General features: G+C 41.4%; 6 protein-coding genes and 4 non-coding genes across 16 annotated transcripts; 5 read left to right on the top strand and 5 right to left on the bottom strand.

Annotated features, from left to right (window-relative positions):
- Positions 1-31,442: 31,442 nt before the first annotated feature.
- On the bottom strand, positions 31,443-56,476 carry ARMC1 (armadillo repeat containing 1). 4 transcript variants are annotated; one of them, XM_063130789.1, is made up of 7 exons: positions 56,270-56,476; positions 53,143-53,339; positions 46,528-46,619; positions 38,529-38,718; positions 34,020-34,136; positions 33,850-33,924; positions 31,443-32,552 (listed from the first exon to the last, which is right to left on the bottom strand). In XM_063130789.1, the coding sequence occupies exons 2-7, from the start codon at positions 53,314-53,316 to the stop codon at positions 32,361-32,363; spliced, it is 840 nt and encodes a 279-aa protein (XP_062986859.1). In that variant the 5' UTR covers positions 53,317-53,339; positions 56,270-56,476; the 3' UTR covers positions 31,443-32,360. The 4 variants fall into 4 exon arrangements, with proteins under 4 accessions (XP_062986859.1, XP_062986857.1, XP_062986858.1 ...); XM_063130787.1 differs by having other exon boundaries at positions 53,143-53,342; XM_063130788.1 differs by having other exon boundaries at positions 56,260-56,476.
- Positions 56,477-59,554: 3,078 nt separating this feature from the next.
- Positions 59,555-79,655, top strand: MTFR1 (mitochondrial fission regulator 1). 2 transcript variants are annotated; one of them, XM_063130790.1, is made up of 8 exons: positions 59,555-59,710; positions 63,687-63,830; positions 64,698-64,796; positions 72,279-72,403; positions 73,815-74,053; positions 76,464-76,698; positions 77,125-77,275; positions 78,241-79,655. In XM_063130790.1, the coding sequence occupies exons 2-8, from the start codon at positions 63,765-63,767 to the stop codon at positions 78,298-78,300; spliced, it is 975 nt and encodes a 324-aa protein (XP_062986860.1). In that variant the 5' UTR covers positions 59,555-59,710; positions 63,687-63,764; the 3' UTR covers positions 78,301-79,655. The 2 variants fall into 2 exon arrangements, with proteins under 2 accessions (XP_062986860.1, XP_062986861.1); XM_063130791.1 differs by having other exon boundaries at positions 72,291-72,403.
- A 3,594-nt stretch (positions 79,656-83,249) lies between these two features.
- Positions 83,250-138,702, bottom strand: PDE7A (phosphodiesterase 7A). Of its 2 annotated transcripts, XM_063130792.1 has the most exons (13): positions 138,151-138,702; positions 124,727-124,787; positions 110,179-110,262; positions 102,410-102,561; positions 100,364-100,427; positions 96,829-96,924; positions 94,791-94,891; positions 94,121-94,252; positions 93,092-93,183; positions 89,797-89,941; positions 87,829-87,925; positions 85,736-85,816; positions 83,250-85,012 (listed from the first exon to the last, which is right to left on the bottom strand). In XM_063130792.1, exons 1-13 carry the CDS (start codon positions 138,286-138,288, stop codon positions 84,801-84,803), a joined length of 1,455 nt encoding a protein of 484 aa, XP_062986862.1. In that variant the 5' UTR covers positions 138,289-138,702; the 3' UTR covers positions 83,250-84,800. The 2 variants fall into 2 exon arrangements, with proteins under 2 accessions (XP_062986862.1, XP_062986863.1); XM_063130793.1 differs by lacking the exon at positions 110,179-110,262.
- A 19,414-nt stretch (positions 138,703-158,116) lies between these two features.
- On the top strand, positions 158,117-183,588 carry DNAJC5B (DnaJ heat shock protein family (Hsp40) member C5 beta). Its single transcript, XM_063129853.1, has 5 exons — positions 158,117-158,128; positions 165,759-165,865; positions 171,736-171,949; positions 174,297-174,468; positions 183,494-183,588. The coding sequence occupies exons 1-5, from the start codon at positions 158,117-158,119 to the stop codon at positions 183,586-183,588; spliced, it is 600 nt and encodes a 199-aa protein (XP_062985923.1).
- Positions 183,589-186,786: 3,198 nt separating this feature from the next.
- On the bottom strand, positions 186,787-186,876 carry TRNAY-GUA (transfer RNA tyrosine (anticodon GUA)). The gene is given in 2 exon segments: positions 186,787-186,822; positions 186,840-186,876. It is a non-coding gene; the product is annotated as a tRNA-Tyr (tRNA).
- Positions 186,877-187,316: 440 nt separating this feature from the next.
- On the top strand, positions 187,317-187,389 carry TRNAR-ACG (transfer RNA arginine (anticodon ACG)). Its single transcript has one exon. It is a non-coding gene; the product is annotated as a tRNA-Arg (tRNA).
- A 1,402-nt stretch (positions 187,390-188,791) lies between these two features.
- TRNAR-ACG (transfer RNA arginine (anticodon ACG)) lies at positions 188,792-188,864 on the bottom strand. Its single transcript has one exon. It is a non-coding gene; the product is annotated as a tRNA-Arg (tRNA).
- Positions 188,865-189,487: 623 nt separating this feature from the next.
- TRNAY-GUA (transfer RNA tyrosine (anticodon GUA)) lies at positions 189,488-189,578 on the top strand. Its single transcript is given in 2 exon segments — positions 189,488-189,524; positions 189,543-189,578. It is a non-coding gene; the product is annotated as a tRNA-Tyr (tRNA).
- Positions 189,579-195,716: 6,138 nt separating this feature from the next.
- TRIM55 (tripartite motif containing 55) lies at positions 195,717-247,976 on the top strand. Of its 2 annotated transcripts, XM_063130796.1 has the most exons (11): positions 195,717-196,028; positions 196,638-196,810; positions 204,830-204,995; positions 207,155-207,250; positions 212,727-212,960; positions 215,740-215,762; positions 215,853-215,977; positions 218,834-219,063; positions 221,673-221,963; positions 228,047-228,137; positions 247,216-247,297. In XM_063130796.1, exons 1-11 carry the CDS (start codon positions 195,861-195,863, stop codon positions 247,224-247,226), a joined length of 1,608 nt encoding a protein of 535 aa, XP_062986866.1. In that variant the 5' UTR covers positions 195,717-195,860; the 3' UTR covers positions 247,227-247,297. The 2 variants fall into 2 exon arrangements, with proteins under 2 accessions (XP_062986866.1, XP_062986865.1); XM_063130795.1 differs by lacking the exon at positions 228,047-228,137 and having other exon boundaries at positions 247,216-247,976.
- Positions 247,977-255,919: 7,943 nt separating this feature from the next.
- Positions 255,920-256,489, bottom strand: CRH (corticotropin releasing hormone). The gene has a single exon (XM_063129854.1). It carries the CDS (start codon positions 256,487-256,489, stop codon positions 255,920-255,922), a length of 570 nt encoding a protein of 189 aa, XP_062985924.1.
- Between the last annotated feature and the right edge of the window lie 31,869 nt (positions 256,490-288,358).

Below are 288,358 nucleotides of genomic sequence, written 5' to 3' on the forward strand. Positions count from 1 at the left end.
GGAACATGGGCAGGAGAGTGTTGCTGCTTGTGGGTTTCCTGTGGGCAGTTACATGAACAGAATCCTGGACTAGGTGGACCTTCGTCTGATCCAGTACAGCTCTTCTTATGTTCTTATATTCTTAATCGGTGAAGATTCTCCCTTCCCTAGCCACTTCCTCTAGCTGGCAGTCTGCACTGGATGCCAGTGGCTGTGTTCAGAAGACATGTTAAACCATGGCTTTAACCATGGTTAATAAGGCTTTTTGCTTTATTCACTGTGGTTAAAGCTGTGATTTAAGGTGTCTTCTGAACACAGCTAGTGCCTTCTCTGAACAGAAGGAACCCTTCAATTCAGGGAATGGCCAATCTGGATCATAGGAACATAAGAAGATCCCTTACACTGAGTCAAACCATTGGTCTATCTAGCCCAGTATTTCTACATAAACCTATCCCAACCTGGTGCCCAGCATTCCTATTGGTCATGCTGGCTGGGGCTAATGGGGGTTGAAGTCCAAAACATATGGAAGACATCAGGTTGGGGAAGGCTCACCTACACTGACTAGCTGTCATTCTCAAGGGTTTCAGGTAGTCCTACATGGAGATGCCAGGGACTCAACCTGGGTCCTTCTACATGCAAAACATGTGCTCTATACCACTGAGATCCAATTCACAGTCTGATGCTGCACTAGCCTACTGCTTTTTCTTGATATGTGCCTGCCTTTCTGATTGTCCCTTTCTGCCTTGATCATTCCCAACTCTTCTCCTTTAACATAACTTCTCCTTTGACATAACTTCTCCTTTGACATAACTCAGTACCCTCAGCCCTCAGTTTGCATCCTACAGCCTTTCACAATAACCTGTAAAAGAAAACCGAACCCTTCCAGAGACCAGCAAGTAACTTGCAATTTATACTGCAGCACAAGATTAATAAATCTATTACCAATGTCGTTTTATGCTTTATCAGAATGTCACAACCGGTGGTAGTGGGGGTGGGTGAATATCCAGATCACAACATTTTGTCTCTGATAGATGTGGAGAGGAGTGAGCATGATATGATACAAATCTTTTCCAAGTCAAGATTTATATGGGGGAAAATTACCTTGTTAGCCAACTATGACTTGTTTTATTAGCATCATTTACTTCTAAGTAGACTGAGAAATGGGGAAAAAAGAATGGTTTTTCAGTTTCAACATTTCCTTCCTCGGTTAGTATCCATCATGAATGGGAATGATCCGTCACACCCCCACAACAACACACTCTACTTCAAAACCCAGGGTGGGTTTTTTGAAATATGTCTCTCTTTTTTGGTGAAGGTTGTGATCTAAACATGCTTGGCATTGTTTCTTAATATAACATTGGCATATGGCAGTTCTGCGCTTAGTCGTGCTATTTTGTTGGTGTGTTTTTCTAGCTCATCTTCAGACTTTTCTGCAGGCAATTACTGTCAAGTGCATTTAATTTCTTCTGTTATGTATTATCTGGTTGCTAACATGCTTGTCTTTACAATACTTGGAGCCTTTGTTCTGAAGCAGGGGAAGTACATTACCAAGTTGTGTACTGCAGAGCACAGACAGACATGTGCCTGTGCTTGAATTTGGTCAACCATTACAGAAGAATCCAAAGACAGAGTTGCTGCTATTTTTCCCAAATCGATGTAGTTACCTTTGTCCAACTTCTTGAATGTTTGCCTGTGGTTCATTCTACAGCATTAGAGTAGTAGATCCATGAAACATCTCCTTAAGCCTCATCCTCAACAGTAACTAGATCTAAGTACATTTAACTGCAATTGCTCGCAATCATCCTTCACTACCCTTGTCTCTCTCCGACTTCCCTCTTCTTCCTGTGTTGTCTTCCCCACTCTCTGCATTTGCATTTGAAGCTCCTTGGGGGCAGGGACCTGTCTTGATTGCTTATGAAAGCCTGTACACGGTGGTTTTACATTGGTGATACTCTATAAATAAAGCATAGCAATCCACCATAAGCACAAACCACCAGTATGAAGTGAAAATGATCACCCTAAGTATTGAACAACAACCCGAGAGTTGCAGAACACAGAATGTCTAATCCTCCATCTAAGAGGTTATGCCAAAATTAAGTAACTGGACATTTTGCATCCAGTTCTTAAACATCTGTGCCCAGTGGTGAAGTGGTAAATCTTGTAGTGCGGGCACTCATCATGACAGTACCCATAGCTACACCCCCAAAGAAAGTCCAAAAATGCAGGTATCTGTGTTAATCCATCTCTCTCTCTCTCTCTCTCTCTATATATATATATATATATGTGTGTGTGTGTGTGTGTGTGTGTGTGTGTGTGTGTGTGTGTGTGTCTGTGTGTGTGTCTGTGTGTCTGTGTGTCTGTGTCTTGTGTATGTCTTTTGTAAATCTAATGGGTCTTAAATGGGTCTTACTCATTCAAGACCTTGCATTACAACAGGAATAGCTCATAACAATATATTTCATTTTCCCCCAGCTACTGTAAGCATTGCAGCTAAACTCAGAGGGACCAGTACAGGGAAGCCTGGTGTAATGAACCCTGCTGATTCCTGGGGGGATTCCACACGTCACACTGAGGGTGCTTCCATGCGCCCCCGGTGTGCACCCAAAGTGATCGTGTAACTTGCCTGTTCGAAGAGACGAGGAAGAGGTGTCCTTGCCGCCGCTGCCACCCACCTACCTCCTCGCCGGCCAGGTCGGAGAGCTCGGCCTAAGAAGGCAGGGTGGAGAGCTTCTTCCGCTCTCCACCCCGCCTTCTTCCGCCGAGCTCTCCGACCTGGCCGGCGAGGAGGTAGGTGGGTGGCAGCGGCGGCAAGGACACCTCTTCCTCGTCTCTTCCAGGCAAGCTACACGATCGCTTGGGGGGCGCACTGGGGGCGCATGGAAGCGCCCTCAGTGCGACGTGTGGAATCCCCCCCTGGTGTTTGACCCTGGGAGCCCTAGTTCCACTACAATACTGTTGGCACCAAAAAAAATGTGACTGCAGTGCTAAGCATTACCTTTGTAGATTATTTCTAGAGGATGGCCATCTTAGTCTATTGCAGCAAAAGCAACAAGCAATCTTGCAGCACTTTAAAGACTAATAAATTTATTCCACCACAAGCTTTTGTATCTGGTCAAGAAGGCAGAGCTCCTGCAGCTTTAACTGTAGGGATGAAGATGGAATTCCACCAGGTGCTGTATGCATGCAAATGACATCCGTTGAAATTCCCCTTTCTAGACAACTGTTAAAGATACAGGAGCCCTGCCCTCCTTTCCATATGGTCACCCTATTCAAACCTTCAAAAGGAGCTTAAGGGGAAGTAAATCACCTGCCCAGATTTGAATATTCCAGTTCCACAAAAAACACTGCACCTGAAATTGTGCGGGTCCATCCCTTTGCTGTATGTCGTTTTCATAACAATCACAAACAAAAAACATAGGGGGATAAGCACATTCTGTTTTGGAAAACCCCAAAAGGTAGCAGATGTTTTGGAAAAGATACAGGAGCCCTGTCCTCCTTTTCATATGGTCACACTAGGAAAAGGGGAAATTCACTTTCACCCAGGGACTGGCCTCTGTCAATGAATTACAACCAGGCCTTTTCTTTTTCTTCTTGGTAATCCAATCTGAAACTATCATTCCATTTCCAAAGTAATAGATGAAGAAGTTTACATAGGATACAAGGCCTCTAGAGTTGAATCACATCATCGGTTTCGTTCTGATGAGACATCAGATGGATTTCCTATTATATATCCAAAGGGTGAACATCTGTCTTACCAGAAAGCTTGCTCAGCCTCAGCCAAAAGCTCTCATAGGCAGGGACACATGTCATAATTTGAGGCTACTGAACTGAAGCTATGCAGGAGAAGAGACATGCCACTAGGGAATTCTTCAACGCAGCAGAGATTTGTTTTACATAGAAAGGACACAGACGGGGGGAAAGCCCCCTTTTTAGCTTCGTTTCTAGCTTTCCCCTTCATTATCTGCCTCTGCTTTCCAAGGACATTGGTTTGCTATGGGAGCCTGGCTGGGCAGGATGTGCCAGTGTGTCTCAGTGTGTCTCAATGTCTCAGACCAGAGCTAGGAGGAAGACCTTTGTTCACTTTTCCCCACCTGGTGCCAGTTGTGTTTGACTAAAATTCCCATTATCCACGACCAGCATAGCCAATCTGGAAGGGGCTATGTTCTGGAAGTCTGCCTTAGTTCAAAGACCCAGTCTCTCTCAGCCCAGCACACCTACAGGAGAATAAATTGGGAAGAGGAGAAGCATGTATGACACTTGAACAACTTGGAGATAGGATAAAATGTAACTAATAATTGGCAACACTGTAGAACACTGTGAACACTATATCCTAGGTCAGTGGCACACAGAAGTAGTCTAGGAGCTTTTCCTGGAGGCGAAGGCTATCAATGGCTACTAGCCCTGATGGATGTGTGCTATCTCCAGTATTCGAGTCAGTAAGCCTGTGTGCACCAGTTGCTGGGGAACATGGGTGGGAGGTTGCTGTTGCACTATGTCCTGCTTGTTCATCCCTGGCTGACAGCTGCAGCCATTTCTTCCCTTCTCAGAAAGATCCCATTGGCCTGGTTCAGACAACACTCTAAACCATGCTGCTTAACCACAAAATGGTTAATGGAATGTATTGTGTTTTAATGAGACAGCACCATCTAGAGGCAGAGAGTTCCATGATATCCAGATAATACCACATTATCTGCGCTTTTTTAAAATGTGTGATTTTCAGAGAATAGCACCAGACACATCCTGGCTGTTGATGACATCATGTATTGGACCCGCAAACTTCTGTGAGTGTCCAATCATGAGTGTGCTATAAATCCCTTGTTAGACAAGTTCACATCTTAGAAGTGAAATTTCCTTTCACTCTTACCCAGAAGGGAGTCTCTGTTCTAAAATAGTGCCCATTTGTCTTTTCTCTTCACACACACACACACACACACACACACACACACACACACACACACAATTCATTGGTAGGCTTAGTCATGTGCAAATCTGTTAAAACTCATTTAAAAATGAGTGAGCAGCCTCTGGTGACCTCTTACAAGTCTGGGGATTGGCTTTGAGGGGAATTCTGGCAGAACTGGATTGCCTTTACTTAATTTGTATAATATATGCAGGTTACAGAATTCAGCTTTTCTTGCCACGGAATTTGGTATGATTTTGTTTAAGCACCACATATGCATAGCTTGTCCTACAATGCTTTTAGGCCTGTCCCTTGTACCTATATAACATCCCCTAAAAGGGCTAACCTTCCCCATTTTGCATCTCCCATTTTCCTCTTAATGCAAGAACCAGAGAGACAAAGACCATTTTTGTCAAATTTACAGGGAATAATTACAGCCTACTTGCCAAGATTGTTGCATTCATGAGATATGGATTCAAACGCCCTTTACATATGCACGCCCAGCATCTCAGACATGGAGTATCTATGGGGAAAGATTTACATTGGCAAAGACATAATATCTCCGAGAAGCCCTTTAAGCAAATTACATCACATGGAAATTCACTTAATACACTGGGCCACTGATTCGTGATTGTCAAAAGATGAAACGGGTTAACTACTTGCCCATGTAAGTTGCGTGCCAAGAGTTCATCTTTGCTGAATAGATTTATCAATAGAGTTAGCACTCTGAATTATGTAATGTGTTTTGCTTAATAAGGTTGCTCTTGCTGTAATTGCTGTTCTAGGATTATGTGGTTAATCTTTTAAGTGAAGGCACTGAACTCACCTTCTGAGAGATGATCTAGAGTCCTCCAATAAATCATTCATGGTTTTGTGCCTCCCATCCTGCCCTTAAATCTATGTCAACTAAAGCAAAGAATTCAGCCCCATGTTCCACTTGTGATCAATTAGGCCCCATGGTTAGAGATCAGAGACTTCCGCTCAGCAGGGGAAAAGCACCATCTTTTTTAGATTTAGTGGGAGGTAGAATGGCAGACGGAATTTGCCTCTTTCATTCAAAGACGTTGTTAAAAAGACTTGTTTGGTTCAAGCATCGTTTCCTCTGAACAATTTTTTCCCGTCATGGAATGGAGGCATCATCATTGTGCTGCATTGCCCTAGGAAACAGTACACAGTAGAAAGTTCCAGTTTTCCTAGCATGTCCCGGACCTCAAAAAAATTACCTCAGGAGTATTCTTACCTATTCCAAAATCAATAGAGTTCTCTGGCACTGATAGCACTATGATGAAATATGTTAGAGGGCCATGCCACCACAGTGAACTAACAAGACAATGAGGGCTGGTCTTTGTTGCCTTGGTAGTATACTTCTGTAGGGCATTTCTGACAACATTTTTCTGTCACAGAGAAATGCCCATGGAGGAATAACCCTGAAAGAGGTTGTGTTGGTGTGAAAAATCTGTATGGACTTTGCAAGAAGGCAGGAGTAGGTTGGATTTGTTCACATTGTAGAAGCAGAAGTGGGGAGTGTCGTAGGGTGACCATATGAAAAGGAGGACAGGGCTCCTATTCCCTGCCTCAAATCCATCCAGACTGGCAGTTGAGTCTTACTTCAATGTCAGCATACCTCCACTACTCCTAAGAGTGGCCAGCTAGCTTAGGGCAGATTCCCACTACACCTTGCCACCACCCTCAGGAGCCTCCACTGGAGGCAATCACCTTACTTTTCCCAATGGTAGAGCCAGCTCAGAGACATGATCATTATGATGAATGGGACTTTAGCTTTTTTCTACTCTTTTTGAGACAGGTTGTAATATTTTGCTCTCTCTTTTAAAGACAAGTGTGTGTGTCTACACGCACTTATTTTGGTTACTTTTCACATTATTTCAAATTGCTTAGCATAGGGGTGGGGAACTTAATTAAGTAGGAGGCTCATTGATCCACCCATCTAGCCCTCCACAGGCCACACCCCTTGATTGACATTTGGTTCTCAGCCAGTATACCAGGATGCTAATCCAACCAGTCCATCGGCTGAGACCTGGCTTCAGTGCACATGGTGGTTTCCCCATTGTTAAAGCTCAACGGCTTCCATGTGGCCCTCCTAAAATTATGTTCCCAAATCCTAAGCCTTTTATATGCACCAAAGTAAGTCACCCAATGTATTTTATGTATACATAAATGTAGATCTGTCACATATGATGTAAGAAAGACACAAGGGGTTCCTTTGCTTGCTGGTTGTCATGAAATGAAAACATAATTATGCTTTTTGCAAGTAAGACCTCATGAAAGTCTATGCCGGTGTCAGCAATTTTCTATTCAAGCTCTGACATATATCAAATTCCTCCCTTTGCAGTGATAAAAAATAAATAAATAACTCTTGTGTTAAATTGTTAAAGACCACTCGGCTCTTATTACAATGGCTCAATCTGAAGCAATATCAATATAATAGCCTGCCTGTGTCAATTTCTGCTTTATAATAAAGAGGAAAATGTCCAATTCCCCAGCTGTTCGCAGGACCTAAGGACTCTGCTTAGGACTGCAGTGTTTAGTCAATTAATGAATTAGATTAATTAGTTGAGAAAGTGAGCTCAACAGGTTATTAATTGGACAAGTTCTTTTTTTAAAAAAAGGGAATTATTTTTTAATACAAGCACTAACAAAGATGCCATCTAAGAAGAGACATACACATACCCTTCTCTTCACAGGTGTTGTGCAAGAGGCGATATGAACATTCAGCCTCTCATATTACCTGTGATGGTTCCTTCACAGAAGCATTTCAAACCCTTTCTTTCTCAGCTTATGTGAGGTTCACATGAGCTGATGGGCTGTGACTTTGCTCCATTATTTTAGCATTATCCTCAGTTTTTCTTTATTCAGTGTTAATTCAGTGTGTGTGTGTGTGTGTGTGTGTGTGAAACTGTGATTAAGCACATAAAAATGTAAGAAGAGCCATGCTGGATCAGACCAAAGGCCTAGTCCAGCATTCTGTAACCAAAGTGGCCAACCAGATGCCTGTGGACAGTCACATGACATGAGCAGAAGCTTGTGTGTTCCGCAGCAAATGGTATACAGAGACACAATGGCCCCTTGAGTGTTTGACAGCACAATCCTATGCATGTTCACTTGTAGAAGCAGCAATCCTATGCACAATGAATTCAGTGGTGCTTATTCCCGAGTAAACAGGTATAGAATCACACTGTTTCATCTGTAAGCCGCTTTTAGAAAAGTGGCATTAAAATAGGTTAAATGGCGCCTTGGATCCTGAAAACCTCAAGTAGGCTTCTACTCATGCAATGGGATTTTCCAGCTTCCGCCTTCCCATTGCAACCCCATCAGCTGCTCATAAGAGTCAAGAATGGTACAGGATGTAGCACAGGGAGCTCCTGAAAGAAGGAATCACCAGATATTGGGGACCCACCTTTACAGGGGGTTCCAGAGAAGTCCACCTGCTTTCATGCCTTTTCAGGGCCATGCAAAAACTATATGGGGGTATAATTTATTTAATGCTGCCGAGCTGTGTCACTCTACTCTCTATTTTTTAAAGCAGGCTTTATAACTGCACAGTTATGGTTTATTTGCTACATTTTATAGTATTTGAATTGTCATTGTGATTATTTTACTTTGTTCTTGTTCTTATCTCATAAGCCAGCCAGTGAACTTTGGCCTATAAAGAAATAAAGTGGATCCAAGCCATGAACATAAAAGTAACTTCTGAAACTTCCTTGGAACATCAGATCCCCACCCTACCCCCACCTTCGATGTCAAATCACACTTTTTGAAAAATCTGTTTGTTTCAAAAGCAATTTCCCATATGACTGCTGTCTTACAAACATACAGCCCAGTTAAGCGTATGGAACTAGTTGTGCAGCCAAAGAGATGAATAAAGGGAAATTAAATACTCTGCATAGAAATATATTTCTTTTTCATGCAAGGATCATCAAGACAAATATTGTTAAATATTTATTCACCACCCACTAGCATATTAGTAATTTTCTCACCCAGTACAGCTCATAGTATAGACGGAGCGTAGGAAGGAATGTATTTGGGCTGTAGTTTACTAGCAACATTCTGTGAGTAAAGCTCCTGGGTGGACAAAAATGTCACTCATCTTTATTCAGAACAGCTGAATATCCCCAAATCAAATGACTTCCTGAAGGAGCTGCTATTCTGTTGCTTTATATATATAGCCTTCTAATCAAAATTGCTTCTCACCCCGATGGAGATCCCAGGATTAAAAATGTTTATAACTCATCAGTATTGGTTTATAGTTCACAAAATAAAGCTTGTAATTGACAAAAAGTTGCTTGAGCATATTCTAATACCACAGGTTTCTCCAACCTGGTGCCCTCCAGATGTTTTAATCTACAGCTTCCAGCATTCCTGACCATTGGCCATATTGGCTAGGGCTGAAAGGAGCTGAATCACAAGACATCTGGAGGGCATCAGGTTAGAGAAAGTTGTGATACCGCAACAGTTGTGAATCAGAAAGTTTCCTAATGGATGAGAAACCATGTATGAATGAATCCTGAATATGGCTATGGACTTCCTAAGAGATCACCTGCCATTTGGTGAATATGCCTTTTGTACAAAATACATTGTGAGATCATTTTATATTCTATTTCTGATCTCTAGGAGAGAGTGCTGCTGATTATATATCAACATGACAACAGCCATACACAAGAGAAGGAGATTTGCCGAGTTCAACATGTGGTATAAAATTAAAATCGGTTTTTGTTCTGGATTATTACTGTGTACATCAGGGTTTTTTTTGGTAATGAACAATGAACACATGTTTCTGGTATGACAGGTGATGCATCATTATGGAGAGAAAATAACATAGATTAGAAAATCTGGTTCATAGTCAAGATATTTTAGTGCATAAAGGGGGGTTGGAATTATAAGACGTCCAATGGTCCAGTATTTTCAAGCATGACATACTGTAACACCTTTATGCAGAAAATATAATAGATTTTTTGGGGGGTGGGTGGGTAATTTTGAATGGTTGTCTTGCAAAAACAACCTCAATGTTTTATAAGCCAACCAGAAATGTTTTGCTTAGCATGTTGCCTGAACCTGAGATCCTGTCTTCTTGCTCCTGAACAAGCCAGTATTGTAAACCAAGCTTACAAAACCTGGCTTGTTTAGGATCCTGAGTTCAGACAACATGCTAAACAAGTAATTTCTTGTTTGTTTAGCCAATCACACTAATGGGAGAAACCAAGCAAGAGGGAATGGGCTCCATGAACCAACATGCACCTCTTTCCCAGTATACAAGAATTTACCAGAATCCTGGCTTACCATTCTGCAGAATGTGCCCAGTGTATGATACTAGGGGGGCATCTAGCAAATATGAGAATGTCTAACTGCAAACACAGTAAAGCTTCTTCTTTTTTTTCCCCTTTGCTGGAAATGGTTGTAACTCAATCTAGGCAAGGAGAGCAAATCTGCTAGTGAGTTATGTCTGTTCATCCCAAAGGAATGGAAATAAGAAGTATATTACATTGCCGACTATTACACATTATATTTAATGATACCATGATCCAAGAGGGATTTCTGTATTACAAACGGAGACCTAATGTTTTTGCTAATGCTGATGTAGAAACAATATAATTTATTGCTTTTTTTGAAAACTGTTCATTGGTGAAATTATGTATATAAGAGAGAAATTAATGTGTGTGTGTCTGAAAGACAGACAAGGCAAAAATGTGTAGAAGTAATTGCAGAGAGGGCTGATGCCACCAGTTTATTTTGTATCTAAGGCATCTTCCTAGTCAATGATCCTCTGTGAAAGATTAATGTAGTTTGAACTTTTATTGAGGAATATCATTTGTGCACTGTCACATTTAGCACAAATGGTGCTTCAGTCACAGTTCAGTAATATTCCAGCATATTATTTCCAAGGCATTTGAGAGTTTAGAGAATTATTGAAGGGCATGCTGTACTCATTTGGTAATAAGGCAGAGTGCAGTTGCAGTCTCCATATGATTTCAACAAATGGAATCTCTGTTAATTTCACTGCACGCAGAGGGTGGTTGCAATAATCACCCAGGTGAAATAAACCCTGCTGGAGAATATAGTGTTCTACAAGGTCTTTACAAAGGCTTTAAAAAAATAAAACTGAAAGAAGCATCACAGACAGCAGGAACTAAGCCTGCAGAAGGGAGGGAGGGAGGTCTCCTCCTTAGGGCCAAGAATAGCTTGGGGGTGGGGTGCGGTTGTCACTCTAAGGGCTTCTCTAAATGAGCAATTTATAGCATGCTCATGACTCAAGGAAGTTTGCAGGTCTTTTAAACAATGTTGTGAATAACCAGGATGTCTCCACGGCAAACGTTGCAAATTCCGCTATGGAAAGAACCACTTTTAAAAGTGGTAACATCCTCAAAGTGGGATCTTCCACCACTAGATGGTGCTTTCTCAATTGAAGCAAACAGAGGGGAAGTATTCCATTCAAGCCATGCGGTCACCCCACTCCGTCTGTGTAATTAAACCCATAACAATCATGCCAAATCCAGGAAGCACAAACACCCCGAGTAAGAAACGTGATTTCCCCTTAATGTAAAGATGCCCTCAAGTGGTCAGATCATCTTCATCAGCAAGTGAAGACATTTCTGTTTCAGCAAGCCTTTGTCCGTGCTGCTGCTTCATTTATTGACGTTTGAATGTGTGTTTAACTTATTAACACATTTTCATTATTAGTCATTGTTTTTATGTTTTTAATATTGTGTAAGCCACTTTGAGCATCTCTTTTTTGGGAAAGGAAAAGCGGAGTAAAAATGTCTTAAATAAAATAAAATTAAAACTTCAGTCGCTTCCAAACAAATACCTGTGCAGGGCTGGTGTTCTGTTCTAATTCAAACAGTTTCCTAAATTCCAAATGGGTTTTCTGCTTTCTCCTGAAAAAACAATAAAATTTGCCTGACAGTTCAAGATATTCAAGCATCGTCTGTCTCGATAACATTCTGGACTCATTTTGATTAAAACAATTAACCTCCAGTCTTAACTCTTATTATTTTATTTTTAACATTTTTGAATTGCTTTTCTGCCATTGGCACTGAGATTGATTGATTTACAACAAATGGATTTCTCTCTCACACACACATACGAGAGAGAGAGAGATAAACTCACAAAGTTAACAACCCCAACACAGAAACCAATAAAACAATATTCAGTCACAAAATTCTGTCCAATTTGAACCAAGTCCAACTTCTCTGTATATTTTAGGGTCAAACTACAAATGACCCTAAATTAGGAACTACATCAGATATGTGCATTTTGTTTTTTAAAAAGGAATGGACAGCAGGGGCATTTTTTAGCATGCAGGGAGGGGAGGCGTAACTCCTCCCTCCCCAGCCACAATCCCAATGAAAATGGCACAGCTATGAGGCTTTAAAAAAAGAAAAGAAAAACAAGGTTCCATTGACATCAATTGGAGTTTTGCTCCCCAAGCTTCACAGCTGCTCAGGGGTGTGGTTTCTGTTGGGATCGTGCCTGGGAAGGGAAGGATTAAATTTCCCCTGTGCAAACACTGCAATCCCAGTGAAAATTGGGAGCAGGCAGAGGCTGTGCCTGTTAAATAAACCTTTATCATGTGACTAACTTCCTAATTAGTTATTTTAGCATCACATGTAGCATCACCTTGTTACAGCTTTCCCACAACCCTCCCACAGGTTTGAAACCTCTGGGCTACTCTGAATGCAATGAACAGGGAATGACTTCACAGCAGCTTCTGCAAACACAGTTCACACATGGATGGTACACATTGAGCAGTGTACCTTGATAAACAGATAGGGCTTCACCACACCAGGCTGAAATCCCACATCCTTACTGTCTGCTTCCAGTTTCTTTGTGGGACTACGATGGGCTCTTTTACATTGCAGACATGTGATTTGAATTGAAAACTTCATTTCTCGGCAGCGTTCTATATTTTCGCTTTTTTCCCCTAAACTCCCCACTCAGCCATGAAGCTTACTGGATGCCCTTGGGCCAATCAAGCCTAAGCTACCTCACAGGGTTGTTGTGAAGATAAAATGCAGAGAGGGAGAACTTTGTATGCCACTTTTAGCTCCTAGGAAAAATTCAACGATGACCGTACAAGAAAAGCAACCACAAAGAGTACCACTAAAGAAGCAGGCCATTTTGTGAACATTGAAAATGCAGTGTTTTGTTTATTTTTAGAAATTTACACAATTCTTGAAGGGTGGAAAGCTCCCTCGCTCTGAGAGACTCATGTAACTCCTTAAAAAGAAACAAAAAAGATGACTACCTGGAAAAAATACTCCCTTAATAATAACCCATTAGTTCCTGACCTCTATTCCCCATGTGCCCCTTTTTTTTTGAAAAAATAGCTTTGACTTAAACCTGTGCACACCTCTCCCCTTTTTAAATTATGCCATGCTACAAAGCAGCGAATCAGGCGGCGTCTTCTTCTTCTTCCTCTTCCTCTTCCATTAATAAGGAACTTAAATCTCTGATTTTTGAAGTGGAGGCAAGGAGTTGTTTGAGTTGTTTTTTAATCATCTGGAAAGTCTCTAATATGTCCATTTAGCAGGTGTGTGTATATGTCTTTAATTTCCTCTCTAAGTAAATGGTACAGGCCATCTGAAACAGTTTTTCAGCTTCGTTCAAGACCCAGATGGAGAACTGTGAAAGTTTAATTTTGAGGGCATTCAGGCTGACAGCTCCTCAAGCAGGAGGCTTAATCCAGCTTGTGCAAAGAGAGCATTTGTGCAGGGCCTTTTTACTAACAATCCCAAACTGCTTGAAATCATCATAGGCAACTCACTTCAACCTCTAAAAATAAAGAACACAACAGCCATTTAACAAGAGAGAGAAGCCAGGAAACTACAAGGAATGCTTTAAGGCAGGCAAGGGTGCATCCGCCCGAGCCAGCGTGTTACGCAGGACATGAGCACAAGCGCTCGCTTCTGTCACAAAAAGGACAACGGGCATTTGACCTTGAGTCTGCTCAGCTTTCTCCGCCCCTTTGGTGATGGGAGATAAAAGGACATCAGGGGGAGAAGGCCTGGGAGGGCAAAAAGGGGATAGCAAGGTGAGCACAAGGGGTGGAGGAAACACCTAGCAGGCCCCCTACCTGCAGAAAGACTCCAATTCCAATTCAAATAGCCAAAGATAAAAGCGGGTTCCCCTGCCTGAAAGACTAAATGCAGATAGGATGACCATGTGTCCTACTTTACAAAGGATAGTTCTCTACTTGAAGGGCTGTCAGAGGACAGTCCTCTGTTTGAAAGTCCCCTCTTCAAAGGGCTGTCCTGTTTAAAGGTGAAGAACCTAAAAGGGGGAGAGCAGCAAGGGCCTTGAAGAGTCCCATCAACAGATAGCTCCTGGACAGCACACTGAGCAGGCACCCAGGTCACCTGATCTTGGTGACACGTATTGCATTTCTTTTAAAATTATAGTAAGAATCTCGCTAATTTTTCATCTCTCTATATAAATCAACATATGCAAATTATGCAAACCATGTCCCCTTTGGCCCTCTTTTTTGGCAATGTGGAAGTGGCCACCCTAGCTGGTGGGGTGGGGGGCAACTGATGGTGATCTTCTGTCTTCAGAGCCCTCCAAAAAAACACATAAGAATGAGCCATCTTGCAGAAGTGTGACCCGCCCTAAGAAATTACCGATTACCACGTTTATTTATTTATTCATTTAGCCATGTAGATGGTTAATCCCACCAAAGGAGTTTTCTTCTGACCATTTAAATGCATAATGGAAAACAAATTCTTTCCTAATCAGCACAGGTTAAAAGTTGATTTTTCTTTTATTGTTCTTACATTTGGTTTTTATTCACCAAGTTGCCAATTTATTTATTTATTTATTACTTTAAAAATGTATGTACCTCTGTTCCACCATTTGGATCCTCCAGGCAGTCCTATAACTGCAATTTAAAACAACATAAGACAGCATCAATAGAACACATATCCAATATGAAAGCCGAAAACCACAATTTGAACACCAGCAAAAGAACATGTAAATATCGACATGTGTCTTACAGTCAGAGACGTACGTGTGTGTGTGTGTGTGCAGTTATGATGATCAACTATTCCACTATTTATCTTGCAAAATCGGAGCAAATCGCATCCTGGGGCATCCACCAGGCTGTTGGTGTTTTTCAGGCTCACAAGGGAGAAAGTAATTGAAAACAAGACACCTTAGGCACAGTCTGCAGAGAGGAACTTCAAGAAATCATCATAAATTGGTCCATGATTAAGGCTGAATATAAACAATTAAAAATAAGAGATGGTTATTTTGCTGGGCCAAACAAACAGGCAGAGAGTGCTGCTGAAAGGGGGGGAAAGTCCCAGTTACCCTTGCACACCAGTCTTTGCCTTCTGCAACATGCTTGTATTATCACCTTTCCTTCACTCAAGTAACCTGCAGACATGAGCTATTCACTGGCCCCGTTCAGACAACACGCTAAACCATGCTGCTTAACCACAAAATGGTTAACGGAATGTGCATTCCATTAACCACTTTGTGGTTAAGCAGCATGGTTTAGCGTGTTGTCTGAATGGGGCCACTAAAACAGCTTTCCCCAAACTGGCACCTTCCAGATGCTTTGAACCTCAACTCCCATCAGCCCCAGCCAGCATGGCAATAGTCAGTAATTCTGGGAGTTGTGATCCAAAACATTTGAAGGGCACTAGGTTGGGGAGGGATTACTTTAACAATTAAGGTGACGGGAGGGGAACTGCCATACACAAAAATCTTAGAACCAAAACTGATGTCAGATTCTAAAAAGATGCAACTCTGCTGAATGGCCAACGTCCCATGGGCTGCAGGACTTCACTGTCTATGTATTCGGTTTTAATAAAACTTGTTCAAATCCTCAATTTGCAATACTATAAACAAATACTGGAAAAATATTGCAGCAGGAATGGAAGACAGAGAAAAGAAAGGAGACTCTCCCATGCTATATTGTGTCATCTCCCTCAATACTTCCCAAGGAGCAGGTCAGCCAGAAGTATCAGCTTTGACCCTTCCCTCTGCCTTTTCTCTTGCACTCCCCACAGATGAAGCTGAGGGAGGAAAGGAAATTATGCTTCTCTCCGTCTGCCCCATCTCTTTGGGTGAATGGGTAGCATGATGGGAAGCCTCCATCCCGATCTTACGTTCAATTGACCCACCTGCATATCAGCACTTGGCAAAAAAATCACTTGGCCCACCAAATACTAATTAGTCTTCCCTGGGTCCTTCTTATTGGCAGCACAATTTTAGAAAGCACTGGAGCAATGGGGGAAACGGGGAGCTACCCCCACCTCTCTCTCTCTCTCTCTCTCTCTCTCTCTCACACACACACACACACACACACACACACACACACACACACACACACACTCTTCCTTCCAAAGCAGTCCTCCAACATTGGTCTTACCCAACCAACCCTCCAACTTCCATCCTTGGTCATCTGAACTCAGAAATAGGCTATGAAATCTAGACCCCTTGCTTGAAACACCTCGAAGTGCAAATACCTTTTGGCGTGGGAACCCGTCCTGGAACACAGTGGTCATTTGCAAACTAAATGCATGGTCTATGTAGCTAGGTAGGTAGAGTCTGGATCAAGACATGGATTTAATATGTGGAAGTAGATTCAGGATGACGTGAAAACGGGTTTCAACCTGCCCAGACTCAGGGCCGATATGTTGAATAAGGAAAAGATTAAGAGTCAAGGGACAATGAAGCCGATACAGTAGAAGAGCATCAATCAAACCTAATGGTTATATCTTCTGGAAGAGATCCAAAGGTGACCAAAGAAAAAAGGGCTACTCACAGCAGTACCGAAAATCTTCATACATACATTTTAGAAAGAACCATTCAGATGACATCATGGGGAACAGGAAAAAGAAACAGGAGCTCTTTTGGAATATTTTTGTTTTAATCGCCCACCTCTACACCTCCACATGCAAGACATAAAGCATCACCCTCTACATAAAATGCCATGTTGTGCCTGGGTTCTCTGATTCATACTCTGCTATACGTCAGCATCTTCTGTTATACATCTGTTGCAGTGCAAGAGATTTTCCGCACTTTTACGATCTGACTCAGTATTTGTACTTCTGTCTCATAACTGTGCTGAAAACATCCCTAGCTCCACCACTCAGTAATTGGTATCAAAATATTTGGTAGCAGAAGCAACAACACCCACAACTTTCCTCTGTGCCTTCTGGCGGTATAGAACATTAGTGTCTCCTTGCACTTTTTTGGGTGTCGTTGGCTTACTTTCTTCTGGAGAACTCTCAGCATTGCACAGTCGCCGTGCAGTTTCAGGACGCTTACAGACTAGCAGCTTTCATACCTCATTCCACACAAACACACACCCAGAAAGGAACAAGTTTTATAACAGGGATGGGAAAGGTGTGGCCCTCCAGATATTGTTGGACTGCAGCTCCTATCAGTTAGCATAGCTAATGGAGAGGGGGTGGATGGGAGCTGCAATCTGGAGGGGCACAAGTTCTCCATCCTTGTTTTATAGGAAGGCAATGGATCACAGGGAAAGGTAACTGCAGCAGACTATGGGAAGGGCCATAGTTCAGTGTGATAGAGGCCCTGCTTTCCATACAGAAGGTCCCGGGTGCGATCCCCAGCATTTCCAGGTAGGGCTAGGAAAGAATTCTGCCTGAAACCCTGAAGAGCTGTTGCTGCCAGCCAGTGTCTACAATACCGGTCAAAATGGACCAAGGGTCTAATTCAGTATAAGCCAGTTCATATGCCAAGCACTGAACTTATCAGTGAGAAATAGGGGGGGGGGGGAACATCATGAGGTCAAGGGAGAACCATTTTAGGGGTGAAACATGTTTGTCTTCACAATGGTTTGACCAAACAAAACATCAGGTGGGCAAGTGGCACAATGAGTTTGCAGAGTTCTTTACTGGTAGACCTTTCCCAACCATTAGTAGTATGGCTTCACACACCACTGTAAGATTCCATCTTTATTAGTGGTCTTAAAGATCTTCAGGTCATTTTAGACCATGATATCGTAGCAGCTGCTCCATTCTCTCCAAGCGGTCCAGCATCTCCACTACTGCTCATATGAAGTGGAGAAACACCCATTTACAGAAGGAAGAATCCTAATATCCCTAAAACTACTTTACCTGGACAGAAGAGCCATACCTGGAAATACAGTGTCAGGCCCTCACACTTGAATGGGCTGCTGGGCTTTTAAATACTCACAGGCCCTGAGGAAAAGCTACATCCGCTGGACTTCTAAGATGCCTGCTATAGAATCCTTCCACAATCTTGTGTCCTCTAGATGTCTTGGGACTATAACTTTCACCACTGCAAACAGCATGGCCAATTCTTACTTCTTTGCAGAAATAGCGGATGAGATTATCGTAGTTCTATGATTCGAAGGGCAAGTTCACACAGATGCAGTGGAGGCTGGTGGCTCCAATGTCATGGGGAGATGAATCTGCTCCAGGTTTCAGTCACCTTGAATAGCTACTTTAGAGTTCTGACTGAAACCCAGACCACATTCACCATCCCACTTACATTGGAGTCTCCAGCTTCCAGTGCACAAATAGCTTGGTGAAACTCTTCCTGGTCTGAACCGCTTATTTTAGGGGAGAAGCAATCACATGCTTCTCCATATTAAAATTATATATCCCTGCACATAGAAACATTGATTTCAAGAACAACTCTAGCTTAGCCCTGTGCCTGAAATGCTTGTTTTGTCTATGGAAGGATTCCCGTACTTGCATTCTGAAGTAGTACAATATTACCATCTCATCTGCGCTGTGTATGTACATGTATATAAAAATGGGTTTCTAACCATGATGTGTTCTTACATTTCTTTTATGAACATTCAGCTTACAGGAGGCTAGCTGGTAACTCTAAAAAGTCTTTACAAGCCTGCCTATGCAACCTGCTTGGCCTACCAATCTAGTGCTTCTTATTTGTCATAGAATTTATACCATTTATTGTTAATTCTGCTTTTTGGTGAACTGCCAGTGCTCATTAAAACATTTTACTGAGTACCAATGCACAGAGTCCGGGGTACGAAACGAGGTTTTTTGCTACCTCTCAGATCAGGAGCTCACTGTTCCAGAATGCCAGAGAAAAGCTATTCTCTCTATTTCAGTTAATGATTGTCAACTATCCACCTGTAAAATTGTTTGCAATATCCTAAGTACATCATTTGGAAGCCTTGAGAAATAAAGTAAAGTGGGGAAGAAAACCTAAGTTCATTAGATGGTTGCTAATTGTATAACTGGTGTCATATTTCAGATGCATACACCCCTTGGTGAACCTACCAATTCTCTATGCAGAATTTTCCATAAAATAGTGGGATTCTACACTGCTGCTCTCCAAGCCTGTAAAATAACAAGCACATTGCGCCCAAAACAATAACATGCACAGACTATATTTTGATATATCAGCAAATAATTCTAACTACCTGCATAAACTGATGAGCTATAAAGAGGCAACAAAAGATCTTTTTGGCCAATACTGACTGATTCTCCTGGAAAGATGGTTAATGACAAGGATTTGCTACAGCAATGAAGGCATACATAATGCTGAAATTGTTAGACCATAAAATGCCAAGGAGCATTCACCCCTGGAATCCTTAGAGATTCAAAACAGATAAAAGGAAATACTTCTTAATCTTAAGCCACCAATTTGGATGGCTTTAAATGGGGGCTGGATCTATTCCTGGAAGAGAAGGCTATCAATGGCTGCTAGTCCTGATGGCTATACACCAGTTGCTGGAGAACATGGGTGGGAGGGTGCCGTAGAAATGTGTCCTGCTTGTGGGTCCCTGGTCAACAGCTGGCTGGCCACTGTTTGAACAGAGTGCTGGACTAGATGGTCCCTTGGTCTGATCCAGCATGGCTCTTATGTTCTTAGGATAATCCTATCACAAGAGTGTAATGAGGTCCTGCTCTGGGTTATAGCCTTTAAGAAGGTAAAATTGTCATCTACTAGAACAGGGCCTTTCTTGTGGCAGCCTCAGAGTTATAGAATGCACATACCTGAGAAATCCATGTGTGTTCTTTGCTGGGTTTTCGGACACAGATGGAGACATCTTTTGTTCTGTCAACCATTTGTTAACCATGACCAACCCACCAGTCACAACCCAACAATAAACCATGAGTTCTTTTCATGGATTGTTTGTAGTTAACAACCCATGGTTTGTTAGTACATCTGGGTTCACACAACGCAATAAGCCATGGTACAACAGCAACCCGCACCTAACCTATCCTCAGTCTTGAGTATGCATTGTCGTGTTGTGTGAAGCCAGTCCATATAAGGAAATTCTGAAATCCATGCTCTTAAGTGAGGTTCTTGTTGCTCTGACTGAGGTGCAGAAGGCATTTTAAAAGGGAAAAGAGCTAAGGCGTTCCATGAGATGGATCAACTCTCCTCTTGAAGGAATTAGATAGAACTGGGGTTTTAAACACAAGGGAATTGATGGCTCATTATATAGATCTATACCATCAAAAGGAAAAGAGTATGCAGAAAAGATAAGAAATTCCTGTGACATCAATCAAAGCTGACAGGAAACAGATCCTAAGATAAATGAACACTAGAGGTCAAACTACACGTTACGTTAATTGAGTAGCTTGTAGCTAACCCTGATCATTTTCTTTATTTTAGTGTAACTGCGTGTGGACCCAAGTTGGATCCTCCCCAATTTTCTTTCCAAAATTCCACACCAAAAGTCTCCAATGGCATCTCCAATGGACTTTTTTTCCTTTTGTTAATCGCCGTACAAGAGGTGGTTGGCAGGGAGGATTTCAGGGGGGGAAAGGGGAGAGAATTCCTCCCTTCCTGGTGCACTGCTGGTCCTGATCCACACACAGTTATACAAAATGAGATGAAAAGTAAAGAAAAATCAGGCTCAACTATACACTACTCAATTAATGCAACATGTCGTTTGACCCTCGTTTTTCAAACAATGTACAAATTAAGTTGCAGAATTTATTGCATCTCCTTTTTTAAGGATTCAGAAAATCATTGCTATTACTGCTGAAATCCTAACATGCAACCTTCTTATTCTTATTCTATTAATCAGATTTCTATAGCACCCCCTAGCTAAAGCTCTCTGGTAGTTTACAAAGACTAAAAACATTAAAATCATGTACATAAAACACACGAACAATATACATGAAGAAACATATATCTAAAACAACTTTGAACACTCAACCATAACCATGGGACAGATCCACAGCCGCTTAAGAACTCATAATAAGCTGCCAAATTCCTGAAAAAAGAGATAGGTCTTAACCTGGTACTGAAAACAACAATGTTGGCACTAGGCAGGTGTTGGGTAGATCATTCCAAAGTTGCTGGGAGAGGCACCTCTGAGAAGACCTTCTCACTCATTGCTGACTTCTGAGCCAGACGAAGGACTTCAGATGCTGAGGGTAGAGTACAAGTAGGTTCATATTAGGAGAGGTGCTTTGTCAGATACAATTGACTTCTGACATGTTCTGTGGCACTTGCCTGGCTGCCAAAAGAAGGCAGGATGGATGGAGACAGTTGGGCCAACAGTCTGGTCTACCCCAGAGGACATACTACTGTCCTGATCCAGGATTTCATAACCAGAACGAAACACGAAACATTTCCAGAAGTCACAAGAGGTGATCTTAAAACATTTGGTGCAAGACATTACAGTGGTGGCCACAATTGTGGACACTTTTTGAAATGTTCATGTTTTGCAACATTGCATGCTTATAGAAAATATTCTGTTTCACGAAATTCAAATGTTTATCAATTGAAAGACCTGATTCATGTAATACAACAATTCTGCTTCTTTTCCTGGGTGTCCAATCAACTCTTTTCTTTGGTGCCATTGTTCTATTTATGATGTACGTATGTACATTTTTAATTTGAGAAATACTTCAAATGTACACTTTTAATTTGAGAAATACTTCAAATATTCACACAATCTCCAATTGCGCTTCAGTTACAGAACAAACAGCAAAAGTGACTTTCCCCAACTTGAAACATGATGTATCGCAGCTACTGCCATGTGATTGATCCCCAGAACAAGGACTGTGATTGGCCAGTAGGGTTTGCAATTCCAATCTGCTTCTTCACTCAATCATACCTGTGTTTGTTTTTAGACTAAAGTAAGCATAACTTTTTTTGTACTGCATATATTTGCATTCTGTTTTTTGTATTGAATTCAGCATTTCAATTTATATATAAGCATTTGAATTTCATGAAACAGAACATTTTCTATAAGCATGCAAAGTTGCAAAACATGAAAATTTCAAAAAGTGTCGACAATTTTGGCCACCACTGTATTTGGCCCAAAAAACAATTTATACAAATAAAGCATTATGCTTCTAAACCTGATGTTTCACAAATCACAAGATTAACAATACTGATGCATAAAAGAATACAACAAATCTGGCCTTAGTACCTCTTCGGATTGAGTTAATATCAGATAAGATACTCTGGAATGAGATCAGGGGTGGTAGGATATTTTGAAAACAAGCAGATGGAACTGGAGCTCAGAACAATATGTAATTCAGTCTAGCTTGTCTCTACTATGTGGAAGACAGTTGTATGGACATTTCTGTACAGGTCTTTTTTTGAAATGCATTCTGAACTTTTGCAATGTAGCGATCTGAAATTATGAAACTGTCCAGTTTCCAGAGGACACACCCATTTTCTGCATCCAATAACCACCGTGTGCCATTAAAAACCGAGCTCCACCAAGAGCACGGCCATGTTGTTTTCAACTCATCACATGGAGACCTCATCCTTCTTTCAAGGAGTTCCACAGTGCCATTTCTAATGGCCAACTGACGAGGAAATAAAAGCCTGGCCTGCTTCTGCCTCTGATCTGTAGAAATTAGCCAGTAAATACAATAATCACACCTAAATAATCTTAAAACATATAAATAATCTTAAAACCTATCTCTCCTTCCCAATTTAGCCCTGAAATATGCAAGATTGTATCCCTTTGTACTTCATTTAATTTTTCCTGCATCAAATCCTTGTCCCTAAATCTCTACAATGTTGTGGTTGCCAACTTTTTCTGTGCCCTTTAGAGCAGCTCCATATAGTAGCAGGCAAAGATGTGGGAGGACTTCATTTGGTTCGCATTTTAAGTCACAAACTGATATGGAAACAGGATGAAATGAACATAAGATGGGAGAAATGAGAAGCAGAGAGAAACTGAAAATTGCTCCGTCTCTAATAGGTTATCATCTAATCTTCATGTGGTGAAAATGTTTTACATAAGGATTTATATCCCATCTTTCTAGTGTTTATGCTAGTGTTTAAACTGTCATTATACCTCAAATTTAGATACAAATAGCAGCCAAGAGTTGACAAATTTAGATACAAATAGCAGCCAAGAGTTAACAAACACACTCAATCTCTCCCCCACCCCACCCCATCCCGCTCAGCTCCAACATTTTAAACAAAGAGGTTAGTGTGGCTTTGTCACTTATACCGAGCACATAGGCCATTTAATTCTTTATAGGAATAGTTGTTAGTCTTTAAGGTGCCACAAGAGACTCTTTGTTGGTTTAGCTGCAGAAAAAACTAACAGAGCTATCCCTCTCAAATTCTAAAAAGATGAGGATCTACTAGCTTACATTAAAAAAGAAGTGGTCTATCAGTTCATAGACCCATGCTGCCACTAATCTACCACTCTAAAATGCCAGGGTAAATGATCATTCTTCCAATAGTAAAATCTAGGTGAGATTCAAAAACTTGTAATCTACATCTGGAGTATTGAATTTCCACAATAGTATCTCTATGCTGCCATCTAGTGCAGAGTTTGGAGAACAGGTATGAGATTTCAACAAGGCTTAAAGGGAGAAGTGAAACTCCAAATGGTGACCTTTAAATATATATGAAGTGTTTTGCAGAATGCCCACCCCATCTATATAGAAAGCACTTCCACAACAGTTGTGAAAGCTCGGTCTAGGTTGTAGCAGGTCACGATCTGATGCAAACGATTTATGCTTGAACCTTCACTAGATGTATGCATTTTATTTTTAAAAGACTTTCAAATAAATAATACTGTGGCATGAAGCCACAGCCAGAGAAAGACCTACATGTCAAAATCATTTCACACATTTCGATTTACATAAAGGTTTCAAGTTGATTCCTACAGGGAAGTCTAAGAATGCATAGGAATCGTGCAACATGAAAGGGAAACTTCCTATATAAGTTTACTTAAAAATGAATGACACTACCTTTAACGGGACGTACTCCCATACAAGCACCTCTACTATAGGATTACAGCCTTAGAGTGGTCTCAGACATGCAGCGGTACACACATTAGGCTGATTCGGTTGCAACACTGTTTAATTTTTGTGAACCGCCCAGAGAGCTTCGGCTATTGAGCGGTATAAAAATGTAATAAATAAATAAATAAAATAAATTACAAGAATGAGCTGCAGTGAACCTCATTTCTCCTGCTCTCCTCTGACAAGACCACCAGGAGTTTGGAAGCTTTCACTTCCATTTTAGATTAGCCACCACTTGTCATGATCTGAACCAGACAAACTGTGGATTCTTTAACTATAATTAGTAGAAACAAGCTAACTTCAAAACAAAACCATAGTTTATGAAACTGCCTTGATTCAACTAACCATAGTTATACATGGGTTCCCCTTATCTATACCTGCCAAATATTTTCAGAAAATCAATGCTTTGTTTTGTAAATTTTGGGCTGGGGGTTCCTCTCCACCAAGATTATCTCTGAGAAGGATGGAACTTCCAATTAAAAAGAGATGGATTTGGTTTTTCAGGCTTACCTGTAGATTTGTAATGAATTTTTAACTTTCCCGTCTGCATCGGAACTTCTGTCTTGGAATCTTGTCAGATTTCTCTCTAAAAAGATGGCATTAGGTTCTAGACATACAAGAATGTATAGGGTTCTTCTCACAGTTTCTACAGCTAGAGCTGTATGGCATATAACGTCATGTCAAATTACACTTTGATCCATTTTCTCATGCTAAATTGACTTAATGGGGCAACCCAGATCTAAAAGTTGATAATAAAATGTTTTTGTGGCAGACATGGACAGATTACTTTGAACCAACTGGTGGGTGCTGATTATGAGTTTTTGCCATTTTCAATCCTATGTGCCAAATATGACTTGCTAACTCTGACTGAATGGCAAAACTGTCAATGGCAGCATTTATTATAGTTAGCATTTGCCGCGTCGGTCTCCATTGTCATTGGAAGCACTTATTGAGGCTGGTCAGGCAAAGTGATCCAGATCTAAAAATTCTTGTTATTAATGAATAAATATGATATACAGGGTTTTAAGCAGGAATAGGATAGGGAATTCGATCGTCCAATTCTGCTTAATTAGTGGATTGACACTTTGGTGTCTACACATGTCACATCTAAGGATCATAGGCTGCATCTTATTCAGCAAAAACTTTGGTTTCGTGTCTATTGGACCCCGCAATAGCTCTTTAATAATGGGCTGTCTAATTCAGCTCATTGCTGGCAATGCAATGCAGTTAATGTTTCTTTTAAACTTATGTTTTGGCAATGTAGCACAATCAACATTTGAACAAGTGGCATATAGATGCCACCTCCAAATGGATATTTATTTGGCTATCTGGTCCACTTTTGTTGAAGCCTATGGATAATTGCTAGTAAGTTGTATTTTCATATATATGCATTTCATATGTATTCATTGCTATGAATATATATAAATGTATGTCTGTATATTAAAAAAAACCTCAATTAAAAAAAAACTAATTGCAGTTACTTCTAAAAACATTTTTTGGTTTGAATGATACAAGAAACTGTGGTTAATTTAAATGGAGAGACTTCTGTTCTTCTCTTTGCAGCTGCACTGGGTCAGGTTGAGCCTGTTAATCCCAACCTTCCTGAAACCCATCTGCCTAACATTAAATCATGGTTTAGTGTTACATCCAAATGTAGCCACTGTAGTGTCCAGTACCATCTTATGCATTCAGCTGCTTTTGGATGAGCATTACTAAATGTGTTATATATTCTGTGACACCCTCAATGGACCCCCCTCCCTCAGTGAATGTACCTTTTCCCAGCTATGGTCACCAGCAGCTATTGTTCATGCTCCTTGTTTCATCATTGTTCCCCATTGCTTAACACGCAGAGTCAGTAGCAAGCCGGAACCCCCTGCTCATGGCCACGGCTGTCTGGGCCAGAGCAAGAGGCAGGTGAACAATCAGGTTGCAAGGGTGAAGAGGAGCAGTACGTCCAGGGAACTCTTGGCAGTGGGTCTCTGCTAAGGTATGAGCCATCAGCAGGGGCCCAACTACGCTACTCCTGTTCCAGACATGGCCATTCCATGAATGCAGGTGCATATTGGAATACAGTATATACTCTTATAGATTGGTCCAAGCCAAAGGAATAAACCACATCCCCAAGCCAAGTTTTCCTGACCAGTCTGTATTCATAGCTAGAATACAGGCATCAATGTCCTCAAAACTTCATTGATGGTTATTAGTCATGTTATATAATAAATGGTTGTTGTATGTGGCCACAATAATAATAATAATAATAATAATTATTTGTTACCTGCCTCTCCCTCTGGAACGAGGCGGGGTACAACACAAATGCAAACACCATAAAATACATATAACTAATTAAAACATTTAAAACTAATACATTATTAAAAGGAGCACATTATTAAAATTCAACTGGTTAGGCCTGCCGGAAGAGATCAGTCTTTATGGCTTTCTTAAATTCCGGATGAATGTTAAGTTGACGAATCTCTCCCGGCAAGCCATTCCACAAACTGGGAGTGGCAGAAGAAAAGGTCCTCTGGGTAACAGTTGTTAGCCTTGTTTTTGTTGGCTGGAGTAAATTCTTCCCAGAGGACCTGAGCGTGCAGGGCGGATTGTATGGGAGAAGGCGATCCCGCAGGTAGCCTGGACCAAACCATGTAGGGCTTTAAAGGCGATAACCAACACTTTATACTTCACCCAGAAACTAATTGGCAGCCAGTGAAGAGATTTTAAAACTGGTGTAATGTGGTCAATCCTAGCTGTACCGGTGACCAGCCTGGCTGCCATATTTTGAACTAGTTGGAAGTTTCTGGACTAGGCACAAAGGTAGCCCTATGTAGAGCACATTGCAAAAGTCGAGCCTCAAAGTTACCAGCTCATGCACTACCATCTTTAGAACTTCCGACTCTAGGAAGGGGCGCAGATGGCGTATCAGCCAAAGCTGATAGTAGGCACTCCTGGCTGTCGCATTACTTCTTTGTGCTGTGTAAAAGCCATAGAAAGTGATTAAACTTCCCCCATACTTTAATTCTCCTGGGCTTTGTACCAATTAGCTATAGGACTACCAGGAGAGATTGTAGCCATTATAAGCTTTAAAAGAAAGAAAGTCAGTATATAAATGATAATACATAAAATAAGCTTTTTTAAAAATAAAAAAGGGGGGGTAACTTACTAAAAACAGAAGTCAAGGAACAAACTTGAGTAGGGAGAGAGAGACAGTTTTCTCCCTCTCTCATAAATCTAGAACCAAGGGACATCCCATAACAGATAAAAGGAAGAACTCCTTCAGAGCGCATAAACAATGGAATTCACTATCATAAGTTGTCGTGACATCCACCAATTTGGATGGCTATATGCTACCGCCAGTATCAGAGGCAGTATTGCAAGGTGCTGGGGAACATGGACAAGAGGGTGCTATTGCACTTAAGTCCTGCTTGCGTTTTGCCCATGGGCGGCTGGTTGGCCACTGTGTGAACAGAATGCTGGACTAGATGGACCCTTTGACATGACCCAGCATGGCTGTTCTTATGCTCTAATTTAAATATAAAGGTAATATGATTTTTAATGTTATGGTAGGTGGGGGCAGGGGGAGTTAGGGATCGTTCTTCAAGAGGGACTTTTTATCTTTGACAGATGCATTCAATTTATCAACTTAAGCACTTCTATGCTGCCCCATCAATTCAAAATTTCTTCAGCAGTTTATATTAATACACACACAATAAAAATAGAAAGCAGCGTTAAAAACAATCACACTAGAAGGAAATTAAATCAGAAGTTTAAAACATAGAAAACATTTCTTTTAAAAGCTTTGCCTAGCATCTAAGTTGGTTTCTTTGGCAGCCAAGAAAATGGCAAAATTCTTATTGAATGAAAACAAGTGTTAGACTTATAATGAAAGGCAGCTATTTCTTATTCTTTCTGATCTTGCTTTATGGGGGTGAGGGGGAAACCTACAATAGACTCTGGCTTTTCCTGGGCTGTAATTAAATTAATCATGCTGATCCACCTTATTGCTCCTTGTATTTCTATGTTCTAAGGTAGTACAGTTCACCACCTCATTCTGCTGCATATGAAGATATTATCATTTTCTTATCTAAGATCGAGCTCATCTTGGAGTAAGTTTGGTACAAAATGTGCCCCAAACATGATAACCTGGGACAAAGCCTTTTGTAATAGGGAGAGGGAAGAAACAGGAGGCAAATACCTCCAAAATGGCTCTGTGCATATTTCCCAGAGTGGCTGCCTTTGGGCAATGTCACCTTTTCCTTCTGGCTGCAAACTAGTTATTTCACTTAACCCCATGGAAGCTTTGGTTTGTTTACTAAGTGACAGGGGGGAAAACGCCGAATATGGGCAGAAGTACCATTATGACTTCAGTATGATGGCTGAGACTTGGAAAATGTGAACCTACACTCCAGCACAGAGCCTTCTTTTAAACTAATCCTCAAATAAGAAGCCCTAATCGCAACTTGGGGGGGGGGGGGGAAACAGACTGCATAAACGTTTTATCTGTCCTTCCTCTATCATAATGTGGTGTTTTTGTTTGGAGCTTTTTTAGAAACACGACTAATCACTCTGAAACTAGTTTGTGAAAACCATGTCAGTTTTTCCATTACTAAATAATTTAAGATCCAGCTAAACTTCTGTTTTAAAGGAAGGAAGGAAGGAAGGGTGCCCAATGTTCTGTTCCAAACATTAGTGCAATATGATGGGCGTTTATCTATTCAAGCAAATAAATAAAGCTGGGTCATGGCTTGTTTCTGCAACTTAGCTGACGAGGCAAATACTCCACTATAGGAACTGTTAGACATTTCTATAATATGGACAGCAGTGTGTGCGATACAACCCTTCCTTTGAGAGGCTTAGGAACACTATTTATCCAGTGTCATCAATGGACAATGCAAAGTACAGGAGAAAAGGTCCCTGCCGTGACAAGCTTGCAATCAGAGAGCCGGAACTAGACATGCTATTAAATGCATCTTTTCATTTAATGTGGTTTCTAAAAGTGCAAAATAGCAACTGCCAGAGGAGGTGGGGCTGACAATACAATAGGATCACATTAAGGAAGGAGGGGAAGTTTAACCCTTCCTTCGCCTGCTGCAGTCCAGATGAAAATAACTCCTCCAAAGCTGCTTGCATTGAGAAGAAAGCTTCCGTCCATTGGATGAGGTACAACAACAGAAGGTGAGGTGAGGTAGGAGTCTGTTGCAGGAGTCAACATGGGGAAAGATGACCAGACTGAGCTTTTGCTGAAGTGGTGGAGAGGAAAAGCCATATTTATGCAACACTGTAAAAGAAAAAGCACCCTGAGTTGGTGATAAGACTAAGCACAAGAACTAAAGGAAAAAGATGAGACAGAGATAAGACCAAGGCTTCATGCCTGTCCAAGTGATAGATGGTAAAGTTGTCAATGGATAAAAAGGAAAGGGAGGCTTAGGAGGAACAATTCTGTCTTGGGCACCTAGAGATCTAGAATTACTAAAATACTATACAAAGATATGTTTAAGCAAGTAACTGGAGCAGACTGGTTCTTGGAAAAACAAGAAAGCGGACAATATTTACGCCACATATGATACATCATTACAGCGGACAGTCAACGGCCTAGAGCTATGGGATAATAGTAAAAGAGCTGAAAAAAGTATCATCTGCAATACACTGGAATCCATACCCTTCGTTTCTGCTAACAAGCAGCACATTTTGAAATCTGTGTCCATGGCCATGACAAGCTGAATTTTGCTTCCATGGAAAACAACAGTTCCTCCTATCTATACAAGTGACCAGATTTCAGTATACAGGCTACCCATGAGGTCCATGGTGCAATGTCAGTCATGAAAACTTCTACACTTCCAATTATGATCAAGACACACCATTGTTCTCTGTGAATTCCAAAAACAAAAAGGCACATACTTCAAAGACAAATACCCTGGAAAACCCCTTATAAAACCAGAAGTATACTAGTTCATTATATTACACTTTTATTTTACAGCATTTCAAAAGCTCTTTTACAGATACTTTAAGTGGGAGAGCTGCAAATACTGACCAAAAAGAAGAGCATACCTACAAACTAAATACACAAATTTTAATATCTACTTGTACTGAACCATTAATATCCAAAGGGGTGTGTCATGTAGTACAGTGGGTGTGTGGCAATGCAAAATGCAGAGACAGAGAGAGAGAGAGAAAGGTTAAAAGGAAAAGTAAACATTACATCCATGGCTATACAACGGAGGGCTTCGCAAACACATTTGGTATTGTAACATTCTAGGCAGCAATATGCTTAGTAATACATATTTAATACAATACATGCCTTAGAAAGCTTGTATTCTGTGCGTGTAAACTTCAACCAAACCAACTAGATACGTTTAAAAAGTAGAAACAAAAATAATCTAATCTGAAAGTAAGCTCTTTATCTCAGAAGGACACTGAATTTAAGTGAACTTTGACTTATGGTTGGAATTTTACATTTCCTCCTCCCCTGCACATTATTTTCATTACAATGACAGTCTCTTGATGCTACTTAATTGCTGCTGCTGTACAAGACACAGAGTTAAGATCTTTCAAAGGACGAAGCTTTGCTTCAATACATTCAAGTCACTGATGGAGTCAATATTTGTATGGCTTAGAACACAAAAAAAGCACAGCAGAATCAGATTTAAGGTGCAACCCTATGCATGTTTAGACAGAAAAAAAAGTTCTACATTTTGCAGTATCCCTCCAGCCAGTTGTGCTGGCTGGGGCATGCTGGGAATTGTAGGAGTTTGGGGTTGTTGTTTTTTTCTAAATATGCATAGGATTGCACCCGTAGAGTAGCACTGCAGTTTCTCAGCTATATTTCTGTGGAGCAAAGCAGCAGTATTGGAGTTGTCCTAACACACCAAAAGAGGGAGGGGGGGAGAATTCAGCCAAGATTTCAATAACCTAATTGCTATACTTCCTATTTTGGCTACCAAAACTTCACAACTGTGTTACCCTTCCTGTAAGCTAAGCACAGGCAAGATGTGATGAACCAGGCATCATTGAGCTTTTAAACTGTCTGCACTACAAGGCAAAGCCAACTGTCCAACTATAGATTGGTTTGTTGGTCGTCTAAGTTAGCGCACTTTTGGGGACCTGTTCTGATGCCCACCCCTCCCCAGACATCAGGCACGTGCTGGCTTTTGCTGGCTCCACAACCAGCTTCTACATTGCTTCAGATCTCGTGCCTGCTGCTACAGGACATGAAGGTGGAATAGAAAACCACCCTCTCCAAGGCAACAGGGATAATATATGATTTCCACAAAGCAACAAAAATTTTAATGTGGAGGGCAGTGGCACTCTGGCATATTAGGCATTCTATTCCCCACCCACCCACCCACTCTCTCTGCTATGCTCAGCTCTTATTATCAAATGAAAATGATTTTTTAATAAGGCCATCGCCACACTTTGTACCGCAGTCACAACCTGCAACAAGGTATCACCGGAGCAGATTGAAACTTTTTATCCCAGAGCTTCTTAACCAACCTAAATTACAATCAGTGGTTTCGGAATCATATCCAGAAAACCGCAGCCATCATTACAAGCATTTTCTTACAGCTATTTACTGTATAAATACACACACATACATTTTTGTCTCAACTTATTACTAAAGTCCAGATTGAGAGTGGTTAAGGGCTGACAGTTTAAAATATGCAACACGTCAAGGGCAATAAAGTTCAAGTTTGAAGCATTCCCCTTTGCAATGTAACAAGAAGAATATGGACATGATGGCTCTGAACAAAGTTGGGGGGGGGGACATAAAATAAATGGCAAATAAATCAGGTTTTACCCTCTGAAGCCACATTACAGAGGGATATATACATAATCTGAAGTAAGGCCAAACAAAAACAAAAGGCATTTTGATCTATGCAAAATTTAGGCTAATTATTTCCTTGCACAGATGTCCTGAGATTTGTGCTGAATGGGCTCTGTGTCTTTATCGTGATTTTTAAAGTAACGCTTTATACACACAAAAACATTTGGTTGACCATGGACCCATATTAAAAAGAGAGGCAATAAAATATATGAGAACAGGGGGTGGAGGGCAAGGGAATGAACAAACCTTCATTTGAGGCCTCCATCCTTCTGACTGGCCTAAAAGGCCAGATGTCCAATAAAATGTAAAACACAGCATGTTTTGTGTAGTCTAAAAATCTTTTGCGATAACTTATTGCAAAATGCACTTGGCAGTTCACCATACCAATGGAAAACTGTCCCCCTTTTGGTTCACACAGTCCTTTAGCCTCGACTCACAGTCACCAATAGAAAGATCTGGAGAGAAAGTTTGCGGCCGTGCTCAGCCAACTGGCTGCACCTTCTGGATGCGACCCAACCCGGGACACTGCTTTGTCTTGCTCCTTTGAAGGGCTTTCGTCTTCTGGCAAATAATCAGGGAGGTCGGTATTCTGTTCCACTTCTACAGGGGTATCTTGGAATGGAACCAGCATCTGTTTAAAATGGGACAACCAGGCATCATGGGGTTCAGAAATCTAACCTTGCTGCCAAGCTGAGCATCACTCATTAAGACAACTGCTGTTTTAGACATTTGTAGAAATGCTCAAGCCCAGGAGCCAAATCCCACACACCCTTTCCCCTGATCATCAATCATCTGGTAGTTTCCTGGCTTTTGCTGTTCTCCCACACACACACCCCGCCCCCGCCCCCCAAGACTGAGCTAGATGGACCAAAGGTCTGACTCACGCACAAGGCAGTTTCTTACATAGTTTGATCAAATGGTGGTTTCAGATCCTGGCTTGTTTGGAAGCTATAGTTTAACCATGTTTGGGGAACTTAGGTATGGTTAAAAGTAGGAACTTGAACCTTCTCTTACCTGAAAAAGAGGGTGGAGGAGCATGCTAATCCAAGGCTGATTAGCGTAATGGGAAATTTTAAGGTTGAAATGCCTCTCCGAAGGCTTAGTCACCAGCAGCAGGAGCTTTAAGCTGGTATTTTGGTCCAGCCCCTTTTTCCTTTGGCCATACCTTTTGGCCTTCCGTACCAACCATCAGTGGCATGTGGCCTCCAAGAGCTTTTCCGAAATGGAATTTGGCCCTTCAGCCAAAAGACATTCCACAGCCCTGTTCTAAACATATTCAGAGGTTTCGCAAGACTAAAAGTTCTGAATATTTTTCGCAACACTCAAGATGAAAAAAATCTTTATCCATTTTAAAAACACAAACCAAACACTTCACCAATTTCAATTTCTCCATTCATCCCCCAAGGAGCACTTCCTTCAAGATATACCATTTTGGCTATGCTGTAGTGTAGGGGATTTTGGATCACAGAGACTTGTGTAATTAATTAGGCAGTTTTCCCAAAACATCCGCTTAATTTAACTCAGAAGACTGCATACTCTCTTACCAACAGAATGTCAGGTAATGCCTTTATTGCATTGGTCTATTGTAAGCAAAATTCTACAGTGTTAAACCAATGACACACCTTTAATTCTACCAGGCTTTCCATACACAGTTGGCATGAAAAGCTCCACATGTGTAGAAGCTTTCCATTGTCTCCTTCAATGAAGGGAGATCGCTACCACCACATGCACACAAACACAGAGGTGTCATTATGCAGATATTCCATGCCCTGATTCAAAGCAGAAACCAGAAGATCCCCTGCCTGCATGGAATTTCATGCATGCATTCATTGGATTATTGATGCACCCTGTGCATGGGCTACTTTTAGTTTATTTTAATTGCTGATATATGCAACTGCTTGCTTTTAAATTCTATATCATTTTCTCACCTCTTCTCCACTTTCACTTTTCACAACTTGCTGAGCTTTCATAACTTTGGTTGATGCTATTGCTGTTGCCAATGCCTGCGCGAAAAAGGGAAAAGTAGAAAATAAAAACAATTTCATGGGTCTCTATCCAATACTGAAGGGTATGAAAGCAAACCACTGCAGACGCTTACCTCTGCTTTCAAATCTGATCTGATTCGGACTACACATCTTTGAACTGCCATTTGAAATGTAAAGCTGATGACCCCTTTAATTTTCAGCAAGGCCTCTTCACACAGGTTTCTCCGAGACTAGAAATTAAAAAGACATGGGCTATGTGCAAATACTAACCAAACAATTGTGGACATTAACATAGGCACCACTACACATTCTAAGAAAATACACGAAATGAACCAGAATGGCCATCTTTTTTGTTGTTGCTGCTGTTTTTCTTTTAGAAAGTGAGAGAAAGAAAAAGACACACAGAAAGAGAGAGAGAGAGAGAGAGAGAATTGCTTTGAATTTAGCCAGGGAGAAAATTTAAAAATAACATTTCTGCTTACATTTTGAAGACAAAACAGGATGGAATCAACTGTGAATAATGAGAAGAATGTGCTGAAAAGCAAAGAAAGCTTTCCTCCGTATGATCAGCTAAACAGTCCCCTGTGGTTAGGTTCTGACTGACTGAAATGCTCATTGATGAGCAGTTAGTGTTTAAGTTGCTATTTATCAGACACCTTGCATCCATACTGACTAAATGCATCAAAGCAGCTGTTGTATCCTTCAGCTACCTCATCTGTGGCAGCTCATGGACATCACTACACTGCACAAACTCCACTGTGATTTCAAAAGAAAAGGGTCTGCTCGCAAATATACAAGCGCAATGCTACGTTTAAAGCAAGTGACAGGGCCCACTGCGCAACAACACTCCACGCACCTGTGCCAGTGGCACCTGCTCTGCATTACCCCAGCACGATTTGTCATGCACTGATCGTCTCTCTGAAGACAGCCCCATAGTAATAAGGTGCCTTTTAGGGCAAGAACAAGTACACTGCTCATACACCCTTAACTATGGTGAGGCTTTTGAGAATTTTACACAGCATCAACACCATTGCTGCTGCTGCTGTTGTTGTTGTTGTTAATAATATTATTATTATTCATTACTACCCTGTAAAGTAGGTTGGGCTTAGAGTCAGAGGCTGCCCTAAAGTCACCCAGTGAATTCCATTGCCAAGTAGGGACCAGAACCAACATCTCCCAAGTCCCACTCCAACACTCTAATCACTACACTATACTGGCCACACAACTTAGAAGTGCCTCAATATAGCCAGCCTTGTTTAGACCTTGTTGCTTTATACAAGCAATAAACCAGAATGGGTTTGGAACACAGCTGATTGCTTGGGGTCTTAGGCTATACTAACTATACTATACTAACACACACACCCCTTCATATCTCACACCTACCAAAACACTGGGCTGACTCAGATGTAATAGGAACCATGGATTTTGGCCACATGAATGAGCCTGCAGGCACCTCAGGTACACACACTCTCTCCTCTCCTTGTGCATGGCCGTTAGATTAGAAGCTTTTGCTTCCACAATGTAAAATTTCCTATCCAATTCAAACTCTGGGAACCAGAAATTCATAGCTCAGTGGTAGCTCAGGTAAGGCCAAAAGCCTAGTGGTAAAGCTCCTATTTTGCATGCAGAACATCCCAGGTTCAATCTCCGGCTTCTCCAGATGGGGTGAGGAAAGAATCCCATCTGAAACCCTGGAGAGTTGCTGCCAGTCAGTGTTGACAATATTGAGCTAGATGGACCAAAGGTCTGACTCACATACAAGGCAGTTTTTTACATTGTTTGTTTGACCAAGAGAGAATCAAATGGTGGTTTCAGATACCAGCTTGTTTGAAAGCTACAGTTTAACCAGGTTAAGATGTCATGGGGAACTGTGGTTTGGTTAAAAGTAGAAGCTAAAGCTTCTGATCACCTTCTCTTGTCTGAAAAAGAGGGCAGAAGAGCATGCTAATCCAAGACTGATTAATGTAGTGAGAAATCATGGTTTCCTATTACACCTGAAATTGGCCCAATGGCTCAGTTCACACACAAGTATTTTAACAATCTATAAATTAAATTTTAATTTGGCTGTTTTAAATTTATATTTTAAATTTTAAGATTTTCTAAATATTCAGAAAAACTGGAAAGAAAATTATCTAGATTTCAACGCATTCAAGACTGGTTTAAATCAGGCTGCCCAAATTATCAGGCTTTCTGCCTTCGAAGCAACAGATGAACATAGGCAGCTGCCTTATACTACGATCAAGACCACTGGTCTGTCTAGCACAGTACTGACGACACTGACTGGCAGCAGCTCTCGAGGGTTTCAGGCAGGAGTTTTTCACAGCCCAATTTAAGGATGCCTGGGATTGAATCTGGGACCTCCTGCATGCAAAGCAGGTGCTCTGCCACTGAGCTGGGGCTCCTCCCCAAATACACACTGGAAGTTGGCGTTTATGCAAGAGAAGTGTTCACCTTTCCAGAACTGGAGAATGGTTTGTAAAGGATAGAGCAAACAGGACCAGTGACAAAACGTTTTCTGTGACTGCTGAATTGTTGGGTATACAGTGAATTATTTAGTTTTCAAATGAAATGGCATTGAGTATCATTTCTGTGAAATACAAAATAGAGCTTCTAAATTATTCTTGTATTTTGGACTGGGGTTGATCTGGACCTTTATCAGCTTGTTTTGGTTTTTTTGTTACTAGACATCTAAAGGAACAAAAAGTTTGGGCAAAAGAAAACATTACTATCCTAATAACTGATGTGGTCCCCCCTCCCCCCCAAAAAATACTCTCAAAGCTTTGGGGTTGTAAAATTTCATGGATGAATGTAGGTGTCCATGTTAGAAACATCTCTTTGAAACTCAGAATTGCTGCAAGTGCTGACTATAGTTTAAGACAGCACCGACACTTGGAAGTCAAAGTGATTAACAAACAGCGTTTTTCATGCACCTTTGTAGACTAAGGAGACATGCCGTCAAAGCCTGTGCGCAAACTAAAAATCCATCGTTCCTAGGAAGAGAGATCGTTTTGAGGGGGAAAACATTTGTTCTGAAAAAGTACACTGGTGTGCCATCAGCAGCTAAGGAAGCCCTTTGAATTAAGCGTGTCTCCTCTACACCGACTACTAGAAATGAGCATCTTTACCTCAGCATGAAGGAGTGAAATTGCAAGGATCTGCATTAGCTCTGTCTAGAAGAGGATACCGGCAGCCCTACAATGTGCTGACCACAGACCATTTACAGCGGTAATGTGTATTTAAATTGGCAGGCAAAAGAGAAATGGGCAGCATTTTCCTGGCTTTTAAAAGAGCTTTAGAGACAGTGATGGGCAAGCAAATGAACTACCAAGTCAGTAAACATAACAGAGATGAAACTATTGGAACTGATTAGACCTGGCTTAAGGTGTGGGGGGTGGGAGGAGGAGAGAGACAAAGAAAGCACAGAGGAGGGAGGTAACTGGAGGAGGAGGGGTGGCATATGCTCATTATTCATCAGATTAACAATCACTGACTTAATTAAGAGAAGATGGGGTTATCTACAAACCCGGTTCTCCAACAGGCTTACTTGGCAAAAATGTAAGCCAGTGCAGCAAAAGATCAGGTCTGATAATTTAAAATGGCTACAAAACTGAAACACAGAGACCTAAGGGCACTTGTGGATAACATCCTCAAACCGCCTTACATGCCACTTGGCAGCCATAAAGAGGCAAACATGGCCCTGGGGTGTTATCTACAGGGGAATGGAGGATAAATTTAAAGAAGTTATTCTGACATTGCATAAAGACTCCACCGAGACCTCATTATCACAACGGTTATCAGATAGCCAAAGAAATTTCAGACAATGAGAAAAGATGTCAGGAGAAGCCAGCTAAGAAAATCCAACATTTCTTTAGGTCTGAGCTATAAGATGATAAATTATTCCAAATGCCTCGTGGTTTTAAAAGGAACAATACAGTGGAAAGATTGTGCTTGGCGGGAGCTAGAAAGATTTATCAATCCCCCTGTAGAGCATCTCTTGCTGCCAAGCCCAGAGGTGAATCAAATCGGCAACAAAAGTTGTCAAATACAGTTGTTGGCAATTTAGTGCAGTCAAAAAAAATTTTTGTAAGCACATCTTAATTTTGTCCTGGAAGAATGTAAAATTATGCATTAATATTGACTAAAACCAACTCCTACAACAGCAGTGCAGAACGTCTGCCAGCCCGAGGGCCAAATTTCATTTTGGCGAAGCTCTCTGGGCAAGCGTTCCAGTGGTTAGTGGGGTGGGAGGCTAAATGGGTGGTGTCCCAAACATCAGAGAAGCATTTCACCTTTTTAGAATGGGGGGGGGACTGCACAAAAGGCAAGAAACCACCCAATGGAATGTGGTTGGTAGATAGAGGGTGTGGCTAGGGGAGGGGAGCATGGCCTTCTGGGAAATCCTTGAAGCCCAGATTTGGCCCCTGGGCTTTAGGCTCTACACGTTACAGACACCCACAAAAGCTGTAAATCAGTCTTAATGCAGGTTTTACATTTATGCTAGTTAGTACATGACATTCCAAGTTGCAAAGTTAAGACGTACTTACATAAAAAATAGTCGCCCCTCCTATATCTTCATTCCCCAGTGTGGGTTGTAGACCAAAAAATACTTATGAATTCCTTACCGAATCATCAAGGCCATCTATGTGTAAAACCACCGTTTTGGCACGTTTATTTGTACTTCCGAGGAAAAACTGAGCTTTCCGACGTCGAGAATTCATCTCGTTTACATTGTCCATGTCAGACATACTGGAAGACTGAAGAATATCGTAGATTTCAGAAGCTAACAGTTTCGTCTCCCCTGGTGTCGTGGTCCTAAGGCAAAGCAAACTGGGATTTTTATGGGCTTCTCATTACAGTTCTTTTTTTCCAAATACAGGCTACTCATGCAAGACTAACTGCCATATGAAGTCCCTCTTAGATAGTTCTCTAAAATACTGCTACTCTTAGGTGACATTAGGAACAACCAAAACTAGGCAAACACCCATAGCCTCCAAACCTTGCCTACATACCCTTCTAATGACCCAGCATAAACAGAACTATTACCAGCAGACAATGAAATTCTGTATGCTTTGAGTCATCCCCCCCCCCCACATGGCAGATTCCTGGTCACATTGGACTTTGTGTGTCTACCAAAGCCAGATGAGCCTGGAGTGAACCAGGAGTCATCTACTGAATTGGGCTTTGCATTATTTACTAATGCAGTTTCACATGGAATAGCCCTTCATTTGATACAGCAAAGCCTTCAAGCAAGCTTACACAGTTGTCAGAGTTGTACATATTGTGTTCCCACCCTGTCTGAATAAAACTATGTCCACTGATACCCCTAGGCACAAACCCTGTCATGGTTCACCCGAAAGGAAGGGGTCTGTCCACTTCATTTCCTTGAGGGTGGATTGTCACAGATCAAGGGGTAGGTGTATCACTCTGTCCCTTGACCAACTTAATCTCCCCTGGTGTCAAACTAAACAAATTGTTTACTGGTTAGGAAAGTCTGCCCTTAACAGCTGAAAATGTTACTTGAACAATGTAGAAACATTTAATGTGTTTTAAAACCAAAATAACCCTGAGGTGCACATTCCTAGGGACCCCTTAGTAAGTTCAGATGTCTAAGTTTCATGGTCTTTGCACTATGGCACTAACCGACAGACACATCCTCTTTTATTATTATAAATGAGAGTCATAAGGCTTGTGAAACGTCATAGGAGACTGGGGGTTATGAAGTGGATGATAGACCTTACAGCGTAACAAATTACACTGAGGAAGGACCTAAGGGTCCAAAATGCATTGGAATTCTTTTATCGCATTACTTATTATTATTATTATTATTATTATTATTATTATTATTATTATTTTATATTCCACCTTTTTTTTCCTCCAAGGAACCCAAGGTGGAGTACATAATCCTCCTCCTCTCCACTTTATCCTCACATCAACCCAGTGAGGTGGGTTGGGCTGAGAGTCTGTAACTGGCCCAAAGTCACCCAGTGGGTTTCCATGGCTGAGTGGGGAGTAGAACCCACATCTCCCGACTCCCAGTCCAACACTTTAGCCACTACACCAAACATCCTTTTTTCTACCCCTTTGCCTTTTTTTTTGGCATCTCAAGAGGTAAATGAATGCCTCCAAATCCTTGTGAACCGCCCAGAGAGCTTCGGCTATTGGGCGGTATAAAAATGCAATAAATAAATAAATAAATTGCCCCTTTCATCCATCCTTCTTCACTCCAGTGATTCTTTCTGGATCTCTCTCTTTTGCCTCCAATATTCTCCTCGTTCTCTATCTTCTGACAATGACATCCTCTTAGCACTCTCTTTCTCGCCTCTCAATCCCAGACTCCTTTTATCCACTCCCCACCATGGGCGTGGGGAGGTGCCATAGCTCAGTAGGTAGAGTGTCTGCTTTGCATGCAGAAGTTCCCAGGTTCAATCCCAGGCAACTCTGGTTAGGGCTGGAAAAAACCCTGCCTGAAAACCTGGAGAGCTGCTACCAGCGCTGGGCTAGATGGACCAGTGATCTAACTCAGTCTAAGGCAGCTTCTTCTGTTTCTATGTTCTCCATAGGAATCAATAGCAGCCATTTACTTTTGAAGGGAGGCATTCAAGAACACCCTCAGAGTGGGGACCAAGCCTGTGCCCAACTGCTAAGAAACAAACCAGAACTTATTTGCAGAGCCTGGTCTTGGGATTCTGATCCCCGATGACAGAAGTGGATGGAAAGCTGAGAGTTGGTTCTTTATTTGATGAATAACCAATGCATTTTTCATTGTATTAGAATTTATAACAATCTGGGGAAGGACTGAGTAACATTATTCTCCTTAGCGTATCTTCAAAAACACCAATTGACACAAAGGATTAGGGAAAAGATGGAAGGTCCGTTGCAAATCCTCCTATTCCCCCCTCCCCCCCGCCCAGGTTCCGAACTCAGCTTGCAATACTGTCAGTCTGGCATATTTCACATAAAGTAACTTTCAATTAAAATATGCTGTCCCTTTTTAAAACAGCATCTTGAGCAATCTTTGCTTCTTATTCCAGCAAGCTGATGGGAGGGAACTAAATATCTCAAGACAGCCTGCTTCAGCATTTTTCCTTCATAGCTGTTCAATTTGCATGGACGGCCACTGCATTCCTAACATTTCAGAATTTAGACAGTGTCCAACTGCCAAGGCTTGAAGATACTGCTTATTCAACCGTCACCACCTATCTCCCATTCCATGTAAGTTTAATTTTTATTCCCACATTTCCTACGGTAAAAATACCAACCCATGCACAGCTTCTCTTCAACCCCACAACTACCACTGCTCTCTGAAATACCATCAAAAACAATCGACTTGGTTCAACATATTAGTAAGATGTCTTTTAAAGGACAATTATTAAAACGGTTAGCAAGGAGGAAGTCCAAAATCAATGTAAAACCGAGGCCTTTTGCCACCTCATGGCTTCTATACCTTCCACGGGACATAGTAATAGCCACCAACTTCCATGGGTTTAGCAGACTGTCTTCCCCTATATACATCAAATAAACCTCTGGGATCTTCTGAGGAGGCCTTATTGGTCATTCCACAACCAGCAGCAAATCATCAGGCAATGGCATGCAAGCGGGCCATCTCAGTAGTAGCACCTACCCTCTGGAATACCCCCTTTCATGTATGGTCTGAGAGGCAGAGAGCTCTTGAAGACATTTCTATTTACTCAGCCATTCTCTGACTTGTAATTGCACTGCTCAGTTTTACTATGTGTACTTTTGGTTGTGGTTATTATTATATATTGTCCTTACATTAGTTTTTCGATTGTATTTGATGTGTTTTTAATGTAGGGCATGTAAAGATCATCAAGCAGTATACAACTAGTTTAAATCAAGAAATGGGGCTTGGGTACATTCAATGGCGACCAATGCCTACTCATCATAATGGCTATATAGTACTTCCAGTTCCAGAGGCAATATGCCTCTCAATACTGGTTGCTGGAGAACTCGAGCGAGATGGTGCTGTTGAATTTATGTCCTGCTTGTGGGCTTCCCAAAGGCAACTGGTTGGCCACATTGTGGACAAAATTCTGGACTATACAGGCTTTCAGTCTGATCCAGCATGGCTCTTACAGATGCTCAAATTTATTGTTTGGCTGGTTCTTGGGGAAGGGATGAGAAATAACGAATTTGCTGTAATCTGGACAGAGTGGGGGAGTGCAGTGAAAATTGTTGGAAGGGCATTGGCATTGGTGGATGTTGTTATTGTTTTTTAAACCCCATTTTGCCACTGCTTGTGCCAGCAGCATCAATGAGGCTCCTCTTTCAGCAGCTTTGCCATCCTTTTCTTAACTCCAAAATTACCCAGATGCAGCATCATTCAGAGGTACTCTGTGTGAGTAGGGGAAAGACAAAAACATTAGAATGCCTCTAGCACTTAAGGTAACGGGTGAATTTCAGAACACATGCCCAAGAAATGGGAAAATGGCACCCAAATTTGCAGTTTACAAACTGGAATGCTATAATCAGGTGCCGTTTTAGTACTGTCTAGGTAGTGCCTCTAGCAGGTTAAGATTTTAATATTTTTAGTTAAAAGATTTTAACTATTGTCCATGATTCTGGAATGGCACCTTTGTAAAGGACAGGATAGCTGCTTTTGCTTGTGTGTTTTTGTGTTTCTCTGAGCCTTCTATGAAATGGTGTCTTTGCTGTTATTTGGGGGGGGGGGATATGTCACTGGCATTTGGAGCTCAGCCCCCACCTCTGCTTGTACTCAGTTTCTTGGTATAGTTATTTGCCTTTGAGCCATGCCAATTTGCCTTTTGTGAAATGGGTGTTGATGCACAAAACTGTGGGTTCAAAAGGATAAAGTTGCATTCTGGAGCTCAGAGCCCACCTCGGCCTTGTACTTAGGTTCTTGGCTAAGTCACTTTTCTTTTAGCCCTTCAAACTAATAACTTTATCTATAACTTCCTTCTAGCAATAAGATATTTTGTTACTAAGCAAATTATTAACTGTATCCTTAGATTATTTTTCCCAATCCATAAAACTTGATTATATGGCAAAACCCAAGCTACATCCTCAGATAAAATTATTTTGTTCTGTTCTAATTAGACACACTAGATGGCATTGTTGCTTTTTCTTAAAATATTCTGCAATTAATCTAAAGTTGCATTCCCAAGCTCCACATAATACTGTTTAGTACACATGAGTGATTTCTTTCTCTCATAATACTGAATGTATGAAATGTATACAAACAATTTAAAGGCATCCCATAAAGTCATGATCCTCATATCAGAGAGGCATTTTACAGAGGAGGAGGATCACATATGCCACCTTGGCCTTCTGGGAGGAAATATAACAAAAAACAAAGTCTGTTCCTTTAAATATCCATTTATCAGAGGACAGGGGTCGTACTGGGCAGGGCCCCAATTTTATAAAGCTAATTACAAGACCGTGGTCTAACCATGTTTTTGAATCCACTGCAGACCCACACCAGCATCTTGTAAGTCATCAGAAACAGAAACAATCTCTCCTGGAGAAAGTTTGTGTGGGTTTGAAAAATAACTGCAAGAGAATGTACTTGCCTCCATGTATCAAACTGGTTTTCGTTGTAAAGGTAGTCACTAAACTAAAAGAAGTGAAGCAACTGCCTAGTCTCCCAATGGAGCCAATCCAAATGGAGACTACTATAGAGAACAAAAATGTGTGTGCATGCGTTCTGCAGGCATCCCCTGGTTGCTCGCTGTGCAGCCTACTAAACTCCACCCACTTTTCAGCTGGGGAGCGGAAAAGATCACTAGGTCCCATGCTGCCAATAGCAGCAGTGGGACTATGATTTTGGCTGTATTGGGAGCACTAGTGGGGAGGGGAAGAAGGGAGGCTTCAAGCAGTACTCCTGGTACAACCAAGATTCCCACAGAGATCTGATGAGTAAACCTGTCTATTAAAATGAGTGTGAGAGGCTGGGAGGGTGGGAAGAACCACCCTTAACCGTATACGCCCACCATCATCCTCAACCACGCCCACCATCACATGCAGCTCCCAACCGACTGCAATCTTGGGGGGAAAGGGGTTGCCCACCCCCCTAATGTAGAACCTTAGCAGCCAAAAGCACTACTAATACCATAGACCAAACAATGATACTTCTAATGAAATGCAATCAAATGCCAGATTGGAAGACATTATTCCACAATTCAAGAAATGTAGTCAGAGTGAGGAGCGGTGTCTCCTACATTTCTTTCCTTGCCTTTATAAAATTTGTCTGCAGGGCTTCACTGCGTGGAGGTAAAATGCTGCCCTAGTTTTTGCCCCTGCACTGTGCTTTGTTAGAACTCTGATGTGGTTCCCCCATTGGAAACCAGTAATCTAATGCCTTCCTTATTAAGCATTTCAGTCATAGATTGAATAGATTTCTTCCTCCTAAAAGTTTCAGTAGATACATTCTGGAATATCAAGATACATTGTCCATTATATTTTAAGCCTTTAATACAACTGGATTTTGCTTTATTTCTTTTGCACAACGTACGCCCTTCGTGTTGAAAATGCAAAAATATGTCTAGGCTTCTTCTTCAAAATCCATTATGAAATGACAGCTCTGTGAGGCCTTTTAATCCATCATCAAGTATTATTTCAAAAGTCATAGTTAAGTTATAAAATTTGCTATAATATTTTCTTTAACATTCTTCCTGAAGCCTTTAAAATGTAAATTGTCAACTCAAGTTCTCTGCACACCATCCAGTTCACCTTGAAATTTCTTCTGGTTATCAGCCAATTTTTAAGGGTATCATCATTACTAGTTTCAAAATCAAGTACCTGGGTTTGCTGACATTTACACAACTGACACCCTCTCTGTCAAATCGCATATTGCCATTTTCAATAGTGCAATCAGAGACTTGAACTTTGACTTAAATCAACTTTAAAAAGGGATGTATGATCCAGGATGGTGGTCTCAAATTCTCCTTTGGTTACTGGAGCTACCTGCTCCTTAGTTGTTCTCTGCATTTTTGCTGGCGTTGTAAGAGGAGAACATGCCAAAATAAAAGCCGAATTTGCTACCGCCCACTGTTGGGGACTTCTGTTTCATTGTCCTCCAATTTCAGGAAGAACAACAAGGTTATGCTTGGATAAGGGATTGAGCTCTGTGCCAGCAAGGAAAGCTGGATTCAGTCTGCTCTCGTAGAGGATGACATCACTTCTCTTTCACTAGACAAACCACGTTTGCACAATCTCTGTAGCCCACAGTAGCTTAAGCCACCAATGCGCTGCAACTTGCCATGGCTTATTTAAGCCATGGTGGGTTGCGGCACATGCTAGTAGCCATTTTGAACGTTCAACAGGTTCCATGGTTTGTTGTGATGTCCGAACCCTGGGCAACAGGGGTTATTTGAAAGTTAAACAACCCCCAAATAACCCTACAACCCTCTAAGGGTTACAACTCCTACTGTCTTGGTTTGAACGACACGGCAAACCATGGCAAACTCCCGCTGGGAGCTAAATATTCAAAATGGCTGCGGTCACAGGCCTCAACCCACTGTGGGTTACATAAGCTGCCGTGGACAGCAGTGATTGTGCAAACCAGCCCACAGTCAATTTAAACTTCTCTAGTTCTGGCAGTTTAATTATTAAGGGGAACAGCAAGCAATTAAACCTGCATGAAATTAAAACTGATGGGGATGGTTAAGTTTATAGAAGTGTGTGTGTGTGTGTGTGTGTGTGTGTGTGTGTGTGTGTGTTTTACCATATCTGCAAGGGATTCCAATGCAATTAAATGCATATTAATTGAGCTGATCATCTTAGGCAAGTAATAAATTGGAAAAAGCTGTGTTGGATTTAGTTCAGCTAGTTCAACTGGACGTTCTGGCAACAGCAGACTATCTTGTGCGGGGGGGTGGGGGGAGAGTGCTAGGTAATTGGAATTTGGCTTTCATTAATTTGTCACTCAAGAGCTACTAGTTATTTCAATTCCCCAGTGGATTTTTTAAAAGTTACAGGCAAAGATAGGTATCATAATGCTACTATATTATGAAAGGGAATATATATTGGTCTCTTCTACCCATGCATCACTTTTCTGTCAAACCCAAAACGAATCTACTTACTTGCAGACTACAAGCTAACATCACTGTATAGGGTCCACACATTAATGACTTCACAATATCAACCCAACTACTTGCTTACAAAATTCTGACAGGTTACATCACAGTGTTCATTTGCTGCTGCTATAAGCCTACAATACATCTATGCAAAATGCAACAGAACAGGACCTCATCTGTGATCAGGATCATAAGTCAACAAAACAAGAAAATGAATATTATTTTGCAATTAGTTCACTTACCTGGTTGCCTCTGGGCAACTAGAACCCTTATCAAAATGTTTGTTGGGCTACTTTACTAAGTTTGTAACTTCACTGTGGAAATTTTCCTGCATGTTTGCCTTATCTCTTAAATTTCGTATCAACTGTTTGGTACTGATATCAACGTTGCTTTTAAAATGGTGCTCTGACTTTAACATTCATTTGCACACTTAACATTCATTCATCCAGCAAAAGGAAACCACCTTCTTGATGTGACCAATCTCCATATACGTTATTTTAAAAACAACTTTAAGGCAGAAAAATATTAATTATGTACAGTTACTCCAGATCATGCACAGTATACTCACTTTTGTACAACAGTCTGTAAGCTCAGCATCATACCCAGTTCACTTTTCATCTTTTCTCTGTTGGCACGACATTCCGCCAAATAGCGGAGAGCCTACAAGAAAGGTGAGTTATATTGATTTACATGTATTTTCATTAGTCTTTTAGTTCTTTCTTTCATGCCTCTCAAAAGTACACTATAACATTTCAAAGGTTTTGAAAAGATTGCATGCAATGGTTAGAATATCTTCACTGAAATATCTTCAAAGTACACTTGCCAGGAAAAATGCCAAGAGTGATATTGATGCTCTCCGCGAGTTCACACATCACGCTAAGCTCCCCTGAGAATAAGTCACAGTGGGTGGGTTGACTGTCTGTTACTCCGGACAGATGAGCACCTGCTCAGTGGCTTGCTGTGGCTTGTTTCTCCCTCAGTCCCTTTCAGGCCTCAAACCAACTCCCAGGATATATCCCAGAGACCTTTGCAGCAGAAATCCTTATTTTCCTGTTCCCTGTGTCAGCACCTTTCCTGCAATTGGTCCGCTAGGGTTGCAGGCTCACAAGGGAAACTGCCCATTCTCCCTGCATCAGATCACCAAAGCGATTTAAGTTTCTGAGCTCTTATGAACAAAAAATAGCTCTTAAAAAAAATAGTCTGTCCGCTATCAAGCCTAGTATAGCCATATCCCTATTTTGTCAATGTCCTTCTCAGTTTCATCCTCCACTTTGGTGTTTTCTGAATGAAACTAGTCCCTACAAAAACAGACACACACACCAGATTGCAAAAAGGAAGTGATTTTCTGAGCCTTTATGTATGTGGGAACGTGTTTGCAATGTTTCCCCCCAGGGTCTTGCACAAAGTCAGGGTTTTGCATGTCCTGGATCATGCAGGTGGGCGATCATGGCAGCAGTGAAGCCACGAGTGCGCACCGTTCCTGGTCCCCAGTAAGTCCATCCCTCTCAAGCAGTGCATACTGGGACTTGTAGGCTCTTTCCCCACTGCAGAGTCCTAGGACTGTGCACTAACTGCTGGTTTCGTCATAAAATGGTAGCCAGGGCATCGGAAATCCGAATCTGAGGCTTGTACTGCCCTACTTAGCATAATATGTGAACAAGGTCTGATTCAAAATTACATTCAAAGAATTGGGCCTTTCAACTGACTTTCTATCAACAAGTGTATTAGCATGTAAACAAAAGTTAACACATCGTCCAATCAAAGTCCAAGTGTCCTTGTATGACCTGGGAAGTCCGAATTCAAGTCTTGCCTCAGCCATAAGCTCACAAGGAAGCTTCAGTGCCCCCATACCTGCAATATGGGAATAATACTGAGCTCCTGTACAAGGTCTGGGGCTATAATTACTGGGATCAGTGATCACAAAGCACTTTGAAAGCAAGAGAACAACAACAAATATTTGACATTACACACTTATGCAAAAAAAAAAAAAAAAAGGGAACACTTTTACTAAGAATGCCAGTGATTTTGCAAGCCATATACTGCAAAATATACTGATTAAAACATTAAGACCAACCTTGATGTTGATAATTTTCCAGATTATTCCTGATGAAATTCCTGGAAATTTAAAGTCCTTGGTTACAATAATGATAATTGCAGCTAAGATTATTTGGGCCAGAAGGTGAAAGGCGGCACAATCTCCAGCGGAAAATGAACGGCTGAGTAAATGTCTAGAACTTGCAGTTATGGATAAGCTGACTAACTATATACAAAGGAGGGAAGGAATTTTAAGAGGCACAGAGTATATGGACAGGTGGGCATGTTTTGTTCAGTCTTGGAATAATAGGTATGGGAATCATAAGCTTGAGATGTTTTTGTTCCAATAATTATTTGTATTATAATTATCTGTATCACTTTTTCTTTGTATAAAACTGTGTACTGAATAAAAAAACTGCGATCCTACACCTACTTAAGTGGGAATACATCCACTGAACATAACGGGACTTAATTCTGAGTAAATATGTATAGGTTGGCACTGCAAATCTTATTGGAATTCCAATACTATGATCTCAAGTGGCTAACATGTTGCAGGAAACAAAGTTTTCAGCAATATGACAGCTTATTCTGGATAAAAGTCAATATATGTGTCCAAAGCCTTAGATTTGCATTTTTGTTTCTGAAAGACTATTTCTATTTTGATTATTTATTTATTATTTACAACATTTATATACTGCTCAATTATCTAACACAGATTCCAGAGTGTAAACAGTAAAAGTCTAAAAAAGCAAATTAAAATTATTCAATTTAAAAACAAAGGTGCAAGAAAAACAGTGGCTAGTCAGTTGGGGAAGACTTCTCGAAACAGAGTTGTTTCCAGGAGGTGCCAGAAGCAGCCTATTGTCGGCACCTGCCTGACGTCCAGGGGCAGAGAGTTCCACAGAGAAGGGGCCACCACACTAAAGGCTCTTCTCCTGGTGGATTCCAATTGGGCCACAGATCCACGTGGAACCACCAGGAGCATGCCCTCCGATGACCTCAGTGATTGGGCAGGTTGGTAAGGGAGAAGGCGCTCTCTTAGATATCCTGGTCCCAAGTTGTTCAGGGCTTTGTACACTAGTACAAACTGTTAGTTTTTCCCTACCCTGTGCCTGCTTACCCTTCCCTGTACCTGTTGGCATTCTCTTCCCCTCCTTATTGTTTTACTATGATTTTATTAGATTGTAAGCCTATGCGGCAGAGTCTTGCTATTTACTGTTTTACTCTGTACAGCACCATGTACATTGATGGTGCTATATAAATAAATAATAATAATAATAATAATAATAATAGTACCAAAACTTTAAACCTGGCCCAGTAGCCAATAGGTAGCCAATGCAACTTCCTCTGCAAAGGAGTTATATGCTGGAAAGAGGCAGCTCCTGACAACAGCCAGTATCCATTAAAGGATACTGTTGTTTTTATACTGTCTTTTATGTTTTGATGGTTTTTAAATTTTGTATACTTTTAATGTTTACCATTTTTAATTGTTGTAAACCGCCCAGAGAGCTTCGGCTGTGGGGCAGTATATAAATGTAATAAATAAATAAATAAATAACAGCCGAGCTGCTGCGTTCTGCACTAGCTCCAGCTTCCAGACCAATCTTAAGGGCAGCCCCACATACAGCACATTGCAGTAATGCAGTCTTGAGGTTACTAATGCCTGTACCACTGTGGCCAAGCTGTCCAGAAGAGGCTGTAGCTGGCGAGCCAGCCGAAGCTGGTAGAAAGCACTCTGAGCCACCATGGTCACTTGGGCCTCCGGCAACAATGATGGATCTAGGAGTACCCCCAAACTACGAACCTGATCTTTCAGAGGGCGTGCAACCCCATCCAAAACAGGCATTGAGCCTTTTCCCGGACTCAGGAACCACTCACCCACAGGGCTTGCCAGGATTCAGCTTCAGTTTATTGGCTCTCATCCAGCCCATTATTGGGTTTAGGCACTGATCTAGGACTTGCACAGCCTCTCCTGATTATTCCCTAATGACCACCCCCAAAGGCTTCATATAGATGTTAAACAACATTGGGGACAACATGGCGTCCTGAAGTACCCCATAGCTTAATTGCCAAGGGGCCGAAAAATGATCACCCAATTTTACTCTCTGAAATCAACCCTGCAGGTAGGACTGAAACCACCAGAAGACAGTGCCTCCAACGCCCATCCCGCAGAGTCGGTTGAGAAGGATACCATGGTCAATGGCATCAAAAGCCAATGATAGAGCAGAATTAACAGGGTTGCACTCCCCCTGTCTCGCCCTCAATAAAGGTCATCCATAAGGGCGACCAAGGCTAATTCAGTCCTGTAACCAGATTGAAAACCAGATTGAAATGGGTCTAGATAATCAGTGTCCTCCAAGAGTGTCTGTAGTTGTTCTGCCACAACCCTCTCCAATACCTTCCCTAAGAAAGGGGAAATATTTGTGTGTGCGTGTGTGTGTACGCACACACATGTAAAAATCAGGATATGTCACAAGGTGAGGTATTTTGCACCATACAAATGAATTATTGGGGGGGGGGGGGAGTTTGAATATTTTAGTACACTGTTGCCCTAATAGCAATTTGGGTTTTCCATAGGACTATTTAGTGTTACACTTTAACCTGAGCCCTAAAATTATACAGCCAGATACCAAAGGACTTTGCACCAGAATTCAACCTGTTACCTGTTTTTGTGCTAACTTTGATATTTACTCAGTTCCTAATTGCACTGATACAGCATGTCTGTTACCTTAATCCTTGCTAAGTATTATTTCCTAATCAATACTTTTTTTTTTTTAACACAAATCTATTAATAATGAAGACACAAGAATTTAGGCTGCAATCCTAGATGCACAAATGTAGGGATAAATCCCCCGGGCTGAAGGAGGTTCTCCCACACACACTATGCTGGCTCACTGCTCCACGAAGAATACTTATATTATATATAAAAGACCAAGCATAATTGTTTTTTAGATTTGCTTCTGCCTCAGAGGATATTCAAGGCTCAGAGAGGTGTTCAAATCAGAAGCCTAGAAGTTGAAAACTGAATTGCCAGTGCAGCAGTCAGAGGTGCCAAATACATACCACCACTCAAAAGAATCAGATCAACGAGGACCAGATCTTAAGCCCTGGATGTTATTTAAAAGGAATCACACAAATCTGTGACAGAACACCATTTGAATGATAGAGTCACATCCGTCTGCTGGATAGACCTCTATATTATTTGCCAATTCAGACCTATGTAGGAGAACCATACTCTTCCCCAACCTTCTCCCTACATGTGAAGGGTTGGGATTGAACCATCCTGCTCATATAGCGTTCCTGTCTCTCCTCCACCGCCAAATATGCACAGATGTTAACATCTGAGTAGGGGTAGTCACCTAAAATCCAAATGCACATAGGTCTGAGCAGTACAATATCCAACAATCAAATTTTGTGTTCCAGGTTCATGCACACACGATTTTATGCATGTATACCTAATTCAAATGCATCCAAACGTGTATGTCTAGTAATCACAGAAGCGGAACAGAAGTGGGAAGGATAGGGAAGCGTGGTCTTCTTTTTGTTATGCACACTGGGATAACATCAGGAAGAGCATCTTCCAAACTAGTCCATGGAAAGCATTTTCACAAACATGAAACACACTGCTAGATCATCACATATACTAGAAAGCAGGGACTTCTTGGGACTTCTCAGCATACAGACATGCAACAAAATGCTCAAAACATACCATGCAGCTTTGTGAATCATAGACCAGTGCCGGCATAATGTGTGATTATTTATGCAATATGAAGTGGTTAGTTTGCAGATAGGTCTAAAGATATTGAGCAGTATCCAATGCTGTCCGTGCACTAGCGGTGCTGAGAAGCTGTGGGATCAATTGAGTTATTAAGAGTGTTAGGACTCAAACCCCACCCATGCCTTGTACATAGTCTTTGGGGCAGGTTACTTGCTGTTGTGACTAGCCATACCTCCCAGGAAAGCCATTTCGTAGGGTGCCCAGGGCAGTTTCTCAAATTGCCACATGTGCCCACAGATTTTCTATCCCTGCACTAGAGTGACCCAAAGTGGTTCTGTGCCAAAAGCCTGGCTGAAAAAGATCTAGTTAATCTGTTTCATCCAGAAATCCCTGGACATGTGTTGCCCAAATGCTCACACACTTTGCCCCCAAAATGGAATATTTAACACTGGGAGATAATTACGCCATTTTTGGGTGGGGGGTGGAAAGGCAGGGTACAAATCAAATATATAAATAAAATTGTTCAGGTCTGAGGGATCCGAAGATAACTACCTTAGTAGGAGCCACAACACACTTCCTTCTTCAATATCACTGGCACACAACTCTCTAAGTAAAGCACTCACCACTTCATTAACCCAGGTACAAAACCCAGACTGAACTGATATAAACAGCCAGGATAGGCAAAAGTCCAAAACACAAGTAGGCAGCCAAAAGGATTCCATCCATGTCCTCAGGACAAGCTAGGTGAAAGATATCCCACAAAACCTAGGAAGTAGATGTCCTCCAAAATCACCACCACTGAAGACTTTCTCTGCAAAACATGGAGCACACTGGCCACAGGAGGCTTCCAAACATCCCTTCACCTCTTTCTGAAGCCCCAGTTGTAACAGATCCATCATAAGGCCAAACAGCTCTGCTGGGTGGCACTGAGTAAATGCAATGGAAGCAGAAAAGTAAGGGGTTCTTTTTTTCCCTTTTTTTTTTTTGGCTGTCATCACCACTGCAGAGGTCACAAAGATGAGCTCCAAGTTGTACTCGGTCAAGCTTTCTATGTGTTTTCCTCCATCATAGTTCTGGCAGTCTTCCCATCTGCTTCATTACACCCCCAGCTCCCCAGTAAGCCTTAAGGGTTCTACCACAGGATGTTTTACTGCATCTACATTCAGGTGGTCTGTGCAAATATATATATATATATATCTTCAGCAGTAGCAATACAATTTTTCTTGAGATTTTCACTTGAGACAATTTGTTTTGAGACAATTTGTTGAGAATTTTATGGAGACACAGTGGAAAATTAATATACAATACTACTTCAGTAGCCAATAAGCAATCATTTGATATCAAAAGCTCAAATTTACGGAGCCAATCACAAAGCATACAAAAAGTCCGACACAGAACATGTTGCAAGATAAGAAAACGGATTAAACTTACAAGTAGTGCTGAGTGGACAACTGGAGGGTTGGGATGATCCAAAAATAAAATAAGGCCTGGTAGACATCCTTGATCCTGGACAATTGCTCTTCTATTTAGAGGGTCAGCTGCAAGATCCCTCAGCTGGTTAACTACGGATAATGCATCAGGTTCCTCACTCATCGTAGTGTTCATTTTTCCTTGTCATACATAAGATTCTGCTATAAAAGAAATTTTATTAACAAGTGTTAATAAAGGTACATAAAGTAATATAGCACACACTAGATTGATCCTATTACATTTTCCTAAGTAGTTTTAAAGCATCTTTAAACTAAAAAGGTGCAATCAGCACATGCTGTACCAACCATCCTGAAAAATCAACGATTTCTGAAGATACTACCTTCACTACATTTGTTTAATTTCAATTGGAAAAAGAAGTAGCATGTTTATAAATACAGAGTTGGGGGGAAAGAGGGTAAAATCTGCAAAATTAGTTAATTCTTTTTCAAAAATTGTACATTGGCGTTACCATTTGAAAAAAGGGAGCTTTAGAGAGCTGTAGGGCATGAGAAGTGGAAGAACAACATTCTCAACTTCTGCATGCCATCTCTGGCAAAACAAAAGAAAAAACAGTGCCGGAACAAGTGTTTCCCCCAAATATCAGGAACAATAAACTAAACACACCATAACAAAATGTCAGTGCACACACAAAACATGCATTTTAAAATCACTGGGAAGTTTAAAAAATATGCACATATAAAAATGTAGAGATCACAATTTGTATATTCATTATGTACACAATACATTTGTTGTTGTTGATGATGATGATGATGCAATTATAGAAAGCAGGATCTCTTAACGCATTCAAAATTTTGAGAACCTAATCTAAATAACTTGATTAAACTGTTCTCCCAAGAGCCTTGGGATCCCTTGAAAGTTTATTAAAGACTCCGCTATGAAAAGACTAGTAATGGCGGTCAGACATCTCAGAAAGATAGCCTTTCACTATCAATCTTGCCCTGCACAGCACAGGGGCATGATCCAGGGTGCACTTTCTGCTCACATGGGAAAAGTGACGCCCAACATGGTAAGTGCTTTGCATAAATCCTTTGAATATGACCCAGAATCTTCTCGATGCACAAAGTTATGTGGCAGTCCCCCAGACGTTCCACAGCATACAAGGCAAGACAGAAAACATTCCTGGAAGACTTTGAAAACCACTAAACTAAAACATGAATTCACTCTGGGGCTCTTGCTCACCCTGACTGAAAGTTCAAGTCAATTAGGCTGCTCACACTTACTAACAATCTGATATGTCTTCTCTTTTGAATTCTACTACACTTTGAACACATTAGAATAAGCAACATCATACTAGCGTTTCAATCTTTTATACTTATTTACCTGGGCGTCAATCCCATTGGACTCAATGGCACTTACCTCTGAGTAGACATGCACAGAATTGCAGTGTTAGCTGCTCTGTTTGGGAACTTAGATATCTGTTTCAATGAAACTCACTTCAAAAACATACTTAGGATTAACCCTAAATAGTTGCATTTGCATGTAACTTTACTGAAGGCTTTAAAAGTATTGGGCAACATGCTCATACAAATATAAAAAAGCATGTGCAGTTAATTTAAACAATTATGACCGATCCAGTTCATTATGTTTTACACTTGACTTCAGTCCTCAATAGAATCCCTAAAAGCACAGTCCTATACATGTTTATTCAGAAGTCCCACTATGTTCAAGAGAGTCCTACACCCCAGTAAGAGTGCATAGGATTGCAGTCTAAATCTCATAGTTCTATGCATGGAAGTTCTGCACATGGAAGAGCCATGCTAGATAAGACCAAGGTCCGTATAGTCCATCATTCTGTTCACACAGCAGCTGATGGAAAGCCCACAAGCAGGACATGAGTGCAACAGCACCCTTCTGCCCATGTTCCCCAGCAACTGGTGTACATAGGCATACTGCCTCTGATACTGGAGGTAGCATAGTGCTGTCATGACTACTAGTCATCGATAGCCTCCTCCTCCAGGAATTTGTCTAACCACCTTTTAAAGCCATCCAAATTGGTGGCTGTTACTACAGCTTGTGGCAGCAAATTCTATAGCTTGACTATGCACTGTGTGAAGCAGTACTTCTTTTTATTCATCCTGAATCTTCAACCAATCAACCTCATGGGATGACCTCAGGTTCCACTACTATGAGAAAGGGAGGAAAATGTCTTCTTATCCACATTTTGCACACCTCTTATCTACATTTTGCACACCTCTAACATGTCTCCCCTTACTCATTTTTTCCAAACTAAACAAATCCTAGTGATTTCAATTGGTCATGCACCCAAACATATGTATAACCTACAAAGAAAATATCAGACCTGTGAGAATCACTTTTACTTCTCCTTTGAAAAACAAAATCAACTCACTGTATTCCCCAAAATAAATCAATTATCCAAGCAGTCCAATTATCCAACTCTGCATTTCCACCCAGAAGTATACCCAAACATATACAGTGGGACATTATTCCAACATGTGCACATTCCCGTTAAGATGCAAGGGTTATAACTTCTTTGTTTGCATTGTAAAAAATATTAAATAGTAATAAAATTAAATATAGGTTTTAAGTAGTGCACAGAAGACTACCTTACTCGCCAATACTTAAAAACAACACTAATTTTCAGTTCTTTGAACAGGGCCAGACGACTGAAAGCGACTTTACATTGCAATCCTTAAACGCACCTACTAGATAAGCCCCAGTAGCGCTCATTTCAGAGTAAATATGCATAGCACTCTTCCACAACCTGGAGCTCTCCAGAGGTGTTGGACTGCATCTCCCAGCGTTCCCAGCATGCTGCATTAGAATGCTGGGAGTTGCAGTCCAGCACCCCTGGAGGGCACCAGCTTGGGGAAGAACACCACGGACAGGGCGTAAATGAAAGAGAGTCCCTGGAAACCCTGAGCTGAGAACAGAGGGGTTCAAATCGCTCGGAGGTTGTGACTGACGTCTCCCATGGCAGAGGGTTCACCTTTACCCACCCCGGGCCACTCCCTCGGGTCTCTTCTCACCCCCACCCCTTAATTGCCCATCCGCTGTCTCCCCTGCCGCCCCACGCCGTGGTCCAAGGATCCCCATTACCCGCCCTCACTTTCATAGGACGCAGAAGGGGAGGCGCTTTAGTGCTCCCGCCCCGGCAGAGGAGAGCCCAGTCCAGTCCAGGTCACGTCTCTGCTGTTGCCGCTGCTGCCCTCGCGCCCAAGGGAGAAGGCGCTTCGCACCGCTGAGCGCCCAAGCAGAGGTCAGCTGAATTGGAACCTTCCACCCCCGGGGATAACATTCACCCAGCCAAGCGGGCGCTCACAGATCTCCAGCACCTCTGCGTTCTCCGGGGCCTGATTAGCTGCAACCACGAGTGCTTCCTCTCCACTCACAGCTCGGCTTATTACGCCACTCCCTGATTGGTTAACTTCTGGAGTTCAGCGGCATTGTGGGTTAGAGTCTAACAAGGCATTAAGGCGGCTCTAGGGAACTACAAATTCCAGGAAGGTACACTCAGTCTCGCGAGGTTCTGCTTGAGTCTTGCATAATGGGGGGGGTGTTGGAGTTCATAAAGCAATCGTGTGCACGTTTGTATGGAAGTGAAACCCACTATGTTCAGTGGGGTTCATCATTCCAGGTAAGTGTGCATAGGGTTGCATTCTTAATCTTAAAATTGGAAGTATTTCCTCATTGCAATCTTATGCATGCTTATGCGGAGGAAAAGCCCTTTGTGTTGAATGGGTTTACTCCATAATAAGTTTGTTTAGAATTGCAGCCTGACAGTGCAGTGCTATACATGTCTACTCAGAAGTAAGTCCATAGACTTGGACACGGTTGACTCTCAGACAAGTATGTCTGGATTTGCTGCCTTAATTGCCAGTTTCACAGGGCTTCTGTGAAGCTGAAAACAACATGGATTGTGGTTCTTAGTTAAAATAGTACAAGTGGGAGCTATAACACAATGCAACCCATCTTCACGAAAGTAAGGCCTAATTGAGTTCAATGTTTGCAAAACTAGAGAACAGTCCCATTGAACACAGACTTGCTTTGACGTACACTGCATAGTAATGTGTTGTCTTTTCATTAGAAAAAATGTATATTACTGTGACTGATGTTTCAGTAAAACAAAATGATTTTTGCTTTATGTGGCTGTGGGCAACTGCCAGTCATGTGATTCCAGTTCCCAATATTAAACACACCTCTATACGTGACTTATATCCCTGAAGAGACAGTAATCTATTATAGGTGAATTGCAATGAACTATTGGGGCCCTATGCGCATATACTCTGAGATTACTTTGTAATCTAGTAAAATGCATATTAATCCTGTGTAGAATTACTATGGAGTAAGCCCTATGGAATTCAGTGGGTCTTCTTTCTGAGTAGACATGCACTCAGTGCAGGTAGACAGTTGTAAGGCTGCAATCTTGTGTACATTTGATTGAGAATAAAGCCTCTTTGAACTCAGTGGGATTGCATCAGCATAAACATGCAGAATGTTGTGTCAGTGACAGGACTACAATATTTTACACTTGTGGACAAACTGCTGCAAGAACAAGCTACCTTCTCACTCTTCCACAGAATTCTAGGAAACTAGTCCATATTGCTTCTGAAACGATCCTTCCTGAAATCCTGGAGAGCTACTGCCAGTCAGTGTCAACAATACTGGTCTAGATGGAACAGACTCGGTATAAGGCAGCTTCCTATGTTTTTATGATGAAGTGGATTCATTTCAATATGTGCTGTGTGAAGCTGCTTCCTTTTATCTGTCCTAAATCTCCCACCACTTAGTTTCATTACATAACCCTGAATTCTTGTATTGTGAGACAGTGAAAAAGTACTGTTTATTCACTTTCTTCATACCAGGCATAATTTTATACACCTCAGTCATGTCTTCCCTTTCTCACAGTTTTTTTTTTAAAAAAAACAATAGCTGCAAACACTGGACTTAACTAGACCTAAGGATTATCCCAGGCAAATGGAGGGGTTATCTCTGCCTGCTCCCAGGATCCCTTGTGTGTCATTTGGATGCACAGGGACAATCCCGGGATATAGGCCTGGTCTAGCTATGGCCACTGTAACCTTTCCTCATAGAGGAGTAGCTCCAGTCCCTTGATTTTGTTTTCCCTTTTCTGCACCTTTTCCTGAAAAATCCATTTGGAGGTGTAATGACCAGAAATATACACAATATTCCATGGATAGTTGCATCCTAGATTTGTATGAAGGCATTATGGTATTGGCAGTTTTATTTTCAATTCCTTTTACTATTTATCACCTAGATGAAATTTGCCATTTTCACAGCTACTGCACATGGAGCTGACATTTTCATCGAAATTTATTTATTTATTTATTACATTTCTATACCACCCAATAGCTGGAGCTCTCTGGGCAGTTCACAAAAATTAAAAACATTCAAAGTATAAAACAGTATAAAACCATAATATAAAATATAATATAAAAGCTCAACCAGATAAAAACAGCAGCAATGCAAAATTACAAATTTAAAACACCAAGTTAAAATTTATTTATAGACAGTTAAAATACTGGGAGAATAAAAAGGTCTTCAGCTGGCATCTAAAAGCATATAATGTAGGTGCCAAGCGAACCTCCTTAGGGAGCTCATTCCACAGCTGGGGTGCCACAGCAGAGAAGGCCCTCCTCCTGGTAGCTACCTGCCTCACTTCCTTTGGCAGGGGCTCACGGAGAAGGATCCCTGAGGATGACCTTAGGGTCCGGGCAGGTACATATGGGAGGAGGCGTTCCTTCAGATAACCACTTCAACTCCACAATCCCCATGCTAAATGCCATCAAAATATGGGTTTTGCTCCCTAATAAGTGGTTTGTCTAATGCAATGAACTACTATATTCTTAATATAAGTGCCTATTTGAAAACAAATAGATAAACAATTGGTTTTAAAATGTCACCTCTGCTAGTAGTTACTTGTGAAATGATACAGCTGTGGAGCATAGAGACCCAGTACAGGAGCGGGAATTAAAATACAGTTAGGGCGCAATTCTATACTTCTGGCTGGGGAATGCTGGGAGTTGTAGGTCTTATTTCCTGTCTAAACATGCGTAGGCTTGCCCCCTCCGAGGCATTCAACTCCGCTCTCGAGAAGTTAGCATCAAGCCTTGTATTGAGGGAGCCTAACCGGCAGGTGGCGCTCTATCGCAATCCTTTGGTACCGAATAGACGAAGTGTCAGAACTTCCCCGGCTTTTTGTGACAAACAAGGACTACTTCATGTGAACGTAAAGCCATAGAGATGAGGGCCGGAAATGGGATCGTAGGCCTATTTACGGGACCATAGACTTGTACAGGAGACAGTCAGCTTCTTTCCTGTCTCTAAAGGCCAGTCAGCTGGCTGGGAAGCCAAGCCTCGTTTCCCGCCCCCCCCATGACAGACGGTGATTGGCCGAAGTCGTAGCCGGCACTGCTGGGCGATTGGCTACTCGAGGAGGCGGTCACGGAGAGGCGCTGAGTGAGCTGAAGACTTGGTGGCTCCTGTGGCGATTAAGAAAGCCGCCGAATACCGGCAGGGCGAGGAGCGGGTGAGTTTGAGCGGCGAGGCTTTCTCCCGTGTCGTGTCCAGGTCCCAGAATTGGGTCTTACGGCTAAACCCCCCTCCCTAGGCGTTGGGTAGAGAGGGGCTTCTAAGCGCCGCTTGTGGCCGATGAACGCGTGTCCTCCCGGCGCCTGAGGGGTCCGTGTGGCGCCGGCGCCGCCAGTTCCGCCCCAGTTCGTTGTGGGAGAAGAGCGCGTCGAGGTTTCACAGGCGCAGCTGCGTCAGACCCGGCTGCCATTCAGCCTCGTGGTTCCTTGGGAGCATTGTGGCTTTTTCTCGCCTTTTTGTAATACGGTAGGCCTAGATCTGAGGCAGATCTCAGTCCCTGCGTGTGCCAGACCATAATAACACGGGGGGAGGAGGGTGCCTCTGAACATATGCAGTATCCTTCCGTTTGGTTTGGAGTAATCGCGTTTTCAGGAATTAGGGCGCACCGTAGGCACAAAAGCCCTGATTTCCCTGGGCGGTTCACAAAGCCCTGATTTGTGCCCCGGGAGCTTCGGCTATTGGGCGGTATAAAAATGCAATAAATAAATAAATAAATAAATAGGCCTGTACCTGGGCGATTCTCAAGTTACAAATTATGCACGGCTGTTTATCAGCAGTCAAGTGAAAGGGCAAAATGTTCCCTCGTCTGAATTCTCTCTCTGTTTTGCGCGCGAGGACATTGAGCTTCACCTCTGATGGGACAGTGGTAACCTTGAGAATTTCATTTCCTAACTATACTGCTTGCTCGTTCTTCTCCTCCTCCTACTGTGTCCTAGTAAACAACAATTGCAGGCCCACCTGCTAGGCTGTTGCAGTTCAGCGCTGAAAGCTGTAAACAAAAACCAGAGGTGGCAGGAGCATGATTTTTTGGCTTGATTTCTTCATTAATATTGAGATCTGGAATTGATATTGCCACATTTGTTGCCTCCACTTAACAAACAAAATAAAAAAAAATCTAGCTAAGCAAATCCTTGTTTTAAAACTTGAAAAGGAAAGATCACCGGAATTCACGATGACTCTTATATTTTTTAGGATTTATGAAAAGAAATTAGGTATAGTTCTGTTCTGCGAGATCATGTGATTTGTCACAGTTCAGACAACACTTTGGGGATGGGACCATGGAACACAATAGAGAACATTTTTGTATTTAGAAAAGCCAAGGCACAATTCCTGACATCTGCAGTTAGAAGAACCAGGTGATGTTAAAGACAATAGCTTTGCAGCTAAGTGTAATCCACATATGCAAAACTGATCATTATGAGTAGCCAAACCTTGCCTCTAGCTAGTCATTTGCTATATTCAGCCACAATTAAGTGACCTCATAGTCTGGTGGAAAGTGAACTGGGATTGCTCAAAGACCCCTAGGATATAGTGAAATGGAACAATAGCATAAAATGAACAAATTACATTGCACTTTTAGTAACTTAAATATTGCTGGAAATACTTACAATACTGTTTCTTATTTGTGAAGCGCCTCAAAGATATAGATGCTGTAGAGGTGAAATACATAAAAAGGTGCTGCCTGCAGGTTTACAACCTAATACGATACTGGACAGGGAGCGGAATTAGGACACAAAAGGAATTGTGGATATGTAAATCAAAAGCTGCACTTATAGGTCTCTGTATACATTGAAAGTTTAACATTCTTCTTGCCTGTTGTCAAATTAAAATGTTTTTATTTTGAGGAATGTGAACTGTATTTTCCATTTCAGTTTAGGTGAGACATTGCACTATTGATTCTACTACTGGTGCTCTCCATTTCATGGTACAGTTCATTCTAAAATGGCCTTGAAACCTAGAGGTCACACAGTACTAGTTGCCTCACCCCAATGTGGTCACGTAACAACATAAACAAAGAGGCTTGTGACATCCTAAACACTAACAAATTTATTTTGGCATAGGCTATCATGCCCTAGAGTCTAATTCATCAAATCCAGGTGGACTCTCACCCAAAAAAAGCTTATGCCATAATAGGTTTGTCATAATTATTTTTGCAGCTATAGACTAATGCAGCTATATCTCTGAAACATAGTACTTACACTTATAGGAACATAGAAACTGTACCAGGTCAGGGTGTTGTCTACTATGGCCAGAACTGACTCTCAAGAGTATCAGGTAGAGGTCTTTCTCATCACTTGAGTCTTTTAAGTGTATATGAAGCTGGGACCTTCCGCATGTATTCTGCTACTGAGCTACAGTCAGTTTCCTTGGTCTCTGTGTAACTGCACTACTATCCCATATGTCCCTGCACAGTTCTTTAAAGCCCAGAAAAGCAGCTTATTTAAGCCACATTCTGAGAAAAATAGTAGTTTCGCATACATTCCACTTCCGGCCAGGAGGGAAAACACACGTGTATATAGTCACTCAGAGCCACAGAGGAATAAGGGTGGCAGGAAAGGTGGCAAAAGTAGACAAGTATGGACCAGATAAGAGAATGGGTGAGATACCTAGATTTAAAATCACACCAGCTCAAAAGCTGTGCTTTTTGCAGCCCCTGACCATATTTATTTTCTCTGTGAATATCCCAAAATTTAATATCAAAATACAAAACCTGAAAGCACAACAGCAGCAGAAACCATCATATAAAGCAGCAGCAACTTAACCATAACTGCTTAAAAGTATAAAGAAAAATTCAAAATTTCCAGAAGTCCTAAATTAAGCAGTTTAATCAGATGTTGTACCAAATTGGATAAGGAATTAGTCATGTTGACAAAAGAAAATATCCCTTACTTTCCTGGAATCATCCAGATAAAATGTTTCCAGGTTCAAATGAGTCTAAAGCAATGGCAGCTGTCAAGAACACAAACTTGAATTGCTACTCCCATGTGAGAAACTGACAATTAAACAGCCGCACAAGCATCTAAGTTATACCATAAACAGTAAAGCCTAAAGGCAGCGTGACTGCCTGTGCCAAGTTTCCACATTATGATGTTATTACCTAGCAGTGGCAAACTGTTGTCTAAAACAAACTTATAATGAAAGCACTGATGTATTAACTACAGCAGTTCTTTCTAGAACTCTCCCAATTGTCTTGCAGTTTTCTTCTTCTGTTCATTTTTTTCCCATTATGCAGCCATGAAATTTGTCCAGTCTTCAAAATAATTATAACTATGTTCACATGAGCAAATTCTTCTTATTCGTGAGGGGGACTAAACTGAAAAGATTAAGTATTTTATTTCCTAGTGTTATACATGTTTGCTCCAGAAGAAGGTTCTGCTTCAAATGTAATAATTGCAATTTATTATACTTTTCTTCATTATTTTTATTATGCATAGAAGTATCTAAAGCGTGCTAGATGTCTTAATGGAATATAAGGCTTTCAAGCTCTTTTAAAGATGGGGTCACTGAAATCTAGTGCTTGTTAAAAACATCAACTCTCAATCATCTAATGTCCTTTAATTATTGTTCTTTTACAGTAACCTGATTGGTATTTGTTATGACAGAGGTCTAACATATTCTATACCTAATGGATTTGGGTTGATGATCCTATATGCAGCATGTTTCCATTTTTTGTCCACTGGTGATTTTTTTCTGCTTTGAGAATAATTTAGGAAAAGAGTACTTTGCAGCTTTTAATGAACTAAAGGTAGATTTACAATCAACAAATACTGATTGGGCATTTGCAGTGAAAATCCTGGAGTGACAGCTGTTGCTGAACATGTGTTCTCTGACACAATTTCTCTTGATCTGAGCGTTGCGTTCATTGAGAGCCAGTGTGGTGTAGTGGCTAAGGTGTTGGACTGGGAGTCGGGAGATCCGAGTTCTAGTCCCCACTCGGCCATGGAAATCCACTGGCTGACTTTGGGCCAGTCACAGACTCTCAGCCCAACCTGCTTCACAGGGTTGTTGTTGTGAGGATAAAGTGGAAAGGAGGAGGATTATGTACGCTGCCTTGGGTTCCCAGGAGGGGAAAAGGCAGGATATAAATGTAATAAATAAATAAAATAAAATTGTTCACAATTGTTTCCCCCCAGGGTGACTATGGAACATTTGCATCCCGGAAAATCAGAGTTATTAGGTTACAGATTTGAGAAGGCTCTGCCTTGTTCTAGATGATCTACTGGATTAAGCACTTGTTTAGAGTGATGTTTGAACAAGCTGGGTTGACTATGGAATCGGTAAGTGAGGAGCTGTAATGTTAGTATGCATACAGGGTGGGCATAGTTCATGAAAGTTAGACATGCCTAACTCCCATTGGCATTAAAGGAATTTAAACATGTTCAGTACTTAAGTACCATTAAAATCTATAGAATTCAGGCATGGCTAACATTCTCTATATTAGGGGTGGGCAACATACAGACCACACATAGCCCCTCTCCCAGCCTTTTTTGTTGCCTGACTATGCCGGACTATGCCTGACTATGTGGGGGGAAAAACCCACATTTTTTCTTTAAAACAAGGTGCACAAGGAAAATAAGCCTTGTTTTAAAGGAAAATTGCACTCCCAGAAGCCCCCACATACTTTGTTTTAAGGGGAAATGTTGCCTTTTTTGCTGCTGGCCCACAACTGAATTTTGACAGGAGCTGCATGCAACCCCTGTTGGGTTCCTGGGGAGGGGCAGAATTGGCCCCCAGATACCCAGACATTGCCTAGCCCAAGTAGTTTTGCCTAAAACATGTAACAAAGAGAATTGTGGTGATTTAGGGGAGGTATCATCTTAACTATGATTACATTAAATGTCATTATAGACACACATCGTGTTAAATCTTTAGTCTTCTGTCTACATGTGAATTCCAGTATAACCTACACTGCCCTTGTTAAATCATAATGTGTTTTTTTGTGCACACAGACTTACAGTGCAATTTCATGCATGTTTACTTACAAGTAAATCCCACTATATATACTGGAGCTTACTTCTCCCAGTAAAAAGTGTGCATTGGATTGAAGCCTTAATCTAGTTGTGCAGTAAAACAAAAGGTTTTCATAATATTGGGCACATACTCTCAGACTATTATTTTTTTAAATGTTTTTTTTTCCTTTTCAGTTGCTTTGGTCAAGTAAGCCTTATGGTCCAAGCAGAAGTATTGTAAGAAAAATTGGTACCAACCTTTCTCTGATACAGTGCCCAAGGGTTCAGTTTCAGGTAAGAAGTTTAATCTATGTTTTAATCTGAGGAAGCGGCAATGTTCAGTCCTGGGCCCAGTGCTTTTCAACATTTTTATTAATGATTTGGATGAGGAGGTGCAGGGAATGCTCATCAGATTTGCAGATGACACAAAATTGGGTGGGATAGCTAATACCCCAGAAGACAGACACAAACTTCAAAGTGTTCTTGATAGGCTGGAGCGCTGGGCTGAAAACAACAGAATGAAATTTAATAGACATAAATGCCAAGTTCTATACTAGGAAAAGAAACCAAATGCACAGTTACAAGATGGGGGATACTTGGCTCAGCAATACTACAAGCGAGAAGAATCTTGGAATTGTTGTAGATCACAAGCTGAATATGAGCCAACAGTGTGATGTTGCTACAAAAGAACAAATGCTATTTTGGGCTGCATTAATAGAAATACAGCTTCCAAATCGCGCAAGGTACTGGTTCCCCCCTAATCGGCACTGGTTAAGCCTCATCTTGAGTATTGCATCCAGTTCTGGGCACCACACTTCAAGAAGGATGCAGACAAGCTGAAAGGGGTTCAGAGGAGGACAACGAGGATGATCAGGGGTCTGGAAACAAAGCCCTATGAGGAGAGACTGAAAGAACTGGGCATGTTTAGCCTTGAGAAGAGAAGGCTGAGGGGAGACATGATAGCACTCTTCAAATACTTGAAAGGTTGTCACACAGAGGAGGGCTAGGATCTCTTCTCGATCATCCCAGAGTGGACACAGAATAATGGGCTCAAGTTAAAGGAAGCCAGATTCCAGCTGGATATCAGGAAAAACTTACTGACTGTTAGAGCAATGCGACAAAGGGAGGTTGTGGGCTCTCCCACATTAGAGGCATTCAAGAGGCAGCTGGACAACCATCTTTCAGGTATGCTGTAAGGTGGATGCCTGCATTGAGCAGGGGGTTGGACTTAATGGCCTTATAGGCCCCTTCCAACTCTACTATTCTATGATCCTATAAGTATCCTGGAAAGCGTCTGGAAGATGTGATGTAGGCCATGAGGTTAAAAAATACCTCCTCTCCCTGCACTATATAGACCTTCTCCCCATGACGTCTAAGCAGGACTACAAGTTTTGGGATGTCTGGAGCCTCTTTAGTCAGAGTTGTGCAATCTGCTCCCCCTGCCATCCTGCACTGTGCCCCCCAATTTTTTTTTTTAAATGACAAATATCCATAGCAGCTACAGAGCAAGTAAACAGCCAAATTTTGCCTGTTTGCAAACTAAATTTGGCTTGTTTAGCATTCCATAGCTGCTAAATTTAACCACAGTAGTGCTCTGCAGTGCTACAGAATAGTTTGTTGCCATAATTTAGTGGCAAACAGCTATTTCACTCTAATTTGCAGGGGGGGTGCCCCGTGGACTGCAACCTGGGGTGGGGATATCTGGCCCGTCCCATCCTGCAGGCTGGAGATACACTTAAATACTTTGTTGAAAGTCCCAGTCATAGGTACTGGAACTCACCTGTGTCACGATCAGAGGTGATCAACTTTGGGAGGTCCAGGAGTCATTTTTGTCCCCCCTTCCATGGGAAAATGCTTGGGAAATTAGGAGGAAAGGCATCTATAACTGCTACAGAACACCAAAACGGTTAAAACTAGCTTGCAAACAAGCTAATTTGACCTTTCTGGAGCTCCATAGTACTCTGGACATCATTTTGTTTGTAAAAAAAAAAAGGTTCCCCCATTTTGGTTTGTTGGACCATATTGGGGGGTGCAGGGGTTCAATGTGGTCCGCAGGCCATATGTTGCCCACCCCTGATCTAGATTATCTGCCTTCAAAGCAGGTTGCTAACTTGACAGGTTAAAACTTCTCCTGTATCTGACTACTTAAAATTGTAAAGCAAACATGTTTCATGGAAGTATGTATTCAGCAAGATATTGCCAATTAGAACCACCGATCCTAGGAAGTTATAGAGCAGCGGTTCTCAACCTGTGGGTCGCGACCCCTTTGGGGGTCGAATGACCCTTTCACAGGGGTCGCCTAAGACCATTGGAAAACACATATTTCCGATGGTCTTAGGAACCGAGACACCGCTCCTCTATCCGTCTCCAGGAGCATCCGCCCACATGCAGATACGCCCACATACGAGTGCCCGGCGTGATGACATTTATTTGTAATTAGAAATAAATATTTCACAATATATAATTACATATTGTTTTTGTGATTAATCACTATGCTTTAATTATGTTCAATTTGTAACAATGAAAATACATCCTGCATATCAGATATTTACATTATGATTCATAACAGTAGCAAAATTACAGTTATGAAGTAGCAACAAAAATTATTTTATGGTTGGGGGTCACCACAACATGAGGAATTGTATTAAAGGGTCGCGGCATTAGGAAGGTTGAGAACCACTGTTATAGAGGATCGTGTTATTAAATATCTGCCCCCAAAGTCCACCTGAGCTCCTCCAATAAATATGAAGAATATTGAAATTAGACCATTTTGAAAAGCTAAGCCACGTTTCATTATTATTATTTATTATTATTTATTTATATAGCACCATCAGTGTACATGGTGCTGTACAGAGTAAAACAGTAAATAGCAAGACCCTGCCGCATAGGCTTACAATCTAATAAAATCATAGTAAAACAATAAGGAGGGGAAGAGAATGCAAACAGGTACAGGGTAGGGTAAGCAGGCACAGGGTAGGGTAAAACTAACAGTAGAAAGTAACAGTAGAAGTCTGCACAACATCAAGTTTTTAAAAGCTTTAGGAAAAAGAAAAGTTTTTAGTTGAGCTTTAAAAGCTGCGGTTGAACTTGTAGTTCTCAAATGTTCTGGAAGAGCGTTCCAGGCGTAAGGGGCAGCAGAAGAGAATGGACGAAGCCGAGCAAGGGAAGTACTTCTGAAATAAACCTATGCTTTGAAAGAGTTTGCTTCTTACAAAGACAGATCGGTTCAATTATAAAATGTAGATGGTGTGCGTATGTCATTTTCTAAGAGTGATATTGTCCCAGTATTCCTCCTATTGTGGGGATGCTGTGGCTATTGGATTAACTTGCTCCAGAATAACCTCAAGGGAGCCTGCAGGGCCTTTAGTCACATTATTTCAATGGGTCTACTTTACATAGGGCTAACCTTGGATACTACCTTGAGCTTTCCTCTACTTCATGGCTTGTTGCATGTCAAGATCCCCATGTATATTACTTTGGAATGGTTTGAATAATGAGGTGTTGCCATGAGATTTATTTATTTTTTAAAAAGATAGCTATATACTCAGAGGAGAGAACTCTAGCTGCACTTAACCCATTCTTTCTGCACAGTCCCATATGTGTCTACTTAGAAGTAAGTTCCATTGATTTCATTGAGGCTTACTCCCAGATAAGTGGGTATAAGATTGTAGCCTTAGCCACCTAAAAGCTGATGTGTATTAGGAAAGGAGTTTGCTTCTTACAAAGACAGATCTGTTCAATTATAAAATATAGATGCTGTGTGTACGTCATTTTCTAAGAGTGATGTTGTCCCTTTGTCGGACCTTTCCTGTGTTAGGAAAGGTCCGAAAAAGTGTAAGAGTGACTGAGAATATAGCATATACACTTCTATATTCTTTCCTTCTAAACAAGAGCCTGGAAAACTATGTAGTTGCATTTCTGAGTTATGCAAACACATTTAAATGGAGTTTGGAGGATGGAGAAGAGCCCAAAGGATATATAGTGCAGCTGCTTTTATTTACAGTCTAAATGAATGTCAGCACATAGTAGAAAGATGGCAGAAAAGAGATATATAAAATCTTTCTGGACAAATGAATACATTTGAAATATAATCTATTCCATCATTGTTCTGATTTTCTAAGATAAAAATTCAGTATGTAAAAAATTGGTAATTTATTTCTTTGAAACAAGTTTCCCTGTGATTGTGGCAAGTTTCAAACAAGTATTTGCAAGCTATGGGTGCCACTGACCATCCAACGATCTGGTTTTGCTTACACTTGTTCTTCATTTCTCATAGCAATCACACAAATTTTAAATAAAATGACTTTTAATACTAAGCAGGCAGTTCTGAAGTGACTTAATTAATGTGATTAACGTTCATTCTTCCACTTTCATTCTTCTGATTTGAAAGTGGGAGAGAAGAAATATTTCTGGGAAGATTACCTTAGTTATGAACTCTGTCTTTCTATTATACTTGTATGACAGAAGCAGTTAATATTACTGATATCCTGTATAATGGGTTGTAACTATTGCTTTTGAGGGAAAATACATTTAAGAATGAAGTCATAATTTAAGTTTAATTTATAATGAACAGATTGAGTCGCTTGGAAGTGTGTTGTATGAGTCATTAAAATGATAGTCTTCTAGCCTTTTTCTATGGTAAAAAAAATCTTGGCTCTCTCCTTCCTTATTGGTCTACCTGCATTCATATCTACTTGAAATACAGTGTTTCTGGTCTGCTTCCAACCCTGCCTCAATGCACTATTGAAGTCCAGGTGTTTCAATGAATGTGGACAAGAGCTTGTTCAACAGGGCTCCATGGAGAAAGGAAACTATAAGAAACAAGGAGAAATGTATCCATTTCCATTTTTGTAGCTGATTTCTCACTGGCATGCCTCCACAAATTCACTCACCAGAGATGAATGCCCTTGGCCCTCTGGCAAGTCAGGATGCCCAATAAGAGGGAGGTCCTCATTCTAGTAAATTCTGTGGCATAGGAACTCCCCTCCCTGCTGCAAACCTTTGGAACAGGCAGAAGTAGCACAAAGGACTCACTTCAGTCTTATCCAGATTCCAGTGCCTCAAACAAACAATCCTCCTTCTTTGGTTAAGCAGGACAGTGAGTGGGGAGCACAAATGATGACTCCTTACAGAACCAAGCACAAAATTTATGGACCCTGAAATATGTTTCCAACAAAGTGGGGAGGGGCTAAAGGAGAGAGTATGCAAGCATGTTCTTGAGATACTGCATACTTGTCAATGTAAAATAGGTAATGTGGTTTCTAGGCCCAAAAAGTTCTCTGTCGCTTCCCTAAATTGAACAGTACAACAGTTTGCTACACCACACATTAGCAGAATCGGCTTTTGCTATTTTATCAAATAATCATGGCTGTTCTCATGCTTTCTTCTCAATGGTGACCACGCTGAAACTTTTCTATAGCATTCTCTCTTTCCCTTTCTCTTTCTTACTAGCTTTAGCTATTATATCACAGGACCGTGAACTGAACCTGCTGTAAGTCAGTTTTGACTTTTCTCTTTAAACCTGATTGAGCTGTTAGTGCATGCTTATAATTAAACCTAACTGCTATCTGGAATCATACTTCAAATTAACTTCTATGGCCTTAGTTTTCTTCCTGAACTTATATAGTGAGCTGAAAATGTGAGAAGAACACTTCAATTGCTATCAATCTTTGACCCTGTTAAGACAACACGCTAAGCTACAGTAGTTAAGCATTTTGGGTTAAACATGACTTAGCATGTTGAATGAACCATAACTTAGCATGTCATGTGAACCATTCCTTACCATGGTGGCTTCATAACCATGGTTTAAACACGCTCACTAACCATTTGCTGCAAAGGGGTTAGTGGATTAAGCGTGGCTTAGCATGTTGTCTGAACACACCCTTTGTTTTGCCATCATGGGAATGAAGACTGTCAGCACAATCGTATGCACATTTACTCAGAAGTAAAACACTATATACAATAGAACTTACTTCACAGCAAGTGGGCAGAGGATTACAGACGTAATATGATTTGTGAGGCTTGAACACTATAGTATAGTTGGGCATATGGAGGGCAATTAGGCAAAAATTTGATAGGTGCTAAGAAAATCTGTGGACCCTAGTGTTATCACTCTGCTGGAGCAAACCTTAGTCCTGCTTAGTTGCCTGTCTTGTTGCAGTGCCTGGCAAAATGCAAGTACATCCTTTGCATTTGTGCCCTGACTTACCTAACCTCAAATATTAGATTACTACAAGAATTGACATTAAATTACACTGATTTTACTCTTTTGATTGGTATCTTAATGGACATTGGGAGTATGAAGTAATTTTATTCTGCATTTACAAGGGCTTCATACTGTTCAGTACTGTTCAGTTCAGACATCACAGCAAACCATGGTTAAGGAAGATTAATTTTGGTTTGTGTGGTGTCTGAATTGACAAACCATAGTTATTATTTATGTCATATCATTTCTCTACTGCCCCACAGGCTCTTTGGGCAGTTTACAACTATTCATAAAAATAAAAATACAGCAGTTGCTTCTCCACTAAAGCCTGCTTCACCTCTAGAAACTGAAGCGCTAAACCATGGCTTGGTTTAAAACAGTTTAAAGCTATATTGCAACTTGCTATTATTCCTTTCTTGGACATTATGTCATAATAATCCAGTAATGGCTAGAGGATAGGCACAGTGGCAACTCTTTTGAGATAGCTAAACCCATGTTGAATATGTAATTGAAGACCTTGGTTTAATTATCAACAGGAGGTCTGTAGATTTGGATCCAAGCTAGAAAAGCATTTAATATGTTTTGAGCTGGCCTTGTGCAGGACTAGAAAGACTTCCACAGTTTCTAGGCAGTAGCATCCACTCTTCATATCTCTGCCTTGGTGCTTTCTTCGCTGTGTAAGCAAATCTAGAAATGGGAACCATTTGACACTAGAATCTATACATATACACACAAATCCATTTATCTATCTGTTGGCCACATAGTGCAGTGTACATCTTTTACTTTCTATCTTGAGTGTAATTTAATTCCCTTAGTGTACAATCCTATGCATTTTTAGACAGGGAAAAGTCCTACATCTCTCAGCACCCTGAAGCCAGCATGACTGGCTAGGGAATTCTGGGAGGTGTAGGACTTTTTTTCTGTCTAAACATGCAAATGATTGCATTCTTACTCATGTTTCTCACCAAAATATTACTAACCAGAATCTAATGAATTGATTTCAGTAAGAACAGATCAAAGTTTCTTACATAGCTCTGCTATATAAAAGAAAAAGAAATCACTGACTTGGATCTTTAATCCAAATATTCTGTTGCTTGAAAATAATTTTTTTCAGCACTTTTTGAAAGAATGGTAATGCTAGATGCTTGGTGGGATTAGTGGATTTGTTAATGTAACAGACACTAAGTGCCTAATTTGCAGCTAGTGATGTTGTGCAGCTTATTGGCAAATTTGTATATAGTGGCAGATATCATAAAACAACTGTCTCTATGAAGATTCTTCATTGCGCTTTGTAGGGCATTTTTTGGATTTTGTAGATTGTGCTGGTACTAATACTCCTGCACTAGTTCACCTGCAGTCTCCTTTAAAACCCTTTTAGAGTGGAACTTAATCTTGGTGTAAAGTTGCTATCCCTCCTTTCATCTGTTTCTTTTGTAATAGAAAGAGGATGTGTTTCATCTTCCTACTACTTTCACAGAAGCAGACTCCGCGATTATAATATAGTCAGTGTAATACTGTTTCAGAAGGACCAAATAACAGCTCTAATATATAACATTGTCCACACATTTTAGCTTACTTCTCAGTCTGCAGAAGGCAGTCATTCTAACCAATTGAGAGAAGATGGGGTGGTCTCCCTCGCAGATGTTGGATGGGTTGCTGAAGAAGAGGGAAAAGGTGAAGTCTTTACACGACTCAGGTATATTTCTTGAGGTTCTCCCGTTATGACTCTTTAAATCAAGATTTGCCATAGGAAGAAGCAGTGTGTTAAACTGAACTAGTCACTTGAATACTGGCAAGTATTGTAGCCAAGGGAATAAAATATCTACTGAAATCACAAGTTTCAGCACCCATGGCACTTGGAGGATAGTGAGTGAACAATGCAAAGACAGGTGCTTGCAATATTTATTTATTTATTTATTTTATTACATTTATATTCCGCCCCACAGCCAAAGCTCTCTGGGCGGTTTACAAATGACTGGGTGCTGGCTAGGCTCTGTAATTAGATTCAGGCTCAAAAGACTGCCTCTGGGATGGACCAGATTCATATTGGCTGTATGACAAGTAAGGACATGACATGCAGATGGGGTTGGGTAGGGGGACTTCGATGCCTCCATCTCCAGGATTGATTCCATTTTGGGGAGTTGAATGGTTGTTAATCCTCTCTAGTCCATTAAGCAAGAAATGGCTGCAGAGAGTCATAGGTATGCTAGGATTAGTTCTACTTAGAGTAGACCCATTAAAATTAATGGGAGGTTAGACTAACATTGGATACAACTCCAGTGATCTCCTCTTCCTGCAAAAATCAGGATGCTGTTGTAGAGTGCTTCAGACCTTTTAGGTCTGACTAAAAGTTGATGTAAGTGTCATTGATGATGACATGTGAATGTCAAGTTTATAGAAAGGTGAAAAAGGTTATGGCAACTTAATGCAAAACTTCAGATTTTCAGGACTCATATATAAAGTGGAAAATAGTTATGTCAAATTTAAAGAGATCAGTTTCATTTTAATAGCCTGGATATCGCTTGTATAACAAAGTAGCCCTGCATAAAATAAAAAGACCTTACAGAATTAATTTGCAGTCAAATCCTAAAACAGGAAAAGATAACCTGTTATATAAATGTCATCGGAATAAAATCTGCCTCTCAATGTTGGGGAAATTTTGTAGCTAGTGTAACTGAAAGCAGTATCTTCGGAACTATGTTTAATATTTCTATAAGCTATCTGTTCATGAAAGCACTTGGAATAAAGTAGTATTATATATCATATTGAATATCGTCATAAGATAAATAACATTTGTTTTAGATTTCTAGCCTACCGAAAGACCAGGAAAGATAACATAAGCCCATCCTTCCTACCCACCCCCAGCATGAGGAACAGATTACAATTTTAATAAAATTCACTGAAACTTCAAAAAAAAATTGGCTTAATCCTGAACATGAAAACATTATGTTGGGATTGGTGCTCTTTTAAAGGCGCCATTTAGCAGTTGTAAAGAGATCTTCTTTTGGCTAAGAGTTTGCAGAACAACCTTAGGATTGCTTTGTTAAAACTTGTTTAATAATGGGGCTTATGCTAGTAAACACTACTCCTTTGTTTCTTGATTACAGGTCAGAGGTCTGGCCAAAATCCCAACCATTATCTAGAGATGAAGGCTGCTCCGGAAGAGACTCAAATACTCAAATACCTTTGCCAAAGCAGTCACAAGAAAAGGAAGACTCCAAGACTGCAGCAGCCACTAATGATGAAGCTCTGCAGAAAATCAGTGTATTAGAAAATGAGCTTGCCAGTTTAAGAGCACAAATAGCCAAAATTGTAAGCTTGCAAGAACAGCAGAACATGACAGCAGGTACTCAGTTGTCCCGTTTTTACTTTTATAACAAACTAGATGTATGTCTGTTCTCTTTTAATGATCTTTGTTCCAAGGGGTACTGTATAATTGTTAGCATTCTAAGTTGTGACCTGCAGAGAACGAGTGCCAGTAACCAACTTCTTAACCTGGAAAGAGCTAGAAATGAACACTTCTTGGTATTCCATCTAACTGCACATGTACTGGGTTATTCATATTTTCTTAAACGTTGCAGAAACCTCATACTCAAGGTGATCTTGAGACATTGCTGTGTTATCAGACTTTTGTTGACATTAGTCAACAGATGCTGAATGGCAGTTGTTGAAAGGAAACTTATCTGCTGACTGTTCTGACATCTGAAAACAACTTTCAAAAGCTTCACAGTTAATGCATTTGTGAGGTCAAATTATTCCTTACGTACATGTCTAACGTGCTAACTTGCATTAGCAACTCCTGAACATGAACTGACAGACTCTTGGGGAAAAAGAGTATACAAATCACTTTGTTTTGTATTCATTTCCCTTTATCTTGTTTATCCCTTTTTAGTAAACTACTCATATAATAATCTACTCTCTACATGACAGTGGAGGGTATTGGAAGGACAAGAAAGGAAAATTTTCTTTCCTAGCTAGGAAGGACTTTAATGCTTGACATTAAATTTTCTGACAGCCTTCTGTGACCACTGCCAAACTCAACACAATGGGCTGGTTTGCACATTACAATAAGCCACTATTGGTTGGTTATTCAATTGCTAACCCACAATAGTGCCAACAGACTATCAGCCTTTGTGAGGCTTGTTACGGCAGGCTTCGAACTTACTCCTTCCTGCTGCTCCCTGCACATATCCCAGGGCCTTTGCGGCACAACTCCTCAATTCTCCTGCTCTGAGGAGATTGTCTCCCCACCCCTCTTTCTTGCTTATCTTACTTTTTAGGATGAGGTGGCTGATGGTTTTAACACTTAAAAAATATCCTCCTTGCAGCCTGTTCCTTTTCCTAGCAGAGCTATGCATGTACACATGTTTGACTTACCTCTGGGTAAGTACACATGCCCCACCCCTTGACTCGGGACCATGGTAATTCGGGAGGGAGGACTTAAGCTTTCCCTCCCCCTCCTGTTTTCATGCCAAATTAACCCTGCCATGGGAAATGGTTAAGAAAAGAAAAGAGAGAGGTAATTTCAGCATGAAAACAGGAGGGTGGGGGGACACCATATCACCATGATCCCAAATTGGGAGCAGGTGTGCTTATCGATAAGTAAGGCAATCATGCATGCATGCGTAGCTGTGATAATTCAGCTCACAAGAGGAGGGGCAGTGAGCACTCTGAGAAGCGGTCAGGGTTTCCCTGCTCTTGCCGAACACCTCTGTAGTCCTTTCAAACAAGCCATGCTGCACCTACTCTGCCAGGTTTGGATGTCACAATAAGCCACCCTGAAAATGAGCCATTCTGAACAACCAAGCAACAAATCATGGGTTCTCAGGCTGGCTTCTTCGTGAAGCACTGTTACATAGTTTGGATGTCAAATTCAGTGATCTCTTTATAAGATTACTGAAGACTCTTCAGTTATGATAAGCCTGTTACACCTAAGTAATCCACACCAATTGAATAGAAATTTCAAAGATTGTTCAGTACCAATAGGCTTTAACCAGAGAATGGGATGTCAAGGCCCACTGGTATTCATTACTCTTCTGAAATTTTCTTCTCTTGAAAACAGTTCTATAAACTTGAGAGGAATGTGCATCATTGTCACATTTGAGACACTAACTTTCAGGAGGGTTGGCTTAAGAACTGTGCCTGCATTGCGATGAATCCATGGGTGCTGGACCAAGAAATAGGATGCATGATGCTGGCTAGCGTGCTTGCTATGTACACATCTGCAATGGGACAACTGTCAGCATACTCATCCAAGTCCAAGCTATTATATGTTAGTGGGAACATCCCTTCCACTGCTTTTTATGTTGGAATGGAAGCAGTTGAGGATAGATTGCTAGTGATAACTTAATGCTATTGCAGGAAGCTAGCAGGTCCTGCTGCAATCTGAAACGAGCAAAGTGCTTATTTCCAGAATGGGCAGGTCAGCAGAGCTTGCAAAAGGGAGCCCCGCTGATGGGTCCCGCTCCAGAAATAAGCATTTCCACTCAATTCCAGGATTGCTATCTGAAATAGTTTTTGTTGTGCATGCAGTGGATCCTCCCTAGTGGAACAGAAAGAGTGGGAGCATAGCAGCAGTAATGGATATGGCCTAGTGTATAAGACTTGACAGACATCTTGCAAGATACTGCCCCACTTGGTAACACAGCGCTATACTAGGATTTGTTTTTTAAATGGTGAATAATAATAATATATTTATTAATTGCTCTTTACTGAAGAAAGATTGTGACATATTTAAATGTACAATGTTATTACAGCTGGAGTAAGTTCTGCTGCATCAGCTTCTGTACCACCACCACCACCACCACCTCCTCTGCCACCACTGCCAACATTCCAGCAGAGCACCTCTGCCATTGACCTTATTAAGGAGCGTAAAGGAAAAAGAGTAAATTCTGGACAGACTTTGATAGATAATCCAAAGAAGCCTGAAATACCAAATATGCTAGATATCCTCAAGGATATGAACAGTATAAAGCTACGATCAGTGAAAAGGTGAATGCATGTGCGTTTTCTTCTTCTTCTGCCCAGGAAGGAGGGCGGGGGGAATTACAGTGAAGAATTCCAACAGTTGGATTCTTGCTTAGCATCGAGATGAACGTATCCATTCACCTGCTTGATCATGGTGGATAACAGTTGGTTCACCACAAATGCCAGCACCCTCTTGCCATAGCCTTTCCCATCCATTTAAACCAGGAAGAGTACTGTGGTACTATCACAGAGGAGATATAGCTGCTCTTGAAGGCAAGGTAGTATGATAGTTCTGAACTGGGTCCTGAACTGGAAGACATGCTGTGGCACACACAGCTGGTTTTCTCAACTCTTCAGGTGGGGACAGAATAAGTAATGAACAAGAGTATCCATCTATTTCCATCCGTTTGAAGTTTCTATGACTTAAAATTTTGCTTTATTCTTTTGAAGGCCAGATGAAAGTACAAAAAGAAAAGCAGCTGACCCAACAGATCCTGCAGCTCTAATAGCTGAAGCTCTTAAAAAGAAATTTGCTTATCGATATCGCAGTGACAGCCCAAGTGAAACTGAAAAACAGACCCCAGCATCTGAAACAAAGTTGGTAAGTGCTGTGTCTACACATTGATTCATTTGAGTTCTAAAGACCAGCATATTATTTCAAACTGGTGGATTAATTTTCAGTGTATCTCTCTTCTCATTTCACTTATTCAAACTCTGGTTTGAATTTAAAGTAGGTTTTACATTCCTAGTTTGTTAGGAGAGCAACAAGCCAGGGTCTGGATGTAACAGAAACCTGGCAGGAGAGCATGGAAACAATAAGTCAGAATTCTGAATTGTCTTTTCTGCCAATAAGTGCAATTTTTTTTCTTTTATTTAATTAAGGTTTATAGGGCCACCTTTTAGGGAAAACATCCCAAGGCAGTGTACAAAATTAAAACTATAAAATAATAATATATCAAAATGTAACACTTAAAACTAGCTAGCACCATCTACACAACAGGAACCAATAAACTAGTTCAATTATAAGACAAGGTGAAAAGGTCTATCTTTTAGGGCCTGCTTGAAAGCCTGTACTGATGAGGCCTGGCGGATGTCAATTGGAACAGAGTTCCACATGTTGGGGGCTTCTGCTGAGAAGGGCCTATCCTTCATGCCCACCAGCCTATTCGCTTTTATAGGCAGGCCCAAAACAGGGCCTTCAGTGCTTACCTCAGACAGGTTGGTATGGGTGAAAAAAGTTTATATATTTATTTTTCAAGTAATATTGAGCCAGATCATTTAGGCTTTAAAAGCCAATGCCAGCTTTTTAGATTAGTCCCAGAAATGCACTGGCAACCAGTGCAGCTGGTACAATACTGGTATATGATCAGTCCATCTAGTACCTCCAGTACTAGAGTGTATTTTGTACCAGTTGAAATTTCTGAACCGTCTTTAAAGGTGGCTCCATGTAGAACACAATCTAGCCTGGATGTCACTTTTGAATTTATATATTGCTATACTGTACAAGTTTGGTGTAGGACATTATTCCCAGTGTGCAAATGCTTGTCTTTATTTTCCTTTTCACAGTTTGGTCCACACATGTTGAAGTCTACAGGAAAAATGAAGACTCTAATTGAAAACTCTTAAGCAGAAAAAATGTGCTTCTCTACAAAGGACTTTTTTGCCTTCTCTCTTAATTCAAGGTGCCTGAATTGAAACTAGTGTTGAAAATTCTAAGAAAAAGCTGAATTTTTCCTCTGGTAAAACAGTTTTCTTGGTACAGAAACATCCATATGGGTGTTGAGTTATTAACACTAATTTATTTGTACAAATACCTTACAACACCCTTAACCTTGTGTGCAAATAACGAAAGCAATTAAGTCGTTATAGCTCCAGTATAGAGCTGGAATGACATAAGGGGAATTTTATATATTTCATTTTAGGTTCTTGGCCATTTTGTTTTGAACTACTCTTGTATTTATGCTCTGTTCTCAGCATCTTTAATTGAAGCATACAGGGCCAAACTAAATGTTCTGCTAACTTGAGTGTAAGCATGTGTGGCCTCAATTCAAATTGGGTCCAGGGAGATTTTATCTTCCCCCTTCTCACTGTCAATCCCAAATTCCACAAATACACTGTGGAGCAGTTAAAAGGGGGGGGGGGGGTCTCCATAGATTCCAGTGGAGACATGTTTGTACTTTTCATTTCTTTTTTTACAGAAAATTTTTGAGACAAAAATGGGATAGAGGAAGTTTAAATCCGTTCTCCCAAATCGCTGCGCTACTCATCCAAATTGGAGCCGCACACATTTACGCTAAAATAAGTCAGTAGAACTTATGTGTGATTAGCAGAACTTTCAGGTTGGCCCACCAGACTTCGCTGAAGCTTCTCTACCTCTCATTATACACTATGAAGGAGACAAGGCTTCAAAACCTTATTTATTATTCAGCAATGCAAACTTCAAAGCTTTGTATGTCTTGCCTAACATGTTTTCAGTGAAGCACCTCCTGTTCTTGCTTTAAGACACATGCTACATTGGCAGCATATTTATAGGCAATAAACTAGCCAAAGTTCAAGCTACATTTTTATACACGACTAAGCATTGTAGAGGAGTAATTCTTATGGAAGATCTGGAATGCTGCGTATTATTGTTAGCAAATTTGGGACACTACAGCAGGTGACACAATTAGCAATAAAATACTATGATAGATTGATTGATATATATATATATATATATATATATCAATCAGATGTTTGTCATTTGCAGTGTGTATACCAGCAGCTTGGCTACTACTGGCTTTGACCTGCTTACTGATACCTATACCAGTTCAATAGGAAACAACATCTCATTTTTAGAATAATTTTCTAAATGCAATTTACCTTGAGGTCTCCTGGTTGAAACTTGTTAGTACTTGTTTTAAGAAATTGTTACCTGAAGGACTGAAATTGTAATATAGTAAAATGGGTTCTCTGCTATTATTAAAAACTAATTTAATCTAGGAGTTATGTGCTATAGTATTCCTTAAATGTTTAAAAGTCATTTTAAAGTGTTATAATGAATTTAGTTTTATGGATTCTTAATCTGACCATGCAAAAATTCTCCAAGATGTTTTGAAGTCAACTGTTGTCGTCCAAAGACATTAGTATTTAATCTTATGCCACCAATACAAAATTAAAATCAGTAATTCGCTTATTAGCTCTTATTTTCATTTTGAGTTCAACACACATGTTGCTTTCCAAGATTAGCAAGAGTGGATTTTAGTTCAATTCCATAGAGTTAATTCATGGTTTATTATTGGACATGGCTGCTGCGATTACTCTGGAAACAGCATCCGGAACTATCTGATGCTCAAGACTGCAATCCTAAACTCAGAGGGACTTCGGAATAAGTATGATTATCCTATTGAGAAAAATTCTTTAATGTGCTAGTTTCTAAGGCAGGTGTAGAACTCCTGGTGCTCTCTAGAGGTTTGGGACTACAACTCCCATCAGCCCCAGACAGACTACCTAATTGCCAGAGCTTGTTGGAATTGTAGACCAAAAGCACTAGAGGGCGCTGGGTTTATTTATTTAAAACATTTATATCCCACCCTGTATCAATAAGGTGCCTCAAGACTTCCTTTTGCTGCAAAAGACAAATATGGTTACTTCTCCAGAAGTTAACACAATGAAATAACACAATTACTATAAAGCTTTTTAGACAGAATTGGGAAAATCCCTACAATCTGGTTCCCCTATAGCCCAAGAATGTCAACTCTTTCCCACCCCAGTAAAAGACTGGTGGCCAGTTAAAATTTTGTATAGTGATTTCAAGTGTTTACAGCACTTCACATGTATTATCTAGTTATAATCCTATCAACCCTGTGGGGGGAATTAAAGCTGGAGAGTGGCTTGCATAACCCCCCTAGTGAGTTGGTAGTTGATGTGACATTTGAACTTGAGCCTTTCTTGGTTTGTGGGCTGTTCTTCAAGTTCTACTCTGTTCCTAATATCAGTTCTCTTAACCTGTCAAATGCAGATTATATGGATATTTTAGGTATTTAATCAACAATGGAAGGCTATAATCCTATATACACTTTGAGTAAATGTACATTAATTTTTAAATAGAGTATTAATGTTAGGTCACAGATTTTTTTAAAATTAAATCACCATAATTCTCAAATGGCCCTTGTACCAAATCTAACTTCTGATAGTTAGTCTTGTCTTGTCTTGGATACTTTATTGATGGCAAATGATGAGGTTGCATAGAACAATGCAAAACAACCCTTTATTGAAAAGTTTTGACAGCTGTTTCTTGAATATTATCCATACCATGAACTGGGGAGGAAATGGATCAGCTTGCCAAGAGAACTATATGGAGGAGTGGCCACAAGGACCTCTAGATGAACTGGAACTGATGGCCTCGTGTTCCCATGTCTGCCCTTCTAAATTTGCCATACCCAAAAAGGAATTCTCAGTGCATTAGCAATCAAGAAATTGAGTGGTATACTCTAATGGTCAGTCAGCTATAAAATGAGTGTGTGATCTGACTTAGAAGAGACATGAGGCTTAAGATATATCACTGAACTCATCTCATTGGGATGGAACATTCCACATGGACATCACCACATGTAATGTTCATTATAATGAACCTGTTTGTTTTGAAGTGCATCTCATGACTTTATACTGAAGTACCACTGTGTTATATTATCTCACTGGCACTACCAGATAGGAACATCCAATTTTGTTTTGTGGGGAGAGGGTACATAACTTTAGTAACCTTTTCAATGTTGGGTGCCAGATCTATAATTTACACTTAGTTACATTGGATTATAATCTACTGTTATTGTAAATATATACAAACATCAGGCAACACCTTCTATAACTTAAACGGATGGTTCTAGAAATCCAGGAAACTTGGATTCTAGTTGCACTTCTATGCATTGTAGAAGGCATTCTCCAGAACACTGCAGCACTAACATTTAAACAACATGCAAGAATCGAGACTCACACAAGTCAAGGTAGTTTCTGATGCGTAAATTAAAACAAAATTAAGACATTTAAGATGCTAACTCAACTAGTGAAAAAATGCTTTTTGCATTGCTGTTTACTTGGCCTTTTAAGAGACACAACTTGAAACATCCCTTCTGATGGTACCTACAGGTCCAGACATGAATTGAAAGTTTTAGAAAGTATTTCAATAAAGGCAACACTAGAAGAATTGACTTTTTCCACATGGTTTCTGTTCTTATTTCTCCCTCACTGTTTTTTGAAAAGCAATGTATTCTGGGGGGGTTTCAAAGTAGATGGTACAATCCTGTTAATTTATAGTGTAGCACGTCAACTGAGAAAATGAAGCATACAGTAACATTTAAAGCTTGTTTCAGCATGAATCCCTAAGGCAGGGATAGGAAACATGCAGCTCCCATTAGCCCTAGCCAACATAGCCAATGGTTGGGGATGATAGGAGTTGGATCCAACCTCTGAAGAGCCACATGTTCCCCACCACTGCCTTCAGGTGTATTTGATTTGTTCTTCGAATTACTCAAAAACACTCCCATACATGGTCATGGTTTCATTAATACAAACCCACCTAATACACTTTTCAAAAGGGATGCAGCTTGGGAGGGCAGTAATAGTGCAGGAATGGTTAGCTGTAATTTTCCTTCAACTTATCTAGACTTTCTGCAACACCACTAAAAGGACTGATCTTTTTGACTTTCTCACATGTGAAGTCGTAAAACTATTTGAAAACTAGGGTTAGAGCAGGTTGTATAGAAATCCACACTCTAGGGGGGAAAACAGGTAACAGGAAATCCAACTTCGGAAGTCACAGATATCCTGTTCCAAAGCCTTATACTTGTGTTATTCAAAAATACAATAGCTTTTCTGGATGTTGAGGATTTCCCCAGAATCGCCTGAAAGAATAAAATGAGGTGCACAGGATCCTGCGACAACAATTTGGTACACAGAACCTGTATTCTCTCAATAGTTAAATTTAAAATGATTGAGTTGAAACTTGGCCCTCTATTTCCAAGATGCTCAACAGTAAGACCAAGGCACAAGTTTCCTTTTTTGTTTGATGGAGCTCAGATTCCATAGAGCTTTTGCCTTATCCTTCTGCAGTGGTGTTAATGGAATGAAGTCAAGTTGATATAACAGGAACTAGGGAACAATTTTTTAAAAGTTCTATTCCCTCCTATAGATAGACTGTACTTAAAGGAAGGAAATCCATTTAAATCCAAAAAGTCTTACCATAGCTATTTGAATTAAGTAAACCGAAAAGAAACAAGGGAAAGTCCTAATAAATCTAACATTAGGTAAGTGGACTTCCACCCACACAATGGAAATTTACCTTCCCCTTCCCCTCCCCCCTGCAATCCCCCAAATCTTTGGGAGGCTATAGGAAGAATCCATTCCACTAGCAGACACAATTAGTTAAAACCCAGTGAAATGCTACCATTTGACTCCCACCACCACCACCAAATTTTACTCTAAAAGTAGGTTTGAAACATAGCAAGATAGGTGTTCAAATACATCTCAAAGGAGATACAGAAAGCTTCTGTGATTAAAGTGGCTCCAATTACTTCTCTGCATCTAAGGCTAGACTCAGGAGATAATGTGAAAAGTTTTTATTATTAATCAAAAGTTAACAGCAACAGGCACATTAAAATGAGTATGGCAAAGCCTTTAACAAATGGCTTTACGCTGAAGCTCTCTCCCAAAAATGGCTGTTGCGAACTGTAAACAGAATGGAATAAACAGTCTTTACAGTAAGAACAAGGGAAATACAAATGAACAAAAAGAAAGCACCAGTTTCTCAAAATAGATTACAGTTGTGCTTACAGTACTTAAAACAATGTTAAAAAACAAATTACAAAAAAAGGAATGCTTGAAGATTAAAAATTAGTCCTTAAAATTTGTCCTTAAAAACGTTTTTCCTTTTCACATCAAAAAAAACCCATATTGGGTAACATTTCAGTAGAGGGAGGAATAAGTAAACAATGCACTTTTTCAATCAACAACAAAATTTGGTCACTTAGCTTTGTGCATAGTTTAAGGCAGCTGTAGCAACCTGCTAGTTTCCCCCCTTTTGGCTGCTCATGAAAATGTCACATTTTAAAAAGAATAAATAAAAAACATTGCCTTTCAAATCCTTCCCATCTGCCCCTTCCTCCCCCCAAGTATCCACACTCACTCACGCACACACACACACACACACACACACTGCAGCGAAAGGGGCATTTGTACCCTTGTTCTGAAGGACACACTTCCCATCCCACTTTATTTCAGATTGGCAAATACCCTGAGCTGTTTCTGGTGTTCAGTCATTCCACCTTTTTTTCTTGCATGTGCAGTTCAAGTGTACAATAGTGAAAACAACATGCAAATGTTTTCACTGCAGAATCTTAACACAATTAGGACTCTTCCTATCCTCCAACTGATCCCACCTCCCCTCCCCAAATTCAGAAGTATTTCTGCCTGCTAAAATTGCATTCCCATTCTGCACTGGAGTAAAAGCTTGGCTGTGCTTCATGTGAAATGTTCAGTTCCCAACGCATGGCCAAAACGGTGATACGGGAGACTTTTCTTAATAAGAAGAAAATGAGCTGCAGTTTCAGATTTGATCATCTTTTTTAAAGTTAGTGGTTCCTTCACAGCCATGCAGAAAGGTTAGTTTAGAACCTATAGTTTCCAAGTACATTTGTAAACATCAGTTCTTGCCCTAGGCAGCCAAGTATGGGAACTTCACATTTCCACATTTTGGACAAGGACTGAATGGAGTCTTGCTAAATTCCAAAAGAACAGAATTATCCATGTCATGTGGCAACTTTGAAGGCCTTAATTCAAATTTCTTCTAAAATCAAATAAAAACAAAATAATGTGGCATGTAACAATATATCTTGTACTTTTCCAGGTCAAGGTCCATTCACTCTTCTGGTTTGCATATTCAAGGTTCCATGCAGAAGCCAACCGAGGCATATGCATATTGCTCTGTTCAGGCCTTGTAACTGAAAACAGGTCAAATGAGTTATCAAAGGAAAAGCTTGGAAATAAATAATGCTGGCATTGTTTACACTGAAACCTTGGCAGTCAGACAAAATTTATCCTCAAACCCTGTTCCACAGATGTCAGGTAAGAGGCAGTTTGTTAAGCAGATTCTGGGGTCAGGATAGTCGGTGTTCCTGAGGTACTACATCAGAGTCCATTTCCTCAAATGCAGGATCGGTATCATCACCGCTGCTGGACTGTTCTCTGTGTATACCCTTCCAGCTAGCTTTATTCAGTCCCAAATGACCAAGCATTGTTTGAGACAACTTGGTGTTTGAAAAACGGGCCCACTCTGCAAACAGTGGTTCCACCAAATAGGTCATAAAACCTAGAGAAAGAGAAGTAACTTAGAATTAGAACACCAGAGTAGAAATAAAACATTGCACATTTTAAATTTAACATTTCAATATTAAGTCATTTTAATGGGAAATCGTTGTGTTCTTTATCTTTTGTACATTACCCCAAGCACTTGTGGAAAGGAAATGAATACATTTAAGTATCAGTAGACGCGCAAACAAGTAAGTAAAGAGAAACTGTGTTCTGTCCCTCTAGCCCGAAGTGAAACAACTTTTGTTTATTATGGGGAATACTTGAGGTTGTTACTGAGCCAAACAAAAACTGGCAAGTGGTAGGAAGTTGCCAGCCTCCTAGGGACACAAAATCCCATACAGTTCAGACCAACAGTCACAATCATTAGCAGTAAAGTAGACCAACAATCATTAGCTTAAAACGATTTGTTGTATAAATGAAACCCTCTTCAAATGACATCTGTCTAGAGTTATTCCAGATAAAGGAATATAAATGCCAGATGAGAAAACAGTTCTGATATGGTCAGTGTCTGTGCAATTCCTACTTCGTGGATATTGAAAGTTTTCAGATTGACATGAGCCTCACACAAGCACCTTTAAGGGAGACGACACTTCAAGAAAATAAAATTTGTGCTTAAAAACTACCAAAAACATTTAAACGGATCACAAACTTCATCCTTTACCTCCCCTAAATTACATGTTAATGGGAACTGTAATAACGTTTCACATATATCTGTAGTTACCAATCTGGATGTTGGCAATGGTTTCTGTCTGTCGATCACACAGCGGACTCACACCCAAGCAGTATTTTTTCTCAACATCTCCTATGGACAGAACATTACTTTAATTAGCCATTTTCTATAATTCTGTAATTGGTAGCTTATTTAATTTTTGTAATTAAAGGGAAAATATAGGACAAGTCTACAAAATGCAACTTCAACTGTTTAATAAAGCTGGAGTACTTAAGACTACAATTTGTATCATTTCAATACTAATTGAATTGTAATTGTTTACAATTATGAACAGGGAGGGAGAAATCCTTTGATTCCTAGACAGTCTGTGAGGGGCTACCCAAGGCCGCAGACAAGGCTCTGATCTCAGAGGGGGAGAATCAGAGATCTGATTCTCCAAATCTGCTTCAGCTGGCAGGGAGGGGAGAAGACTGGAGAGGTCAGGATAGGAGCTATCCTGAGGCCTCTCCAGCTTCCTTCCATGCCACCCTGAAACACAATCGCTCGTTGGGCAAAAAAGCCCAACTAGCGAAAAATGCTTGGCGGAAGGACAAGGAGGCGAAGATCGTTTCTCCTGCCCTGCATCGGATGATTAGAAGCTGCTGGAGTTTGGAAGCTTCCTATCATCAAGGGTGCGACCCATAGGATTACACCCTAAGTCATTAAAAAGGAAAAACTAGACGGTAAGAACAAGCACATGGATTGTACCTAACTGTATCTGCTTGCCAGCACTTCCTTGCAGCCCCTATAAACTGCCCAAATCTGCTTCAGAGGTTGGGGAAACCTTTTTGAACTAATTGTGGGGGGGGGAGAGACAGGGAAGTAACACTCCACTCATGCAGTATTGGATGTTGTCCTGTGTTCCTTCCCTCCAACAAGAATATTAGGAGAACATCTCACTGAGCAACTATAACCACACAGATTAGTAGTATTTTTTTCAAAAGAATTTTTTTGCTGTCATAAGGAAATGAGCTCCAGGTTATGAACTCCTTCACAGGATAGCAAAGACAGCAGTATAATTATTGCAATAATCTACTATATAGGAACAGCCTGCAAAAAGCAAGGTGGTGACTTTTAGGCAGTGGAGCCAAAACACAGGACCAAGGAAGATGCATGATATTTAGAATCTCCTCCTCTGCATGTTAAAGACCTTATTGTTGAATATGTACATGTATTTCAAAAGAGAAACAGCTGAATTGAGGAAATCAATGAGACCAACTTTTTCTTGCTATTCAAGTAGCCAGATGGAAGGGGAACAGTGGTCATCCTCCAAGGACAGCACCTTCAAAAGTTGAGCTAATGAATCATAGAATTGTGGAGTTGGAAGGAGGGACCACAAATATCATCTAGTGAAACCCTCTGCAATGTGCCAGAAAACCAATTAAACCATCCATGAAAGGTGTCTGTCCAGCCTCTTAAAAACCTCCAGAGATGGAGAACCCACAGCCTCCAGAGGTAGACTGTTCCACAGATGTTACCATCAGGAAATTTTTCCTTATATTTAATCAAAATCTAGGTAGCTGTAACTTATACCCATTATTGCAGGTTCTAATTTCTGTGGCAATGGAAAATAGTTCTTGACCATCTTCCCTGTGGCACTCTTTTATGTACCTGAACGCTACTAACATGTCTCCCCTCAGTCTTCTTTTCTCCAGACTGAAAATTGCAAATCAATGGCCTTAACAGCTTACAAAACAGTTAATATAGTTTTAGAGGAGATATGCAGTTAAAAACATTTTAGATATAGTTTCAAATGTGCAAAAAGTACAGAAACCTGATCCAATTCTAGTCCCATCTCAACTGCAAGGCAGCTTAAATCAGTGTACATAAAATAGTGTGTCAAAGTTAGTAACTCATGCAGCATTTTTTGTTAACCTGAAATAGCTTTTCATTCAAGGTAAGCAGAAATGTCAAGTGTTCTGCAAAATAGTAATCTATCCAGTAATAATGATTTGAGGAAACCATTCCAACTGCATGTTAGGAACTCTTGCAAATAGTTCAAATAAGTTTTCCAATCTCCTTTAAAAGCCATGCTTAACTACAATTCTTTTATCACCTTTTGTTTCACATTCCATTGTGAAATCAATTTATTTTTCACTACTTGCCTTGATGAAAGAATTCTTCTGTTACTTTTTCACTCCACTGCTTGCTTAGTTCCCAAGTCCGGCAGGGATTGCAAATGTCAGCACATTTCAAAGCCATCTAGCAAATAAACCGTTATTAATTATATATTTTGCAAGGTATCATTAACTACCTAACACTACACTGTAGAACATAAAGCCAGCTACTTTTAAAATCTTTATGCCTATGTAACAGATAAGTGATAATGAGCAATAAGGAGGGCTACAGTCCAGCACACAATTTCAAGTGGATGTGCCAGTAACTCCAGTGGAACTGGAGAACCACCCAGAGAGCTCCAGCTATTGGGCGGTATAGAAATGTAATAAATAAATAAATAAACTTGAATGCAAGTAACTGAACTAGATCACAGCCAACTGTGTAGGGAAGGAAAACTGTTCAAACTGATGTTAAAAAGAAGTTAACCTCTCCCAGAAATACCAGTTCAACATTGGATTGTTGTGAAAATATTCATGCTTTAAACACTATATAAACAAAATAGTCTGATAGCAAGCTATATAATTTTACACCAAGCTTAGAATGGCTGTGTCTGCTTTCCTACCATAGTATCATCATTTTTTAAAAGTATTTATAAAGCACGATCTATGGAAAAGTACTTTACAGAGGTCTCTTACCAATGGGCTCGCAATCTAAAACAGACACAGGGAAACAAAGGAAAGTAAACAGAGGGATAAGCAGGGGAGCAGTGTGTGAATACTTCAATGACACATGGTTTGGTTTAGTTACATCAAGGGATAGGGACAAAGGGGGTGATCTAAGGCTTCCAGGAAAATGTGAGCTTAAAGGAAGCAAAGGAGATGGCTGAACAGAGGAATTCTGGGAGGCAGTTCCAGTCACAGGACAGCAAGGGAAAATAGGCAAAGTTGTTCAGGGAGCAGGGTGATCATTCAGCTTTCATTATTTATGAGCACTTACTTGTAAAATTGGGGTGCTGACAGAACACATCAATCCATAAAAGGACTCCTGTCCCCCACTTCAAAAAATAAAACTCATTTGAGAGCTCTCCCTGCCATCTCATCAGATTTCATCTTCTCAAAAGCCACGTGTTAAATTACTGCTTCCCATACTGCAATAGTTCTGATCCTTGCAAGGAAAGCACTGCCTGGAAAGTGATCTGCTGCTTTGACCAATAACTGAAACTTGTAACTTGAATTATTAGAGGTGAAGCAACGTCAAATCAACCCCCTGTAGCAGTGTGTATGAGCTGGGGCTGTGATGATGCACTCGGATTCCACCTAACCACTGTCCTGTTCAATCCAAACTAAGTTACCATGGATAGAAAGAGACTAGAAAGTGATCAAGTGACTCTGCCCTACAATGGCCTGGTTCAGACAACTCGCTAAACCATGCTGCTTAACCACAAAATAAGCAGCATGGTTTAGCGTGTTGTCTGAACCACGCCAAAATTTCCAGCTGGCTGAGTTGCACCAGCCTATACTAAAAGCAAACTATTCACTAATCGCAGTGTGAGCAACTTAGCCCATCACAGAAAAATCAACATAAAGAATTGATTACATCAATCATTTCATGTAAAAAAAATTGATGTCAATCACATTCTGTTCTATTACAAGAACAATGCTTGTTTTGAAAAGTAAACATTGCTGCTGGTGCCTTTTTTGTAGTTTCAGGAGAGCCAAAGACATGAAAAGGTATCAAGACAATATACCCTCTATCCTGTCAACATGGTCCTCCTGCCAGAAAAAAGCCAAGGAACAGTGGTGGATCAGAATAGGGGAAATATTTGCCACTGTGTTGTACCTGTGCTGTGGACAAACAGAAGACCTTAAGTTTTTAGGACTGTGCTTTTATTAGAAATACCCTAGAGAACTCAGCAGGCCTTATTCAAACCCATGTGTGGCAGCCAAAAGCTACTGTGCAGTAGACCTTTAGTAATAATTTTACTACTTTTCCACTTAGGAATCAAAATAAAGTACCTGAAGAATAAGATGACGATGATTCTCCTCTGTTAAGCATAAGTCTTCCTTGTCCAAATGAGTGCGAAACAAGGAAAGATACTCATTTTGCCGACTGATATCGGTGGCAAGAATCAGTGCCCCAATCTGGCTTTCCATCAGCTGCCTGAAATTGAGGAAGAAGTATGAAATGAACTATAGTCACTTACATTTAAACTCGAGTATACAGTCTGTAGACCATTTACACAAAATTTAGGTGAACTGACAACTCTTGGAAACAGCAAGCCCCAATTCAGCAGTTCAAAATTTTAATTTTACATTCAAAATTATAGTGATGGAAAATAATTAGAGAAAAGTCAACATCTATGTTTTTAATGGAATGAAAACAGTTTATAGACTTTTTGTAAGAACATGGAGGGAAAGAGTTATTCATCTGTGTATTCAACGATAACAAAAGATAGAAAGAAGAGATTCGGGATTTCTGAAATGGTAGATTAAGAAAAAATAGGGTTATAATAAAATAGGGTCCAGCTTCTCGCTCTTGTCGTGACTTGCAATCTATCAATTATGAGGCTTTTTCTCAGTCTCTAGCCTCCTCTCTTCCTTCTGTCTTTTCGGCTGTCTCCTTGGACTCAGCTGTCTCCTTCTTTAATTCCTCCTTATCTTCAACTCTTGATACTCTTGCTCCATCTAAAACTCGGATAGTTCGCCCTTCTCAACCCCAACCATGGCTCACCTCTTTCCTCCGCTACCTTCGCTCTTGTTCCCGGGCAGCTGAACGCCTTTGGTGTAGGACCAGGAACTGGGCGGACTTTGTCCATTACAAATTTGTACTCTCCTCTTTCTCTTCTGCCATTTCATTGGCCAAACAGCAGTATTACTCAACGTTGATCCAGTCAAATGCTAGGCATCCTCAGCGGCTCTTTGTGTCCTTCAATTCTCTCCTGAAGCCTAATCCACCATCTCTCCCCGCCTCTCTGTCTGCTAATAACTTTGCCTCTTTTTTCAATGCTAAAATCCAAACTATTCGCTCTGATCTGGCCAGCTCTGCTCCTCTTCCAGTTCCTGTTCCTCATCTGTCAGTTCCTCCTGCAAATTTCTCTGCGTTTCCTTCGGTCTCAGCTGATGAACTGTCTACAATACTGCGCTCTTCGAAGCCCTCCACTTGTTCTCGTGATCCGATTCCCTCTCGCGTCTTTATTAACCTTATCCCTGCTATCCTCCCTTCCTTGCTTCATATTATTAATTTTTCTCTATCCTCTGGTTCATTTCCTTCTGCTTTTAAACATGCTACAGTCTCTCCTATTCTCAAGAAACCTACTCTTGATAGGCTATCTCTGTCTAACTACCAACCTGTCTCTTTGTTGCCGTTTGTTTCAAAGATTCTGGAGCGTGTGGTCTACTCTCGTTGTCTTGATTTTCTTTCTAGTAACTCTGCTCTGGATCCTTTTCAATCTGGATTCCGTCCTTTGCATTCCACTGAAACAGCCCTTACTAAGATTACCAATGATCTTCTTACTGCCAAGTCTAAAGGCCATTATTCCGTTCTTATTCTCCTTGATCTAACTGCAGCCTTTGACACGGTTGATCATGATCTTCTTTTAGATTCCCTTCATGACCTTGGATTTTGTGGCTCTGTCTATAACTGGTTTGCCTCCTATCTAGCGGGTCGCTCTTTCAGCGTGTTGGCTAACGGCAGCTCGTCTTCTTCTTTTCTCCTTTCTGTAGGGGTTCCGCAAGGCTCAGTGCTTGGCCCGCTGTTGTTTTCTTTATACATGTTGCCCTTGGGTAATCTTATTCAATCTCATGGCCTCCAATATCATCTGTATGCCGATGATACACAATTATATCTTTCTTCTCCGGATCTTTCTCCTGATGTTCACGATCGTATCTCGGCATATCTTTCAGATATCTCAGCTTGGTTGCTTCATCGTCGTTTGAAACTTAATATGGCAAAGACTGAATTGCTTGTTTTTCCTCCTAAACCTTCTCATCTCTCATTCTCTCTTACTGTCAATAATGTTACACTTACTCCAGTCAAGGAAGCTCGTAGTCTTGGCTTTATATTTGATTCCTCGCTCTCCTTTATTCCTCATATTGAGGCAGTAGCTAAATCCTGTTGTTTTTTCCTGTATAATATTGCCAGGATTCGATCATTTTTGTCTGTCTCTTCTGCCAAGACTCTTGTTCATGCATTGGTTATTTCTCGGTTGGACTACTGCAACCTTCTTCTCACTGGCCTTCCTTCTTCTCACATCAGTCCGTTGGTTTCTGTTCACCACTCTGCTGCTAAGATCATCTTCTTGGCTCGCCGCTCTGACCATGTTACTCCACTGCTGAAATCTCTTCATTGGCTTCCAATTCACTTCAGAATCCAATATAAACTTCTCCTGTTGACCTACAAAGCTTTTCACAGTCTAGCTCCTTCCTATCTCTCCTCTCTCATCTCACACTATTGCCCCGCTCGTGCTCTTCGCTCCTCTGATGCCATGTTTCTCGCCTGCCCAAGGGTCTCTACTTCCCTTGCTCGGCTTCGTCCATTTTCTTCTGCTGCCCCTTATGCCTGGAACGCTCTTCCAGAACATTTGAGAACTACAAGTTCAACCGCAGCTTTTAAAGCTCAGCTAAAAACTTTTCTTTTTCCTAAAGCTTTTAAAACTTGATTTTGTTCTGACTTTATACTGTTAGTTTTACCCTACCCAGTGCCTGTTTACCCTACCCTGTGCCTGTTTGCATTCTCTTCCCCTCCTTATTGTTTTATTATGATTTTATTAGAATGTAAGCCTATGCGGCAGGGTCTTGCTATTTACTGTTTTACTCTGTACAGCACCATGTACATTGATGGTGCTATATAAATAAATAAATAAATAAATAATAATAATAATAATAATAATAATAATAATAATAATAATAATAAATTTGGGCAGTGGAGAAAATCAGAAGTCAATTTTATGTTTTATGTGTTATGCGTTTTTTTTTCCACTTTGTATGTTTTTTGTTTGCTTTGTTTGCTTTTTCTTGTATTGTGTTTGTTCAAGTTGGTTTCTGTTTTGAAAATAAAAAACTTTAAATCCCGAAAAATTATAGTAATGCACATGAAATATTGCATTTTGCAGGTGCAACAATTCAGATAAAGAATTGTATTTTGATCAGTTATATATTTTGTTTTTTGCTACATACAATTGCCTTCAAACAAACCTGCAATAAATATGTTTAGGATAAGTGTTGATACTCTTTATTTCTATTTTAAATCAATTTAAAATAATTTTCTGCAATGTATTCTCTATTGTGCAGTAAAAGCAAATTTGACACATACCTGTTTTCTAGCGACATATGTGCAAATAATCCTGATTCTCTCAATAACCCCACTGCTGATCTCCAGTGGTGATTTTCTAATACTGAGGTATTCTGAAAGTAAAGGGAAAAAGTTATTCCTTGAGTCTTGAACTGCACTTTCATGATTAAACAAACTATAATGCTAATTCTTCACCAGGGGATAGACAGATGGAATATAACCCTGTTGATTCTCCTGGAGATCTCAGCAGCTTTCAGTTCCATCAACCATGGGATCCTTCTGGATTGTCTCTCCAGCTTGTGACTGGGCAGTCCCATTTCAAGTGGCTCCTGTCGTCCCCAGGGGAGGTTCCAGAAGGTGATGCTGGGGCTTACAGGGCAGTGGCAATGTCCTACCTACATGAAAACTACTGGGAGAGGTTATCTGGAGATTTGGGCTTCACTCATGCTTGTTTCACATCTAGCTTCAATTATTATAATGTGCTAATATGGGATTGCCCTTGAAGAAGGCCCAGAAACCTCAGCTGTGCCAGAATAAGGTTTGGAGGATTCTGATGGAAGCTACCCATTCAGACCATATTACACTGATCTTCTCTTGACTTTACGGTTACTATTTTGCTTCCAGATACAGGCATTGATTTTTAAAACTCTGAACAGTTTGAAACCAGAATAATCACCCTAGGACCTTCCTTGCACTACAATGGCCCTGCTTTTAGTCATGCTGCTAGCTGGGAAGGACAGGTAAATACCCAGGAGAGTTGTGGTGTATCTGGCTGCTTTCAGACAAGTGAAGACAACATTATTTAACTGGACTTTTAAAGGAACTTGATTTATTATATATTGCTGCTGTTTTACTGGTGTTTTGACTGTCGGGCTCTATTACGGTTAGGCTCAATTACATTATATTTAGATTTAGTCTTGTTGACAGCTGTAAAAATGCAGGATGAAGAAAAGAAAAATCTATAAATAGCTTCCCATCATGGATTCATGACTACTGTTAAATAAGGGTTTTAAATAGGTGTTGTTCTGAACAGCATTTGTTTTCACTTACCTTGTATAAAGTTGCTAAATAATGGTTTGTTTTAATAAGGAAAGGCTGATTAACACCAGGGTGATCCAAATCATGAGTGGCAGCGGCAATTAAACTGAGCAGAATATCCCATTGAGTCAGAGATTGGGAAAGCTGTAATGTAAAGTATGCTTACATGAATATTTACTACTGATACTTCCAACACATTTGGTTAGCGTTCATTGTACCCAAAAATGCAAACATTAAATTTATCTAATGCATTAAATAAATCTGTAGAATTAAGAGTTCTTTATAGGGAGAGCAATACTAAAGCAGCAGAGAAGGCATTACCGTTTTTATTCAATGAACAGGCAAGCCACATACAAGCTGGTTTTGAAACGACACATTTCAAAAGCATCTTATTATGGCATGGAGGGCAGCTGTTAAAACATCAAAGTCCTACAGTGCCTTGATCTACAAATATTTAAGGGAGTTTTCCTATCTTCACTAACACACACTATCTTTTCCTATCTTCACTAACACACACACACATACATATACATGAATGAAATGTTATGGAATGCTCTTTAAAAGCATAAAATGGAAGGATCAATACTACCAAAACTAAGTTGTTATTAATGTCACTGCCATTATCAATTTTCTCTAAACAGATATTTGCAATAAACAGCTGAAAACAAAGACCATTTTTTACCTTAGGTTCTTTTAAATAACAGTGCATGGCCTGAGTCACGTCAGCAGCATGAACTGCATTGTGATATGGGTTTTGACTGTGGTAATCTTCTTGAACCATTACTACAAGGGGAAAGAAAATATTTTGTTAATCTACCCTTGATATGATATCACACACACTCTTCTTTTTTTCACAGGTTACAGTTGAAAAAAACCCACAGCTTCAGCTGCACATTCAGCCAGAAGCACTGCTACAACATCACGTAGGAGTGGCATAAGACTAGCTTCTACCCTCCAACTCACAGACATCTTCAATGTGATCTGAGCCTATTGTACACGAACAAATTATTAGATGAAGATCCAGTCCATTTCTCCCCCCCCCCCAAAAAAGGGGAGTAATTCTGTAAACCAGGGCTTTACACAATCAGGCAATTAGGTTTTGCATAAACTGGAAACCTGGAACATTTTATAAATGTCATTAGCCACAGGCTATTGCAGATAGATAAACAGAGGTAACTCAAATGTAACCCAAATAAAACTAAAGTAAAAAACCACACACAAAACCCCCCAAAACCAAACGAATCTTTGCTAGCATTAGCAAAAGAATTTCTGGGCCTTGCCAATCCCTCTCCAAACAGAACTTATTTGGAGCAAAATGCAGCTTGCTACTTGAGAGCAACTGCTGCACTATCGCTCTCACGTTGTAACAGTCAGCACATCTGTCTCCTTGCTGCACCACACAGAAAGGTATGAATTACAAGACGTATCATGATTTTCTCTAAAGCAGAACTCACACAAATATCTATGCTCGCATTTTATATAGATACGTATAGCATTTAGCAGACTTACACTGGTTTTAGGGCAGCGTCCTATGGAGATGGCCATCCAGTGCAGAGCTGGAGGAGCTGCCGAGGCAATCTGTGCCTCTGCGCTCCCCCTGCTCTGCATTTCTGCTAGATGGCTGTTTTCGCCCATCTAGCTGAGGTGTCAGGAAGGGGGAGGGAAGGAGGCTGGGGATAGCTGGTATGTCCCCTCCCCACCCACAGGAACGTCCAATACAGCCAACACAGTTCTCTCCATGCTGGCTGTGAGGGAGCGGGGAGTTTGGATTCCTGGGTCCGAGGTCGGAGCGCTGACTCTGACTTCAAATCCAGGAATCCCAAGTATCCTACAGCCCCTCCAAACTCTGTCTAGGGGCCACAGGATTGCTCTCCTGTGTTTATAGCCACGTTATTATTTGCTCTAAACTGCAAAATGTTACCTAATTCCTTTGGCTCTTTATCACCCTTTAATATTTCATAACTAATTTACAAGAATAAAATAGTTCCAGGACAAGAATATCCAGTGTACAAAATGCCTTTTTATGCAAATCTATGTGCAACATTAGCACAAGGGCCTTTCCAGCCACGAGTTTCATTGTGCACTAAGTGGCACAGCTCTTCAGTTGTTGCACAAAATCCGTACTTTTTCTCTAAGGAAGTGCTTCAGATGTGGGAGTAATATCATTTTTCCAAGAACCTGAATCATTTCCCTACAATTAGCACATCTGTTGTAGTTTGGAACACTATGTGGAATGTGGTTGTGTGGGATGGAGAAGGGGGGGTCACATGGAATCTACTCTTCCTTCCCACTCTCCAGTAACACTTTGTGAACTGTACAAAAGGGCTTTTTTATTTGTATTCTACAACTTCTTTAGAAGAAGTCTACTTCTACCAGGATCACTCAAGAAACCTTTAAAGCCTGCAACACATCTTGGCAACCATTAGGGAGGCTATTTCTCCTGCACAGCAATACCCACCATTTCATGACCCTCTCATCCTTTCTTTACCTCTCCCTGTTCGGTAAGGCTGCTGTGCCCTTCTCTATGCTGGGAAATACAGTTTAAAGTGGCAAATAGGCCATTATCCAGAAGTATAGATATCCTTCTCATCCTTTGCGTGAGGATTGCGTCTCAGTGCTACAAATGTTTTTCATATCTGGAAACACTCTGATTGAAATGGTATATTTGCAAAATCGATTTACCAGAAGAGTTTAAAGTGAACTTGCAAAAAGCCTTTTACCTAAAAATCTTCGGAGCTTCATTGTATCTAGTTGGAAGTGCTCTGTAAGTCCATGAAGATTAAACAGGTGGAAGGTTAAGGTGACTAAACTGTTCCCTAAAAAAAATACACACACAAAGAAACATCTTTAATGGGAAGCATTTAACAATGTACACTGGCTGAATAGCTTGAATATATGGGGTTGAAGCTCAATGCTTTGCATACCACATGCTTCCAGCCCATCCAGCTGCAGGAATAGAACTCTAGCTTACTTAGTTTTGGCAAGTAGAAGTCAACTGAATATTATATTACCAGCCACTTTACTAGCAAATGTATCCTCAAAGACTATATTACCAGCCACTTTACTAGCAAATGTATCCTCAAAGACTAAGTCACCTTAACTATTCCTCCTGTGCAAAAGAGCAGACTTAGCAGAATCATTGCAGAGTTGACCCTTTGCAAACAGAGGGTTGCTTTTCTTGGTGGAGGGAACCAGGATCCTGTAAAGCATCCCTGCTGGAGGAAGGGAATGGAGCAGTGATTTTCACGAATACCTTCTTCCCCCTGCAGCCCCAACACGACCTCAAATACTGTTCTGGAGGGTCCCCCAACCCTCCAGGGCAGTTTTTATGAACATCAGACTGCAGGGGGGATCTGAAAAAATCACCTTACCTTCCCCTTCTCGCCCATGGTATCATCTACTTTGTAGAGTTCTGTTCTGTGCAACTCTGAATTCAGCCCAACACATTATGTACGGTATAATGATTAAGACCTACATACATAACTTTCTTTCCAGCTATTTTCTTACCTAGAATAAAGGTCTTAAAGCCTTTTAAGATTTATTATTTTCACTTCAGTATTCAACAACTGTGAATTGAAACTTAGAAAAAAATCACCCAGTACTACAAAATGAATCCATCAGTTTTCAACGGCCCTTTACTGCACCACTTTATGAATTCTTTTTAAAATTGTATAAAACACTGATTTTATGTCAGTGGCATTTTTATACTGGAAGATAATACAACATGTCCACGACATTCTTTAAAGTCTACTCCGACAACTGATATGTGCTAAGACAAGCAGCAGGCCCATTACCTGCTTTAGGATGATTCCTTATCAATTAATTACTTATATAGTCACAATATTTCTTACCAGATGCTTTAATTCTAATCCATAGATAATAGAAAGCTTGGGGCATTATCAGAGAGCCCATAATACTGAAAACTTAATAAATTTTCAGCATAAATTATTATGGTGATTCTAACTTACTGCACTCTTTCAGAAAAATATTAGCCAGTATCAGGAATGATTAGCTCGTACCTGCATTCACAACTCGTTATTCTATTTAATTCAGGTTGGGCAACTGCAGGATATCCAGTATCCATTTTTGCCCCTGGACTGCCACAGGCACCCAACAATAAAAAGTAAGTAAATAATGGCATCCATTGCAGCTACACAGCTACACCATGCCAAAAGGTCATAATTAGTTTGCTTGCACACTACCACGTTGTAGCTGCTACAGAGCGCTAAAAGGGTCACAATTAGTTTGAAAACATTCTAATTTTGACCTTTTGGGCACTCCCGTAATAATTATGACACCTTTCCCCCTGCCCCTCAAAAAGATTTAACCTAAATTGGGGAGGGGGGCGCTGCAGCGGGAACACATTTGCCTGCCCCCCTGATTTAATTACAGCTGAAGAAAACAGTGTTTACATACAGGTGATGGGTATTCCATACCAAAAAGGCTATTCAAAAGGTAACTTCGCCACTATCATTTGTCAAGCTTAAATTGTGGTATTTGCTAGGACCATCAACCATTTAAATATGTTCCTTTATTAGTCTTATTTATCCAATTAATTAAACCATAATTATCTTTCATTTACATAATCTAAACCTTTAATAGATATCATTTCCAAAATCTTAAGGACAGCAAGAATTTATTTATTTGTTTACTTTTATTTATTTATTGCATTTTTATACCGCCCAATAGCCAAAGCTCTCATCATGTGAAATAATTTATAGTTATTTAAGGCCTTATAGCTAAAACGCAGTCTATAAATATTTTAATACATTTTATAAGTAATTCAACAGAAGCTAACACGTTTATTTGGAATATGGAACACTTCCTATTAAAGTAACACATCACAGTGAAACAGTCTTGAAAATAAGGAGGCTCAAGACCTATCAGTACTGTGGAACATATGAATTTAAAAGATGCACTGTCACCAGTTTCAGTATAAGCATCACCTGGTTGTGGTTCTAAGGGAAAGCATAGTAATCTATACAAAATCAGAAATGCAGAGTATCTGCTGCCTTTGGATATAGTCTCAAGGGCAATACAGGGAGCAGGTACAAGGGAACCAGCAGGTGTGTGACACGCCATTCAAGTTGTCTTTGCTTGGCTCAGTCGCATAAATGAGTTCAAGGAATAATACCTTACGCTATAATAAACATTTCAGTTGATTACTCTACTGTTCCTCTCTGAAAGGTTTCTAACCATTCACTTAAAAATGCCTTCTTATTGTACCAGGTATATATATAAAAAGCAATACACATACACAGAGGAACAATATTCAATCACCATCTCTTACAGTCACAATGAACATAGGCAAGATGGGAAAATATGCGAGGATAGACCAGTTTAGCCATCACAGGGCAGCCACATCATGGTTATTGAAGAATTCCTTTAACCTGCTTTTATCTTCTGGTTAGATTTTAGCAGTACATCTGCCGTTCAAAACAGCAGCATCTGAGTAAAGTCAGGTGGCAGCTACACTAATTTCCAGATACTTCCATATAGATGCTGCACTCAACTACTGGTTAAATTAAATTCAGTTCTATCATGATCCACAGTAACTCTAAGAAATTAGTTATCATGGTACAAGTATTTAATGGAATAGAAATTACTACTATGTTTGAAGACAAATGCTGGTATTTCTATCTACTTTCACTACATGTTTACTAATGTTCCGAAATTGATTATTGCAAGCTCTTTATTCATTTTCTCTGGACAAATCAAATGTTCTCTACTATCATTACTGTAAGGATATAGAACCATCCTTTAGAAAACAAATACCTTCTATTTACATAGAGTGGAAGATCAGCAAACCTTTCTGTACCAACTTGGATCTCTTCCCTATCACAAAGTCTACAGCTAATCTTAATATGTGACCCCATTCATTCCTTGTGAATTCATTCCTTTAATTCATTTTTGCTACCTATGATCTTTAAGTCAGTCTTGCTGGAATGCCTCGTCTATTCTACTTTTAAAAAGCCTCTTCCTATTTCACACAAACAGCCTGAAATCCTAGACAACATTGCTCAGGAGAAGTGGTCAAATACAACCAACTATTTTCCATAAAGCAAATCAATAAGGATTTTAGTGCAATTTTAATGCATTCCACTAAGTCATTACAAGAAGAGAGTGTTTGCAGTGGGTATAGACCACAAATTAAAGCTTGCATGAAACAGATAATTATTCACAGCTTGAGGAAAACTGCTTCTTCAAAGCCAAAGTGTACAACTGATTTAGAGGAATATAAAATTGTAATCTTACCATTTGTTAGCCTGTCAAAAAGGAAGATATCAAAATTCCAGTTCCCAACTTTCTCTAGCATACACTGAAAACAAAACAAAAAGAAGATTTTACTTGCCAATTAAACACTCTATATGCCACATATTTAAATCATGATTAAGTTTATTCTGGATGCTTTCACTGTAAGACAGGATGCTGAAAAGGATACTAGGAAGGATGTAAAAAGTGACCAGTATGTCTTTGACCATATCACTCCTTTCTGTTTCACAAGCCCCAGAAACTCATGCTGTAGCTACACTTCCCTAGTGGGGTCATATAGGTTGCAAATAGCTTTTTAGTTCCACAGTGTTCTCTCTTTTAGAAATTATATGATAATGCTTTTTTCCAAATAAGATACTAAGGGAAACACTTGTCTCTGAAAATGTTCTCCCTATTAATAATACAAGACACAAGAAAAGTTTTCCCAAGTTGCAATATCGCCATGGCATTCTTCCGTTTCTGCACCAATGCCACCCACAAACCTGAGTCTCATCCACATGCAGAAACAGTCTACCACAGACAGATTGGCCATACGCCAGAAGGTGTGCAAATCTGCTACACAGAATAACAAGCCTCTAGCACTGATTTATGCAGCCTCATGTAGAAACAATGTCACAAACATATGCACAACCCATTATATATCTTTCTGCACAAAACAAACACAGCTTCATGCTGTGCCTGCTGTTTTCTGGATCACAACCAATATCTGGGGAAGGAGACAAGATGAAGATAGTGGCTTCTGACCACCTGCATGCATGTCCACTCTCTTCTTTACCCTAATCAAAACAACTAGAGGCACAAACTTTAGTATATTTAATTTATGATTATCTAGAAATTTTCATTCAGTTGTTCAAAAGCTGTCCTTTTTAAAAAAATTACTAGCAAGTTACATTCTAGGGGGGAATCTCAAACAAAAAGGTTAATTGTAGAAACTGAAAAAAGAAGACATTAAACTGAATGTTACTCACAACTTATCTAGTCTTTGGGCAACCATGTAAATATAACAGATTTTCAGATTTTTAGTCATCTTAATCAAGTGTTCTGCTTCATCACATTTGAAAACACTTTGATTAACTCTGGTATCAACTATTGTTTCTAAAACAAGATACACTCACTTGGCCCTCACACTGAATAAAGCTTTTGAACAGACTATTTTTATTTATTTATTTACAATATTTATATACTTCTCCCCATTCAAGGATTTCAGAGCAGCGGAAAGAAACAAAGTGCAATATAAACCACAGCTGGTCATTAACGAAAGGCTTCCTGGAACAACAACATTTTCAGGAGGCACCAGACAGAATACAAAGTTGGTGTCTGCCTGACCTCCAGAGGCAGGGAATTCCATAGGAAGGGGGGCACCACACTGAAGGTGGACTCCAATCAGACAATAGGACTATGTGGAAACACTTCGGATGACCTCAGGGACCAGGCAGGCGCCCTCTCAAGTATCCTGGTACCAAATTGTTTAGGGCTTTGTACACAAGTACAGGAACCTTAAAGGTAGCCCGTGCAGTTCCCTCAGCAGAGGAGTTACATGCTGGAAAGGGGCAGCTCCAGACAACAGCTGAGCTGCAGCGTTCTGCACTAGCTCCAGCTTCCGGAGCAGCTTCAAGGGCAGCCCCACATAAAGCGCGTTGCAGTAATCCAATCTTGAGGTTACCAATGCCTGTACCACCGTAGTCAAGCTATCCCTGTCCAGGAGAGGCCGTAGTTGGCGAACCAACGGAAGATGGTAAAAGGCATTCTGAGCCACCGCAGCCACTTGAGCCTACAGTGACAGAGATGGATCTAAGAGTACCCTCAAACTATAAACCTGATCTTTCAGAGGGACTGTTCAAAATATCTCCCATTTATTGTAACCTCATTACTTTTTTGTTTTGATTTGATTCTCTGGGGGATAAATTTCAAGTCCAAAAGTCTTTAGTAGATACAACATTACCATTTAGGGAACCACACTTAGTTGCAGACTTTAACTTAAATTAATATTTTGTGGAAGATAAATTTATATGGTAGTTAAAAACAAACCTTAGCTTGTCCATTGTAATCATCATCTAAAATGTTTGAAGAATTTGGAAGAGTAATACCACGGAAGAAACGGGACGATCTCAAGTACCTCTGGAAACTCAGTAACCTTCGGATATTTCTTGCAGACACAGAAACTTCAATTTCAGGATTTGCTAGGGAGGAAATAAAGAGTCTTGAGATGTATAATTTTTCTATAAAACATTAACAGTTTAATCTATAAAAAAATAGTGTGGGAGTGGGGAACCTGTGGCCCTTCAGAAGTTGCTTTACTACACCTCACATCATCCCTGACTTAGCCATATTGGCTGATGGGAGTTGGAGTCAAACAACATCTGGGGAAGGCACAGGTTCCTCACCCTACCTTCTGTTTCTTGATGCCAGGAACATGCTTTTCCATAAGACGAACATGGTTCAAGGGGTCTGAGTATCCAACCCTTATATTCCAAACAAGTTACAGCAATTGGAAAAGTTGTTAGACTGTAATTTTTGAAACACTACTTGCTACAACTGCCATACAAGTAAAATTATATTGTTAGCATAGACATATAAACCCCAATCACTCATTAAAATCAGTTTCAAGACTCTAAAGCAGCAAAGGCTATCAATGGCTACTAGCCCTGATGGTTGTATGCTATCTCCAGTATTCGAGGCAGTAAGCCTGTGTGCACCAGTTGCTGGGGAACATGGGTGGGAGGGTGCTGTTGCACCATGTCCTGCTTGTTCATCCCTGGCTGACGGCTGCTTGGCCACTGTGTGAACAGAGTGCTGGACTGGATGGACCCTTGGTCTGATCCAGCATCAGGGCACTTCTTATGTCCTTATGTTCTTAACTTGTTACTGTGTTATAGTTACTGAGTACAGTCAGTGAATAAACTCTGGGATCTGTAGCAGACATAACATTATCAAGAATTCAATGACTGGGAAGAGAAATAGTTCTAAACTCTATTCAGAACCTCGATTAAGCCCAAATTTTGAAATGAAGTTTATGCACGTCCACCCATTAACAGCTAAACACAACAGGCAGTGGAAGGTGGGATAAGTAGAAGAGGGAGTAAACAATCCTAAAATCTGCTTCCAATCCCTTAATTTAGGGTGGGGTGAGCAACAGACAGCCTTTTATCTTTTTTTTTGCGACCCCCACCATCCCAAAATTAGCAGTGTGTAGTGGGGACAACAGAATCGTGCTCCCCAGGGCTTTTGAGATGCCTTTTCTCTGCATACCTTTGTAAAATGAAAAATGTGGGGGTTTTGCTCACTGCTGATATTCAGCAACTGTGAGTTTTGGGCAAAAATTGGCCCTGGACAAAGTACTTTTTTCCAAAATGTTTTTTTTTATTATTTGCTCCTTCTCTGTTCTATCATCAGCACCATAACTACTGCATCTTAACATACATTCATAAACTACAAGACAACTGTTCAGGAAGGCAAGTGCTTGGCTTCAGCTTTAACTTGCTTATGCCAAGCCTTCCTTATATTACCTTTCCAGCATGGGTGGCTCAACTCCTTCCTGAACTATTCAGACAACATAAATAAACTATTCAGACACTGGTGCTCTTCCCAACACCAGTGTCTTCTCCTCTAGGAACCTGCCTCCCACATAACTAGGTGCCTCTGATGCTTCCTGAATAGTACAGGAAGAGCCAAAAAGGTTATATAAAGTTACCAAAGATATTGATGTCATACTCTCTCTTAATTAAGGTCTCATTTTCCTGCAAATGGAACAAGCGAAAACTCCAGAATCAAACACAGCAAGTGCTAAACTACACTAGCTTCTTTACTAGACTAACATCCTTCAGATTGAAGATAGACACTCAGTTTCATTTTTCTATTTTGCTTCTTACTGCATACTTTAATTATGTACTATTACTTTTGGATAAGTTGTTTGCTAAATATTGTGGTTGTGTTTGCCTTTTTCAGAATACTTTTAGAGAAAGGTGGGATAAAAATGATGAAAATTAAATACATATCAGATCCTCTCAGATACCTACACCTCAAAGTGTTAAAAATGAAGTTTACCGTCCATGTTTTCATCCTTCTCAGAAAAACAAAGAACTTTATTACAGAAATCTTAACAATACTATTATGCTTACACATGAAACTTTTTTTCTACTTTTAGCTAATGAAATTGTATGTGGTGGTTTGGTAAACTTAAGCATGCTCCTAGTAACATGTTAAAGTTATTCCAAAAAGGCTATTCATTTCCAGTAAGGCACAACTCTTCACAAGATCATAATCTTTCATCTTCTTCCCCAAGCTCTCCTTTTAAGAGTGTCTTGACATTTCCAGAGGATTAAACTGTTCACCTCTACTTAAAGATGACATGATCCCAACCAGAAACAAAAGTCAGTTTGTTTTTCAGAATCTACAGATTGAAAAGTTCTCTTCCTGCCATTCTAGAACAACGTTTTAAAAGACTCGCAAAGAAAAAATGAACAAGTGTCCGTACTATCAGCAAAGAACTACTGGGCTCTTGATTTTAGGAAGTACCCAAATGAAAGAGCTATTTTTCACAACTCGCTTTGAAACTAAAAGAAAAGGGTGGAGTGGGGAAGGAGAGAAACAGCACATTATTCAAAGAAAAGAGTGATGTGACCAACACTGTATCAGTCAACTTTTACTTCCCCTCCATAATACTTATTTACAAATAAGCAGGGCAGAAGCAACCACTTGGTGTCAAAGAAAGAAGAACTGTGATCCTTAAGGTTTAAAGCCAAGCACGTAGGTCACTTGGCCAAAACTCCAATAGTAAGATAAGGGGGAGGGAATCCTCCAAAGTTAGGGATGTTTATCCCATATGTATTTATTTTATGCTGAAATTCAAAGAATAGCAGCTGATTCCTCTGAAATGCAATCCAACATTTTCAATTTCTATTTCTTGGTGGTATTTTCTGTGCCATCAACATTTACCAAGTTTTTAAAGGAAGAAAACGAATTCTCACTTCACTGAACATTCAATGAACACATGATATACCAAATAATTAGATAGACCAGACATGTTGGGCTGTTCACACAACACACTAACCCACTTTCACTAGTTGAGTGTGGGCTGTTTTTTGAACCACAGGTTAGCGTGCTGTCCGAACCCAGGAAGTTCTCTGCACGGTGACTTGTTCACCATATAGTGTGGCTTGTTAACCACCCTGAACAACCCAACAACATACTGAGGCTTGCTCAAGAAAAATAAGCCACACTGCATAGTTAACATGCCACCCTGGAGAAAATGTCTTTGGTTCAAACGACAACCTATCCGAAGCTTCAACAAACAACACACAGTTCAACAACAATTCACACACAATCACTGTGTTTGGGCTAACACTTTGTGTGAACAGCCCCATTGGATCTAAAGCTCCTGTGAACAGAGTTCCATTTACAGTATCCATCTATTCCTCATGGCCCTGCAGCCCACAAAATCTTCTCCAGAGCATAGAGAATCCTCTGGAATAATATACAAAGTAACTCAGAGGGCTGTTTTGGGCAGCAGTAGTCTAAAAAAAACACCCCACCCCTCCTTCTGTTAACTCTGCTGGAGCATAGTCTCACCATTTGAGTAGAACTCCCATGAACAGAAGGGCAATCTTGGATCCAACCCAATGAAAGCAGCTGGAAGTACAATATTTTAAACCTTCCACTTCAGTTGTTTTAGCTTTTAGAAACTGTATGTTTATAGGATATGATAAGACATGGCAGGCAAACCCTGACATAAAAGGCAGAGTTAAATAATCAGGAAATTTATGTAACACAAACTTGAAGTACCAGTTTTCAATCATATCACTTTAGTAAATATGCCATCAATATTAATCCATTTATACAATCATGGTATTACCGTATTTCTTCAATTCTAAGACGCACTTTTTTCCCCATATAAACATCTCTAAAAATGGGGTGCGTCTTAGAATCGCGGATGTGTCTTAGGTTTTTTTTTCTGTTGGTGATACTGAAATTAGTGTGCGTCTTACAATCGATGGCATCTTGCAATCGAAGAAATACGGTATATGAAGAATTCAAAGGTTAGCAATATTTTACTCTACTGACCTAAGTAAACTAGCTTCTACTCTTTCTGAAATCCTGATTGAGCAATTGATTATGAAAAAGTAAAGAACATGGGAAAGTTAAAATGCTTGGTTTCTGCCTCAAGCTGCTCTTTAAAGTAAACTAAATTAGAAATTTCAAGACTTAGCCTTTATCCCATTTTAAGTATGTGCATGTAATATGAGTATGGTTGTACACTAGCTGTGCTTCTCATCAAGTTTCTCAAGCAAGTTTCAAAACTCAAGTTATGACAGTTTCAGCTGAGATGGGGGTGGGGGGAATCGCATATTAATCTATGCTGCCGAGATTCTTACAATCCAAGCTGTCATAGTTTTTCAAAGACTAACTGAATCATGCAAGAGTGGGAGTGGAGTAGGTGTGTTAATAAATTCACATATATTCAAGTGTTGTAATGGATTGACGTAGAAGAAGCTGTAGAAATGGGAGGAACCAGAACATGTTCTAACCAGTTAATTATGGGGTGAATTTGCCACCACTTTCCAGACAATAATAATCTTTGAAATCCTTAAAACAGTTCATCAGTTGAACCCTAAAAATGGTGTACACATTATTTATAACGTACCTAATGGTATACTAATCACACATGTGACAGAACTCCTGGTCCTTAATTACACATATCCAACTGTCCCAAAGCGACACTGAAAGTATACCACCTGTCAATTTACATTCTAGCCTGAAAGCTGACATAAGGAACTGACAACCTGAATGGCATTATATTTCACACCTTTTTGCCCTTGACAAGGCTAACCGACAGTCTCAGGACTGTATCCCATTTTATAATTTTTATATACAGAAATTATGCCAGGAATCACTCTCATGATGAAAATCATAACATAGGATATCTGCGACTGTTCATAACAAAATGCATAAATTCATAAATTCTTGTCCAATGTAAGAGCAGTCAGAGGTACAAGACACAAATCTAATGCTACCAATTCTAGAAAACAATGTCTAGTCTTAATTGCTTCCACAAGAACCACATAAGCCCAGGACAAGATTATTAGAAATGCTGGAGCACCCAAGTTCCATTACGTTCAACGAATATATTAACACATAATCCATTCCTACCTAGGATTCCAGAGAAGCACTTTAGTAGTAGTGGACAGGAAACCTCATGGTGCGAAGGGGCAAACAGCCTTTGCTGCAGGCTTTCCAGAGTTATCTGGCTAGCTATTGCTGAAAAAGGTTGTTAGATCAGATGGACCTTTCAGCAGGGCTCTTCTTACAAATGTAAAATGACTCTTCAAAGACAAGCTTCAGCTACAGACATGCAACTTCTTTCAAGTAAGTTCTGGTCACTGATACACATGAGAAATTGATAAACCATGTACTCTTTCCTCTGGATGGTGGTAAGGGGAAAGGCTGATGCTCAGTTCTTATGTGGCATGCCCAAATCATAGTTTGGAGATTAAGAATATGCTTCAGACTTGCATACTTGTTCCTTTCCCCTCCTATCCAAGCTTGCTGTAATCACAGTTGAGCTTTACCTCTAAATTAAGACTAAACAAATCAGGATTGACCAAAACTACAAATTACAAACCCATTTCAATCTATGGGCCCAAAACAATTCTGGTTAATTCTAACAACAGTTAACTCAATACAAACATAGCACAAAATTCAATGTCGTGTAAACAGAGGATTGCTTATGTGACACAGCTTTCTCCTCTACGCCTGCAGCACCATGCCTTCAAAAAATCTGCTCCTGAATCCTTCACAGCATATTTTAAAGGTATGGGGGGAGGCTGCAGGAAGTGCCCTCCTCCCAGTGGAACTAATTCCATCAGTGAAACAACTTCATTGGATTTCACCCACAATGCTACACATGAGCTATAGAAAACTATAGAAGGGATAGACTATAGAAGCAAACTATAGATGGAAAGGGGGTAATTCCCACAGAAGAGGGGAGAACATGAAGTATGAAAAACATACTCCCAACTAATCATAATGGTTGCCTAAATAAGCAACCATCACTGATTTTTGCCATCATACCTTTCAATTCTCAACTTTGGAGCAGGGCAGGGAGAAAGAGTCCCTCAAAGATGTTTTAAACAGGAGAAGAAAAGTCATTTGCCATTGGAACTGGTAATCTGAGCTGAAAATTAGGTTCTCTAAAATGGCAGGATCTACTTAGGGTTTTACAAACCCCCTGAGTTTTGCACCTGGAGCTAGATGCAAAGTAACAGCTCAGGTGGGCAGGCAAAGACTGGGTTCAGACAACAAGATAACCAATAGTGGCTTAAATAGTCGACAGTTGGTTATTTAACTCACCATGGGTTATCGTGTTGTGTGGAGGGAGTTTTTTAACCATCAGTTAGTTCTTTGGCTGAAATAACCTATGCAAATAACCAATGCTGTGCAGAGTTGGCTATTTGAACCACCATTGCTTATTGTGTTGTGTGGACAACACCATTGGTTATTTCCTTGGCCACTGTTGGTTATTTCGTCAGCCACAGAGTCACAAGACAAAAGCAGTCAAAGCAGTGGCTGCCCCTCTAGTCCAGCTGGCAGAATAGATTTTTGGCAGCAATGGCTGATGGGATACTAGCAGGAGGACTGAGGGGGGAGAGAGGGCGGGGATGAGTGAGTTAACTCAGCATGGACTAAGAGTCAACTCAATGCTGATCCTAATCCACACCACTGTTGATTATTATCATGTTGTGTGGGAAGTACCCCCTACATAAACAACTGTCAAGTTGATTATTACCCCACCATTGACTATTGTGTTGCCTGAACGCACCACTAAGAATTAAGGAACAGGGATCATCTAAGCACATGCTCAGTCCAGGAATTTGTGATCAGTAACGAAAACCAAGTTCACAAGTCTTTTCACACAAAAAACCACTCCTGGTTCTTCCCAAAATGTTGTCAGCAACTTTAGGAGGGAGGCACGCTTCTTCTTTGTTGTTCTTGTTGGGCAATGGAGAGTCAGGAACCCCTTTACTATCTACTGCAAATCATCCAGATCCACCAGTAACTACTGATTTACCATCTGTACACCCCTGCTCTAACATGCCCTAACACTGTAGGTGAAGACTTCATGGAGAACACTACAGTTGCGTTCAGCTCTGGTTTCTGAAGCTTTATTACACCAGGCTTCATTCTGAGGAAACAACAGTTTAGTTTAAGTCCAAGAAACCTCCTAACAATAGCAATTTCTGGGACCAAGGCTCCTTAGTAAAAAATAACTAAGAATTGAAGGCTGCATCATTGAGGGGATTTACTGTTGGAATAATTAGTTATTTAACCAAGCTCCCTGGAATGAACTACCACAGCATAAGTACTCTTTATTAATATTCAGCATACTGTGGGGAGGTCAAGCACTCTATAAAAGAGCCTGTGAGATTACTTACATATGAAATTTTATTAATATACCAGAAGGACCTAATTGGTGGACAGGTATTGTAAAAGTAACATACTTCTGAAGACTACAAAATAGCTAAATGGATCAGCCTCTTATCAAGCTGAAGTTACAGAATGCTAGACAATCTGGACCTCTTATTCATGCATTAAAATGGAACCTTCAGCGTCACGTGGAGTTAGAAAATTAAACTATCCTGCATATTGTTTATGTTCATAATTTCTCAAACAGAAATTATATTACTTGTAGGAAAAGAAAAGTGTTAATTTCCATTTTAAAGCAGCCATCAATTACTTGAAGCTCAGCAGCCAAACACAAATGGAATCCTTCATTACTGTTCTGCTTTTATTTAAATACTTACAGTGAAAAATACGGAAATCAATGTATGGATGAGAACCTCTTCTCTCTGTTTCAAATCCTGCCCGACTTCTTACTCGTACATCTCCTAGAAATAGGGTCAAGAGTGAAATACACTGTGTCGAAGAGCTACAGAGAAAATTGCAACTGAGTACAGTTGCAAGGTGTAGACGTTTCTGTATGTAGTGTAACAATCATATAATGAATCTAACTCAATGCCTTTTTGTTTTTGATTCAATTTCAAAACAATGTGACGATCTTTCAAACATGCAATTGCATGCTTTTCATTAAATACTTTCCTACCTCATCATACATAGCCAAATAAGCACTCAGATGAAGTTGCATATGCTAAGCTACACTACTATAATGAAAAACAAAACATAGATAAACATGAAAAAGAGTTAGAACTTTTTGACTCTCTACTACTGTAAAACATCAGTTTAAGAGTTAACTCACAATGATCTTACATTTACAATGTTTTACCATTACAATGGTTGCATTTGATATAACTGTTGCATCAGATTTATACACCCTCATCTTTGTAAGCACCAATAAAGAAACATGTCCCCAGGAGAATATCCTCATAATTCAACTGTTAGGCCTATTTCAGAGTAACTGACATATGACTGTAATATCTGAATAGAAGCACACTCTGGACTCTGCAACTAGCCATAAGACCAAGGGCCACTGGCCTCTTAAGAACTTAATGTGAAGAGGAAGAACTTGACCCCAGCCATCTGCCAGAGAAAGAACAAATAAAGTGAGCTCTGCACTCTCCCAGAAAGTAAACAGTGTTCCAACCACCACACTCTTGCCTCAGCCAGTAGCACCAAGGGCTCCAGAGAGGCTACGTCTCCTCCCTCCCAGGAAGAAACAACATGGCAGAGGGAAACCAACTTTGCTCCTTCAACCAGCCAGTAAAGAAGCAGCTTTTCCAATGCCTGCTTTTCTCTTTCCTTTTGTACTGTCTATAAATACAAAGCAGAATCAATGTGATAATAACACCATTCTATGAAAAGATATCTAGTGCTCAAGAGTTCAAGGTAGATAGAATGACTAACATTAAGCAACACATATTTTATAAGATCAATGTCACAAAATAGTAAACATGAAAAACATTTAATTGATAAAGTAAGCATTTGTTAAACAGCATTTTATACTCTTCCAATATAAATCTCAGTTTTTCTATGTTTAATGTTTCTTTTGAAAGAAGTCTATGTTATATTAACATTAAGACAATTATGTGAGACATAAACTTAGTTCCTCGTTGTATCTGCTTTGGACTCTTGATGTTTTTACAAACATTATCCATAACACTCACCAAGAAATATATTTATCAAAATGTGCTGGGAAGTGTATTTGAACCAACAGAATATTCAACGTTTTCATGTTGACTTGTTTTTCCAAATTACAGATTTTATATTCAAATAAATACAGGAGGTTGTATCAAATGTTTCCAGCTACAAGCAGAATGGAAACAACTCACCAAACAGATACCCCCTCTACCCTGCGCCCCACAGCCCCCAAATCTGCTCTGGAGAGATGGGAAATCCTCTACATCAGATTTGGGGCATACAGTGTGTGGGGGGGAGAATGCAGGGGGGAGATAAGCATGTGAAGTCAACTGACACAATGTGGAATATAGCACAAGATCTCCCGGTCAATCTGTTATATTCTAATGTAGGTGGAGCACAATGGAGGAGCCAGGCTACTCCAAGATCCACTCTGATTTCATTGTGAGGATAGCTTCTGGACAAAACCTCTAGTTAAACTGGACTATAGAAAATGCAGGTTGCTTACCTGTAACTGTAGTTCTTCGAGTGGTCATCTATGCATTCACACATATGGGCTTTGCGCCTGCGCAGAGACCAGACCGGAACCTACTATAGCTGAGTGGAACGTTTTTGGCGGGAACCCCTCCCCCACGCTACCGCGCATGTCCATGGGGTTCCCGCCCTTACCTCAGTTTACAGGAGTCCGACATCGTGCCCCCATAAACATGAGTGTAATAAAATAAAGTACATTCCATAATATAACAGTGTTATTTTTAAGTCTCACACACCAAGTGGGGATGGTGGGTGGGTTGTGTGAATGCATAGATAACCACTCGAAGAACTACAGTTACAGGTAAGCAACCTGCATTTCTTCTTCGTGGTCTCTATGCATCACACATATGGGCGAGTAGCAAGCTGACATACCTTTGGAGGTGGGTTGGTGCATCATCTGAAGATCTCTGAAAGCACTGTCCTCCCAAATGAGCAGTCCTGCCTCGCACGGGTGTCCAAACTGTAGTGCTTGACAAACGTGGATGGAGTGGACCACGTTGCGGCTCTACAGACGTCTGCCAAGGGAACACCTCTGGTGAAGGCCACCGATGTTGAAACAGCTCTGGTGGAATGAGCCGTCACAGGTTTCACTAACTCTAATTTAGAAATAGAGTAGGCCAATTCTATTGTCTCCACTATCCAGCGTGACAACCGCTGGCAAGAGACAGGGAGTCCCTTAGAAGGCTCACCATAACAAATAAACAATTGCTTTGTTTTCCTTAAAGTCTCTGTTCTGTCTTTGTAAAAAGCAAGAGCCCTTCTTACATCGAGAGTGTGCAAGGAAGACTCAAGAGGTGTAGTTGGATTAGGGAAGAAAGCAGGCAAAGTAATATGCTGGGACAGATGAAAAGTAGACACTACCTTAGGTAGGAAGGCTGGATCTGTGCGTAGCACAACCTTATCCTTATGAAAGATAGTGTATGGGACATCTATCCTAAGAGCTCTAAGCTCACTTGCCCGTCTTGCCGATGTAATGGCTACTAGAAAGACAGTCTTTAAAGTAAGTAGCCTAAGGTCTGTCGAAGCCATAGGCTCGAAGGGTTTGCGTGTCAGTGCTTGCAGCACAACTGACAGGCTCCATGGTGGCACGATACTCTTCACAGTCGGTATCGTGTTCTTCAGACCTTTCAGAAATTTCTTGGTTGTTGGATGGGTAAAAGGTGTAAACCCATCTATACCTTGGTGAAAAGATGTAATCGCAGCAAGGTGAACCCTGATGGATGCGAGCTTAAGTCCTTGCTGGAAGAGTGTCAATAAATAATCGAGGATGAAAGACAAATGGCAAGATTCTGGCATTTGACCATCTTTTGAAGCAAAGTTCTGAAATCTTTGCCACTTTGCCGCATAAGCCTTTCTTGTGGAAGGCTTTAGTGCTGCTAATATAATGTGGTCCACAGTCAAAACTCTGATCCCAGAGGAGGAGTGGCTGTTATCCTCCATGCAGTCAACTTGAGGGTCGACAGATCTGCGTGTCGAACCTTGCCCTGGTGTCGAGACAGGAGCTTCGGTGTCGACGGGAGCCTGATGTAATTCCCCTTCGATAACCGAAGAGCGTGAGAGAACCACGTCTGTCGAGGCCACCACGGCGTGATCAGGATGCAGTTGGAGTTGTCCCTCTGGATCTTGGCTAGCACCCTTGTCAATAGTGGGAAGGGAGGAAACATGTACAGGAGATTTCTTCTCCAAGTCCTTGTGAAGGCGTCTCCTAGAGAGTGCTTTCCTCTTCCTGCCCTGCTGCAATACTTGGCGCAAATTGCGTTGTCTTCGGTAGCGAAGACATCGACAGAAGGGTGGCCCCAGTATAGAAAAAGGCTTTCCCGCACCTCGGCGTCGAGTTCCCACTCGTGGTCGACAGGGAAGGACCTGCTGAGGGAGTCCGCAATAACGTTGTCCTTGCCGGCTACATGGATCGCCGTCAGGTAAGTCCTTCTCTTTATGCACCAGTTCCATATCCTGAGTGCAGACCGGTTCAGAGGGTATGATCTTGTTCCACCCTGCTTGTTGATGTATGCCACCACGGTAGTATTGTCCGTCGCGATCAAGACATTCTTGCCCTCGATCAACTGTGCAAATGCTCTTATTGCATTTTCTACAGCCATGAGTTCGAGGTGATTGATGTGCTGTTCTCTCTGGGATCGAGGCCAACGACCTTGAGCAGTAAGGGAGTTGCAATGAGCTCCCCATCCTTCTAAGGATGCATCCGTCGTGATCGTTACCGAAGGCGCCTGTTGTTGGAATGGAACGCCTTCGAGAAGAGTCGACATCGAGAACCACCATTTCAGCGATGCCCTGACTTGCTTCGGTAACGAAAGGTAAGTTCGTCGAGCATTGAGCCTGAGATCGAAAGTTCTTAAAAACCAGGTCTGCAATACCCTCATTCTGAGTCTTGCAAACCTGATGACTGCCGTAGTGGCTGCCATCAGGCCTAATAGTCTCTGGACTGTCCAAGCCGATACCTTCCGCCGGCTCTCGATGTCGATGGCTAACTGCTGCAAAGTGTTCGCCCTGGTTGAAGGTAAGTATGCTCTTCCGTCTCGAGAGGATAGGGTTACTCCTATGAAGTCCAACCTCTGCTGTGGGGTCAAAATGGACTTTTCGTGGTTCACCCAAAGCCCCAACGAGTCCAATAGGTTGAGGGTGGTTAGTATATCCGACTGGAGCGCCTCGCTGTTGTCTGCTACGAGGAGCCAATCGTCCAGGTATGGATAAACGTAAATGCCTTTCTGCCTTAGGTGGGCGCATACCACCGCCATGACTTTGGTGAAGACCCTCGGCGCCGTGGCCAACCCGAACGGAAGAACGGTGAATTGGTACTGGGATGTACCGATCGAAAACCGAAGGTAAGCTTGATGCGACTTCCTGATGGAGATATGGAAGTACGCATCCTTCAGATCCACCACTGCGAACCAAACGCCTTTTTGTAGAAGCTGTAGAATTGAAGCGACCGTTGTCATACGGAACTTCCTCGGGGTGATGAACTTGTTCAGTTGTCTTAAGTCCATGATCGGTCGAAGACCTCCATCTTTTTTCGGGACCGTGAAGTAACGAGAGAAAAATCCTTGATTGAGTTCCTTTGCGGGTACAGGAGAGATGGCTCCCTTCGATAGCAAGGTCTGTACCTCGAGCAGCAGAGGAGAGGATGGAGTCGTTACTTTCACGCCGGAAAAAGGAGGAAGGGCATCGAGCTCGATGGCATAGCCCGAGTTGATGATAGTGAGCACCCAGGAGTCTGTTGTAATTGACTCCCATAGATGGTAACGGGGTGCTAGGCGGTTCGCAAAAGGGGGTGGATCTGGGGCCGAAGAGTCAAACACGCTGCTTTTTAGAAAAGTCAGGTTGCCTCTTGTCTTGTTGATATCGGCCCTGGTATGGCCTCTTCCTTTGCAACTGCTGTTGCTGCTGCCGAAGTTGAGGCTGGTACTGAGGCCGGTATTGCTGGTGCTGTTGCAATGACGGTCTCATCCATCTCTTTGGCTTGTACTGAGGTGGAGGAGCAGTGAATCCCATCTTTTTAGCCGTTGTTCTGGCTTTGTAGATGGAATCCAGTGTTTCATCGGTGTTAGAATGAAAAAGTCCCTCGCCATCGAATGGCATACTTTCTATCCTCCACTTGGTCTCATGGCTCAGATTAGCCGATCTGAGCCACGCGTGTCTCCTTAGAGATATTGCGCCCATCATGGACTTCGAATGGCAGTCCACTTGGTGTCGAGCCGTGGATAACTGCTGCCTGGCGATGGCTGAAGCCTCATTTTGAAATACCCTCGCCAGTTCCTTCTTGTCCTCCGGAAGGTGTTCGCATAATGAACCCATCTTTTCCCATAAGAAAAGCTGGTACCTCGCCATCGTTGCTTCGTATGATGACGCTCTAATGCCTAGGGAAGAAGAGGAATAAATCCTTCTGCCAGTCTGGTCTAATTTCCTCCCTTCCCTATCCACCAGTGCCGAATGTGCCTTTTGAGATTGTCCTTGGGCTGACTCAACCACTATGGAGTTAGGCTTTGGATGTTGAACCAAAAATTTTGCGCCTTCCTCCTGGACTCGATAAAGAGTCTCTAATCTTTTAGATGTAGCCTGAGTCACAGCAGGTGTCTTCCAAGACTCTTGGGCAGTTTGCTTTAATGCATGTGGAATGGGAATAGCCAGTCTTTGATTGGTAGTAGTTTGGAACACATCATAAATGGGATCCACAACCGATTCATCCGTTTGATGGATATCTAGTCCTAATGCCTGTGACATCCTAAGCATATGGTCAGAGAACCTGACCATATCGTCCGACGGAGAGGAAGGGTCGTTCTCGTGAACCTCATCCTCCGGCGAGGGCATCGTTGGAGTTGCAGACACCCTCGATTCCGAGTCTGACGGGTAGTCTTGCTCAGGAGAAGACACCATAACCACTTGTAACTGAAGTTGGTCTGTTGGTACCGTGGGAACTGCCTCGGTCGATGCCGAAGGTTGCATACGGTGTCGAGGAGTAGACACCCTCGATGCCTGATGGTCAGGCGATGCAGGTAATGGTAATCGGCACATCCTTGTCATAGGTGGTGGTTGCGCGTAGTAACCTTCCCGGGGACTCTCTCGATCCGGAAGGTAGTGCTGTGGACGGTATCGCTGCCATTCATAGTCTTCGTATCCCACGTGAGGATCGGAGTATCTGGAAGCTCCATCCCATTCACGGCGAGGTGTAAGTCTTGGCGACGGTTGAATTGGGATCAATCCCTGCAACGTCTGAGGCCTTGTAGGCTGTTGGAAAGAAGCCGCTGACGCAGAATCTCTTATTTCGCCCTCCGAAAGACTGAGCGAGCGCGTCGGTACCGTGGCCATCGGCACCGACTGAGATCTCGATGCCGAGGGAGGCCTCGACATCGAAGCGATCGGAACAATGGGAGGAGTAGAATGACTCCTAACCGCCTCAGGCGCTCGAGGAGACGCTAGGGTGGATCTCTCAGCGTCCCTCTTTTTCTTCTTCTTCTTCTTCTTCTCCAGCTCAGAAGAAGGCTTAGGAGTTCTGGCTTTCTTTGAAATCTTCTTTGCCATAGAACTCGTCAAAGACCGGCCAGGTGTGAGGGGTATCTGTGCCCTATGAACTCTGGCTTGCACCTCAGTGCTGCGGTCTGCTGGTTTGTCGGTAACGGACTTACGGATTGCCGTTTTTTCAGTAACGGACTTACCAACTGCCGTTTTTTCCATACTGGGAGCCTCAGTAGCCTTGAGAGCTTTTTCCCACAATATAGAGCGAAGTCTGTCGGCTCTATGCTTCCTAGTTTGTTTTGTGAACGACATACAGTGGTGGCAGGCTTCCACCACGTGTCCTTCTCCCAAACAAACGAGACAAAGGGAGTGCCCGTCCGTCGGAGGAAGTTTCGCTCCACACCGTACACACTTCCTAAACGGGGCTTTCGTTGCCATACGGGCCTCAGGCGACCGAAGTCGCTGAGAGAAAACTATCTACAATTAATTTTTTTTTTTTTATATATAGAAAAGAAAGAAGAATTAGGAAGAGAGTGAAGAATGAAGAGATTGAAGAAAGAAATGAGTAAGTTAACTAGAAAAACGCTAGAGGTTCGGTTAAGCTGGTCTATGCACGATGGCGGACGACGAAGAACTGAGGTAAGGGCGGGAACCCCATGGACATGCGCGGTAGCGTGGGGGAGGGGTTCCCGCCAAAAACGTTCCACTCAGCTATAGTAGGTTCCGGTCTGGTCTCTGCGCAGGCGCAAAGCCCATATGTGTGATGCATAGAGACCACGAAGAAGAACCATTTCTACTTAAATATTCTATATTATCTCCTGATCCACATAAATGAGATTATAGTGCAAATAGTCACAGCAGTCAATAGAGATAAAATTGTGACTTTTGTAACAAGTTGTCATGCCACAAAATTAACATTCCTCATTTGCTGCCATTTTCCTAACTGCATCCAATTCCATTGATTTACACGAATTGTATAGCTTGGATGGAAGGGAGAATTTTTAAAAACTGACTTTTCCAAACCCTCAAACAGTTTCACCACAAAACAGAACACATGCATACAAGTCTTAGTAATATATACTGAGTTCATATAGGTGCAGGCAATAGGTGACCATGGGACTCAATCCCCAGAATCTGTCTGAGCTCAGCATAGCCCAAATCCCAAAGATCCCTTTTATTATGCACCTAACATCCTCTTTGGGTGCTTCCAGACAAGGCTTTTATTATGCCATTGGCCTTGCCTTATTCACGGAATTTTATCAGGGGCTCCAGATATGATTATTTTTCACTGGTAACCCTCTCATATTTTACCACTGCTTCTTCCATCATTTTTTTACCACAGAAAATCTGTTAAGTGAAAAATGATGCAATAGCTACATATTAGCCCTGTTCAGACAACACGCTAAATAAACCATGCTGCTTAACCACAAAATGGTTAACGGAACGCATGCATTCCATTAACCATTTTGTGGTTAAGTAGCATGGTTTAGCGTGTTGTCTGAACGGAGCCATTGGCTTGTTCACCATAAACTTAGGTTTTTTAAAAAAATGCTGTGGTGAGAGAAGGCTGTGATGGGCAAACCAGGCCCTTGCCTTCTGATTGCTAGTGCTAGGACCCCTCCATCTGGAAGCACCATCTGCCAGTGTAGATAGCAAAACAGGCTTTGACAGAAACCTCCCTTACTATGCGCTTCCAAGGATCCATTTGACTATGTTTATGATGACACACGAATCAGCAGCCACAGTGCCTTAGAGGAGAACTCAGCTATTCTCTACTCCTTTTCATACTGGAGGGATTGGACATCAAATAGGTAATGCCAAATAAAGTCATCCCTTTGGGGAGGTGAGTCAGTGTACAGAGCCAACATTGCTGCCCCTTCAAGCTTTTGTGCCATTCAAAAATATGGCCAATATAAAATGATTAGCTGCCGAGAAGGCATTTAATAATTAGTCTTTGTTTGCGTTAAAATCATCAGTTTCAATATTACTCCCTAAATCAAGAAAATCCAGGAACTACCTTCCCTTCTACCATATAATATCAAAATAGCCTGGCATGGTTTTATCCCTATCCCCACCACATTGTTAAGTTATATGACTTGCCTCTATCGAATTAGATGTGCTATAATCTTTATCTTCAAAGGGAAAGATAGCAAATGTTTGTTAATGCTAACAGAAACTATACTATCTATTCCACATGACCATTTCATTTGTAGATTGCGGTTTAACAGTATATACTACTGCTACTGTATTTTATGCAGGTTTCTCAAAAGATGACATTAAAATGGATCTAGGATTTCTTCTCCAATTTAATTTTGCTAATCAGAACGATAATTAGATATGCATTTTATGAAAGAAAATATTGAAAGCAGTCATGCAATTTACTGTCCAAATTTACAGGCTCAAATGCTAATATTCATGTGATAAACATGGTTACTATTGCACTCTTAACTGAAAGTTTATGTTTCACTTATAAAGATTCTATAAAAAAAGATTTTTAACACACACCACTGGAAACTAGTGCGCCAAACTGGTCTACCTAGAAGCTTCTTGGCATTGAGTCTAGGACTGGTGCAGGTGGCCACTGAATGGGCAATGCTAAAGGGAGTTATCCCTTTGGGGGCAGAGCTGGGGGAGGGAAGCAAGGGGCAAGAGCCAGAGTCTTGAGGTTTTTTTTAAATACATTTATTAACTGAAGTTTGGGATCTGTGGTAGGCATTTGAACTGTAAATACTGAGTGAGATGCTATGTTAGGTCCCTTAACTACTAAATAGCTGTATTTCACTCTCCCCGAGTAATATTATTCCTCACCTATGCAAGTTTGGCAAGTTCGTCTTGTGTTCTGGGACAAGGAGGAGAGGACTGTTCTGGAAGGTAATGGGGCATCACAGAATTGACTGACAGATCGTGTTATGGTGGTGGCGGAGGCCAGAGACGACGGGTAAGGGGGAAGACAAGCCAGACATTTCATTTATTTCATTTCTAGGTGACCATATGCACAATAAAGCATCACAACAAAAGCCAGTAACATTACTTAAAAACACAAATTTAAAAGCAGCAGGAAAACAACATGTTAAAGCAGAAGGTAAATATCAAAACAGCACGAAAAATGGCAATTTTTAAAGCAGCTTTCAAAGTATTTAAAGGCCTTGCAAGAATAAAAAGGTATTTGCTTGTGCAAGTCAGTACCACACAGATCTCTCTAGAAAGCACATTCTACAATTTGTGGGCCAAAACAAAAAAGAAGTGCTTACAAGTAATCACTGACTGGGTTCAGACAAGATAACTAATGGTTGGTATAGTCGACGGTTGCATGGAGGGAGATTTTTTTAACTAAACGTTGGCTATTTTTCTGAAATAACCTATGCGAATAACCAATGCTGTGCAGAGTTAGCTATTTGAACCACTGTTGGTTATCGTGTTGTGTGGAGGGCACTGTTGGTTATTTCCTCAGCCACCATTGGTTATTTCATCAGCCACAGAGTCACAAGGCAACCTCAGTCAAAGCGGCAGCTGCCCCTCTTGTCCAAACAGTAGGATGGATTTTAGCAGCAATGGCTGATGGGATACTAGCGGGAGGACTGGGGAGAGGGCAGGGATGAGTGAGTCAACTCAGCGTGGACTAACAGTCAACTCAACGCTGATCCTAATCTAGACCACAGTTGATTATTATCATGTTGTATGGGAAGTACCCCCTAGATAAACAACAGTTGAGTTGATTATTATCTCAATGTTGTCCAATAGCAGCCACCGACTAAATCTCAATTTGTGGGGACACTTGGAGCAGGGTTGAGAGAAGAGAAGGGGAAAGGGAGAGAATAGAAAAAGGGAGTACTGGCTTCTATTCCCCCCCCCCCCCCCGCAATTCCACAAGGATCATTGTTTTTATCTGAAAATTGGGAACATTGAACAATTTTAGATTATGATTTTTTTAAAAAAAAATGACGGATAAAAATCATAAGACAAGGTGTTCACATATCACGACTTGGCCTTTATTCTGCCAATATGGTTTCTATGGAATAGGAAGAGTTTTATATATGTTGAAGCCATGGGAGTATTTTTTTTATATTCTATGTAAGATCTCAAGCATGGTTATTTCTTCCATTCCTTATTAAAATTATTGATCTAAAGTATCTTTTACAAACTGGAACAGATACTGTACACCAATCTTCCTCCAGCTCTTCACACTTCTTCTGGCTTCTAGAATGTCACGTATTTTGGGGACTACTGCTAAGTTCCCTCTAATCTTAGATAAAATAGGAACCAAAAATGTATTATGTATAACTTGTGTTGCTGATCAAAGTTTCAGTAAAATCATTTAAAGTAAACTCAGTGAATTTTTAATTGTCCTTAATACACCAAACACAATATCTAAACAAAGTGACTTTAGATCTGGAAAAAGCACTAAATAATGCATACTTTTCCTTTTTAAAAAAATTGCCCATCTTGGAGGGGAAACTTTTTTTCCATGGCTTCATCATTTCCGCTCTCTAGCAGGGCCTCCAATGGTTACCTTAAGGCACAGGCAGGAACATATGGGAACCGGCGGTCCTTCAGATGCTATAGTCCCCAAGCCATGGAGGGTCACAACTATGCACTCTCTCAACTTCCATTCTGCCCCTTTAACTTTGGGAATCCTAGTGACTGTCCCGCAGTCCCCACAAGTCTGATGGTGTTGCTGAAGAGTACCAGGTCAGTATTTATCATCTATGGCTTCATCTATGATGAACACACTAACACTGAATGCATAACAAATCCAGCTGGATGAGAGGTGTGGTATGACTCTCTCCCAGATATGTTCTCCTGCCTATCATGTGCAGCACCAGTCACAACTTGAAGAGCAGGGAGGGGTACCTTGGTCTACAATGATTTCATCTCTCTGATTAGGTGTCATGTCTTGCAGTCTACCAGTTATGAGTGCCTATACCTAGTGTTGCACTCCCAAGATAGGTTGGGTGTTGGGGGTTCTGATGCAGTATCGCCCATCCTGCTGCTCATAAGGATAATAAATCTTGTCTGAGCTAGCAGATGAGGTGTTGGATTTCAACATCAACGTCAAGACCACTTTCGATTTCAGAGCCATGATGGCTATTAAAAGCTTCCACAGCAAGTCTGAAGACTTGAACACAGAGGTAGTGAAGGCTGCCACAGAGAAGGCTGTACTACCCTAAAAGAAGCAGTAAGGAAACCTAGTCTAGACCCTTGATACCTATGACAACCACCATCCAGCCTCTAACCTTTCTTTTCTGGGCAAGGTACTGGAAAGGATGGTGGATTCTTAGCACCAAATTATTTTGGAGGAAATGGATTATTTAAATCCTCCACAATCTGAATTCATACATGACTTCAGGATGGAAGCAGCCTTGGTCACCCTGATGGATTATTTGAGCCAGGAACAAGATATTGGGAGTGCAATCTTCCTGGTTCTGCTAGACCGCTCAGCACCATTTGCCATTGACAATGGCCTGTGGGGTGCCCAGACCTCCATCCTATCACCTATGTTTTTCAACATTTATATGAAGCCACTGAAAGAAGTCATCCAGAGGTTTAGACTGCAGTGCCACCAATATGTAGATAACATACAGCTTTACTACCTCAAAATCCAAAGAGGTAGTGGCATGGATCTCTGGATCCAGTAATGGAATACATGAAGGAGAGCAACCTGAAACGTAACCCTGGAAAAATAGAGGCTGTGGGCTGAGAAGTCAGCAAAGATGGATAATGGCCTAGAATGATCTTGGATGAGGTTTCACTCCCCAAAAAGTATCAGGTGCACAGCCTGTTGGTGCTATATGGAGAAGCTTAGCTGGCAACAGTGGTCAAGAGTGCTTTTTGATTAGTTCAGGCTGGTTTGCCAATTGCAGTGCTATGTAGAACCCAGACTTAACCTCAGTTTTTCATGCACTAGTTATCTGCAAATTGGACTGCTATAAGGTACGTCATGTGGAACTACCTCTAAAAATGGTTCAGAAGCTTCACCTAGGGCAAAATGCAGCTGCTGGGTTCAGAGAATCTGTACACATTACACCAATTTTGTGCCAGCTGCATTGGCTGCCTAAACACCTCAAAGCCCAATTCAAAACTTTGTTATTAACATTCAAACCCCTAAACAGTTTGGGACCTGTATTCACCTGTAAGTTCCTGCTTCGGAGGGCCGGCTTGAGTGCCCACCTCTTAAAATCTGCTAAGTTACTGAGCACACCACACCTGGCCTTTTCCGTGGTGGCTCCTCAGCTTTTAACATCCAATAGAGTTGTGCCTCTATTAAGCAAGCCTTATAAAACCTTTGCGGTTGCTTTTGACTAACTTGCAAATAGCTAATATGCTAAAGTACAACTTTCTAAATCAGCTTTCTTCCTCTAATATTTCCTATATATTATTGACTTGTATCTTACTATTCCTGTAATGTATGTTTGATTTGGCAAAGCCCTGAAAAGTGCCTTATAAATCCTTAAATAAAATGTTAATGTTTGTTGTTTTTCTGCCTCTGTAAAATACCAAGATACCAATAGATGGAACTAAGGCAACATCCTGACATTGCTCTTAAAGGAGAATAAGCAACAAAGCCAATAGATGTAGTGCAGCCACTGCTGAAGCTTGCCTATTTGGAGTCCAGTGAAAAGCAACTAAGTTTCCAAGGCTATAGTGTAAAGTTTGATGCAAATCTGTTTGTGTGAGAAAGATAAAGACACAGACAAACCAACAGAAATATGAATACAAGGATAATTTTGTATACAGCAGAAAGGAAAACAACAACACATAATGCTAAGAAGAATTCCTTGCCATTTTTAAAGCAGCAGCTACTTCCAATTTGCTATATACATAAACAGGATTGCAGTTCTCCCATAAAGTGGGAATACTCTGAGATTGGAATAGGGTGCACAGGTGGCAAATGAGAGCTTTATATTTTGCCCCTGCAACACCTACTACTGTTGGAAGACTTTCAACAGCTCAGCACTACAACTGAAGATTTTACTTTAGGGACAATAGTTTCAAATGCAAAAGTCTACCAGCACATCTCTGCCAAACACATAGGAGCCAATAACCTATGCAAAGTTTGTTATCTTTTTGTGGACACAGAACACTGATTACAAATGATTTTGGATTCCTCTCTTACCTTTGGTGAATATTAATGGAAAGCAATTTGAATTATTTACACTGAAACTCCTCCCACTCCTCTTTTCCTGTTGCAGTCACGCTATTTCATGATTGCTAGCACATGGTAATATTTAGTTTACAACTTAAGCTAAAACTATCCTATACAAATATTGGTTTATATGAATCATTCAAACACAGCTTTAACCAAAACAAGTTCTTAATCTCACATGTACCAAGAATATGCTTTAATCGTTACACATTTGAAATAAAAAACACAGCTACAAAAGCTAACCTTTAAAGAAAGCAAAGGTCATTAACACCTCAGGAATTTCAGACTTTGATCATATTTCACATTTTATGTATAGTGTTAGTATACATTCATACTATTCTCTCTAACATTTGGGTCCTCCCCCACCCACCCCTTCCCATTTAGATCTGCATTACTGAGGAGCCTGTAATCTCCTGACCACCATCTCCTTATGTATCCTGCTTGACTCTAAATGAAATTTGTGCTGAACAAAATCAGAATAATTAGAGCCAAACCAACAATCAGCAAAAACAAGTACTTGAAAGCAGAGGGAGGAACAAAAACTGAAAATCTGTTAAAATATTTTAAGTGCCCCACACATAGATCTGGGTGTTTCGACAAGTGACCACACTTACCTAGCATTCGAATGTACAATGCAGTTTGATCAGAACTGTCATAGGAAATTGCCCCACGTCTCTGGAAATAAAAAAAAACAACAGAAAACTTTATTCCTGCTTTTTAAATGAGCCTTAATTTCTGATTTTACCAAAAAGACACTAACTCTGTTATAAATAGATTTTTTCCAACAAAGAAAGCTTTCTCTAAAATATCATGACCTTTTGTTCATATGGGGTACATATCTACAAGGGGATAAATTGTCAGTAGTTTTCATAAAACACAGAAAACTTTTTCCCTTTTGATGTCTCCCAGATCATTCAAAGTATGGTTAGGGCTGGTAAAAACATAATACAGCTCAACCCTTAACCATGTTTAAGGAAGTGGGTCACTGGATGGCACATTTCATTCCCCGCTCCCAGACATACACATGGGGACTCAGCTTGATTTGGACAGAGATACACTCCCCTTGAAGAATCAGGTTTGCAGTCTAGGGAGTGATCCAAAATTGTGATCTGTAATCTGCTTCTAGAAACTAAGGTGGCAGCAGTGACCAGGAGTGCTCTTTACCAGCTGAAACGAATATGCCTGACTCCTACCAAACTATTTGCTTAAGTCTTGAATTGAATTCCTGAGCGCATGTATATGGAGGAAGGCAATTCTTCAGATACCTAAAAATCCCTAAAAGGGCTGAAATCTTGGTAAGAGGCAGCATCTTAAATTGATCAAATAACACTATAGTAAAATGCTTCAAATGTCTTATCAAGGATAACTATGGCCAGGATAACTATTACTGTAGTGTTATTTGATCTGCACTGATTGCCTATTTATCTCCAGTTATCAATTTAAGATGCTGCCTATAAAACTCTAAAAGTGTTGAAATCTGGGTATCTGAAGAACAGCCGTCCTCCATATACATGCCCTCAGGCATTCAATTCAAGACCTCAGCAAATGGGTTTGGTAGGAATCTTTATGGAACAGCCTCTCCATGGCGGCCTGTTTAGCCTCAGCACTGCCTTTAGGTACCAATTAAAAAACTCAATCTTTCAGAAGACTTTTAGAATAAGCTTAGGTTGCTGTGGGATATTTTCGGGTTATTATTTTTTCTTTGTGTTGGCTATTATTAGTTGTTTTCTGGCGCTTTCATTATGTTGTTCTAATTTGTTGTCTTTAAACTTTCTCTGACATTTATGTAACTGATGTTTCATTTTACTCTTAGCTCCTTTGAATTCATTTATAAACATTGGTGGATTACAGAATTTTTAAAATAAAAAGTGATAAACATGTTTAATGTTAGCAGGGATTCACTCCCAACCAAGTTTGTAACCAGTTTCAAACCCTACTTAATAAACTGGGGTTACAGTCAGTATTGATGCAGCCCATAACCAAGGTTAAGGCTAGAGGGGGACAAGAGAGGATATTTGTATACAATCATGTTGAATGAACAGTCTTGCAACTCAACCTCTGCAAACTGCTTTGAGGATTATTTTATAAAAAAAATAGCATAAAAAGAAATAACAATAATTTAACTATGGTTAATGGGTGGAGAGAGTTACATCTACAATTCCACAGTGAGTTATAAACACTATGAATGTAATCCCACTATAGTTATTCATAATCTCCATGCAATGAATTCTAGACATTTTAACTACATAGAATTAGCTATTTATCAATCATCCTCTCTCATCTGTTTTCTAGGTAACCATTTTGCACATATAAAAAACAAGCATATTTGCTTTTAATCATTTTTCCAGTAAAAATATAAGAATGGAGACAAAACAGGACTAAAGGTTGAAGATACATTTAAATTAAAGTTTTCCTTAACAATATTTAAAGAGTTAACTCTGTAAATCAGAGTATTATGCATATTCAGAGTTCCCACTGCTAACGTTGACAGACTTGACCTCCAAAAGTGCACAGAACACTACCCCTGTCTACAGCCAACAATGTTGAAATCTACCGGGCATGGAACATGATACCCTCATAACTACAGAGGTCAAACACTCCAAAGTATATTGTCTTAAAAGGTTCTTAATTATCAGAGAGCTACTACTGTTTCAGGAAAATTGACAGTTCCTACATTTCAATAGCACCTTTGCAGGAGACATGCTACCCTTGAATTTATTCTGAAGTACTAGTGAGAGATCAAGCAAAAGGCAGGAATGTGGCCATGATACTGGCTGTTTAGCTGAGAAGCAGGAGTATTTCAGCTTAAACTTTCCATTTCAGCTGGCTTTGCACCACTTCTTTCACTCTGCCCTGTTTCCCTCCTCACAATAGGAACGGTGAGCTGAATTGCGGTGGGGGGGCAGCCCTCTGGGGGAGCTAGATGACATCAGCAAGTGTGACATCCTTCCCCCTGCCCAAGTTAAACTCTGCTGTTTTAATCACATATTTTAACCTAGATCAATTTTTGCTGTGTGGTTTTATCCTGGTCGTGCTTTTCATATTGTATTTTGTATTTGTGTTTTTCAATTGTTGTTTTATTATGCTCTTCATGGTTTTAATTTTTGTGAACCGCCCAGAGAGCTTCAGCTATTGGGCGATATAGAAATGAAATGAAATGAAATAAATAAGTTGCCTTGCTCAGTGCTGAGAAAGTTCCAAGCCTCTCTCAGCACAGAGAAAGGGACATGGCTTAGCCACCCCTCCCAGTGCCAGTTAAGTTGGGCATCTCCTTCACACACTGCTTGTCATCCCAGTACTGGAAGGAGCCACTTCTCCCAGTGCCAGCCAAGCCAGACGTCTCCTTCACATATGTCTCATTGTTTTCATTGGGACACCATTAAGTATTGATGCACCTGCATACCGATGTATGATTGGGTAACAGGGAATTCCCCTGTGTAACACTTGTCTCCCCAATTAGGAGTGGGAGCAGTGCACAGAGGAATCCCGTTACCTCTAATCACAAATTGCAGGTAACAGTGGTGGAGGAATTTAAGAAAGCCTGCAGTACAGATGGGGAGCCTCCATGGACTAGATTAGGCCAGAGATACCCTATCCCCTACCTTATGACTGGTACATCTGTCTGCTGCCACAGCTACACCGTTTCAGCTGCCTCCATCCTTACTCACCATAGTTAGCCATAATCAGTTTCTTTGACTTATATTAGCAGGATGCCCAACAACTTTTCCAAGATCTGCATCCCAGCTTTCCCCAATCTTGAACTGTCAGCTTTGTGTTTCTATAGACAATAGCTGTGCTGTTTTTTGCTCACTTCTGTATGCCCAAATTAAATCTCGATTCTTTATTCCCACACCTCCTTGTTGGATCCGAGCAAATGGATCCGAGATTAAGGTGGGGATTAGTGTCATGGCCAATGTCACAAAGGCAGATAAAGGCCACCTTGAGGCCCAGCATTGGGCAAAAGGCGGGATACAAATACAAATAATAATAATAATAATAATAATAATAATAATAATAATAATAATAAATATATGGTTTTCAAGGAGCTGAAAACAGTTCTTCTTCCCTTTGCAGTTCATAGGCAGAAGGGGCATTTGAAATGTTTGCTTTCATGCAAGAGGTTACAGGTTCCCCAAACACAATCTCTTACCTTCCCTTTCTATCTTTCCCATACAAAAGAAAAACAATTCAGGACAGGAAGAGGGGGAACACAGATTTAAACGTGGGACACTCAGCAACATATGGCTGCCTAAATCAGCAATTCTTAACCAGGGTCATACAGTAGAGGGAAGCATTCAGGACTTTTGGGAGGAGTTTTAGGAAGCCCTCAATCCTCTCTTGCAATGTCATTTGCGGAGGAGAATGGTTGCATACTACTCACCCTGCTCTGAGCATAAAGTCCGAAAGCCTAAAATTTCTCCCCTAGGCCATTAAAAATTATCACAAATAAAGAGGAATCAAATAAAAATGCAAATTTTACTCAGTGAAAAAAAATTAACAAAGTAATTCTCCATCCATTTTCAATGAGGCTAGGTATGTGTTATGAGATTCCAAAAAGAAAACAGAAGGGACACTGTAATATCAAAAACAATAAGGGAAAAACTGGTCCTCAAGAAGTGCCAATAAGGCTCAAATAAACCTAACATTAATAATTTGGCTGAAGGCCATCAGGCACAAGGATCTCATTGAATATATGCCTCAGGTTTGTGTACAATGTGCACCTCTCATAAATATTCCTGAATATAAAAATAAAGTTGCCTTGGCTGGAGTGCCGTTTTTATCTCCTTACACATATTAGACCCTGAAAAACACTGTTAATTTTCTAGAACACGGATAGGCACCCTGGTGCCCTTAAAAAAATTTGACTGAATCTCCCATAAGCCCCAGTCAACACGGCCAATGGTGAGAGATAATGGGGGTTGTATTCCAAAACATCTGGAGGGCAAAATGGGTTGCATCCAATGTTTGTCTAATTTCAACCCCATTCATTTCAATGGGTCTACTCTATTTATTTTACTCTAAATAGAACTAACATTGGATACAATCCTAGGTTGCCTACCCCCATTTAAGGAACTTGGTTACCAAATTGGAAGGAGATAAAGGTACACCTATGTATAGAATAAACCTTCACTCAGGACATGCTATGGATCTCTCTTGAAATAGTAATTAGTTTTATACATGTCAACTACAAACTGTGGAAGACAAAACCATCGGAAAAACTGCTTTGTTTTGAAAGACTGCTGCATGTTTGCCTCTGTGCTAGACCTAAACACATACCTTACTGAGAGCTTCCTTAGGGGCCTCTATGTCCAATAGGAAGGATAGCAGTGTCTAAATAAAATATCTAACTCTAAAAACACAAAATGGATATACATGTTAGGTATTTGTATTAAATTGTAATATTTATCAGCAAAACCCATGCTGAACTTTTGTATGTCTCCTTTATTAAAATGGGAGACACTGAAGTTTGTGCTTAACTTATTTATTGAAATCACTTAATGTAAACTAAGTAATACATATCACACCTACAGACCTGGTTTGCACTATTAAACACTTATGGTTAAGAAACCATGGGTTATTTGTGAGGGCACAAGATCGAACAAGTATGGTAGCTCCCAACTGCTTGCCCACTTCCATTCCAACCAAGAAATGTCCCATTCCTGGGCTATCACCACAATATCCAAACCCAGAACTCTTTGTTGTTGAGGGAAAAACAACCCAGAGTTTTAACCCATGGTTTATTCTTGGGATAAAACTATGAGTTGTTCTCCCTCAACAACACAGAGTTCCAGAATCGGACTTCACAGCAAATAACCTAGCTCCTGGGTTGTTTAGCAAAGTAGAAGCAGGCAGGAGACAACACACTCACTCCTGACCACTCACAAACAACCCATACTAAACAACTGTGAGTTAGCTAATCATCCAAACCAGGTTACTTGAGAAGTTTTGGCAGCATCCCTGCATCTCCTTCTCCTCCCCTAAAATGCAGTAAATACACATGCAATGTAACATCATCATGATCCAAAGTGCTCAAGTTTGAATGAATTACTCCGCAAGTGCTTTGCCTGAAGATAAAATTAAGAACAGCCTCTACATGCAGGTTCACTATGTCCCATTCAGACAACATACTAAACCATGCTGCTTAACCACAAAATGGTTAACAGAATGCATTAACCTCAATGCATTCCATTAACCATTTTCTGGTTAAGCAGCATGGTTTAGCGTGTTGTCTGAACAGGGCCAACAATCCAAACAAGCAAACAAAAAACTATTCTTAGGGTGGCACCTTCACTTCAAAAGACATTTCTTGGAAGTTCCAACTGCTTGTATTCACTAAACGCATAGGAATACATCAATAGATAATTTTCAAATATGCTGAAAGTCTCAAATTGAAGTCTGAGAATATAGGAAAAGTAAGAGAATACAGGAATAGGTAAGAGAATACAGGAATAAATCGTTCTGTTACTAGACAAGATTTGAAGACCATACAATGATTTTAAAGAGGTCAAATCAAGTATTTAATCAGTATAACCTAGACCTCAAACGGAATTTAAACTAGTGAAGAATAAAATCATTCTTCTTCCAAGTCACACTTGTTTCACTACTCAATCAGGCACAGGATTACACTGATTTAGAAAGAGAATCATAAATTAGTCCACAATCACTGCAAGTTGTTTTTACATATTTGTGTTTGGAACATTTTACAGAAATAAGTTCAACTCAAAAACAAATTTCTCAATTTCTCTAGTGCAGGTTCTACATTTTCATATTACGATTTCTTTAAAACTACAATGGCTTGAATTCAAAATTACTACTGCTCAAGTGGAAGGCACTTGATAGTTTTCCCCAACTTTGCCCCCCACGCCAAACTAGGTCCCGCCAGGTGAGGTAATGGTGATGGGGATATCAGCAGTATGATCCTTGTGTAATAACAGAACTATTTATGCCTATATTCTCTTACTAGCCCCTTCTGCAACAGGATCTTTGGATCCAAGCCATTATTTTTATTATAATGTTTTTCTATTTCCGTTAAAGAATTTTGGGTTGGAATATCACATTTTAATTCTATTCCAATGCCATATAATTTTCTAAACCACATGCTGTTTTCATGCATTAACAGGAATTATCTGCTAAATTGCCTTTTAAACAAATGTAGGAGAAGCCTCTAAAAGCCAACTGAAACCCCTGCTTTAAAAATTCATAGTTTAAATCATTTGGGAATGAAGGAAAAAGTTCCTCCCAAACATAGACTTCAGTCCCATTAAGGAGTTGGTTCAATAAGAAACCAGTCTCTAATGAGACAAATAACACACTGTAATTGTTTTAATATTTCCCAGAAGTCTAGTGTTCTAATGAAGGCACTACCTCAAAAAAATGTGTATCACCTAAAAATGAAAGACTTTCACCAGCAACATCATACAATGCCTGCATCTGAACCTGCAAGCCATAAATTATAAATAACCAGCCCAGCTTCAATATAAAGTCGGGTGCTAACATGAATTTAAGAACCATGACCAGGCACTGGATCACTCATCATGCCAGCTTTTTGGTTATCTTTGTTTGTTGGGGGAATTAAATCTATACACCAAGACTTTTGAGATAATTGACCCTGGATAGTTAATGGCAAAAGGGAGAAGTTGGTCCTACTGAGGGCTTCAAAGAGAATCTAGATGGGAAGCTTGTAGGAATGTAAAATCAATTTCGCATTAGACTGCTTGTGATCTACAAACAAGAGACGTGGTCTTCTTACCAGTTGCTGCAAGTCCTACTCTTGATCCATATCTAGGCACATATCAAACCCAAAAATAAAGTTTGTTTTCTCTTTGCTGGTAAAGATGCAATTGTCACTGGAGAAATAATTGTCCCCATCCTCATTTACCAGCCCACTGTTCAAATGCTTACCCTTATCAGCCAGAAATTACTTTAAGAGTCCTGCTAATCCAATCACTACTGCTAGAAATACAGAAGACCAAAGTATTTATTTTAACCCTATCAGGGAAAGAGTCTCTATAACATACAATCCAAATTGGGCAACAATAGAATTGCAACTTGTCTAGAAAAATCCTAGTCATTCAAGGAACTAAACGTTTATGCTAGCTGGAGACTGAAATGTTTTTCCAGAGCAAAAAAGCATTGGAAAGCATGCAAACATATAAATAGTGATTTAGATTATCATGTCAAGACATAATACAAATTAATATTTTGTATTTGTTATTTATAAAAACTATAATGTGCCCAGTACACAAAATAAGTTATTTATATGAAGTCAAATTCCCCCTGTAACAAGCAACCCTCAGTTATATTTTTTAAGTGTATATTTAACACTGCAAATACACCACCATGAATTTCACTTCTGCAATTTTCTTACAGGCTGCAGGACACCTGCCTGTACTAGCAGAAGTATATACACAAAGAAGTGTAGCACATTCCTAACTTGTTCAAATTAGGCCAAGCTTATCTGGAGTGATATCAGAGTTTAATAACTTTGGAAACTCACAAACAGAAATAATTATAAGACTGTATACAATTTAAATTTAGGGTTGTTCTGTGCAAACCAAACCAAGGAGTGTGAACAATCTAATTAATTTTAGTCCAATTCACTAGTAACTCAATGGTGCACTCGGATGACACTTTAGTCCACAGAGTGTGAATAGTCCACTCCACTGACTATTTACGTGCCACAGTTGGGCTACAATATAAACTTCTCCTGTTGACCTACAAAACTTTTCACTGTCTAGCTCCTTCCTATCTTTCCTCTCTCATCTCACACTATTGCCCCGCTCGTGCTCTTCGCTCCTCTGATGTCATGTTTCTCACCTGCCCAAGGGTCTCCACTTCCCTTGCTCGGCTTCGTCCATTTTCTTCGGCTGCCCCTTACGCCTGGAACGCTCTTCCAGAACATTAGAGAACTACAAGTTCAATCGCAGCTTTTAAAGCTCAGCTAAAAACTTTTCTTTTTCCTAAAGCTTTTAAAACTTGAATTGTTCTGACTTTTATACTGCCTGTTTGGTGCATTCTCTTACCCTCCTTATTGCTTTATTATGATTTTATTAGAATGTACGCCTATGCGGCAGGGTCTTGCTATTTATTGTTTTACTCTGTACAGCACCATGTACATTAATGGTGCTATATAAATAAATATATAAATAAATAAATAAATAAATAATAATACATGGAAGTAGTGCTCCATAGAGTAGAGTATTCACACACTGTTGAGTAGTCATCTCTCCCTCCCCCCGCCCCAGCAAATGGCAGCGCTGCCGCTCCTATTCCTTTCCCTCCATCTTACCGCCCCCCAATCCCACAGAAATGTCACCCTCCCTTCCCAGCATTGACCATTGTATAGGTTACATCTGAACAGACACTAATGCTAATCACAATTAGGTTTGATTTAATGCTAATCAATGATTTGATTGATTTGATTGATTACATTTATATACCACCCCATAGCCGAAGCTCTCTGGGTGGTTTACAAAAGTTAAACACAGTGAACATTAAAAAGTATACAAAAATTAAAATCATTAAAAACATAAACAGTATAAAAACAACGGTATCCATTTAAAAACAAGAGTTCTGGGGTCCGTTAAAAAACAAACTTAGCATTGTTAAATTTTGTTAAATGCCTGGGAAAAGAGAAAAGTCTTGACCTGGAGCCGAAAAGATAACAATGCTGGCACCAGGCGAGCCTCATCGGAGAGATCATTCCATAATTGGGGGGCCACCACTGAAAAGGCCCTCTCCCTTGTTGCCATCCTCTGAGCTTCCCTCAGAGTAGGCACTCGAAGGAGGACCTTAGATGTTGAGCGCAGTGTACAGGTAGGTTCATGTCGGGAGAGGCGTTCCATCAGGTATTGTGGTCCCAAGCCGTGCAGATGTATTGCTACACCAGTTAATGCTGAGAAGGGAGGGTGAAATTTTCATGGGAGAAAAGATGAGGAACAGTACACAAGCCTGTGGGGTACTCCTAAAGATAAGAATATAATACTTGTATATTATATGACCTATGTTATTTTGTACAGCGTGCTGAATGTATTCTAATCAAGAGCAGCTGACCGAACCATCACCTTCCACATACAATATTGATTTTCTCTCTAAAAATCCACATCTTGATTAAGAACAACTGGAAGCTTGCATGGTTTTTTTAAAAAACAGCTAGTTGATCTAAACAACGTTTTGCTAAAGCAGACCTTAAACCAGATCAAAAGAAGCACCAGCAGGTCCCAGGTCTACTCATTTTCTCTACTGCTTGACCCTGAAGTAATTTTAGAACTACTCAAAAGTTCCCCACCATTATATATTAGAATTAACCAATGTATTTCAATACTATTTCATTGCTACCTTCAAGATACATATTGCCTCCTTATTTCTACGTAACAATATGCCACCAACGGGCCTTTTACCATTCAAGAAAGTATTGGTCTGACTCAGATATAACTCTTTGGCATGAAATTGTAATATTGTACAAACTAATCCATGTTGAGTATTTGATTAGAAAGTTTATCAACTAAAACCTTAACTGCAAACTTTCTAGTTAATGCTGCCAAAATAAACTATAAGAGCAGTGTGATGGTGCTGACCTGTCATAAGAACACCTCATACTTAGACCTCCAAGGATTGAAACTAGTCTTGAAGAAAACAATTAATGTTTAAAAGTCCACTTTCTTTTGAAGATTGGACCTTGGCCTATAGCATCTGGGATGAGTGTCAGTAATACCGGGACTGTTCGTGAAACGTTGTGTCTGCTACACATTTTTTGTTAACCTTCATTCTTAAAATCACAGAACCAGATTTATTTAATTTATTTATTTAGAACATTTGTATCCCGCCCTGTATCACTAGGATCTCAGGGTGACATACAGATAAAATCATACAATATAAAACAATAAATATACACAGCTAAAAACAAATTAAACCATGAATCAAGTTAAAACAAGTTATAACTTAAAAGCAATAAAAACAATTAAAACAGTTAAAACAATGTGCAAACTTGGTGAATTTAACCATTCAAGGCTTTGTTACTTGGCGCCAGAATAAAATCAGCGTTGGCGCCAGTTGGGCCTCCAAGGGGAGGGCATTCAACAGTCAGGATGCTAGAGTTGATTTTGACATGTGGACTGTAGTAAAATGATGCAGAAAGCTCATTGGAGTCAGTTGGTACACTCATCTGTTCTGAGTGGCATTACTCTAGCCAAATTGAAGGAATTCGGAATTTAAGTCTACCTTCTTCCCAGCTTCTGAAAAACGGATGCTTATGGAGAATGCTTGTGGGGATGTGAATGACAAACCCCACAAACTCTTATGCTGAAAATCATGGGAGCTTGTGACAATCACATTCCCTAAATCTACAATACTTTGAAATATATAGAAAGCACTGAAGATGCTTACTTTCCCCAAATTGCTTGTTTGTTTTAAAAATATTTTGTATATAATGGAGTTCTTACTGAAGATACTAAAAGTGTAATCCTATCAGCCTCCAAACTCAGAGGATAACATGCATCCCATGCAGAGTGGGAAGAGCAGCAGAGGTGATCTTCGTCTCCACACTCCTCCTGTTCACCATTTTTGCTAGATGGGCATTTTTGCCCATCTAGCTAGCGCTCTCCAGGAGAAGGAAGGAGGCTGAGGAGGGCTGGGGACTGCTTGTACCCCCATTTCTCCGGTCCCCTCCCGGCCCATGGAACCATCCCCTTTCCTTTCTCTACAAGATTGCTTTTGTGAGCTCAGAGGGTAGCCATCATGGTTCTATCTGCACCAGCTGTGAGGGGGAGGGGAGCTCGGACTCCTAGGTCTGAGGTCGGAGTACTGTCTTCGAACTGGGATCCAGGAATCCAAACTACGCTATGGCCGCCAGACACTGGCTAGGGCCTTAGGATTGCTCTCTAAAGATAATATATTATTAAGGCGTCTTTATGGTTAATATTAAAGATCCTTTACCTTGATTCAGAGTCTCAAACTATTTGCAGAGGGAAGAAGCAGTAGGAAAATAACTGTCAACTATAAAGACAGACTTGCAATTTTGCAAAAGGAATAACAATGCCTTAAATCCAGCTTCATTGCTCTGTGCTATCACAAGGAGTTTCTGTAATATATAGCTGTCACCATCTATGGTAAGGAAAAGGTCTCAGCTTGTTGGGTCAGGACCTACAAGTGAAAGAGATTCCTCTCTCTCTCTCCTTGCTAATCATGCTGTTATGTTTTATTCTCTTGATTTTTATTGTATTATCCAGTGTTTTTATGCAAGCTGCTTTGGGGAGCCTTTTTTAAAATCAAAAATCATCATATGTGTGTATTAAACTGAAGTTAGACCAGGGCATATATTGTAGCATGTGTAAGGGACTATCTATACACCATGGGCAAATATGGGCAACAGAGCCAGCTACCATTAAAGAAAGAGCAGCTTTGGTGTAAGGGGAGATTCTGAGCAGAAAAGTAAAGACGGAGAAGAAAAGAATCCTTTTTCCTCATGTACTATGCCTTTCCTCTGCAAATCAGGATATTGCAGTGTTAAATGCACATCTACCTGTGTTTGTTTCCTACTGAGAGAAAAGGCTGCTGAGGGAATTCAAAGAAAAATGGCGACAAGGGAAAGGATTAAGCACCTCTTCCCCACATATTTCACTACTCAATTCCCCCACCTTGAAGCCAAGTCTCTTTTTAAAAAAGACAAAAGGTATCAGGAATGTTTGATACTTACTTGTAACTTTAATTCCCTCCCCAAAAAGAAGAGTCACCTCTAAATAAAGCCTGTGTTTCTTTTCAGTAAGAGAGGAATGAAAAATATGGAATGAAGTAAATACAAGCAAGATTTGTTTTTATTTGTTATAGCTCTTAAAACAGTGACAATTCTAAGTTCTTGTCTATATTCTCCTTCAAAATGAATAACCAGCATATTCGATAAGAAGTTCTGAAATCCTATTACTAAACATCCGAAGAAGTTAAACCATATATTACCCATATATGCCGAACCAGGAAAAATTCCCACCACCTCAGGATTCCTGAATAAAGTTGTAGCTTATCCAATTTAGAGGATACTACTCAGTACTTAGAGAATGAAGCATCATCTCTTATTCTGGGAAGATGCCTTAAAATTCAGAAATTTGTAACCATTTGCAGGAAAATCTCAGCAGACTGCATCAGGACAACAACAGATGGGCAACCCAATCCTCAAAACATTTGAAGAGAAGAGCACCAAAAATGGCAACAAAATCTATTTTCTCACATTCCACCGCCTACCTACATTTATTATGGTTAAATTTGTTACTGTTATCATTCACATTGGAATCCGTTAATGCAAATTGGCTACATAGGATGAAGTGTATTTCATAGGATGAAAGAGGAAGAACAAAAATATACAGAAATCTAGCTTGTTCTAGAGGAGGGAAACTATCTTTCACAAAACATTTGAAAGGAATGAGTGCAATCAAGCACTCTTAAAAGTGTTTTGGTTTGGCTGGATCATGCCCTGTGTAACTCTCATAACTACTGACATTAAGGGGGAAAATATTGAAGACTTAAGAAGATGTCACGGCAGTTATTTAGCAAAATCAAGATGCAGGTGCACTGGCAGTAAGTCGGGAGACTCCCGCCCTCTTTCCAGAATCTCAGTAGGAGTCCTTATCAAAAGAACGTTTTGACAACCATAAAATTACGAACAGTCCTGGTTTTCCTTGGAGAAATATGTCAAGGAAAGCAGAACTACATACAATACAATAAGCCTCTCAAAGACATCCCTTGTGTTCTAATGCATGGCCGTCAAGCGTTACAGGTCACAAAACCGCAATAAGAGGCTAAAGGACACAGAGAAGGGGCAAATAAGCTATTCCGCAGAGGCAAGCAGTCCTTTGGTGTATTTTGTGTGTGTTTTTTAATTTCGTCTTATTTCACGACATCCCCAATTTCACAGCCTCTCCTACTCCATGTACATTGATGGTGCTATATAAATAAATAAATAAATAAATAATAATAACTCCCCACCCCCCAATTTCTGCATTGGAGGGGCAGGGACTGAGAGAGAGGAGTCTTATAGGGGCCGCCTCACCTGGGAGAGCTGCCTGGGGTTGGGGCAGCCAAAGAGCGCAGAACTGGAGCTGAAGCTGATGGCCCCTCTGCGGCTGAGGACGTGCTGCGGGACCGGCCTGTCCAGGGGCAGCACCGGTAGCTGATAACATACTTCCATTGAAACGGAGGCAGCGCCGCCGCCACCTCGTCGTCTTCTCCTGTGGCGCCCACAAAAGCCAGGCCGAGCTCCAGGAGCGAGGCGAGGCCCGGCTCGCCGCTCTCACCTGCACCACGCGCTGGGAACGGTTCAGCACCGGCAACGGGCCACTGAAGAGCGGGGGCCCTCCTCGACCCGCTTCGGTTCGGTCCCTGCTCTGCCGACGCAGCCCAGGGGAGGGCTGAGAGGGGGGGACAAGTATCGAGGGAGAGGAGGAAGCGAAGGCAGCAGGTCCCGGCTCGAGTGCCGAGTCCCCCGGTCAGCTCCGCAGCCGGGACGGCCGCGTGCCGCCGTTCATTGGCGTCGCTGAGCGGGCCCAGGTGGCGGCTACAACTGCGGCGGCGTCGGGCTGGTTTGGGTGAGACACAACTCGGCTGCGGCAGCGCCGCTATTGTCCGGCACGAGGCGCGGCCCCGCGCGCAAGGGGAGGGGCCAGGTAGTGGCTGTTAGTAGCGGCGCTGTGGTGATGGGGGGGAGGAGGCGGCGGCAGCGGCGCCGGAAGATAAAGGAGGGGGGAGGGAAGAGCTGCGCGTGCAGGGGGCCGCCTTCTCCCCTTCCGCGCCCACAATTAGCGCAGCGCGCTCGTCCAAGGAGGCGGCACCGAGCCAGGACGGGGGTGGGCGTGGCCACGCGCGGCGGGAACGCCGACGGAGCCGTGCGTCGTGACGTCGCTTTCCTCCCTGCTCACACCTTGCTGAGGGAAAGAAGGAGTAGGAAGCAGCCGTGGAGGGGTCTCCTTCGTAAGCCCTTGCCTTTATCTTGCTACGCAACGTGTCCGCAGTCTTGGATCCTTTCTCTTTTTTCAGCAATCGCCCCTACAGCAGCTCCTGAGGGAGAAAAGTTCTATGGGCTTCTAGCCCAAAGGCGATGTCCAAATCTGTTTGTCATATTTTGTAATTAAGTTACTTCGCTCTCCATTAACAGTGCAAGTCTATGTGTGTTTACTCAAAATTAAGTCCTAAGTTCAGTGGGGCTTACTCCCCGAAGTAATTCTGCTGTTTATTTGAGAGCAAACCCATTGGGCAAAATGGGACTTACTTAATTTTATTTTATTACTGCATTTCTATACTACCCAATAGCTGGAGCTCTCTGGGCGGTTCACAAAAATTAAAACCATAAAGTGCAACTTAAATATAAAACTAAAACCACAACATAAAAGTACAACCAGAATATAAACATGCTGAATCAGACCGAAGGTGGTTTTTGTGAACCGCACAGAGAGCTTCAGCTATTGGGTGGTATAAAAATGTAATAAATATAGTCCAGTATTCTGCTCACACAGTAGCCAACCAGTTGCCTCTAGTAAATCTACAAGTGGAAAATAGCATCCTCCATTCATGTAAACAGAGGCAAACTGCCTACAGGATTAATATATAGCCTTCATGGCTAGTAGCCATCCTGATTAAACACTAAGAATTGTGCTGCGTAGCCCTTTCTCAAGACTGATACTATTGTTCCAACATTTGAGGATACTCTTTAAATAAGATTTTGCATAGAAAAACATGCCAAACAAAATGAGGTAGCTTTTGAAGTGTCTGTGCTCTTGACTGGTTTGCTGCTGCAGACATGGTTCTCAAAGTCTTGCCTCGTGCAACCTCTGGCCCACCTTACCAGTAGCTCCAATAGTTTCCTTTGTGCCCCCAACTTATCCTAGATCTCATCTGTCAATAGCTGTCCTGTTCCCTGCATGCATATTTAGAGGCTGATGGCAAGAAATGCATTTATTTTATTTATTTAGAGAGTGAATTGTAGGTGATATGATAGGTGTTATAGACTATAGTCCTCACATTCATTCCATTCTTGCTCTATTCAAACAAGAATACTTTTGTAGTGCTTTGACAACCTACAAAACCAGTTTGACTTTAAAAAGATTAGCATGAGAAAAGAAATGTGTATCGAAAGCTACAGGAAACAATGCTTCAATCATAATACCTTCAACTTTCCCAGGGCATAACGCCTTATTGTCCATGCCACAGCCTACAGATTTTTGTTTGGCAACAAAATGGAGAAAGGCATTTTCTGCAGTGATGCCCACCCTGTGGAATGATTTCCCTTCTGAAATACATCAGACCTCAGCATTGAAGTGTTTTAGGCAATTATTGAAAACATATTTTTGCTTTCACTATCTCCCAACCATGAGCTATCTTTGTACCAGCCTTACAATAATATTAATTATGTGAGTGTGGTCTACTTTGTTTGCTTTTGTAAACTACTTTGGGATTTGCTTCAACATCTAAGGTCCTCCTCCGAGTGCCTACTCCAAGGGAAGCTCGGAGGATGGCAACAAGGGAGAGGGCCTTTTCAGTGGTTGCCCCCCCAACTATGGAATGATCTCCCTGATGAGGCTCGCCTGGCGCCAACATTGTTATCTTTTCGGCGCCAGGTCAAGACTTTTCTCTTCTCCCAGGCATTTTTAACAGCATTTTAACAGCATTTAACATTGTTAAGTTTGTTTTTAATGGACCCCACAATTGTTGTTTTTAAATGGATACTGTTGTTTTTATACTGTTTTTTATGTGTGTGTCTTTTTTTAAAAAAAAATTGTATACTTTTAATGTTTACTATTTTTAACTGTTGTAAACCGCCCAGAGAGCTTCGGCTGTGGGGTGGTATATAAATGTAATTAAATCAATCAATAAATAAATAAATGAGAAGCACTATATAAATATTGTTAATAAATAAATAATAAATACATTCTCAAAATCATAGTCTATCTCCTGCCTTGTACAGTGAAATGTAAGCCTTCCAGGAAGAGAGTGTATCACTTCTATTAACCTAATTCACTGTTGGTTCTAAACTAAGCACTGTTTCAAAATTCTCTGAACTAAATTCCCTAAAACCTGGGAACTCAGAAAGAGGGTAGCTTCTTAAATTAGAACTATGGTATGTGTATTCTAGTGAGCCCCACCTGTTTCTGGAGATGTATTCAAACATCACATATCTAACATGATACAGTCTCACACACACACACATCTCAAGAAGATCCTTGAAGAGCAGAACATGACTTGTTTGATATCACTTTTACAATGCTACGCAGCAGCATATCTAGGCTGATGCAAAAAAGTAGAAACTCTAATTCTCATAATTTCTTTGTCTCAGTCTTAGATGAACATCACCACCTGTTCAGAGCTTCCTTAATAGTATCAGTTCTCAGTATTTGATCTCAGTTCTCAGAGATCAAATCTGCTATCTTTGGAATATAGAAACAGAACACTTTGTGAGGCTATGGAATGTCAAATAGTTCTGGATTTTCTAACAAACTGTAAGGCTAAGACTTGTAGACTAAGGCCGGATCTACACTATTGCTTTGAAGCGCTTTATAACAATTTTATAGTGCTTTAAAGCAGTTAAAGCGCTTTATAACTCTTATAAAGCGCTTTAAAGCAGTAATGTAGATCCTGCCCAAGTCTCACACAATCATAAGGTGGGAACAAAAGCCTAAGGTAATAGGTTGGGTGCAGACTTAGTCATGCTTAGAGTAGACCCATTGAAATCAATGGGACTTCAGTTAGTCATAATAACTTGTCCCATTGATTCCAGTGGGTCTACATTAAGCATGACTAAGTTTGGATCAACCCATTGTAATCCATTCTTGTTATTTTGACGTTTCTTTTCAACTCACAGGTACAATGGTATGATTGATATAATTATCCTTGCTGGTACAGTGTGCTGTGTCATACGAACCCAGTGAGGGTGGCTTGTTGCTGTGGTTAACAAGCCACCCAGAACCCATTGGCTGTTTTAGAGATCTCAGGTGGCTTGTTGAATCACGGCAACAAGCCACCCTCGCTGGGTTTGCATGACACAGTAGATCGTGCTGGCAATGTAATTATGCAAATCCTTCCAGCATGTGAGCAGCATGAGCAGTGGGGGAAGTGAGCCATTGTGGCTTACTTCCCCCACCATGACCATGCAAACAGGCCCAATATCTGCACAAGAAGCAGAGTCATCCCATGTTGATTCAAAAAGGCTATGGAACATAACAGTCCCATGGGAACTAAAAAAAAAGACCACCTTTTCCCTTTTGTTGTAAGTGCTAAGCTTTTACCTTTGTTTTTTTAAAATAGATATTGGAGGCATGCAAATACAGCATCTCTTTAAGAGATGTTTTAAAATCAAAGCAGCATTCCTTCTTGAGGAGAAATTGTGAATCATATAATAAGGTACCCTTATCCTAACACAAGAAACATCTTTTTCCTTCAATGAGTATGTAGTAGTCAATTCCTTGTGTGTGTGTGTGCGTGCGTGCACGCTTGGTACTTATACTAAATAACTACTGGATTCACCAGTAGCACCAATAAACTGCTACTGAATCACTAGCACATTATAAAGTCTTTGAATACATCTCCCTCCATAAAACAACTTAAGGCCATGCTGCAACAAGAACTTACGCCTGGACATGCTATCAGGTAATATTTTGTTATTGATTTCAGTTAACCCCCCCCCCAAAAAAGTGGTATAGCTCACACAAACATCATTTATCATGATGTGATCCCACCCTATAGGGTATACTTGCATGACTACAAGTGCAGAGCCAATGATGTGTGTGTTTTTCCACTGAATCAGAGCCCTCTGTTCTGGCAGGATGTCAGTTCTGCTGGAAAGGCCTTTGCAATCAGCCCTGATCACGTGATCATGCTATATTCACATGTGCACTGCTGCAGCATAGGGTTACATCATGCTGAAGCAGCTCCCACACTGTTATGTGTGTGGGTGTGTGAAGAGCAGCAGTATTGACGTCATATCCCACCAAACAAAACCCACATGCCAGATTAACATTATATATATATATATATATATATATATATATATATATATATTGGAGCAGGGGGAGGAACCACTCTTCACAGAAGAGATCTAAGCAATAGAAAGAAGCGAAAGCACTAAGCCCGTGAAACTCTATCCACTTCCCGCTTCTGCTGCCAGAACAAATATGCAGGTGGAGCAGCCACAAAAAGGAGTATACGACAAGAGCCAAAATTGCACAATGAAAGGTGTGGAAGTATTAAAAAGAGAGAGAAGAACTGAGCTCCAGATTATTTTTCTTTGCAATTTGAGAACACTATGGTAAGGGGAAAGACGGCCTCAGCTGACAAAGCCCTCTCCTCCACCCTCCTTCATTTCCTCTTCCCTCCTTGCCTATGCTTGTCACCTTGCACCTAGAGCAAGCAGGTAGCAAAACTGTGAACTATCAGATTAGCCTGGAGAAGAGAAGATTGAGGGGAGACATAATAGCACTCTTCAAATACTTAAAAGGTTGTCACACAGAGGAGGGCCAGGATCTCTTCTCGATCCTCCCAGAGTGCAGGACACGGAATAACGGACTCAAGTTAAAGGAAGCCAGATTCCGGCTGGACATCAGGAAAAACTTCCTGACTGTTAGAGCAGTGCAACAATGGAATCAGCTACCTAGGGAGGTTGTGGGCTCTCCCACACTAGAGGCATTGAAGAGGCAGCTGGACAACCATCTGTCAGGGATGCTTTAGGGTGGATTCCTGCATTGAGCAGGGGGTTGGACTCGATGGCCTTGTAGGCCCCTTCCAACTCTGCTATTCTATGATTCTATGATTCTATGATAACTATGATTCATGATATGAATTCTCTGTCCTGTGATAGTTGTCTTAAAACTATTATCAAGGAGATGACTAGAAAATGAACCAAAGTTTTCAAGAAGATGCGATGGATTTTCACAATGTTGTACTGAAGGGAGCAACATTAACTGACGAGGGATTCGCAATAGGAAGGCAAAGGGGAAGGAGACATTGAAAATAAGTCAAGAATCTGATTGTTGTATCCCAATGGAGGAAGAACCATTTAGCTGAAATGAAATCCTGTTCTTTATTAGAATTTTAGAACTCTTTCCATTTCAGAACTCTTATTTGCAGCCAATGAATTTTACAGAAACTACTATACTTTTCCACGCAAACCTCTACGAGATACATTTATGAACAAAGTGCAAATAAAAGGTGTTTCCCACGGTAAAGGAATTTACTGCTTGGCTAAGACATCAATCCTAAAGCACCATAAAACTGTATAATTTATTTTAATGGCTCTTTCTTCTAAATACGTACGTTTGGGATTGTCTCCTGCAACTGTAAAAATAATCCCTTTAAACTTGGTCCTAATCATTTTTCTTACCTAATGTTTGAGTAACTGCCACATTTAGGATGTGACAGAAAATATATAAAACTTGAGTTGCTGACAGAATGTATAAATGTATGGTCCACGTTTCCCCCTCCCCCTTTTATATGAAAATAATGTCACTGTAAACAAAGCTTCTACCTTCAAACTGCAATTTGCTTTGAGCCAGTGTTTTAAAGATGGGTTAAATGTAAGTTATACACAGTGATGCCAGTCATGAAAAGTTGTTTATCAAGTCTTTAACTCTTCCTTAAAAGCTACTATATATCAAATTTTGAAAGCTCTCTCTTTGTTTCAGCCCTGTTATAAAACTTTCCTATCATTTTGTACATAAGCCATTTGCACTATTCTTCTTCTGAGACCTTCACTCTAATAAATGCCCTCTATTGTAACCCTGTTAAGCATGTTTTTAATTCTAATCTCCTACTTCTGTCTGCTTGGAGAAAAGGATTACATCAGGAGTTGGGGTCTGGGGAGAAGTTCCTGAGAGAACTCCGCATCTTGACATCATCCAGCTTCCAGAAACAGAGCTGAAATGCAATATCGCCCCCAGGGGATAAACACTTCCCACCTCCAATATAAAGATCCCTCAAGAATATTCCAGCCCTTTCCCTGAATATTCTGTTTCCGCTCTGCTAGGAAACTCACTGCATGACCTGGGGAGGATGTTGTTATAAGGATAAAAATGGGGAGGGGGGAAATGACTAGTCCCCATCACAAAACAGTTTGTTGCTAATAATTTCTGCAGACATTATAATAACCCCCTGAAGAGGGCCTAAAAACCAAGATTCCAAAACACGTGGGGGTTTTGTATAATAAACTTTTCTACAGCATTCTGAGACTTTTCTCTCCTTTTGTATACATCTTGGATGCTCACCTGCCTTTCACCCTGGGCCACTTTGAGCTTTTTGAAGAAAAGATGGGCTATAAATAAATAAATGCATACATACATACATTAAAAACCCTGTGAGTTCCCAGCTCTTGTTTCGGTGGAAATATAAGGGGAAATGTGCAAGCAATAGGAGCAATATAGTTAAGTAACTTCAAATATCTTAGGGGCTACCTTTATTAATGCTCCCACTGCTCTGCAATACAACTGTGCCCCCTTGCACCCCCTTAACACTATATTTTTGGCTACAGGGTTGATCTGGAGAAAAGGGGTGTATTTCCCCAGTCTTTCCACAAAACACCCAGTGAAACTCTTACATATAAACAAAGGAGTTCCAGTACTTCAATTTGTCTTTGTTTTTTTGGTAACAGCAACAGAATCATTTCACTTTACCAGGGGTATTGAACAGGAAGTTCAAGAATTCATAATATGCCAAACCAAGGACTAAATATTAGCCAACTGTATCTTTATGAGTCTGTAACTGCATGTATTTATCAAGGATAAGTCTTTTCCTCTGGAAATAGACCAATGATTAGATTATTTTTATTGGTTAATGAAGTTATAACATCAATATCTTGCAATAAAAGATAACTTGAGTGCTAACAAGACTGCTGCTTACTTAGAATTTCCTCAATGAGTTTTGTTGTATATATGTATTTAACAGCATTTTAACAGCATTTAACAACGTTAAGTTTGTTTTTAATGGACCCCACAATTGTTGTTTTTAAATGGATAGTTGTTTTTATACTGTTTGTGTGTGTGTGTGTGTGTGTGTGTTTTAAATTGTATACTTTTAATGTTTACTATTTTTAAATGTTGTAAACCGCCCAGAGAGCTTCGGCTGTGGGGCGGTATATAAATGTAATTAAATAAATAAAATAAATAAATAAATGATGGACACTCTCGGATTCCAGAAAGCCTTAGAGTGTGCTATAGCTGGTATTGTCGACGATCCTATAGAAGCCCTAGGGGGGATCCGCACGTCGCTCCCGGAGCGCTTCTGTGCAACTCCAGTGCACCCCGAAAACGATAGTCTGACTTCCCTGTAAAAGAAACGACGAAGAGCCGTCCATGCCGCCGCCGCCGCCGCCGATGACGAGGAGAGCTCTCTGCCGGCAAGGAGAGCTCGGCAAAAGAAGGCGGGGTGAAGAGCGGAAGAAGCTCTCTACCCCACCTTCTTTTGCCGAGCTCTCCTCGCCGGCGGAGAGCTCTCCTCAGCGGCGGCGGTGGCATGGATGGCTCTTCGTCGTTTCTTTTACAGGGAAGTCAGACTATTGTTTTCGGGGTGCACTGGAGTCGCATAGAAGCGCTCTGGGAGCGACGTGCGGATCCCCTCCTGGTTAATAGATGGAATCAAGATCTAACTAGGGCTATCGACACAATCACTCCCAAACGTCTTCTCCGACCCCCTTCTAACCAGGCACGCTGGTATACAGAAGATCTCAGGGAGTTGAAGCAGGAAGGACGCTGACTGGAGCACCGATGACGGAAAACTCTACTTATATCCAAAAAGACACGACATAGAGAACATCTTCATTTCTATGGGGTAGCAAAAAGTGGAGCAAAGAAAGCTTTCTTCTCTGCACGCATTGCATCTGCGAATTTGCGTCCAGCAGAACTGTTCAGGGTGGTGAGAGGTCTAACTCAGAAACCTTCCCCCCTGAACCAAACCTTAGAGCCTTCAGTAGTTCACTGTGATGCCTTTAACAATCACTTCACAGATAAAATCTCTTGGATAAGAGCCGACTTAGATGCCGTCATTATAGCAGAAGCTGACAACGGAGTGTCCAGCAACTCCACAAGAAGGATTATACTGGATCAGTTTCAGTTGGTGAGTACCAAGGATGTAGACAAGCTGCTTGGACAAGTGAGGAGGACAACTTGCCCTCTCGACCCCTGTCCTTCGTGGCTGGTTGTCCAAGGAGGAGATGCAGTTAGACAACAATTACAGCATATTATTAACGCATCTCTCAGAGAGGGGAGTTTTTCATCATGTTTAAAAGAGGCGGTAATACAGCCGCTCTAAAAAAAGCTCTCCCTGGATCCCCTGGACTTTAATCATTACAGACCAGTATCAAGACTTCCATTTTGGGGCAAGGTGATTGAGAGGGCAGTTGCCTTCCAACTCCAAGCAGTCTTGGATAATACAGATTTTCTAGACCCATTTCAAACCGGCTTCAGGGCAGGATATGGAGTTGAGACCGCTATGGTCGCCTTAGTGGATGATCTCCGCTTGAGTATTGACAGGGGGAGTGTGTCCCTGCTGGTACTTTTGGGCCTCTCGGCGGCCTTATTTACCATTGACCATGGTAACCTTCTGGAACACCTGATGGGATTGGGAATCAGGGGCACTGTGCCCAAGTGGTTCTGGTCCTACCTCTCGGGTAGGTTCCAGATGGTGATGTTTGGGGATAGCTGCTCCTCAAAGAAGGAGCTGTTGTATGGCATACCACAAGGGACCATCCTATCCCCAATGCTGTTTAACATCTACATGAAACCGCTGGGAAAGAAAATCCAGAGGCATGGGGTGGGGTGCTATCAGTATGCTGATGACACCCAAATATATTTCTCTATGCCTTCAACAACAGCGTCAGCTAAGAATAGTGTGTCTCCTCTGATTGAATGCTTGGAGGCAGTAATGGGCGGGATGAGGAAAAACAAACTGAGGCTGAATCCAGACAAGACGGAGATGCTTACTGTCAGAGGCCCTAATCTGGGTTTGAAGGTGTGTCAACTAATTCTGGATAGGGTTTCACTCCCCCTGAAAGACTGCATTCTCAACTTGGGGGTGCTTCTGGATCCGTCACTCCAAATGACAGCCCAGACAGCTGCAATGGCCAGGAGTGCCTAATATCAGCTTTGGCTGATACGCCAGCTGTGCCCCCTTCCTAGACTTAGAAGACCTAAAGATGGTAGTGCACACGTTAGTAGCTTCGAGGCTCAACTTCTGCAATGTGCTGTACATAGGGCTACATTTGTGCCTAGTCTGGAAACTTCAACTAGTTCAAGATATTGCAGCTAGGTTCGTCACTGATATATCTAGGGGTGACCATATTACACCAACTCTAAAATCACTTCACTGGCTGCCAATTAGTTTCCGGGCGAAGTATAAAGTGTTTGTTATTACCTTTAAAGCCCTACATGGTTTGGGTCTGGGTTACCTGTAGGATTGCCTTCTGTCATACAATCCGGCCCACACACTTAGATCCTCTGGGAAGAATTTACTACAGTCAGCCAAAACTAGGCTGAGAACTGTTACCCAGAGGACCTTCTCTTCTGCCGCTCCCAGACTGTGGAATGGCCTGCCGGGAGAGATTCGTCAGCAATAGTCTTTTCGAATTCAAGAAGGCTATAAAGACTGATCTCTTCCAGCAGGCCTACCCAGATTAATTTTAAGTTATCTGACTCTTATTTTAATGTATTAGTTTTATATGTTTTAATTCAGTTTTATGTATTTTATGGTATTTGTATATAATGTTGTTGCCCGCCTTGATCCAGAGGGAGAGGCGGGTAAGAAATTATTATTATCATCATCATCATCATTATTATTAATAATAATAAAAATAATATTTAACACTATGCAATGCTTGAGCCTGTTTGCATGTCATGACAGCCCACTGTTGGTTAATTTACCTCTGTAGCATTGTACCTGGGTTGTTAGGTCTTCAGTTCATTGCATTATGGAAGGTAAACATGTATCCTCCCAATGTAATAATTTTTTTAAAAAGGAATTTGCCTTTTTCACAGCAGCCTCACACTGGGTTGTCATTTTCACTGAACTGTCCAGTAAAAACCTCAAGAACACTAGCTCATATTCCCAATGTGTTTCAAAAATCTGTCTTTCTTAAGGGGGGAAAGTGCTTCACAAATAATAAGGAAGTTGAATCTTCTCATGCATTCAATACAGTACTATCTTCTGTCTTACATATATTTCTCAGACATTTACCAAATTATGGTAGATTACATAGCTAGGACTCGGACTTAGCCTGGCACTCTGAGTCAGCAAGGTCCAAACTACTATTATGTTGGAGATCCATGATTGCAGCTCCCGACCTATTTATTTTCACTTAAAAGCAGGAGGGTTGTGGGGCAGATCAGAGCAGCAGTGCTGGGAGAAGTTGGTTTAACCCTTTCCTCCTACTCCATTTTCCGATCTAAATCCCTCCCTCCACAAGCTGCTGTTTGCCCTGCTGCAGAAAACAGGCAGGTGTTTGAAATACAGTGGGAACTAAATCTACTTGTGTGTGTGTGTGTGTGTACATAGCTTGTACTGTTGCCGGTGGAGAGGAGGGTGGGGTTCTGGCAAATCACTCTGACTCTATTTCTCAAAACCAATTGGATCTTAGACTGTTAGAAAATAGCAGACCTATGCCTTGTTGAAAAGGAGGAGGAGCAACAGGTATTCAAGACAACTTCATAGTTGGAATCCTAAAAGCATGTAGGCTGCAGTCCTATCTATACTTTCTTATCAACAAGTAGTACTTCTGAATTAACATGCTTAAGATAGCACTATTAGATGGCAGGCATAAATAACCCAAACCTCTAGAACCCAATGGAAGGAGGAAATCTGAAAAGCCACTGACCTGGTTCACATGTAACATTTGCGTCCCACTTGTTTGTCACCCCCACCTGTTGCCCACTTATACTTTGAAGCAGTTTTCATAAAACAAGCCAAGAACACCCGATTCCTGAATTGTGCAATGTGGCATCCGAACCAGAACTCTGGGGTTATTGAGAGGTCAAGGACAACCAACCATAGGTTTTAACCCAACAACAAACCATTGGTTCAAACACTGGCTTGCTTGTCCCTCAACAACCCAAAGTTCCCCCTCTTAGAAAAGCTGACGCAAAAAATGAGGAAAGTAAGAGGACAACAAAGTGAAGATAAATTTGAGGGGGTATGGTGGAAATTTATTAATTATGTGAATAAAGAAGAAGGTGAGAGAACACCACCACCAGCATACTTATAACTAACATAGGTGGAAGGGCAAATAGAGTTAGTCCCGGGATGCCTGAAGTTGAATTGTATTGAATGGAATTTAAATGAAATCAAATTAACTAATCAATGTTAAATATTTTATACCCAGGCTTGTATAATTAAGTAATTAAGTGACAAGTTTGCACAACACTTTGAAGATAAAGCCGCTCAGATTAGACTTGAGTTGGACACCACACTTAATGCAGTTCCACTAATAGAGGCGTTCAGAGCGCCGTCTGGGCCAGCTTTATTGGATGAGTTTCAGTTATTGAGGCCTGAGGATGTGGACAAGGTGCTTGGCCAAGTTTGGTCGACCACCTGTGTGCTTGACCCTTGCCCTTCATGGCTTATTACATCAAATAAGGAGGGGATCGTCGGCTGTGTCCAGGAGGTTGTAAATGCCTCCTTGAGAGAGGGAGTGGTGCCAGCCTCTTTAAAAGAGGCGGTAATCAGACCACTCCTGAAAAAGCCAAACCTGGACCGGGAAGATGCTAAAAACTATAGGCCGGTGGCAAACATCCCTTTCCTGGGCAAGGTGCTTGAGCGGGTGATTGCAGGACAACTCCAGGCACTCTTGAATGAAACAGATTATCTAGATCCATTTCAATCAGGTTTCAGGCCTGGTTTTGGAATGGAAACTGCCTTGGTTGCCCTGTGGGGTGACCTCTGCCGGGAGAGAGACAGGGGGAGTGCGACCCTGTTGGTTCTTCTGGACCTCTCAGCAGCTTTCGATACTATCGACCATGGTATCCTTCTGGATAGGCTGTCTGAGCTGGGAGTTGGAGGTACTGCATTGCAGTGGTTCCACTCCTACTTGGATGGCCGATTCCAGAAGGTGGTGCTGGGGGATTATTGCTCTGTGCCGTGGCACTTAAGCCATGGGGTTCCACTGGGCTCTATTTTATCCCCTGTGCTGTTTAACATATACATGAAGCCGCTGGGGGAGGTTATCCGGAGATGTGGACTGAGGTGTCACCAATATGCGGATGATACCCAGCTCTACCTTTCTTTTTCATCAAACCCAGGTGAGGCAGTGGCTGTTCTGAACCAGTGCCTGGGCATGGTAATGGACTGGATGAGGGCTAACAAACTGAGACTCAATCCAGACAAGATGGAGGTACAGTTAGTGGGTAGTTCATCTATCCGGCGAGGTTATGTTTACCCTGTCTTGGACGGGGTTGCACTCTCCCTAAAGGATCGGGTCCATAGTTTGGGGGTGCTCTTGGATCCAGAACTGTCACTTGAGGCACAGGTGAACTCAGTGGCAAAGAGCACCTTTTATCAGCTCAGGCTGATATACCAACTACGCCCTTATCTGGACAGAGATAGCCTAGCTACAGTTATCCATGCTCTGATAACCTCTCGTTTGGATTACTGCAATGCGTTATACGTGGGGCTGCCTTTGAAAACAGTCTGGAAGCTTCAGCTGGTACAAAACAGGGCAGCCCGCCTACTAACAGGGACTGGCTGACAAGATCATATCACACCAGTCCTTCTACAACTTCATTGGCTGCCAGTCCAGATCCGGACCGATTCAAAGTGCTAGTATTAACATTCAAAGCCCTAAACAGCTTAGGGTCAGGTTATTTGAAGGAATGCCTCCTCCCATATGTGCCTGCCCGGACCTTAAGATCATCCACAGGGGTCCTTCTCCGTGAGCCCCTGCCAAAGGAAGTGAGACAGGTGGCTACTAGGAGGGCTTTCTCTGCTGTGGCACCCCGGCTGTAGAACGAGCTCCCCAGAGAGGTTTGCTTGGCACCTACATTGTTTTCCTTCCATCGCCAGCTGAAGACCTTTTTATTTTCTCAGTATTTTAACACCTAATTTAACTTAAATTTAAACTCTGCTGTTTTAATCTCATATTTTAACCTATATCAATTTTTGCTGTGTGGTTTTAACCTGGTTGTGCTTTTTATATTGTATTTTGTATTTGTGTTTTTAAATTGTTGGTTGTTTTATTATGCTTTTCATGGTTTTAATTTTTGTGAACCGCCCATAGCTTCGGCTATTGGACGGTATAGAAATGAAATAAATAAATAAATAAATAAAGGACTCTGAATATACATTAGTTGACCCTTGTAACCAGAATCACACACACACACACACACATATAAAAAATGAAAAAACAACCCAAAGTTCCGGGTTGTTAGACATTGTATCAAATGACGCAGGACAAGGCCAATCCTGGGTTGTTGATGAAAGCTGATTCAATGCAGAAGTACCAAGTGAGCAGGAAGCAACTCACTCACTCATAGCCTTACACATACTGATGCCATGCACATTCTAATTGCTTCCCAATTAAATGTGTAGGATAACGTTAAACTGCGGTGGAGATGATCTATAATAATAAAAGAGATTGATTTATTATTAGTTATGTTATTTTAAACCAGGGGTTTAAAGCAACCATTTTGACACTGAAGGGTGTATGCAATGCCAGGTGGTGGTTCAGGAGTCATGAGCGTATGTACTTGCATGTGCGCATATGCACGCATGCGCACACACACACACACACACACAGGGATGGGAAGAATTGACCCTTTTTTCTCCCTCTCCCCTTCATTAACTATGCAGACACAGCGATTCCAGCTGCTTCCTGGTCACTGAGGGTTCCAGCAACTTTGAGTGGGATCATTGACCTGGCACTGCTAATAGCAATACTGAACCAGCGTGTTTTTTCACCTGTAGCCCAGCAAATCAGCTGGAAAAGTGTATTTTATAAACCACCTTAGGGTGCAATCCTATGCATGTTTATACAGAATAAAGTCCTACAGCTCCCAGCATGCCTCAGGCCACATGGCTGGCTGGGGCATGCTGGGAGTTGTAGGACTTTTTTTCTGCACCCTTTAGGGCTTATGTGATGGAAAGACTGGGGACTTAAATAAAGATGAATCAATAAGATACAATTAATTTTTGCATGCTATTCTAAAGTGGTAGACAGTTACTCTGGTTTCTTAACAGCTTATCACATGAATACTCATAATAAACATATGAGAGTGGAGAATTTAGAGTTTATAGACATATTGCAATGCCACAGTGCTTGATAGAGGGAAGAATATGTAGTTTGAACCATCTTCCCCAGATGAGGTCTGCTTCCAAATTTTTCAGTGCCTTGCATGAGTTCAACAACTGGTCAGTTTCACCTCACCTATAATCAAACTTGATTCTTGAATTCTCTGCCTGCACTTCTGTCATTTGAACCCTGACAACTCACTTAAAATTGTTCTAGTTCTTTCGATTGTCTTTGCTCTTTCAGTCCATCTCAACCATCAAAATTCACTCTTCATGGATTGCTTATCTGTTTGGATGTAATGGTCTGGATCTTAAAGGTTATAGATTATCTCCTCTCCTGTTTGGACTCCACTGGGCATTATGTTGCAAAGGCATAAATTAATCTGAGGATGTATGTAATTCAGAGATATTTTGCTAGAGTACAACACCAGAGGGAGCTGTAGGCCTACAGAATACAATTGTACACTAGATGTCAATAGACCAACCTAGAATATATTTAATATTTTTGAGAAGTGATACTAAAAAAACCCAGCCTCCAGAGATTCCTTGGAAATATATTTGGGATAAAATTGGTTAAAAGAACATTTACTTAAGCCAATTATATTTCTTATGTAAGTGTGTTGTTAAGTTTCCTTTATAAAAGTTGTTGCTGTTGTTATTTGAGTTCAGTAGACTCCTTGGCAGCAATCAAACTAAAAAGGCCAAAGCAGTTTCTTCTGTTTGTGTGAAATAATAATGGTGGAAGTACAGTTGCATCTACAATGTTCTTAAATCAAAGGACAGTAACTCAGGTGAGCAAGGGTGAACATTTTTAGAACGGCGGGAATTCTCTGGAATCACCCTCACTACAATCAACCCAACTGTACATATCCCTCTCTAGAGTCAGGCTGTGGGAGGCAAAAATGGTTCTGCAACAGAAACACTTCAGAAGGTGTTTTGGAGTGTCCACAGATTGTGTGGTGAAACAGAACAGTGGCCCAGTGGCAAACAGAAGAGTGGCAATGTCAGAGCCTAAAGGAAATCAGAAAGGCGTTAAATGGTGGTGTTGTAAAGCTGGTCTTTTGTTTTACATTGGCCTTGTTCAGAAAGGCCTTAACTACCGTGGTTTAAGGCCTTAACCACCGTGGTTTAAGGTGTTTTCTGAACAGGGCCATTGTCTCATGTACCTGCATATTCCTGCAGTGAAGGGCCTGTACTGGTAAAGTGACTATTACAGAGTTTCAAAACTGTGAGTAACATTCAGAGGTGATTCCTAACTAGTAAACTAAACCTTTTTCAACAACTTTTCCTTTTGCTGAGCATTAATATCCTGTGTTGTTAAGAAACCCTACAATGGTGATAGTGCATAGTAGAGAACTAATATACAGGTGTGGGAGTCTGTGGTTACTCAGAAGAGAAGGAAAGCCACTGTGTGCATTATCACAATTACTTCGTTTATATTATGGATTCACAGATTCCAGGTAGGGTGGCCACTTATGAATTGCCAAAAAATAAAAACAAATAAAAACAGTAAATCATCTCCAAAAAAGATGACTAGAGGACATGGATTTGCTTAAAATTTGCATATGTTATTTGTATAAATACGAGTTAGAAAATAATTATTATATTTTAAATAGAAATATAGCACATCTCACCATAGTGTGGAAGGTGACCTGTGTGCCTGTCAGTGCAGCCTGCCCTTTCTTGGAGAAGACAGCCCTTCAAATACAGGACACCTTCAAATAGAAAATGATCTTTTGGCAGTCCTTCAAATAGAGGACTGGCCTCTGTAAAAGAAGACAAATGGCTAAACAAGTTCCAGGGCTGAGCTTTTTGATGATCCTTGACTTAGATTAAGCCTCATTGAAAACCCATATCCTGTTTCATGAAGTATTTTAGTATAGTAGTCTTCAACTGGTGGGACTTTGGGGTCTTTTGGGGACTTTTGTGACCCAAAAGTCAGTCACGAGATCAGTCCAAATGGGCCACGACAAAATTGTTGCTACCATGTTGGGCAATTGTGTTGAAGACCACTAGTTTAATAGACTGTTTCAACCCTTGTTGATTTAATTGGCTCTTTCCCTAGTCTTCTGGGGAGAAAGTTCAAATCCTGTATTCATTTTCTTTGGCTTTTTAGTAGTTTTAAGAACATGCTTGTGGAGGCTGTGGTCCATGCTAGCAGATAAAAGTTTACTAATTCTTAAATAAGCTCAGCAAGTCTGTTAGGGGGCAAACAAAGCAGAGCTAAAGATGAAACATAATCAAACTGGGATGTGAGGTGCTTTTTGGCATCATTGGCTATCACGCTATAGCAACCTTTATACTCATTCATGTTTTATTCATCCTTTCATGGGCCTTCAAAAGGGATAACCAATTGGCTACTAGAGTTAACAAAAAGTAACCAGACCCCACTGACCTGTTTAACCCCATATGTGAAGGAAAGAAAGGAAGAAAACAACAGCCTCTTTTTATAGAAGAGTGGTTCAGGTAGAGAAGCATCTTCCTTTTACTTTTGTCTTTCTTTGCTTTCGTTCTTTCTCTCAAGAGTCCTAAGAATAATTTTATAAATGCCATCAAGGTACTACTTGCTAAAGTAATGCAGTGAGTTCCCATGGAACATCCATAGACATACAGAACTCTGTTTTGGAAACAGGTATGTTGTTGTTTTTCTTACATTGCAATCCTATACATATCTACGCAAAAGTAAGCACCTTTGCACTCAGTGGGGCTTACTCCTAGATAGGTGTGTAATGGATTGCAGCCTTAGCAATATGTCTAAGTGCTTGTGCAAATGTGCACAAAGAATATGTTTCTTTTTAAAATATTTGTGCAACTGAAAGTGTGCTCTACAAGGTGATAAGAACAGGATGGTAATTTATTCCACCTCTAGGAAGAAGCCTTAATATTCTATAGATGAGAGTATGCCTTTTGCAGTATAATGTAGAATAATCAATGTGTCCATTCTATTGCATTTTGTATTGCCCTTGAAAGTATTTTAAGGGTGAGATTCTTGGGAGTAAATAATCTACTATGTTGAACTGACTCTTGACTCAATGTGCAAATAACTTTGAATATGATCAACCTAAAGTCAAGAGCTTTTAAGCAGAGTAGCTCACACTGAAATCAAATGGGATTTAGAGCTTTACTTAGCTAGATTGTGTCCCCAAATTCTTGCTTTTACTTCTTAAAAGATGCTGCAGTACTGTACATAACTAACCAGTGGGTCCTTCTAGATGGAGAGTTCCTAGCGCTACCAACCAGAAGGCATTGTGCAGAATAAAAATCTTTTATTTTTAACAGATTATTTCCAGTAAGAGAAAAGACAGAAATGGTGGGAAAACACAGGCGAGTTACAAGTTGAAAATGACAGTGCCTGGTCCTCACCCCTAAAACTGTGAATGGGGCTGGATAGTGAAGCTATAAAAGCCTCATCTGGAAACTCCCACTCTGTCTTTGAGCAGGTGATTTGGCTAGAACTAGGTAAATGAGTTAGGTTTCAGTCCTGCACATAATCAGGCTGGTTAAATCCAATTAAAATTGTGTAAAATTGCAGCTCTGAAGCAGGTCTGATTAGACAAAAGTCTCACTGTGTTCAATGGAGCTGACTTCCAGGTAGGTGTGCAGTCATACATCACAACCCCATGAATGTATATTCAATGTAAGTACCATGTGACATAAATGTGCATAGGATTGCAGCTTTAATGCTGTGTAGCACAATCCTATAGATATTTACTCAGTAACACATTCTGTTGTATACAATGGAGCTTACTAGTAAGTATATTTAAGATTGCAGTCTCAATTAATTGCCTATCATATTTATAATATAAAAATCTCCCACTGGCTTGAGATACTTTAAAACAATAAAACACCACAGGGCTAAAAAAACATTAGCTAAACACACACACACTTTTTTTTAATCTATAGGAAATTTCATATAGACGGCAATGAGTAGTGAAGTCCTTAAAAGCTGTTGTGTCTAAGTGACTTTTTAAAGGTCTGTTATCTTGTTACAGATCCTGTTCCCATTGATTTCATTGGGTGCAACACTAGTCCCTATGTTGCTATCCTGTTAAACATGTTGCAGACATATAATTCTTAATTAATAACATGCAATGCAGCCGACAACTTAATAATTAAAAGACCTGAAATGACCCCTGTCTTTATGTCCTTGGGAAAACCGACATTCATTTTACTTAATGGATGTGTTCTCTGGTGCCATTTATTTCCTTTGGGTAAAGTCAATATCAATAAACCATAAACACTCATATATTCATATACTTCTTTCAATAACACAGTTGCAAAAAGATATGATGAATATAAAATAATACTAGATTTCCCACTGGAGATGAAATGGCTGCTCCTAAAGTTATTAGTTTAGTGTTAGCCTTGCGTAACATTTATTGATTTAGGGAGGCGGAGTGGATAGCATATCATCATAGTTTACTATCTGAATGCAATGAGGAAATTTCATTCCTTAGAACTGAATCCCTAGATTATGGCTCAGTAAATAATGTATGAATTGCCGCTGGATACTGTTTCTAACTGAGCAGTTAGGAGAGATGAAAAGACTAAGCACCAATTATATCTGAAATGTAGTGCTTAGCCTAGGATGATTTCCATGAGTGAAAGAAACATTTGAATTAGTTTTATGTATTTTATGGTGTTTTTATTTGTGTTGTACCCCGCCTCGATCCAGAGGGAGAGGCGAGTAACAAATAAATAAAATTATATTATTATTATTATTATTATTATTATTATTATTATTATTATTATTAAACCAAATGACCATTTCCATGGCCTGCAGCGCTAGCACAGCTTTTCATAGTACTGCCCTACACTGGTGAAGGCGGAAAACGTTCAGAACAGAGGCAGGGAGGGGGTAGCATCCCCTCTAGCCATTGTACTCTATAGGCAATGAAGGCCCATCTGGATTGGGGTGGCTAGCACAACTCTGTATGTGGACTGGGTAGCAGAAAGTTCATTAGTGAGGATTCCCCTTGAGGCAGGAAGTATCACAATCATATATAGTTATAGCAGGAGTGCAGACCTCAGGCCCAGGGGCAAATCCAGCCCACCCCTGGTTCCCAATCCCACCTCTTGGGGTTCCCCAGATGTTCACACCCTTCCCCTGGTCATTTGGTGGTTGAAATGCCTGTCCTAAGGCTTAGCCACTGGCTATAAGAGCCTTCTTATGCTATTTTTGCTCTGCCCCTTTTGCCCCAGCCATGCTCACCACTAGAACGTGGCCCCCAGGAGCTTCTCCAAAATGGAATTCACCACTTGCTGAAAGAGGTTCAACACCCTTGAATTATAGGGTGCTATTTTAGCTGCCATGGAGCAAGTCACTGTTATTACCATTGTGGATAAAATAAACTGCTGGAACAGCACAGGTTGACCTGAGGTACATTTGTTTTCAATTTTCACCATTTTTATTTTTTACAACATCTAAACAAACATCACACATCATACAAACACACATAATACATACCAACAAAAATACATATAAAAAACTACAATTACACTAAAAAAAACATTTAGGAGTGAGGTTAGGATATATATATATATATATATATATATATATATATATATATATATATATATATTCCTTTGCCCTCTTCAGGCCAGAAATGCCCCTTAATTTCTCAATTACCTTTCCACCTAATTTACATACATTAGATTCATAAAATTGTTCCCTTTCCCCCTCTTGATTTAAAATCCACAAACTAATACATCATTTTTCTCTGTCTCTTTCAAATATTCTATCAAAGGTTTCCATTCCAACTTAAATGTGACTGTTGACCTTTCTCTCATTATCACTGTAAGTTTTGCCATCTCTGCCAGTTCCAACATCTTCAACATCCATTCCTCCATTGTCGGTATTTCTGGGTCTTTCCAGTTCTGTGCAAAAAGCCATCTTGCTGCCGTCACCATTTACAAAAACAAATTCCCCCTTCTCTTTTGTTTGTTTGTCCATTAATCCAAGTAAGAATTCTTCCGGTTTCATTTCTATATTTGTCTTCAATATTTTTTGAATTAAAGAATGTATCTGAATCCAAAATGTCTTGGCTTTTTTACAAGTCCACCAAAGATGATAGAAAGTTCCTTCCTCTTTTTTACATTTCCAACACTTACTTGAAGCCCCTTTAAACATTTTTGCTAACTCTACGGGTGACATATACCATCTGTACATCATCTTATAAAAATTCTCTTTAAGTTTTGCACACAATGTAAATTTTAAACCCTTTCCCCACATGTTTTCCCATTCTTCCATTAAAATATTATGTCCAACATTCTGTGCCCATTTTATCATACAATCCTTTACTTGTTCGTCCTCCATCTCATATCTTAACAACAATTTATACATCTTTGCAACAACTTGTTCATCATTTGTACATAATGATATTTCAAATTCAGATTTTGTTTGTTCAAATCCATGATTTTTCTTGTCTATTTTAAATCTTTCCATAATTTGTACATAAGAAAAGCATTGACATGTAAGACCTTCTTTCAACAATTCTTCCCTTGTTTTTAACTTATATTCACCTTGCAACAATTCTAATACATCATTATATGTCAACCATTTATGCATACTTGTGAAGTCCCTTCTATTAAAAGCCTCTTGCATCGATATCCATAATGGTGTTTTCTGACACAATCTTGGTTTATATTTATTCCATATTCTTAGAATAGCATGTCTTACATAATGATTGTTAAATTCCACATTCACCTTTGCTTTGTCATACCACAGGTAACCATGCCAACCAAATCTCAGTTCATGTCCTTCCAATTCCAACATTCTTCTATTTTTTTGTGTCACCCATTCTCTCAACCATACCAAACAGCAGGCAGAGAAATACACTTTGAGGTCTGGTAAACCCAGTCCTCCTCTTTCTTTTGCATCCTGCAATATTTTAATTTTAACTCTTAGCTTTTTTCCTTGCCAAATAAATTTAGTTATCTCTCTCTGCCACTGCTTGAAAGGTAAATCCGATGTTACAATAGGTACAGTTTGAAACAAAAATAACATTCTCGGTAATACATTCATTTTAATTGCTGCAGTTCTCCCCAAAAGTGACAGTTGGACCTTTTCCCAACGCTCCAAATCTTTTTTAAATCTCATTCCACACTTTAACATAATTATTTTGAAATAACATACAATTCATATTTGTCAATACAATCCCCAGATATTTTACTTTCTTTTCAATTTGAAAACCTGTTTTTTCTTTCAGTTTTTCTTGTTCTTGTGTATTCATATTTTTTTGTTAACATCTTAGTTTTCTGCTTATTGACTTTAAAGCCTGCCACTGTCCCAAATTATTTCAGTTTACTCATCAGCGTTTCAATGCCCTTTAAGGGATCCTCCAAAGTAAAAACCAAATCATCTGCAAATGCCCTCAATTTATATGTCTCTTCCTTTATCTTTATTCCCCCAATTCGTTTTTCTAGTCTTATGTCTCGATTCAACAACTCCAACACTAAAATAAATAATAATGGTGACAGTGGACACCCTTGTCTTGTTTCTCTTTGTATTTCACATGATTTAGACAGATCTCCATTTATAATTACTTGTTCTTTTTGAGAGGTATAAATAGATTTTACCCCTTTTATAAGATTTTCTCCAAAGTCCAGTTCTTCTAAAGTTTTAAACAGAAAGTTCCAGTTAAGATTGTCAAAGGCTTTCTCTGCATCTAGAAAAATCAAAACTGCTTTCTTCTCCGGATGTTTATCCAAATATTCCACCACATTTAGAATTGTTCTTACATTATCTTTCATCTGCCTTCTGGGTAAAAATCCACTTTGATCTTCATGTATAAATTCTTGTAACACTTTTTTAAGCCTTCCTGCCAAGATTGTTGTAATAGTTTATAGTCATTGTTCAAGAGTGATATTGGTCTATAATTCTTTGTCAAAGTCAAGTCCTGTTCCTCTTTTGGTATAAGCGTTATATACGCTGTCTTCCAAGTATCAGGGATCTCTCCGCCGTTTAGAATCTCATTCATTGTATTCTGTAGTGGTTGTAGAAGTTCCTCTTTGAATTTCTTATAATATAGTCCTGGAAGCCCATTTGTGTACGTTTGTGTACTCATAAGGGTTTTGAGGTTCAGATGGGGAGAGGACTCACTGCACTACACCCCAATCCTCTAACCTGTGGTGTCAACAGAAAACCTAGGAGACAGTGGCCAGGTCTACATCTTGTGTCAAATCGTTACAAATGTGGAATAAAAAGCAGGATATAACACTAATTTTATTTATTTGTTACCAGCCTCTCCCTCTAGATCGAGGCAGGGAACAACATTGAATACAAAAATACTATAAAATACATAAAACTGATAAAAAATATATAAAACTAATACATTATTAAAATAACAACCAGACATTTAAAAATTCGACTGGGTAGGCCTGCCAGAAGATATCAGTCTTTATAGCTTTCTTAAATCCGGAAAGACTATTAAATTGTTGAATCTCTCCCGGCAGGCTATTCCACAGTCTGGGAGTGGCAGAAGAAAAAGTTCTCTGGGTAATGAAAGTAGTATATGGAATGTGGATTGTGCCCCAACAGTTATCTGTGCACTTCAATACCGCTATAAAGCAGTAGTGTAGATCTAGCCCATGTTGGGTTGAAACCAAAAGCTAGCTTTATTCTACTCTCCTTTTCTCCTTGCCCAGCACCATCTAGTGGCCCTGGTGTTTATACAGGCAGCTAAGTCCTTGGGTGCTTCCAAACTGACAGTATGTAGTGCTACCAGTCAAAAGGCATTGTACAGCTATTCCATCTTTCCCTCCTGAAGAATTTTTTTTTGTAGTAAGAAAAAAGACGGAAGAAGCAGCAGGAAAATACGGGAGGGTTACAAATGGAAGACAGTGGGTGCTTCAGGATGGAGGGCTCCGTAGCACTTCCAGTCCGAAGGATTGTGCAGACTGTCCATCTTTTTTCTTGATGGATTTTCTGCGGTAAGAAAAAATACAGAAAAGGTGATGGGAAAACATGGGAGGGTTACTGGTGGAAGACATCATCTGGGAACACCAGCACCAAAATTCTGTGAATAAGGCAGGATGATGGAGCCATAAAAGCCTTGTCTGGAAGTATTAAATGTCATCTGATTCGTCAGAAAAATTCTGTGTCTGTGGCAGGGCAATTGCATAATAAAAGCCTCATCTGGAAGCAATTCTTATCTTTGTCCTAATGCTCAGTCCTGGTAGGCTAGAGGCCTTGCTGCCTCCTTAAGCCTCCCTTTGAGCAGGATATTGATTGAAAATATTAGTGGCCTAGGAAATTGGCAATGGCAAAAGCAACACGTAGGGGACCAAAGGAAGATAGCAGGAGGCACCAGTTAGGCAGCAGTAGCCAGGTATAAAGCTGAATTTCTGAGTATGTTTTTGAGATTAGTAGGTTTGCCCGTCTTTGCAAGAACTATTGCGGGGGGTGGGGGGCATTCTGGAACCCAAAAAATAGAAAACGGAATCTGGAGATATGCTGGAACACTGTTATTTGCAAGCATTAAAACAAATACAAAGATTGATCTTTGTGTGCATGACTATCTCCTGATTCTATTGCCAATTTTCATTTTGAAAATCACTTTGAAGGGATAGCTTGGCCACAGTGATACAGGCATTAGTAACCTCAAGGCTGGACTACTGCAATGAGCTCTATGTGAGGCTGCCCTTGAAGCTGCTCCAGAAGCTGGAGCTAGTGAAGAATGCAGCAGCTCGACCTTTTGTCGGGAGCTGACCGTTTCCAGCATGCAACTCCTTTGCTGAGGGAACTGCACTGGCTTCCTATTCGCTACTGGGCCAGGTTTAAGGTTCTAGCACTAGTGTACAAAGCCCTAAATAACTTCAGACGAGGATACCTGAGAGAGCGCCTTCTCCCCTATCAACCTGCCCAGTCACTGAGGGCATCTGAGGACATGCTCCTGGTGGTTCCACATGGACCTATGGTCCAACTGGAGTCCACCAGGGGAAGAGACTTCAGTGTGGTGGCCCCCTTCCTAGGAGGTCAGGCAGGCACCAAACTTGAATTGCTTTGGCACCGCATGAAAGCACTGTTGTTCCAGGAAGCTTTCCCTGAATGACCAGTCATAGTTTTATTTGCACTTCATTTCTTTTAAATATGTATTTTAATGTGTTTTTATTCTATTTTATTCTTTTATTCTATTTGTTCCCCGCTCTGAAATCCTTGAATGGGGTGCAGTATATAAACATTGTAAATAAATAATTTTTATGGGGTGAATCCAGACAACCAGTTTATCATATGAAAATGTTTTCTACCACATGTGCTAGCTCATCTGTATTAATGCAAATGTAGTGTGTGTGTTTTCTGCCAACATGTTGGGACACTTTGTAAGGTGCAAAACTGGGAGAGCATCCAAAATGGACACACGAATAGAAGAGAAACGTCTCAGGATGCTGAAACAAAGATTTTATTTGTAAAAAAAAGAAAAAAGCCCAATTTCTTTCTTTCTTTCTTTCTTTAATTAAATTTATATACCGCCCCGTAGCTGATGCTCTCTGGGCGGTTTACAAATTTAGGCATATTTGTATTGTATTGCAAGGCCTTTTTCAGGACGCTGTAAAATAATAACACAACACATTATTAAAATAACATAGATTTTTTAGGATTAAGAAACATATAGTACATTCCACACTGCAGATAGGCCTGTGCATACTTATGTCTAAAAACAGCTACAGTACTTTTTTTTAAAAAAAAAAAAAAAATCTCTTACTAAAATTCAGTGGCAGCTCAAACAAGTGTTCTGAAGGCTGTAGTTTGTATTCTATCTTTTAGAGAAGTTTTTGGAGACATTTTGCACATGTTCCCAAGATACATCAGTTAGCTCAAAGCCTCTCATATCTAGAGAAGACATTTTGTAAGGACATTTTACTATTTTAAAAAAACTGTTTTCAAATACCATTTTGATATTTGTCTACTTCTTTGCTTTAGATTTTGTGCTGCCCACCCTCTCCCCGCCCCGGCCAGCACACATTGTAATGAGAGAGCTCTCCTCATATTTACCACTTGGTGTATGTGCTTATTATTTTATTTATTAACAATATATTGATATGCCACCCAATCATGTAAGTTCTCTAGGCAGCTACAATATGCTACATTGGCATATGTTACGCCGGGTACAGCTATTTGTAATATAATAGCCTAAAATGGTAATCTGTAGCAAAGGACAATGACTGGGGAAATTATTCCCCAAGCTATAGAGTTTTATGGCTTGAGTTGTCTTTTAGGGAACGGCTTGACTTCTGTGCTTTTTCTCCATGGTATTCAGATGTCACATTTTCCTAGTTCAAGCTTTGCTTGTGTATTTTGAATAGGGTGACCATATTTGGGAAACCAAAAAAGAGGACACCTAGTGTGTGTGTGGGGAAGCAGCTTTCTGAGTCTTGCAGAAAGTATGTTATTCCCCCTCCACCTTAAAGAACCCGATTGGAGTGGAGGAGGGGAAAGGATTTCATTCTGCACCACCACCATCCACTCCAATTGGGGCCTTTTCTATAATGTCCACGAATGACCCACTTTCCCCTTTAAGACCTCAATTGGAGCTCGGGGTAGGGGAATGATGTGCCTCAAGAAAGCATGTCATTCCCTCCTGCCATGCTAATGGCAGCCTTAAAGGGGAAGGTGTGTCATTCCAGGACATTATTGAAAATTATAGAAAATCCCCCCTGACACCATGCAAAGAACAAAAACCAGGACAAATCCGGGGAAATCCTGACAGTTGGTCACCCTAATTTTGAACAATTCTGATAACTGAAGTTATTATTATAAAACACTAAAAAAAGGTTAAATGTTAGTGTGCTTGAGAGAGTTTTTACCAAGAAGTAACAGCTGTGTGTCTTATGTAATAGCAGAGCTGGTTGGAGTCTGCATATATAAGATTGGTGTTGATTTTCAGGTGTGATGGGCGCATGTACACATATCACAATTGCAATGAAAAACATTAAGATGAAAAACTAACACGCTCATTTCACACTTCAAAATCAGTAAAGGGCTTTGAAAGCTTATTATCAGCATAATATTACTTTTTAAAAGCCAGAATTTAGAAGACATTATTAAGCATCTAAATCTCTAAACAAGGAACCAGGAAGTAACAGTTAAAACATTGCAACAATGCATGGAGGGATAGGTAGTAGGACTATCGTCTTCACTCCATAGCAACAGAACTACTCAGTAACCAGGGGTGGAGTAACAGCAACCAAGGAATAGTTCCAAACCAGGCTGATATCTGTAATGTTGCACTTTAGCACAGATTTAAGAAGTGTGTAGTTCCCCGCAATTGGTCAACTGTACCCACCCATTGTAGAGTAAGAACATTTTGGAACATTTTGAGGTTTCCGTATTTTTGTTAAGACTTGACATTAAGAAATATTGCCCCTGTGCGTGACCTTTCTTGAAAATAGAGTTCTTGGAAATGCATTGATGAGATGGCTGAACAACGGCAGCGTGCTTTATCTACATCTGGAGAAGCACTCTACAAACTCCTGGGTCTTGAGAAGGGGGCATCCCATGACGAAATCAAGAAATGTTACAGGTATTTATGAAACTTCCAGCCTAACATGTTTGCTAGGCATATCACTGCATCTCCCCCCCCTTTCACACATGTTACTATCAGTCATCTTTAAAATCATCAATAATTTCCAGAAACATCTTCCATTTGACCCCTTTCATTAACCCCTCCCTGCCCTCACCTATAGTTTTGCAGTTGGCTGAGAGCAACTGAGCTTGTGAGGGCTGGGCTTGCTTAAAACTGCAATCCTATGCTCACTTACCTGGGAGTAAGGTCCATTGAATTTAGTGGGATTTATATCTGACTTGACATACATAAGATTGCACAGGAAATGAGGTTTAAAAGAATCTGGTGCATTTTCCATATCAAGGGTGCAGAACCTCAGGCCCAGGGTCCAAATCCAGTCTTCCCAAGTTTCGTGAGATGGCCCCCCTTCACCCCACCCCGAATACCAATCATTTGACAGTTTCCTGGCTTTTGCATAGGTTTTTTCTCCTCACATTCTAAAAGGTTGAATTCCGTCTCCCGAGCCTTAGTTAATGGCAGTAAGAACTTTAAGCTACAATACGCTGGTATTTATGCATTGATGGCCCACCGCTTTTGACTTTGAGTCTGTCACCACCCACCAATGGAATTTGGCTCCTGAAAACTTCTCTTAAATGGAATGCAGTCCAAGAGTTTCTGCACTCCTGTTCTATGTAGCTTTTTTAAGAGCACTTGCCAATTTTGAAAAACCAGATATATTCACAATATGATATCTAGCCCTTGCACACACCCAGACATCTTTCTGAAAATGCGAACAGTCAACTTACCTCTGATATGAGAAGGAGGAAGAGTATTGCTAATGTTTTCAAAGCTGCTTAATGGCATCCCTGCAATGAAAATTAAAAACCATATAAAGGTACAGCATAAGCCCTATTAAGCATAGGCCCTATTAACGCACACACTTAAAAATAATAGATCTGTTTTATAGCCATGCCCTTATTAAAAGGTACATGCATATGACTTAAAGAGCTTCCTTCAAATGTTTTTATTATTTTACAAATTACTAACAACATTTATCTAAATAATGAATTTTCTACTGTTATGAAAGGCTGGAGATTATGGGTAAGGTCTAATGTGAGGTATATCTTTTCCTGGAATCAAAAAGTGTTCAGGACTTTCAAAGCCAAATAAGACATCTCTCTCTCTCTCTCTCTCTCTCTCTCTCTCTCTCTCTCACTCACACACACACACACACACACACACACACACACACACGAGTTTTAGTAACCTCTAATAGCAAGACAATTCAGATTCTTCCTTCAATTGTTTTAATCATACAAGCACATGGCACACCATTATGTGATGCTTTTGCTAATTCTACAAATTGTTAAAACAATCCTTCAAGCTTACCTTTGAATAGTTGTATTAGCCCTGATATATACACATTAACAAGGAAGAAATTCCATCGTTGTTACAATGTCGTCTAGGGATAAAGAATAAGTAAATACTATTCTAGTGATATGAGGATTGCATACATGTAAAAATTTAACATAATAAAAAGTATTTTTTTATACTGTTGTTTTTATGTTTTTAAATTTTGTATACTTTTAATGTTTACTGTTTTTAACTTTTAACTAATGTTGTAAACCGCCCAGAGAGCTTCGGCTGTGGGGCGGTATATAAATGTAATTAAATAAATAAATAAATAAATAACTTTTGTAAACCGCCCAGAGAGCTTCAGCTGTGGGGCGGTATATAAATGTAACAAATAAATAAATAAATTATTCTCTCTTTCGCTTTACTGTTCAAATCTGCAGAGGCAGCCTTTAGCTAACTCTCTGCTCTCTGTGTTCGGTCTCTTTTCTTCTTAGGTGCATACCTACCCCATCTTTCTCACCTTAGTTGTGGGGCTCGGTGTGGGGGGCAGGGTTATGGTGTGTTACCTTCCAAACTCTGATAGATTCCCCTATTCAAAACACTCCTAACCACTGAGGAATACTCTACCAACCATCATGGGCAATTAACAAGCAATTGCCCTAACAATGGAAAATGCCCTACTCTCTGTACCGGTTCTTTCGTATTGTTTCTCTGTATAACTTTATAAAATATGAAAAACTTTCTATACTTGAGTTGCTAATACAGAGCATTTCTAATTTCTTCAAATCCTTAGTATCGTTTGTTTTTTAAATGTGTTTATTTTCCCACCCTCTTTTGCAAAGATATGGGGCAAGCATAGGCATGTTTAGGGGACGTCTTTTTGTTGCTTTCTTACAACAGACCCTCTCCAAATGCTATAGCTATAGCAGTGAGGGCTCTCTCAGCACACCTCCAAAATCACTAGGTTTAAGAAAATGAGGAGGTACAAAATAATCCTGGGGTAAATGGAGGGCTAGAGATCCCTAAGGAGAGCGACATGGGATTCCTGCAGTGAGCAAGGGGGTGGACTCAGTGGCCTTATAGGCCCCTTCCAATTCTACTATTCTATGAAATATGAATTATTATGATGGATGGAGGTTGGAATTAGGGATGGGAGGAAAGAAGAGGACTAGGTGGCTGGGAATAAGGTGGGAAAGTAAGGTGAGAGCCAATTTTTAAAGAAACCATTAACTTGTACTACTGCCACCATTACAACTGCATAACTGGTTACTATTTCTACTGCCTGGCAAGGATATTTTACAGGAGAGGAGCAGTGTGTGTAGCAATCCAGCACATGGTACTAACAGGGCATCCCAGCACAAGATACATCCTAGTGCCATTTTGAACGAGGCATTTTCTACCTCTGTGTATTGCTGCTGCTGCTGCCGGCTTTATTAAGAACCAGGAGGAAACATCCAAAGATGCTGTAGAACACCAGATCACTTTCTAAAAAATGAAATCAGCCTTTGGATGTTTTTCTTCTGCACGTTAGTGGACCTTCCTTGTTTCCAGGACAGCTTTGTAAAGTGTACAAGAGGCTTTCTCTGCGGGCCACCACAGTTACATTTATAATTGACATTGGCAACCATATTTGTGGACTTCTGCTTATCTATCTTGGTGTTGTTTTCACATTAGGGGAGGGGGGGTACAAAGTTTTTCTAATCCCTGAAGGGGAGAGTTGTCATGGAAGAATGCAAAGTGAACTGAATTTTATTTTGCATTGTACATGAATAGTGATGATTTACATAGCAATCTATGGTAAAACTGACAGTGTTGTTTTATCCATCTTTATTAGCAATTACAGGTAAAAACAAAGGCTGCTTCTGAATAAAGTGGAAATATCAGAGGGATTCACACTTAATGGGATAGTTGTAAATACTTGCAACGCAAAATGATGAGTCAGACTCTTGGATTTCATTTAATTGATCCTTTAACTTATGCTAATTTGCTTCATGAATCTAAAAACCTGCTGCTGAACCAACCAGTTGGCAATGCACTATAATAATCCTATAATACCTGACTTCAAATTTCCTATAGTTATTAGTTAGCTTGATACTTGCCAGAACAAAACAACCTATGTTATTTAAATGCATAAACGTGGTCCTGCTACATGATTCTTCCTTTCCAGTTTTATATAAATGTATCAGTTAAAGAAAGAGTTAGCATTATTTGCAATTAAGAACTTTGTTCTACTTTGGTTACAGTAGCTTGCTAGGGCACATTCAAGTACGTGGGCTACACTCAGGAACCAATAGCTCTTCATGTGTGCGCATCCCATGGACATAAGTGAGGGTCCGCCAGGAGAACTGCTTTGGGTTAACAAGCTGTTATGCTGCAATCCATCCCACAATTATACACATTGAAAGCTGTTTACCCATTTGGGGTTTGCTGCTTCCCTCACTGATGTTGGCTGCTAAGGTGAGCAACATAATGGTCACGTCCACATGCAAAAATAAGGCAGCAGTCTGCAGAATCCTGGCTTATCATGAATGTGCTGCATGTTTGGCTCCTCTCGCTAATGTGACCTGCTCTAAACTAACCATGAATTAAAAGCTTACCATGTCATCCATACCAAGGATCCTGGCTTGTCGCTCCCAAACAAGCTAAAATTTGCATACCAAGAACAAACCCTGGTTTGCTATCTTGGCTTGTAAAGAGAGCAACAAGCCAGGATCCCCAGTTCAAATGATACTGTAAGTTTTCCATTCCTGGTCAATCTTTATTTATTTGTTACATTAATATCCTGCCTTTCCTCTGAGAATCTCAAGGTAGCATACGTGATCGTCTTCCACTCCATTTTATCTTCTCAACCACCCTATGAGGTAGGTGAGTAAGGGTCAGTTAGTGACTGGCCCAAAGTCACCTAGTGAACCAAGTGGGGACCCATAGTCCCAGTTCAACACTCTAACCATTACATCATGCCAGCTCAATTTTAGCAGCTTGCACTAACAGGAGCAACCAAGTAGGAGGAAACAAGCTGTATGCACAAGCACACAACTCATTCACAATAAACCAGGATTCTCTGGAATTGTAACTTACCATTCCGTGTAAAGGCATATGGCTACCAGATTAAAATCCCTATGAAAAAGGTCCATATGTTATATGGCTCAATATAGTAGTAGCTGGTTTGTGCCCCTTCTCCACAACTAGAATGAATTCAGTTGGTCCCCAAAGAGGTACAACACATCACCAGCACAATTGCTCAATTCTCTCCTAGCTAATACAATCCACACTAAATGGCTACAGAATTCCTCCCTCATATTCAAGGCCTGTGTCTTCTCAACTCCTGCTTCTCCCCTCTCTAATTGTATCCCTGAAGTAGTAGTAGTGAAGGCTGAGAGAAGCACTCTCAAGCTCGACTTTAGACTTTAATGCTACTAGGCACTCAATTTGTCTCATCCAGAAATGGCAGATTGTCAGGCTCTCCGCAGTGTTCTGAGAGGATGAAGCTACCAATTGCTGCTTGTTATGCAGAGTAAAGCCAGCAAATCTCTTTGAGGAAGTCTTTCCATCTCCCACACTATTGGGGATATATGTTCAGACGGGACTGCAAAAAAACCACCCTGAATTCATTGGCAGGTATTATTATATCTAAATGGGGTCCAGCCCAATGCCACTCATTTGCTGAATTTTATTGAACAATGCAGCGGAATCCACTGTTTAGTTAAGCATACTAAAGTCTTCTATGATCAACAGTGAGCCTGGTTAGCTAATCTGCCTATCTTGGCTTGCCTTTGTTAATGGTGGGCGTACTTGACCCAGCTTTTTTAGGTTTTGAGGTGGATGGGGGAAGGCTGTCTCACAAGAACAAGGTTTTGAGAACCAGTCTTTCAGTGATTACGATTGCCACTAGAGGGCTCCTTCTAATTAACTGTTAAAAGAAATTACTTCTTCAAAGATAGATTAGCCTTCTAAAACCTTTTTGCGTCCATAGTATAAGAAACAAGAAAGGCTTCTGATCATTCTCAGAAGCCTTTTGATAATGCTTTGTTTTTATAAAATAATGGGATCCAATAATCTCTGCACTGGGGGACACATACAAGATCTTTAACAAACTACATTCGTCATGTTACATTTCAGCATTTCCCGACTTGTGTTTTGAAGACACAAATGGTCAGATATGTCCAAAGAAGCTTGCCTTTGGAAAGATGCATTCTAACATGATAGATACATTTTTACATTATATTTTCTGGCAATTTCTTTATAGATGATTTTACTGAAATCTCTCGTCCAAGTGTGTTTGGACTTCCTCTTATACACAGTCCACCATAATCCGGCCAAATACTACAGTGTTTGGCCTAGCCTTGGCTTTTTCTATTAATTTACCTTATCAAGCACATTCACTTTATTTTCAGTGCTTTTTTATTTTCATGTTTAAACCCTGGATCTAAAATTAAAATGTGCAGTCTGAACATTCTGCTCAGGAAAGAAACCTGTCTCCAGTCTAATGTTATCTAATTACTGCTTTCTTCATCTTTCCTTGCTTGTTTAAGGAAGTTGGCTCTGAAATATCATCCTGACAAAAATCCCGAAAACCCAGAAGCTGCTGAAAAATTTAAAGAAATCAACAATGCCCATGCAACACTAACTGACGTCTCCAAAAGAAACATCTATGACCAGTATGGATCATTAGGGCTGTACATTGCAGAACAATTTGGTGAAGAAAACGTCAATACGTACTTCATGCTTTCTAGTTGGTGGGCAAAGGTACGCAACTTGAATGCAAAGGTGGTGCATCTTTCTTCAGTGACATAGAACCATAGGTTTGTAGTTTGCTTTGGTCTTGCTATTGTAGCTCTCGCAGAAACTGCACAGAAACTCTGCAGAGTTCTAGGTAAGTCAATCTAGAACAAGTTTCAGAATCAGGAAAAGCTTGGTTGAAATGGCTGTCACGTCTCAACAAGTACAACAAAAGTATAATGATGCATGCTTTCATGAAAGTGCTTATTAAAGGATGTTTCCTTGTCCCTTTCATTTACTAATTAAATATGCTGCATGGCACTTTTATCGCCTCAAGACATTAATTATATCTGAAGCTGAAGCTCCAGGTTAATTTTGACTTTCTTTTCAGTAATGACTAAATGAAAATGACTCATTGCTCAAAGTGAAAAGTCCTCTTGGTGTGACAACCAGCTAATCAGTTATTGCAGTACAAACTTAGCCCTATTCTGGGCTATATATGGCATGGTGTATGCGTAAGCAATAGTAATACATAACACTGTGTACCATTATGGCACACCTTGGGTACCGTGTGAAGGGGCTGGGAAAGGAAGTAGAAGTTGTGAGGAGGAAGAGGTTGGAAGAGGAACAGAACGGTCCAAGCACAACTGACAGAAATGGATCTTGCGGTTCTGATGACATCAGAGGTCTTACTCATGTGTTCTGTTATGTAATTGTAAGAACTTGGCATTTGTGGGTGTACATATCACGAACATTAGCATTTCAATCAGTATGACCAAATGCATTAGGCCTCAGGCATCAAAAAATGTGCCAGATCTCACACCTAATGTGTTATTCTCACTGCTATTTCTAGTTACAAAGTCTTTGGGCCAGAAGAGATTGTTAATTTAAATAGAGCATAGATAAACGAGACTTTGCCATTTTACACAGGCATGAGTTTTTATATGAATATTATGTAATACTCTTATATTTTGCTTCCATGAGCTACCCTCACACTTTGGCTTTAACAGATCAAACTTAAAGTACAACATCATTAAGGGATTCCACCTTTTACTCCAGGTGGGTCCCTGTGTCTTTTATAGCTGCATGACTTGGCAGATATTTAACAATTGCAGCTTTCCACGGTATAGAGATGTAGTGTTGAGAGAGCTGTATTTGTTGAATTTTGGCCTATCGTTCAGCAATTGAAAGCACAAATCCTTTTAAAAGGCATCAACTTTAAATACAATCAACTGTAAATATAATATAATGAATTAAAAAACTCACTGTAAATAATTTTCTTTCTGATGCTACTAAAGGATTCACACCTTCCTATTTCTGTTGTGTTGCTCCAGAAGTTGTCATGAGAACATCAGAAAAGCCCGGCTGATGGGATCAGACCAAAAGTCCATTTATCACCACTTTATAGTCTTTAATTCCATAAGCTAATGATGCACTGTGTGAAGAATTATTTCTTTTGTCTGTCCCTGAATCTACTAGCAATTTAATTGGGTTACCGTACATTCCCTATACCTTCGTTAACAGAGGGCAGGGGCTAGTCTTTAGTGAAGAGCTTTAAAATGTACTGGTCATTGGAGTTCTCTGCTTAACAGTAGTTTAGTACATTGTACAAATGCTCAAGTGTGTTTTGTCTAGAACAGCCTTGCAAAGTAAGCCCACAGAAGGTATCAGCCCCTGGCCCGTGTCCTCTCCACTTCTTTTATTCATGTAATTTTAGTCATATTGATGGCCTAAAAGAAAAAAGAACCAAATTGTCTCCAATTTGGAAAACTTCTCTTTGTGTTCATCTAAGCAACTGAGTGGACATCAGACTTTCTCCATTGTGGTGTTTAAACTTGGAGCTTTATCCCTTGGAAGACTTTCTTGGTGTCTTCCCTTTTATCCTTCTGATGGATGTTGGAAGACCATCCTTTTTCACCCAGTCTTTTATGATCATTAAGCCAATTGTATGCTGTGCATTTTAGATTTTATTTTATTCACATGCTTAGATGTTGTTAACTATATTACTGCTTTTAAGTTAATTTGTTTGCAATTTGTATTTTATTGTTTTACTAGAGTTTTGTATTTACATTTTCACATTTGGGAATATTTTTGGCCACTTTGGGAGCCTTTTTTGGGCTAAAAAGCAGCACAGAAATAAGCTTCTAACATACCAAGCAAGTCATCCATTTACAGTTTAGGATATTGCTAATCTTGTCCTGGTTATTGACTGTCCTTAGACCTACTCAGGATGTATCGATTCAGTTGGTCAAAATTATTGCTAAACTCCAAGTTAGCTTGACTTCACCATGTGAACAGTGGTTGTGGATAACATGAACCCTCCATTCCTAAGTCTCTGAATACATCTCTCTTCCTCTTTTCTGCTTCCTCCAAGGGCCTCTTTGCACTCTGTGGCCTCTTGACTGGCTGCTACTTTTGCTGCTGCCTGTGCTGCTGTTTCAACTGCTGTTGTGGAAAGTGCAAGCCTAAGCCCCCAGAAGAAGAGCAAGAGTTCTGCATGTCTCCTGAAGATCTGGAAGAACAAATTAAGACCGACATGGAAAGAGGTGCTTATTATTGTGGAGATGGAGATGTACTATTTTACACACATACATGCACATACTCTTATTTTCTCAAATACATACCCTGGGGTTTCACTCCATCTGTTCAGCTTTGCTGGTGTTAATTTGAGAAAGGATACTAAACTGAATGAAGTGTTAATTGAATGCCTCTTAACCTGCTGCACAGGTTACTTGTAGTGCTCAACAGGTGGCTGCTTGTTAATGTTACTGCTAATCTGTATGCTGTTTCTCCTCCCCTCTTTTCAAGTTTAATTTCTTGCTTTATGATGAGTTAAGACCCATGTTGGATCAGACCAAGGGTCAATCCCATCTACCATTCCATTCACAAAGTGACAACCAATTGTCTGTGGGGAAACCACAAATAGGGCATAAGTTTTTTTACTGTTTATTGTTGTTCCCCGCCTCGATCAAAATGGAGAGGCGGGTAAGAAGTAAAAATTATTATTATTATTATTATTATTATTATTATTATTATTATTATTACTCATGTTCCCCCAGCAACTAATATCCAGAGGTGTATTGCCTCACACCATGGAGGCAGCATATAGCCATCATGACTGGTAGCCATAGACTTATCCTTCATCAGTTATCATCATCATCTATTTATTTCTTACCCGCCTCTCCCTCTGCACTGAAGCGGGGTACAACACAACTACAATTCCCTTTTAAAGTCATCCATGTTGGTGACCATCACTATATCTCGTGGTAGCACGTTTCATAGTTTTACTATGCGCTGTGTGAAAAAATATATTCCTTTTTATCTATCCTGAATCACCCAACAATCAGCTTCATGTGATGACCTTGGTTTCAAATATTATATGAGAGGGAAAAATGTATCTCTATCCACTTTCTCCATACCGTTTCTACTGGAATAGGTTACAACTTGCCTTTGTGACCTTAGCTTTTCATTGCGGCCCGGTGTATCTTCATTTCCTTTCTCAACAGAATAGCCAAGGCTCTCTGGGCAGTTCACAAATAAAACAATAAAATAAATATCAAAACATAATAATAAAGTTTTAAAAGTTTAAAAATGCCACGTAAAACCAAAATAAATCCAGCAGCAGTAACAGCCCAGGGAAAGCCTGTGTGAAAAGATGTGTTTTCTGGAGGTGTTTAAAGGATGTTACATTCCCCCCCCCCCCCCGAAGGTGGTTTTTTCCAGGTGGTGGATGCTGCTACAGAAAAGGTCCTAAGACATACAAAACAATTTAAAATCTAGCACCTGGAATATATTTTATCATTAAATGACTGGTATACCTCTCTTACATAGGATGACCATATGAAAAAGAGGACAGGGCTCTTTAACAGTTGTATTGAGAAGGGAATTTCAGCAGGTGCCATTTGTATGCATGCAGCACCTGGTGAAATTCCCTCTTCATCACAACAGTTAAAGCTGCAGGAGCCCTGCCCTCTTGACCAGATACAAAAGAGGGCAGGGCTCTTTAACTGCAGCTTTAACTGTTGTGATGAAGAGGGAATTTCAGCAGGTACTGCATGAATACAAATGACACCTGCTGAAATTCCCTTTTCAATACAACTCTTAAAGATACAGGAGCCCTGTCCGCCTTTTCATATGGTCACCCTACCTTACAAGAAAAGATCAAACCTGGCATAGTAAAAAGGGGAGTGGGGGCAGTGATTACTAAAGACATTGTGCAACTTTAATAACTGCATGTCATATAGACATTATCTGGTGTAGTGTTGCAATTGCTGCAATCCTATACTGAGGAGAAGCTGTACCTGTTGAAGTTCTGCAGCTAAAAGCACAGCACAGGGGGCGGGGGTGTTAAGAAAAAGAAAAGTGGAATCACAGGAAGCTGGACTAGGTGACAGTCAGAACTTTTGATTCTCAGATAATAAATTTGGTGTGGGGAGGAAACCTATGCAAATCTATTCAAATCTCAGGCAATTTACATAAATGTGATGGAAATTATAGTGTTCCTTATTTCAGAAAATCAGATGTGTCAACCCTCGTCTACATCTGAACGTATAATAGCAAATGACTCTGTTCTGAGGAGGGAGGTATTATTTCAACTGAAACAGCAGTTGAAAGAAAATGAATTTTAACTAATACAAGCTGATGCTAGCTGAAACAATGTACTTGATTGAAAATGGTGAACCCTTTGCAGGGTGGTAGGAGATCTGTCTCTTTACCATAGGATTATTTCCTGGGTGTGAGGCCTGGCCATTGACAATTTGCATCTATGTTTTGTGCATTTATGCAGAATTTAAATTGCCTAACACTGAAGCTGAGATCAAACAAATGCAGCCCAGGTGGCAATTTTATTTTATGAGAAATTCAAGCTCGAATGTCCTAGATATTCATATTCAGATCTTTCTGAAATCCCAGGATCAGCTTTCTTTAGTATAGGTATGCCCTCTATCACACACTCCAAAAGACAGCTGAGATAATGACAGCATGATCACTGCTGCCCACCGTGGCTTGTTTAAGCCGCAGTGCATGCTGGGCAGTTTTTGAATATTTAAACAGTTTGTTGTGTCATCTGAACCTGGGACTCCTCGCATAGCCCATGGTCTTCAGGCTCAGGCGACATAATAAGCCATGGCTGCAGCCTGAATATTCAAAATGGCCCTAGAATGCACCACAGCCCACTGTGGCTTACATAAGCCATGGTGGGATGTTTGAATGTCCAAATTGACTGTTATCATTTGTGTGCACAAAACTTGTCCATCCTGGCTAGTTAAGGCAGCCAGAGGAGACTGGCCATGTGGGCAGAGAAATGATTAATGCTTTTTTGAGAGAGGGAGCTAAGCTACAAGATCTAGTTTGAATACAGTAGTTCTTCTTTTGTTAAAGAAGCTGTCTCTAGACCCCACTGTATTGGACAACTACTGGCCAGTGTCCAATATTCTATTTCGGAGAGATGTTGCTCAAGTATGTGGTGATGACCCAACCGTAACATTTCCTGGATGAACTGACTAACCTGGCCCATTTCAGTCTGGCTTTCAATGGCCTTGGTCACCCTGGTGCAGGGGAGTGGGGCATCTCTTTCAGCCGAGGGCCAAATTCCATTTTGGAGAAGCTCTTGGAGACCGCATTCCAATGGTGGGCACGGCTAAAGACAAGAGGGGTGGAGCCAAAAATACAAATAATACCGGCATATTGTAGTTTAAAGCTCTTACTACCAGTCACTAAGCCTTAGGAGAGGCATTTCAACCTTTTTTAATGGTTGCAAAACTGCACAAAAACCAGAAAACCACCAAATAATCAGTGCTTGGAGGAGAGTGGAGCCAGGGGAAGGCTTTTGGTACTATCCACCTTGGTATTCTTCAGAATAATCTTGCTGGGATGGAGCTTTGGGACACCATATTACAGTGGCTCTGGTCTTTCCTGGAGGGCAGATTCAAGGCAGTAGTGCTGGTGGACATCTGCTTGGCATTTGGCCTATGGTATGTTACAGAGCTTTGTCCTCTACAATACTTATAAATGATTTATAAAAACCTGCCAATTTAAGACCCGAGTTAAAGCTATTTCATGTTGGCTCAAGCTCCACAAAGCCAGAAAATTGGAAGCGAAGGATGATGCTCTGGATCAATAACGATGTTGTACAATGTTACAAATTGAGCTTGCTAACAACTTACCCTCCATGCACCCAAACTGCACCTACACTTTCCAAGCCCAAATTCAGACGAGGAAGATGGAATGCCTTGCACCAGCAAAGATGAACCACATTGCCCTGGTCCTGTACTGCCTAATGCTGGAGGAGAGGCTTTTGTGTGACACTATGATTAAGACTAAATGCCATGAGTGTTCAAGTTTCTTATTCAGGATTTGAGCCAACAGAAGGATGTTAAAGGATGCAGAAGAGGATCTCACTGTTTAACCCATCCTGTCAGCTGCTGATGTAAGCAACTAACGGTTGACAGGCATGAGTCAAATCACAGAAGGCTTCCTCTAGCAATACAGTAAGGCTCAGATGTTTCATAAGGCAAGACAGGACCAGAACAACATGGAACCTTTGCTTGTCCCAGACACTCTGTCTTCCCCACCAGGATTTGAAAGACCAAGGAAAGGTGTGGGTGCATAGAGGGTTAGTTGTAAACAAGAACAATTTGTGACATTACGTAACATCAGTCCTGATTACAGAACATGTCTGTTATGGCATAGTAAGTTTAAATGTTCCAACTGGCTGGAAAATCAAAATGGAACTTCACTAGACACAGCATTGCGTTATTATTCCAGTGGGAAATAACCCCAGACAGTAATACGCAACTGAAGACATGAGCCTAGGGAAATGAATGTATAAAGAACAGCACATGCATAAACCATGTTTACAAGATAAAGCAAAATGAATAAGATAACAGAAATGTTCTGAATAGGTAGTGTCCAGTTCTTCCATGGTATTTGCCTGTAGCTGGTTGAAAATTCTGTTATGCAGAAGGGATGACCCTTCTTAGTTTTTCATCAAAATATTTTTTTTATATAATAGTTTTTATTTTTCCAATACTTAAACATACATCAATACAATAAAAGAAACAACATAATACTTAAATGGTGAATAACCTTAATAGCATATTTTCTAGTTTAATCTATTAACATAATCATACTTAACATAAAAGTGCACCCCCCCACCCCGGGATCTATTCCTGTTTCCAAAATCTCATTGTTTCTTCTGGAGGTGGTTTCCCACTCCCCTTAGATAAAACAAATTCTAGGAACTGTTTCCATATTCCCTCGAAATCATTCGTTTTTGTTATTCCTCTTCTCACTTTTATATTACATGTTAATTTATCATTAATAGCAATGTCCCATATCTCTTTATACCAATCTTCTATAAGGTAATCCCCTTGAACCTTCCAGTTCCTAGATATCATTAACCTTGCTGCTGTCAGCAAATTCGTTATCAATTCTTTTGTCTCTTTATTACAATTTAATTCTCCATATAATGATAACAATGCCACTATAGGTGTCTCTTCAATCTCCATTCCTACAATTTCTTTTATCTCATTAAACACCATTTTCCACAATTTTTGAACAAATTCACATTCCCACCACATATGTAAATACGTTCCTTTTTTTTGACACCCTCTCCAACAATTTGCTGAGTTCAGCTTATTTATTTTATTTAATCTCACCGGGGTTAGATACTACCACCATATAATCTTATAATAATTTTCTTTTATCCTCACAGACATATTTCTCAACACTCTTTGTTTCCATATTCCCTCCCAGCTCTGTTGCCCTATTTGTACCTTCAAGTCAGTTTCCCAGACCATCTTACCCATACTTTCTGTCTCCCACTTCCCAAGTAGTATTCTATATATTTCACTCGTTAACCCTTTTATCATTTTATCATCTCCTTTCTCCATTTCTTTCTTTAAGATCAGCTCCTCAAATTTCGTAATCACTCTACACTCTCCGTTATCCTTTAGCCATTTCTTCGTCCACTGTTCTAACTGGAAATAATTTAACCACGATAAATTTTTCTCTTTTAATCTCTCCACTACCACATTTCTTCAATTTTAAGACGCACTTTTCCCCCCAAATAAACAGCTCTAAAAATGGAGTGCGTCTTAGAATCGATGGCGTCTTAGAATCGAAGCAATATGGTAGATGCAAATATGACTTTTTGAGATCACTTTGCAGGGTGATTGGGGCCTACAGCGCGCCCCGTGCAATCCTCGTGAGCCACGCCCGGAAGACACGCGGCTCCAAGAGTCAGGATGGCTCACCCCCCCCCAAGCACCGGGTGCCCCCCCCCAGCCGCCGCACTGGGAAGCCCATGCCCCGAGTGGAGCCTGGAACTCCTCACACCTGCAGAAAAACTGTGCCCAGAGGCCAAAGAAGTGCTGCTCCACTGAAGCTGCTCTCACACGGCAGCTCCAGCTCCAGTCGTCTCTCTCCTCCTCGTACAGGCAGGCCTCCAAAAGAGGAAGCTCCTGCAGCAGCCGCGAGCCGTGTGAGCAAGGACTTACTTGCGTGTAGTCATGCTTTGTGACTGCGTACCCTGATAGACGCGGGACTAGAGAGTTAAGCGTTTTAGCTCCTTAATCGCATCTTCTCCTCTCTCTCCCCGCCCGAAAATATTGTTTACTCTTTGTTTCTACGCCCCCCCTTTCTTCTCGCACAGAGGGAAAAAAGAAAAGGACACAACCATTAAAAGAAAGCGCGGAGGGCGGGGAGGAGGTTGGCTGGGCGGTGAGGGAAGTAGTATTTCTTCGATTCTAAGACACACTTTTCCCCCCAAATAAACATCTCTAAAAATTGGGTGCGTCTTAGAATCAATGGCGTCTTAGAATCGAAGAAATACGGTAATTCTTCTCGAGTATTCATCTTTCCTAGCCTATCTTTTAGCATTATCACTGGTGTTATTGGGGAAATACTTGGAAGTAAGTCCTTTTTGTATACACGCCATATTTTCCAGTGATTTTTTAAAAGGGGGTTCTCTATTTCTTCCCCCCATTTTTTTGTATATTCTCTGAAAATATATATTTTCTAGTTTCCATTCTTTATCTTCTCCCTTTCTATCCTCCAACCAACTTAAATCTCCTAATCCTATCATGCTTTCTACTACATGTCTCAACCTATTAGCTATGTAATATAGTTTTAAATTTGGGAGTCCTAACCCTCCTTTTTTTTCTTCCAGTGTATACCACCTTTTTTTATTTATTCTCGCTTTCCTATCACCATTGCAAAAATTATTTAAAATATTTTGCCAACTTTTTAATTTTCATCAAAATATCTAAGGACACATTGAACAGGCTACAATTTAATGGGCTGGAGGCACTGTTACATTGAATCCAACACAATCCCTGCAATCTAGATGTACTGGGCCAATCAGCCCAACATGTGTCTTCTTTTGTTCCCTGTGAGCTCTTTGGATGATAGGTTAGGCCAGGGTATAGGACCAACGTTGCTTGTACAGTCTTTAGTGTTGCCTTTCTGCAGTTTGGGGCGGGGGGGGGGAGTACCGAATTTTGCACATGAGTGCTACAGCACTCTGCTGGGAGCATAGCAAGCTACTGCTTATGCATGTACTGCAGCCAGTCCCAGAGACAAATCAGCAGCACATGGCTCTGCTCTCAAAAGTAGATAAAAACTTCCCCTCCCCACATTTTCTAGACAGCAGAGCCCAAATCAAAGGACATGCAATGTGGAGATTTGTAAATAGAATAGGTATCTATAGGTTGTAACAGATGTTGATCTAACTTAAGTCCTATTCACTTCAGTTGGTGGGAATCTACACTGATGTTATTCTAACGTTTTGAATGGGTTACTGTGACGCACAGCGTCACGTGACCCTGGGTCTCCAACGTTGCAAATGAGTCGTACTTACAGGTTCTATTTCTTAGTTCCAGCGTGGCTACAGATTCATGTGCCTCGTCCTACTGGTAATTTTCCTCTCCCTTTCTCAGAGCTGCTGGGTTTGCTCCGCCCACTTCCTGTTCTCCTTCCTTCGCCCCGTTTGCTATCTTAGCTGCTACAGTAGATAAATTACACCAGCGTTATACTGTGCAATCACTGACAATTGCATGCAAAGGACTCAGAAGTTTTCCACCTTAGAATCTGCTTTGATTGTGAAGTAGTCCCATGCATCCAGCATTAATTGTGCTCCTTTTGCAAAAGATTCGCCCCAGCCGCTGCTGTGGGCGCAGGAGCAGGATTTTAAACAAATGCTTACATCTGCGTAAGCTTTATAGATAAAGACACCAAAATTGGCACAGTAATTCAAATACCAGGTTTGAATCAAATTGGGTCATCGGTTGATTTTTTATGATTTTTTTTTTTAACATTTCCCCCCTCTTTGCAAAGGAGCTGAGGAGCGCTCAAAGGATCGCTATAGCTCCCTGCAGGAAAATAAACAAGGGTCCAAAGTCCAAAACTCATGACCAGCAGGGCTTAAATGGGGCTGCTGCTGAAACTTTTCAATTTGGTTTCCCATCCAAACTCTGACCAGACCCAGCCCTGCTTAGCTTCAGCAAAATGGCTGGCTCCTATGCATTCAGGCAATTCCCTGGGACTTGTGTTAAGATGTTTTGGGAGGAGGTTTGTGTGTGCTTATGACTATTGCCCTGCCCTGCTCTGCTCTGCTGGCTAGGAATGAGGCAGGCAGTGGGTGGAGCAAACCCAGCAGCTCTCACAGAAGAGGGAGAACAACGGAAGGCTTGAACCATGTGCCCTGAAGTTCCGTTGCAGCGAAACGTAAGTCACGCTAGTGTGTCCCGTGATACAGAGAAACGATACAGAGAACCACGTTAGAAAGGGACACTAGCAACGTTATAAGACTAGTGTAGATCCGGCCTTGGTCTGCTCCAAGGGTGGGGCACCTTTTTCAGCCCAAGGGCTGTATTCAGTGTTGGAGAAGCTCTGTGGGGCTGCATTTCAGTGATGGGTGGGACTGAGGGCTAAGGGGGGTGGGGCCAAAAATGCAAACCATACCAAAAATACCACCATATTTTAGTTTAAAGCTCTTATGGACCCTGCTCAGATAACACATTAGGTCATGGTGGTTAAGCATTTTGAGCTAAACATTATGGCTTAGTGTGTCGTGTGAACCATTCCTAACTATGGTGGCTACATAACCATGGTTTAAACATGCTCACTAACTATTTGCTGCAAAGGGGTTAACAGCCTAACCATGGCTTAGCATAGGAGAGGCATTTCAACCTTTAGCATGGGGAAAAACTGCACAAAAGGTGGGGAAATACCAAATAAACACAATCAGTGGTTGGGGGGGAAAGGGGCTGTGGCCAGGGTTTGGCTTGTGGGCCTGATGTTCCCCACGCCTGGTGTACTATAAGTAGGACCAACACTGGGTACAACACTATATCAACACACCTATTTTCTTAATTCCATACAAGATTTTAAGTATCTGCTTAACCCTCTCCTACTGGGACTTTAAATGATTATCTTTCACTGGATTGTACCTTTAAATAATTATAGTCATAAACTAGACTACTAGCTGTTCCTGGCTGCAGTCAGTTTTGTACAGAAATGACCCTTTGAATGGAATAACTTCTCTAATTCCCATTTTCTTCTTTGTTTTAGATGGAGAAACTCCAATTCTGCTTCAGCCGACAAATGCAACTGAGAAAACCCAACTTATTGGGGACAGTCATCGCAGTTACCGCACAGATTCATAAACCAGCAGCCACTGGAGTCTCACCAAATGGCACTGAAAGAATTCTAGATTGTAAAGCATGCTTAGAACATTTTCACACCTGACACTAGGACTGCTGCACTTATACACACACGTGAGAGTAAATCCCATCAAACTCATTCAAGTCCTACTTCAGAGAAAACATGTATTGGAACACACTGTAAGGGCACCTCAGAGCTCGTCAAGCACTATTTACTTGCACATCTGAATGCTAATACAGTATATAAAAATGAAAGCAAGCCATTTTTAAACTTAATGTGCTTTCTCGCCAATATTGATTTTACGTTCATGCAACAAGATCAGACATGGAAAACTCTTAGTGTCATGTGTGAAAACTTACCTAGCCTTCTGCATAATTGCACTTAATTTGTAGTTTAGACAAAGGTGATTTGGATGTAGTTTCTTCTTTAACACTAGGAACATTAGAAATTAGTTTCCAGCATAGTGTTGCAACCATATGGGCCTTAGTGTGCATTTTTCCAACTTAACATTCTTTCAGAGCCATGGTACTTTAATTTGCCATTCCTTCCATTATTAGAAAGTTTAACTATTATTTTCCCCTTAAGTGAATATACATGTAAAACAAGATGCAAGGCTAAAAGGATCTTTTTGCCCATGGATGATGGTTGCATGTTTCTGTCAGCTCCTTGGAGGAATGGCTAGATACTAAAGGAATAAATAGATCTGCTTTCAGGTCTGCCGGGGTATGATTCTAAGCAGCAATGAATGGTTGCTTGTGAGATGAGATACTTCCGATAGACACAAAGCTGTAAATAAATAGTTGGAAGATGACAGGAAACGACCTTTTGATGTACAGAAGCTTTTTTCACTACATGATAAATTGCAGCTTGTGATCTACAGTTAAATATTTGTAAGTCTGTTTACAAATGCATGGCAAATAGAAAGTGACAGAATTCTCTCTCTCTCTCTCTCTCTCTCTCTCTCTCTCTCTCTCTCTCTCTCTCTCACACACACACACACACACACACACACACACACACACACACCAGTGCTCACAGTAATAGTCCTGCAGGCCCATCCTGTGCATGTTTACTTAGAAGTAGAATGGTGTTTACTCCCAGATACTCACAATCCAAAACTACTATTATATGCATGTATAACCTATCAATTTCCATTTGTCTTATGCATGTGAAATTAGTTTCCAGCATAGTTTTGCTTAACCTGGGATCTGATGGGTGATGAAGGACTTAATGTTTCTTAATGGCTGGAAATCTCTCCCCAATCTTTGGGATGTCATAGCTTTTAGCTCAAGGGGTGGGACAAGAAGACATACTTGCAATCTGAATTTGCATAGAGATGGTGAGAGACTCAAGCTCAGGAAAGCGAGTTGAACAAGGCCCCTTTTTATAATACATAGATTAAGTATTCAAACAGGCTTAGGTATGGTTTAACTGTATTGCTAGGTGTGTGGTTTATTTTGAAGTAAAAGGGTAGTCTGCTGGTCTGTGAATGGAGCTGTTCTGCAAGTACAGTACAACAGCACAGAAGCAAGTATTTCAATTGATGAACACAGGCACAATCATGGCTATAGACCTATGCACATTTACCCAGTAAGTGTGCACGGGTCCAGTAATATTGGCAGGACTTACATCCTAATAAACACACACAGGATTAGTCTGGAAACTATTAGTAATTGGTAATAGTAGTAGACACTTCAATTGTAAGAGGTCAAGAGTAGGATCCATTTTAGATATCCTATGTTCTGTATTTAATTTGTTAGCTATTTGGCTAACATAGCATTTATTATTTGTCACATAGCACGGGTGGCTTGTTCATCTGTGTTAATGTGTTCACATTTTAAGACACATCAGGTGACTGGTAACCAATGGACCCTACATATTTACAAAGGTAACATAAGTATTTAGCTCTGTACCTCTGAATTTGTTAGTGTACTAATTTCAGAATGTACTATGTACAAAGAATTTGACTTCTTGCTGTCCAATATATTACTTGAACAATAAAGATTCCCTACCTTGTAACACCTTCATGTGCACCATTGGGGTTTTTTAACTGTGAAATATATGTTTAGATATATCTCAAATCTTGATTATCTTCCTGTTTCAGATAATTATTATTATTATTGTTTCATTTTAACCTCCTAAATTCTGCTTCTCGAATTTCCAAGGAGAAAACCACCAGAGGCTTCCTTATTATTCATATAGGCCATTAACCCCATTTCCCACATATGAACAGCAAGAGACTCTCTTTAAGCATTTCAGCGCTCGCTCTTATTAATCTGTGCTTCATCCCACTTGATGTGCTTATGGTGAAAACTCTTGACAGATCATCTGTTGCTGAAGCTACTAGAGAAAGTGCAGAGGTGGTTATAAATCTGTTTGCCTCATGTTAACCCTCCTTCATACAGTCACATACATGATCACATGAAGTCATGAATTCTTAGCCATAGAAACTTAAAAAAACAGCAAAATATACGTTGTTCAACCATCACCCCACTATCACTGTAAAAGTATTTAATAAAGAGCAATCCAACCTGATTTAGTCACACATCCTGCCCCCAGTATATTTGTGCTTTTAAAAAAACATAGCTCTTATCTTAAAGGTTAGTTTCAAATTGCATCAGCTTGACCTGTGATTTCGCCATTTAGCTGATGCATAAGCATGGCAAGTGGAGAATCAGCTGAGAATCTCCGCCACTGAAAAAGCGAAATGGCACACAATAATGAGAAAGGACGGCGTGAGAGTAGGAAGGGGGGCGGGAGCGGGAGCGGGAGCGGGAGCGGTGGAGGGAGAGAACGAACGAACGACCTCTTCCATAAACCAGCTAGTTGAGCTTTTAAAGGAAGAGTTTGGGACTGGTGCTTACATTTATATCTGATAGTTAATGAACAGAAGTTCCTACTTACTTTCAAGACCAGTGAGGTGTGTGAGCTCAGCGCTGAAGAACTGCATTCTGCACTGAGAGGTACTCTTGCTCATCGCTGCTTTACATATTCCAGGTGAAACCAGAGTAGTTTCAATGCATGCATTTAAAGAATGCAACAAAACCGAGTATTTCTAACATCCTTTTGCTACCCAAACACTTAAATACAAATTGCACTACGAGTTTCGTAAAACACCTTTTCTCCGAAATCGAGGAGCGATATATATATAAAATACAAACTTCTTATTTAAGTTTTTTAAGGAAGGAAAAGATTGTGCCTCCTTCGAGCCGGAATCGAACCAGCGACCTAAGGATTTCCACAGCCAACACGCCTACAGTCCTCCGCTCTACCAGCTGAGCTATCGAAGGGACTTGGAGAATTACGCCGTCAGGGAAGTAAAAGAATGCACGCCGGTGTTGTTTGCCAAGCCCAAGTTAAACATGTAAAAAATCACAAGATGGCGCTGAAGATCGCATGCGTGGAGGAGACGTTGCAAAAGCATTGGTAGCCGCTGCGCTTAGTGTAATGAATGCAATCGCTGGCGCTATGAATTTGAAATTCAGGAGTGAAAGTGGGGAGGACGAGTGACTATTGTGGTGATAAGGGAAAGAGAAACCAGTCCTTTTATAGTTTAGTCCCGCTGAATGCAGGGGTACTGAATTAACTGGATGGGGGGTGGGGTGAAACTTAGAAGGAGAACTAAGTGGTAAATAAAAATCATGTTTGAAGCTGGAAATTGGATAGGAATGTATTTCACTAAGTTTCACTTATATGTTTGAATATGTTTACAAAGACCACCATATGTGCTGGGCCAGTGGCGCAATGGATAACGCGTCTGACTACGGATCAGAAGATTGTAGGTTCGACTCCTGCCTGGCTCGGTAGCTTTTTGTTGCTACATTATGAAAAGACTACTTTAAGCAATATCTGAGCAGTCGCCTACCAAATTTCTTCTTTATCTCCTGCACAAAAGTCTCTGCTAGATAAAGGGGTTGATGGAATGTAAACCTTTTAAACGATCTTATCATAGATGAAGAGTCCACAAGATAACATCACACTATGTAACATTGTTTTTGAAGCCATCGAAGTTGCAAATAATCTATTCTAAACTAAAAAATAAAACCATCAGCCAACATGCTTTTGAAAGTACTGTAAGAGCAACATGGTTGTAAAATGTCCAAATTAAAAAAGGCTTTACCCTGACTTTAACTCAAGCCAGAAAAGCCATTTGTTTCCACAAAAAGAAAATATACAGCGAAATTTGGCATATTTTAGCATATATAATATCAATAATTTCCTTAAACTTGGTGTAGCACAGCCTAAATAGAATGTTCTATTTAAGGACTAAAGTGCATGGTAATTATATTCAGACTTCAGACTTCAGCGATTCAAATTTGCACAAATTTGTAAAATAACAGATTACATTTTTTTTAAAAAAATATTAACAGAGACTTGTGGCGCCTTAAAGCAGGCATAGTTAACACGCCTATGGCCCTAGTCCAGCCTGTAGAGCCTCCTTGGATTCTTCCAGAGGGTGGAGTTCAGCTTTCAAGTCCCCCATGGAGGAATCCCCATTATTATCTCTGATCAGTTGGGGGAATCCTCACTGTTATCTCCAATGACACATTGGAGATAACAGTGGTGATGTGGCTGTGGAAGGACTTGGCTGGGTTTAGGAGGAACTGCCCCTCTCAGTGCCTTTTGAGTGCGTTCACGCATTGCATGCCACCACCATGGGGGATGGCATGTGGTGTGTAAAACCAGGAACTTGCCCACCCTGTGCGTTTACCCTTTGGGGTGGACACAGTGCAGGCAAACTGGCTAAGGGTGGAGCACTCCTAGTCCCCACCTCAGTCAGGTTGGCTTTTCTGGGCAAGAACTTGCCCCAGTCAGAGAAAACCGAAGTGCAGCGAAGCTAGCTGGTCTCCAACCAGCACTTTGGCGAAGGATCAGATGACGTCAGGATGCCCCTGACATCATCCAGCCCACAAAGGGCCAGGAGAGGTGATATGCAGCTGTTCCAAAACTGTTCCTCACCTCTGCCTTAAGAGACTAACACATTTATTACAGCATAGCCATAGAGTTTCCTGGAGTGGGCTGTATCCTAGAATATATTAAGCTTCATGAATGCTTTTGAGCAGGGGTGCTTTGTTGGGTACACACGGAAGGCTGAGAGAGCGTTGTGGGCCTTCTCACAGAACGGCTGCCATGGGCTTGCCCATTCACGGGAGTTTAGAGCATCATTGGCGGACATTAATTTTAAATTAGAAAACAGAGAGCACACGAGCCAGGCAGGAGTCGAACCTACAATCTTCTGATCCGTAGTCAGACGCGTTATCCATTGCGCCACTGGCCCCATGCTCTGTGCTTCTGCTTGCAAAAAGAAAAAGAAAAAGAAAGAGCATTACTAGACATTATTGGCTGAATAAAACAAATGTGGCACTAAGGCCAAACTAACAAGCAAAGGAAATGCCCTTTACGTGGCCTGCACACTTGCTTATTCTGACACGGATAACTTCAGCGACAGATGATATGCAACATGAAGTGCTCTGGTGCGCTTAGGCAAACTTCTCAGCGCCCTTCTTAGCAGTTCAGTCTGAAGCTCGTTTGCCAGGCAGCGAAAATGAAGGCGGCCTCTGGCGATTCATGTTTTAAGTAGGAAACATCCTCCTCCTTGCATTTCGCTGGGAGTGAGGAGGAGAAAGAGCTCAGGCAAAGGCTATTGAGAGGCCTTAGCGCGAGAGATCAATCGCTGAGAAATCTAAAAAGATGGAATTCGCATGGCTGAGTTTATGGAAATTGCTGGATTACGTTTGTTACCCATTGGTGTTTTTTTTAATGACCCTTCATGTCTCCGATTTTTATGCAGGTGGATCGTTCCTAGTTTTGGGCACTTCCGTAACATGTTGTGTGCATAAATGCAAAGTTCAATTGTTCTACTAAGGCTTATGTACCTCTCAGGAGAAAAACCTATATGTCCCTTCGATAGCTCAGCTGGTAGAGCGGAGGACTGTAGAGGAGTTATGCTATAGGAATCCTTAGGTCGCTGGTTCGATTCCGGCTCGAAGGAGATTATTTTTTCTACTTTCCCTTTCGGTTTGAAATGACTATCCCCTATCTTTCTGTAAATGGCTGTGCCCTTTTCACCCTCCTACCACAAGAAGGCAACTGTGACCATGTCTTATACTTGGAGGTTGTCATTATGAAGCATTGAATTTTGCCAAGCATGAATTTTGCAAATTATTTCAGAATAATGCCACCACCATTTTCTTTTGCTTTTTTCTTTTTAAGAGAAGGCAGGAAAAGGAGAGAGCAGAGGCAAAAAGAAGTATGGATCTAAAAAAGTTTAAAGACTCCCCTACTACACGATTATTTATTTATTTATTTATTAAATTTATATACCGCCCCATAGTGGAAGCTCTCTGGGCGGTTTACAATTAGCCTGGCATATAGAATTAGAAGGATACTTGATATATAATTGCTTTGCTTCCCAATATGGAATCGGCCTTTCAAGCAGCTGTTTTTACCACTTCATTTTTCATGGGTGACAGTATGGAATCTTTTTGTGAAGTTAGCTCAAGTCTTTCAAACAAAAAAGCATTCTCACCCTTTCCAAATACTTCTCATCTAAGTTTCTGTGTGCTTTTATTAATTCCGTTTAACTCTAGATTTTTACCGGCTGTCACAATTATTATTATTATTATTATTATTATTTATTTATATAGCACCATCAATGTACATGGTGCTGTACAGAGTAAAACAGTAAATAGCAAGACTCTGCCGCATAGGCTTACAATCTAATAAAATCATAGTAAAACAATAAGGAGGGGAAGAGAATGCCAACAGGTACAGGGAAGGGTAAGCAGGCACAAGGTAGGGAAAAACTAACAGTAGAAAGTAACAGTAGAAGTCTGCACAACATCAAGTTTTAAAAGCTTTAGGAAAAAGAAAAGTTTTTAGTTGAGCTTTAAAAGCTGTGGTTGAACTTGTAGTTCTCAAATGTTCTGGAAGAGCGTTCCAGGCGTAAGGGGCAGCAGACGAAAATGGACGAAGCCGAGCAAGGGAAGTAGAGGCCCTTGGGCAGGCGAGAAACATGGCATCAGAGGAGCGAAGAGCACGAGCGGGGCAATAGTGTGAGATGAGAGAGGAGAGATAGGAAGGAGCTAGACCGTGAAAAGCTTTGAAGGTTAACAGGAGAAGTTTATATTGGATTCTGAAGTGAATTGGAAGCCAATGAAGAGATTTCAGAAGCGGAGTAACATGGTCGGAGCGGCGTGCTAAGAAGATGATCTTTGCGGCAGAGTGGTGAATAGAAACCAACGGGCTGATGTGAGAAGAAGGAAGGCCAGAGAGAAGAAGGTTGCAGTAGTCCAACCGTGAAATAACCAGTGCATGAACAAGCGTCTTGGCAGAAGAGACAGACAAAAATGATCGAATCCTGGCAATATTATACAGGAAAAATCGACAAGATTTAGCTACTGCCTCAATATGAGGAATAAAGGAGAGCGAGGAGTCGAAGATAAAGCCAAGGCTACGAGCTTCCTTGACCGGAGTATACCAAAGAAATCTTAGGCTGTAGTCCTATATTCACTCATTTGGCAGTAAGCCCTATTGAACTCATGAACAAAGGAAGTCCTATTGGTCCATGGGGGGGATCCAAGACCCACAGTTGGGCAATGTATTTATTAGAACCAACCCAAATTCCACAAAACCGTGCAAGCTTTCCAGCTCCCTAGAACTTAGGTCAGCTTCTGAGTAAACAGGCATAAGATCATACTGATAGTAATTTATTTTAATGGATCTATAGAATTAGAAAATTTGCATTTATTCACATCTGAATAAAAAACAATGGATCTGAAAAGAGCATGCTTTCTGTATCATTAGTACATAAGAAAAACCATGCTGGATCAAACAAAGGGTCCATCTGTTCCAGTATTCTGTTCACACAGTGGCCGACCAGCTGTGCATGGGAAACCCACACGTAGAACATGAGTGCAACAGCCCCCTCCCAGCCATGTTCCCAAGCAACTGGTGCAAAGAAGCATACTGATACGGGAGGTAGCATATAGCCACCAGGACTTGTACCCATTGATCAAACTATTCAGAGTAAGTCTCAGTTATTTCCATGGCATTTACTCCCAAGGAAATGTACAGAACGGTATCCTGCTCAGAAGTGCCTGGTGTGATGTTTTGCAGCAGTGATGCAATAGTGTATCTCCTGTCCACTGTGCAGTGTGCAGTGATGTATCATCTTCATCATCATCACCATCCTTTTCTTTTGTCAAGGTGACTTCTCCAAGACGCAAGGAAGGACCTGCCATGGTGCCAGCATGGAAAAGAACGTCAAGCCTCCATGCCTGTATCTAACTCCTTCTCCCAGGCTTGTTGCCTAAATGGGTCTGAGGAGGGGAAATGTCAGTTGTCAGTTTAGAAAGTGGCAGAGCGAAATTGGTAATATCTCTTTTTAAAAAAATTATTTATTTATTTACAATATTTCTATACTGCTCCTTATCCAAGGATTTCTGAGCAGGGAACCAATGACGTAAAAGAATAAAAACAGAATAAAAACATCATTAAAAAATTATATATATTTTTTTTAAAAAAACAGGTGCAGATTAAACCACAGCCAGCCACTGTAGGAAAGCTTCTTGGAACAACAATGTTTTCACGGGGTGCTGAAAAGAATACAATGTTGGCTCCTGCCTGACCTGCAATGGCAGGGAGCTCCGTAAGAAAGGGGCCACTACACTGAAAGCTTTCTCCTGGTGGACTCGGATCGGGCCATAGGTCCATGTTAAACCACCAGGCACAGGCCCTCCGATGACCTCAGTGGCTGGGCAGGTTGGTGAGGAAGAAGGCTCTCTCTCTCAGGTATCCTGGTCCCAAATTGTTTAGGGCTTTGTACACTAGTACAAGAACCTTATTTATTTATTTATTTATTTATTTATTTATTTTATTTAAAACATTTCTTGGCTGCCTTTCGAGGCAGAAGCCCTCTCAAGGCAGCTTACATCAATACAATACATAAAATATTAAAAGCAATAAAATATTAAAAATATTTTTAAAAACCTTAAACCTGGCCCAGTAGCGAATAGGCAGCCAGTGCAGTTCCCTCAGCAGAGAAATTTATAGAGAAATCCTATGGCCCCTGGAGGGACTATAGGATTTCTGGGATTTCCTCTCTCAAAGCTGTATACAGTGCTATGACTTCGGGAGGGGAACTTAACTAATAAGTAAGGAGCAGGAAGCCCCAGTGGACTGATCACTACCTGCTAGTAGTAGTATTTCTGCAGTACGTAGAGTAGCACAGTAATCTAATACAATTAGATTGTGTTTTATGGTTGTGCTTAATGTAGAAAAACCATGCTTTTAAAAAAAACATAGCTGAAAATAATCCCTGTAAAATTTAGCCACCAAAATTATTTCCAAACTGGCATGCCCCCATTTCTAATAAACCTGGCATCTTGCCATTAACACGCAATCCTATGCATATCTACTAAGAAGTAACACTAAGCCAATGGGACTTTCTCCTTAGTAAGTGTGTTTAGAACTCCAGCTGGAGAAGGCACATAGGTGATAGGTGGAGAAATTACTCATCTTTATCACCCCACCAGCACCACTAGACAAGGGGAGGAGTTAAGTGAGGTCTGTGAATGTTGGATGAACTCAGGCTGTGCTAGAACTGGATCTGAAAAGGAGGCAGAGAGTTTGCTCTCATAAGAAATCCTACAGTACCATGGACTTCTCTGGACATTTGAAGGGAGCAAAAATCCCCAGGAATTGGGCTATTAATGCTGTGAATCCTCATCAAGCTCAGGATGTATATATGCATAAATAAACTTTATATCACGGAAATGTCATAAGCCTCCTGTGACCTCCACCTAAGGAAATTGAGCCTTGGATAAGTGCTGGGACCCCTGAAACCTCTCACCCCTTAGAAGTGGTGTGCAGGCAGATAAGAATATACTTGACCAGCCGAATGCTCGGAAAAGTTTTAATTATTTTAGAATCAGATAAAATGGAGCTAATGTATTAGCAGTATGCACAGTATGGGGGCAAGCACAACAGCTTGCTACAGTAAGTGTGGTAGATATTTGACTTCAACTTGCAGACATGATGCATACTGCTTGTACAGTTGTGTGATAAAGTACTGGCAAATAACAGCACAGATGGCTTTGCCCTAAGATTAGGCCTCACATGCCAGACGTGATCTGGGAAATTATCATTTTAAAAATAACTTCAGAACAAGTGCCAAGTTTTGAGGGATCCATGTGTCTAATAAACAGAGAGAAACACAGCAATCCCTAAGTGCTGGAACTTAGTCACTGGAATTATACTACGGCCATGGAACCCAGACAGAATTAACACCTAGAGTCAGCCAATAAAAATGGCATGCCTTCACAATATTCCTGACAACTTTAAACAGGGACAGGTTCAGGTTTTAATTTTTAAAAATGTATTTTGAGTGTTCCAAAATAACCATAATCTGAGCTTATCGACACAGAATATTTCTAAGAAGGTAATTACGTTTCCTTATAGCGATATTCAGCGCCCTTAGCTGCAGCATGGAGTGGTCACATATCCTGCTTTGCAGAAGTCAGTTCTTTAATTGAAGGGGGGCACGCCTCTATTTAAAGGTGTCCTCTGTTTGAAGAGATGTCCAAGTTCAATTTAAAGATAAAGAACCATAAAATGAGGGAGCCGAGAGGGGCCTTGAAGTTGCCCATCCAGAGTCGACTGAGCAGGCACATGGGTCACCTGGTCACATCCTTCCCACTATAGTGAGATGTTCTACACTTCGATGAGTAATTCTTTCTAAATTCGCATCTTGCCTTTTAAATTAGCATATGCAGATTTGTGTCATTTCTTTTTTTGTCCACTTTTTCTGCGCTGCATTTACTTTTTGTTTTGTGTTTGGGGTCATGCCCAAGTGGTCGCCTCAGCAGCGGGTGAAGTAGTGTGGCTTTTATGAAGAGGCCCCTGCCACCTGAGCAGTGGCTGAACGAAAGGGAGCCCCACACATTTACTGGTGGGATTTGTGAGGCAGTGGTGGAGAAAGAAGGTACCTGGGTCAGCATTATGTAGACATGGGCACTGCTAATTAGCCATGAGCCAGAAGAGTGTCGACTTAGCCACCCACTTCACTATTGGCTTGTAGTGCTCACTTTTGTACTGGTCAAGAGGGCAGGACTCCCGCAGCTTTACCTGTTGTGATGAAGAGGGAATTTCACCAGGTGCAGCATGCATACAAATGACACCTGCTGAAATTCCCTTTTCTACACATCTGTTAAAGATACAGGAGCCCTGGCCTCCTTTTCATATGGTCACCCTACGGGGCCTCCTCAATCACTGCTCTTCAAGTATCAAACTTTTAAAAAGTCAAAACAGCTAAAACATCAATGATTTATTGTAATCATATGCATTAGTTTCAATCCATAAATAGCTAAACCTGTTTCAGGCCTAAGAAGGGCTTGGCCTAATCGAGATACAAGTAGTACAGCTGCCTCACTGGAGTCCCTCCATCTTTTTTGTAGTTGACTTACCAGAATAGACCTTTTTGATTGTTTGGACTGAATGGACCAATGGGGCAACTTGAAAACTCACAGGCGCCCACTTTATTTGAGGACCTGGCATTTCTACTTAGGCTTCTTGTTCTCTTCCAGTGGTCACATTACTGTATTGTAAGTGAACAATGTTTATGAGCTGGTACACATTTCTGTACCACCAAGTCTCTGTCTTTGACACTGCACATCGGTTGTAGAGATGGCTATCCTCATACACACCTGTTTATGGAATATTGGGCAACTGTCACTAGACTGAGAATATTGGGCTAAGTAAAAAAAAGAAGTGATGGCAGCATTTTTTAAATTGCATACTCCCTGCTCCCACTTTTCATTCATCTTGCGTTGCCCTTTGCTTTTCCCTGCTGTAGTGAAGCCTAAAGATATGAAGAACTTGGCTGCATTCTTCAGTCAGCGTAACACTCTGGTTTTTCCAAAAGAGTGAGTGGTGCATGTGTCAGTGGCAACTGTCAACGTCCACCCCTTCCCTTTGCTCCCCCCTTCCTTCTTGAACACAAGAATGTTGATCTCTCACCCCAGTAAGCTGTCACCTGTCTAAATCTGTCCTTGTGTCAGATGCATATATGGAGAAAGTGAGTATGGCAACCAATGACGTTCTGCTTCTAAAATAAACCCAGCTCCCTTCCCTGCGTTAAAACAATGTCCTCCAGGGAAAGATCCTCAAAAGACATTTGATCTCACAAGCTTTGGAGTTCTTTCGAGGGACCTAACCCGGAAACTGGTCAACAGCACCCTGAGTCTGAGTCTATGCTACTTGGAATCACTAGGAGATGAACACCTCTCTTAATTACAAGTCTTTTTCCAAAGAGCAGCAAACTATGGATAACTTGGAGAAACAGCTTATTTGTCCCATATGTTTAGAGATGTTTACTAAACCAGTGGTTATCCTTCCCTGTCAGCACAACCTGTGCAGAAAATGTGCCAGTGATATCTTCCAGGTAGGTTTATTTAACCTTTTATTTAACCTTATTTAAAATTCCAATGAACATTTATAAACATCTGATGTTACAAAATTAGAAGGGTATCGTTGTGCTAGTTTAGTAAATAGGATTCTCTTTAAATAAGGAGAAAATTAATTAGAAAAAGGAACTCTTTGTTATTTATTTTGTGTGTGGTTTTGGATGCCTTGCATTTGGAAATGTCTCATTTATTTATATAGACTGAATTGTTATTTCAAGTATTTAGCAATATTAACACATAAACTCATTCCTGTTGTTCCCCAACACCTCTAAAAATGGAAAATTTCTCTCTAGCATAAGTTGTCATTATATTATTAGCTTCTAAGCATTGAACAAAATGATATTGGAAGTTATCTTTGTACTTTTGGGGCAGTCTTTTCCCTGATAGTTAAGGTAAGTTTGGCTTTGATGACTTGATCTAAAGTCCACTGAAGTCATAAGAGTGACTGCATGAAGGCATTTGATCATGTCTTAAGCAGATAGCGTGTTATGGATCTTATGATGTGGAAGTGAGAGCAGTTGCCAGAAATAATGGTGAAATAATGCATGCTTGGCTTTACAACCTTGTTTATTGCTTGGCAAGAACAGGCCTCGAACCCATATCTGCCAACCAGAGGAGGCACCACTGTGGCTTCAGGAGGTCGATTCCGCTGTCCCTCTTGTAGACATGAAGTAGTTCTGGACAGGCATGGAGTGTATGGTCTTCAAAGGAACCTGTTGGTCGAAAATATAATTGATATATACAAGCAGGAATCTACCAGGTAATGGACTAATTTCTGTCCTCCAAGGATTGTTTACTAATGCAGGTTCTGACTTGGTTGCGTTTGCCACGGAAACACATGGAATTGGATTCCTCAAGGCCTCAAATAGAGAATTCTGGTTCATCCAAAGGGTTTCATCACAGAGTAGATTTTGCTTCCATTGCCTGTTGCTTCTGTTTCCCCTATCCCACCCTCTTTTCTTCTTCAGGTCAACCTTGAGTTTATAATCTATAGAAGGAGAAGGCAACAGTAATCAGCAACAACAGCAGGTCCCATTAAAGCTTTCCTATTGCCCTGGAAACAGCTAGGCCCCACACACAACCCATGGGTTGCTGAACGTCTGATACTAGTTATGATTTGCTTGCTTTACCTTTTGATGAGAAGCTTTGTCCTACAGTACTGGTTGCCACGCAAGCCTTTCTATTTATTGTAGAATGTTGGCAGCTAACCTGTTGTTTTGTGGAATTACTTGGCAAAAAGCAATATTCAGACAGGTGTGAGCGTTTACTCTTCATATCTTAGGAATGAACCTGCAAATAATCACATGAGTAGTCCTTCTTCATGTACACCTGCATGCAAGTCCGTGTGTCTGAAGGCACAGCAGGACTGGCCCTATCGTTAGGCAGAGTGAGGTGGCCACTTCAGGCAGCAGATGCTGGGGTTGCAGGGCGTAGTGGCCAAGTATTGGGGGCAGAGCTGTGTGTGCCATGCAGACTGTCCTGCACTCCCTTTTCCCAAGCTAGCCTGTTGCCTTCAGGTGTGGTGGATAACCATGTCCCATTGCCTGTGTTCAATGGCAGTCCAGTTGGCTTTTATTAATGGAATGGGGGAGTGGGCACCATGTTTTCTTTGCCTCAGGCAGCAAAATGTTATGGGTGGCCCTGAGCCACAGAACTGACTCAAGTGAAACATGCTATGGACCATCCTTACAAATCTGCAAAATGTGTATGTCCCATCAGTTTTTCCTTTATATTTACCATATGTCACAACATTCAGTACTTTTAACAATAAAACATCAAAGAACAACTGCAATGCATATAAACGTGAATTGTGAACTGTATTCAGAAACAATCCAGCCTGATAGCAACTTGCACAATGAATGCTCTGAAATGTGATTCTTGAAAGCATCAGTTGATGTCTTGAGCCATCAAATCTTATTTCAGTTTTCTTTTTAAAAGAAGAGCATGAAAGAAAAATGCAGAAATTCTTATTCACAAGAACAGCTGGGATGATAGGAGTTAGGGAATTTGGGGCTTATGGGACCCCATCCCTACCCTCCATGTCACAAGGCAAACTGCTTGCAAAATTTTTGATAATGATGATTATGATGATTGTTTATTTAGTGCTACCAGTGTAAATGGTGCTTTGCAGAGTAGAAGAAGACATGCCCCTGCCCTGAAGAGCTTACAATACAACATTCGACGCGATGGAAATACCAGAAAAAGGAAAAGGAAGGGAAAACGGAAGGAATATATGGTTATTTCAGTTATACATGCGCGGGCTACAAGTTACTGGCTTAGTTGCAATAGGGCACAGAAACTAGGGGATTGTTTAAAGGAATTGAAGGTTAACAATTCAGCTTGGTATTCAGAAGTTGGTGGGTTGGCCTAAAGCGGCTCTTCAGATCTCAGCCATGATCAGGCAGTTGTGCATAGAAAGATTCTAGAGAAGAAGTTCAAGAGTGTTGAGCCTAAAGAGGATGTGCAGTTTATTACAACTGCTGTACTTGTTCCTTTGCACCTATATACCTCTGCCATATTGCACCATATTTCTTGCTTTCTGCTTGTGGTAGTGGCACATTGCTATCTCAGTGTTGTTCATAATCTATAGGCTCCAACTCCAGCTGTGAGAGGGCCTTAGGCAAGGTGACTTCCTCATGGGCTCCACTCCCACCCACCCCAGTTGTGGCCTTACCACACACTAGTAGGTGACGGAGAAGGAGCTCTGCCACCTATGCTACTTGGGCCACATTGGGCCTTCATTGCGCCTTGATTCCCCCACCCCCTGCTTTCGCAGCACTCCACTGAGCGCAACTGAGGGACCCAGAGTAGTGCAAGCAGTTGTTGCTAACTGTGGCGGCAGCAATACCTACCTTTCCCAGTGCTGCTCTTAATAGTGCTCGGCAATTTTAAAAAAGCAAAAAGAAAAAGAAAACAAAAGAGGCTAGTATCAGCTGGACTGGGGGGGTGGGCAGGACTCATAGGCAGTTGCCCAATCATGCTGGACCCTGATGCCAGGCCTGTGCCTATTTCTCACGTGGGTTAGGAAGCTTTAAGTATGTGAAGTTCTTAGGCCTAGTTTTCACAAACAGCAGATGTGTGGTAAACCTGTGCCCACAGATTAAAGATGTGAATGTTTTCCATATAAAAACATTCTCTATTGCTATGTGGATGGGATTTTTTTACTGAGAAGGTTTAAGACCTGTGAGCAGGTTTGGGCCCCTTCCTATCGTCCCTTCTGCTCCTTTATGCAGCCTTACTGAGGTAGAGGTAGCCAGCAACATCACTCTAATGATGCCATCATTTTAATTGCTCCCAGTGCCTTGGAATACATTGGGGACATTAGGGCAGGATTTAAATTGTGGCACCCAGCACTCTTCCAGGCTCTAGGGCAGGCATCATCAGCAGTAAGCCTTGTTGGGGCGCTGCGTCCTCAGCAGCTGCCCAAGGATGTGGCATGTTGATTGTGGTCCTGCATGTGAGTCCCCACTTTGGTCTGCAATGATACGGCCCAGACACAGGTTCATGACCTTGTTTTAGGTGGCCACATACGAATCAGCAACAAAAGGCGAAATGCATAATGAAAAATTAGGACAAAAGGAGGGTGTGAATTCGCATAAAATTCGTATATGCCCATTTATACATGTTAATGCACATCTAGAAATAAGTTTATTATTTAAATAGAAATGCAGTACATTAAACCATAGTGTGAAAGACTGTGAGCCAGGTGCCTGTTCAGTCTGCTGTCCAGATGGGCAACTTCTAGGCCCAGCTCTTCCTTCTGATGGTTGTTTATGTATATACTGGGCTTGGGCCCTTCAAATAGAGGACCGCTTCAAAATAGAGGACAGTCCTCTAGCAAATAGAAACCATCCTCTGTAAAAGAGGGCACATGGCCACCCTACCTTGTTTGCCCTCTATGAGGACTAGGCCTCAGTGCATGAAGAAACTTGAGTCACTTCACAACATACATTTCAATCATTCATTGATACTTTTTGGAGAATACATGAGTAGTTTTGAGAGCTTCTTCTATTCCTTAATGTTTAGATCAAGGAATCATATCATTACTCATAAATGGAATCAAATATAATCCATACTACAGCAAATTAATCTTTAAAACAACTATATGGGATGCAGCACACGGTTATCTATAAACATATGGTGATATAATTTAGTAATCATGATTTTATCATGACTATTATTGCTATCACTTCTTCTTGACATTTATTTTTAAGGGCTCTATATTAGTCATTGCAACAAATACTTTTATTCTGAATGAATCCTATCGTGAACAGATAGGGGGGATTTCCAAGCAGAGGGGGCCTTGGCGCCAGCAACCATAAGGCATTGTGCAGCTGTTCCCTTCATTCTTTCTTAACGGCATATTCTTTCTTAACGGCATTTCCATGGTAAGAAAAAAGGAGGAAGTGGTGGGAAAACATGGGAAGTTTCCTAAAACTTTGAACATCAGCACAAAGGGGAACATCACCGTTGCTTCTCTGCCCACACGTTTGTCCCTCATTACTTCTTCTTTTGAAAGAGGAAGTAAACAGTGTGCATATATTGATCCCACTGCTTCTCCTGCACACAGCAGGAGATAGCAGCAACTTCCGTCTTTATTTTAAGTCAGACTTACTAAGGTGTTTTTTTGTCGCACGAAGAAGGCAAGAAGGGGCGGGAGGCACGTGGGAGGTAGACAACGTTGTGAGACGGACCTGCAAAAATCCACGAGTGCCCAGTAACGAGCGTGCAATACATTCATATGATGGAGCTCAATGTCAACGTCTAGACCACCTGTCAAATTCTGTGAATGAGGCAGGGTGATAAAGTGTGGTCTGGAAGCACCCAGGGTTTTCAAGATGTTCATAACTATCTATGGGCATGTCTACACCATGCCTTATCCCATGGTGATAATCCCAGGCCTTATCACCATGCCTCATCCCTGTGCGTCCACATGACGCACAGGAGATCCTGGGGGCAGGGAGGGATGATCCCTCCATTTCCCCAGGATAACCAAAACGGCTTTAATCTTGACTTTTCCCGCGGTCTCAGGATCGTCCCGAGACCATGGTAGGTGTGGCCGGCTGGCCCGGTTTCATCCTGGCTCCTCGCTCCATGCCCTTTAGGGGTGGGAGGCAGGGTGCTTGATTGGTGTGTTGTTGTTGTTTTAAAAAAAACCCACTTACTTTTCCATTGGAGTGCTTGTGTGCTCATCTTCTGTAACAACAAAAAAAGAAAATGGCAACCGTGACATCCCTCATTCCTCCCGGGATGTCACATGCGCCGTCTGTTCAAAGGGGAGGATCTCACAATCAGAATGCCGCGAGATCCTCCCCCTCCCTCCCAGAATGCCGGGAGGTCTCGACATGCCCTATGTTGCAAGCAAAACTTCATCAAATGTGCCTTCTTTGTATAGCTGCCAATGATGGAAGGCAGCCATGCCTGCTGAACCTCACCTAAAAGCACAGGAGCACAGCTAAGGTAGCAATCCGATTAATAGGTAGAAGTTCATAAGAGAATGGGCTATATATTTTTCCTTGCCAAAATATAAGGAGACAAGTTTACGAAGAGAATAACAATATTGAGACAGGCTGACCTAGCTTTGGTAAATATTCTAAAAGGGTTGGGAGTTTTTGTTCTTTTGTATGAAGGATTGTTTTAAATTTCATTTGTGTTCTTAAATTAATTATCAAAGGAATTGCAGTGGTAAGTCTTATCTATGCCATTTGACACCTTGTAGACTGCACCTGCTGACTTCCTTCTTCTTGTGCTTTTCTAAATTGCCAGTCCCTGCGGAGGGGCCTAACCCCCACAGGCACCACACTGGATGAATCTATAGATACCTCTTGGAAATAACAGAATGACACTTGCAACAGCATAAAGGAGGGAAATGAGGCCGCTGAAGAGGCAACTGGGAGAAAGTTGCAGAGACTGTCAGCAGTGTTCAAAGCTGATCTTTGCACTGGGTTCCAGGGCTACAAAGGTCAGACTCCTTAGACCCTTTTGTGCCGTCCCTGAAGATGAGCCAGAGATGGCTAGGGCTTTGGACTGGGGGTGGGAGAAGCTTAAGAGTAATTCTCAGCTCTATACCCCTTCCCCTCTTTTTTCTGTATACCCCGTCCTCCACCCCTCTTTTTTGATTTGTTTTTTGCTTGGGACACTTACAAGGATCTTCAGATTAAAACATCAGAAATATGCCATAGTTATTTATCACATTTTATTTGTGCTTTCCTAAGGATTTGAGGTAATATCTGGGTGGGGAATAAATTAATTGAAGTCAGATGCTCTGGGTAGGTGATGATTTTGGCAAAGGGGGAAATGGATTTGGGTGATCTTTGAGTAGAATTTGAGAGAGAAGAGGAGGGTGACAAAAGGGCTGGTTCTGCTCACATTTGGATGATAGTTTACTAGACATTGTTGCCTTTTTAACATCTTTCTTGCTTAATCACTGCTCACTGTGTGTGTGTGTGCTGCTTGGAAGGCAATTTGGGGGGGGAGTGCAAAAGAACAAATGGTTATGCACCTGTCTGCCCCCTCTGTTCTGCAACTCACCTAGAAACTATTTTGCATATCAGATATAGAACTTAGAATGTTTATGCACAAAGCTCTTAAATTCTCATGTAAATTTTGCTTTCCAAATGTATGTATGATATATTATGTCTATGCTCTTCTGCAGGTCTCATTCATTTCCTCCAGTTCTATTTCACTTTTTAGTGCTAGAAACTTGGAATATGGGGACTTCTCCATCTGGCTGCAGGATCACTGCAGTTGGGGAGAACTTTTGTTCTGTAGATGAGTAGAAGATACATAGGGTGAAAACAGGCACATTGTGGACATTAGAGATAGGGTACTGCATAGTTTAGTGTGATACACATAGCGTCAAGCCTCAGGCTCACACCCTCCACCACTACTCTCTTGCTTTCACATGGAAAGGAGGAGGAGATCAGACGTGTTTGCTTTCACATTTAGAACATTTTATCATTATCAGACAAGTGTTATATCACACACTTGCAACTGGACACTCACGGTTTTCCGCAGGTCCTTTTTGATGATGCTGTCCGCCTCCTGCGCATCTCCTGCTCCTTCTGTTCTTTTTTCCACGATTTTTTTAATTGAAGTGAAACTTGCCACCATTTCCTGCTGTGTGCAGGAAAAGCAGCGTGATAAAAGTGCCCACTGAATGGCCAATGTGGTCATTCCCTGGTGGAAGAAAAAGGAAGCTGTTTGTCCCTATTGTGGGACAGAAAAACGACGGTAGGGAAACACGATTCCTCACCCCACCCCCACCATGTGATAACGCTGTTAGTTATTCACAGTTTGCTGTGCTGTCTGGACACAGAACAAGCCATCTTCAAACCATGGATTCTGAAGCTCGAGAGACAAGATGGAAACAAACTTCCTGGGCAGAAAACCCCCAAACTGTCTCAAAGATAGCACAAACACCTTCATACACCTTAAAAGTAGCAGCACCTCCCTTTTGAAGGTTCCTAGGGCTGGGGGCCTAGCAAGGCAGGTGAAAACAGTGAAGCTCTGGTGGCATATACAGGCCTAATCTACACCAAGCAGGATATAGCACTATGAAAGTGGTATATAAAAGGCAGGAGCCACACCAAGCAGGATATAGCACTATGAAAGTATGGGCATGGCTAGACGAGGGGGGTGGAGGGGGGATGATCTTGCGATTTTATGATCGCAAGATCGTCCCCCTCGTCTACATGTGGCATGCGATGTCCCAGGAGGAAGAGGACATCGCGCCCGCCATTTGGGATGTTTTTTTTAAAAAAGGAAAGTGAGCGCTCGAACGAGTGCCCGGTTCCCAGCTCCTCGCATTTACTCGCGAGGAGCTGGGACAAAACCTCAATGGCGAGCCATATGTCACGCAGTCTTGGGATCATCCTAAGACAGCAGGAAAAATCAGAATGAAAGGGTAGAGTGATATCCCAGGCCAACGGAGGGATCGTCCCTCCCTGCTCCCGGGATGCCCTGTGTGTCCTGTGGACACACAGGGATGATCCCAGGACGATCCCCGGGGATATCACCCTGTCTAGACATGCCTCATGGGTCAATGAGCCCCAACAGTTCTCATTGCACTTCAATACCACTATAGAGTAGTAGTGTGGCTCCTGCCTTTTATATACCGCTTTCGTAGTGCAATATCCTGCTTGGTGTAGCTAGGCCACAGTCTCTCCCCCACCCCCTTTTAAGACATAAGAATGTCCTTATGTTGGGAAGCTGTGCCAGATCCAGGTTTCTGAGAGCCTTTGGGCAAGAGATCCTCAATGGGCCCCCTCCCTCATCGAGTCTACCATCTCACCGCCATTGTCACCAGCTTTCAGGGGATGAGGAGACAGCCAATGAGCAAGCAGCCAATGAGCAAGCACGCAGTGGCATCTTCTGCTGCTCCTCCCCACTACCACCCTTGTCTGGGCCAGAGGGAGAGACAGGTGAACAAGCAAGTTGCCATGGTGAAGAGCCTTTGGCGGGTGCCCAACCTTACCTACCCTTGATGTAGGCTCTGTTGAGGAGGGACCATAGCTCAATAATAGAGCATATGCTTTTGCTTGAAGAAGGTCTCAGGTTCAATCCCGAGCATCTCTACTTAATAGGAGGCGAAGGACCTCTCTGCCTATGAGACCCTGAAGAGAGGCTGGTGGTCAGGGTAGACCCTAGCCTCGATGATAGACAAATAATCTGACCTGGCATGGCAGCTTCCAATGTCCCATTTTATTTGATCTTTACTCTTGAAGTGATTCTGATTGGGACTTGTTTTCTTCTTCCTCTTAATTAACTGCATTCACAGGCCTGAAAGAAAAACTGAGCAGCCAATGTGTGAAGAACACGAAGATGAGAAAATTAATATTTATTGCCTGAATTGTGAAGTTCCCACATGCTCAATGTGCAAAGTTTTTGGTGCTCATAAAGATTGCCAGGTTGCCCCACTCACGAATGTTTACCAAAGACAGAAGGTAAAACCAAAAACAAACTTTTAAAGGAATTTCATCAGTAGAATTCTAGTGGCTTAAAAAAAAGGGGGGGAACCATAATAAAAGGCTTCCCTCTGTGATCCTCCACAATTGTGGGATTGTGGTTTTATTTGTCCTATCTATAAAAATGAATTAGCCAGAAGTGCAGGGAGCTGATTATATGGGAAATGCCAAAGTCATCTTTTTGAGTTCCTGTGCTCCAGCTGGGTCTTTTTCAGTTGTTTGAATCCATCCAATCTGCAGTCAGAACTGGCATGTGCATTACAACCAACATGATAGAATGGCCTCCCTCATGGAGAATCTTCACCGCCATCTCCAATGGCCAGCACAACCAGGAATGAGTGGCACAGGCATGGCGATGCCCCAGACAATGGGAACACTCCAAATGATGACTTGAGCAGCTTTCAAACATCATGGTTGTCCAAATGAAGCTGCTGTCCCACGGAAGCATATGTCAGTGTTTCCTGCATAACTGCCATAAGGCATGAAGTGTGCCTAGTTTTTCCAGCCTTTTCTCATGTGTGCTGCCAAAGTGAGCTCCTTACTACCAGCCCTGACTCCAGATCTGAGTGAGCCCTCAGCAAATTGCCCTCTGGTGGGGCCCTTCCTACATCAGTGGGTTCCCCTGGTATGATGGGCTGATGGCAGTGGCAGGCAGTCCAACAGAGAAGTCCTTTTAATTTTTCCACAGGGCTCCTGATGTAGCATTGCCCCTGGGCAACATACATGGTGGCTTCCATCCAGACCCGTGTTGTGTCTGTGGCCATTTTAATTCCCCACAGTGCCCTAGAATGATGCTATGTAAGGCCCATTATGGGAAATAAAAATAGTGTTTTTCCAACCCAGCCACCAACCACTCATTAAATTAGAGCACTGATTTTATCAGGCCCCCGGACAGGCATTAGCAATAGACCTGTATGGGATGCTGGACCTTCATCTGTGCCCATGTGCTAATTGTCTTTATGTGCTACTTATTATCTTTATCACTCTTCTCTGAAACTTTCTGGTTTTGTCCAGAGCTTTCTTTAAAAGTGATAACTAAATTTTCTTAAAGTCTAGTTTCAGGCTCTGGCCCACGTTCTAGATATAAGAAAGAGAACATAGGTTTGTTTGCAAATCAGTAAATTTCTGTCTACTTTTCAATTAAGAAAGGAAAGTTTTGTATTGCCAGTAATTTCTTGAGTATGGAATAGAAAGGCTCAGCTATGCTCCCAGAATCCTGTGCTGCCATCTGTAAAAGGTCTGTTTATTTTTAACCCAGCATTCACTAAACAGCTGTTTATTTGGAATATCCTCATGAGAAATGCAGCTCAATTTCTTGAAAGCCCTACCGGGGCTGCCACCAGATAGAGCCAGTTTTCAAGGACAGCCTTTGGATGGAACCCATAATTATATTTATTTGTGAACGCTAGAGCTGGGTAGATGCTTTGTGGTGTGGGGGAGCATCCAACTGAATAAATTGGATACTGTGTCCATGGCTTCCTCCTATCTCTTTTCTGAGATAATTTATAAGAGATTATGCTGAACAAAGATATATGTGGAGGACATCATGAATATACATATCAATGATTAGATTTCTGCCAGAGATAATGTAAAAGATCTAAATATATATCCCTTCCCAAGTTACAACATTAGAGACAGTTCAAATACATTGTATACAGAGGAAAAATCCCAGCAAAAATTGTGAGCAACTCAGAGGCTAGAATAACCTAGCATGGAAGAATATAGAAATAATTTCAGAAGCTCAAGGAAATCCTGCAAATCAAATTATAATTATATAATCTTAAACTGGAAAAGGAGATCCTCCTAGCTGCTATCCTATACATATGAGTAAATCCTGTTGTATTTAATGAGGCTTACTTCTGAGTAGACATTATAGGATTCCACTGTCAGTGAAATATGTTCCATTGCAATAGCTTCATCTGCTGCAAAAGTATATTATTTTACAATTTTATAGATCTGGCACTATCAAAAGTACATTTGCTTGTATCTTCCAACAGTAAAGATGCATATTTTTCCAATATCCTTTTAGAGGGTTTTTTTTTTTAACATGGGAGAGGGGAATCATGCTTGTAGCTAACAATGAGCTCACAACATTTTAAATTCTTCCAAAATACATTCATATTTATTTTACATTATAGTCTGAACTTAGTGATGGTATTGCAGTACTAGTGGGAAGTAATGACAGAGTGCAAGGAATCGTAACTCAGCTGGAAGAAACCTGCAAATCAGTTGAGGTAAGCAACACAATTTGAAGAATGGTTGGGGTAAGCAAAATTGTGGAATTCTGTTTTCGAAGACTGTGCAGGCTGAAATGCGCATTTGATTTAATCCATTCTAAGGTGTGTATGAAGTTTTGTGCATTTCCAGGTTGCACAGAGCCTTTCTTTCTGACTTAGGAAGAGTCCTGTGCTGTTTAAAGGCATCTATCCAATAGAAGGTGCCATCTTAATAATTTTCAGATTAATTGGTGGCAATGCTGGTTATGGTGTACAACAACCAAAGCCAGGAATAACACAGGGTGTCTCATGACAGAAAAGTGAATAAGGCAAGGGATATGTTTAGTAAACAATTCCAGATAACTCTGGCAAGTAAATTAGGCCACATGATATGCACAGTTGTGGGAGTCACATGTTAATATGAACTGCAACCAGAGCCGGCCCTACCATTAGGCAGAGTGAGGTGGTCACTCTGGGAGGTGGCAGCAAAGTGTTGGAGGAGAGAGCTGAGTGCCAGGAACCTGCTCTGTGCCCCCTAAGCTAGCCTGCTACCTTCAGGTGTGCTGAAGGATGCTATACCTCATCAGTGTTGAAGAAAAATTCACTGACCAGTCCAGTCAGCTTTTGAACATGGAATGGAAGGAGGCACCAACTTCCTCTTCTCCTCAGGCAGCAGAATGTCTTGGGCTGTCCCTGACAGCTGCTCACAACCTGCTTACTCCAGAGCAATGGCAATGACTTTAACGGGGCCAATTTGAAAATTTGGATTTCAGCCTTGGACTTCAGGAACTGCAACTTCTCTTGGAGCCCAGCCAGAGAGCTTGAGTTGTATGTAATGATATAGCTGATAAGGAATGGTGATCAGTGCTTGACTCCCCCCAATTTTAGCCACAAAAAGTGGGCCAAACCCTCTCTTCCATCCTCCCCTGGTCAACAGTTAAATAGTCTACATCCCACTGGGAGGTTGCATGCTGTTTGTGTAGGGAAGACATACATGATTGTCCTCACCTCTGTGATCACATTATTCCCACATACAAAACCATGCCACTTGGAAGTGTCTTCCGTGTTGAGTGTTTGAAGGGACCTAATTCTACTAGGATTCTATCAGTTCAATGTTTCTAGTTCTATAAGTTCAATGATTTGGCCCTAAAGTCAGAATTGACTCCAGGTTTGAAGGGACCCTGGGTAAAGGAAGACTCCAGTGGGCCTCTTCCTACGTTGATGGGCTCTGGTGGACTTATGTGGACTTAGTGGTGGGTAGTGGTCTGAAGTCAGTGCCTGGTGACTTGGAGCTACCAATTAATTTTTTCAGAATGCCTCTAATGTGGTATCACTCTGGGGTATCACGAGAAATTAAATGGTACCCCAAGTGGAGGCTGACTCCAGGTTTGAAGGACCAAACAGTGGTGGAATCTGCCATGGTGCTGAGCCCCCAGGATGCTGTGCAAATCTCTTGGTTCATTCTGGTTTAAAATTAAAAGATATAATGGAAAGAACTGCTGATAGACATCTGAAGTTTTCCATTGAGGAATAAAATCTTTCTCAAAGGTTTAATTGCCTACAGTTGCCAGGCCTACATGACCTTGACTAACGATCTGCTGTTTGCCGCCATCTTACATCAGGAGTCATACCCCCATGAGAGTCAATTAGAGAGTCTCAGTGCTTAATTGGAACACCACCTGGTTTGCTGACTCCAAACCCTTATGCCAGAGAGGTCAGTAAAGGCATCTGAAACCTGCCATCCCTCCCATTACATTTTTCAGATGCAGGACACGGAATTTCTCTTTCAAGATAAGATCTCAAGATTAATATGATGTTAATCATATGTAGGTTCCCTACCCCCACTACGCAATGCTTTTTTACAAACCTGAAGCAGCTGTCCAGACTGCAGTTTCCAACAGGAGGTGGTACACGGTGGGGGGGGGGATCTTAATTCTTTAATCTCTGCTGTGTTTCCATCTTTAAATCACCCCCTCCTCAGATTATTACGGCCCCATGGGGGAAAGGCCAAAAGCTGCTGGGAGGGGGCAATTTAGAGATGGAAAACTGACACAAAATAAAGATGCCTCTCTCCCCTCACCCACCCTGGCCACTAGTCTGCCATATGTGGTTTGAAACTGAGGCAGAACTGCCTTCGCACGTTACAGTAGACAGCACGGAGCAATTTGTGCTATCTTTAGCTATGAGGAGTTGGCTTATATCAAGTGAGGCCATAAACAGCAGGAATGCCGGGAATGGGTATTGATGAGTATAAGACGTGTAAACAATATTCCATCTTTATGGGCAAGGGGAGTCTCTAAGATCTTATATCTGTGGAATAAGGACCCATGATGCCCATAGGTCCAGTCTGGAACTCAGAGATCCACACTCCACTTTTAAATTCCCAGATGTAGCCGGAAATTCAGGTGGGGCAGGCACAATGTGTCCAATGTGACAGCTGCATAAGTTTGCTTGAAGGCTTCTCTGGATCAACCTAAAGGCAATTCCAAACTGTGTGCAGCTGGATCCATCCACTAATCATTAAATAAAATCAGGGGAGAACTGAGCAGGAGAAGTTGCAGCTGCCTCAGAGAAATAAAAGGTAGAGAATAGTGCTCTGGGTTGCAGTCCTGCAGCCTGCAGGAGGCATCAAATAGAAACATGTGTGGGGCTGCTCTCACAATACTATGGGTAGTGTTTTCCCCCCCAATAAGGGGTTTATTATGATAGAACTGAATTTGTCCTTGAGGCACAAATGCCTTTCAGGAAGCCCTTGCAAAATCCTTACAACAGTAATTTAAACCAAAACACACATACACATATTACGGTCAATTGGAGCAGTATTGCGAGACGGATTGGGGAGAAACCCAACTTCAATTGAGGTTATAACTAGATGTGATGCAGGAGATCTCTGACCAGGAACTTCTGCATTAATTTAGCAACTGCAGGAGCCCTGACTGGGATTGGGACCATGGCACTGGGATTGGTGATTAACTCTTGCTTCCTGTGCTGCCTTCCTGAAGCAGCCCAACCCTGAATGCTGATATTTGACCCATGGGTAGGAAACATATAGTTATCCTCATGGTATCTGTATGTTTTCCTCCATGGGGCAAATAGGAGCTCTGGGGGGAACTTTAATCAGGAATATTGCAGGAAGTGAAGGGTTAAACCTCCCCACACAATAGTTCTGATCCAAATCAGAGGTCACCATGGCTGCTATTATTTTATTATATTTTATTTTTAGCTGCAGGCATTACTGGTTGTGTTATCTCCTGTGTCATGGCAAGCTCCACCCTCAGTTGAAGGTCTGACACAAAATACCGAAAAAACCCGTATCTCTCATGCCTATACACCAAAAGAGGAAAACAATTAAAATGATTAAACCACCTTCCCCAAGTGAAAAGTTGTAAATGGCAGAAAAATCCATCACAGCCCTTTATGTTGCCAAAGCACAGGAAGGAAATAATTTACCAAAGATCGCTCAAAGACTCTAAACCTCCTGAGCCGCGGAAAGAAAAAATATATATTATTAGCAGTTAGAAGTTAAAACTTTGTTGTCAGGAAGGCTTTGCATTGCAAGGATGAAATTGGCTGCTATCAGGAGTTTGCAGGCTGAAATGAGCCTTTCAAGTAAGTTTACTGTAGAAATTAGAATCACACCAAAGCAGAGACTCCTTAACATTGAAGTTTTAACAAACTTAAACAAAACCAAGACCTCAAAAGGTTTATTGAGAATGATACATTAAGAAACAGAAGCAATCTCCTAGGCCAATGTTGTGTCTTTCCCACAATGACTCACTTATGTGCAAGGCTCACTTTTTTCAACGGTCTGCTTTCTAGTTTTAAGTTGAGAGATGAAGATGCTCATAGACCCTTTCACCTTCATGGCGTTTAATAGGCTTTGCATCCATAAATAACCCAAGAGATTCTGGAAAACAGCCTTCATGGTGTTTTCCATATTTAGTGTTTATGTATTACTTACACCAGCCTTTTCTAACCTGGTGCCAGGTGTGCTAGACTACAACTTCCAGTATCTCCAGCCAGCACAGTGATAATGGCTGGGGAATGCTAGATGTTGTAGTCCAACACATCTGGAGGGGAAGGCTGATTTAGGGTGCAATCCTATGCATGTTTAGACAGAAAAAAAGTCCTACAACTCCCAGCATTCCCCAGCCAGGTTTAAACATGTATAGGATTGTGGCTTTAGAAAATTATATCCCATCCTTGTAGTGCTTTTGCACTAGTTGGAGAGGCTTTCAACAATTAAAATACAACAATTCCACGATAAAACAATACAAAACAAACCATTGCAGATTAAAGCCCTGAACAGGATTCACCATATCAAACATCATCTTACCAGCAAGCCAAGTACTTGCTGGGACAGGAAAATTCTCATCAGTCAGCAGAAAGCAGTGACAGAGGAGGCCAAATGAACTGCATGGGGCCAGGTATTGCATAGTTTTTGTGCGGCCCCTGAGAAGGCCCTTTCTCTCGTTGACGCTAATCTTGCCTTCCCCACCAGTGGGATAGAAAACAGGACCTCTCCATCAGATCTTAGGAAGTTGAAGGGCTGGTATGGGAGGAAGCATCAGTGGAGTGAACCTTCTTAATTTCACCTGCCCGTCCCCTGTCCATGGGACATCAGTTTGTCTTTGACATTTACCAAGTTGAGAGAATCACCTGGGACTGAGCTACCCAGAACCCTCTTCCTGTTCTGGTTAAAGATTTGGGCTGCAATCTTTTGCACTGCTGAGTCAAAGAGATTTAGGCAGCCTGCATTGTTTATTAAGACAGAATATTTTCTGACCTTTCTTAAATTAGCTCACTGAAAACTTTGAACAAGGCACAGCTACCAAAATAGAATGTCTGATTATTTACTTGTAGTTTCAAATGCAAAGGCAGATCCCGCTCAGCTATATTTAGCTTCCATAATCTGCTACACAAGGTTTTTGAGTCATTGATTTATGTTAAGGAAAAACATATTTCAGACTAATACGAATTTAATGTATATTATGTGACCTGAGAGCAATCATGTGTAAGTTTATAAATCTACTAACTGGGAGAAAATACTTTTAAAAGCAGATACATTTCATATTTTTAAAATGAATTATACAATTAGGTAGACATTTCTAAAGGCTTATTGTTGGCTTTTAAAAATGTTTGTCGTATTCAACACAACAATTTATAATACCATTAGTTTTGATATATTAAGCCAATATCTTCCAAGGTATGTCTACACATTGTGAAGCAATCTCATCCTTCTATCATTATTTCGGAACACTCAAGACTAGAAACTCTCTCTTCAGTTGCCTAGGGCTTTTAAAACATTATTTTTTCAAACACATTTTATTTAGACAATCACAGAAGCTCCTTGGCACAAACCATGGTTTAAAAAAAACTTGTTAAGAAAAAAAAAAGATTTATTTGATAAAAGCAATTCCTGGCATTTACGGGAATTTTTTAAAGTGCAGGTAATGTAATGCTTTTTAACATGAAGTCTATGATTCATTCACAGGAATGCTGCAAAAGGCAGAAGGAGCAATTATGTGAAAAATTTGATTATTTGTACTCAATATTAGAAGAAAGAAAAAGTGAGATGACACAAATAATCACTAGGAGCCAAGAGGAGAAACTGGACCATGTCCGATCTCTGATGAAAAAGTATGCAGACCATTTGGAGACAGTGTCAAAACTGGTGGAATCAGGCATCCAGTTTATGGAAGAGCCAGAAGTGGCAGTATTTTTACAGGTATGTTATAGAAGGGTAAAAAAAAAACCAAGAAGACTATAGCATCTTGCACATTCTAATGACTTTTTTTAAAAAAATTATAGCATTTTTATCCTGTCCCTCAGCAAAAGGGCTCCCATAGCAGCTTACAAAAATAAGATGTAAGATAAGTCCCTGCCCTCAGGGTTACAATCTAAGAGACACGACATAAAAGGAAAGAAGATTAGGAGGGAGGAGGAAAAATGCAAATTCAGGCAATAATTCTTACTTGCGAAGTTCAGCAGGTCATTGAGATGGATCTAAATACAGCTGCTGCTTCCTCTGAGAGCCTCAGCAGTGACAGTTAGTAGGAGGAGGTGAAGGGGTGTCTCTCGGCTAGAGCTGTATTCAGGCAGTATGAAGAGTCCCTGACTGCTGCTTCATCTCCCTCTGATGGAACTAACTCTTGTCATGTCTTTATTTGTTCAGTGTCCATGCAGATAAGGGCAGAATCTACAGTACTGCTTTATAATGGTATTGAAGTGCATTGACAACTGTTGAGGCCCATGACACATTCCATATGCCGTTTTCAAACCGCTTTCAAAGTGTTCTATTCAACTTGGTGAAGATCTGGCCAAGGTCGTCTTCTTACCAGAATTCCGAAATTACCATTTTAGGATTGCACTGTACTCAGCATTGAGGTTTCTGGAGTATCTAACTAGCTTTGTGGTATTTATAGTCTTGAGGTTTTTCCCTCCATTGATTTTGGAAACATTCTATTCTTATACCATATGCACCTAACACAAGTACAGAGACTTTTTCCTTAAACAAAAAAAATCTGTAGGGGCATCTTTACATTAAAGGGAAATCGCATTTCTTACCTGAGACGTTTGTGCTTCCTGTTTTTTGGCATGGTTGTTAAGGGCTTAATTACACAGACAGGGTTGACCACATGGCTTGAATTGAATACTTCCCCTACCTTCAGTTTCATTCAATTCCATTGAAACAACGCCATCTAATGGCGGAAGATCCCCCTTTTTTCAGAGTATTCTTTTCATGACGAAGTTTTCTATGGATGCTTCAGGAAAGGTCCTGGTCATTCACAACATTGTTTGAAAGTCCCGCAAACTTTTGTGAGTGGACAATCACGAGGATGCAATAAATCACTCATTTAGAGGAGCCTTAGACTAATATGGTTGTCCAAGGAAGAATAGACTGTGAAAGGTGAAAGCTGAAGGGTGAATAGAGATTACTATTTACCAAACAGTTGCCTACCATTGTGTGAAAGCAGGCAACTGCCTAGAAAACAGAAGCTATTATGAATATGTAATATTAGGCAGGGTGTACAGAAATGACTTCAGTTCTATCCCATTTTTGTCAACATGACATTATTTTTCTGTGAGCAAAAGGTAGATACATCTAAGGGCATGGCTAGACAGGGCGATATCCTGGTAATCGCCCCGGGATCATCCCTGTGCATCCACATGATGCACAGGGCATCCCGGGAGCATGGAGGGAAGATCCCTTCCTTGGCCCGGGATATCACCCTACAGATTAATTCCCATTTTTCCACAGTTTTGGGATGATCTCGCGATCGCAGAACATGTGGCCCGCCATTGCTGGTATGTCCCGGCTCCTCGCAAGTAACCATGAGAAGCCGGGAACTGGGCACCGAGCTCCTCAGGAGCTCTTTTCCCATCGGGGGTGAGGTAGAGGTAGGGTGAGTTGTTGTTGTTTTTTAAAAAAGCTTACCTGTCATTCAAGCCCTCGTATGCTCCTTTTCCTTTAAAAAAGAATTCCAAAATGACGGCCACAATGTTGCGCACCACGTGTAGACGAGGGCAACAATCTCACGATCATAAAATTGCAAGATCGTTGCCCTCCACCCCCCTCATTTAGCCATGCTCCAATTCAATTATTTTTTGCATACACTAATTCAAATTTTATAATTTGCACCCATTTTTTTAAAAAAAAATATTTTAATATTCCCACATATTGCCAATGGGAGCCAGGGCCTAAAGCACATGGTGAGATCAACTGTCTCTTATTTAAATGAACACCACCACCACCACCCATTTCAGAAAGTCATCGCTCCTACATCAGAAGAGAATAGATCTGCAAAGAGGTGCCAGGCACACGGCAGTGTTTCATACGTTTGCAGATTTCAGCTGGGAACTCCACCTACACCATTCTATTCATAGACCTTATAGATGGAGTCAGGGCTAGGTTAACCATTATGTTAAGCACACTAAAGCTTAGAGCCCCAGGTAAATTGAGTCACTTATCCGGTATAATTATCCTGGAGTTTCCCAAAGTGAAAATTGTACATGTCCTGTTCCTTTATCAAAATTCCCTTAGCAGCTTATAACTGATTATTATCTCATTCATTACTTGAGAAGGGAGCAGTGTCAATAGTCACAGCTGCAGGGAAATGTGGGATATTAGTACTCTGCTACAGTTTAGTCTAAGGAACAGAATGACTGTGCTTTCTGAATTGGGAAAAGTGTTCAGGTTGGCATGTGGCATAACAATAGCAGCCCATTGCCTCCATGGGAGTGCCAGTGCATGTGTGCATAGATGTGCCTGTATATGAGTAGTCATCAAAATGTACCATATGGGTCAAAACGTGGAGGGTGGGGAGACTTTTGTCAAGCCCTTTGTGGAATTTCTAATCATGGTGGGAGTCAACTACCATATTTGTTAAACGAATGTTCTAATACTTTGCATAAGAATTAACTTGCAACCTATATGTTTAAAAAAGAAATGGAAAAAAATAACAGTTTAAGGAGTTGTTTCATTTAGTATGTTTTGTTTTTCACAGAATGCCAAAGCGTTACTCCAGAAGTAAGTTCTTCACTTATCATAAGCCATCAATTTTGAAAATGTTCCTTTGCAAATGCTAATGCAAATGACACAATATCTTTTATGTTTTAGAATTACTGAAGCCTCTAAAGCATTTCAGATGGACAAAATAGAGAATGGCTATGAAAATATGAGCCACTTCACAGTCAATCTCAATCGAGAAGAAAAGATAATAAGAGAAATTGACTTTTACAGAGGTAAGTGTTTTCGTTTTCTTTTTAAAAACCCAATCGCTTTTGTTTTTTAACTGCAGAAGTACACAATTTTTGTGAAAGACATCATGTCAGGAATAATGATGGAGAGACCTTTTTGACATTCTACAAACATAACAAGGCCATTTTACATGCTTGATAATCAAAAGTAAACTCTCATGAAGACTAACACAGGATACCGAAAATATTTTTTTCTTTAATAGAATCTGGGGCCTTGGCACCCATGTTGTACATAGCCATTTTTCAAGAGTCAGGCATTCTGTATACACCAAAGTTATTAACCTCTATCTGGCCTGTTTATATGACTACGCAGAGGCACAACAATAATTGCCAATAGGGATATATGCGAAAGCATTTCCTTGAATAGAGTGCTCAATTTATGTGAGTAGAGAATGGGGCTCGATGGTATGCATTTACCCAGCCAGAAGGACTTAATTACTACCAAGGTTATTCTACCAGTAATATTAACTCACGAGGATAATTTTGCCTACCGGAAAATGCAAAAAATAATGTGTGTTTACATGATCATTAGGAAGAAAAGATTCTAGTACTCATGTTTTTTGTTTGTATACCAAAGGGTGGGGAGACCTTGTTGGAGACCCTTTGCCACTTTTGAAGTTACCGAGAACTTCAGAGGTATTAGCACTTTGCCCTGTGTTGTTTTTCTCCATTTACAAAAGTATATCTTGTGTTAAGTAGAGACTGACCCTAGTGCAGGAGTCCCCTGGGGGCACATTTGGGAATTTGAAATACTGCTATGGGCACCACCACATTAGTGGATTGCCGTTGGGTGTCTACATTTTGCATTTATGGATTTTAGACTACATCTTATTCTGCAAAAATGTTTGCTTCATGTCTATTGGACACCACAATGTCTCTTTAATAAGGGATTGTCTAATTCAGCTATTTGCTGGCTGTGCAATACAGCTATTGCTTCTTTTAAACATATGTTTTGGCAACGTCCAGTAGTTGCTTCTTTTTGCAGGGAGGTTATTACACAGAAAAAAATTGTACTGGAAGAGTCTTTAATATTTTCTGATGTACACACTCTTTTAAATTATTTACCTGCTTCATGGAAATGTTCTCTTTTGATTGCTAAAAGCCTGATATTACAACAGTGGAAGGATAAATACTCACCTCGTCTAATGCAATGAATTGAGGACCTTACAAAGTTTTCAATATTTGAAAGGCACCAGCTTCAAATAGATAGGTATTTGGATGTTTGGTCCACTTTGGTTGAAGCCCATATATAATTGCTAGAAAACGATATGCATTTTGTACAAATCCATGTATGTATATTTAAAAAATGGGGGGAAATAACAAAGGTGCCCACAAGCCCCGCATTGAGGACCCATTCACAGGCACCATAGCAGCTTTACAGGTCAGATGCCCCTGTCAGGATAGATCATCAAATCTAGCAGCCCCTCCCCGGTATTTAAGGTGGTTTGTTGTTTATTCGTTCAGTCGTTTCCGACTCTTCGTGACTTCATGGACCAGCCCACGCCAGAGCTTTCTGTCAGCCGTTGCCACCCCTAGCTCCCCCAAGGTCAAGTCTGTCACCTCCAGAATATCATCCATCCATCTTGCCCTTGGTTGGCCCCTCTTCCTTTTGCCTTCCACTTTCCCTAGCATCAGCCTCTTCTCCAGGGTATCCTGTCTTCTCATGATGTGGCCAAAGTACTTCAGTTTTGCCTTTAATACCATTCCCTCAAGTGAGCAGTCTGGCTTTATTTCCTGGAGTATGGACTGGTTTGATCTTCTTGCAGTCCAAGGCACTCTCAGAATTTTCCTCCAACACCACAGTTCAAAAGCATCTATCTTCCTTCGCTCAGCTAACATCTTAATTGCCCAGAATACTTTTTTGCCTGGACTTATCCTGAATTCTTGTCTGTCTTAAAACTTTGACTTTGTGTAGATTGTAGCCTTGGAACTTTCTCTTGAACAAAGCAACATGCCAATAGCTTCTGCCTCGGCTTTTTGATTTATTGGGGGCCTCTAAACAATGTAAGTTTTACCATGAGCTCTGGAAAGCTGGTCTGTGTAGCCTGATATGCTACAATAAAGAGCTTCACTGTTCCTTGTGTCCATGTCTGGTTGCCAGTGTGTGTCAGAATGTCGGGCCTGGCACTTAATGAAATCCATCCAATGCAGGGGTGTTGAATATCTTTTAGCCCGAGGTTGAATTCAATTTCGGAAAAGGTCTTGTGAGGTTGAGGGGGACACTTTCTAGTGGATGGGGCTGGAGGCAAAGGGATGGGCCAAAGGCAAAATGGCCAGGACCAAAATACAAAAATACCAGCATATTTTAGCTTATTTATTTATTTATTTATTTATTGCATTTCTGTACTGCCCAATAGCCGAAGCTCTCTGGGCAGTTTACAAAATTAAGACAATTCAAGTATAAAACAACAGTATAAAACCATAATATAAAATACAATATAAAAGCACAAGCAAGATAAAAACAGCAGCAATGCAAAAAATACAAATTTAAAATACAAATTTAAAACAGCTTAAGCTCTTACAGTCAGTAATTAAGTCTTAGGAAAGGCATCTCAACTTTTCGCAATGTGGGGAAAAATGGGAAAACACCAAATGATTGGGGGCAGAGGGAAGTGGGAACCACCTGGTGACATGGGGAAGGGGGCCTGGTCATCGGGGGAACCCCAGCTGACCAGATTCGGCCCCCAGGTTAGAGATTCAATACTCCTGCTTTATTGAGATCATACGAAAAATACTCTTAGAGAAAAATGATAAAATTAGAACCAGCCAGTGTTTACAAAGAATGCACATATTTTATTTAGTGGAAATCAAGTGTTGTTTTTCATTTCCGTGTTACTTTAGATGAGGAGGAGGAAGTGGAGGAGGAGGAGGAGGAGGACGTGGCTGAAGGGGAAGAATTGGATGATGTCCACACAGAATCCTCTGGTGAGGAAGAGGAAGTCTCTGAGCGAGCATCTCAGCAACCACAGCAGGACACTGTGCCAAAAGACACCCTAGCTGTCTCTCAGACAAACGTAGCACCATCATCACCATCTCCAGCGTCAGTTAATGCTGCCACTGCAGCTACTCAGGTAACTATTTGGAGGAATTCTTGTTCCATCAGCTGTGTTAGATGTTTTCTCCCTGTTCTATTGATAGAATATTGATTAGAAAAGTGTAGAGAAGTCATTGGGTTGTATCCAGTGGTGGTTTTATGCTAGTGGATTTGCTCATGCAAACAGCTCACCCAATTTTTGCTGATGCACCTGTCCACTGTACCCCCCTGGGCCTGCCCCCCCCCATGAAAATCTGCTCTGGAGGGTTGGGGAACAGAGGGTTGCAGTAGATCAGTGAAAATGAAAATTGGATACTTCACTAGGTGCCAAACCACAAATTGGGTACAACTCACAATTCTTTAGTTACAAATTAAGAGCATCATTGACTGTTTCATTACAAGCTCATTACTCCCCACTTACAGATGTTTGCGGGTCCTTTTGACGACATCCTTCTCCTCCCATGCATCTCCCATGCCCTCTTGACTTCTTTCCGTCACAAAATAAAAGCCTTTAAATCTGTTTTTTTATTTTAAATGAAATGTGTCGCCATTTCCTACTGTGCACAGGAAAAGCGGCATGATAAAAACGCCCACTGAATGGGCCATGTGGTCATTGTTTTCTTCCTCTTTCTTCCCCTGTGTGAAGAAAGAGGAAGTATTGTGGGACAGAAGCAGGGAGGGGGGAAGTGATGGTAAGGAAATGCGATTTCCCCCATCTGATGACGCTCTAAACTTAAATTGTGGTAAATTAATTGTGTAGCAATAGTAGATGAACCACACCTTTCCCCCTCCAGCTTTGCAATTGGAAGTGAGCTCCGCTGGAAGAAAGAAACATGACAGGTGGAAGAGGGTTTCAGCACCTCCTACCCACATGCCCCTTTGGGTTTTAAATTCCCTGCCCCCACACAGTTGCTATTTATTTGACTAGGAAAGACCTACATTTAAAGCAGGGTGAAACTTGTTTTGGTCAAGGGCCCAGATTATCCCCATGGGGGGTGCACCCCACCTTAAAACCCCTCCCCTTCTGTGACATCATCACAGGATGCCTCACCCACTTGTTTTTCCCCTTTCACTTTCCACGCAGCGATCCACGCTTCTCTTCCTACAAGCTGCGTCCTTCCTGTACTGTTCACGTCTCATTGGCACAAGAAGGGACTTGACCAATTTAAAGCCATACCTCTGATGATTTAAAGGTATAGGTCTGCTGTCATCATATGCAGTTTGACCTTAAAATCAAAATAAAATTGTTACTAATCAGTCAAATTTAGGAAAGATGCAGAGAAACATGGTTCAACCCATTTGTGCAGCAGAATATAAGTTTTGACTGCTTTGGCAGCGAAGACCCAATTGAACTGAAAAAAATTGCATCATTAGAGCTGCCTGGGGATCAGACATCTCAGTCCTGAATGCATTTGTATGGCATATGCTTGGAATTGCATGCATCCTAAGTCATTAATGGTCATTTTTATTAGAATATATAGCACTGCCAACATGAATTAAACATAGACCCATGGATCTTTGAGAGTGCAGCTCATGGAAAGTAATCCCAAGTACACACCTTTTTGATCCTCCTCTCATGGGCATGCCATGCAGTCATTTCTGCACAGTCATGGTTCTCAGCGTTATAAAAAGCAAATAAACAATGTTGACATAATCCAGACAGTGTGATATGGCATGATCCATACACTGCTCAAATGACAGGAGGCAGAAGAGGCTGGAGGGGCGGAGTTTACATTTTGTGACACCCCTCTCAGCTACTGTTTTAGAAGGCTTCAGGAGGGGAACATGATTTGGCTAAAGTTGAGAGGAGTTGGGGTGGGCTTTGTAGAGAGGAGTTGGGGGTCCATTAAGGACACCCCAACCTATCCCCTCATAATTCAAGCACTGGATTTATGGAGCAACTTAATCAGGTGATCTAAGTTAAAGAACATTCAAATATACTTATATATAGAAAGCAAGGACATCACTTGTTGCCCGTGTTATCACTTTATAATAGGATTAAATTTGAAAGCAATATTTGGCTGCAACTAGGGATGGGTGAATCTGCCAAGCTTGAACTTGCTTGGATTCTCATTTTTCCACTAGTAAGTTTTTCCATCTCATTTCCACGTTGGATTGCAAAAAAAAAAAAAAATTAGTCTGCATGAAAATTTGGACATAGTTTCATGCATCCCCACCCCCAATATGTGCATTTTGGAAGCATTTTTTCAAATATAATTTTTTCTGGCCTCTTTTTTCAAACGCATAGTTTGCAGTATTTTTTCCCATTGAATAAAGTGTTTTTATGTACATTTCCCCAAATATTCACACTTTTACCAAATGTATGCATTTTTGTACATGTTTTATTTTTTATTTTGCACAGACTGCACCACAAGCATCACAAAACTACAGATTTCAATTTTTAACTGTGTTCTAGTTCATGTTTAGGTTGATGTGAACTGAACTAATTTCTCACCCATCCTTAGCTGAAACCAGTAAGCCCAATTCTTAATCTCAATTGTAGTAGATCAAAAAACTATTTTTAATGCCAAGGGAACCCTTGATTAGGCATTGTTACATGGGGGAGGGAGAGAAAGAACTTATACAATCATTCACACACCATTCTTTGTTTTTCTTTTTCTTTTCTTTGAAATATGTCCTTTTAAGGGTGAAGTTGTGCTGACTGCTAACCAGAAGTCTGGAGGACTAGTAGAAGCTGAACCACAATCAGTTGGAGAGCCAACCGATCCCTTGTTTTATCCTAGCTGGTATAAAGCTCAGCAGCCACGCCAAACAAGCAATCCAAATTCAGCCCCAGTGACTGAAAGTAGGCAGGTAGGGCCTTCCATTCCTGTAGAGGTGAATGCAAAGAAGGCAGAAGCTCCAGAAGCAGCTACGACAAATGGGATTTCTGCTGTTAGTGGTAAGGAAGCTAACACACCTACAGATACTTCACAGGTTAGTATATAGTCTCGGAGTATGTTGTATTCAATCAGGATTCTACATGAAATGTAATACTAAAGGAGGAAATCTGTAGGTAAATTGTTTGCTTTGATTTAAAATGAAGGCCACAGTCTTAAAGTTAGACACAAAACAATGTTGTTAAATTAGTGTGTTACACATTATTATTTTTTACACAGAATACAATGTTTGTTTTGGGTGTACAGCCAGCGGTGGGCGTCTTTGTACTCTCAAGATGTTTTGGTCTACAGCTAACGTCATTCCCAGCCAGCATGGACAATGGTCAGGGATTATGGGAGTTGTAGTCTAAAACATCTGGAGGGCAACAGGTTACCCACTCTACAGTGGTTTCATGTAGGTTAGTTCCACTCCTGAAGAGACACCTTCAGCAGACAACTTGTAATGTTTTCCCAAAAGCCTGCCTTGGAATTAGCCCTACGTTTTGGAAGTCCTTGGGGAAAGTGCCCTGAGTCAGGGACCTCCCAGAGAGCTTCACCTCTTTGCCACTGTCACCTTCGCCCCTTTGATTTTTCCTCTCCCCCTGGGCCCAGTCTGCACCGCAGTCCAGAAGGAGAGGGCAAAGCCAGAGGAGGCACTTACCCCTTCTCCTTGCTCCCTACACTGCTCACATGCTTGGGGAGGATGGGTGAAACAGCAACAGCAAGGAGGAGGAGCAGGGGCAGAGGTTCAGGATCTCAGCGGTGCCCCACCCCTGCTGGCATGCAAGCCTTGGGAGCCGCCTGACAGTGCCAACCCCTGAAGCCAGCCTTGTTTGCAGTCAGTGTGAAACAGGTGTACATATAACTGCTCTAAAGTGATCCTGGCAAAGAGGTTAACACAGAAATATTAGAGACATGGCTGGGATCCAAAGAATGTGCAATTAGTTCCATGTGCTCAACAAGACTTTGGGCTTGGGTTGCTTGAACATCAACCTTTTGTGCAGTCCTCCTTCTGCCAAAAAAAAAAAAAAATGCTGCACAGAAACAATTTCTGAAATGCAGGAAAGTTTCAGAAGCAATTTGTGATCCGGGGTGCAATGTGCAAGCCCTTGAACATACCAGGAGGTCTTTGGATCCTGTACCATGTCAGTACAAAACTAGCCTTGGAAACAGTTCTCAGCTGTTCATGCACAAGGTCAATTAGGAACCGAAAGTGCTTAATTGACCAGAATTTCATTCACGCAATTACCAGAATAGCATAAGATTCCACTGGTTTTTGTCCATTTTATCTTTAAAACACACAGATCATGTAATTCTGCAACTGCTGGATAAATTTATTTATTTATTGCATTTCTGTACCACCCAAATAGCCAAAGCTCTCTGGGAGGCTTGCAAAAATTAAAACCATAAAGTACCATTTAAAGTATAAAACTTAAACCACAATATAAAAACTCAATATCAAGTACAACCAGAATAAAGTTGAGCAGTATTTGCTTCTAATTAAAAGCCAATATACAGCATTTGCTTCTAATTTACTCAACTCTGGTTGTGCAACCATCTCAGTCACACATCAGGAATGTACAGTTGTCCTTGCTTAATGTTAGGTTTCTTTTGTATGACCAGTAGCATTTTCATTTTACATTTCCAATAACTTCTCCGATGCATTTTTCCAATAGTGTTTGTGCTGTAGTCAGAAAGCAGTATGGTACAGTGACCTGATTCATATGGCGCAGCAGATGATAGTGCATTAAATAACCTACAATGAGCTGCAGTGTGTGCAGCTGCTGTTTTTGAATATGCAACCCGTGATCAGGGATTGCGTCATGTCGTGTAAACCCTGCCACTGTGGGTTATGTGAGGATTCAACAACCATCACATAGCCCTCAATTAGTAGTAGGGTTATGCGAGGGTTGCTTAACTCTTAAATAACCTATGGTGACTGGGTTCACATGACATGACACAACCCCTGATCAGCCTGACCAGGGGTTGGATATTCAAAATGGCAGCCACACATGACTGGTGCATGGGCCGGCCATGTAGTGCAAACTGGCCCAATGGGTTGGATCCAGACTTGAGCTCAGCAGAGTTCCGCATGCCCTAGAGGAAGGGGGTGGGGAGTCGATTTTCACCAGTTCCTCCTTCCCCTTGCAGACCTCTGAAAACTGCTCTTGAGGTGGCACTAGGGAGTTCAAGGGGAAGGGGAAACAAGCAAAAATCAGCTCCCACCCCCTTCAGCAGGAAGCCTCTACTGGATCCCAGGTCCCTCTGGCAATGGAAGGAACCCTGCCATTTACAGAAGGCAAATTGGGATCTAACCAATACAGTTACTATACTAGATCTACGTTAAGGCAGAAATCCTATACACCTGTGGTGGGGAACTTATGGGCTTTCAGCTGTTGTTGGATTTCAATTTCTATCATCCTTAGCCAGCATAGCCAATGGTGAGGGATCATGGGAGTTGCAGTCAAACATCATCTGGAGGGCCACACATTCTCCATCACTGCTAGACACACTTACCTCAGAGTAAGTCACATTGAGCTCAGTGGGGCTTACTTCTGAATAGGCATGAATAAGATTGCACTGTAAATTACCACTATTGCAATTTCAGTAAGACTGAAAAATTGGTGTCTGATAATGCCTTTGACACTGATGACGTCTTGAAATACTTACTAATCCAAATCAGTGTGAGTTATGCTGCAAAGTCAAAATTTCATCCATTTTCACCAATTCGTTTCAGATCTGTTTGTGAAATCGATCATGTTCCTGGCTGAAAGATTCAAGAAAAGGGTCTAAGGGCCACATTCAAACAATATAAATATACATGATGAACTCACCTTTGTACATGTGAAGATCTTGAAACCTACAGTTTAAAAAGATTCACTAAACTTTTAATATATACAATTAGGAGGGCCAAACCTCTTTTGTTTATTGGTTTAGACGTCTATTCTTCATTAACACTTTACATGAAAGTACATCTTATTGATCTTTATGGAACTTCCATATATATGCAGTGTAGATTGTTTCAAGGCTAAGCTTTAGACAGCAGTCAGAGCTGGGAACGAGTTGAACCAGGTAGTCAGAGCTGGAGACCATACAGAAACACATGACCAGTGCTTCGCACTTTGGATAGCTCGTCTAGAGTTCTAAAGGGTTCAACCTCTGACTAAAACCCAAAGCGAATTCACTGCCCCACTGACATCAGAGCCATCAGCCTCCACAGCACATGCCAGCGACAGGAAGACCTTATTTCAAGGTCCTGCCCAAACAGGAAGCCTTTTATAGTCCTTCCTGTCCAGGAGGGACCAATGACCAGCTTAGGTGGGTGGATTCAGTCTAGATCTTGAGAATATATTTCTGTAACCCTGTTCAGATGACACACTAAGTGGTTAAGCATTTTGAGCTAAACATTATGGCTTAGCGTGTCATGTGACCCATTTCTAACCATGGTGGCTACATAACCATGGTTTAAACATGCTCACTAACCATTTGCTGCAAAAAGGTTAGCAGCCTAGCCATGGCATAGTGTGTTCTCTGAGCACAGTCACTGTCAGGAGGGGATCCCCAGCTGCAGTTCTGCTAGCTCACCACATGGGGCAGTCACATGCAGGGCCTAACTACATGTGACGTTAATATCGTGAGATTAGCGATCATGTCATTAGTTTTTAAAGAATGAAATATGTGATGCATGGGAAGAAGCGATAGTTACTGGCATCACAATATGTGGGGAGGGGTGGTTTAAACTTTCCATCCACAACCACAATCTTGTAAAAATCTGGGATTACCATTTGAGTGGAGGGAAAACACCTCCCACTGATATCAATGGGAAGCTTTTTCCTAATGCTAACTACCGTGGGAGAGAATTTTGCTGAGTTCGCTGATGGGGAAGGAAAGTTTAAAACTTCTCTCCCTGTGCACTGTAGTCCGAAGACTCTTTTACACACACACACACATACACACACACACACACACTGCACCTGGCTTTAATTTTTGAAAAACAACGATGTCATTGCTATGTGTCACATGTAGCTAGGCCCATGGAACTAAAGGCACCTGGTTCTTGCCTGGGCAGCTCCTGAGAAGATTGCTGTCTTAAAACAGTTGTTTTGGAAGAGATTTGCATGGGCAATAGGAACAAGAATGTGTAAGGGGTTAAGGGAAACTGTAAGAACAGGTGCCAGCAGTTCAGCAGTCATGAGCGACCAGTTGGGCTATAATGCTGAACAGGAGAAAAGTACAGTGGAAGAGAGAATGAGAGAAACCTTGACATAACCATAGGGTTAGTTGGGAGAAAGAAGAGGAATAAGGAAGTGTTTGGGGGGAAGTGCCATGGAAGTAGGACGTATCTTCACCAAATATAAACTGATTAGGTGTTTATTCCTTCTCCTCGGGGAACCTTGACACAGGGCTCACTCCAGGTTTGAGGTGCTCTCAGTATGGTGTCTGCTGGTGGCGCTGCTCTCTCCAACGGGCCTAGTGTGATCAGCACTGGGCAGCTGTGACTGAGCTACCATTTTAATTTCTCACAGTGCCTGAATGCAGCGGTGTTCATGGCCCAGGGCAAGCAGTCAACACTGTCATGAGGTTGAGGTCTTGGCAGCTGTCCGAGGATGCCATATGCTGGTGATGAGCCTTCCTTGAGATCTCTAGGGTGGGGTGGGGGTGGGGTTTCTCAGTGATGCACCAAACTATAATTCCCAAGATTCTTTGGGGGAAATAAGGGCAGACATTTAAATTGATATAAACCTGATAAATGTTTATAATGTAAAATATGCCCTGTGGGGAGAAGTTCAGGGACCACATAAGGTGTCTTATTTTATTTATTTTTATTTATTTTATTTATTACATTTTTATACCGCCCAACAGCCGAAGCTCTCTGGGCGGTTCACAAAAATTAAAACCATAATAAAACTACCAACAGGTTAAAAACACAAATACAAAATACAGTATCAAAAGCACAACCAGGATAAAACCACACAGCAAAATTGATATAAGATTAAAATACAGAGTTAGAACAGTAAAATTTAATTAAGTGTTAAAATACTGAGAGAATAAAAAGGTCTTCAGCTGGCGACGAAAGGAGTACAGTGTAGGTGCCAGGCGGACCTCTCTGGGGAGCTCATGCCACAGCCGGGGTGCCACAGCGGAGAAAGCCCTCCTCCTAGTAGCCACCTGCCTCACTTCCTTTGGCAGGGGCTCACGGAGAAGGGCCCCTGTAGATGATCTTAAGGTCTGGGCAGGTACATATGGGAGGAGGCATTCCTTCAAATAACCTGGCCCCAAACCATTTAGGGCTTTAAATGTTAATACCAGCACTTTGAATCGGGCCTGGACCTGGACTGGCAGCCAATGAAGTTGTAAAAGGACTGGAGTGATGTGGTCTCGCTGGCCAGTCCCTGTTAGTAAACGGGCTGCCCTGTTTTGTACCAGCTGAAATTTCCGGACCGTTTTCAAAGGCAGCCCCACGTATAACGCATTGCAGTAATCCAAACGAGAGGTTATCAGAGCATGGATAACTGTAGCTAGGCTATCTCTGTCCAGATAAGGGCGTAGTTGGTATATCAGCCTGAGCTGATAAAAGGTGCTCTTTGCCACTGAGTTCACCTGTGCCTCAAGTGACAGTTCTGGATCCAAGAGCACACCCAAACTACGGACCCGATCCTTTAGGGAGAGTTCAACCCTGTCCAGGACAGGGCAAACATCACCTTGCCGGACAGATGAACCACCTGCTAACAGTACCTCCGTCTTGTCTGGACTGAGTCTCAGTTTGTTAGCCCTCATCCAGTCCATTACTGTGCCCAGGCACTGGTTCAGGATGGCTTCTAGTAAGAGGGTTAGTAATAATTATGTTTGCCTTTGCCTGATATTTTATTTGTTTACGTGCTCCTTACAAGGGCTAATCTGGTGCAAAGTTCATTTTATATCTGTTTCAAATCTATCCAGGGTGTTTTGTCATAACCACCCATTTTTAAAATAATAATAACAACAGTAACAACAACAACAACAACAACAACAGCACAAATAAGAACCAACGGGAGGGGAGGTCTTTCTGAAAATTGAATGTCTTCTTCACCAAGCTCAATAATAATGAGCAATTTATTCTGATAACATCAGTGAAGTATTCTTCTTATTATTTCCTCACAGGGGTTAGCATTCTGCATATCAGTTTTGGCTTTTCTTATCATACTGCACCATCTCTGGAGTCAGATTCAATACATGATTTTTACTTTAAGGGGTAGGAACTGTTTTGTTTTATCCTTAACTAACAGCACAAGTCATTTCTCTAGTAATGCCTGCAGGTGGTTTAGAAACAAGTATCCCATTCTTCTCATTGAAATGGACCATGCTGTCATGTAATACATGCTGTCTAAAGCTTCTCCCTCTCCCTCTGAAATGTTATCCTGGAGTGTAATCCTGCATGGTTGAAAATGTGACCGTGTTGTTAAAAGGAGAGAAAGGTGGGAAATTCCAGAGTAAACTCATGGACTGGTGTTCCAGATATTTGGCATTGCTGAAGTTGTTGAAAACTCTACTTCAGCTTTATTCAACCTGGTTCCCTCCAGATGTTTTGGACTACAACTCCCATCTTGCCTGACCACACTGGTTGGGGCAGATGGGAGTTGTACTCCAAGCATCTGGAGGGCACCAGGTTTGTGGAGGCGGCTGTAGATGTAATGAGGAATAGTTTCTTTTGGTGTCCACATAAATAGCCATGGTAATGGGGAGCCTGACCCCCCCACCCCAAAGATGCGTATGACGCTTTCAGCAGAGAAGACTGCAGTGAGGGAACGGGTACAAGTTCTGCATTCATAATACACATGTCGTACAGCTCCCCATGGTAAAGCACCACTTCAAAATGCAAGTGGGGGAATTACATAATTGAACCTCTCCCATGTTGAAATTGCTACATCCATGGGTTTTTATCTAGCCTTCCCCTTGTCATGTTAATTTACTGTGCGCAGGGAGTTTTATATCAGGGGAGTGAGGGGTAGCATTCAAACATACAACCCCCTTCCTGTGTTTTACAGGCCTATTTATGTATCATCTGCTTTTTTTCCAAATTTATAGATGAGGTTTTATTATACAAAGCATGAAATATAATTTTAAATATATATTGTTCTTTATACTTCTCGCTCGTCCATTGGAAACCTCAGAGAAACTTACATGGTGTTTCCAGGCTGTCTCACTTCAAATATTAGTGTCCTGCTTAGCTTTATCAATGGACCAACATCATGTGCCCTCTGACTGACTTGTTCATGGGAAGAATGACCGTACAAGAAATATAATGGTCTTCCATGAGAATGAGTGTGGGGCAAACCATTTAGTCATAGATCCTTCCTTACCTTTTTATCCATGCTTTTTAAATGCCTGATTTTTGCAGGTCAAGTTGTCCCATCCCACATAATGTTTGTTATTGCCAACTCTAGGAGTGTGAACTCTAAGAGTGAGAACAAGACTTAGCAATATATTTAGTATCTTGCCTGGAAATTCACAGTGGTCTATGTTGGTACAAGGGGTGCTTCCAGATGGATGATTCCTAGCCATCAAAAAGACGCTGTGCAGCTATTCATTACCATAACAGATTTTCTGCCATAAGAAAAAAGTTGGAAGAAGCAGTGGGAAAACACAGGAGAGTTACAAATTGAAGACAGTGATGTGTAGACCCCACCTAACTTTCTAAAATGCTGTGAATGAGGCAGAGCAATTGAAGAATAGAATAGAAATTATAGACTTGGCTGGAGGCATCCTTAGAATTTTTTTTTTAAAAAAATTGGAACATTTCATTCTAGCCAGAACACAGAGATGAAAATTGTCACTCTTTTTTGGAGGCTTTCCCTTATACAACTGTGTTTTTTTAAAACAAGTATTCATTTCCCACAAACCATGCAAAGTGAGTTCAGTCTTTCAGAACAGACCATGAACAAAATACACACACACACACACAAATGAATACAACAAATATATTTTATGATAAATTAAAACATATTTAAATATTGTAGAATTGTTTTCCCCCAGTGCTGTGCCCACTCTGGGTGTGGCAGGAAGTTTCATAACCTCTAAATGAAATATGATTGCTTAACACTGCCCCTAAAAATCCATGATAGCTTTGTACTCACGTAGTAGCATCCCAAGGAAACTGGCTGGTCCAGATGCATCTTCTTGGTGCTCTTCATTTTGATGCTTTGCCTTCTTGAGAGAGAATCTACTGCTTCCCTCTGCTGACTGGATTTCACCATTCACCATTCCCTTTCCCAGTAGAGGCAGTGTAGGACATTAGCCATAGAAATTATAGAAACATCTGATATATGTACTAATGCCAGTTCTAAATAGGTCAGTAAACAATCCATTGGCAACTTAATAACTATACAACAATAGTTTAACTGTTTAACATAGAACTGTTAATAATAATACTACCCCTACTATATACCTGAAAGGGAGATAATAGTCCTTAAAAAAAGTTAGGCCCCGCAGGAGTATGGGATTTTTCTGCTGATTACATTCTACTGTATGCCTGCTGTTACCCTCTGAATTCAGATCTCCTTTAAGAGGAGGGTGGTTACCATCTTCACCAAATGCTCACCTTTTCTTCCATATATAGTAATTCCAGATAATTCTGGAATTGCCTAGCCAGCTATTAAACAAACTTTGGGCTCCAATTCTTTTGCAGTTTCTAGAGGGCAACCATGTTAGTCTATTGCTGGGGGCGGGGGAACCAAAGTTTTGTGGTACCTTAAAGACTCACACATTTATTCTGGCTCACCCAAATACAAGGAAACAGATTCAAATAACCTCTGGCTTTTAGATTTCAAAGGGAGTGCAGTTGGTACATTGTAAGCATTCCAACAGGGGTGTTCACAAAAGCGAATACTTCTCTCCATATGCTTACAAATAGTATTGAGGTGAAAGGGCCCCTGTTCAGCTAGGCACTGCAAGTGGAGCCATTGCCCCCTTCCCTTGCTCCAAGATCTATAACTTCTCTTGGAGCATAGGAAGGAGGACAGCAGCAGCAACAGATAGAGGGTCTTCTCCCCAACCCCACCCTACCTGCAGGGATGGAATTGGGACTACCAGTTTCAGACTCCCCAGTGGGATAATGATGCTAACTATGGAACTGGCAGACCCTGTCCTCTTGCTGGAAGGAGTGGAGAAGGTGCTTCACCAGGAGTGTCAGTTACTGCCTCCTCTGCTTTCCCCACTGTTGTGGATAAATTACTGGGCCCTTGCGGCGGTGGGGGCGGGGGCAGGTAATGGCAGCAGCAGGAATGGAACTGAATGCGCCTTGAATGCCTTTGAGCCTTTTGTGGTGCTCAAATTGGACACTTGCAAGAAAAGTGAACTTTTGTGAGTAACGAAACCTGGTACTTGCAAAACCTTGTCTGTTTTCAGGTTAAATTAAGGAGGCTTGTGCATCCCTAAGCAAAAGATCCTCTCTGCACATTGCACAGATTAACTTAATTACATCTGCATAACACCTTTCATGCTCCATCTTAAGATGTTGAGCTCCATCACACCAGTGTTTTATTGCACTTTCATCCTGCCTTGTTTACCATTTTGCCCTGCAACTCTCATACGACATTGTCCCGGTCCTACAGTCAACTCGCCTCTTCCCCTCCATTTCCCATGTTTTTCTGGGGCGAGGAAAGTACAGTATTTTTTTTCTCCACATGGGATAAAACCACCCTTCTGTCCCCGTGTATTGACATCCTTGCACTATGTCATAGAACGTCCCTTCTTGGGGGGGTGTGCATTGAAGGGCGGTCTTGCTGACGAAAGAGGAGGGCGGAGGCAGTTGTCCTCCAATGTGCTGAGTCGGTGAAACAGACTTTTGCTGCTACACCCATTTCAACTTCCCTCTCTTTTTTTGCCCACTGTATGAGGTGCCCAGTCGATAAAACACAAAATTGCTAAACTTTAGACACCAAAACCAGAGCGGGGGTGGGGGTGGGTGGGAGGTGCCCACATCCATCAGAATGTCCATCAACCACGAGAACCAATGACCTGGAGGGGGAAGGAGAAGGGGCGGGGTGGGGTGGCGGTATCAGGAAGTGTGAGGTGAAAAAGTAAAGAAGGTGAAATAGCGCAACAACGCAAGCACATGAAAGTGACCAGCGCTTGACACACTAATGAAATGGAAATTGCAGATGCATACCAGGAAAAAAAATAGACGTGATGGAGCTCTATTACTGGCTGGGGCTCTTTCACAATGCCCTTCATCGTTTTCTACTCTTCCACCCTCACTATTTATTTATTTTGTTTGTTTTTCTTAACGATCTGCCTGACGAACCTGGTTAAAAGCTTGGTCAGACCCATGGCAGTTTAGTTGGTCCTAAAAAAAGGGTTGTTATACTGTTGCTACCTATGCATTTTTATCTAATGGGCCAACTCAGCTACCTCTCAGTGTTGTGACTTTTCAAAGTTTAATTCTAGTGATACAATTTGAATTCATTGATTTAGTGCCTCTCCCACTAATATGACCTGCCCCTTCTTCAGACACTGCAAATTGTGGCATCTCTATAGCTTGTTTTGTTAGCCTACAGGGTTACTACCAGAAGGCAACTTCTGTGATTCTAATAACTTGAATATTGATCAACCTCATTTATTTTATTTCAGAGGATTTCTATCCTGCTTTTCATTTTTTTAAAAAAATCTCAAAGTGGTTTACATGATAAAATCATGATAAAACACAATTAAACCAATCACTGAAACAACAAAAGCAGTCAATAAAAACATACTTTAAAATAAGCCAGGGTTGCTGACAATGCTAGTGATCAGGGAAACACTTGGGCAAATAGATGTGTTTTAACTTGGTGGGGAGATCATTCAGTAGGCATGGGAAGTCCTCCCATTCAGAATGTAGAGACTGGGCTGATCTATGCAGAAGTGGTGCTTCAGATAACCTAGTCCTGAACTGTTTAGGGCCTTAAAAACCAACAATAACTCCTCAAAAATGGCTTGGTAGCTTAGGCAGCACAGGACTTGTAAGTGTGTGGTAAGAAGTTCCACTGAGCAATCTAGCTACCACATTCTGCACTAGCTGCAGCTTCTGAACCAGTCTCAAGAGCAGCCCCACATAAAGCACATTACAATAGACCAATCTTGAGGTTGCCAATGCATGGATCATGGTCACGTGGCTATCTCTACCCAGGCCTGGTTGGAGCTGTTCTACCAGTTAAAGCTGGTAATGGGCGCTCTTTGCTACTGGGGTCACTTGTCCCTCGAGTGACAGAGATAATTCCAAAAGTACATCCAGACGATGCACTTGTCATGTAAGGGGAGTACAACATAGTGGATGATATATTGATTAATCTCCCTAGCCTAAATATCCACTAACAACTGAGTAGGTCTATCTGTTTCTGATTACTCAAATTCAAATGAGATAGAGGGTTACCTGGAGAGGTTTCCCTTTAGGAGTTTAATAAAAGTGTATTCCAAAATAATGAAGAACGTCTCATGACAATGCATTTTTTACGGCATTATCCATGTCGGATGGATCATTTGTTTTGTCTGGTTAAAACCAGTGGAAACATATTGTGTATAACTGATTAGTGTATGTGAGGTAAGAATGCCATGGGGTTCATTAAGCTCTTGCATGGTCAGCTCAGATCAAATCTATGTTTATGAGATTTTGGAGGGCTTTGCTATAGAGACCTAACGAGCCTATAGAAACTAAAAGCAGATCTAGTATTTATAAAAAGATGAACAGGTAGTCATGAAATGTAATGTAATGTAGTAATGTAATGTTATTACAACTGCCATTTAATGTTAAGCACATTAAAATGCTTTGGTAGCTTGTCTTCCTTTCAGTTCACCTTCCTGTGACAATTAATAGTCAGGGAATTAACTAATTGCATCTGTTATTCTTTCTTTTGCTATGTAAATTCACATTCCACCCCACCTCCCTTTTGTCCGGTTGTAACTTTATCTCTTCTCCTGGAATTTCCATGGGGTCACTTCATCCGTTAGTCACATACCATAGTAGTACGTGTCTGCCACATTTTCCTGATAGATAGAGTATTTGGAATTAACATAAAAACTGTCTGCCTAAGAAATGCATAACATCAAATGTCAAGAAAATCCACATTATACTAAATCTCAGACAATTGCTAGTTATGGAGATGTGCTTTAAGTGCACAGTGGCTAATAAGACCATTACAAAGATGGGACTGAAAGATCAGACTGTGAATTAATGCAATGTTCCATTTGGGTCTCAAGTGATAAACGGTGATTATATTATTTAAGTTGCTGTATTAATTTGCAGGATTTCAGTTATGGAACCATCTGCAGTTATTTCAGCACTTGAATGAAAATCTCAGGGTTCAGTTTTGAAAAATATCTTTTAAGGCTTCAACCTTTCCCAACTCAGTCCAACAAAAGAAGTTAAGCATGTGCTTAACTATTTTAAGACTGAGTTTGGATGGCACGATAATCCACAATGGGTTATATAATCCATCAGAGGTTATTTAACTTATTGTGGGTTATCAGGCCATCTGTTGGGAATTTTTAAACCCATGATAGGCTATTTGCCTGCAATAAACCACTCTGATAACCCCACGGTCTGCAGTAGGGTTGTTTAAACCACTATGGGTCATCGTGTTGTCTGTCAGGCACTATGGATTAATTTGCTGCCCTATAGAGTCCCACAGCAGTACAGATCACACAGCAGCCACTCTATAAATTCTTGAAGATTTGCACGATCGAGACCACACTTCATAGGCAGCCTCCCCTACTGGGGATGATCTGGACCACCTTCAAAATACAGTGCAATTTCACCTGGGGAAGGGGAAATCCTTGACGCACCAAATAGAAGGTTGCAAAAATAACCTTTGGAAAATAAACTAAAATAAAGAAAATGATTTTTTAAAATGTGCACTTCCTCTAGAGCCTAAAGTGCACAATTGTGCAGGTATGAATTTGCCCAACATTCTCAAGATAAGGTCTACATTGTGTGATGCCTTGAGCATAACAACTCTGGGTCCTCCTTGGGGGTAAACAGGAAGGTGTAGGGATGTCTACCTGTTGCCATTGTTTTAGAAATGTTTTTCACAACAAGCATTATAAACCTCAAATAGCAACACATCTAACGTCACCTGGAGATTTCCCAGTGCACAATCCTGAGACGAAGCCCTTCCCTATCTATCTCCAAGCTTCTTGAGATCAGCATGCATTTCTTGCAGCCTCTGGTAAAACAGCATTCTTGTGCATCTTCCATTGAAACAAAAAAAATCTTTTTTGATGTGACTTGTGCTGGAGTGATCCCTAATGAATTTTGTCTAATCGTGAAACTAGACAGGATCAGACAGTCACAACATAACAGCCAAGTATTTTCCCTCCTTTCCATCATTCAACTTAGTTCCAAGATAATATTCTAGGTGTTCTGGAGAAACATGTAACCCACTTTCCACACTGACTTACCCTATACTCATATCACTTCTTACAAGATTTAAGGAACAAATGGCACATTATATGCAAACAGGCTTAATTGTAACCTAATGGCCTTTGTTTAGCTTTAGAAAGTCACATAGGAGAAGGAGGGTGAGTTCATTGTGTTTAGAGAACTGGCAGGCAGGAGGGGCACTTCATCCTTTCCCTATTTGCTGTTTCTCTGCTTCAAATTGCATCCCAAGTAGCTCCTCTCTCCCCCGTGGATTTTCAAAAAAGAATTTTGCACTCACTCACACAGACACCTTTGGAACTTTGCAGAAACCAGTGTGGGGATGGGGAATTTGGAAGAGGAAAATTATGGTGGAGAAAGTTTTGTCACCTCCTCCCTTCTGTTTTTCCAAACCTGGTTGCCCCTCCAACAGCGGCTTTTCTTATTAAAAATTGTCTGCAGTTACATGTGTTTGCTTGGTCTTAGCAAACATGTTTACTGTACCCTCCTATACGTGTCTACTCAGAAGTTAAGTCCCTTTAAGTTCAAGTGGGTGGAGGATTGCATCCTTAAACTTAATTAAGCATATATTTAAAACCCAGATGTCTGTCCCTGGCTTATGTCTTTTTAATTTAGCCTTCTCGTCTCATTTCTGAAAGTTTCTTGTGTGATTTAATAACACCAGTGAGGAGCTGTTGTAATGACAAAACATTGTGTAAGGTTCCCAAGCAATGGTGTTGTAATTAATTTTGCCAGTGATTCCTTCCCCTAGCATATAATAGTCACATCCACAGACTATATTGTGAGTCATGGGGCACCTTCTGGTATTTCTGAGTTTAGACTTTTTTTAATAAACATATCCCAGAATAATGGAAGGCAGTGTTTTCCTCTATTCAAATGAAAGTCCAGCCAAGCTAACGTTGTTTTTAGATCTGACTGAACTGAAAATGAAAAATACTTTAATTCTGGCCTCTATTAAATTGCCTCCTTAAGATAGCTTGTCATTCTCTATAATATTATTTTTTTAAAAAAAAAAAAAAGTAAGGAAAAGTTGTCTTCTCTTTTCAAAATACTTTATTTTTCCCTTGGAAGTTTTGCCGTCTGAGCCTTGCCACAAAATCTGCAATTTTGTGCAGCGTATGCACATTTATTTCCCGTTAGCTGCCTATGGTCTTCATGCTGTTCTTAAAGCAAGTGCTTTTATTGTGACGCCATTGCATTTTCAAGTACTCCTAAGAACCTAAGAAGAGCCATCAGACCAAAGGTCCATCTAGTCCAGCATTCTGTTCACACAGTGGTGAACCAGTAACCCACAGGAAACCAACAAACAGGATATGAGGGCCACATCACCCTTCCACCCATGTTCCCCAGCAACTGGTGTGTATAGGGCCTCTTTAAACGAGCGATTTATAGCACACTTGTGACAGATGTTTGTGGTCATTGTAATGCTGCTGTGAGCCTCCTGTGTGTCTCCTGCTCCTTTTCCTGGTTTTTCCATTAAAAATGAACCTTAGAAACCCCAATTCTTCTGAAATATGTCAGGATTTGGGGGTGTTTCCTGCCATGTGCAGTCAAAGTTGCACTATAAAATGCCCACTAGAGGGCGCGGGCTGGAAGATTTTACATTACAGGCCATGTGGTCGCTGCTCTCTTCCCATGTAATTCAGCTCATTTTAAATGCGGATGAGAAGCAGTAAGCAGAGCAACAGAAAGGAAACTTGATTTCCCCCAAGTCTGAAAGTCCTCATAGATTTATGCCTCTGATAGTGGACGTAGCATATAGTTATCAGGACTGGTAGCCATTGATAGCTTTATCCCCCATGAATTTGTCCAGTCCATGTATACTCAAAGTATTCTATTTTATACCTGGGAAATACACTAGTGCATTCACTGTTGTAACAGTTGCTCTGTGGAATATCCTTCAGGAGAACCCATTGGATATTGTTTGTGATATACCTACATCCCCCTGGTTGCATCATTTCATGAATGTTAGTTTTAGTTTATTAATTCCATTAATTCTTTGAAGGCTGTGTCTCACTCACTTTATGACTCTTGTATGGAAACAAGTTAGACTTGCTAAGGGTGAACAATAATTGCCCTTCAGAGTAAATTATTCTTTTATTTATTTTGTGGAGTGAAAAGAGTATATTTCACCATTATTATGAGAGATGTGGAGGCCCTGGGAAGAAATGGGGGAATCAGATTGATTAATTTTAAAAAAATTAACCTTGGGATTTTTTGAAAGTTGCTGGAGGGTTGCTTTTTTCTAGGTTTTCCCCTTATGTCTTCACATCTGTCATTGTCACTGAAAAGTCACTTGCACAATGGCTAATATGTATTTATGGCATACGTTCTGTGATCTCAGAGAAAGTCCCTATATTATAGTCAATTCTTTATAACAGTAGGGCTGATCTGTTATAATGGAGTACAGGAGAATTCTCATCATTTATGGTCTAATTCATATTGTTTATAGACTCGTTTGCAGACTAATTCAGCTTATTGTGCTTATACCTCTAAAGCCTTGTATGTATATGTATGTATGTGTATATATATATATATATATATATATATATATATATATATATATATATATATATCTCCCCCTTCTTGTTCACAATAGTTCAAGAACAGGAGGAATTTTGCCAAACTTAGGATGTGCTTGGAAGCATGATAGGAAATTTGCTCTTAATTTTCCTCTTTAAGCTGTAACAGTATCCAAAAGAGAAAATAAGATTAAGGCCTTTCCTGGTAATGTATAATGGAACACTTAGAGTATCGTTACTCTTCAGCAAACCGTCCACAATAATCCATCCACTGGGCTGGATCCAGGATCTACCTTCTATGATAGGAAGGAAACTTCTACATGAGGAAGGGCTCCACTCACAGAAGGTCTCTTCATCCAATTTGGGGGAATCTGCCCACCCCACAGCTCACCCCATTGAGCAGGGTCTCCCAACTCTCTGTGTAGCATTTTCTGAGGGCTGGAGGGGCTGCTGTGGGAAGAAGGCAGCAAGGAAATCCACTTCTATCAACACAGTTAATCTATTTTAAAGCACTGTGTTTATTAACACAGCAATCCTACTAGTGTGGGGGGGGGGATCCAAGTGTGGAAGTGAGGGAGAGGGAGGAAAGATATTGTTGCTGTTGTTGTGTGTAGTTGTTGATCCCTTATCAGTGTTTTTTCCCCTTTATTCAATTCAGTGAGGGCAGGGTATTTTGGGGAATTGGAAGCTGCTATGGAACCTGCAGCTTCAAGCCTTCTTCCAGTGCTCTCCCCAAACACCTACGGAGCTCCAACACGGTAGAGGCAAGAGCCACAGACACAACCTGTAGACCCAACAGCACAAGATTTAAAGATGAAAGCAATCTAGAAATAACTGGAAATCAGAGTAGAGAAAGTTGTTGACATTGTACAGTAGACTCTTTCCAACTGTTGAGTAACTTGAAGGAATTAAAATGTGCTGATGGCACTGATGTCTCAGCAAGATGCTCTATTTATGGAGCTCTTACAGAACTGAGCTGGCCTCCATAGCATGTGCAGTGTGACCATAGTTTTATTAGGTGCCCTTCCTACCATATTTGCAATATCTCTACTAAGTCATTCATTCATGATCAAATGATACATGTATCCAAACCCCACTAATTATGCAAGGTTTGTTACCTGATCCAATGAATCCATGGTGCAAACTCATCCATGAGTCATAATCTTAAATGGTAATGGGTCTCATTCATCAGGTCCTTTCAAAGAACAATCTATACTTTAAAGTGCTGTCTGCTTCCTAAGTGGCATGCTTAAGCTTTGCTCTGCATCACTGGAAGAATCTTTGCCCTTCTCTGCCAGGACGAGACAAAGTTTCTTTGGACAACTGTTTGAAGTAAACTTCTTACAACACAGAACTTACAAGATCTTTACTTAATGCTTCCCAATTACTTAGTGATTGTTAAACAAACAAAATGTGAGCAAATATATAAATTAGCTTTCTTGCATGAACCCCCAACAGTTACTCTGCATTATTCTTCAGGGCAAACTTTTAGGCAGGCAATACTTGGGTAAGCAGCTGGATAAATAGTAATGGGGGACAATTGCTTAAGAGATAGTTTCATCTCGGTCTATAAATGGATGGGCTGTTTGATTTAGTTGACAAGATCATTCAGAGAATTAAAGCTGTTAGTAAAGGCATTTTTACTTGAAAAGGCTGGATATAGCCAACGACTTTTAAGAGAGTAGGATAGATTTAGATTATTGCAATACTAAAGAATTAACTTCTGCTAGTATATGCTTAAATGGTTCGGAACAACAATCATCGCATTCCACTCTGCATTTCAGACATTTTGGAGTGCCGTCACCTCTCAAGCACTCTCATGTGCTTCTTTAGTGCTGGGAATGTGAAAAGCTAAAGGCAGGCTAAAAAGATAGGCATGTTTGAACAAATGACCTCCAAGTTTGCTGTACGGCATTGCAAAGATGTAGTGGATTTTTAAAGGAGAATTTAGAGCTTCCTTTAGAATATGGGTGGGTAACATGCAAGCTGCATGCCCCCCCTCACCCCACTGCTGTTCTTCTTCTTGGCATCTCCTGCCATCCCCAAATCACCACTGCTCCCATGCTGAATTATTGCTGAATTTTGTTGGCATGCAGCAAAAGGAAAGCCACATTTCTCCTTTAAAATAAGGAGCATGGGGAGCATGCGCTTTCTTTTAATGCAAGCTCCTGGGTGCATTAAGGTGTGTGATTTTGCATCAAAAGAAGGCATGTGTGAAAGGCACGTGCTCCCTGTGCACCATGTTCTGAAGCAGAAATGCAGCTTCTTTCTCATTTTTGAAATTCAGTGGCAATGATTTAAAGTTTAGATCTAAACTTCGAAGACCAAGTCAATTGTGAACCACCCAGAGAGCTTCTGCTATTGGGCGGTATAAAATATAAATAAATAAATTAATTAATAAATCGTCTGAATGAAGAATGCAAGTTAACTGATTGAAATTATGTTAATGGACTATTGAGGTGGGATTTCCATCCATAAAGGTGGCCCAAATAGAATTCTAAATTAATAAAATATTTACTGTATGTTAGCTCTCCAAAAGTACCCCCCCCCAAAGAAAAAGAACAATTAAGATTGCTCTCTTTTTCCTTTACTTCAGCAAGGTTAAGAGTCCACAACTGGATATTTTGTTTAGTTCTGAAGATGTGCTTAATAATTACTTAGCAGCCACTGGATGTGTTTGTCCTATCAGAAATTGATCAGGTAATACCAAATGTCTTCTCCTGCTTCAACTTGAACTTGCAAAGCATCAGATGGGTGGCATAATGCAATGGATAGTGGCAAGATATAGGATGCGAATGGGATTCATCCCTCACTGGTGTTTGTCCACCTCCTTCACCCAGATGGAAGCCAAGCCTGTGTGACAAGACATCTATGGGAGGCATAAGTGCTATCTTTATACCGTCCTAAGAATAATGCATTATAAAATACGATTACAAGTGAAAATGTTTAAAGCTTGGATCTTTTCTTTTTTTAATTGAGAACTTTGTGTAGAGTCATTGAGATAGATTAGGAGTGTAATGAAGAGTGGCATCTCCAGCTGAGCCCCAAGGAATTTTCACGCTAAGCAGAAAAGGGTCCCCTTCCCCTAAAAAGCTTTCTCCATTAGTTTAAGCTCCCTAAAGTATGCTTGACATTATATCCTTCAGGGAACTTACCCAGCCTACACACAAAGAGGAACACTGAATTCATTTGCTCAGGACTATTTTTGGAATCGTTAAGGTTGTGTGAAATAAACAGCATTACATTATCCTTTTGCCACATAGCTCTAATTGTAACAGAATGAAAATCTATTTTGGTGAGACATTCAGTCCCCACGGGCACCAAACGTTCACGGCCGAACACCGTTCTGAGAACTGAATAGCTAATCTTATGATGGATGGAGTTTGCTGGTGCATATTTTACCTGCCTACGGTGATGTAGTTGAACAATTTATTTCATAAGAAAAGAATTTCAGTTGGCTCCTAGAGAATTAAAAATAGGCATAAGAAAAGAAATCTTTGAGCTTCTAGATGTATTGTTATGCTAAGAGTTGACAGCTGTAGGAAGTTCTGCTGAAGGAATGATATTACATTACAACGTAAACAGAAACTCTTTAGAGAAAGTTGGAATTATTTAAAAATAGCCTGTAGTTAAGTCTTCCATCCCCTCTAAATCTTGAGGGGCCAAAAAGGAGTCCCTGAACACTGAAAACTATGAATGATTTAAGAGATAAATTATTATCCCATAAAGTATTTTATAATGGTGAGGACATATATTTGACATATAAGATTTTATTTTTATTGACTTTTTGAATCTATACTTTAAAACTTTTAAAGTTACGTTCAGATTTTGGTTGTGAATTTTGGATGCAGGCAGCCAAACTGCGCAAAACCTCAAATTTCATTGGCAACATTTGAATGTGCTTTCATCTGCAAACTAAGTTTGTTGCCAACATTTTCACAAGATCTAAATGTAATTTTAAATGAAAGGAATCATAAAATTTTAATATCCTTAACTAATAATACAAAACTTAAATTAAAACACAGTAGTGTACATGCTTCAATATTACATACAAATTCTTAGCTGTGAAAACGTATTGATGGTTGATTTTCTAAAACAATGCCTTCTCTTCAATCAGTGCAGCCCTAACCATTTCTGAATAGCATATATAGACATACTAAGGCAAACTCACATTGCCTTGCATAAGAGTCAAGGCACATGTTAAGCGAGATCATATGGTAAAATCCTTGCTGGACTGTAAAGCTTCAGGCTGTAGATGAAGCATTTTTAATGCACACATATATTAAAGGGGCTTTTTATGCAAAATCAAACACATCAAAACAAATGGTTCTGAGAGGGACATTCTTCAAAATAATGTGTGTGTCTAGGTCTCTGTGTATGGTGTGCATAACACAGAGATGTTTCTGAATCATGCTTATTGAGCACTGGAGCAATTCACATCCAATGTAGTGTTTAGCAGTAACTTGGGCTTTAAAGATGTGTTTCATTTTGTTAAATGTGAGTAAGACTAGAAGTCTGGAGATGAGGGATTGGACTAGTGGTTGTAACGAGAGAGTAATGTGTAAGCACAATGAGTTGGATCCAAAATAAGTTAATCTCACTTCAGTCACATTGAAATCAAAGGGTTAGATCCATTGATCTAACCTGAATCTAATTTAGTTTGGATCCAACCCAATATTTTCCTGCTGTGGACTGGCTGACTCGCAGATTTTTTTTTAAAGTGGACTGCAGAAAGGGATATTAGATGGACTCAGAATAGCCCGTTGATAACTTGAATGTTACCAAGGTTCAATGAATGTTCATGTCTTCCTCACAGTAGTCTCATACTCAGGGATGCCTTCCCAAACCCAGTGCTCTCCAGATGTGTTGGATTGATGGCAGTTACAGGCCAAGACTTCTGGAAGGCACCAGGGTGGAGAAGACTGGACCACAGTATCGAAACTAACATAACACAGTGCTGCATTCTTGGAGGCTATTCTGTTTATCTAGACTAGGATCTGGTAGTTGGCTAAAAGTGCATTTGGCCACACAACAGAGCCCTTTCCTGGGTTCTGTGCCCTCTAGAAATAACAGATCCACAGTTACAGAGCATGCAGAATGAACTATGATTTGGGAATTACATTGATAAATAAGCAAAACCAAAGAGATGTAAAGCTACAGCATGGAATCTATTTCTCACAACATCTTCCACAAATTTCCCTTTTCTTTTTGAGTGGAACTTTACAGCTATACATGGGTAGGCTTCCCCCTGCTAACATTCATGTTCAATACATATCAGGGTCAGGGAAGCCATGCGATGTTGAGGGAAGGACCGATAGGGCACATCCCTGCAGCCCCTTGAAATCACAGAGATGCCTTCATGTAAATACTACATTTCAGGGGCTTCTGTAATCCTCTTTGCTACTTCCTACCAAGCCCCAAAGCACCCCAGTAGCTGAGAGTTGGTCAGAAATCAACATTTCCTGGTGAGTTCCCCCACCATCACAATCACCACACTGGTAAAGAAAGGAGCCAGGGCCATCTTAGAGCAAATTTCCTCACTAAGAGCCCCGCCCCACCCCGCCCCACCCCACCCCACCCCACCATTTGAATGGCATGAAATGAACATGGGAAAACTCAGAGCATGAGTTCTATCAGTAATATACTCTGAAGACACATGATTTAGCAACTTTGCTGAAGCTAAGCAGGTTTGGGTATGGTCAGTGCTTGGATGGGAGACTTTCTGGAAGTTGATGTATGTAGGGTGACCATATAAAAAGGAGGACAAGGCTCCTGTATCTTTAACAGTTGCATGGAAAAGGGAATTTCAGCAGGTGTCATTTCTGTATATGGAAAACCTGGGGAAATTCCCTCTTCATCACAACAGTTAAAGGTGCAGGAGCTATACTAGAGTGACCAGATTTAAAAGAGGGCAGGGCACCTGCAGCTTTAACTGCTGTGATGAAGAAGAAATTTCACCAGGTTCTCCATATATACAAATGACACCTGCTGAAATTTCCTTTTCAATACAACTTTTAAAGATACAGGAACCCTGTCCTCCTCTTCATGTGGTCACCCTAATGTATGCCACTTTGAGTTCTATCGAATAAAGGAAGGTGGGAATATAAATTTAATCAATAAAGCCATTAAATATTAAATGAGTAGGAAATTTGCCAAGGGAATCAACATCCCCATGAGGAACATAATGTCTAGGCCAGCTCTAAGTTCCAAAATCAGTGTCTGACTGAATGTTAACTCTGGGGCAGTGAAATGAAATGTTTTGTTGGCTATGTGTCTCATTTGCTGTAAATACAAGCAAGTTTTAACTGCTCCAGTCCTTTCTTTTTCAAGTGGCAAGAAGTCCATTGGAGTGCTACAGGAGAGAGCACTGCAGTCCTGGAGTTGGATCCAGATTCTGTCCTACTCAACCTTTCCCCCCATTGCACAATGTCATTCTGCTAATGCTAGGATCCTGATCAGGCATGCTAGGTTCTGTGAGCACTAGGTTCTTGCATACTTTAAGGTGAAAGACCAATCTGGCCATGTTGTGCTACCATTAGCGCAACATTGCCATGGAACTGTGTCATTGCTACAACTCTCCAATGAATGAATGTCTGGGTCCACCCCCTAATGTAATAGCTGTTCATTATACATATACAGGCAGAGCATAGTAGAAGCAGACTGACTTCTAAGGCAAACACCACAACTACTGATCCTGCATGTGATGTCCAGAGAGAGCAACTGTACCCCAAGGACAGATCCATTTACCCATCTGTAGCTTTCAGCACTCCTGGTTTCATAGGGGCTGTCTATATGTGGGGAAAGCCCCACGGGGGCTGTGAATCTGCACTGTGTCAGTTATATGCTGCAGCCACAGATTTCTTCTGCCATCTGACCTCGCTCCTGGGCCAATCTGGGGAGCGGTCCTGGTGGAAGGCAACTGGCAATTGTTCACCTTCTACCAGGAAGAGGGCGGGGGGCGGCTCCCTCCAGAAACCTTGCACTCCCACCTCTGCATCAGGATTACCCGACGCCACCCCAGCTGAGTAAAACCATGGGATTTGGGGGGAAGGCAGTGCCAATTCAGCACCGTGAAGGCAGCCCCAGAGTCAAACTTGATACAAACTAAAGCTGAGTGAAAAGCTTTCATATAGAACATTGGGGTCAAAATTAGGAGGTTGGGAGCTCAAAGTTTGTTCCCAAAGCTCATCCATTTTTGCTGCTGCTGCCATTCCTTCACCTCTGACATCTCCTTAAAAGGACACAATGTCATCGTTACACATAGTGCCCTTCTGAGGGGACGTCTGGGGGCGAAATAGTGCCTGACAGCTGCAAGGAGGAGTGATGCTGCCGTCAGTAAACTCAGCTGGCTTTCCTTCCGTTAAGCCTGAAAATCATCACAATGACTGCTTAACAACTGAGCAGTGAATTGCGGAGGACTGGGTGTCTGCCTTACTCAGTTAAACCAGCCTTCCCCAACCTGACACCCTTCAGATGTGTTGGACTACAGCTCCCATGCTCATTAAGGATGATGGGAGATATCATCCAGCCCATCTGGAGGGCACCAGGCAATGCTGGTTCCAGGTTTTTGAGAGGTCTTGGGCACGACACTCTCAATGCGACCTCTCTCTCAGTGAGTTTACCTTCTCACCACCATAGTCACCAGCTGCTCTTCCTCGCATACTCTTCCTCACCCTTGCTACCACTTGTTTGCTTGAAAGGCTGAGAGCCAGGAAGCCACTAGGCAGTGGCATGAGATGCTCCTTCTTCTCAGCAACACCACTGTCGGGGCAAGAGCAAGAGACAGGTGAACAAGCAGGTAGCCATGATGAAGAGGAGGAGCAACTCCAGGGGGCTCTTGTCAGTGGGCCCCTGCTGGGATGTGGGCCCTCGGCAAGGGCCCAACCGTGCCTTGATGCCCTTCATGCTGGCCCTGGCACCAGGTTGGGGAAGACAAAGCTTCCAAAGAAAGATTTTCAAAGAACAGGACTGTGCTGCTATTAAGAGACCTTGACCTCCTATTGTCCTGCTATTAAGACTTTGATCCCATGGCCTAGACTGACTATTCATAGTAATCAAAGTAGCCAAACGCATAACACCTACCACGCTCAGCTGCATGTCTTCCAAGGTTGAGCCCTGGCATTGGGGAAGAGGGTGTGGGGCTCAGCTGTAGTAAGCACACAATTAAATGCTGCCCACTTGGAAAACCCTGCAGAGTGTAAAGATTTGTTCGCCACTTCTTGTATTTGCAACAGTGCCATCACTTCAAAAGCATAATCCACATTAGGATAATACTTGTATTTTAGAGACGAGTCCCCAGAAAATTAAATTGCATAGTACAAAAAATCCATTTCTGATGTACCTTGTTTACAGAAAAGAATCTGGCCTTTGAAAGGAGACAAGTAAAACTCTGGTTAGATAAAAGCAAACAAATTACTTTTATCCCACCCGCTAGGACTTATCATGCAATGGTATGACTTTGTCCAAACAGCATGATGCTAAGTCAACTAACACTTAACAGGTCATCATTCCTCACTAATTCAGGTTTGAAATTTAACACTATGTGTTTACAAAAGATGCTTGGAACATGCCAAACCACCATCTATCCCATAAAGCAGTTTATCATAAGCATCTATGATACTTCATAACTGTATATGTATACGTTTTGTGATGGTGTTGGGAATGCTTCAGGGATCTGTACATTGTAACAATATCATGCATTTGCCATGTTAAGATGCAGGATGTTCTTGTAAAAAATATGAAGAGAAGTGGGGTGGGGAGCCTTGTATATTGCACATCTTCATGTGTGCTCTGAATTTAGGAGAAATAAGGGAGATGCATCTCTTGAGTTTATCTGGTTAAGATAAGGATGCCATAGCTTCTATGGAACACCATACCAGGGTGGAGGTGGTATTTGAGGATATTTTCTTAGATCAACTTAGGAAGCATCAAAAGCATAAGATCTGCTGATTACACAGGGCCTCCAGAACCCCAAAGTGATTGGTTAAAATAATAACTTAGTATAATTATAACTTAGTATAATTCTGTGCTCCAAGTTTCCAAATAACTTTGTATATCCATTTTTAAAGGATTTGGGGACCTATCAGGCATGTTCCACAATGGACATAATCTGGCAGGATTCTCCTGTGCCAGAGTCCTGATGAAATGAGTGGGAACTGTGTTTGATCACATGAATGACCTCTTTAATAGGGCTTGTACAGGAAAACTTTCTGCTGGATTGTGACTAAAGACTTCATGCCATTTATATATTCCTTCTTCACAGCCATCAAATACCTATAAGGAATTGTTTTTGATGGTCTAAAATAGTCAATATACACAGCCACAACTTTAAAAGAGGAGCATTCTATTCTTTCCTATGTAAGTATTTATTTCCCCCCCCCCCTCTCCTCCACCCCCAGACTGGGTCTGAACCAACCTCTCAAGGACAGCTGGAAGGACAGCCTGGGAGCAATGAAAGAGTTGATGAGCCGGCTCGTCATGTCTTCTCTTTTTCCTGGTTGAACTCATTGAATGAATGATGACTCTCAGTCCAGCTGGCTTCTGGAGGAACCCATGGACAGCAAGTGACATGGCTGGAAGTGAGAAGAAATAACGCATTGAAAGAAATGGTGGGTCAGATTTTACCCAAAAGACTTTGTTTGATCATGATCACACTGGATCTGACTTTGTGAGAATTGGGGAAGCAGCTGAACTACTTGGGAAATGGGGTGGGAGGGAAGAAAGAATGTGAGCTAAGGGCTAGTAATAAACCAACTGAGGGTCAAGTTCACGCAAGCTTTTGAAGTAATATCAAATATCACATGGTCACCTTATTACCTGTCCAGGTCACCTCCATAAACAAGTACTGAGTTTGTAGTTAAGGTTTTATCTGTGATAGCTGATCTGTGATGTAACCAAGCTGTTGCATGATCATTGCAATTGACCCTGAGAGTGCTCAAGCAAAATTAATGTCAAAAAAGGAATGTGTTGACACAAAAGTAGCACAATACTGTTATCACAAGTAAAGTGTTAAAAGGCACACTATACACATTTGTAAATGTCTTGGCCCTTTCTGTATACAGTTTTAAAGAAGTGCTTTATCAACATTGTTGTATAAAATATCAGCTGTTTCCTCACTAAAGGCATTATTGTTGTTAATAAACTTCTCATTATTCAGGAAGTCTCTTCACCTGGTGAAAATATCTTTCAGTCCTACCTGGACCTCCAGGGCAGTGTACATGTAAACATTAAAACAGCTTACACTAAACAGTCAGACAAAAAACAAAACTGTCTATAAAATGCCCTAGAGAACAGAATAATTCAAAGCCATTAAAAGCTGAATGGAAAACTGAGGACAGGGTGCTGCTTCAGAAAAGGCCTTGTTCTGCATTCCCACCAATTTAACCTCTCTTGGTGGTGGTACGTTCAACAAGTCCTCTGAAGAAGATAGTAAACTATGAGTAAGTTCATATGGGAGGAGATCATCATTAGCAAAAGCACATAATCTTAGATCATAATCCACAAATTGTTGGATTTACCTATTGAAGCTTTGGACTCTTTTTCTTGGCAGCCCCCTGAACTACATGGCAAAGCCACTTCTGAAGTATGGGAAAATTTCAAAAGCAGTTTGAAATGCTCTAGATAGATGAATTAGTATCCAAACAAAAGACACCCAAAGTCCTAGAGAGCCTTGGGAACACCTTGGATATACAGTACATACAGGGCAACATCTCTCATATTTTATACTAACCAATTGCACATTCTTCTCAATGTTCTGACATACCCTTCATCAATATGGTAAAATTGACTGGATATGTCTCACACTTTTACAGTCTTCCCTCTTTCTAAACTTTATCTTCCATGGCTTTTCAATTCAGCATCAAGCTATCTCTTTAGTGGGTGAATGCACAGATATTGTTCATTTGCAGCCACATGTGTGCAACCCATGGTTGCATGCAGAGCTATGAATTAGGTAACTCCCTTAACCTGCGGTCCTCCAGTTGTGTTGGACTTCATCTCCCATCATCCCCAGCCAGCATGGCCACTGATCAGAGATGCTGGAAGTTGTAGTCCAACACACGTGGAGGGCACTATGTTGGGGAAAGGTTGAATTAGAGCTAACCAGCATTAAAGTTTTCTCCTTCTCTTTCTTCTGGAGCAGTCGCCTCTCCCCTGCCTCATCCCCACCTTTCTGCCCAACTCCACTTCCATGCATGTATTAATCCAGTATGCCAGTCCCAGCACAGGATAGCATAAAAAGAGACATTGACACTGGTCATCAGGAGGAATACTCTAAATTTGGAGGGGGTTCAAAAGTAATCCCTTGTGTAAATCGGTACAATGGAAAAAACAGGTTGGGTTCTCCTGTGTGTCTTCTGTTAAGGAACTGCTCTCTCTCTCTCCCTCTCTTGCTCTCTTCCTCTCTTCCCTTCCTACTGCCTTTCTCCTTCTCAACATGGGCATATAGTCAAACGAGTCGCACATAAAGGAATAGAACGGTATTGGCATCAGGTGGCTTGAGAGCCATTGGAATCCTCACTGGAGGGGGTTTGATGCCTCTTGCTATCTTAGATTTTCTTGATGAGGCAACAAGAAAGCCCTCCCTGGAAGCACTTTGCATGTGAAGGGACCCCACCCTCCACACACAAAGCCAGAAGTGGAGTCAATGGCAATGCCTGGGTCCGGAGATTACGGCTGCTTCTGCCGCACAGTTCTTCGCAAGGCACCTGGGCATGCATTACAGGGTTGTCAGGATGACAGCAGAGAATGTTGAAGAGTTATGGGACATCAGGCTGTGCTGAGTGCTCACCCAAAGGGCAAAATCTCTGTACCTCCTTTTTCCTATTGCTGCTTGTCAGGTTTCAGGGTCTTGGGCCTCACTCCCATCCGCTCCCCCAACACTGAATTTACCAGAGGCAAGGCTCTGCTTGGAGGTGGCCATGTAAAGCAGGGCTGCTGCTGAGGTTTCACGCGGCAGCATAATATAATTCTGAAAGGGCACCAGACCCACAAGGAAAGGTGGGACAGTGAAGGGAGGCTTGCATGCTAGCCTTTGTGCCAATGGAACATGTAGCACAGGGGTGAGGCACTTCAGGCCCAGGGGCCAAATCTGGCCCTCTGGGGTTCCCAAAATGGCCATTCCCCCTTTCCCCCAACCAGTGAAGGATGGTGGTTCCTATTTCAGTGGGGCAGTGAATCTATTCTTTTGGGGATAGGGTTCAGCACTTTGGATAGCTCTTTCAGAGTTCTGACTGAAACCCAGAACAGATTTTACAAACACACACACTGACCCTAACTGCCTATCATTTGATGGTTTATGGGCTTTTCTCCTCCTCCTCCTCCTCCTCCTCCTCCTCCTCCTCCTCCTCCTCCTCCTCCTCCTCCTCCTCCTCCTCCTCCTCTTCTTCTTCTTCTTCTTCTTCTTCTTCTTCTTCTTCTTCTTCTTCTTCTTCTTCTTCTTGTCTAAAAGGTTGGACTACTTCTCCTAAGGCTTAGTTCGTCATTGTGGTCTCTGTGCATCACACACACATGGGCTCTGCACCTGCATGGAGCTTCATTTGAGAAAACTCCATAGCTGAGGCATTTTAGGCAGGAACCCTTCCTTCTCCCATTGAATATGCATATCCGAAGGGTTCCTGCCCCAAACCTCCATTCTCTTTCGTCCGCCATTGTGGCAGCTTCATCTGGGAAATCCTCTGTTAGTTTGCAAAGAAATACTGTTTACTGAGGTGCTTTTTCTCTCTAATTTATTACCTATCCTATCTCCTTGTCCTTCTACCTTTAATTAAAAAATAATAATTAAAAAAATTAAGTTCGTTCTTTTCCATTGCGCAATCCATAGATTCCCCTAAAGGGCGCATGGCCCTCAGGGCACCATTTAGAAAATGTACACGATGTGGGAGTAAGCTCCCTCCCTCTGACAGACACTGCCTGTACCTTCTATGTCTAGGAGAAGGGCACATCATAGAACCTTCTCAGTTTTGGGGGCGTTTGCCTTTAGCTCCACCCTTTTTGTCTTGCAGCCATTCCTACCACTGGAATGTGGCTTCTGTAAAGGAAGCCAGAAAAGGAGAAAGCCTGCAGGAAAGCATGGTCCTCAGCTGCCCCATTGTGCCTCTGTCCTGCTGGTGGCACCGCGTGTGGCTGTGGCTACCTCCCAGGTTCCCAGCATTCACTTCAAATCCACCCATGCAGCCCCACTCCATTGAGAGTTTTACCATATCATTTGGGAAACTTGTTGCTAGACCTTAAAACAAAAGAAAATGGGAGGGATTTCTTGCAGAACTGCACACTAACTCATGAGAGGCAACAGTTAGACTATGTAAATGACATCACAACATCTTATAATTTCACTGTGCTTCTGCCATCATCAACTCCAGTGTCAGATTAACATGGCACATCCTGTTTGTTGTTTGTTTGTTTGTTTGTTTGTTTGTTTAAATCAGGGATTAGCCACCTTTCCAGCACTCGAAGTGGCTGGCTTCCTTCAACAAATCAAATTCATGTACAGCCCAACAAATAAATATAAAGAAATGAAAACCTGCTTAGCAAAATCCCCAAGCGTTTTGGAGAAGGAGTGGTGAGAGGGTGGGCCCTGGGGAGTGGTTATAAGTACTGAAGAACTGTTCTGCAGTCCTCCAAAATGTCAGGAGCACAGCTCCATTTCATGACCATAGGTGGGTAGATGGAGCCCCTGACTTTTTCTAGTGGAATACATTGAGGGGATCTAAATGTACTGGGCACACTAAGGAGAAACTAATACAGAGGAAGGAGAAACTAATGCAACAAGAAAACAAGGGTGGGCTCTGGGTGTCTACATATTACCAAGAACACTTGGTGGTGGTGGTGATGCAGTGGGATGGCTGGATGCAAAAGAGGGCAAAAGCCCTGTACCTTTCATTGCTCTGCAGAAAAAATGTTTTGGCAGGTACAAACGATCAGGCAGCGGCAAGAAAAGTTCCCCTTCTTCTATACAGCCATTGAAGGTACAGGATCTCTCTCAGTGGGGGCTAGTAGCTCCTATTTCAGTGGGTCAGTGAATCTGCTCTGGAGCAATCCAAAGTGCTGAGCTCTAGTTCCCAAATGGGTTCAGCACCTTGGATAGCTTCTATTGAACTAGAAGCCACCAGCCTCCACTGATCTCTCTCCTCTTTCAGCCACCCTAATGCAGGCATAGGGAACGTGTGTGGCCCTCCAGATGTTGCTTGACTTCAACTCCCTACATCACTCACCATTGGCTATGGTGGCTGGGGCTGATGAGAGTTGCAGTCCAATGACCTCAGGGTGCGGGGGGGGGCCCACACGTCCCTTAGTCCTGCCCTAAAGGGAATGGAAGCACTTAAAAACTGTCTCAGCCACCTGATGCACTCCTGTGGGACCCATCCGCTTTCCTTCCCTCCTTGAATAGACTCTCCTGTGATGCTGGCACTGCTGGTAATTTACAAGTCCATGCAGTCTCCAAGATCCCACTTCGACAACAGTGGGGGCAGATAGGGTTTGATCCAGTCCTTAGCGATCTGGGATAGGGTTTGCCAAGATGAGGTCCCAAGAGAAAAGAGAGACATCTGGCTGCAGTCCCATACCCATTTACGTGGGATTCAGTGGGACTTACTTTTGAGTAGGCTTGCATAGGATTGTACTGTACAATTATATTTTAGTGTTTTAGGTTCTGAACTATATCAGTAGGCAGGTACAGCAGCCTTTCCCTATCTGACACCCTCCAGATGTGTTGGACTACAACTCCCATAATCCCCAGCACTGATGTACCATGTGGGATTGTGTCATAAATAAACGTTGCCATGTATCTGCTGGATCCAAGTGATCATCTTTCAATGCTCCTTCTCCTGATTGACACACTAGGCTCAGTGATCATTGTCTACTCAAAATGCCTGAAAAGCCCCAGAACTATTTGCTTATTCAATTTTCATCCCACCGCCCTCACCCCCTTTTTTATCCTTATAACAACCCTGCGAAGTAGGTTAAGTTGAGAAATAGTGACTCACTGAAAGTTACCCAGTGAGCTTTTTGGCTGGGTGGGGGATTTGAACCTGGGTCTCCCTGGCCCTATTCCATCTCTCTAACCCAGCCTTTCCCAAAGTGATGCCCTTCAGAGGTGCTGGACTACAACTCCCATCATCCCCAGCCAGCGTGGTCTGTGGACAAGGATGATAGGAGTTGTGCTATCTGGAGCACACCAGATTGGGGAAGGCTGCTCTCTAACCCAATGGAGGTTGGTGGCTCTGATTTCGATGGGGCTGTGAATCCTATACCACACTTGCTCAAATGTCGGGATGGAAAAGCGGAGGAATGTGTTTATCAGCCTTGTGAGACAGCACAGATCGCTAAGGACTGGATCAAGGTTCGTTGCAAAGTGACATCCATTAATTCAGGTGCAGTTAATTCGAAATAGCAACTACGCAGCGATTTCATAATTAGTCACCTCAAACTGAAGTCGAAGATCATCTACCAAAATGCACTCACTACCAAAATGCGTTGAAAGAGAGGAAGGAGTTTTCTTCTCTTATCATAGTTTCCCCTCCTCCGATTGTGTATAGAAAAATGGTCTTGTGGGTATGAAACTGACCGGCCACTCAATTGCTTAAATATTGAGGGAATGAGTGGGGAAGTCTCTTACCTGGAAAAAAAAGTACCCCAAGAACTCCTTCAAATATCTATGTCAAATCCATCAGACTCCATTTAAAGGTCTGTTGGAAAAGACCCACCTACAAATTGGGTCCATCTTCTTTGTTAGTTTGAACTCTGCAAAAGCTTCTTTCTTTCCCCAGCCTCTGATTCTCCCCAGATGTATTGGATGACAACCATTATCTCCACCCAGTACGGAGGGTACCAGGTGTGTGTGGTGCTGGTGCTGGTGGGAACTGTTTAAACATCGTTGCCTTAAACTTACTTACTTACTTACTTACTTACTTTCTCTCTCTCTCTCTCTCTCTCTCTCTCTCTGTCTCTCTGTCTCTCTCTCTGTCTCTGTCTCTCTCTCTCTCTCTCTCTCTCTCTCTCTCTCTCTCTCTCTCGCATCCCAAATGTTGTAAGCAGAATTTCAACGAAATCAAACCAGTTTTTTACATCAGGTTTGGGGACACCAAAACCAAAGGCTGAAAAGTGTCTGTGGTTTTGTCATTGTTCATTGGAATGGGTTTCATATTTGTGGGTTTTTGGGGTGGGTGGGTGTATCTAAGTCTATGCAATTTTAGATCTGGGTATAAATGCGTTCCTTTATTGGAAAGAAAGGGAGAAGAAACAAGAGCAAGGAGTTGCAGCTGGAATAACAAATTTCATCTGGAAAATCCTTTTCTTTGGACTTGTAATTAATTAGCTTGGTTTATAAAGGCATTTTTGATTGGTCACCGTATGTACGTATCGCTCTCTTTTCCCTCTCTCCCTCTCTCAACGGTCTCAGCAGCAGAGAAGCAATGCAGCCTTCCGCAGACGGATTTGGGAGTTAGTCCCATTGAAACCGGTTGGGCTTACCTCCGAGTAAATGTGGCTTGGAGTGGTCTGTAAAGGACCATTTCTACTCCTCTCAAAGAAGGATGCGAGCATTTTAACTGTTGAGCCAGGAGTTAGCAGGAGCACCGTTCAGAGCTTATTTCCTAAAACGAGAGGGTGACACAGGGTGCTCTGACAGCTCAGGTAACTTTCTCAAACCTGGGAACCTTGCCAGGTGTGCGAGGCTGAACTAGTTAGTAGTGACCCCGACGAATGCCCTCTGCACATACCCAAAGGCACTCCTCCTTTCTTTTTCTTTTTTATCATCACTTGTTCCACAAGTAACATGGAGCTGATTTCCTAGTGACTTCTGGCTCAAATATAGCACTGGGAGCAAGCAACCCCCACCCAACCCAAAAACACATGGTGTCAAACAGTGGAGGGTGGTGACTCCTATTTCAGGAGGGAGGTCATCCGTTCTGGGTTTCAGTCAGAACAAGCCAGACCTCCAAATGAGATATCCAATGTGCTGAACCCATTTTGGGGGTCGAGTTCCATCCACACTTTGGATAGCTCCTTTAGAGTTCTGACTGAAACCCGGAACAGATTACCCCCTCCTGAAATAGGAGTCACCAGCCTCCACTGGTGTCAAACCACAACTCCCACCCTCCTCAGCCAGCATCGCCAATGGGAGCTGTAGTCCAACCCATCCCGAGGGCACCAGGTTGATGGAAGGCTGAGAACATCCCCGCCCCATCATCATCATCACCACCACCACCATCATCATCATCATCTCTCCTACAGACAAGTTGCATATGGGCTGCATGGCCGTGGCTCCATTTCACTCGCACCTGGGTGGTGTGTGTGTTTTACTCCGCATTCACCAACGAAACGTCTCCACCCCTCCCGCTCTGGACAGGCAAGGAAGTGTAGGAAGCCATCGTTCCTTTGCAGCTTTTATTAAAAATATAAATATTAAACGTTCTCTTACACAACCAAAGTGACCGAGCGCTGAAAATATGTTTTATTTGTGGAAATGTTTACAAAGAAGAAGGAAGGAAGGAAGGGTGGGTCCGAAATAGCTTCATACAGAGACGCCCCCACAACCCTCTTCCCCGCCCATCACCCCAGAAGACCAGGAGCTCCCTCATTCGACCGCTTCCAAGGGCTTGAACCCCTGGAGCCCACCCTAAAAGAGTTGAGTTTTAATCTTGACAGGGAACGGAGGGGCATGGGTAGGGGAGGGGGGAGAAAAGAAAAGGAAGGTGGGAGAATAAGTTACAAACAACACTTGGGTACAACGCGGGACATGCTACTCGAGGGCTATATTAGGCTGTGTGCCGTCGGACACTCTCTATGTAGATAAAGCTGTCGAATAAAAGACATAGGCTGGTGGCTCCGAGGTCAGTGGGGCGCTGCGTCCGCTCCGGGTTTCAGTCAGAACCGGTCAGAAGTCTAAAGAAGCACCTTGGATAGCTCTTTTAGACTTCTGACCGATTCCGACTGAAAACCCGGAGCAGATTCGGCGCCCCGCCGACCTCGGAGCCACCAGCCTGCACTGGGCCGGACGAGGACGATCTGCGCACGAGGGGGTCTGTTGAAATACATGTCGAACTGGCGTGCTAACTGGAGGGTCTCTTTGGTAGGGGGACGGGCGGAGGAGGGCACGAGAGCGCTTCATTTCCCGATGATTTCCATCAGTTTCCTGTTGCTGTGAGCCTGCTGAGCCAACTGCTCCGCTCGGGCCATTTCCAGGACTTCCCGGAGGAGGTGGAAAGTCAGATCCAAGGAGATCGGCGGCTCCTCGGAGCGCTTCTCGGCTTCCCGGCGGGCGCCGCCGTCGGCGTCGTCTTCGCCTTCCCAGGAGTCGGCGGCGCCCTCTAGCGAGCGCTCCTGCAGCTGCTGCAGCTGTTGCACCGCTGCTCGGAAAAAGTTGCCGGCCGACGCCGACGCGGCTAGGTGGCTGCTGCTGCTGCTGCTGCTGCTGCTGCTAGTGCCTGGAGCCGAGGCGGCGGCGGCGGCGGCGGGGGGGTGCTTGTGCAGGTTGCCCAGGCGCAGGAAATACTCTTCCCCCATGCGGAGCAAGACGGGCAGCGGCTGCGTTCGCTCGGGGAAATCGGGCCGCTGCAAAGCGCTGTCGGCGGCGGCAGCGGCCGCCGGGGCGCCCTTGCTGAGGGCTCTGCATTCATGGCAAGGCAGGAGCGCGACCAGCAGGATCCCAGCAGAGACCAGCAGCTGGATCCTCATGGTTCCGCGGCCAAAACCTGCGGAAGTGACAAGAGGGGAAGGGAAGGGACAGAAGCCGCGAGGTCAGAGGGCTGCTGGAGCGAGAAGGCGCGCGAGGCACGAGGCTGGGGGCTTTGCCGGCGACCCCCGCGGCGCGCGGCGCTGTCCGTGGTGCTGAAGCCCTCCGCTCTTCCTCCCATAGGGAGGCGTCAATCTTTCAGCATGGCACGATCAGCCATCTCTGTGCTGCGCGTCCTGACACAATCAATCCAGTCAAATCCTTCTCCTGCTCACAGCGGGGAGGAAGTTTGTACTCGAACTTGGGGTCACGGGCTGCCCGAACCCCCTCCTTACTAAAGGAAAGAACATCATTATTTAAGAGCATCATATTTACGGGGTCTGCACAACTGAGCCCTGTACAACTGACACTTTAATAAAGGATAGAAACCTTGGCGTACCAAACCCCTGGTGTTTCAAGCATTCAAGGCAACCGAAGCAATACATTTCTTCTTTTTAAAAGTGTAAATGCCTTTTTAGTATTTCCAGAGGAGCCCTGGAATGGCCACTCTGTTGCCCTTACATAGATCCTTCCACCACGATCCCAGGATGACTTTGTGGTCTTAGATCACACACACGCGCGCACAAGCACAAGCACAAGCACACACACACACTGACACCATCCACCCTCGAATCACACACACTTATCCGAAGTATCCGGTGGCAGCACTTTCTCAAGTGAAGTTTGCCCCGTGTGTGCAGTGTGTGGTTAATCCGGATCTTTCCATACCTTAGAGATGCTGGTGGAGTTAAGTCGGACAGGTAGAGCCAGTCAGTGGTCGGGTTCCCCCCTTTTTTCCCTCTCCTCCCCTCTCCGGATGTGTAGCTAACGGAGCTTGTGTCTTGGCGTCCTTCAGTGATCAGATGGCTTCCTAATCACAGCCCGGGTGCGAGATTTTTATAGGTTAGACCCTGTTCTGGAATCACGCAGCCCTCGCCTAATAAGCTGACGATTTCTTGACAGCTCGCTTGCGTGCCCCGATCCACTGCTGAATAAATCATGGGGGCCGTTTCAGAGCAGCAATGGGCAACGTCCTAGTATCACAACCCAGAATCTCACATCCAATTATATCAACAGATATTTATCGCCTCGTTAGTGACGTCAGTGAAGCCCGCGACGGGGGAGATCAGCAGGACACGCTGCCCATTGACAAAAACCCTTGAATGAAGAGTTCTTGAAAAGGGGAGGGGGGAACCGACAGCAAGCGCCACCTCTTACTATCAGAGGTCAAGGTGGCCCAAAACTTTCCACTCTGGCTCTCAGAGGAGGGAAGTGCCTGTAACTTAGCCAAGAAGCCCCAGATGATCCTCTCAAGTGTATCTCTTTAAACGGGTCTGCAATTGCTTTATTTAAACTCTTTCCTACGCTGGTTCAGTGCCAACCAAGTCATCCCGGCATCTTCGATGCCCCCTTTCCTCACTCTCGAGTTGCAAGGAAGGGCATGCAAGCATCTCATACTATTTCAGGGAGTGGGAAAGCATAAATACAAGCTAGCAATGAGCCCTTTCAAAAGTGTTCTCCCGACCATAGGGATCCGAAGAACGCAAACGGGGGGAAAAGCCAAGCTACTTCGAGCTGGTAAGGCACAATCACACGCACGCAACACGCACACACGTCTCTACCTTCCGGCTTCTAGCAAAACTTCGCTAAGAAATTCCATCCAGATGGGAGGTGGAACTGGCAGACTTCCCAATCCCACTGCCCCATTGATGACAGAGGGTTGCATCCAGGGTTAGTCCTGCTTAGAGTAGACCCACTGAAATGAACAAGAATTAAGTTAGAGACTAACATTGGATACAATCCAATGGAACTTCCTTCCAAGTAAATTACTTAGGATGAGGAAATGTGGAACAATTCCAAACGCAATGACGGGTGGGAGGGGGAGGCAGGATTCCAACAGGCATCCTACTCGCTGGAAACCCGCAAGGACAGGAAAGGAAAGAGGAAGAGCTCTATGCCCTCATATATTGCATTCATGCCCTTCAACTCTTCCAACTTGCTGCTTTGCCTTTTCTATGCTGTCTGCTAAGGATATATTTTACTCTGAATGAAAACGATCCTGGCTCAGAGTGCGGTTCAGCTTCATAATCTTTTTGTCCCTTCCAAAATGTCTCTCTCTTCCATGTGTCCCTACTCTTTCCTGATAGCTCTCTTCTTTGCACCATTCTTGCTCTCTGATTCTCCAGTGGCCTTTGAAATGAAACCAGGACCATCTCTCTCCGGCAGGTAAGTAGTAAACAGACTGAGGCTGACTGGTTGCCTTTGGTTTTCTGGCTCTGGAGGGTGTGTGTGTGTGGTGTCAAACCCACTTAATGATCTCTTCTGTTTTTAAACTCCCACCACCACCGCCACAAATTCTTCTGGAATACAAAAGTGAGATCTCCCTATTCTGTGTGCTTGCATTTGTAGCAGGGACCCCAACCCTGCACTGATAGAATAAGCAGGATGCAAGTTGATGCAAATCCATCCTTTCGGAGTTTTGGGCAGCGGAGGCTGGTGGCTGTGAATCCATTCTGGGTTTCAGTCAGAACCCACCAGAACTCTAAAGGAGCTCTCCAAGTTGCTGAACCCTATCCAAGGTACTGAACCCTACCCCCCTACCCCGCAAAGGTCAATGCTTTGGATAGCTCCTTAGAATTCTGGCTGATTCTGACCGAAACCCAGAATGGATTCACAACCCCACCCCTGCCTGCACTGGTCTTTGGCGGGAGGGGATGTGGGGTGTTGCAATGATGATGTGTATGTCAGCGTGACCATTTCTGTCCTCAGCCTTCAGAGCTATGGAATAGATTGGAAACTTCTGCACAGTTGCTTTTTGCCTTCCTTGGTATGACACAACCAGAGTCTTACCAGAGATGTATCATCAATCCCCCCTTCCTTCCCTTTCCCAGCCCCCGCCTGTGAGTATCAAACTGCATTTGGATTCCAAAAGGGAGGAGGGCACTGCTGCAGACTCTTGGCTCTTGCCACCCAGCAATGCAAAGAGAACAAGGCTGAATGGCTCTTGTTAAATGACATTCAGTTGTAATTCTGGCTCAGTTGTCTGGCCAAGAGCAGTGATTTTGTGCTTGATGATCCAGCTGTTTTCTCTATAGCAAGGATGGCGCTGTAATCCAAAGTGTTCTTTAGCCCCCCGTTCTCCAGCATCAGGCCCAGTTGCAGCATATTTGTCTCTCTACAGACATGCCACCCACCCACCCAAAGGGAACTATGGAAGTCTCCTAAAATCCTGGCCTAGGCAGCTAAACCAAATTTCAACTGTTGCAGGGAAGTGAGAAATGGGAAGCATAGGCAGGACATTCCTATATAAGAGAGATGTTCGTGCAACGGTCATCCAGAGAGCCAAATATGGCTGAAATGGGGTTAAATGCTAGCTAGATGGAGAAAAGGTGTGCGTGTGGGGTGGGGTGGGGGTTGACCTTAACCTGCTTAACACAGTTTGTTGGTGGTGAATAAGACGTGGCTTTCAAATGATGTTTCGGATCCAGGTGTAGGGAATCTGGCCTGGTCTATATGGAAACTTAGGAGCCACTGGGAAAATATTATGATGACAGAAGATTTTAAACAGCCAACTTAATGCTAACTCCCCTTCCTTTTAGATTACAGCAATGTGTTTTACATGCTTCTGCCCTTGAAGTGTGTTCAGAAACTGCAAAATGTGGCAGCCAGATTGCTTTGTCGATCATGTTCCAACAGCCTTGCATCAATTGTACTGGGTGCCAATTTGTTTCTGGGCACAATTCAAGGGGCTGGTTCTTACCCACAAAGCCTTAAACTATTTGCAACTAGGATATCTGAAAGACCCCCACCTCCCATATGAATCTGCCTGTAGTTTAACATCTGCTTCTGTATGTCCCACCACCAACAGACAGGATAGATTGGTGAGAATATGGAACAGGGCTGTCTCTGTGATGGCACCTTGACTGTGGAATTCTCTCCCTAAGGAGGTTACACTGCCCCCTTTGTTTAATTGTAGAAAGGTTGGGCCTGTTCAGACAACACACTAAGCCATGGTTAGGCCGCTAACCCTTTTGCAGTAAATGGTTAATGAGTGTGTTTAAACCATGGTATGTAGCCACCATAGTTAGCAATGGTTCACACGACAAGCTAAGTCATAATGTTTTACTCAAAATGCTTAAGCACCATGGCTTAGAGTGCCATCTGTACAGGGTCATTGTTATCACTTTTTTGTCCCAAAAAGCTTTTGAGTACTTTTAAATGTATTAGTTCCACTCTACTTTTAAGGTATTATTTTCCTCTTGTTCTTAATTTTGCTGTACGTGATGTTTTAAGTTTCTCAATTGTTTTTAGAGTTTTAAATTGAAAGTCACCATGAGCAGCGGGGCTTTCAGGGCTGAAAAATGACAAATAAATAAATAAATAGGTCTAGAGGTCGTCATTTTCTATTTCTAACCCTCTTGAGTTTTTCTACCATTTCTTCTGTCTTTCCCCCACCCCTTATTTCAAGGGGTGCTTACAGACAGACAGCCCCTAGCTGCACCAAACCAAAGGCATTCTCTTTCACTCTTTAATGAATATTGCAGTAAGAACAAAGATGTAATAAATGGTGGGAAAACACAAATGGAAGGCAATATCATCTGAACCCCCCGTAAAATTCTGTTTTTGAGGCAGGGCAATTATATAATGAAAACTTTGTCTGTGAAGCACTGGGGAAATCAGCTGGAGAAAAGATGGAATAGTTGCACAATGCCTTTGGACAGGTAGTGCTAGGAACTGTCCATGTGGAAGTGCCCAAAATTACATAGCACATCAGTACAGAGGAGAAAACTCAGGTGTTCACCTTGCTAGGGAACGCTAAGGAAGATTATGGTGCCCTATTGTCTTGGTTCTCTCTAGTTTGTATGGAGATTTATATGCATATTTCATCAACTATGAGGAAGTGAACTATGAACACGGACACACTATATGGATAGACGTGTGTGTGTGTGTGTGTGTGTATTTAAAAGCACTTCCTTGAAGAATTGGCTGAGGGTGTACACTTTCTTCTGAATGGGGGAAGAAAGAAATTTGAGGCCAAATTGTCAGAGGAGAAGCATCAACTAGAGAATTTATTCAAACACAATGGGTCAGGACTAACTTAAGTTCCATTGATTTCAAGGGGTCCAACTCTAAGTCTGGATCCAGCCCAAATGTCCAAAAGAACCTCACATATTCAAGTGGGATTCGTGGAGTGGATCTGGTACACTCCATCTTCATGGAATCATAGGCAAGGATGCCACCATCATACCACTTTCATCCCTCTGAAAAAAATAACGGTCTGTCTGGTCTTGAAAGAAGTCCTGACTACTACTAAGCACTCCCATACCAACTTGCCCATACTTTAGGATCATCTGCTGAATGAGGCTGACCCTACTATAAGGCAAAGTGAGATGAGTCAGGCCGCTGTTTTTGGATGTCGTGAAAGGGGTATAAATTGTTGATTATGGGCAGAGCAGTCCATTGTGGGGAGAGGGGAGGAACCACCTGCTCACTTTGGCAGGGCAGAATATGGTGGTGGGGTTGCTTTTTTCCTCATTATTTGGCAGCTTTCATCCACTTCCTTCCTTTGTTTTCCTTTCCCCACCCATGGATTGCCGTCAGTGCTGTAGTGGTAAAATTTGAAGTGCAGTTGGTCATCATGACAGTCCCCAATAACCACACTCCTGAGAAGAGCCCCCAAATGCAGGTTCTAATTGTTTTATATTCACCAGGATCAGGTCTTTGGTAAAGCGAATGGTTCTTAACCGCTTCTTCAAGTCCAAGCCATGCCAAATACTTTGCATTACAACATGGAACAATATATTGTCATTGTGAAAGTGCGTTCACCCACCTAAGTTCTATGAGGATTGCAACTAAGCTTAGAGGGTGAAAAGGGAATTCTGAAAGGGGTGGTGGTGGCAGATGACATCACAGTCCCTGCTTATTAAAAAGTGTCAGTGTTGTGTCCCCGTGAACCCTGGCTCCACTACACTATTATGGGAGCTGCAGGGCTGGTGTAGTCCTCCTGTTCTGGGGGCATATCAGGGGCATGGGAAGGCTTTGGATCGTGTGGATCAATCCTGGAACATCCTTGGAACATCTTCTTTTCATGCTTTCCAACATCATCTGTTGGAAAGCATGGAAAGCATCATCTGAGGCTTCCAAGGTAACATTTCCCTCTCAATGGGCAAACCTGCCTCTCTGTCCCCTGGGGAGGAGATCCCCCAAAACCATTTCTCCCTCAGATGCCCACCCAGGGTCCATAGAATTGCAGCCTTAATGTATAGTTATTGACTTTTTGCTCTCAGGGGGAGGTACATGTGGGATTTTCTGCCTCTGGTGCCAAAATAACCTGACCAACCATAGCTACTGTGCACCTTGACTTAGTAACAGGGATGGGAGATCATACAGTTAGAATTAAGGAACAGTGTGCCATTTTGTTGACAGTTCTTTCACACAAATTCCACTCCTGGTTTTCTTCATTTTAACAGCCTGATCTAGGGCAGGCCTAATGTTAAACAACTGGCAGCACAAAACTCTTGTGAGGCTACCAATCAGAATGGTTGTAAAAGGATTGGACAAATCTTCACACAATGCATAGTTAAATTATTGAACTCACTACCACAAGATGTAGTGATGACCACCAATTTAGATGGCTTTAAAAGGGGGATGGATAAATTCCTGGAGGCGAAGGCTATCAATGGCTACTGGTCCTGAAGGTTGTGTGCTATCTCCAGTATTTGAGGCAGTAAGCATCTGTGCACCAGTTGCTGGGGAACATGGGTGGGAGGGTGCTGTTGCACCACATCCTGCTTGTTCATCCCTGGCCGATAGCTGATTGGCCACTGTGTAAACAGAGTGATGGACTAGATGGACCCTTGATCTGATCCAGCATCAGGGCACTTCTTATGTTCTTATGTTCTTAAAGCCCTATGAGAAGAGACTTAAAGAACTGGGCATGTTTAGCCTGCGGAAGAGAAGACTGAGGGGAGACATGATAGCATTCTTCAAATACTTGAAAGGTTGTCACACAGAGGAGGGCCAGGATCTCTTCTTGATCATCCCAGAGTGCAGGACATGGATTAATGGGCTCAAGTTACATGAAGCCAGATTCCAGCTGGGGAACATGGGCAGGATGCTGCTGTTGTACTCATGTCCTGCTTGTGGGATTCCCATAGGCAGCTGGTTGGGAACAGAATGCTGAACTAGATGGACCCTTGGTCTGATCCATCATGGCTTTTCTTATGTTCTTCCTGCAAATCACCTGGAGATCTAATAGTAAATCCCAGCGTACCTCCTGCTCAGCCCTGGTCTTGAGGATCCCATTTTGTATCTGTCAGCTTTTGAAATACAGGAAAACATGCAGAGATAGGAAAGGATCAGTAGTTTCCACAGGTCTCATGGAAAACAAATTTATTTCCTGAAATTAACTCACCAAGTTTCAGCCTTCGACCAGAGTATTTTTCCACTCCTTTCAAAAGAAATATGCTGTCTTCCTTCTTCAGAATAAAACCTGACTCTTAGGATGGAAATTTCCCTTTCATAAAGAGAAACATGTTTGGCACGTTAAAAATAATTTCATAGATTATCATAATTTTCTTGTTTTGGAGCTTTTGAGGTGCATCACATAACCACAAGGCTACGTCCAGAATGGAATTATAGAACATGAATTTCATCATCTTGATTCTGTGCTCAGATGATCATCTTTTCAGAGTCTGAGGACAATACTGTGGAGCTACCATTGCCCACACTACATATGTTCATTTCCCCCCCGCCCGACTTACCACGGCCTCTGATTCAACTGGATTTGCAGATTTTTGCAGATGTCAAGGCTTATGTGGGAAAAGCCAAAACAAGCTCCCAGCAACAGGTTCAGCACTGCTGCAATAAATGTGTGGGTAGCTGTCAAGCATCTATTGGATACTGTTGATGAGAAGCACATTTCCCACCTATCTCTTCATATCACAAGCCTTTAAAAAAATAGCAAAGAAAGTCATTTCCACTTTCTGGATATGTGCATATTCCACTATTATCATGTAGCCCTTTAAAAAGAAAAATAGAAAAAAACAGTAAACAGCTACCTATTCCCAAACAACAATGTCACACTATGTTAAGTTAAATTGATTCCAGAGAGAAAGCCTATCATCATCATCATCATTTCTATACTGCCCAATAGCTGAAGCTCTCTAGGCAGTTTACAAAGATTAGAACAATTTGCAAAATTTAAAAACACACTACAGACAGTACACAAAGAGACAATATAGATCTAAAAACAACTTTGAGCGATCAGGCACACCATAAAAAAAAAATCCTGGATAGATTAAAACTCATCACATTCTGCTAAATGCCTGGGGAAAGAGAAATGTCTTGCCATGGTGCTGAAAAGATAGCAATGTTGGCACCAGGCGGGCTTCATCAGGGAGATTGTTCCATAATTCAGGGGCCACCACTGAAAAGGCCCTCTTCCTTGTTGTCATCATCTGAGCTTCCCTCAGAGTAGGCACTCGGGGGAGGACCTTAGATGTTGAGCATAGTGTACAGGTAGGTTCAATGTATATGAACATATACAATTAAGTATATGCTTAATTCTTCCATGGTAAAACCATGGACTTTGGCTGGATTCTGACCCATTTTAATATGCACAATTTTTATCACTCCCTTCTGAAAAACTCTTAAAGAATTTGGTTTTTGTATAATTTTCTTCTGGAGTGAAACTGAATGGACAATCAGTTTTGCAACTTCATAATTAGGTATACCACATGGCACTCAACTCGGTGGTTTGGATCTTTTCTTGACCATACTTACAGTAGACCCATTGAAATCAATAGGACTTGAGTATGACTATGTCTGGATCCAACCCATTGTTTCTCAAGCTCCACTAGGCAAGACAAATAATATTGAAAAAGGCTATACAATTACTCAGGACAGTGCTTTTATCTTCCTTACAGCCCCAAATGAAGAGACAACTGACCTTTATATTTACCTTAAAAGGAACTGCCTGTACGATTATTGTGAATTCAGATAACGGATGGCAAATCTTTAGAAACCTTCCAAGTTATTAATAGTAATTTCAGTTGAACTAATAATCTTACAGTCATTGGTGATTGCTGAGGGATCCATCAAACAAGCATCTCATGATAGCATTGGAGCAATTTGTATTCATTGGTTGTTTGCTGGCTAGGTGCATTTTATAAAAGAAAGAGCTAGCTGTGAACTTCCAAATTATGAGTTAAGTCACAAAGCAATTAGTCTCCAAATGCAGCCATGTGAATTAGCCCTTCATCTCTTTTCAGAACCACCTGAATGTTGCTCTGTTGGATCAATGCTTGTACACCAAAAAAAACCCATCTAGGTGAGGCAGCATTTATTCAGAGCATGTTCGACATCTAAGGGGGAGGACAGGTGGAATAATTGGGAAACTCTAGACCAGAAATAAACAGCTGGGTAAATCAGAAAGTGTCTCCTCTCTGAGCTATTACCATACTAAATCTATAACATGCCAAGGTCAGGTTCTCCTTAATTAGGAGTGTTTAGAGAGCGAGAGTAACAGGAACACTCACACTTAGCCCAGAGAATTTCCACACTGTTGTCTACAGTATAATTCCCATAGTCTAAAACACAACTACTTTGGAGATTTTCCAACATTATATTACTCCATTAATGCAGATCATCTCCTTACGTGCACAGGGTGACCATATGAAAAGGAGGACAGGGCTCCTGTATCTTTAACAGTTGAATATAAAAGAGAATTTCAGCAGGTGTCATTTGTATATATGGAGAACCTGGTGAAATTCCCTCTTCATCACAACAGTTAAAGCTGCCAGAGCTAAACTAGAGTGACCAAATTTTAACTGTTGTGATGAAGAGGAAATTTCACCAGGTTCTCCATATATACAAATGACACCTGCAGAAATTCCCTTTTCAATAAACTGTTAAAGATACAGGAGCCATGTCCTCCTTTTCATATGGTCACCCTATAAGTGCAATCCTATGCATGTTTAGACAGAAAAAAGTCCTACAAAAATCCTGCATGCTGGCTGTGAGCAGTAGAGGCTGGTGGTTTCAATGTCATTGGGGCAATAAATCTGCTGTGGGTTTCAGCCAGAACTAGTCAGAACTCTAAAGGAGTTATCCAAAGTGCAAGAGTTCTGGCTGGTTCTGACTGAAACCCAGAGCAGATTCATAGCCCCACTGACATTGGAGTGCCCAGCCTTCACTGGCTGGGAGTTACAAGATTTTTTCTCTGTCTAAATGTACATACAATTGCACCCTATTGCCAGGGTTTGATAGGCACAGATAAATTTAATATGTCCTGCATATAGAAATATGTCACTTGATAAATGGTGAATGACTGAAACTTATCATGGGCATTTCAAATTTTATTTATTTATTTATTTATTTATTACATTTTTATGGCGCCCAATAGCCGAAGCTCTCTGGGCGGTTCACAAAAATTAAAACCACAATAAAACAACCAACAGGTTAAAAGCACAATTACAAAATACAGTATAAAAAGCACAACCAGGATAAAACCACACAGCAAAATTGATATAAGATTAAAATACAGAGTTAAAACAGTAAGATTTAAATTTAAGTTAAAATTAAGTGTTAAAATATTGAGAGAATAAAAAGGTCTTCAGCTGGCGACGAAAGCAGTACAGTGTAGGCGCCAGGCGGACCTCTCTGGGGAGCTCATTCCACAACCGGGGTGCCACAGCGGAGAAAGCCCTCCTTCTAGTAGCCACCTGCCTCACTTCCTTTGGCAGGGGCTCACGGAGAAGGGCTCCTGTAGATGATCTTAAGGTCCAGGCAGGTACATATGGGAGGAGGCGTTCCTTCAAATAACATGGCCCCAAACCGTTTAGGGCTTTAAATGTCAATACCAGCACTTTGAATCGGGCCCGGACCTGGACTGGCAGCCAATGAAGCTGGAAAAGGACTGACGTAATGTGATCTCATTATTTTAAATTATGAATAATTAAAATAATCATATACACAGAGAGGGGGGGAGAGAGATAATAAAGTTTTCAGCCATTTACCTTTCTTTATACAGCAGCTGCTTTTGTGTGCACTCTTGCTATTGGATACTGATTTAACATTTAATTAGGTAAACCAATCTACCCAGGGATAAATTATATCACACACACACACACACACACACACACACTTTAATGACCCTCTTATTTCCTTTCTCTGTGTATTCTTATTTATGGGAGGAAGTTGTAATCCATTTTTTAAATACAATGGGGGGGAACCAGGAGATGGTAATTACTGTAGTTGAATTAATTAAGATTCAAAGTAAGTTCATGTAAATGCCTAGTTGGAATCATTGGACCAAACAGCCCAGTCAGATCACCATGATTTTAACTTTTTTTTGAGCCTGTTCCATAAGTGAAAAGATCTCAATATCATGACTGGGCAATTGACTCTAAATCTTTCTGAGAATTGTGTAAAGTACATTAGATTGTCATAAAATGACAGGCCGTGTCAAATATGTATTTCACCTGAAGGATGAATTACAATTGTGTTAACTGTAAGTGTTTACTGTCAAATTTCAGCATTTGTTTATTTAGCCTAAATAACAGTGATTGGCAATTTAAATGCCTCCAAAATGAGGAAATTAAAATGGAGCGATTTTTGTCCTCAGCACCAAAATCCACTGCCTTAAATCTGTGAAGTCAGATGAAAATGAAAATAAAGGACAGTATTTGGTATTTCTACCCTGATCTACACAATGTGTGACCTAACAAGCAAAATGCAGTTCACCAGACATGCCAGGTGCTTGAACTCCACCCCCAGCTCCAAACCCACAACGGTTACCACCAAAGCTATTAATCTGCTGCATCTATTTTTGGTTTTGTCACAGAATTGAGATTTGAGCACTGTATGATGAGCTTTTCCTTTCCTGCTTTTCCATTACATAACCTCTAGATAGCACTATGGTATAGTGGAACAGCGTAAATACACAAGCGGGAAAAGGCTTTCCTTTGGCTTTCACAAATAATACTGCATTTCCCCTGCTCTTAAAAAACTCACTGAAAGTTCTGTTTAAAAACTGAAGTGAAACTGGAGGGTTGTGACATCATCTAAAGAACCTGTAAACAACTGTGAGTAAGGCATGATGAGCACACAATAAATGCCTTGTGTAGAAAATCTCATTCATACAGGTTTGAGTGGCACTGTCACTTTTTAGAAATTAACTCTTGGAGAAGGTATGTATAGTTTAACATATTTCAGTATGTCTTGCCTCCCCCCCACACACACACTTAATATTAATTCCATAGATTTTAGTTCAGTAAGTTATACTTTTATTTTCACATGCCCATTTCCCCGAGGTTTGTTAGGAAGGCATTCTCTGCCAATTGTGTCCATATTGTAATTCTTAATTCTCTTGATTTTGTAAAAGTTTACATTCTTTTTACTCCCTTTACTCAGGACAGAAATAGATCCATTTTGACAGGTTCTTGGCTTTTAAGACAACGTACAGGGCAATCCTAAACATGTCCTGTTGAGTTCTATGGGACTTCCTCTCAGGTAGGTCTGTATAGGATGGCAGACTCAGCTTTATATCTTAATTCTGTACCTGATGTCTTTTTGCTTTTTATTTTGTATGTTTCTGAACTGCCAAACACTTATCAGATAAAAGCACACAGTACTTACATTTGTCAACATGATGCATACTACTAAATAAAAACTATAATCCTACATTTGAAGATGCTGCAGTTTGTCTCATTACATTTCTATACCTCTCAATAGCCAAAGCTCTCTGGGCATTTCACAACAATTAAAACCATAAAATACAACATGATAAAATATAACGTAAAAAATTAAAACTACACTATTAAATGAAAACAAAAATAAAACCTAACAACAATGCAAAGACTGAAAATGCAGTAACAGAATTAAAACAACAGAAAATAAAAGACTAAAGTGCCAGGGAAAATAAGAAGGTCTTCAATCAGTGTCAAATGCTGCCTAGGGTATTTTGTATAAAGACAGGATATAAATTGAATAAATAATAAATAATAATAAATTTAAAAAGATCACAACGTAGGTATTAGGATAAGAAATATCTTTGTATTTCCTCTTCCGCCTGATCCAAGTTGTTTCTCTCACTTTCTCCATTTTCTCTTTGATACTGAAATAGTTTATTTGTATTTAGCCAAAGGCCATCACAAATAAAATCAGAACAAAACAAAATAAAATAAGAGAAACAAGTTAGGCTAGACACTTATTCTTCGCAAAGCAACGGCATAATTTCCTTGCAGCCATCACGAACAGAGCTTCCATGTAACTAACAAAAGGTTGATCATCACGCAAGAGTTCCACTATAATATCCTGAGGTGACTTACTGAGGTACTGAAAGATGATATAGGAAATGCACTTCCCCTCTTGATTCCATATACAGAGGACAAAACTGCAGGTAATGTGTGAGATTCTCAAGCTGTAAACACAAAACTGTTCTGATTGTGTACACCCAAATACCACCCCTCCAAATTGGCAAAGGACGTCACCTTAGTTCAGTTCAAGTCTTGTGAATCTGAGGGTGAGTCAGTGTTTGAAAACAGTTTTCAAATTGCCCTGGAATTATTCCGTTTGAGCTTAACAAACCAGGGTGAGAAACAGGAAACATTAATGACTCCCCTACCTTTGCCTGCATCCTGATCAAGGACCCAGTTCCTCAGGATGGCAGAACATCCACAAGTCAGCAAGGTCTCCATAGGCAGGGTATATTTCCTTGGCAATTCAGAGCAATGCTGTGCCCACCACCAGCTACTATTGCAGCTACTCATCTCCCTCATCATTGCTCCCATTTGCTTGCTTAACAGGCAGAGAGCCAGTGAGCAAGTAGGCTGTGGCATCTGCGGCTGGTCCTTGTGACCACTGCTGTTGTCTGGACCAGAGCAAGAGGCAGGTGAACAAGCAGGTTGCAATGATGAAGATGAAGAGCAAGTCCAGAGAGCTATTGTCAGCTGGCCCTGCTGGGTGTGGGTCCTCAGCGAATGCTCCGCCATGCTGACCCTCAGTGCTGACCCTGAATGTGCCATCAAGATCCCCAAATGGTTGTTGTGTGTTTATCACAACAGGGAAAGAGATGCAAGCATTGCTGCTGTCACTTATTTGTTCAAGCCAGCACTGCTTGGCAAAATGGGTATCATCCATTCCGTTCAACCTCAGCCACTACCAGAATTAAAGCAGACCGATCCTGACAGCAATGGAGGGCAGCTCTAAATTTGATGAGAACATTTCTCATCAACTTATTTTTGATACTCTCAGTCACCTCATTTTGCTCACCACCAAATTCCTTTTATTGTTGACTTTTATAGGAAGTCATGACACCTCCACCATACCTGTGCCCAAATCCACTGCAGGGACAGGCAATGGATGTGTTTATCACCCTACAGTGATAAACACATGACAACCATCTGGCTGGTTTTGCATTGTTTCTAACACCACCAAAAATTGTTAGTGGTAGCAAAAAACAAACAAAAAAATGGTGGGAGAGCGGGATCAACAGAAGCCTCCTGAGAGCATGATTCACCTTGTAAACAAGAAGTGTGCTTCCTGCATGCTTTATTTCCTTGCAAAATCACCAGGTTTTTTGCCACCACAGCAGCAAATTTATCAGCAGCAGTGCTAGGATGCAGGGGGTTGGAGGGAGCAATGTAGCCCCCAACTGCCAGACGTTGCCTCCCTAATCTAGCACAATGTATCCCATCGGCTGATATCATTATGGCGTGCATTTCCATACAGTTACCAGTAGCAGTCAGGGGTATAGTGTAGGAGTGGATATATACATTGCACAATGATATTAATACATGTATTAGATACTATGGAGAGGCCACCTTGATACTTAGCTGCCATTTTCAATGGCAGCCCCATGTTAAATTGTTCCTCTGCCCCCAAACATCTTTGATTTACCTTCAGGACAGATTGACTCAAATCCCAGGCAAATTTTCGGAACGCTTCAGGGGTGGTGAGTTTTTCATACTGCCCCTGATACTAGAGGTATCCTATAACTATCAGGACTAGTAGCCAATGATAATCATATGGTCCATAAATTTGTGTAATACCCTTTTAAAGCTTTCCAAATTGATGGTCAACAGTACATCTTGAGGTAGCGAAACTCATAGGGTGGAGAGAGACAGAGAATGGAGACAGTAAAGAAACAGTGGAAGGAAAAAAGTACAGGAAAGGAAAGAGATATGAGGTAGTTCTTCATTGGCTTGTATAGTGTGGTATGTTCCAATTGTTATTGGTGCAGGTCTTTTATTTCAAAGTCCTATTTGCATTTTTAAAGCTGTGAGCCATTGATTTCAGTCTGTGGGCACAGTCATTGTCTTCATTTCAATAAAATGACTTGCCCAGGAGAGAACTTCCCTATGGATTGGTACCCTTAGTGGATAAAACTGCTTTCTGTATTCACAGATGGCTCTCTCCACAGTGCAGAGTGCTTCTAGTTTAGTATTGGCCCTGCTGTTTTTATGGAGCTAATTGCTCATCTGGGAACATTTATCTTCAGTAGTTCGTATTCTTGTAATTGATGTTTTACATCATGATCTTATTTACTGTAACTGGCATGGTACCAATATTTCAAGTACAGTAGAAGCTGCCATTTGATTCCCTGTTGAAGTACCTGATTGCCTTGAATTGTTAGCAGATATTAATACTAATACTGACATTGATGAGGTGTTCATGTTCTTCCTTGACTTCCACTAATTCAGTTTCAATGTGGTTAAGGCAGAAGTTGGCTGAGGATCCATCCCTGTCCATTAAGAACTTTTTTTTAAAGTTCACTATTTCTCAAGTCATATAAACAACATCAAAGGATCAAGTCGTATTTAAGGAGTTCTGCCTGGCCTTTATACCAATGGCATAAAAATATATCACAGATCCTTGTTTTTCCTCTCTCCCTGGGTCAAGTAAACGCTGAAAATAGTATCCTTTTCTACTACCAGAATTATGCCATGTAATATTTGTTGTATTGCTTAATACATAAGAGATGGTCCGCATGTTGCTTAAGGGTAGGATATGCATGCGGTGGAATGAGAGAGGGAGAAATGTGGCCTTGGTCCCCGTTCTGCAAAAATAACATTTCAATGAGGTGTGAGAGTGTGTCCTCTTAATAATGGTTCACTTATTGGATTATATCTAGTACAAGTGGGACCTGCAACAAGAAGTTGCAGTTCATTCTTATCTCATAATCGTTCTAGGTTCTGGGAATAATGTTTGTGCACCAGCCTTGCATCTCTCTGGTAGCCTAGCTCTTTTCTGGAACTCCCTGTGTTTGGATGGCCTACTGACCTTCCCTTTGGATCTGAACCTGACAAATTTCCTCAAGCTCTGTCCTTGCACCACTGCAACTAGGACAATAAGTGACCATAACCAATAAGCAAGATGGCTCCCATAACTGCTTAAATCAGGCCTTAGACTTTCAGCAAGATGGGTAGTATTTTCCAGGCTCAAGGTGAAGGGAAGGACCAGGCCCATCAACTGATGGTGGTGTAGGCCTGTGTTGATCTCTTCATTGGTTCTCTTTGATGTCTTGACTGGTTGTTTGATGGACGCCAAGTGGTGTGGGCAATTAGGGAGGAGATTTCAGCTGCAGCTTCCACTAATGGTGCTCTTTTCTTGGAAGGCATTTTGTCCACACTATTTATAATCGTATGAACTTCTATCAGTTAACCTTCGAATTTCATCTCTTGTCTCCTCTCTATTTCATATAGTTCTTTAGACACATGTCCCACAAAAAATGGTTCATATGAGGTATCTGCCCAACATCGTCTTCAGAGAAGACAAATACAACAATTGTTTTCTTCTTCTCTGCATTTCCCTACTCTCCTTTCATAATACATTAGCATCTAACAGTTCAATCAGTATCAAGGATAGCTTCCTCCTGCATGTATTTTAACATAATTTGTACTGTGTGCCTCTATAATTTTAGCAATATGCCTGTCACATTCTATTGTCAGCTTACGTTTGTTTTGCCAGAGTTTGTGCTCCTTTTTGCTCTCCTCATTTGGGCAACACTTTGTCTATAACTGCTTTACTTTGTTGGAAACATCCATAAAAATAAAATCTGCTGTCTTTGCCCATGTTGAATTGAATGTCAATTAGCAAACAGCTTTTTCTGATTTCTCCCCCAAAAATTCTGTAACTGTTGTAAATCCTAGTTTATTGTTTTTTTTATTGCTTCAAGCATTTTCTCCCCACAGCTCATGCTTATATTTAAGTCCTATTCTAAATTCAATTCAAGATGACTTGTCTGTTCAAGGCTGACAGAACTTCGACCATGTGCCTCTTGTGTATCTCTCCCAATGGGATAAAGAGGTCTCTTGTGCTTACATGTCTTATTACAAATACTTCATTAGAAACTACGTCACAGATTATGTCAATCTGGTCTACTCTCTCTTGCCAAGAAGTAAAGACTTTCAAGCTGTGCATTTCTTACCATCAACTTTCCAATCTGTTTTTGGAATCTCAATCAGTTCTTTAAGGAATGCAAATGTAACTTCTCCCTTTAGCCCTGAAACTAGCTACTGGGAAATGCACTTGCATAATCCATGCCTGCTCATGCATGTATTGTAACAATAATCAGAAATGGAAGGATGATGTACTGTATAGATATATTCTCAAGGACACAGAGACCTTATTGGCCTTTTAACAACCAATGTCATTCTCCCCAATTATCAGTAACATAAACACAATTCAATTAGACCTAGAAATGGGTGAACTTACCCCAAATGAATTCGTTATTTACTTGAAAAGTAACAAACTTGTTCATTTGAGCTCAGATGAAATTAATACAGACTTTTGTTCCCTGTATATGAGGTTTTGTGCAGGTACAATATTGGGAACTGTAGTTTGGAATCATGCATCACTACGTGATGCCCTCTTTCTGATTAGTTGATTTCACATGGTGTGCCTGTGTGATGATGTCATGTGAGGTTTATTCACTGACACCAATCCCCAGTATTAGGGTGACTATATGAAAAGTAGGACAGGGCTCCTGTATCTTTAACAGTTGTACTGATAAGGGAGTTTCAGCAGGTGTCATTTGTACGCATGCAGCACCTGGTGAAATTCCTTCTTTATCACAGCAGTTAAAGCTGCAGGAGCCCTGCCCCCTTTTGTATCTGGGGCAGATCTACACCAAACAGGATATGACACTTTAAAAACATTTTGAAAACTGTATATAGAGTGTGGCCTGGGCCCCAACAGTTGTCACTACTGTTATAAACTGTTTTAAAGCAGTAGTGTAAATCCTGTCCTGGTCACTCTAGTATAGGTCCTGCAGCTTTAACTGTTGGGATGAAGAGGGAATTTCACAAGGTGCTGCAGGCATACAAATGACAACTGCTGAAATCCCCCTTTCTATGCAACTGTTAGATACAGGAGCCCTGTCCTCATTTCCATATGGTCACCCTACCCAGTATGAAAATGGACCCAGCAGAGTCCTCCTCCTCCTCTTTGTGAAGTGAGAAGCAGCTAAGGAGACTGTTTCAGGTAAGTTTTTTTTCGGGGTGGTTAAGGGTGGTTAAGTGGTAGGACAACTAAAAATTTAGGGAGGGGGACCTGTGTATTACTTTACAGCTCATGCTACAAATTCTGAACTTAATAGTGAATTCGTAATACATTGATCCATGCTTGCTACAAAAGTGAGCATTATGAACGGATGAGTTTCAACCAATGAACCAACTAATTATGAAATTTGGCAGCATCACTAATTAGAACCAGTGTGAGCCAGTGAACAGGGTTTAGAACTAGAACTCATGAGCTTCACCCCATCCAGCATGGACTCACCAGGTGATCATGGGCCATCAAAATCTCATAGGGTGCTTCTGCACCTGTGAGCTTCATAGAATAGCAGAGTTGGAAGGGGCCTACAAGGCCATCGAGTCCAATCCCCTGCTCAATGCAGGAATGCACCCTGAAGCATCCCTGACAGATGGTTGTCCAGCTGCCTCTTGAATGCCTCTAGTGTGGGAGAGCCCACGACCTCCCTAGGGCTTGCTGGTGATCAGCACAAGTTTGCAGGTGTTCCATCAGCATCCTTCTTTCAGCACAACATCTCCACAACCACCATCATTGTTGATAATATTGCTACTTTCCACGATCAGCAGTGCATATAGAAGGTGCTGGGAAATTCTGGTTTGGGGACTAACAAGTGTGTCTTATGTCCTGCACTTTACTGTGGAGCTAGGTGATTATATTTATTCATAGGATCTTTACTGAATGGGGAGCATTTGACATCACCTGCAGACCTATCTGTGTGTGTGTGTGTGTGTGTTTGGTCTTATATTTGGGATGTCTGGAAAAACTTTCTGAAGTCTTTTTGCCATTTAAATTTTCCCCTTTTTATCATTAGAGGTTATGTAGCCAACCTATCCACTCAATTCATGCTTCTGACTTCCTTTCTTTTTTAATTTAAAAGAGGTCCCAGTCCTTTTCAGTCAAACAATGTCCTAGCATGTGGCTAGTGCTATGACACTGCAAAAAGGGCATTATTCCCACAGAAGGAAGGTAGGACGAGAAGACAGTTTAGCATCACTCCCCACATTTATATAATGGGAACAATAGTAAACTATCTCATGGGCTCATATGAGACATCAGTGAAGTACTTTACACACTAAAAAGTAACGTGTGTTTACCAGCCTTGTATTTAAACACTCACCTGGTAGCCATTGGCAAAAAGAAATTGCATGCAGGCAAGTGAATGTGCTGCCAGACAAAGGAATCCAGCACAGAAGAACAGTAGGCTACTGGAGAATGGACGGGGTTCTTTGTCCCTCCTCTGACATCTCTGCAGCAAGCTAGTACAAATGTTTACTAGTACAAAAGTAAGTTTTGCCGTCTTATCTGCAAGCCTGGGTTACAGACAGGCAAAATGAATGAAGCAGAAGGGTATTAGGATCCTTGTTCATTAATAGTACTTAAATCCAGGGGTGCAGATCCTTTTTAAGGTGGGGTCAAATATTGCCCTCTACAAGGCCCCCCACAGGCCATATTACATCTGTGGGCATGGCTATGCGCCCTAACGTCATTCCTATGATACTCCATTGATGCTGGGAAGAGTGGTTGCTCTTCAGCTGCCAGCAGAGTCCCTACTACTGATATTCCCAGTTTTCTTTCTGATCCCAAATTAGAGATAATAGCAAGAATACGTTCCAGAAGGGTGATTCCTCCAGGGGTGGGGCTTAGTGGCGAAGCCCTGCTCCCTGGAGGAACCCTGAAGAGCTCCACAAGCCAGATTGTGGAGCTTGGCAGGCCAGATTAAGCTGGGGGGGGGGGTTGTTCTTACTCCTGATTTAAGGGTTATATGTAGATATAACAAGTGGCAGGGGAAAGCAAGGAACAGACCTCATGCCCAGACTAAATCCGCATCAGAGCACCATTTTCATATTGAGCTTTCCTAGACAATGCTTTTATTGTGCATAGAAACAATACTGTGCACTCACCATTTCTCATGGTAGTTTACAGGTCCTGTTGTTTACCAGACCGGTAGATGATGGTGGTTCCCTCCAGTGTGTTTTTGTGCTTTCCAACCACTTTTCTGGGGGAGAGGGTAGGGGTTGAGTGGGGGAAATGTGGTATTTTTTGGAATTGCAAACTAAAACTCCCATTGTCCACCAGTGCAGTTGCCTTATTCCACTTTGTTCTACTATGCTATAACGCCACCTAGAGAGGCCTCCAAGTAATAGCACAGAAAACCAATGGTCAAGGTCAGTTGATCTTGTGTAAGCTTGCACACACACACACACACACACACACACACACACACACTGTTTTTATAGGTAAAAACATTAAGAGCACGATCCTATGCAAGTTTAGACAAAAGAAGTCCTACAACTCCCAGCAATCTCCAAACACCATGGCTGGCTGGGGCATGCTGGGACTTATAGGACTGTTTTTCTATCAAACAGGCATAGGATTGCACCTTAATATGTATTATAAAGGGGAACATTTAGGTGACCAGGACAGGTATTGCTGTGTGTGGAGAAACCTTTGCACTGAGGAAGTTTGAATTGGGGGGATGGGGGGAGAATAATGTAGATATTTGAAGCATCTCACCAGGTCCCACCCACCAATGTATTGGAGTTATGAAAGCTATGCTGGTGGTACCACATGGATCTATGGCGCAACTGGAGTCCACCAGAAGAGCCTTCAGTGTGGTGGCCCTCTTCCTATGGAATTCCCTGCCTTTGGCAGTCAGGCAGGCGCTAACATTGTGTTGCTTCCAGCGCCTCCTGAAAACATTGTTATTTCAAGAAGCCTTCCTTGATTGACCATCCGCAGTCTTATCAGAACTTGGTTTCTTTTTAAAATAGTAATTTTAACTTATTATCATCATTATTTTATCCTATCTGCTGTTCACCTCTCCGAAATCTTGGGTGTGGAGTGGCATACAAATATTGTAAATAAATGAATGAATCAGTTACACGGGCATTTCACCTAAAGCCAGCTACAAGGTAATAAAGCAGCTCCTGTAAAAAGAAACATACACCCAGTGATATCAAAGTCATATTGTCACTTATACTGCTCCAGTCTTTTCTGTTTTTTTAGATGCACCATTTGTTTACTGCTTGAAGCACTGGCCCCACTTTTTGGGGGAGAACAATACCTAAACTAGCACACTGTGGGACCTAAAACATAGCAATGTCTTTCTATGACTCAGTTGCCTTTTCCTCACCCATCCCTATTTTAATTCTAATGTTAGCTGGAACCATATTTTCTCTCTCAACTTTTCTGTTGTTTTGAAAAGAATAAACATATGAACTTATAATTTGGAAATTATTCACCCACTGCTATAGTGTGTGCCTTCACGAGACAATGAAATAAAAATATAGAGAATAGTGTTTGTTCATAGTTATCTGTGATTTCTCTAATCTTCAGAAGGCACAATATAAGGGCCAAATTAGACATGACAGATGAGAACTGTGAGCAGGATCTCCTGCTTTTTCAAAAAATATGTTTACTTGGTCTTTATACTGTTAAAAACAAATCCAGCAAGCATAAAAAAATAAACTAAAAATAGTTAGCAATCAACTAGTTAGTTATGTTTCATGTCCTTCTATATAATATCTACTGAAAAGCAGCTCATTTTTCCTAATTAATATTTATATGATAGGTCCCTTTATGATGTCATTTAAGCTGACCTATGTCTGATGGAACCATCAAATGCTCTTCCAAAAAGTTTAATAATTTAAAGCACATGTGCATTGCAGGTAACATTTCCAACATGCAGCTTTTAGACCATTTACACATACTTAAATCATGGAAATTAAAGAGAAATTGAATTGCTTCATTGGCCATATAATAACACGGGAATCTCAAACTGCCCTTGTTAACAGGAGACCTGCTGGTTCAGAATGAATTGTTAATTTACTTGTCATTCAGCTGTGAATTAATTTTTCATCCAAGATCTAACAACAAACATTTTCTCTTCCTGCCCCAAAGGAAACATCTAATAAGCATGGTTTAGAGCTTTGAGGGAGGCATGAGAGATGTGCACAGAGTCAAATTTAGAATTTCTCAAGACTCAGGGGAGAAAAAGTATTTAGAATAGTTCAAGAAGCTGTTTTGGATATATAAATAACTAGAGAGAGGAGGATCATCTACACCAAGCAAAATATTCCACTATGAAAGTGGTATATAAAAGGCAGGAACCACACTACTGCTTTATAGTGGTATGGAAGTGCACTGACAACTGCTGGGGCCCATTGGCACATACCATATACTGCTTTCATAGTGCTGCATCCTGCTTGGTGTGGCTCCTGCCTTTTATATACTGCTTTCATAGTGGAATATCCTGCTTGGTGTAGATAAGCCCAGTGCTGCTGCTTCCTGTTCTGATACTGTGTCAATCTGCCTAAAACTGTTGCTCTAGCACTCATCTGAGGTGGTCATTTTAATACCATGGGGAGGGACTGTAGCTCAGTGGTAGAGCACCTGCTTTGTATGTGGCAGATCCCCAGTTCAGTCTCTAGGATCCCCAGGAAAGACTGAAAAAAATCCTTCCTGAAGCCCTGGAGAGTCACCACCAGACAGTGTTGATAATAGTGGGCTAGATGGACCAAGGCCAGATCTACATCTTGTGTCAAATCATTATGAATGAGGAATGAAAAGCAGCATGTAACACTATGGAAGTGGTATATGGAATGTGGATTGTGCCCCAACAATTATCAGTGCAGGGAATGCTTATCAAATCTGCAGGTGACACAAAATTGGGTGGGATAGCTAATACCCCAGAAGACAGACACAAACTTCAAAGTGTTCTTGATAGGCTGGAGCGCTGGGCTGAAAACAACAGAATGAAATTTAATAGGGATAAATGCCAAGTTCTACACCTAGGAAAAAGAAACCAAATGCACAGTTACAAGATGTGGGATACTTGGCTCAGCAATACTACAAGTGAGAAGGATCTTGGAATTGTTGTAGATCACAAGCTGAATATGAGCCAACAGTGTGATGTGGCTGCAAAAAAAGCAAATGCTACTTTGGGCTGCATTAATAGAAGTATAGCTTCCAAATCGCGTGAGGTATTGGTTCCCCTCCATTCAGCACTGGATAGGCCCCATCTTGAGTATTGCATCCAGTTCTGGGCACCACACTTTAAGAAGGATGCAGACAAGCTGGAACGTGTTCAGTGGAGGGCAATGAGGATGATCAGGGGTCTGGAAACAAAGCCCTATGAGGAGAGACTGAAAGAACTGCCCATGTTTAGCTTGTAGAAGAGAAGACTGATAGCTTTCTTCAAATACTTGAAAGATTGTCACACACAGGAGGGCTGGAATCTCTTCTCAATCATCCCAGAGTGCAGGACAGGAAATAATGGGCTTAAGTTACAGGAAGCCAGATTCCATCTGGACATCAGGGAAAAGGTTCCAGATGAGCAGTACGACCATGGAACCAATTACCTAGGGAGGTTGTGGGCTCTCCCACACTGGAGGCATTCAAGAGGCAACTGGACAGTCATCTGTCAAGTATACTTTAAGGTGGATTCCTGCATTGAGCAGAGGGTTGAACTCGATGGCCTTATAGGCCCCTTCCAACTTACTATTCTATGATTCTGTGATACTGCTATAAAGCAAGTAGTGTAGATCTAGCCCAAGAGTCTCCATCACACCAGCGTTTTATTGCACTGTTGTCCTGCCTTGTTTATTGTTTTGCCCTGCGATGCTCATACAACATCGTCCCTATCCTGCAGTTGTCTTGCCTCTTTCCCTCCCTTTTCTGTCTTTTTCTAGAGAGGGGAAAATGCAATTAATTTTCTCCATGTGAATTAAAAGCGCCCTTCTGGCCCTGTGTATTGCTGTCCTCACACTATGTTGCTTAGGGGCGGTCCTGCTGATGAAAGAGGAGGGTGGGTCAGTTCTCCTCCAGCTTGCTGAGTCTGTCAGTCAAACGAACGGACTTGTGCTGAGCCTGCCAAATGGACTTTTGCTGCTCCAACCCCAACCTCATTTCCCATAGAAATGGGGCCCAGCCGATTAAACATGGAATTGGTAAAACCCTAGACAACAAAACCAGAGTGAGGGGTGGGAGGCAACCACATCCATCACCCTACAAGAACCAATGAACTGGAGGGGAGAGGAGGGGAAGGGCGGGGTGGGCACAATAGCAGGAGAGCAAACAACAGTGGCAATCGGGAAAGGGAACAGCGCTTGCTATGCTATTTAAACGGAAGTCAAAATCGCAGGTGCATACGAGGTGTGATGGAGCTCTGGCTCTATATACAGCAGCTTCCTATTACTAATACCAATTCAGCAAAGGTAGAAGTGTCAGGAGATGATAACATCAGTCAACCATGGTCTATCTGGCCGGACTCCTTTTGTTTCAAAGCCATTTCAAAGGGTTTAAAAGTGGAGTTAGTCACATGCTATCTACGCTCTGCATAGTTCCACACCTCAAAGCCAGGGCAATGTGGGTTATGTTCATCACAGATTGCAGGGTCTCTCCCAGAGCATGCTATGGGCCAGCCACAGGCAGAATGGTAACAACAGTGGTGTGGGTGGGCTATTTCTCCAGAATCTAGACAAAAGTCAACTTACTGAATCTGAAGCTAAGATAAGATTGAGCAGCTTGTCTAGGGAAAGATCTTAAAACTGAAGATTTCATTTGTGTGATTAAATTGAAAGATTCCCCCACCCCTACTCTTCAAACACCTGATGCTGAATATTAAAAATAAGATCCTTAATATCAAAGGACTACTCTTTGACTGCAAGAAAACCCAAGATATAAAAAGAACTGAGCTTTGAGATTCCTTTTGTTTGATCTTTTCTGAGCTTTACATATATATGGTAAACAGGTTCTTCAAGCACTTCAGTTAACATCGCATAATCCTAAATAGTCTCAGCGGCACTGATTGAAAAGCTTGACACAAATGAACTAACGAAAATACAGCTTGCAGCTCTGTTAGATACGTTCTGTGCAAGCAGCATGATTCATCTCCGTTACAGGAGTACGCATCCACCAAAGTCCACAGAGGTTCAATGCTTATTCTAGAAACTAAAAGGCAATTTAATGCTTTTTTTCTACTTTTGCATCGACTTATTGCAGTGGTGGGGAACCTCCAGCCCGTGGGCTAAATTCAGCCCATGAAGGTTTCCAATTCAGCCAATGCAGGAATCTCCATCAGCCCTAGCCCCAGCCCTCTTTCAGGACCCCAGCCCAGCCCCTGACATCATCCCCACCTACCACTCCAATCAGGATGGGGTGTGGCATCGGAAGGACCTGCCCGACTTGGGTGCCACTCGGAAGAGCAGCTTCTCCAAGTGCCGCCTGACTCCGTTTGCATGCCACATGCCACCCCAGTTGAGCAGAGAGCAGGGTAAGAAGGCAGCGCCCAACTTCGCTTGCGCTTGGAGGAGGTGCCTATATGCTCTATTTGCCCCATAGTGGCTACACAGTGGCGCTGCATTGTTTAAATGCCACATCAGGGTTTTACCCTTGAAACTCATCCTTTTCACAGTGTCCTTTTACCGTGACTTTTCCGTTTGCTCTGATGCCACCACGTTGTTTCTCCCTTCTGTCAGTGGTGGCTTTGGTTTGAGGGCATTCCTAGGGGCAGTTCCCAGTGCAGGGTAAGCCCAGGAAAGCAGGGTCTTGGGCAGGGGGCAGGCTTGACAAGCGGGATGGCTGCCGGGTAGCCTGCCTGCGGTCCCTCCTGCCATCTAGACTGAGCATTCCCATCCAACAGCAGTGATGCAGCGGAGTTTTGGGGGGGAACAGCTGCAAAGCAGCATTGTATAGACACCCCCTGAGTCCCTTTGTCCATTCACAACATCATATTTAAGACTGCAGGATCAAGATCTAAGGTTGTTTATCTGTAATTTAGTAAAGAAACCATTCTGCTTTAGTTATCCTGCTCCCATTTCATATAGCAATTTCACAGTTGTGTGGGGCAATTAACTTGCAGAGCCTACAAGGAATGAGGGAAGGGCAACTTTGGCCCTCCATATATTTTCAACTACAACTCCCATCAGCCCTTGCCAGCACAACCAATGGTGAGGGATGATGTACCATAAAACATCTGGAGGGCCACCAATTGTCCAACCTTGTTCTAGGGGTACATTTGCATTGCCTCTGATATACACTCATTTCACAACTTTTTCCAGTAGTACAGCAGTATCAAAACCACCATTTTGCAGGAGATCTTTTGGACGATATATGCAGTAATTGTGTGATTATTACAGTATCTTACAGCACTCTGCACAAGTGTTTTAAATCCCAAGTACTGGTCAGATTCCAGATTAGATAATTAAAGTTAAAACCTTGGCTCCTTCGAATTCCTCCTGCTGTTTTAATTAGTGAAATTATATTTCACTTCCTTTCCTATTAAGAATGAAAGGAAAGAGTGAAAGAAAAATGGAAGGAGAGGTTTAACATTACTGGGATAGAACGAATAGTATGTTTCATCGCTGAACTTGCTACATTTTGGTGATGGATGAGTAATACTGCTGTTGTACTTATAATTTATGAAGAGCAGAGATCATTAGAAAAAGATCAGTCAAGAGGAAAGGTGCTGCATAAATATAAAAATCTGCTCTACAGATAACTGAGATTATTTTTACTACTTTTATTAATGATTCATACAGTACTTTTACTTTAACATAATTACTAAGGGTCAATCTACATGTTGCATTAATTGCATAGTATGTAGTTAATTTAAGATTAATTTTAATTAATTTTAATTTTACCTTAGGCTAATGTGTGGGGCCCTGATTCAGATTGGAAACAGTGCACACTTAGTGGAGTGGAATAAACCTTCCCCTCATATCCATTTACTGCCTTTAATTCCATCCCCCTGTGCAGGGATTAAAAGAAGAAAAACCTCTATTGGAGTCAATGGCACCAGGGGCAAGCAAATAAGTGGTAGGAGGAGGTTTAATCCTCCCCTTGTGGTGTGTACTGTCCCCAATCCAAATTAGGGCTGCATGCACTTAGTCTGAAGTAAAGAAAAAAAGATAAAACTTAGCTACATGCTATGAAATTAATGCAACATGTAGTTTGACCCTAAGAAATTCCACTTTATTCAGTGAAACATAATACCTAATTTGTGTGTTTAAATTTGCAACTTCGATGCACAAAATACTTTACACATTTGATTATGCTCCTCCATTCAACACCATGGAAAAATAGGGGATTTCTATTCTGATTTGGGATGGTGCTTCCAGACTAGGGACAGAAATGAGTGGAAATGAGTGGAACTCACATGGAGGTGCTCTGTTGACCCGTCCCAATGCAAACCCCCAAACAAGGTGTTTCCACTTGTTTGGGGGTTTCCTATAGGAAGTGTTAAATCTCCGGTTGCTGCGGAACATGAGTTAGGAGGTGCTGTTGCACCATGTCCTACTTGGGGTTTCCCGTGGGCAGCTGATTGGCCACTGTGTGAACAGAATTCTGGACTAGATAGATCCTTGGCCTGATCCAGCAGGGATCTTCTTATGTTCATTGCACAAGTGGTGGGTCCCACCTGCACAATGGCAGGAGGGGCCACATGCACAACAATCCCATTGGATACTGATGTAGGCTTTTAATGTGCCATTGCCCTGCCTCATTTGTGGAACTTTATGGGGAGTCCAGACATTGTCAGCTTCCGCACGGAATTCTCTGGCGTTTTCCCATCATTTCTACCATCTTTTTTTCTTTTCTTACCATGAAAATCCTGTTAAGGAAGATAAGATGGAATAGCTTCACAATGTCTTCTGGTTGTAAGCACTAGCAACCCCCATCTGGAAGCACCCACAGATGGGGAACAGAAGGAGAATTATTTGCTCTAGTCCCAACCACCACCCCAAGCAGGTGCGTGGCTAAATATATGGCTTGTCTTTTCTTTCAGTCCCTTAACAAATTTAAAGAAATTTTAAAATCAGCCTTCTAAATGTCAAGAAGTAGATATTGTAAACAATGCCAGTGGCATATCATACTGGGTGGGCTGAAGCCCTGACATCACATTGCCTTATAAGAATGCATCCAATGTGGCTTCATCAACTGAGTGTCATGAGTCACCACCATGATGCATTGGCTGGGATATTTAAGGAGTCACTTTGTCCAGAATCTATGATTAAAGAACTGGAGGGCTTTTGCCTGTGGGAAGTTAAAATTTAAAAAACATTACCTCTTGAGAAAGGCTAGTTTCTTTCTCTGTTTTGCCCCACCTACCCTGCCACCCACCCACCTTTCCTTTGGATTTCCTGTATGCTATTAGCAGTTCTATCTCCTCAGCCTCTTCAGGATTTAAATGAATGGAAAGGTAGAAGCAGAATGTACCTTGTCAAGATGCTTTTGCTAGTAAAATCTCATTCTTTATACTTTCCTACATTTTTTAAGAAATGAGATAAGGTAAAATAAGCAATCTTTGTAAAAGGCACTGAAATTAACTCTGTCCTTGGAGCCAGAACTTTAGCTGAATCATAAAGGAAATGCCCGATTTTTATTACAAACAAGCTAGGTTATGGGGTGACCAGAATTTCAGGCCCTCCAAGCCACAGACCCGAATGATCAAAAGTTTGAGACCCACAAGCCATGTACAAACTTTTAGCATGCAATAAATATTGATTTTATATTAATAATATAAAGTAACATTGATATTATATGGTAATGCAGGTATTTAGAAGAAGAGGCCATAAGGGGGAAAGGCCTTGGAGGGGGGCAGATTAATTCATCCCTTCCTAGGCAAGGCCTGCAGAACATGAGTGGAGAAAGGGCAGAAGGGCCCCATGGCCTGGGCTGAACTCCTGCAAGGTGGCCATGTGTACCCAAAACAGGGAACGCTGACTGACCCCTAACTGTTCTCTAGGCCTTAGGCAAAATATTTTGCTGCCTGAGGCGAAAAACAAGATAGCACCATCTCCCATTCTATGTTCAAAAGCTGACTGGAATGGCATTTGAATCTTTCTTGAAGACTGTTGATAGGACAGCCTCTTCCACCACAGCTGAAGGCAGAAAGCTAGCTTAGAGGGCACAGGGTAGGGCGCTTGGCCTGTAGCCCTGTCCTCCAACACCTTGCTGCTGCTTCCCTGCATCTGCCATCTGAGGCAATTGCTTTAATTGGCCTAATGGCAGGGCCAGCCCTGGCCTTAGGAACCTCCTCTCTTTTCTTTCTGCCCAAGGCTTATGTTTGTTCCTTTTCGGTTACCCATGCTCTCTCTGTCTCTCCCCTCTCCAACTATTTACATTCTTGTTCAACAGCCAGAGACTCTCTCCTCCTTTCCATGCTGGCTACGCTACACCTCTTTGACAGCAGTTTCAGTCTCCTCCCTCTTCTCTCTGCTGCATGCCCTCTATCCACACCTCTTCAATGCCTTCTCTCTCCTAATTGCCAGATGCTTCCCCTTTGCCCTAAGTGGCACCTGCACCTAGGGTCATTGGTAAGTCTGGATCCATGGGATCCCTGCCCTGTGGGTCAATTCCCCAGGGCACCAGATCTATTCTCCAGAGCCCTGAGTATCTATTAGCAGGAATGGAAGGGCTTTTCCTTAACTTAATTGCTGTGTGTGTGTGTGTGTGTGTGTGTGTGTGTGTGAGAGAGAGAGAGAGAGAGAGAGAGAGAGAGAGAGAGAGAGAGTCTGTGGAGGGGGGAGATTTTCAAGGGAATTGAACTGTGTGAGGAAGGGGAAGTCCCCCACCCCGAGATGCTGCAACACACAACACAGAGTGCTTTTGGATTAGCACTCTGTAAAGATTTTAAAACTCCATTTTAGTGCAAATGTTGCCGTGTGTGTGTGTGTGTGTGTGTGTGTGTGTGTGTGTGTGTGTGTGTGAATTATTCTTGGGGGGAAACTAACAGCCACTCTTTCTTTTGCATTTTTTTCCACACCAGTGCAAATTCATCAATTGAAAAGGAAATACTGATTTGGGATAATCTGGGGTAAGAGAAAAATTAGTCAAAGAATGCATTTTGAGGTAATTTGGATGATAAATTGGCTGGCTTTATCTTCTGTGAAATTTAAACTTTATTTATTTATTACATTTTTATACCGACCAATAGCCGAAGCTCTCTGGGTGGTTCACAAAAATTAGGGTGGAGATTTGTGTCCTGAGGGCCTGGGCAGGATCTACACTACTGCTTTAAAACAGTTTATAATGGTATTGACAACAGTTGGGGCCCAGGACATACACCATACAGTTTTCAAACCGTTTTCAAAGTGTTATATCCTGCTTGGTGTAGATCTGCTCCCTGAAACTTTTAAGTGCGTAGCATTGCCCCTGCCTGCAGCCAAACTGGCTCCAGAGGGCAGGGCTTATCTGGTCTGTCAGCATCCTCAGATTCAGTTCAATTTATTTTGAATGGAATGGCACTCTGCTAAAGGGCCACGTTCACAGCTCAAGAGTTCTTTTAAATCTAGCCTTAATATTGGATGCCGAAGTGGCATCTGTGGCACGAAGTACTTTTCACCAACTGAGGCTCCATCGCCTCCTGCCCACTGTTATCCATGCTCTGTTAACATCCAGATTGGGTTACTGCAATGTATTATGCATGGGGCTGCCTTTGAAGATGACTCAAAATCTTCCATTGGTCCAAAACACAGCTGCTAGTCTGTTGAGTGGGAGCAGCTGTATGGAGTACATCTCACCAGTTCTTCAGTGATGTCATTGACTGCCAGTCTTACCCCGAGCATAATGCAAAGTGCTGGTTTTCATCTTACTGCCCCATAGGTTAGAGTACAGGTGTCTGAACTTGCCCACATTAAATTGCCCTAAGGCTTTGAGACCCTTCTCTGGGCACCCCTGCCTCCTGAGATTAGGCAGGTGGCAAAGAAGGAGAAGGCCTTTTCTGTTGCAATGCCCCATCTATGGAAATGCTGTCCTAGGCAGTTTGCCTGGTGTTAAGTCTTCTTTCCTTCTGGTAAAGGTAAAGTACAGAAAAGGATAACTAAAACGATCAGGGGGCTGGAGCATCTCACCTATGAGGGAAGGTTACAACAGCTAGGACTGATTAGCTTGGGGAGACATGGTAGAGGTGTTCAAAATTATGCATGGCATGGAGAATTGGCAGAGGAAGACATGTACATCGGAAGAACCTGGAATCATCCATGAAGCTGATTGGTGGGAGATTCAGGACAGATAAAAGGAGGTATTTCTTCACACAGCATATAGTTAAACTATGAAAATTTGCTACCACAAGATGTTGTGATAGCCACCAATTTGAATGGCTACTAGTCCTGATGGCAATGCGCTACCTCAAGTATCAAAGGCAGTAAGCCTATATACACCAGTTGCTGGGGAGCATGGGTGGGAGGGTGCTGCTGCACTTGTGTCCTGCTTGTGGATTCCTGGCCAACAGCTGGTTGACCACTGTGTGAACAGAATACTGTACTAGATGGACCCTTGCTCTGATCCAGTATGGC

The sequence above is a fragment of the Elgaria multicarinata genome, chromosome 7, assembly GCF_023053635.1.
Source record: "Elgaria multicarinata webbii isolate HBS135686 ecotype San Diego chromosome 7, rElgMul1.1.pri, whole genome shotgun sequence".
Taxonomy (NCBI): Eukaryota; Metazoa; Chordata; class Lepidosauria; order Squamata; family Anguidae; genus Elgaria; species Elgaria multicarinata.

Bases quoted from the DNA above. Each gene is read 5' to 3' on its own strand.
- ARMC1 (XM_063130789.1), bottom strand. From the start codon at position 53,316: ATGAACACTACGATGAGTGAGGAACCTGATGCATTATCCGTAGTTAAC. The intron at 33,925-34,019 runs GTAAGCGTCTGC...TTTTTCGCGCAG, and splicing joins GATCAGATTTGAAAGCAGAG to GCATTGGCAACAGCAATAGC. The intron at 32,553-33,849 runs GTGAGAAAATGA...CATTTTAAACAG, and splicing joins AAAGTGAAAGTGGAGAAGAG to ATGCTGGTTCCATTCCAAGA.
- MTFR1 (XM_063130790.1), top strand. From the start codon at position 63,765: ATGATCTACTGGATTAAGCACTTGTTTAGAGTGATGTTTGAACAAGCT. The intron at 63,831-64,697 runs GTAAGTGAGGAG...TTTCCTTTTCAG, and splicing joins CTGGGTTGACTATGGAATCG to TTGCTTTGGTCAAGTAAGCC. The intron at 76,699-77,124 runs GTGAATGCATGT...ATTCTTTTGAAG, and splicing joins AAGCTACGATCAGTGAAAAG to GCCAGATGAAAGTACAAAAA.
- PDE7A (XM_063130792.1), bottom strand. From the start codon at position 138,288: ATGGAAGTATGTTATCAGCTACCGGTGCTGCCCCTGGACAGGCCGGTC. The intron at 100,428-102,409 runs GTTTGTTTTTAA...TTTTGTTTTCAG, and splicing joins ATTACAATGGACAAGCTAAG to TGTATGCTAGAGAAAGTTGG. The intron at 94,892-96,828 runs GTAAAAGGCTTT...TTCCCCTTGTAG, and splicing joins GAAGCTCCGAAGATTTTTAG to TAATGGTTCAAGAAGATTAC.
- DNAJC5B (XM_063129853.1), top strand. The intron at 171,950-174,296 runs GTACGCAACTTG...GCTTCCTCCAAG, and splicing joins TTTCTAGTTGGTGGGCAAAG to GGCCTCTTTGCACTCTGTGG. The intron at 174,469-183,493 runs GTGCTTATTATT...TCTTTGTTTTAG, and splicing joins TAAGACCGACATGGAAAGAG to ATGGAGAAACTCCAATTCTG.
- TRIM55 (XM_063130795.1), top strand. From the start codon at position 195,861: ATGAACACCTCTCTTAATTACAAGTCTTTTTCCAAAGAGCAGCAAACT. The intron at 207,251-212,726 runs GTAAGCAACACA...ATTCATTCACAG, and splicing joins AAACCTGCAAATCAGTTGAG to GAATGCTGCAAAAGGCAGAA. The intron at 215,763-215,852 runs GTAAGTTCTTCA...TTTATGTTTTAG, and splicing joins GCCAAAGCGTTACTCCAGAA to AATTACTGAAGCCTCTAAAG.
- CRH (XM_063129854.1), bottom strand. From the start codon at position 256,489: ATGAGGATCCAGCTGCTGGTCTCTGCTGGGATCCTGCTGGTCGCGCTC.